The sequence below is a fragment of the Podarcis pityusensis genome (assembly GCF_964106645.2).
Source record: "Podarcis pityusensis genome assembly, chromosome: 3".
Lineage (NCBI taxonomy): Eukaryota > Metazoa > Chordata > Lepidosauria > Squamata > Lacertidae > Podarcis > Podarcis pityusensis.
Window position 1 is genome coordinate 120,572,096 of NC_138026.1, and position 230,688 is coordinate 120,802,783.

Here is a 230,688-nt window from a genome sequence, read left to right on the forward strand (position 1 = left end):
CCATGGGGTCACGAAGAGGCGGACACGACTAAACAACAACAACAACTAGCCCTATGACTATGCTCTGCCCCCCTGGTTGGAAGAAGAAGAGTTTGGATTTGATATCCCGCTTTATCACTCCCCTTCAGGAGTCTCAAAGTGGCTAACATTCTCCTTTCCCTTCCTCCCCCACAACACTCTGTGAGGTGAGTGGGGCTCAGAGATTTCAGAGAAGTGTGACTGGCCCAAGATCACCCAGCAGCTGCATGTGGAGGAGCGGAGACGCGAACCCAGTTCCCCAGATTACGAGTCCACCACTCTTAACCACTACACCACACTGGCTGGTGTAAATTAGGCAGTAAATTACTCTGAATACCACTTGCTGGAGACCAAAGGAGGGAAGGGTGCTGCCATCTCTCATGGGCTTTGATGTGAAAGACGGGGCAAGCTTGTTTTCTCATGCTCTGGAGGATAGAACTCGAACCAACATCTGAATAACTTTCTAGCAGTAAGAGTTGTTCAACATTGGAACAGGCTCCCTAAGGAAGTTGTGGACTCTCCTTCCTTGGAGGTTTTCAAGCAGAGGTTGGGTGGCCATCTGCCATGGATGCTTTAGTTGAGATTCCTGAATTGCAGGGGGTTGGACTGGATGACCCTTGGGGTCCCTTCTGTACATTTAAAGTTGTTAAATGTTCCAAAAATTATGCATAAATGTATCCTTTCGACTTGACAGCTCAGGGAAGTTACCTAGCTTTAAAAATCATATAAAATCAACTCCTTTGCCACTTTCCTTCATTCCACCGCCAATTTGCTTCATTGGCCAAGGACTTGGAAACCACTTGGTCCCCCCCATAATCCCTCAAGCGGGAGGTCATTGTACTCACAGGACACTCATAGGTGTCAATCGCTGGGCAGAGGCACTCCTCCGGACTTGCCCAGGTGGCAGACTATGCAAACCAACGTTCTACTGTCCCTTTGTAGTAGGTGCTTAGAATGTACTTCCCAATACATATCCTATATCCGCCTGTTGCCCCAACACATTCCTCCTATGTTAATCATGTCTAGGTAAAGGTAAAGGGACCCCTGACCGTTAGGTCCAGTTGTGGCCGACTCTGGGGCTGCGGCGCTCATCTCGCTTTATTGGCTGAAGGAGCCGGCGTACAGCTTCCGGGTCATGTGGCCAGCATGACTAAGCCGCTTCTGGCGAACCAGAGCAGCGCACGGAAACGCTGTTTCCCTTCCCGCTGGAGCGGTACCTATTTACCTACCATATTTTTCGCTGTATAAGACGCACCAGACCACAGGGCACACCTAGTTTTTGGAGGAGGAAAACAAGGAAAAAAAATTCTGAATCTCAGAAGCCAGAACAGCAAGAGTGATCGCTACGCAGTGAAAGCAGCAATCCCTCTTGCTGTTCTGGCTTCTGGGATAGCTGCGCAGCCTGCATTCGCTCCATAAGACGCACACACATTTCCCCTTACTTTTTAGGAGGGAAAAAGTGAGTCTTATAGAGCAAAAAATACGGTACTTGCACTTTGACGTGCTTTCGAAATGCTAGGTTGGCAGGAGCAGGGACCGAGCAACGGGAGCTCACCCCGTCACGGGGATTCGAACCGCCAACCACCCGCGTCCCTTATTTAATCATATATAACCCTCCCTTTTTCTAATGTAGCAATGATGTAGTGATGATGCTTAATGAACTGTAAGCTGAGATAAGAAAGAAACTTTTAAAAGTCCTTCTCACCCCATCCTCGGGGTTCAAAATTCCCCTTTGAACCTGTTGCGCAATAAACTTTGGTCTACAGCTATTTGCTCCGGTTGGTGGCTGGACTCCTTCCTTTATTTCGCAGGGACCCGCGGGCTCTGCCCCACCAGCTGGGTGGCTGAGCAGCCTCGCACCTAGATTTTTCCATAGCACTTCCATCTCTTTGATTCATACTAATCAAGTGCTCTTCCACTGAGCTGCAGCCCGTCCATGGCAATATCATGGCTTGCTGCCTCCTAAAGCCCAAATCCAGCCCTGTTGTTATTAATGGTGAGAACGGCATGTTCCTTCTTTGCTTCCTCAGCGTTGGGCCTCCTTTCTCCTCTTTTAAACCAGATCTCTAACTCTCTCTCTCTCTCTCTCTTGGTCAGTCATTAGCATTCCACAGAAGTTAAGTAAATTGAAAACACACACACTGCCACAGCACTGCGAAGGAAGGAAACTGCGCTCACAACAAATGCTTTCTGCTGACACAGTCCGTCTGTCTAGCCTCCCCATGCACAGAGCTGGTCCTCTTGACTGGTAGATTGACTTGGGTTGAATCCATAACTGACCCACAGGGAATTCCAGAGAGATCGCTGGAGGAGATCTTAGGGCAGACGACTCCCAGAGACGTTTTTAAATTGCCCATTGCATCGCTGACGTTGGAGGACAGCTGTCACTCTGATCCACTGCTGAAGTTCGCATTGAATTGCACCGGAGAGATCTCTGCCATGGTGAGTCGGAGACTTTTTGGTTCATATTATCATTGCCCAGCATATTAAAAATAGGTGTTTTGTGTGGAGGGAGAGGTTGGAGTTGATCTGCTTATCTATTCCTGTCTTGAAGCGGTTTTCAAATTAGGAGTTGTCCAATCTGCATTCTGAGAAACCTTTAGTACCTGAAACAGGGCAGGTGTGGAAAATGCTTTTCAGTCTAACCTCCCCACAAGCAAATCAGAACAAATGTGCAATAATGTTGCCTAACCTCTCAGCAAAGCGTGTGACAAGCAAACTGGGATGGAAGCTCAACGGGCTGGTTGTCTGAAAACAACCTCACAGCACTAATGCAGGTCGAATTTGCTACTCTGCATTTTCATTAAAAGCCAGGCTAGGGTCATCTAAAACAAAGCAAAACCCCTTACTTAATTGATCATCTGAGATTTAGTCAGTTAACTTATCTGTTAAAGGTGCATTCATTGCACATGAGAAAAAAAGAGCAGTGGTTCTAAAGAGGGGAAGCTAGATTCTTAAAAGACCGGCAGGGCAGGCACACAGGACCATAAGTCATAACACTGACTATTTCATCTGCATATGCAAATTAAGGAAATCTTTTAGGGAAAATGTAATGGGGGGGGGGGAAGGGTAAACAAAATCCAAAACATCTCCCAGTGTCATGGACCTCATCAGATTCAATCATCCTCCTTCTGCTATTTTTTTTCTTTCTAAAAAACACCCGGTAATTCGAAGGCTCACGGGTCTCCAAGGTTTTGCTGTGTGTGTGTGTAAACAACTACAGAAACCAAAAACACGGAACGCACTGCACAAAACCGAAAGAGAATCGTATAATTGTATAGTTGGAAGGGACTCCAAGAGCCAGTAACTTGTGTTTGAGCTCTCAGATGTGCCACAAACAATTTACTAAAAGCACCAAAGCGTTTTTTCCTGAAATTCCTTCATCCGGGGGCAACTTGAAAGAGATAGACATATCAAAAGAAGTGAGGACTTTATTTATGTATGCCACTACAGCAGCAAGAATATTGATTGCACAAAATTGGAAGACTGGAGAAATACCTACTAAAGTACAATGGCAAGAGAAATTGATGAACCATGCAGAACTGGCAAAAATGAAAGATAGATTGAGAGAAACAAACAACAGTGACTTTGAAAAAGAATGGGAACTATTTATATTATATTTGCAGAAACAAAGAAAGTCAATAGACTTGATGGCAGGATTTAAATAAACATTCACATTATCAGAAATTATTAGTATTATTATTATTAGTATTAGAAATTAGAAATTCTTAGAAGTATTAGAAATTATTAGAAAATGTTTAGAAAATAGTGAAATATTATAGTGTATTTACTTTTATTTTATGTTTTTAGGCTTGATGTTATGTTATTAACAACTTTTTCTGTTAGGAGATAGCAAAGTGGGTGAAAAGAGAAACAAACCAGAAGCGGAAGTTGGGGGAAGCCCTGAAGGGGAGGGAGGGAGGATGAATGAAAAAGAAAAATGAATAAAATTTAAAAAGAAAGAAAGAAAGAGATAGATATACAAATAAGAATCTTACAAGCAATTTAACAGTGACATAACACATACAAGGTGACGCTGACACAAAAAACCTGCACAAACTTACACAACAGAACAAAAATCATTACCCCCCCAAATATTTATCTCCCACACCCCTGGATGTCTCTATTTTCATCAGAGAAATGTCAGAGCATATGGAGTTATCTGAAACCCAAACCATCGAAAGGCAACCCCTATATAGGGAAGGTTTTTTAAAAAAAAGTTTTATTATGTTTTTATGTGGGACGTGGGTGGCGCTGTGGTCTAAACCCCAGAGCCTAGGACTTGCAGATCAGAAGGTCAGCGGTTCGAATCCCCGTGACGGGGTGAGCTTCCGTTGCTTGGTCCCTCTTCCTGCCAACCTAGCAGTTTGAAAGCACGTCAAAGTGCAAGGAGATAAAGAGGTACCGCTCTGGCAGGAAGGTAAACGGCGTTTCCGTGCACTGCTCTGGTTTGCCAGAAGCGGCTTAGTCATGCTGGCCACATGACCTGGAAGCTGTACTCTGGCTCCCTCGACCAATAAACCGAGATGAGCGCCGCAACCCCAGAGTCGGCCACAACTGGACCTAATGGTCAGGGGTCCCTTTACCTTTATATTTGTTGGAAGCCACCCAGAGTGCCTGGGGCAACCCAGTCAGATGGGCAGGGCATAAGTAGTAAAATGGTTGTTGTTAATGTTATTATGGAATAGGACACCCCTGTTTTCATCAGAGAATCGTTGGAGGGTATGTAACCATCTGCAGAAGATGAGAGAGAAAAGAGGCTTCGAACGGGAAAGGGAGAGTCCAGGGAAATACGACGCTGTGTGGTTAAGAACTTGGTTATGCGAAAATAAATCCTTTATGGGCCAGGCATTTGGTGGCCCTTTCAAAGCCAGGGCTGATCATATGTTTTTCCTCTTTCTTATGCTTGTCTGAGATCATGTTTTTTCAGGCGTTTCCAAACTCGCTCTGAAAGGGATTCATTGTCTGGTGAATACCAGACCCTTAATGCCCGAAAAAGAACACAGAATCTCTGGAAAAATAAAAATGACCAAACCATGTGATGTGGACAGTACAGCTCATGGCCACCAGATGTGGTTATGGCAGCAACTCGCTTAAATGGCATTGTTCTTATTCTTATTGAAATTTGTTACTCGCCCTTCACCCTAGGGCCTCAGGGCAGGTTGCAACTAACCTGCAACATTCATACTGAAATCTAGCATGGCACAATATGAATGTTGCATGTCATTATTAAATGACATGCAACATTATTAAAAACAGCCTAAAGCAGCTTAACATTGCGAGAATAAAGTTGGTCCAGGAAATTTGTCAAAAGCCAGGGTAAAGGTTGGATGATGTCAGCTCTTTACTGAACATCCATTCTGATTGGTGTTCAGGGAGGCTGCACAACATTGCGTCAAGCCATCATTTCCCCACATCTTCCATTGCCCCATAATTATCCTTCAGCATAATTAACCTTCCGCTTAGTTATGCACGGCATGGAGAAAGCGAGTAGAGAAATGTTTCTCTTCCTCTCTCATAACACTAGAACCATGAAGCTGAATATTGGAAGAATCAGGACAGATAAAAGACCCTCCAAGTGCCCCTATTTGGGGGTGACAGTCCTATATTTACAGAAGCACACCCTCCAACATTACTCTGGTGAAAATAGGGACGTTCTAAGGCAGCGATGGCCAAACTTGGCCCTCCAGCTGTTTTTGGACTACAACTCCCATCATCCCTAGCTAACAGGACCAGTGGTCAGGGATGATGGGAGCTGTAGTCCCAAAACAGCTGAAGGGCTAAGTTTGGCCATCCCTGTGCTGGTCCCGTGGGTTACCCGATAGGCGAGGTCCAAGTCCGGTCCATGGTCAAAGGTGCAACGTGGAGGCAGTCCATAGTAGCTGAAGCTGGGTGCAGGGCAGGGAGTCAGGTGAAGTCAGGAGCAGGCTTGCAAGCAGGGAGCCAGGGCGGGACAGGAGCTCACACAGGAAAGCAGGACAGAGTTCAGGCAGGAACTGGCAACCTACAAAGTTGCTCCCACAACTTGGGACTGGGGCTGGCTGGCTTTCATCTGCCTCATCTGCCCCGGTCCTCAGGTGACTCGCCTCTCCTGGCCTGGAGGCGAGCACTCCTCCTGCGGGAACTTAGTTCCCTCCGCCTCTCTGCCCTGAGCCTCTGCAGCTCAGGAGAGGCTGGAGGGTTACTGGACCCAGAGGCAACCTCCTCTTCCCCTGACGGGGCTGAGAGTGGAGCACCTGCAGGCTATGGGTCCTCCATCACCTCAGGAGTCAGAGCAGACTCAGCTGGTGCCTGCACCTGAGGATCCAGCACAGGTGAGGACCCTTCAGGCTCATGCCCCAGCCCCGGGTCAGCTGGTTCTGGAAGTGGGGAATCCTGTGCAGGCTGGGATCCCTCAGGTTCAGCATCCAAATCCCAGGCCATCACAATCACTGTTCTAAGGCAGGCTTCCTCAAACCCGGCCCTCCAGAAGTTTTGAGACTACAATTCCCATCATCCCTGACCATTGCTCCTGCTAGCTAGGGATCATGGGAATTGTAGTCCAAAAACAGCTGGAGGGCCAAGTCTGAGGAAGCCTGTTCTAGGGGAAAGCAGGACATTCCGGGTGTTACATATTCAGTGGTCTCCGTTTGCCTGAGCTTGAGTCTGGACTAAGGATTCTGAGCTCCTGTGTTCTGATTTAATGCATGATGTTCAGTCACAGAATATTTCAAGATTTGGGCCGCTGCCTTTGGCTCTTGAACTCTGAGTCGTGATTCGCAGTGGCGGATGGCCTGCCACAAAGCCACAACAAAGGCCACAATGGATTCACCTGAGGCCTGGTCTCATTCGTAGAAGGCATGCCAGCAGGCAATCTCTGATGGCTGAGGAGCGAAGTGTCAGGAGTTCAGCCTACACTCGAGTAGGACCCTGGCAGAGACACATGCCCGACTGGCATGTTCCCTCCCTCCTGGTCGATCATTCAGGAGCTTCATAAGTTTTCTTCAGCCCGAACATCACAGCAACCGATGCCAACAGACATCGACACACTTAGGGATCCGCAGAATTTGCGCAACTTGCGTGACAGAACTCAGCAACTCAGCATTTTGGCTAATCTACTTTATTTACATATAAACACACACGGAGCACTGCAACATGGCTCCCTCTCTCTCTGGCATCAGACAGCAAAGAGAAAAAGAACAAAGGACAATAGTCCCACTTCACGGAACACAGTAACACAAACATCCTGTCTCCGTCACTTCCCAAAACATATACCGTCATGTGAAAGACAACAATCCCATGACTGCAATCATGGAACAGGAATTCTAACAGGCAGTAGGTCTGCAGCTTTAGCATGATTGCATTCAACGTTGTATCGCTCAGCTTGGCTGGGGCCACCAGAGTCTGGGCCATCTTGAATATAGCAGGACCCCACACACTGACAGTGTAGCCCACTTCAGTTTGGGGTCAGTCACCCTATTGGCTGCGAGGAAGAACTCCAGCCGGCTGGCGTAGGAGTCCCATTTCCCTGGAACCGTGGTGTCAAATTCCTTGATGTGGCCCTGAGTGGCCATGATGGCCACTCTGTGTGATCTGCCTTGTGGCTTCAGCCAGTGATTTCTCTTCATGACTCCATGGACCAGAGCACGCCAGGCACTCCTGTCTTCCACTGCCTCCCGCAGTTTGGTCAAACTCATGCTGGTAGCTTCGAGAACACTATCCCACCATCTCGTCCTCCGTCGTTCCCTTCTCCTTGTGCCCTCCATCTTTCCCAACATCAGGGTCTTTTCCAGGGAGTCTTCTCTTCTCATGAGGTGGCCAAAGTCTTGGAGCCTCAGCTTCAGGATCTGTCCTTCCAGTGAGCACTCAGGGCTGATTTCCTTCAGAATGGAGAGGTTTGATCTTCTTGCAGTCCATGGGACTCTCAAGAGTCTCCTCCAGCACCAGAATTCAAAAGCATCAATTCTTTGGCGATCAGCCAGCTCTCACTTCCATACATCACTACTGGGAAAACCATAGCTTTAACTATACGGACCCTGGTTGGCAAGGTGATGTCTCTGCTTTTTAAGATGCATTTTAATAGTTCAATAATGTATTTAAAAAACTATTTTTAAGTAGACAAATTTGACTATTACAGTGGTACCTCGGGTTAAGTACTTAATTCGTTCCGGAGGTCCGTTCTTAACCTGAAACTGTTCTAAACCTGAAGCATCACTTTAACTAACGGGGCCTCCTCCTGCCGCCGCACCAACGGAGACCGATTTCTGTTCTTATCCTGAAGCAAAGTTCTTAACCTGAAGCACTATTTCTGGGTTAGCGGAGTGTGTAACTTGAAGCGTATGTAACCTGAAGCGTATGTAACCCGAGGTACCACTGTATTAATTATAATTAAATTATAATTATAATTAAAACTTCTCCTTATTTGTTTGTGAATATGCTGACCGAGGCCCCCTTTGGAATCGGAGGCCTGGGCCCCCCCTCTGACTGGGCCTGATCAACAGTGAATTGTAGGTTGGTACCCACAAGGCAAGACACAGCAATAACAGCAAGAACCTTTCTTGAACTACGTAACTGGGAAACAGGGGCAAAGCAACTGCTTATATACCGTATTTTTTGCTCCATAACACTCACTTTTTTCCTCCTAGAAAGTAAGGGGAAATGTCTGTGCGTGTTATGGAGCAAATGCCTACGGATGGCAGGGGGATCTGCTGCAGTCGTGAGCAGAGGATCCATGTTTCCCCTTCCTTCCCTCCTCCATGGCTCGCTTTGAAACAGCAAAGCGGGAGAAGAGCCGCTGAGTGAGGAGAAGAGAGGGACAGAGAGCCTGGTTACAAAGCACGGATCCACATGGATCCTCAGGATTTTTGCACTGGGTCACCCCAAATTCACCATCAGATCACATAGCATGTCCATGGCTACAGCTTGCACCAAAAAAATCACACACCCACTGTTGCTTGGGGCCGCAGTGGTGCAAAAACGTGGTTACAAAGCGTGGATCCACATGGATCCTCAGGATTTTTGCATTGGGCTACCCTAAACTCACCGTCAGATCACATGTCTGTGGCCACAGCATCAACCACAAAAATCATACATCCACTGTTTCGTTTAGAATATTTTTTTTTCTTGTTTTCCTTCTCTAAAAACTATGTGCGTGTTATGGTCGGGTGCGTGTTATAGAGCGAAAAATACGGTACATTTTTGGAAGCCTGGGCCACTCCCACTCCCAATGTGATTGGCTGTCTAAACTTCCAACCTGCGAATCGCAAGTTCAAGGGCCAATGGCAGCGGCCCGAATCCTGAAACGTTCTGTGATTGGACAACATGTGTTGAATCAGAACACAGGAGCTCAGAATCCTTAATCCAGACTCGAGCTCAGGCAAACAAAGACCACTGAATAAATAACACTGGGATCAAATCAGAAACCAGTACGGCTTCTGTAAATCCAGAACTGTCCCTGGAGAACAGGGGCAGTTGGAGGGTCTGTGAATCCACAACAACTGAAAGTCCACTGTTGTTCCCTACTCCTGTTCTTAAGTAGGGCTGGGTCATCCATGCCCCACAAGAAGAGGGGACAGAGCAGAGTGTGGTCTCATCCTGGGATGTGGGACGGCAATTCAGCACAGTTCCTGACTCCTTAATTCGCTCCCTGACTGCGATTCAAAGGAAGTATCTCGAATTAGAAGTCTGTTCGGATGCCATCTGGCAGCAACGCAGGTTCTCTGGAAAAGGCAAGGCTGTGACTTGCAGGGAAACAAAAAGGCCTGCCTTTGTAGTGCGCACTTAATAGGCAGCTGGTTTGGATCATGCAAGGGAAGGAATCAGAAATGAATCGGGCGAGAGCAGTCGGCGGGCTTCACACAGCTACGAAATCCAAAATGCTGAAAGCTTTGCTCAGGGAAACAGGCACCCTGGAATCTATCTGTGGGGTGAAGCATAAAGACCTCTGCCAGAGAGGGGTCAGCTGTAAAACTCCGTGTAGGAACAGATTCCACTCATCCCTTTTGCAAAGTACCAGGAAGAACATGTAGACAAAAGGCGAGTCTGCTGGATCAGGCCAATGGCCCATCTAGTTCAGGATCCTGTTCGCACAATGGGTGGCTCACCCAGGCACCTGAACAGCTTCCTCCACTGCTGGGCAGACCCTCCAAGTGTCCCTGTTTTCCAGGGACAGTCCCAGATCTATAGAAACCATCCCAGTTTCTGATTTGATCCCAGAATGTCCCACTTTTCCTTGGGACATCCCTATTTTCATTGGAGAAATGTTGGAGGGTATGGAGTTATGCAACGCCCAAGCCAAGGAGGTAAGGAACTATACAACCTTTAGAAGACATTTGAAGGCAGCCCTGTATGGGGAAGGTTTTTTTAAAAATGTTTAATGTTTTATTATGTTTTTATATATGTTGGAAGCCATCCAGAGTGGCTGGGGCAACCCCAGTCAGATCAGTAGGGGATGATGATGATGATGATGATGGAATAGGTAAAGGTAAAGGGACCCCTGACCATTAGGTCCAGTCGTGGCTGACTCTGGGGTTGCGGCACTCATCTCGCTTTATTGGCCGAGGGAGCCGGTGTACAGCTTCCGGGTCATGAGGCCAGCATGACTAAGCCACTTCTGGTGAACCAGAGCAGCGCACGGAAACGCCGTTTACCTTCCCGCCGGAGTGGTACCTATTTATCTACTTGCACTTGGACGTGCTTTCGAACTGCTAGGTTGGCAGGAGCAGGGACTGAGCAACGGGAGCTCACCCCGTCGTGGGGATTCGAACCGCCGACCTTCTGATCGGCAAGTCCTAGGCTCTGTGGTTTAACCCACAGCACCACCCGCGTCCCTCTCCTTTTCCTTGGGACATCCCTATTTTCATTGGAGAAATGTTGGAGGGTATGGAGTTATGCAACCCCAAGCCAAGGAGGTAAGGAACTATACAACCTTTAGAAGACATTGAAGGCAGCCCTGTATGGGGAAGGTTTTTTAAAAAATGTTTTATTATGTTTTATTATGTTTTTATATCTGTTGGAAGCCATCCAGAGTGGCTGCGGCAACTCCAGTCAGATCAGTAGGGGATGATGAGGAGGATGGAATAGGATGTCCCTATTTTCATCAGAGAAATGTTGGGGGGCATGTATGGGCAGGCAGTAGGCAACAGTCTTAGCCCAGGGTGGTCCAATTCACGGCCCGAGGACCGTATGTGGCCCCCAGTGCCTTTATAGGTGGCCCTCAGCAACCTTTGACGCCCCCTGCCCAGCCCTCATGCTGCCATCCCAATATTTTATTCAAGTTGGCAGCCCTGTCAGTCAAATTAGATGATACTCGGCTCGATGGACCAATGATGTCAGAGTTGCTTCCAGATCCTAGCTCACAGAGGATCACGCTAGCCAGCGATCATTAAATAAAAGTCTTTATTGAGTTACAGTTTCCATTCTCAAGCTGCTGCGTGCAACCCTACGTCTAATGGTTAGATCGGCGAAGTTCCATCTGAGTCTCCGCCCCTTGTACACCAACTTAATATCCTAGCCTTGCTCCACCTTTTCCGCCTGACTGTTCTTCTCTGGGTCCCTCTGCCCCCCGGGGTCTCTTCCTTCCGGGATTCCTCTGACGCTGACGCTGACCCCCCTGACTCTTCTCCCTCCTTTCGGCGGGCTTTAGGACCTGGCTCCCTTTCCGGGCTGCCTACTGCGCCACCTTCCTGTGCATTTGAACTTGGCACGCGCGCCCAACCTTCCACCTTCCGTCTGACCGTTTCTTCGCTCCCCGATGGAGGTGTGGCCACTCCTGACTCGTGCCCTCCCCCCTGTTGTGAGCTGCCAGCGCTTGATCCCTGGCGCCCTTCCTCTTCCCTGCTCTCTGGCGGTGACGCTGGTCCCGATTTCCAACTGCTCCCCTCTGAGTCCCCTCTGGCTCTATCTTCCTGGGGTGTCCCCCTAGGCTCCCCCCTTGCCCTGGCCACTGGTGCTCCTTTCTGTGAATCTTCTGATTCACTGGAAAGACTCGGAGATCTCGGGTCGTCGTCATCACTCATCTTTTCTTCTGCCTCCTCCCCCTCGCTCTCTGTTTCCTCCCTTGCCCTTGCCTCTGCTCCTGAACCCCTGACAAATGATCTTACTTGTTATAAGGCATTCAGGTAGTTGTAAGCCAGATTCCTATATTTTCTGTGATCCTACGAGTTTATAGTTTAACCTTTCTTCACATGAGCCACTTTGGAACGGTTTTTTTCTGCCATGAAGGATGGTGTAGAGATACTCCGGTGCAGAGGCAGAGTGGAGTAGTGGTTAGAGTCTTGGTGTCGCACCAGGGCTTCAAATGGCCAGTCACAGCCTCTCAACCTCAGCCTACCTCACAGGGTTATATTGCGAGGATCAAATGGTGGGGGAGAGGGAGAACTGTGTTGGCCAACTTGAGTATCTTGGAGGAGAGATGAGAGATCAATGAAACAAACAAACAAACAAACAAACAAACATTGCTTCCTTCCAACAGATTCTGTCTCCATCTCTATCTGGCTTCATGGATTAATTAGAGCAGAACTTAATTTGGCCACCAAAACCTGCCTTTGAGTATTTTGCTGGAGGAAGCTTCTGGCAGCCAGGAGGGGCTCAGCAAGTTCTGTGGGAAGCAGTGCCAAAGAAGACTCTACCCTAAAGGCCAGCCAGAGGGGGAGAGAGAGAGAACGAGAAACTCCTCCATTTCCCTTGCAGGATGTCGGATGCCTCTGGGGAAAATCCAGTGCGCTGGGTTCTGTCACTGAGCACCAAATGGAGTTGCTGGAAACCTTAAGAGCCTCAGAGGAGTCTGCCGGATCAGGCCAGGGGCCTATGGATGGCTGACCAGATCCTTGCAAACAGGATTTCAGTGCAAGAGCACACTCTGTGGTTTCCAACAGCTGGCATTCAGAAGCATGAATAAAACCATTTCCCCTATCCCTTATTCCCAAGCCTAACCCTAACGAAGAGTCGGACACGACTAAACAACAACAACCCTAACCATGCCAAGAAAAATATTCCTTCCAGTAGCACCTTAGAGACCAACTAAGTTTGTTCTTGGTATGAGCTTTTGTGTGCATGCACACTTCTTCAGATACACTGAAACAGAAGTCACCAGACCCTTATAGATAGTGAGAGGGTTGTTGTTTAGTCGTTTAGTCATGTCCGACTCTTCGTGACCCCCTGGACCAGAGCACGCCAGGCCCTCCTGTCTTCCACTGCCTCCCACAGTTTGGTCAAACTCATGTTAGTCGCTTCAGGAACACTGTCCCACCATCTCGTCCTCTGTCGTCCCCTTCTCCTTGCGCCCTCCATCTTTCCCAACATCAGGGTCTTTTCCAGGGAGTCTTCTCTTCTCATGAGGTGGCCAAAGTATTGGAGCCTCAGGTTCAGGATCTTTCCTTCCAGTGAGCACTCACGGCTGATTTCCTTCAGAATGGATCAGTTTGATCTTCTTGCAGTCCATGGGACTTCAAGAGTCTCCTCCAGCACCATAATTCAAAAGCATCAATTCTTCGGCGATCAGCCTTCTTGATGGTCCAGCTCTCACTTCCATACATCACTACAGTGGTACCTCGGGTTAAGAACTTAATTCGTTCCGGAGGTTCATTCTTAACCTGAAACTGTTCTTAACCTGAAGCACCACTTTAGCTAATGGGGCCTCCTGCTGCCTCTGTGCTGCTGCTGCCTGATTTCTGTTCTCATCCTGAAGCAAAGTTCTTAATCCGAGGTAATATTTCTGGGTTAGCGGAGTCTGTAACCTGAAGCGTATGTAACCTGAAGCGTATGTAAGCTGAGGTACCACTGTACTGGGAAAACCATAGCTTTAACTATACGGACCTTTGTCGGCAAGGTGATGTCTCTGCTTTTTGAGAGGGTGGGGAGGGGTATTACGCAGAAGGGTGGTGGGAATGGGTGATTGGCTGATAGGTGTGGTAAACCTGTTGACGCCTGTTAACGACTGCAATTGGTCTTACAGGAAGAAGCAAGGGGTGAGATGGCTAAAAAATAGCTTTATCGTGTATAATGAGATAAGAATCCAATGTCTCTATTCAGACCAGGTCTCTCCATGGTTTTAAGTTTGGTAATAAGTTGCAATTCAGCAACTTCTCTTTCCAGTCTATTTCTGAAATTCTTTTGTAATAAGACAGCTACTTTGAGATCTTGTATAGAATGTCCTGGGAGATTAAGGATTAAAGGCAGTAATTAAACACATGAGAAGAGTTTGTTGGATCAGGCCAATGACCCATCTAGACCATCATCCTGTTCTGTCATTCTTTGTGCTCAAAAGTCCTCTGTCTTCTTGCGGTTTCCAGCAAATGGTATTCAGAACCATAGAATGGTAGAGGTGGAAGGGACCCCAGGGGTCATCAAGTCCAACCCCCCTGGATTTCTGGAATCTCAGCTAAAGCATCCATGGCAGGTGGCCCTCCAGCCTCTGCTTACAAACCTTCAAGGAAGGAGAGTCTACAGAAGCATTGTTACCCCTGATTGGGGTAGCCTTCCCTGGGTTTGTCTAATCTTCTCAGAAAGCCGTCTCAGTTGGTATTCACCACTGCTTCCTGCAACAGGGAGTTCCATAGATTAACCGTGCGCTACATAAATAAGTGCCTCCTTTTGCAGGACTTTGGATGCCTCTGGGGAGAATACCGAGCGCTGGGTTTTTTGGGACTGAATGCCAGAAGGAAAGAGGGAGGGAAAAACCTTAGCAAGGCAGATCATTCTTGTGTGGCTGTTGGGTTGTGCAGGGCACAGGTGGGCAAGAGACAGCCGTGGCAGGTCGCCAGGTGGTTCTTGCCAGGGACGGTTGCTGGTTGCCAACAGCAAAGCTGTGATGATTGCTTTCCTGGCAGGAAGGGAATCTGGACACAAATTATTGCAAGGACAAGCTGAACGAAAAGGAGGTTGGTGATCCTAATTGCTAAAAACTGGAAAAAAGAAATTGTGCCAACAAAAAAGGAATGGCAAGACAAACTGTTAGAGTACATTGAACTGGCTAGATTGAGGCAATTAGAGATCACACCAGACAAGAGTTTCAAAAAGCATGGGGGAAATGCAGAGAATACTTCGCAAAACAGTGCCCTAAAATACATACCTGGACTTGTTTTGATTAACGTCTGCAGGAGACTTTGTGGATATTATAATTAGAAAAATCTTAATAATTATTCATAAAGGAAACAGTTTATAAGAAGTAAATAAGGAGGCCAGATACAGGATAAAGGAAGTCTTTTATTTGGTTGTTTGTATTGTTGTATGTTATGCTTATTGTATGTTACGTTCACGTTTAATGAGGGTGGATTTCTGTATTGGGGGGGTGGGGGTTTATGTTATGTTGCAAATAAAATTTCCAATAAAAATTAAAAATTAAAAAAGAAAAGGATCTTTGTGATGGAGGCGAGGGGCTTTATTTGTGCCAATCAGCCTACAAGGTATTAGCAGTTGTTGTTGTTAATTAAATTTATATACTACCCTATGCCCAGGGCAATTCACAACTACAATAGTTAGTTAGTTAGTTAGTTAGTTAGTTAGTTAGTTAGTTGGAGAACCTCTGTCCTGCCTTTTCATAGACTCATAGAATTGTTGAGCTGGAAGGAACCCCAGGGGTCATCTAGTCCAACCCCCTGCAATGCGGGAATCTCAGCTAAAGTATCCATGACCGATGGCCATCTAACCTCTGCTTAAAAACCTCCAAGGGAGGAGAGTCTACAGCCTCCCAAGGAAGCCCGTTCCACTATCGAACAGCTCTTACTGTCAGAAAGTTTTTCTGTATGTTTAGTCGGAATCTCCTTTCTCATAGCTTGAAGTCATTAGTTCGGGGTCCCAACCCCCTGGAACAGCAGAAAACAGACTTGCTCCACCTTCCATGTGAAAGCCTTTCAGATATTTGAATTGGACCATCCGATCACCTCTCAGTCTCCTCTCCCCCGGGCTAAACACCCCAAACTCCCTTGACTGAGTTCTTCTCTCTTTTCCCGCACTGGGAAAAGCACTGGGCTTGGAAAAACAGGTCTGAATATTAGGATATAGTTCCATTCCACCTTAAAAGGAGCAGGCATGACTGTTGTGTGTCACATGCCTGTTTACTTCCAGCACAGTCTGCTGGGAACTTCCATTTGTATATTGCTTTTGCTGTTGCTGTTTCGCTTGGAGACAAAGGGAAGCAGACATGTTTTTCCTTTGTTCCTGAACTATGCTGAATAAACGCTGTCAATAATGCTTACACATGTCTCTGTCCGCCACTTCAGTTGTGAGGATCTATTCACTCTACTGATAAGAGCGGGCACAGCTTCTGAACATATCGGAGGCTCATGCCGCTGATTGATGCTATTCCAAGGGAGACCGGTGTTCGCCCGGCTGCCGGCCGGTGGCTGGAGCCAGCTGGGGGCCAGCCCAATGCCCCCATCTCCCCGGCAGCATCCCAACACTGAATTCAGGTGTAACCACCCACACCCCATCTCTGAGAATAGTGACTCGCCTTTCCTTTTTTCCAGGTTGCAACAAGACCACTCACGGTTTGGAGTCTGCTGCTAGGGCTGAGTCTTCTTATACCCACTCAGAGCAAGGAAAAGGAATCACTGGGCAATGCCACGGTGAGACCAACCCCAGAACATCGTGGAGATCAGTCCCCAAACCCAGACTTTTGCGACTTCACATTTCATATCCCCTGGTCTGGGAGCTCTTGCACGCCGACGACCCAGGCAACCGCCACGCCAGCCTCTCAGGAAGAGCTGGACCATCTCAAGATCTTGTTGGAGGACCTTGGAGGCAACCTGAAGAGCCTTCAGGAGGCTGCAGCTCTGGAGGCCGGCCAGTCCAGGTACCAGGACATCGTTTCTCAAGCCCTTCCAGATGTGAGAGAGGCCAACGGGGCGTTCCATGAGATTCTTGGGAAGTTCCTGCAGGAGTTGGAGGAACACATCCATGCAGATGATCATCTGCATGCAGAGGACGAGAAAAAGAAGTAGGTGCTTCTTCACAACAGATGCTCTTTTTGCGGGGCTTAGCAATGGAGCACAGAGCTAGCTGCTTTGTACATCCTATATAATGCTCTGCAGGATTAGCGGGAGGGTGAGTGGAAAGGGTCAGCCAAGGAAGTAACTATTGGCAAAACCTATTGGTGTTTCACAACTTTACGACTAGTTGCAGGACCTTAGCCGACCTAGCAGAGTACACGCAGAATCCATGGAAGCAATTGGCGACTTGGCTGCAGACAGGATAGACGAAGCAGGAACCAGGAACTTGTAGTTAGGTGTTTATTATATACAGTTGACTATTTACAGGAACAGAACACTGATCTTTTGCTAGCTCTCTCTGACACGACTCACAACTCCTACACTGACACACAGAACTCCTGAACTCCCGAACTAACACATTCCAGTTAGAAGGCCATTAATTATCACTCCCTTGAGAGAGCTTGACTAATCAGGGAGCTGTCTCCATTCCTCTGTTATCACCAGGCAGACTTACTCCTTCAGATTGCCTTCTGGCTGTCGGCCAAACCTTAATTGACTCTGTGTGAGTAGCTGCATGTACACAGTTTCCCAACAGTAACCAGCAGGCAGAGGAAAGGAAATCCTTCCTTCTCGGGGCGGGGGACACATTGAATTCAGCTCCTACTTAAAGGCAAACTTACCTGGTTTGCGCTTTCTGAAATTATTATTATTTTATTTATTTATACCCTGCCCATCTGGGTGGCTCCCAACAGAAAATTAAAAACACGATAAAACATCAAACATTAAAAACTTCCCAACACAGGGCTGCCTTCAGATGTCTTCTAAAAGTCAGGTAGTTGTTTATTCTTTTGACATCTGATGGGAGGGCGTTCCACAGGGCAGGAGCCACTACCGAGAAGGCCTCTGTCTGGTTCCCTGTAACTTGGCTTCTTGCAGTGACGGAACCGCCAGAAGGCACTTGGCGCTGGACTGGGCAGAACGAAGGGGGTGGAGACGCTCCTTCAGGTATATTGGACTGAGGCTGTTTAGGGCTTTAAAGGTCAGCACCAACACTTTGAATTGTGCTCAGAAACGTACTGGGAGCCAATGCAGATCTTTCAAGACCGGTGTTAACTCTGTGCTGTGTGAAGAACAACTTTCTTTTGCCTGTCCTGAACCTTTCACCTTCTCTGGACGTCCATGAGTTCTAGTCTTATGAGAGAGGGAGAAAATCTTTCTCTCTTTCTGTTTTCTCCATGCCGTGCCTACTCTTATAAACTTCTCCTGCAGGCCTTGCATTACGTGTTGCAAGGAGAGACGCTTGTACATTCAGCCTGCAATGCTGAGAGACTGGGACCGGCTGAGCGAGAGCAATTTCTTTATATATTTTTTCTGCTGATTCTCAGGGGTTTCTCCTGGGGAATTTGCATTGCCCCGGCTCAATTTCACATCCGAGCTGGAATTTGGCTGGCGGTTTTGCGGCTGTGTAACTCACTCAGCCACCAGCTCCCTGTGCGATGGATGCCGTGTCCCAACAGGGGAGAGAGAGAGAGAGAAACTAAAATCTTGCTCCTTGGTCTCCATTGCCTCCTGTCCTCATATTCCTGGCCCCCCACTCTCCTGCACACCCACTGTGCCCTTGAAAACACCCAAGCCCCCCTCCCTGCTTAATAGCACCACGATAAAATGAATGGGAGGGACGCGGGTGGCGCTGTGGGTTAAACCACAGAGCCTAGGACTTGCTGATCAGAAGGTCGTTGGTTCGAATCCCCACGACGGGGTGAGCTCCCGTTGCTCGGTCCCTGCTCCTGCCAACCTAGCAGTTGAAAAGCACGTTAAAGTGCAAGTAGATAAATAGGTACCACTCCGGTGGGAAGGTAAACAGCGCTTCCATGCGCTGATCTGGTTCGCCAGAAGCGGCTTAGTCTTGCTGGCCACATGACCCGGAAGCTGTACGCCGGCTCCCTTGGCCGATAAAGCGAGATGAGCGCCGCAACCCGAGTCGGCCATGACTGGACTGAACAGTCAGGGGTCCCTTTACCTTTACTAAAATGAACGGGCATTAGACACAGGGGAGCCCAGAATTTAGTGATACACCATCTGCTTTGCTTGCTCAATGCCCCGGGTTCAATTCTCAATGGCGTCTCCAGAGAGAACCTCTACCCAGTGGCTTTAAAACTTCAGTGGCACCCTGTGCGATGCCAAAATTTGTCCCCTCCACTGCCTCTTGCCTTCCGCTGTTCGCCATTATTGCAGCGCCCCTGGCGGCACCCTCTCAGCTCGGCGCGAGCCAAGTGTGGGTAATTGGTCCGCACTCCCCGAAATCTGCTGCTGCCCTGCTTTAAATTCTGGAAAGCTGCTGCTGGTCCGTGTGGACTTCTGAATTGCAGGAATGTTCACGGTGGCAGGAGAGGATGTATTGTTTATTACTGTCCTCCCTAACTTGTGCTAGCAAGTTCTTTTACTTAGCAGAGTTACATTCCCGTGGCCAACTCTGGGGTTGCGGCGCTCATCTCGCTTTATTGGCTGAGGGAGCCGGCGTACATGTGGCCAGCATGACTAAGCCGCTTCTGGCGAACCAGAGCAGCGCACGGAAACACCGTTTACCTTCCCGCCGGAGTGGTACCTATTGATCTACTTGCACTTTGACGTGCTTTCAAACTGCTAGGTTGGCAGGAGCAGGGACCGAGCAACGGGAGCTCACCCCGTTGCAGGGATTTGAACCTCCAACCTTAGAATAGTGTAGAATAACATTAAATACCAGCATATAAAAATTAAACAGAAATCTACTCTTAACAATTGCAATAAATAAATAACAATTGCAGTAAAATAATCAATAAAAGAACAGCAAGCCACAGTGCATAAAATGTTGTTGTTTTTTAGTCGTTTAGTCGTGTCCGACTCTTCGTGACCCCTGGACCAGAGCATGCCAGGCACTTCTGTCTTCCACTGCCTCCCGCAGTTTGGTCAAACTCATGCTGTTAGCTTCGAGAACACTGTCCCACCATCTCGTCCTCTGTCGTCCCCTTCTCCTTGTGCCCTCCATCTTTCCCAACATCAGGGTCTTTTCCAGGGAGTCTTCTCTTCTCACGAGGTGGCCAAAGTATTGGAGCCTCAGCTTCAGGATCTGTCCTTCCAGTGAGCACTCAGGGCTGATTTCCTTCAGAATGGAGAGGTTTGATCTTCTTGCAGTCCATGGGACTCTCAAGAGTCTCCTCCAGCACCAGAATTCAAAAGCATCAATTCTTCGGTGATCAGCCTTCTCTATGGTCCAGCTCTCACTTCCATACATCACTACTGGGAAAACCAGAGCTTTTGCAAATTGAGAAGCAGAGAGTGAAGGGTGGAGCAAGGCAGGAGTGGAGGGTGGAGCAAGGCCTGATGAAGTCTCTCCCCTCTCCCCTCACCAGCTTCCTTCTCCTCCTCTAGCGCAGCCATTCCCCCATCAGACTGCTCCTCTTCACCCCTGGTGCTGCTGCTAGGAGTCTGTTCCTCTGAATCGTCTTCCTGTTCATCACTTGCAGAGGGGGCTATGACATTGGAAAGCAGATCTGGACAGTTATATCTGCTGGAAGAAGACAGGGTCTTGTGTTTCCTCTTCTGGTTGCTCATAAAAGCCCACAACACTTTCCTCTTGTTTTTATTCCGTTTGGTTAAAGAGGGTTTCCATATTTTCTCCCTCCTCTTCTGCGTAGGTTAAACGAACACTTGCGGGGGATGGACAGGATGCTGCGGGTGACCAGCCACCTGGCCGAGCAGCTGGACCAAGCATCCCAGGACCTCCTGGTCAAGATGACCAGCCTTTTGGAGAAACCAGCCACCCGGGTGGAAGGAAGCGCCCTGAAGACATCTTAACTGCGCATCCCGTTCTCTGTTCGCAAAAGCATTAAAAGAAAGGTCTCAGCATTCATTGTGGAATCGGTTCCAATAATTTTTTATTTTCCCCCGGTGTGCACGTACTTTCCTCATCTCGTGGGGACACTAGGTGGGTCACCTCTTGCTCAGAGAAGCCTCATCTTTTGCAGTTCTCACACACGCCTGCACAGTGCAGGAAAACCCCACACGACAAGCAGTAAAGGTAAAGGGACCCCTGACCATTAGGTCCAGTCGTGGCCGACTCTGGGGTTGCTGCGCTCATCTCGCTTTACTGGCCGAGGGAGCCGGCGTACAGCCTCCGGGTCATGTGGCCAGCATGACTAAGCCGCTTCTAGCGAACCACAGCAGCGCACAGAAATGCTGCTTACCTTCCCGCCAGAGTGGTACCTATTGATCTACTTGCACTTTGAGGTGCTTTCGAACTGCTAGGTTGGCAGGAGCAGGGACCGAGCAACGGGAGCTCACCCTGTCGTGGGGATTCGAACCGCCGACCTTCTGATCGGCAAGTCCTAGGCTCTGTGGTTTAACCCACAGCGCCACCCGTGTCCCTTACGACAAGCAGTACCAGGTGCTAATTCTGGGCCCTAGGGTAGGGGTGGAGGGTAAATATAAATATAATAATAAATTTTTATTTATACCTCACCCTTCCGGGTTCAGAAAACCGGGCTCAGGGTGGCTAACAACAAATTTAAAACACTTAATTGATGCAACAAAAACCAGCATAAAATACATTATAAAACGTGAATAACAATAATTCAGAATTCAAAAATCAATTTAGGGGGGAAATCCATCCAATAGGGATTTTAGGGATTTAAGAAGGCATCCGTTTCCAATCCAGCCCATAACTGTCTCACACAGCACTGTTTCCATTCTACTGCATTTCCTCTTCTCCCAAAAGTGATGCTATTCACCTCCCTGCCTCCTGTGGCAGAATTCTGTTACTTACATAAATCATACCTGTTATTCCTGCATCGCAGGGGGTTGGACTAGATGACGGCTGGAGTCCCTTCCAGCTCTATGATTCTAAGAATGTCAGCGTAACTTACATGCAACTTATATATAATACGCAGCATCTTCAGTAGGGCTCTTCCTTTCAGAAACCATGGACAGCATCTGCCAGCCAGTGGGGGTAAAACTGAGGCATGTGCACCAACGTGTTGTGCATGAATCATAAAACGGTACGGTTGGAAGGTACCCCACGGGTCATCTAGCCCAATCCTCTGGTTGCTATTGTTGCATTTATATTCATCCTCTCCTCCCAGACACTCCTGGCAGTGTACATAATTCTCTACCTCCCTGCTTTAGCCTCACAACAACTTTGCAAGGTAGGCTAGGCTGAGATGCAGTGACTGAAAGTGATCTTTGTGACTGAGCGAGGACCTGAACCCAAGTCTCCCAGGTCCCTGTTTGACACTCTAACCACTCCACGGCACTGCCCCGACTCGGGGTAAGTCAGAAGGGACTTGGGCAGCTGTGATTGCCTCGCCACCCCTGCCCACCCGCCGCCTAAGACGAGGCTCATGGCGCCCCATCCGACACACAGCTCCAGGCACAACCCCATGAAGGCTGCCGGGCTGTGTGGTACAGCAGTTAGAGCTGTGGGAATGTTCAGGGATGCAGGAGAGGATATATTGTTTGGTTATAGCCTTTCCAACTTGTGTAAACAAGTTCACAATTTAGCAGAGTAACATTCCTCTTTTTTAAACTCACAGCGGATGCGTTAGCTCAGGCTCGCTAAAGCCTCTATAATAACTGTTCTGGTATTTCCCCCTTATTCCCTCATAAAAGGTAAGACACGACACAGTCTTCTATAAAAGTATAAAAAGAGTTTACTCACTCACATTCTGTTCACAGTCGGATCCCAGAAGGCAGACTTAGCTTAGAAAAGTAACATACACCTGGAAACTATCTCATAAGGAGACAGTCCCTTTGTCCTCCCTTGGCTGGAAGCCAAGAGAGCATCTTTGGCTAAGCAGATGTTGCTTCTTCGATGCATGTAGTCAAAGAGAAAGAGATGGCTGCCCTGCCCTGTGCTTTTGTCGTTACCTGCACAGGTGAGGCCACGCCCGCCTCTACTCACATGCAGAGGAAGTCTGTTCCAGCTCAGAAGGAAACAGGAAGTTTACCTGCTGGCTGGACAAACATTCCTCCCCATGTGTAAACATGTTCACTCTAGGAATGTTGTACTTGACTGCTCTTGTGTTTCACATCCCACAAGAGCATCCGACTAGGAGCCGGGAGAGCAGGGTTTGAATCCCTACTTGGCCAGCGCGAAGGTCCCTGGGTGACCTCGGGGGCCGGCCACTGCCTTTGCAGGGTTGTTGTTCGGTGAGGGGGGGGGATGAGCCACATGCGCCACCTTAAGCACCTTGGGAGAGGAAAAGGTGGAACATAAATGCAGCAAATTAATAAATATCTGCACTGCTGCTCCTGTGGGGAAGCTGGTGTCAGCCAAAATACTGGCATCTTGTGTACAGGGGTATTTCAAAGCTCCTTTGTAATTCTCCGCTTATATCCTTTTCTCAAAGCTGCCTGGATCCCTCGCGCGAATTCCAAGCCCTCCTTTCACACTTCTGAAAATCAATTTAAGGGAGGCTGGGTGCTCTGAACCACCCCCCCCCTCCACCAATTAATTCCCCAGGGACTCAGCAGACCTTCCTTCCTTCCTACATCCTCTCTCTGTGCTTGAGCAGAATGATAAAGATGAATCAATACCTGGTATCAGGAGGTAGCGAATGGGTCTCTCCCCTCCTGAATGGGGAGGTGTTTGGTTGACTGCAGTGCCCCCTGGCGGCACGTTTTGTTCCTCCAAAAGGCTTTTGCTGAAAAATAACTCCAAAGCACTGCATCTAGCTGCGCTCCCGTGCCATACCTGTCTCACCTTGCCTGCCTGGTTAAATCTTTCAAATCAACTCAGCGCTATAATATTAATGAAAGCAAGCAAAGCAACCTGGCTATCTGGCCACGATCCATTAAGGGCTACCCCACAACAGTTGCATGGAAACTAAGAATTATATTTCGGTTGGAAACCCCAGAGAGATGGGACCCACTTTTACTTCTGCCACTTACAGTCCCAGGCAAGTCACTATCTGTCAACCTCCAGCTGAGAAAAAAAAAAAATACTAATTGGTCCACCTTGGAAGGGTGTTTTGAGGGTGAACACAACAACTTAATGGCCAAGGCATTGTGATTGTGCAGTGTTGTTAAGCCGTCCTGAGCTGGGCTCTAAATGGGGAGAAATGTCTCTCTAAATCTCTCTCCAAAAGCTCAAAAGCTCCTACCCTTTCCATGAAGCCTTTGGACACCCCACCCCCCAAACTTCAACCAAGTCCAAGGGTGCTTCTAAATGGGGCGCTGAATATTGCAAACGGGCCGTCAGATATTGCAAACCCATAACTGAGAACAGGTTGTTGCTGGGGTTTGTTATAAAAAAATATTGCTAGATCTACACTTGGAACATTTGAAGCGGAAGTCGACGGTACGAGGCTCTGACCAGCTGGCCCTTGTGACATCAGCAAGACACACACACACACACACACACACACACACACACACACACCCTAACCGGTTTTGCACTTTTTGGAAGTTTTCTTTTTAAAAAAAGGTGGCCAATAGATTACCGAATGCTGTAACCTTTACACAGACCAAACACATGGAGGAAATGCCAGAATGGTGGTTGAATTTGTGCTCAGCAGTTTGCTGATATGCTTGGCTGGAATGGGTCACCCCCTTGGTGCACTATGCAATTATTTGCAATTACAGTAGTACCTCTGGTTAAGTACTTAATTCGTTCCGGAAGTCTGTTCTTAACCTGAAACTGTTCTTAACCTGAAGCACCACTTTAGCTAATGCGGCCTCCCGCTGCCGTCGGAGCATGATTTCTGTTCTCATCCTGAAGCAAAGTTCTTAACTGTTAAGTTGTGGGTGAACATATCAGACGACACAGCGATTCTCCAAACAGCTCTTGTTTATTCACAGGTCAGAACTGAACTGAACTGAAGGGTTCAGCCAGCCTGCTTATATAGAGCTCCACTACAATGTAACTGTAACAACTTTCTGTAACTATCCAATCACTGAACGTCACTTTCAATCCCTTATTTGCATATGTGGACCTGAGTGAAAACTATCTACAGCATCCCCCTGCTGGCCCAGGGTGAGAACTTCAGTACATAACATTAACCTGAGGTAATATTTCTGGGTTAGCGGAGTCTGTAACCTCAAGCATCTGTAACCTGACGCGTATGTAACCCGAGGTACCACTGTATCCTCAAGACGAGCCTGTGAGGTAGGCCGCTCTCTAAGCCAGGCACACTTTGGACGAGAGGGCGATGCATCTCCAAGATCTATTTGTCAGCATTTCAGTGCCCATAAATTGCGTTTCTAGCCCACCTTTCTCTCCAAGCTCAAAGTGGCGTACGTGGGTTTTCTCCTCGCTGCTCGTATAATCCCCACCGCAACCTTGTTAGCATGAGAGAGGCAGTGATTGCCCCCAAGATGTCACCCGGCGAGAAATCGAGTGGGGTTTCGAACCCGGGTCTCTCCCTGGTCCTAGCCCGACGCTCTTAACCGCCGTGCAATGCTGGCTCAAAGCTACCCATCAAACCAAATTTCGACTCAAGCTACCCATCAAACCAGCCCAGTGCGAACAGTGATCCTTTCCAGCAATGCTAGACTCTGGGGGTGAACTCCACTGACTTCCAGATGGGGTAAGCGGGTCCCTCCTGGTTCGTGGAGCCTGTGCGTCCACCCCAAAGTGTGTCCTGCCTTCATGGGTGCTGCTGATTTCGGATTCCACGCCGGATCTCTCGCAGCCTCCCCTCCCTTCGCTCAACAAACCCCGTTCCGAACAGATGCATAAGCCCTTGCCTCCAGAAACGCTTGCAGCAAAAAAAGGCTTAGGGAGAAATCGAAGCTGTTGTGGGTCGGCAGGAGCCCCCGAGCAGTGTGCAACATCTCCCCTCTCTCTGGTTCCTGGCGCGGCTAAGACCCCAGACCCTCCTCCCTTCCTCCTTGTCCCCCAAAGGGGGAGGACACAGCCCAGAGCCTCCGCTCCGCTCCCTCTCCCGGCCTCTGTCGTCACACCCAGAGTGGGAACCTTTGCAACAGCTAGCTCTTTTCCACCTCGCTTGCAAGGAGGCAGTCTCTCAGCATCTGGATCACCGCGGGAGGAGCATCCCGGGGACCGCTTCGCTTTGCAGGGCAGAGAAACGAGGATGCTCTTCTTGGCAACTTAAGGGGAAACTGGCACCGAGGAGCAGCAGCAGCCGCCCAGCAGCAGCGCAAAGAGAGATGCGGGTGTCATTGTGAGAGCACGTTTTTCCCCTTCTTCCTAGCTCATGCCGGCCGCCTTGGCCGAAGTGTTTGGTTTGAGCTTAGAGGAGCAGCCCCTGGAAGAAGCCGGGAAGGTTGCGCTCCGAGCCTTAGAGGGTCCGGCTGGCCAGGAAGCGAGCAGGACCTCTCCTCCCGACAGGTGAGTGATGTTGTTTTCTTTGCAACGGAGCAGACGGTGGAAGGGAGCGCAGCGCTTGACCGTCAGATTCTTGGTCGGATCTGCCCTCTTCCCCCACCCCTTCTGTAACCGCTGCTCGTGTCCCTCTCGTCCTGTGACAAAGTTGGTCCGTGCAACAGCCGAAGGGAGAAGCAAAGTTTTGGCAACGTAGGGAGCAGTCTTAGACCACTTCTTGATCTAGCCTAGTGGTGTCTGCACTGGCCGGCAGCAGCGGCTCGCCAGGGTTTCATGCACGGGCGGTTCCCAGCCCCACTTGGAAGTTGAACCTGAGAGCTTCTGCATGCAAAGCTACGGTGCTCCTCTGGGCATGATCCACCGGGGAAATCTCCTTTGCAACGAATGGGAACTGTGCTAGAGTGGGGTTGCTTTTTGTGGGTTTCCCCCCTGCATTCTTAAAATAAATGCAGGATTTATTTCTTGGCTTAGATTTATTTACTTCGATTCCTATGCTCCAAGTACATGGAAGATTGGGAATATGGGGGGGGGGGGATCGTTGGCATGGCAACCCTGGATGACAATGTCCCTTTCCAGACCTCAGGATACAAGGCAAACTTAGAATGCTTTTAATTTTTGAGAGCCAGTCTATTGTAACAGCTGAAAGGATGAACTTAGCTTGAGCTGCAGACTCACTTAGGTAACTATCCTGCACCCATTTACCAGGGACTCACTGAACTGAGTGAGAGACTTACTTCTGAGTAGAACTATAAGGTGCTGTGCTGTAATAATAATAATAATAATAATAATAATAATAATAATAATAATATCTTTATTGTCATTGCCCCCTTCGGGGACAACGAAATTACTTGACTGCTCCATAAAAACACTAATTAAACAATACGGTATAATACAGCAAGGGAGATTAGATGACTTTCAAAGTCCGGGCTTCCCATTCAGGGCCGAGATCGCTCTGGAGAAGACGCTGTTCTTAAGACGGCTCGTTCTTGTCTTCATCGTGCTGTATCTCCGTCCCGACGGCAAGAGCTCGAAGAGACAGTGACCAGGATGCGATGGATCTTTTACTATGTCCAGTGCCTTCCTATGGCACCTTGTGGCATAAATCTGCTCTAAGGTGGAGAGTGGGCAGCCAACAATGCTCTCTGCTGCCTTAACAACCCTGCACAACCCCATCCTGTCCTGGGTAGTACAGCTTCCGTACCACACACATAAGCCATAAGTGAGCACGCTCTCAATGGCACAGTGATAGAAGGCAAGCAGCAGTTTCTGCGGAAGATGGTTTTTCCTTAGTATTCTCAAAAAGTACAGTCTCTGCTGCGCCTTCTTCACCAGCCCCCTTGTGTTGACACTCCAGGACAGATCCTCTTGTAATTCAATGCCCAAAAATCTGAACGTTGTTACCCTCTCCACACAGACCCCATCAATCAATAATAAATAATAAATAATAATAAATTTTATTTATATCCCGCCCTCCCCAGCCGAAGCCGGGCTCAGGGCGGCTAACAACAATCAAATAATCAAAAAATCAAATAATCACACAATCTAAAAATATTTCATTATAAAAATTAATTAAATCAAATTGATGGCAACCAATTAAGCAAAGTTCTGTGCAGGTTGCCAGAGGAGGGAGTCAGGCTGCGCCCTGATCAAAGGCCTGGCGGAACAACTCTGTCTTGCAGGCCCTGCGGAAAGATGTCAAGTCCCGCAGGGCCCTAGTCTCTTGTGACAGAGCATTCCACCAGATTGGAGCCGCAGCCGAGAAGGCCCTGGCTCTAGTTGAGGCCAGCCTAACCTCTCTGAGGCCTGGGACCTTGAGGATGTTATTATTTGCAGACCGTAGGTTTCTCTGTGGGGCATACCAGGAGAGGCGGTCCCGTAGGTACGAGGGTCCTAGGCCGTATAGGGCTTTAAAGGTTAAAACCAGCACCTTAAACCTGATCCTGTACTCCACCGGGAGCCAGTGCAGCTGGTATAGTACCGGATGAATGTGATCTCGCAGCGAAGACCCCATAAGGAGTCTCGCCGCGGCATTCTGCACCCGCTGGAGTTTCTGGGTCAGTCTCAAGGGCAGCCCCACGTAGAGCGAGTTACAATAATCCAGTCTGGAGGTGACCGTCGCATGGATCACGGTGGCTAGGTCAGGGCGAGAGAGATAAGGGGCCAACTGCTTAGCTTGGCGGAGATGAAAAAATGCCGCCTTTGTTATAGCTGTAATCTGCGCCTCCATAGAAAGGGAGGTATCGAAGATTACACCCAAACTCTTAACGGACGGTGCTGGCACTAATTGCACCCCCGCAAGAGATGGGAGTTGCCCCCTCAATCCCATATCGTCCCGCCCCAGCCAGAGGATCAAAAGTGGCTGGACGTTGCTCTTCTGTCTCCTGAAGTCCACCACAAGCTCCTTTGTCTTCCTTGTATTTATGAGCAAGTTGTTAGCTCTGCACCACTCTGTCAGCCGTAAGTGAGCCAAACTAAGCCAGTGTTCCTTCATTTGCACTGTGGGGAATAACCATCCCAGCCTACTCTATAGGGTCGTTGTACGGGGCTCGCGAAGGCACATGAGGCTCTGAAGGAGTGAGATGGAGACCAAGAATCATTATGATATGGAGCACCCAGACTGGGCTTCAGTTTGCATGCAAACAGCATTTCCCTGGCTTCAAAACTGCAATGTTTTTCTCCTGCACTGGAGAAAAAGCAGTTGTGTGTGTGTGTGTGTGTGTGTGTGTGTGTGTGTGCTTGCGTGTGCTTGCGCCTTTCACAGAGCTAGTTGAGAGTTAGCGGGTGGGAAGCTGTAGGCAATTCCTTAGGGGGGAAAACCCTCAGCGGTTCCCCAACATTAACTCCTACTAGCAGGACAATCAACGCTGGGAAAGATCAGTGGAGCCTACAGCCTGTGCAACCGTGTGGCTGATTTGCAAAACTTCCGAAAGGAGGGTGCAGTCCTGTGCATTGCTCACTGTTAAGACCTTGATTTATGAGGGGGATCTGCAGGAAATTAATCAGTTAAGTAAAGTGGGGGAGGGGCCAGCCTCCATCTGATGGGCTTGGGAAGACGTGTGTTTGTCAGTGGAAATATATAGGAAGGGGCCTATCCGTTTCTCCACCCAGACGGGTGCTGTTTACTCCGACTGATAGTGGCTCCCTGGACACAAGAACTTAAGAAGTGCTTGCTGGATCAGGCCGAAGGGGCCCCATCCAGCCCAGTGTTCAGCTGCCCCAAAGGGAGGTTCTGCAAGCAGGATCCTGCAGTTTCAAGCAACCGATATTCAGAAAGTTTACTGCCTCTGACTGTAGAGGCGTGGCATAGCAGTTGTGGCTAGTGGCTGCCATCCCTGGCTACCTTACTCTCCTGTAACTGGGAGTGCTGGGGATTGACCCTGCGCAACATGGGGTCTGCCCCTGAGCTCGGGGACTTCCCTGCGATTCATGCTCAGTGGTGGGTCTCTGGCTCAATCTCCACAGGAAAAGATTAGCCATCTTATTCACTTCAACATCCTCTTTCCAGAAAGTGGAATAAGATGGAGAGCTATGAAGTGACCTGGGACTTGGGAAACCAGGGTTAAAAATACGCACAGCCACAAAACTCCTTGGGCGTGACTACCTCTCAGCCTAACCTACCTCACAGGGTTGTTTTGGGGGAATTAAATAAGGGAGAAAACTAAGAATGCCACCTTGAACTCCTTGGAGGAAAATATGGGATGTATATGCACTAAAATGCTGGCAAATTTTCACAAGGACGTAACAAAAATAATATTTCCAGCTGATGTGAAGAGCTGAACTTGAGACTGGAAAAAGAAGAGACTGGAACGGACAGATTTGATCATCTCCACTTTGCCCTTTGACCTCGTGCCACATTCCCCACCCTTGGCACGAAATGTGGCACAAGCTGGCAGAGTTTGGTGGTTGCCCAGAGCTCTCCGTATGCCAAGATTACGCCAAGGTTTCCTTCCTGCAGCTGGGAGCCTTTCGGTGGTTTGCCAGGCACGGCCACAAATCTTGCCTCCGCCGTTCCTCCTGCTGTTGACTCTTTAAGCAGCTCAGTGGCAGCCAAGAACATTGGGGTTTATTTGCGCTTAGTAAATGCCCGTTTAAAATGAAAACCGAACAAGCATCTTTTTGAAGAGGGGGTGGCAGAGAGAGGAGGTATTCAGGCAGAGGCGGATGCATTTGTGAAGGAATCGTTTGCAAACATCTGCTTCTTGCTGAGGATCGCACAACCCATGCGAGACCCCCCAACCCCTTGGTATTGAGGGCCAGACCAGGCCACAGGATTCTGGTCTGCAAGAGCAGTTCTCCTCTAAGCGCTTGGGCTGTTGTTGATGTTGTTAAGTCATTTAGTAGTGTCCGACTCTTCGTGACCCCCTGGACCAGAGCACGCCAGGCCCTCCTGTCTTCCACTGCCTCCCGCAGTTTGGTAAACTCATGCTGGTAGCTTCGAGAGCACTGTCCCACCATCTCGTCCTCTGTTGTCCCCTTCTCCTTGTGCCCTCCATCTTTCCCAACATCAGGGTCTTTTCCAGGGAGTCTTCTCTTCTCATGAGGTGGCCAAAGTATTGGAGCCTCAGCTTCAGGATCTGTCCTTCCAGTGAGCACTCAGGGCTGATTTCCTTCAGAATGGAGAGGTTTGATCTTCTTGCAGTCCATGGGACTCTCAAGAGTCTCCTCCAGCACCATAATTCAAAAACATCCATTCTTCTGCGATCAGCCTTCTTTATGGTCCAGCTCTCACTTCCATACATCACATCTGGGAAAACCATAGCTTTAACTATACGGACCTCTAGCGCTTGGGCTAGAGAGGCCTTTGCTCATGTGCCAGCCGTGGCTGTGGCTGATGGGAGCTGCAGTCTGAAACATGGAAGATGGGCTAGACAGTCGGCCTGATCCACACCTGAGAGCATCATCTGTCCTGTGGAAGCCTCAACAAGGATATTGTAGAGTTGGAAACAGGCATCTCAAATTATCAAGGGGATGGGGTGATGAAGGAAGGCTGCAGTTTAGACAAAAGGCAAGGAAGAGGCAACATGATAGAAGTTTATAAAATTGGGCACAGCAAGGAGAAACTGGAGAAGTTTCTCTACCTCTCGTGGACATTCAATGAAGCTGAATGTTGAAAGGACAGAGAACAGAAAGCATTTCTTTACACAGCACACACTGTAGTTAAAAAACAGAGCTTTCTCCGGCAAGTTAGATGGCTTTATAGAATCATAGAATTGTAGAGTTGAAGGGACCCTGAGGGTCATCTAGTCCAACCCCCTGCAATGCAGGAATCCTGCCCACAACCTTCCCTGGCTGGGCTTGAACCACCAGCCTTCTGGTTAACAGCCAGGTGCACTGACCCACTGGGGGACCCAAAAGTGTGCACCTAACACAGGGCTCAAACCTACGACCCTGAGATTAAGAGTCATGGAGGAGAGTCTATGCCAGAGGTTCTCAACCTGTGGGTCCCTAGATGTTGTTGGACTACAACTCCCATCATCCCTGAGCTCTGGCCTTGCTAGCTAGGGGTGATGGGAGTTGTAGTCCCAAAACATCTGGGGACCCACAGGTTGAGAAAGGCTGGTCTATGCACTGCCTTAATAGTTTCTGAATACCAGTTTCTGGAAGGAGGACAGAGTGCTTGGGTCCTGCTTGTGGGTTCCCCATTGGAGCATCTGGTTTGAGAACAGGATCCTGAATCATATGGACCGTTTGCCTGATCTAGCAGGCTCACCTCAATTTTTTTTACATGCACGGTTCTGATCACCAGAAGGTGACTGAGACCTGTCTCGCCTGAAGATCTGTGGCAGTCAGCCTCAAAGTTTGCCTGCGTAATCTCTGCACAAGGTCTTGCGCAAACCAGCTGTGTGCTGGGATTGGGCCCTCTGCCTACAACGAGCAACCTGATATTTTAAATTGAGCAAAGCCAGCCAAGAGGGGCTGGGCATGCCAAGACGAAATATACAGCGTCTTCCCTGTCCGGGCGTCTGATGAGCAGCTAAGTTTCCAATAGCGAAGGATTTATAGACTTGAAAGTGCTCAGACCTGCATGCAAATCGTGTTCCTTCCTTTGGCCTCCTCTCCCAGACGTCCATCAAATCCTCCAGCTTCAAAGGGAGTGGAAAGCAAGATCTCCTGGCTGCGTCTCCTGGCCTGGGAGAGCTGGGGGTTTCACCCAGTGAGCCGAGCTCCTCGTTTCAAAACCAAGAAGCATTTTCTGGGGTTCGTATGTGTCCCAGAACCACACTCTCTTTCTTTCTTGATCTATTAATACGCCACCTTTTTCTTCCAAGGAGCTTGAAGTGATGAGCATGGTTTTCCTCCCCTCCCTGTTTAATCCTCACAACAACAACCCTGTGAGGTAGGTTCGGCTGAGAGATTGCAACTGGCCCAAGGTCACCGAGTGGGGAATTTGGACCTGGCTCTCCCAGGTCCTGGGACGCGGGTGGCGCTGTGGGTTAAACCACAGAGCCTAGGACTTGCCGATCAGAAGGTCGGCGGTTCGAATCCCCGCGACGGGGTGAGATCCTGTTGCTCGGTCCCTGCTCCTGCCAACCTAGCAGTTCGAAAGCACGTCAAAGTGCAAGTAGATAAATAGGCACCGCTCTGGCAGGAAGGTAAATGGCGTTTCCGTGCGCTGCTCTGGTTCGCCAGAAGCGGCTTAGTCGTGCTGGCCACATGACCCGGAAGCTGTACGCCGGCTCCCTTGGCCAATAAAATGAGATGAGTGCCGCAAGCCCAGAGTCAGCCACAACTGGACCTAATGGTCAGGGGTCCCTTTACCTTTACCTCCCAGGTCCTAGCTGGACTCTCTAAGCCAGTGGTTCCTAAAGTGGGTGGTATCACAGAAGTATCGGGACCTTAAGCAGACTCTGGAACTCAGGGCCACTTCCACTGCTTAAGTATCTCTTCCTCAGATTCCCAACATCTTCTGGCTTCAGATTCAGGTAGGGAGCCGTGTTGGTCTGACACAGTCGAAACAAAAATAAAAAATTTGTCCAGGTCATAAAGAGTCAGACACGACTAAACAACAAAGCACCTTATAGACCAACTAAGTTTGTTCTGGTAAAGTCATACCTCGGGTTAAATGTGCTTCAGGTTGAGCGTTTTCAGGTTATGCTCAGCAGTGACCCGGAAGTAACGGAGCGTGTTACTTCCAGGTTTCATAGCTCGTGCATGCGCAGATGCTCAAAATGATGTCACATGCATGCGCGGAAGTGGCGAATCACAACCCGCGCATGCGCAGATGCAGATTGCGTTTGCTTTAGGATGTGAACGGGGCTCCGGAACGGATCATTTTCACATTCAGAGGTACCACTGTATAAGCTTTCGTGTGCATGCACACTTCTTCGGATACACTGAGAGACCTGGTCTGAATAGAGATATTGGATTTTGTCTCATTAGACATGCTAAAGCTATTTTTGGTCATCTGCATACTATCCCTTGCTTTTTCCTGTAGGACTAATTGCAGTCGTTAACAGTCGTCAACAGGTTTACCATACCCATTGAGCCAACCACCCATCTCCTACTAAATCTTCTGGGAAAAACCCCACCCCTCAGCCAATAAAGCAAGATGAGCGCCGCAACCCCAGAGTCGGTCACGACTGGACCTAATGGTCAGGGGTCCCTTTACCTTTACCTTTATGTATATATACATGTATTTATGTGCATATTGCTTACAGAGGGCAGGTGCTAACATGCTTCTCTTCCCCTCTGCTAAGAACCACCTGATATTCCCTCCTGCAACCTCAGGTTCAGGCCATGTGACCCCCACTCTCCCTGGGATGCCATCTCACAATATTCTTCTTGCTTTCTCCTGTAGGGATCCATTCTTCCGTGCAAAATCCTTCCCTGTGGAGTAGCTCCTGGGACCTGCTTGGAGGCTTCAACCAACCATCTTCTTGGCTTCCCATCGCATGTGACCAAGAAGGAGGCTGTTTGGGACATCCCGGAAGGGGTCCCGTTAGTGCAGAAACTTCAGGACCAGGGACAACTCCTCCAGAGGAGAGGGCAGTCCATCGCTGGCCCAGGATGGTCTCTCAAGTGATGCTTCTTTAATGCTCAGCCGTGTGTTTTCTCTGATGAGGAAGATGGTTGCCCGCAGCGTAAAGGGTAAACTGGGGGTTGCTTGCCACCCCCAGGTTGCCAGACTCTGCCGATGAAAAGGGGCACCCCACACATTCTGTCTGTGGGCAAAGAATTTCAGCAGGGGATCAGCTTACGGGTGGATTCCCAGTCGCCAAGATGATACCCATCGCGTGCTGTTTCCTTGTATTCTTGGCAGGTAGGAGAGAAGCCTTTTCCCTGAGTCTCAACTTACTTACCTCTTTCTTCCCTTGAATCCAAGTACCTCATTAATGTAATTAGGGTGATTCTGCAAATGATGGAGGACAGGATGAAAAAGAAGCCTTAAGATCTCCTTTTATATATCAGTTAGAGGGGTGTGTGTGTTTTTCTTCTTCTAGGACAGCTGTTCCCAATTAACTAACTACTGCGGACCTCCTGTTTTTCAAAAGCCAAGCTATTGGCCCTTCCCATTTTGGAAAATTTGCAATACCTCTATGGTAGTTTTTGTTATGTGAATGGTGCCACGGACCCCCTGGGTGGGTTACGCAGACCCCATGGGGTCCACAGAACACCATTTGAGAACCACTGACCTGGGGAAAGCCATTCTGAAAACAGGATGTGCTCCAAAGGAAACAGGGTTGACGTGTGTCTGTGGCATCACTGTCTAAAACTTGTTCCTGTGGCTGGGTGGACAGGCCCATAGAAGTCCAAAGTGGTCACCTTTTGGGCTGTCTTTTGGAGTTCTTTGTGCAGTTGGGCGCATGAGCTGCAGATGCCTTTTGAACCTGCTGTCTTTAATAATAATAATAATAATAATAATAATAATAATAATAATATTTATGATTTGTACCCCGCCCATCTGGCTGGGTTTCCCCAGCCACTCTGGGCAGCTTCCAACAAGGATTAAAAATACATCAAAATATCACACATTAAAAACTTCCCTGAACAGGGCTGCCTTCAGATGTCTTCTAAATGTCAGGTAGTTGTTTATCTCTTTGACATCTCTTTGTTTATCTCTTCGACATCGGGCGCCACTACCGAGAAGGCCCTCTGCCTGTTTCCCTGTAGCTTTGCTTCTCGCAGTGAGGGAACCGCCAGAACGATGGGGGTGGAGACGCTCCTTCAGGTATACTCCCTGAGGCTGTTTTGGGCTTTCAAGGTCAACACCAACATTTTGAATTGTGCTCGGAAAGGTACTGGAAGCCAATGTAGGTATTTCAAGACCAGTGTTATATGGTCTCGGAGGCCGCCCCCAGACACCAGTCTAGCTGCTGCATTCTGGATTAGTTGTAGTTTCTGGATCACCTTCAAAGGTAGCCCCATGTAGAGCGCATGGCAGTAGTCCAAGCGGGAGATAACCAGAGCATGCACCACTCTAGCGAGACAGTCCACAGGCAGGGAGGGTCTCATCCTGTGTACCAGATGGAGCTGATAAACAGCTGCCCTGGATACAGAATTGACCTGCGCCTCCATGACTCCCAGGCTGCACACCTGGTCCTTCAGGGGCACAGTTGCCCCATTCAGGACCACGGAGTCCTCCACACCTGCCCGCCCCTTGTCCCCCAATAACACAGTATACACCTCTTTGCTTTTTCTTTATTAATATGGTGGAAAAGAAATGGTTTTTAAATAAATAAATAAATAAATAAAGGAAATTAAAAACTCTAAATATAGCTTAATCACGAAAAGCCTGGAAGAAGTCGTTTTCGCACTCCTTCTGGGAATTTTCTCACGTTGTGGCTTCACAGGTGCAAATTGTTTCGGATGCTTCTTTGCTGCCACTTGTGCTCTGTTATGCAACTGGTCAGGCAGATGTCCTAGATCTTGTCTCCAGATTTTCCGCGTGCCCATCAGCCTTGCAGACAGACATGACTCCTCGTCCTTGCACTGGGCTTGAGCCAGTTGCTCAGCTCTTGCAAAGCTTAATTCATTTGTGTGGTGATTCCCCCCCCCCCCCCCAGTGAAAATAAAGACACATGACACAATTATTAAGGTCAATGGGCTAAATAAGGCCACAACTTTATTGGTTACAGGTGATGAGTGGTATTGGCTTAGGCATTGGTCCTAGCCGACTATATCCGACTTCCACCCATCCGCTTGAAGTCCGGGAAGGGTTAATCACCAGTAGGGGGAGTCCTGCTGATGCACATCATCTAGGAACTCCCCCAGGGTCACCGATAGGGGGCATGCCTTAGGCCCTCACCTCCCTAGGCTTCGGACAGGGCCACGCCCCCCGGAATCCTTTATCGGACTACCCTTCAATATGTGGGGCAGGTGATGGCGCTACTTCCCCTCTTCCATCTACAGAGCAATACCAATGCCTAACCGCCAATACCCAGAAAGTGGTGATGATTTGCTATGAGGTAGGCAAAACCCAAGTGGCTGGTGCCAATTTGCCAAGTGGAAAAATTCCTACCAGTCCCCTCAATGGCGACCAACCAAGGTCCATAGCAAGGTCCAGGAACGAAAACCTTATAGGGTGGGAGGGTGGGAAACAGGAACAGCTGGTAGGCGGGGAAAGAGGCGTCCTGCCTTAAATAGGGCAGGCCACGCCCCCAGAGCCAGCTGATTGGCTGGCCAGGGGGTGACGCGCCTGGGGATTTCCCCAATCGCGTGGGGGCTGGGCTCTAGCCACCGCGCGCATGGTGGGGCTATGACGCCCGCAACCCTACCTCCTCTGCAGGCGGAAGTGGTTTTCTAAGAATGTCTAACATCGTGCACAAGCCTCTGGCTTTATGAAGGTGCTCAGCCATTGCATACCCACTTTTAAGGGCAATGAAATTGCACTAGAATGCTCAAGGAAGTTATCAATGTTTTTGTTATTTTTCGCTCCATCCCAGTCTCCAAGGGGCGAGAGACTCCAGGGTTCAGTTTCCTTGGAATAAAGGTCAGTGGAGACTGCGGTGCCTTTATGATGTGGTGTTTTTATTTACCCATATATACAGTATAGGATGCAGGGGCTCACAGCATCCCAACAGATATCGCTTCTCCATTAGTCTCAGCTTTGGGTTCATCACTGAGCAAGCAGGTCTCTGTGTCTCCAGCTCCCAGCTCATCTCACATCCCCAAACTCTGGCTCATGTTCTCCTACCTAGCAGCTAGGTGAGGGGGTGTTGCATGACACAGAGAAATGTCTTTGGTTATACTAATCATGATGCTTAGCTGGACACCCAAGGCAAACTAATAATAATAATAAATTATTTATGCCCGCCCATCTGGCTGGGCTTCCCCAGCCACTCTGGGCGGCTTCCAACACAATATTAAAATACAATAATCTATTAAACATTAAAAGCTTCCCTAAACAGGGCTGCCTTCAGATGTCTTCTAAAAGTCTGGTAGTTGTTATTCTCTTTGACATCTGGTGGGAGGGCATTCCACAGGGCAGGTGCCACCACCGAGAAGGCCCTCTGCCTGGTTCCCTGTAACTTGGCTTCTCGCAGGGAGGGAACCGCCAGAAGGCCCTCGGCGCTGGACCTCAGTGTCTGGGCAGAACGATGGGGGTGGAGACGCTCCTTCAGGTATACTGGACCAAGGCCATTTAGGGCTTTAAAGGTCAGCACCAACACTTTGAATTGTGCTTGGAAATGTACTGGGAACCAGTGTAGGTCTTTCAAGACTGGTGTTATGTGGTCTCGGCGGCCGCTCCCAGTCACCAGTCTAGCTGCCGCGTTCTGGATTAGTTGTAGTTTCCGGGTCACCTTCAAAGGTAGCCCCCCATAGAGCGCATTGCAGTAGTCCAAGCGGGAGATAACCAGAGCATGCACCACTTTGGTGACACAGTCTGCGGACAGATAGGGTCTCAGCCTGCGTACCAGATGGAGCTAGTAAACAGCTGCCTGGGACACAGATTTGACCTGTGCCTCCATGGACAGCTGTGCGTCCAAAATAACTCCCAGGCTGCACACCTGGTCCTTCAGGGGCACAGTTACCCCATTCAGGACCAGGGAGTCCCCACACCTGCCTGCCTTCTGTCCCCCCAGAACAGTACTTCTGTCTTGTCAGGATTCAGCCTCCATCTGTTAGCCGCCATCCATCCTCCAGCCGCCTCCAGGCACTCTAGACAAAGGGACTGGTTTGGCAAGCCTGATCTTGTACCTCCTCCCCACACAGATACAGGATCATTCAATCTGATACCCCAAATTCCTAATATCGTCACCATCCTTATACACTTTCTACAGCGTTCAATGCCAGAATAAGCTTCTAAGTGCTTCACAAGTTCTTCAGCTGAACCTGTGACACTTGCATGTAGAAGAGTGGTCTGTCTGTCTGTCTTTGTTTTATTGTGCCTCTTTTATAATAAATAATAATATTTTTTTATTTATATCCTGCCCTCCCCAGCCAAGACTGGGCTCAGGGCGGCTAACACCAGGTACAAAAACCATTGATTGAAATACAGCTTAAAAACAAGATTAAAATACAACATTAAAATGCAGCCTCATTTCAGCAGAAACTCAAAAACTTTTTGGGGATGAAAACGTCAAGTCTTCACCAAGGCTAACTATCCAGACTGGTCCTACGTGGGCCAGAAAAAAGCCAGGGAAGTCCCCAAGTAGGAGTTCCGTCACAGGAGGAAAAGGAAAAAAGAAGATGGGGAGGGGATCAAGTTGATTCCAAGCCAAAGGCCAGGTGGAACAACTCTGTCTTACGGGCCCTGCGGAAAGAATTCAGATCCTGCAGGGTCCTGGTCTCATGAGACAGAGCGTTCCACCAGGCCGGAGCCACCACTGAGAAGGCCCTGGCCCTGGTGGAGGCTAATCTGACTTCCTTAGGGCCCGGGAACTCTAGGGTGTTGCTATTTATGGACCTTAAGGTCCTCCGTGGGGCATACCGGGAGAGGCGGTCCTGTAGGTACGAGGGTCCTAGGCTGTGAAGGGCTTTAAAGAACTAGGAGCTGCATAGTTAACCTACGGAACTCCCTCCCACAGGAGGCAGTGACTGCCATCAGCTTGGATGGCTTTAAAAGAGGATGAGACAAATTCATGGAGGAGGAGAGGGCTATTGAGGGCTACTTAGCCAGGATGCTCTGTTTTCACAGATGGAAGCAGCAATGTGCCTGAATTCCAGTTGGTGGAAACCGCAGGAGGGAAGAGATGTTCTTGGGCATGCTGGTTCCCCCAGGCATCTGGTTGGCCACTGTGAGAACAGGATGCTGGGCAAGATAGGACTCTGGCCTGATTCAGCAGGGAATAATAATAATAATAATAATAATAATAATAATTTATTATTTATACCCCGCACATCTGGCTGGGTTTCCCCAGCCACTCTGGGCGGCTTCCAACAAAATATTAAAATACAGTAATGCATCAAACATTAAAAGCTTCCCAAAACAGGGCCGCCTTCAGTTGTCTTTTAAAAGTAAAATAGTTGTTTATTGCCTTGACATCTGCTGGGAGAGCATCCAAAGGGCAGGTGCCACCACCGAGAAGGCCCTCTGCCTGGTTCCCTGTAACTTGGTTTCTTGCAGCGAGGGAACCGCCAGAAGGCCCTCGGCACTGGACCTCAGTGTCCGGGCTGGACGATGGGGATGGAGACGCTCCTTCAGGTATACTGGACTGAGGCCGTTTAGGGCTTTAAAGGTCAGCACCAACACTTTGAATTGTGCTCGGAAACTTACTGGGAGCCAATGTACGTTATGTTAGAAGTGAGAGTTGAGTGTACTTAGCTGCAGTGGCACATCAGAGCACACACAACTAGCTTTTACCTTGATGATACTTCCTGCTGCAGATGACTCTTGACAAAGCCTAAGGAACATTGGAGGCCATCAATGCCAGGGATGGTTTTGGCTGTGACATGACGGGAGAATCACTCGCTCTGAGGAGATGCGCTTTCCTAGTCAACAGCCTTTGGTGTTTGGAAGCGCTCTGACAGGATCACCGCCTGATTTGGAAAGACACCGCGAGAGGAATCAACCTCCTTCGCCCTTCCTTTTCTCCGGATTCACGTCACGTTCTTGACGACTCCATAATTCTCGCCTCCGACGCTGGGAGCGGTTAATAAGAGAAACTTTGCAGAATCTTATGACTTCACGTCAATCTTGAAGGCTCCGTGCCAAATCTGGGCTTCCGAGTCGGCATGATGAAAGTCTGCCTGAGCTAACGTTACAAAAAGTCTGCAGCCTTAATTAAAGATTGCCACTTTCGAGTCCGGAGAAAGATTGGCAGTGCAATTTTGATACACTGCGGGGCAACAGAAACCGCAACGCAAATTAGAGGAGCACGTACATTATGAGTCAAATTAGGATATAAGAAAGAGAAGCAGGGAGGGGATAGAACTTGCAGCTTCACAGCACCAGAAGTTGCAGTTTGGGGTGTTTTTTTGGAAATGTCAAATTGGGCCACACTTGCATGTGCTCATCATGATTCCACAACTGGTGAACTGCAGCTAGATGTGTAACATAAAATGAAAAAAGCAGCTCCGTGGCAAAACACTGTTTGGGTGCAAGTAGACAGCATGGAAGTTCTTTCTGTGACAGTTTGTTGTTTTTGTTGTTTAGTTGTTTAGTCGTGTCCGCCTCTTCGTGACCCCCTGGACCAGAGCACGCCAGGCACTTCTGTCTTCCACTGACTCCCGCAGTTTAGTCAAACTCATGCTAGTGACTTCGAGAACACTGTCCAACCATCTCGTCCTCTGTCGTCCCCTTCTCCTTGTGCCCTCCATCTTTCCCAACATCAGGGTCTTTTCCAGGGAGTCTTCTCTTCTCATGTGGCCAAATTATTGGAGCCTCAGCTTCAGGATCTGTCCTTCCAGTGAGCACTCAGGGCTGATTTCCTTCAGAATGGATCGGTTTGATCTTCTTGCAGTCCATGGGACTCTCAAGAGTCTCCTCCAGCACCAGAATACAAAAGCAGCAATTCTTCGGCGATCAGCCTTCTTTATGGTCCAGCTCTCACTTCCATACATCATTACTGGGAAAACCATAGCTTTAACTATACGGAGGTGATGTCTCTGCTTTTTAGGATGCTGTCTAGGTTTGTCATTGCTTTTCTCCCAAGAAGCAGGTTTCTTTTAATTTCATGACTGCTGTCACCATCTGCAGTGATCATGGAGCCCAAGAAAGTAAAATCTCTCACTGCCTCCATTTCTTCATGTGTTAGCTAGCAGAAAACAACAATAGTTAATTATCAACCCACCAAGGAGTTCAGAGACCACTTAGGATACTCCAGTGGATTTTCCAGCAATACACAGGCATTCCCATTTCAGTGTGAATTAAACAATTATACAAAACAAGCCATATGTGTGATAGGCAGTGAGAGACACTCGAAAGCCCTTGCAGCCCCACTGGCATTCTACCTGCATCATTGTTTTTGTAGTTTATGTTGCTTTATTTAGAGTTTGAGTTTTCTTTAGGTCAAGGGAAGCATTCAGGGGCAAGCAATGCTTCTGAATACCAGTTGCTGGAAACAGCAGGAAGGGAGAGTGTTGCTCTTGGGCTCAGCTCCTGCTCTTGGGCTTCCCATTTGAACATCTGGTTGGGCACTGTGAGGACAGGAGGTTGGAGTTGCTGGGCCTTGCGTGTGTGTGTGTGTGTGTGTGTGTGTGTGTGTGTGTGATAAGAGGAAAAAAGATAAGAGCAATAATAAAACAAAACAAAACAAAACAAGAGTGAGCAGGCTCTTATGTTACTCTCATGAGATCTGAGCAGAGTCGGATTTAGGTTTGATGAGGTCCTAAGCTACTGAAGGTAATGGGGCCCTTTATATGTCCAGCTGTCCTTCGTCAGCAACAAATTGTTGCTGTTTTTTTGTGTTGAATATATGAATATATGCTATATGTGGGACGTGGGGGGTGCTGTGGCCTAACCACAGAGCCTAGGGCTTGACGATCAGAAGGTCAGCGGTTCGAATCCCCGCAATGGAGTGAGCTCCCGTTGTTCAGTCCCTGCTCCTGCCCACCTAGCAGTGCGAAAGCATGTCAAGTGCAAGTAGATAAATAGGTACCGCTCCGGCAGGAAGGTAAACGGCATTTCCGTGTGCTGCTCTGGTTCGCCAGAAGTGGCTTAGCCATGCTGGACACATGACCTGGAAGCTGTCTGTGGACAAACACCATCTCCCTCGGCCTATAGAGCGAGATGAAGACGCAACCCCAGAGTCATCCGTGTCTGGACCTAATGGTCAGGGGTACCTTTACCTTATATGCTATATGGTAATTTATGGACCTAATAGGTATTTAAAGCCATTTGCACATAACAGAATGTAGGCATCCTATATACAGAAATGAGCAAACCAGTGATATTTTAGGGAGCAGGCGGGGCCCATGACTTACATCATAGGAGCCTATACAACACAAAACACTGTTGCTGTATGTAGGTTTTATTTTATTTGTTTTTTTATCTTATATTTTGGAAATGTGCATCCAGTTTTTCCCCTTTAAATTTTTTTGGGGCCCCCAAGAGAGTGGGCCCCTAATATATAGCTTGTTTAGCTTATACGTAAATCTGGCACTGGATCTGAGAACTGTGGCTGGCAAGACCACCACTCTTGGGACATTTCTGGCAGCCAAGGTTGAACCATCTTTCTCTCCTGACACCCCACTCCCTGCTCCCGAAGACAGATCCGCTCACGGAGATGAAGTGCCACGTCTGTTTACATGCCAAATTTGCTCGTCAAGCGACGCTAATGAAAAGAAATGGAGATGGCCTCACCAATGGCTCATTTGAGTCCTTAAGGGCATCAATCCGTCAGTGTAGTCTAGCATGGCTGCGAGGGGCTGAATGGATGGGAGCTGCCTGTTTATTTTGCGAAATAGTCCACCCCTTGACCCCTTTTGTGTGTGGGATGAATTGTTTCTTCTGCAGTATTTTGCCCATTTTCTTAGTCAAAGCCAGTTTCTGCCCCATCTTGAAGAAGTGAGGGAGAGTTTGAATGGAAGGATTTCAGATTTGTAAAACAGTCCAAATCAACAGAGAGGAGGATGATTTATGCGTATCGCACCTGACAAGTGCACGGAGGGCGTCAGCCGCATGACAAGCAAGGGGCAGACAGGTCCCTGCCCCAAGGAGAATACAGTCCAAGCGAGGACAATGGGAGTGAGCAGGCAAGGAGGCAAAAAGGAGGAGGAGAGGGAGGGACAATCAAGGAAGGGGGTGAAAAATCACAGAGAGGCGTGAAGGTTAGGGGAGGGACAGGTAACAATGAGGTGGGAATCAGCAAATGAAATCACACAAATCTGAGCCATCACCTCTGTCATAAGAAGAGCCTGCTAAATTAGGTCAATGGCCCACCTAGACTAGCATCTTGTTCTCACAGTCAAGAAGGACTTGGACTGACCCAGACATGAGGATCTGGTCCAGTGCTGGGTGCGCCACCTAGTGTATAATAATAATAATAATAATAATAATAATAATAATAATAATAATTTCTTATTTATACCTCGCCCATCTGGCTGGGTTTCCCCAGCCACTCTGGGCAGCACCCAACCGAATAATTAAAACATAATACAGCATTAAACATTAAAAACTTCCCTAAACAGGGCTGCCTTCAGATGTCGTTTAAAAGTAAGATAGTTGCTTATTGCCGTGACATCTGATGGGAGGGCCTTCCACAGGGCGGGTGCCACCACCGAGAAGGCCCTCCGCCTGATTCTCTGTAACTTTGCTTCTCGCAGTGAGGGAACCGCCAGAAGGCCCTCAGCACTGGACCTCAGTGTCCGGGCTGAACGATGGGGGTGGAGACGCTCCTTCAGGTATACTAGGCCGAGGCCATTTAGGGCTTTAAAGGTCAGCACCAATACTTTGAACAGACTCCTAACTCCTTGGCTGAAAAGGGAGAGAGGGTCCCATTAATCTTATGAGGACCTTGGCTGTCACAGGGCAAGCCGGTGTCAGTAAGTCACACAGTTCAAAGCTATAGTTAACTATTAGGGAAACAAGACGGAGCTCCAGACCCAATGAGCTCAGCAGCTCAGGCCCTGTAGATCTTATTCCATGAAATCAGTTGCTGAGACTAAAAGTCCCAGCCTCCCCACCACTGTCAAAGTTGTCTCCTCTCCAGGGCTTCTTGCAAGAAATCGGAGACTGTGCCTGCGTGTAGGCTGCCTATGCTCTGGTCTTTTCATCCCTCTTCTGGTTCTGCGAGACACGAGGGAGGGGAGCTTGTCGTAGCAGAAAGAGGAGACCCCCATGCCTATTCACTAGCCTGATTCATCTCTGCCTTTTGGCTTCCCTCCTCCCACTGTCCTGCTTCAGCTTCTGGTTCTTGATTTCTCTCTGGCACAGACGCTCCCAGCTCACCAAGCCCTCTTATCCCTTCAGCTTCCGACATCTCTTCTCAGTCTTCTCCCTCTGACCGCTGATCGTTGCCCCAAGCTCTGAGCCTTTCCCCCTTTTGTTCCCCATCTGGTTCCTCCCACCGTTCCTCTGCCAGTCCATGACACTGGCATTCTGTGTCAGGAGCTCGGCCTACACTCGAGTAGGACCCTGGCAGAGACACATGCCCGACTGGCATGTTCCCTCCCTCCTGGTCTTTCATTCGGGAGCTTCAAAAGCTTTCTTCAGCCTGAACATCACAGCGACAGATGCCAACAGACACCGGCACACTTAGGGATCCGCACAGTCTTCGCAGGTTGCGTAATGGACCTCAGCAACTCAGCATTTTGGCTAATCTACTTTATTTACATAGAAACACGCACGGAGCACTGCAACATGGCTCCCTCTCTCTCTAGCATCAGACAGCAAAGAGGAAAAGAACAAAGGACAATAGTCCCACTTCACAGAACACAGTAACACAAACATCCTGTCTCCGTCACTTCCCACTCTGTGGAGTCAAAACATATACCGTCATGTGATAGACAGCAATCTCATGACTGCAATCACGGAGCAGGAATTCTAACATTCTGCAGCCCAGAAGAAGTTTCTCCTGCAGTGAAAAGCAGGAATAAGCAAAGGCCCATTAAGCTTATGGCCTTGAAGAGTGGGAAGCCGGTAAACCTCATTAGCTAAAGAGGCTAGTTGTACTTTGGCCGGGGACTTCTGTTCCCCAGGGGGTTTCTATTGTGGAGCTGGCCTCTGGCTGCCTCTGCTCTAGGCGCATTAATCTGATGCTCCCGCGAGCATGTCTTATTTCATCTCGCATTGCCAGGCAATTTGGCCATCTCTAGGCTTCATGCAGCAGGATTCTCCCAGTGCCTGCCAGTTGACTTCCCAGTTTCCTGCATCGCCATAAATTCTCACAACTTTCCCGTGCTTTGGCCATTCCCTGGATATCTGCCAGGTGTTCCGTACTGGAGAGCTGGTGGGATGTGCAGTAGTCAAGACTGCCCTGCAGGAGCCTGGAGAGACCCCAGTTTGACTCTTGCCACAGAAATAAGCTCACTAACTGAACTTAGGCAAGGCATGTTCCCTCTCCCTGACCCTTTCTCTTAGCCTCAGTCTTCACATCTGCAATATGGGGATAATAATGCCAGCTTACATTTACATGGTTTCTGTAAAGTGTAGGAGTGCAAATATCCAGAGTGTGGGGTCAGGTGGGATTACTATGAGGAATTATAAAATATGCATCAAGCCATCGTGTCCACGATGAATGCATTGTGTTGACTGGGTTTGATACATTGGCAATAATTTCTGATCAAATCCCACAACCCTCTGCATCTCTGGCCATTTCCTCTACTGCCCATTTCTCTTGCTTGACAAGTCATGTACACACTTAAGACAGGCAGACGTCCTGGGTCATCAAAGACAGTGGGCAGTTTCTTTGATGTAGCTTTTCTGATATGTTAATCTTAGGATGTTAATCTTAGGGCCAGGAAACAGGTCTCACATAACGGTGATAATGATCGCTGTCCTCTTGGCCATCCTTCTTATCATGTGTATTGATTGTTTATGACCTCCGGGGTTGCTGAATGCACTCCTTTGTAGTTTTCATTCATTTACCCCAAAATATGCATGCTTAACTAATGTTTGTAGTTTAACTTTGTCCCCACGTGGGGTTTGTTGAAATGCTCAGAAGAAATCTGATTGGTTCTTACGAACACTCTGTAAAAAGTTCTTTTGTGAATAAAACAACCTGGGCCGAGGGGTGGAGAGATCAGACATTATTATATGCACCCTTCCCAGAGTCTTGCTGGTTCAAGCCGCTGTCTGTATTCTTATTAATCAGAGTTCTTTAATCCTTCCTTTACTTTGGGAACGCCTCAGTAAAGGTTTTTGAGATGAAATGTGTGTGAAATGCTTTGAAAGGTAGGGCATTAATTCTGGGCATCAGGTTATAGTTGAGCTTTGATGTCTGTCCTTAACTGTTGACATGCAGTTAATATCTGGGGGCATTTGATAACTGACCTTCAGTGATTCTCAGCATTCAAGGCTGGTTCTTGCTAACTCATAACATTTGGTTTCCATTTCAGCCTCAGTCCAAGGCCGGACGCAAACCCAGGCCGAGGAGAGACTCTTCAAACACCTTTTCAATGCATACAACAAGTGGTCCCGGCCAGTCCCCAATACCTCTGATGTCGTTATTGTCAGGTTTGGGCTGTCCATTGCTCAGCTGATTGACGTGGTATGTGTCCTGTTCACTCACCTCACTGCTCTTTGCAAAAAAACAAAAGCAGCTGCACAGAAATGTTTCCCCTATATTGGAAAAGGCAATGTGAAAATGGAGTGTGGGCGGGAGAGAAATTTTAACAGGGAGAAGTGTAAAGTATTGCACTTGGGCAAAAAAAATGAGAGGCACAAATACAAGATGGGTGACACCTGGCTTGAGAGCAGTACATGTGAAAAGGATCTAGGAGTCTTGGTTGACCACAAACTTGACATGAGCCAACAGTGTGACGCGGCAGCTAAAAAAGCCAATGCAATTCTGGGCTGCATCAATAGGAGTATAGCATCTAGATCAAGGGAAGTAATAGTGCCACTGTATTCTGCTCTGGTCAGACCTCACCTGGAGTACTGTGTCCAGTTCTGGGCACCACAGTTCAAGAAGGACGCTGACAAACTGGAACGTGTCCAGAGGAGGGCAACCAAAATGGTCAAAGGCCTGGAAAGGATGCCTTATGAGGAACGGCTAAGGGAGCTGGGCATGTTTAGCCTGGAGAAGAGGAGGTTAAGGGGTGATATGATAGCCATGTTCAAATATATAAAAGGATGTCACATAGAGGAGGGAGAAAGGTTGTTTTCTGCTGCTCCAGAGAAGCGGACACGGAGCAATGGATCCAAACTACAAGAAAGAAGATTCCACCTAAACATTAGGAAGAACTTCCTGACAGTAAGAGCTGTTCGACAGTGGAATTTGCTGCCAAGGAGTGTGGTGGAGTCTCCTTCTTTGGAGGTCTTTAAGCAGAGGCTTGACAACCATATGTCAGGAGTTGTGCTGGTCCCGGGGGGGAAAGGTACTAATACCGTAGCCGAAGTTCAGTCCAGAGTCACTAGCAGGGTAGACAATCACTAGATGAGACGCGAGGTCCGAAACAGGGAGCCGGGCGGGGGAGCAGGAACGCTGGTAGGGCAGCAGCAGGAAGCCAGGCGGGTAACAGGAACACTGGTAGAGCAGAAGCAGGGAGCCAGGCGGGGAACAGGAACACTGGTGAGTCAGCAGCGGGCAGCTGGGCGAGGAACAGGGACACCGGAGAGTCAGGAGCAGGAAGCCGGGCGTGGAACAGGCACACTGGGAGTGCAGATCTAGGTCTGGGTAAAGCAGGTACTCCACAACGACGTTGCTCCCGCAACCTGGGACCGGGCTGCCTGACCTTTATCTTCTTCTAAGGCCGGGGGCGGTCCCGGCCCCCAGGAGCCCCGCCTCTCTTGGCCTTAAGGCGAGCACTCCTCCTGGGAGAGACCAGTTCCCTTCGCCTCTCTGCCCTAAGCCTCTGCAGTTCAGGAGAGGCCGAAGGGTTACTGGGCCCCGGGGGAGGCTCACCTGTAGCCACTGAGTCCTCCAGCACCTCTGGGGCCAGAATGGTCTCACCTGGTGCCTGCCCCTGAGGATCTGGCACAGGTGCAGGCTCCTCAGCATCTAGGCCTTGCCCCAGTTCAGCCGGCCCTGGAGGCGGGGACTCCTGTGCCGGCTGGGATTCCTCCGGTTCACTCTCAGACTCGGAATCCCAGGCCATCACAGGAGTGCTCTGATGGTGTTTCCTGCTTGGCAGGGGGTTGGACTCGATGGCCCTTGTGGTCTCTTCCAACTCTATGATTCTATGACTTACCCATTCAGAGTGAGGGTTTTCCCACCCTCACTCTGAACTGGCTTCGTGGTGGCATACAGCCCAATCTGATGTATGTGTTGTTATTTTTTTCTAGATGACTATGCGCTTTGCTGCATAAAAAGGTTATGTGTTGGGATAGATATGTATTGAAGAAACTGCATCTGGCTGCAATTGACAGGAAGTAGACAGAGAGAGATTGCCCTTCAGATGGAAAGCAAGGCCAGTTTGAAGAGATAACGTTGTTCTCAGATATCAAGTAGCAGGCCGTAGAGCTCCTCACTCTGGTTTAAGAGGAGCACATGTGTGAACACAAACATAGGGAGTTGCCGTCTACTAACTCAGACCCTTGGCCCCTCTATTCTAGTATCGACTACATATTCACTGGTCTTCAAGCTGGTCTTTGACCGTAATAAATTATCTATCTAATTATCTATCTATCACGGGTCTTCCACTTGTTCTGACTCATCTTTGCAAGTCTTCCTTGCAGATCCTGAGGGCAGAACCTGGTTCCTTCTGCATCCAAAGCAGCTGTTCTGCCACTGAGCTTTGGCTGAGCATAGGGTCCCCATACCATTCTAATATCAGATCTCCCTCTTTTCAGGCCTGGATGCAGTGAGAGCAGAGGACTTGGGTCCCAGATGACCTCTTTAATTAGCGTTCACCGGGATTTCTTTGTGGGGAGGTTACATAACGTGGCCCACATTCCCCCATAATTTCCCTTGCTGCAGAAAAGGCGTTTTTGCCTTTTGCCTTTTTGGGAACAGGCTTTGATGCACAGGCGCCAAATCTACTTCAACGGGGCAACCTGAATTGGCTGGTTTGTGGTTTAGAGTGGTGCCTTGGTTCTCAAACTTAATCCGTTCTGGAAGTCCGTTCCAAAACCAAAGCGTTCCAAAACCAAGGCGTGCTTTCCTTTAGAAAATAATGCAAAACGGATTAATCCGTTCCAGACTTTTAAAAACAACCCCTCAAACAGATGGATAAGATGACAGGGAAAATTAGATATTCAAAAGACCAGAGGTTCATTAAGGATTGGGAAAGTTTTACGAAATATCTGGAAAATTTAAGTGATGGACAGATAACACTAGTGGGCTTTAAAGGAGCTCTGTAAAAAGAAAAGAGTATTGTCTAAAGAGAAATGGAAGAACTAGAATGATTAATGGCATTACAAATTAAGAAATGCGAACTTTTATAAAAGATTATTACGGATGATTTGTGGAAAGGTTGAAGGAAGTCATACTTAAAAACCTGTGAAAATGAGAATCGAACTTTTATATTTTGTTTTTGTATTTTGTATTATGCAAATTAATAAAAATTATGCATGAAAAAAAACAACAACCCCTCAAACAGCAATTTAACATGAATTTTACTATCTAATGAGACCATTGATCCATAAAATGAAAGCAATAATCAATGTAGTGTACTATAAAATAAATAAGACAGGATTGTAGATGATAAAAATTATTCTTTTTCCTTACCTGCACTGATGACAGTCATTGTTTGGGTGAGGCGCTTTTATCCATTTTCACAGTCACACAATCAATCAATCAATCAATCAATCAGTAGCTGAACTGGATTCCGCACAGTCACAAAAACAAATGAACTGAAAAAGCCTCAAAAACAAAAACGCAAAATAAATAGCAAAAACAAAAGCACCAAACTTAATCCGTTCTGGAAGCCAAAATGTTCAAAAACCAAGGCGCAGTTTCTGATTGGGGCAGGTGCCTTGGAAACAATAACCGACAGCCGCTTCGGAGGTTCGGCTTCCGAAAAACATTTGAAAACCTGAACACTTACTGCCGGGTTTTCGGTGTTTGGGAACCAAGGCGTTTGAGAATCAAGGTGTTTGAGAACCAAGGTACCGCTGTAATCCCATCCACAAAATAGAGACAACAGCTTCTGTTTGCAGCTTTGCGTTTCTTTCAAACAAACTCTCTCTCTCTCTCTCTCTCTCTCTCTCTCTCTCTCTCTCTCATTGTCTGCAAATCTAGGATGAGAAGAATCAAATGATGACCACAAACGTTTGGCTCAAGCAGGTAAAGCGCGATGGGAGTTAAAGGCAGGGAGCGCAATGCAAACTCTAGCAAAGTTTTGGGGGTGTAGAGACGGAAGGGACCCAAGAGTCCTCTTCTCCAACCCTTTCCAATGCAGGAATAAAGATATACTGTATTTCTCTGTGTATAAGACGGCGTTTTTTGCTTTAAAAAATTAGGCAAAAATTGGGTCTCGTCTCATACATGGATAGTGAACGCAGAGGGGGGATGTGAGATTAATGGCAGCAGCAAGCAGGAGACTGGCAGTGGCGATAGGGCGAGTGATTGGTGGCTGCAGCAAGTGGGCGGGTGGGCTGCGAGCAGGCAGACAATTGGCGGCTGCGGCAAGGTGTGCGATCGGCAGTGACTTTGGCAAATGATCGGCAGTGGCTGGTAGGTGGGTGAGCGATTGGCGGAAGTGACCTCCCCCCCCCCCCAAAGCTAAACAACTTAATTTCTGAATTTTGGATTTTAAAAAATAGGAGTCGTCTTATACACTGAAAAATACAGTGCAGTCATAACTCTTGTTACGTTCGGTTCAGGTTACGTTCTTTCAGGATATGTCCCGCGGCAACCCGGAATTAACGGAACGGGTTACTTCCGGGTTTCACCGCTCGCGCATGTGCTCAAAATGATGTCACACGCATGAGCAGAAGTGGCAAATCGTGATCCGTGCACAAGCAGACGTGGGTTGCGTTCAGCTTATGTTGCGAATGGGGCTCCGGAACGGATCCCATTTGCAACCAGAGGTACCACTGTAATAGTAATAATAATAATAATAATAATAATAATAATAATAATTTATTATTTATACCCCGCCCATCTGGCTCGGTTTCCCCAGCCACTCTGGGCGGCTCCCAATCAAGTGTTGAAAACAATACAGCATTAAATATTAAAAATTTCCCTAAACAGGGCTGCTTTCAGATGTCTTTTAAAGATAGGATAGCTGCTTATTTCCTTAACATCTGGTGGGAGGGCATTCCACAGGGCAGGCGCCACCACCGAGAAGGCCCTCTGCCTGGTTCCCTGTAACCTCACTTCTCGCAATGAGGGAACCGCCAGAAGGCCCTCGGCGCTGGATCTTAGTGTCCGGGCTGAACGATGGGGGTGGAGACGCTCCTTTAGGTATACAGGACAGAGGCCGTTAGGGCTTTAAAGGTCAGCACCAACACTTTGAATTGTGCTCGGAGACGTACTGGGACACTGTACTCTAACACTAAGCCCAACACAGGGTTTACTTTTTGCCAGGTCTTATTCAAGGCTCTCACAATGCAAGTTGGTGTCAAAGAAGGAACTGGAAGCAAGCCCTGTAGGTAAAGCATGAGACCCTTAATCACAGGGTTGTGGGTTTGAGTTCCACGTTGAGCAAGAGATCCCTGCATTCTAGGAGACTGGACTAAATGTCCTTTTTTGTCCCTGCCAGCTCTACAGTTCAACAATTCTATTGCCATCTCTACAATTCAACTTCAGCCTTGTAGAGATGGTCCCCTAGACTCCCATGCCTTGAAGTTTCCAGCCATGGAAAACTATTGGCCTGGGGGGTCTTAAGCTGAGCAGCTGTTATCCCCCCCTCTCCTGTGCCCCTCTTATAAAGGTTGGCATTAAGGCTGCAAGACTGAATTCAACAGGACGTTCTTCTGAGTAGACATAGGCTTTGCAGCCTTCGTCCACTAAAACAGTGTTAACTTATTTTTTAATAACTAAGAATGTTAATAAACGGAAAGAAGATAAAGTCCCTAACATAGAAGAATGGCAGATTAAGGTGATGGATTTATGCCGAAATGGCTAAAATGACTGGAAGAATCAGAAATCAGGAAGACCAAAATTTTAATAAGGAATGGGGGAAATTTATAACCTATTATCCTAAAAGATGCAGGAGGAAATGATTAACAATAGGACCCACAAAGGGGAGGAGGGAAGTCCAAGAGATTCTTTGGAATCTTGTTTCTATGTTGTACGTTCGATATGTGACTGCAAAGTTTTAATCTGAAAAACAAAACAAAAAAAGTGAAGAAGTTGATCAATGTGTGCTTCAGTGTGAAGAATATGCACATCTCGGAAGTGAATAATGAGCCCAGGATTGATTCTTTGCCACCAGGAATGGAATGACTACAAGCTGCAGTGGAACCCGGTGGATTTTGACAACGTCACTTCCATCCGAGCGCCTTCTGAGATGATCTGGATCCCAGACATTGTGCTGTATAACAAGTAGGTGCTTGGGCCAACGGGGAAAGGGGGAGCAGCTCATTATTCAACAACTCCCCTTAAAAATATGCCGCGGGAAGTCCTTGTCCATTCAGCACATAGTTAAACTATGGAACTCACTGCCACAGGGAGTTAGTGATGGCCACAAACCCAGGTGGCTTTAAAAGAGGAAGAGCCAATTTCGTGGAGGAGGAGAGGGCTATGGATAGCTGTTGGAGACCAGTTTCTGGAAACCACAGGAGGGGAAAAGTGGTCCCGTGTTCGAATCCAGCTTGCGGGTTTCCCCATAATAGGCATCTGGTCTGTGAGAACAGGATTCTGGACTAGATGAGCCAATGTTCTTAAGCATTCGCGCACAGGGATTAATCTGAGACAGGCCTCAGCAGGAGTAGCTCAGCACCAGTCAAGCACATAAGAAAAGCCTTGCGAAGACTTCCGGGTTAGCGCGATCGGCTAATGGCGGATTCCCTCCGAGCTCCGGAGGGAATCGGCTTGACAGGGGCTGGGTCTTGCCGTGCCGGCGACACGGGGACCCTCAAAAACCACGGGCATAGGAGCCCGTGGACATGGTGACTCGGCGGGCATCGTTAAGCGCCCTCCCGACTCGCGAAGGAGCCTTTTTAAAGGCTACGGAACGGGTGCCGGGGAGCGGCGTGGTGCTGTGAGTCTTCTGCTTCCCCTGCCGAGCGAAGCCGCATGCCATTTGTCGGAGAGCGCTGACTTCTTCCTATTAAAATTTGGACTTAAAATCAAGAACAACAACCCGTGAGTAATTGGGAAATTGGATTACAAATAATTTGATTATGAATTTGGCACGAGCGGGGGAGGTGAAAAAAAGGGAAGTCCGCCCCCCCCTTATTGTAAACAGTTTGAAGCAAGGAGCTGTCAACTAAGGTTGCGTGAAGAATTGGGGTAATTCGATAAAAGATATAAATTCCACAGATTTAAAGGACTAAGCTAATGTGCCGGAGGACAAAAGTTTAATTATTTGGACTAAGTACCACCTTTCTCAAGCCCGGGAGTAACCCGTGAAAAGAGCCTGCAGAGGATTTATAGAAAACTTTTGACAGCTGTCAAATTAGCTGTCAAAGCCGGAAAAATCAAAGCTTAAATTCTAACCGGCTATACTGCTACAAAATATTGAAAGTAAAGAAAGACTGATACAAATAAACTTGATTTTTGGATCGGAAGGGAAAAGAAATACTAAGTAACTAGAATCCCTCTAGAGGGGATTCTTGGATATTACAAGAATGGAACTAGGTCGGGAAATACGAGCTGACTTGCAAGAGCTTATTTTTCTCATGGGAAAGCTGCAAGAGAGGATAGAGCAAGGCCATGTTTTGTCTACAAGTCCTACGAAACCGAAGTCAATAGAAAATATACCTACTGAGTTGGAAAGGGACTTGATGCTCAAAACACAGGCAGCTGGACAAGAAAAGAAACCAAAGACTAAGACATCAGCTGAACAGGAGGAGCAGAAAGAAGGGGTGGCTGAAAAGTTACAGAAGATAAAAGAGAGCCGGAGACCTGCCAAGAAGAATTCCAATTCGACTAAGATGAAAACTGGATTATTTGGGACATATAGACTTAAGAAACAGAGTTGGAGCTCCACCTCTAAACAAGTAGGCCTTGCTGGAAGAAATATGGTTAATATGGAGAAGGTACTTCCCCGACCTGGGGCGTTCAATATGAAAGATTTTCGAAGAAGCCGGCGGAAAGGGACTGAGAGAGATCCGAGAGCCTCGGACGTAAGGTCACCAGGCTAAAAAGATGGACTAATTGAACTTTGGTTTGGGATTGAAACCGGGAAGAGAAGGGTGGGGTTTAGAAGTCCAAAGGGGGCCTGATTTTTATTTTGCAGTGTAAAACTATATGCTCTTTATTATTATAAGAATGGGGAATCTGTGGATGGGAATTAGGGACAATCTTAGGGAAGGTATTTTATTATTTGTTTTTATATCTCTTTTTTTTATCTTTTTTTATGTATGATTAAGGTATATATTCTAAAAATTGCTAAATAATCTAAATTAATGGATAATAATGAATTAAGGTTTAAAATTATTATAAAGAATCACATTAATAATTTATGGTTAAGTAAATTAATAAATTATGATTAGGACATTAAGGATAAAAACTTGCTTGAATAAACAATTCGGAGTTGGAATACAATAAGGGGAGGCGTGGGGAAGTCATGAAAAGAAGTTATTGAAAATGAGACCTAAAAGGTGGAATTTTTTTTTTTTTTTTATGTCGTGTTTTGTGTTATTTTTGTGTGTGTTTTTGTTTTGTTTTTTTGTAACCTTTTGAAACTTTAATAAAGATTATTTAAAAAAAAAAAGAAAAGCCTTGCGAGATCTAGTCCAGAATCCTGTTCTTGCATTGGCCACACAAATGCCATAAAGGGAAGCCTGCAAGCTGGACCCAACACTGTGGGAATGTCCAGGGAGGCATATAGCCTTTCCAACTTGTATTAACAAGTTCTACAGTTTATCAGAGTAACATTCCCCCTTTAAAACTTGCGCAGCGGATAGTGTTTGCCAGGCTTGTATAAGCCTCTAAAGTAAGTTTCCTTGGTAATTCCCCTTTAAAGGTAAAGGGACCCCTGACCATTAGGTCCAATCGTGGCCGACTCTGGGGTTGCGGCGCTCATCTCGCTCTATTGGCCGAAGGAGCCGGCGTACAGCTTCCGGGTCATGTGGCCAGCATGACTAAGCCGCTTCTGGCGAACCAGAACAGTGCACGGAAACGCCGTTTACCTTCCCGCCAGAGCGGTACCTATTTATCTACTTGCACTTTGACGTGCTTTCGAACTGCTAGGTTGGCAGGAGCAGGGACCGAGCAACGGGAGCTCACCCCGTCACGGGGATTCGAACTGCTGACCTTCTGATCGGCAAGTCCTAGGCTCTGTGGTTTAACCCACAGCACCACCCGCGTCCCTAATTCACCTTCAGTCCCTCCTTAAAAGAAATAGACATGACACAGTCTTCTATAATAGAGTTTACTCACTCACTTCTATAAGTGCAGTAGAGGGTGTGTGTGTGTGTGTGTGTGTGTGGCAACTCCACTTTTTAAAAATGTGCGAGAAATGCAGTATGCTCTGTCGAAGGGCAGCCTTGTGGGGAGATGCTCAGTCTGTGCACATGGAAGAAGTACCTGCTATTATGACTTCTTGCGCAAGCAGTATCCCAATAATGGCTTCGTTCCATTGGCTGGTGTTCTGCTGCCATCCAGTGGTACTTACGAAAATATTTCAGGCGAAAGGGGACTTCTCAATCTGCCTTCCATCCACCGCAGCAGAAGACCCAAAGGAAAACCACATCAAAAGTCCCAGCAAAGGCCAGCTAAATAAACAGCATCCTCTGTATCTACTAGGCTAGTTATCACTTTAGCAAAGAAACAAGTGAGGTTAATCGCTGGGTGTTTGGTTGCTAATAATAACATAATAAGCCACATAATAATAACATAATAAGCTGTGTATCTGAAGAAGTGTGCTTGCACACGAAAGCTCATACCAAGAACTAACTTAGTTGGTCTTAAAGGTGCTACTGGAAGGATTTTTTTTATTTTGATTATGGCAGACCAACACGGCTACCTATCTGTAATAATAAGCCACCTTTGCTGTGGTGGCAACCTGCACTTCCATGGAAGGGGAGGCATAGAAGGTTACACCCAAGCTCTTGACAGAAGGCGCTGGCACTAATTGAGCCCCCGCAAGAGATGGGAGTTGGCCCCCCAACCCCATGTCGTCCTGACCCATCCAGAGGACCTCTGTCTTCGAAGGATTTAATTTCAACCGGCTCCCACGCAGCCATCCAGCCACAGCTTCCAAATATCTGGTCAGTGTGTCTGGGGCCGAGTCGGTGTGGCCGTCCATCAACAGATAGAGCTGAGTGTCATCAGCATATTGATGACAACCCAGCCCAAAGCTCCGGACAATCTGGGCAAGGGTGTGCATAAAGATATTGAAAAGCATCGGGGAAAGGATTGCGCCCTGCGGCACTCCACACACCAAGGAGTGCCACGGCAACAACTCCCTCCCTAGCGCCACCCTCTGTCCCCGACCTGAGATAAAGGAGCGCAGCCATTGTCGGACTGTGCCCTGAATCCTCATGTCGGCAAGGCAGTGGTCTAAAAGTTCGTGATTGACCGTATCGAAGGCTGCTGACAGATCTATGAGAATCAGCAGTCCAGACCTGTCTCGATCCAATTGTCTGCGGAGATCATCTGTTAGGGCGACCAAAGCCGTCTTGGTCCCATAACCAGGGCAAAAGGATCTGATTTCTTTCCGCAGGGCCTGTAAGACAGAGTTGTTCCGCCTGGCCTTTGGCTTGGAGCCAATTTGATTCCCTCCCTCTCTTTCTTTTTTCTTTTCCTTCTCCTCCTGCAAGGAGGCTACATTTTAATATTTTAATGTTTCAATATTTTAATGTTGTATTTTAATTTTGTTTTTAAGTTGTAATCATTCAACTTGTTTTTATTATTGCTAGTAAGCCGCTCTGAGCCCGGCCTTGGCTGGGGAGGGCGGGGTATAAATAAAAATTATTATTATTATTATTATTATTATTATTATTATTAAAAGCCAGATTGAAATGGCTCCAGAGCCGATGTTTCATCCAGAAACCTACCAAGCTGTTCGGCAACCGCTCTGAAGTATAAGCCAAGAAAAGATAGGAAGAATGAAATAAAGAAAGAAATGTAGAGCGGAATAAGTATTGTATATAAGGCAGCAGGGAATTGATTGTGGGGAGGGTCATGATTTTAAGGAGAAGTAGAATTGCTTAGAAAAGCTTATAAATTAGATTTTGTGTTAAGTTTATAAAACCAATCACAATCATACGTTAGAAATAATAGATTTCCCGCCCCCATAACCCCTCTCTCTGTGGGATGTAACATAAGCAGTCAAGTACAACATTTCCTGTTTCCTAGAGTGTACACGCAGGGGAATGTTGCTCCAGCCAGGAGGACTTCCTGTCACACCTGGTCTGGAGCATCACCCCCCTCTGTGTGACCAGGTAGATGGGTGTGACCCTGGGAGACCCTATAAAAGGGCTGGTCACGCAGCCATCTACTCCCTCCTTTGATTTATTCCATTTTGATGTATTTTGCTGTCTGCTGGTCCTCAGCCAGCAGCACATGGGCTCATTTCCCTACATGGGATAAACTCACACTCTCTTCTGTAACTACAAGCTAAAGTCTGCCTTCAGGGAACCTACTGTGAACTGAATGTGAGTCAACTTCTTATTACTTTAAAAAGAAGACTGTTGTGTCTTTATTCTTTTTAAGAGGGAGCAAAGGGGAATTTACCAGGATCAAACCCAATCTGGACAAGCCAGACTGGATTGCTTAAGTGAAGAGATTCAAACGAATCTACCAACTAGCTTCCTGCAATATACTGGAGAATGTACTGTGCTACTCACTAGTGTGAGTGAGGAAGGATAATATTTAATCAATATATTTCTCCTACTATTGAGCGGCAAGGATCCTAATTGCTAAAATCTGGAAAAAAGAAACTGTGCCAACAGAAAAGGAATGGCAAGACAAACTGTTAGAGGATATTGAATTGGCTAGATTAACAGATGCAATTAGAGATCACACTAGACAAGAGTTTAAAAAAGCACGGGGGAAATGCAGAGAATACTTCACAAAACAGTGCCCTAAAATACATACCTGGACTTGTTTCGATTAATGTCTGCAGGAGACTTTGTGGATATTTAAGTTATAATTAGAAAAATCTTAATAATTACTCATAAAGGAAACAGCTTATAAGAAGTAAATAAGGAGGCCAGATACAGAATAAAAGAAGTCTTTTATTTGGTTGTTTGTATTGTTGTATGTTATGCTTATCGTATGTTATGTTCATGTTTAATGAGGGTGGATTTCTGTATTGGGGGGTTATGTTATGTTGTAAATAAAATTTCCAATAAAAATTTATAAATACGTATTTCTCCTACTATCCACAACATTCCCACACTCTCCTCCCCGTTGCTCCTTCAGTGCCGACGGGGAGTTTGCCGTGACGCACATGACGAAGGCTCACCTCTTCTCCAACGGCAGCGTGAAGTGGACCCCTCCGGCCATCTACAAGAGCTCGTGCAGCATCGACGTCACCTTCTTCCCCTTTGACCAGCAGAACTGCAAGATGAAGTTCGGCTCGTGGACGTACGACAAAGCCAAGATTGACCTGGAGAGCATGGAGCGGCAGGTGGACCTCAAGGACTACTGGGAGAGCGGCGAGTGGGCCATCATCCACGCCGTGGGCACCTACAACACCAAGAAGTACGACTGCTGCACCGAGATCTACCCCGACATCACGTACAGCTTCGTCATCCGGCGCCTGCCCCTCTTCTACACCATCAACCTCATCATCCCCTGCCTCCTCATCTCTTGTTTGACCGTCCTGGTCTTCTACCTGCCCTCTGACTGCGGGGAGAAGATCACCCTCTGCATCTCCGTCCTCCTGTCCCTCACTGTCTTCCTCCTCCTGATCACCGAGATCATCCCGTCCACCTCCCTGGTCATCCCACTGATCGGAGAGTACCTCCTCTTCACCATGATCTTCGTGACGCTCTCCATCGTCATCACGGTCTTCGTCCTCAACGTCCACCACCGCTCGCCCAGCACCCACAAGATGCCCCAATGGGTCCGCGCCGTCTTCCTGGACTTCATCCCCAGGTGGCTCTTCATGAAGAGGCCCCCGGTGCTGACGGCGGGGCTCAGGGTGTCCAGCGAAGAGGTGATTGGGCAGTACGACGCGCCTCCGGCCAATCTGAGCACCTCCCGGTGCTGGCTGGAGACGGACGTGGACGAGAAGTGGAACGAAGACGACGACGGCGGTGGCGGCAGTGAGGAGAGGCGGAGGGCCGGTCGCCTGCCCCTCCAAGGCACCTGCCCCCACCACTGCCTCCAGTACCGTTACACCTGCGCCCGGCACCTGGGGAGGGGCTTCGTGGAACTGGTTCGGCGCCCGGCCACCAAAGCGGAGACCCCAACATCCTCCGAGCAGGGGCTGCAGCTGTCTCCAAGCATCTTGAAAGCCCTGGAAGGGGTGCACTACATTGCCAACCACCTGCGGGCCGAGGATGCTGATTTCTCGGTGAGTTGTTGACTCTGGGAACCGAAAAGCTACCTTGTGGGGTTAGTACCCAGCGTCCCCCACCCCAGGCCCACTGTTGGGTTCTTAACACAAGCAAACAGTTCCCTCTAGACATCAGGAACAGGGTTTCGCGGTAGTAGCGTCCACCCTGAGGCGTTCCCAAAGTAAAGGAAGGATTGAACTCTGATTAATAAGAATACACACAGAGGCTTGAACCAGCAAGACTCTGGGAAGGGTGCGTATAATAAGAATTCCTGTCCACCCTCCGGCCCAGGTCGTTTTATTGACAAAAGAACTTTTTTACCGTGTTCGTAAGAACCAATCAGATTTCCTCTGAGCATTTCAACAAACCCCACGTGGGGACAAAATTACACTACAAAAGCTAATTAAGCATGCATACTTCTGGGGTAAATAAAACAAAACTACAAAGGAGTGCATCCAGCAGCCCCGGAGGTCATAAACAAGCAATATATGGAAAGGAGGATAGGGATCTTTATCACCTTCAAGTGAAAGTCTGTTTCCTGGCCCTAAGATTAATATATCAGAAAGGCTACATCAAAGAAACTTGCCCACTATATTTTATGGCCTAGGATGCCTGGCCCAGGGAGGGTGCCACCACTGAAAAGGCCCTCTGGTTCCCTGTAACTTTGCTTCTCACAATGAGGGAACCGCCAGAAGGCCCTCGGCACTGGACCTCAGCGTCCGGGCAGAACGAAGGAGACGCTCCTTCAGGTATACAGGTAAAGAGACCCCTGTAGGAAAACTCTTGCACAATCTGCTAGATGTGCTGTTTCAGGACCCAAAGGGATGTCCAGGCATTGTAGAGACCTGCTGGTCAAGGAGGTGTGACTTCATGGTTTCTCCTATGCTTGCAGGTGAAGGAAGACTGGAAGTACGTTGCCATGGTGATTGACCGCATGTTCCTCTGGATGTTTGTCATTGTCTGCTTGCTGGGGACGATTGGCCTCTTCCTCCCACCTTTCCTGGCGGGGATGATCTAGTAGGGTTGGTGCGCCCAAAATCCCCCCACAAACTCTCCCCCGCCTGCCGTGCGGCTCCAGCAAAAGCGTCGCCATCCAGATTCAGGACAAATTCAACTCAGAAGCACCTGTCTATCTGGGAATCCTACTTAGCATTGCATTCTTTCTTAGCTGAACCAGTTTTTACAAATCAGTAGGGACTGGGGACTTGAACTTTCTTCCAGATTGACCTCGTCTGCCATTATAATTCAGCGAGGCCAGAGGTAACCCCGAAAAACTTCCTGTGGTGGGAACAATGTGCAGATTGTCTTTGGCTTTGCTGAGAGCATTCTTGGGGCTGACGGCTGCGTTTAGTTAGCCCAATTTAGCAAAATGCCTGTTGTTATGACAGGCTGCGTGTGAAACGAGGCTTTGCAAACAGCGAGAACCGCAGAGTTTTGCATGGGAAGATAGCAAAGGCGTGAAATCAGGGATGCTGTTAGGATAGTGGCGAAAACCCTCTCCCCACCACCTGGCGGCTGCAACCAATAGTAATCGACCTCGTTTCTATCAGCTTAGCCCCGCCCCCTTCATCTGCATAGACCTGCTCTCGGTTCTGTTCCTTGGTCACACTAGAGTGTGACGGAACATTCAGAAATGGCATTTATATAGAAATTAATGGCATCGGTCCATTGTAAATGTGGGTCGCTTCCAGATGACCTATTTATCAAGCATTCTGACTGATCTGTTTGCACAGAGTTTGCAGGAAGAGGATACAACTTTGCATCAAGCAATGGCCATCTTGCCCGTTCCGGTGAATTTCCACGCCACTTTCCTTACTGCAAAAAGTCTGTTCCTTTTTTGAAGCAGGTTTGCAGCACAGGAGTCCCAAATCCCCTTTAATTGTGCCCTCCCTGAATTTGCTGGTTCGCAATCGACTCCCACCTGCAAACTACTGGCAGCCTGAGAGCCCCCTTCGTATTGACTACTGGTGCTGTGAAAAGTCCCAGACAATTCGGTTATGCCTACCTTGGTGCCAGTTTTTGGACTGGAGCCACATTGGCCGACGTTCGATGTGCAGCTCACACGTCACAGTTTGCAACAAAGCACTCGGCCGATAGCTGAAGCTCAGAGGGGCAGGACAGGAAAAGTCCTAGCAGAAACTCCCTTGTCAGCTTTCAAGGAAGGATAAAGCTCAAACGCCCCTCTGGACTGAAGAGCTAAAAGCCTCCCCTTGCCTTTTGTGATTTAGCTATTTGCCGAATTGCTGCACTGAGGGGGTCAGACTAGATGACCCCCTGGAATCCCTTCAAACTCTACAATTCTATGGTTCTATCTCAGGGTGCAAAGGGGGAGGGAAACCACTCTTTCTGGGAAGTGACTATTCCTTTTTGACTTTGCTCCCTGCCCCATGCGTCCTTGCAGGCAGGCTCCGTTCTGCCCCAGGCCTTGACAGCTTGCCAGGACAGTCCCCTTGTCTAAGAAATGTGGACTTTGGGGTGACGTGTGGTGGGAAGAGTCCACAGCTGAGCTTGCTCCTGTCTGGGATGAGGGTGAGCCAGGTTGCTGACTGCAGAATCAACTTGCAAACCGTGGACCTGTTCACCGCAGCATGGTCTGGAGACAGAATAAATTTTTTAAAACGGACTTTTGGAGTTTTCTTGTGTGTGTGTGTGTGTGTGTGTGTGTGTAAAATCATAGGGGCTGGGTTTTCATTCTTTCTACATAACACATTACCTCCTATCTGTGGTCATTTCCAAAGGATGCTTCCCCATCCTGGTGCCCTCCAGACCCATTGGGTGACGACTCTTATCAGCCCCTCAACATAGATACTGTTAGGTGTGAGCTGGCAGTAAATCACACCATGCAAGTTAGAATTAACTTTTTACTTTTTACTTTTCACCACCGCACAGCCATCTAAGCCCCTGGGGTTTCCCCAAGCAATTGGAGACTATTCCTGTGCGTAGCCAACCTTTCCTCCACCCTCTTCATACCTCTTCTGGTTCTGGGAGACAAGCAGGAAGGGGAGCTTGTCGCAGCAGCAGGAGGGAGAACCCCGTGACTCTTCACCAGCCATAGTTGTCAACTTACACATTTGAAAATAAGCGACCAGCAGCCTCAAAAATAAGGGATCAGCAGCCAAAATAAGGGATTTTCAGAGCACAGATATGTTCAACTTCTGAGCCCCTCCGAGCCAATGGCAGAAAGCCCAGCCATCAGCCAAACAAAGCCTCAAGCGGTGGTTCCCACAGCGCAGCAACCCGGCAAAGGGGATGCAGCAAGGAAAACCACCGTCACCTCTCTGCTGGGAAGCGCTGAGCAAAGGCGAGTCCCCAGGCAACGCGGCTGATTTGATCGGCACAAGACATGCAAGCTCCGCCCCCCCAGTCGTTCTCAGACTCCTTATTGGGTGAGCAACGCAGCCCAGCAACACAGTTGGAGCCTCCCTCCTCCCTGGCCGGCAGGGAGGGAGGGAGAGGAGCTGCTTCCTTTGAAACCCGGGAAATTTAAGGGACATCATCAATAAGGGACAGCAGTGGGACACGGCGCTGGGATAAGGGAGTTTCCCGCCAAATAAGGGACAGTTGATGGCTATGTCACCAGCCTGACTCATCTCTGCTTCTCGGCCTCCCTCTTCTGCTTCTTCTGCTTCATCTTCTGCCTCCAATTCTGGACTTCTCTCCGCCACAGACTCTCCCAGCTCACTAAGCCCTGTTGCCTCTCCAGCTTCCGACACCTCCTCTTCCAGTCTTCTCCCTCTGGCCGCTCATTGTTGACCCACCACGAATCCCCAAGGCTCTAAGCCTCCTTCCCTGGTGGGCTTCACCAGCTGGCTCCTCCCACCATTCCTTTGTGTCCAACCAACCCATGGCACATGAAGTAGCAACCACCAGCTGCTCCAGACATCTTCTAAAGACTAAAGCACTTAGGGGTTGTTTAGGCCCCTGCAAAGGGCCCAGGCGTCTTTGAAAATCACGCCTCTTCAATCTTGGTGCAGAGTGGCTAGGAATCTACCTGCCCATCCATGAGCTCCCTGGGACACCCTCAGCGGTCAGGCGAGGAGCACAGGTTCGTCTGGGTGTCTCGGTGGATGCCAAGAACCTCAGGTGCTGGTTTTGACCTTCAAAGCCCTATGTGGCCTAGGACCCACGTACCTACGGGACCGCCTCTCCTGATATGCCCCATGGAGGACCTTAAGGTGGTACCTCGGGTTACATACGCTTCAGGTTACATACGCTTCAGGTTACAGACTCCACTAACCCAGAAATAGTACCTTGGGTTAAGAACTTTGCTTCAGGATGAGAACAGAAATCATGCTCCAGTGGCGCAGCGGCAGTGGGAAGCCCCATTCGCTAAAGTGGTGCTTCAGGTTAAGAACAATTTCAGGTTAAGGACGGACCCCTGGAACGAATTAAGTACGTAACCAGAGGTACCACTGTAACAACATTTTGGAGGTCCCAAGTCGCAAGGTGGTTAGATTGGTCTCAACTAGGGCCAGGGCCTTTTTAGTACTGGCCCCGACTTGGTGGAATGCTCTGTCACAAGAGACTAGGGCCTTGCGGGACTTGACATCTTTCCACAGGGCCTGCAAGATAGAGCTGTTCCGCCTGGCCTTTGGTTTGGACTCAGTCTGACCCTTCTGTTTCCCTTCCCTTATGGTTTTGGTCTATGGGCTAATATTAAAATGAGGCTGCATTTTAAATTGCATTTTAACCTGTATTTTAAACTGGTGGTCGTCCCCCCCCCCCCATTATGTTTTTAGTGTAATTTACTGGCGTTAGCCGCCCTCAGCCCGGCTCTGGCCAGGGAGGGCGGAGTATAAATAAAATTTATTATTATTATTAGATGCCCTGTGGGGTCCCCTCCTTGATCAGCGGGTGGTACTATTAAGCGTGTGAGTGGAGTGCCCTGCGAGGCTTGGAGGGAAAGAAGATGGAGGGAGTGGGCAAGAGCTACAGGAGGAGGAAAAAGGGAGGGAAGGAGGAGGCAAAGGGGAAAGCAGTGAGTGGAGGAAGGAAGGTAGGAAGCCAGGCAGACAGATCGATGGAGGAGCCCAGCCATGATATGGCCATGAAGATGCTGGCAGAGCAATGGAAAGCAAACTATATGAGTTTCTGGTCCATGGACTTTGGAGATGCACAAACCCCTCCTTGTCAAAGGCGCAACGGAGCCTAAATATGCCTCTGCTGAGATCCAGGGTGGTATAGTGGTTAGATCTGGTTTCTTTCCGCAGGCCTGTAAGACAGAGTTGTTCCGCCTGGCCTTTGGCTTGGAATCAACTTGATCCCCTCCCCCTCTTTTTCCTTCTGTGATGGAACTCCTATTTGGGGACTTCCCTGGCTTTTTTCTGGCCCACATAGGACCAGTCTGGATAGTTGGCCTTGGTGAAGACTTGACGTTTTCATCCCCCCAAAAGTTTTTGATTTGAGCTTCCACTGAAATGAGGCTGCATTTTAATGTTGTATTTTAATCTTGTTTTTAAGTTGTATTTTAATCAATTGTTTTTATACCTGGTGTTAGCTGTCCTGAGCCCGGTCTTGACTGGAGAGGGCGGGGTATAAATAAAATTATTATTATTATTATTATTATTATTATTATTATTATGCCAGGCGAGGACCTGTGAGACACGGGTTCAAATCCCCACTACCTGGAGTGACCTTGGGCCAGTCACTCGCTGTCAGCCTAACGTACCCCATAGGGCTCTTGTGAGGATAACATGGGGAGGAGGAGAGCTTTGAACTCCTTGGACGAAAAGTGGGATATTTGGTTGATTGGCATCTGTCTATCTTGGAAGACAATGGAAGAGTGTGCCTTCACGGGTAGGTAAAGGGACCCCTGACCACTAGGTCCAGTCGTGACCGACTCTGGGGTTGCGCGCTCACTTCGCTTTATTGGCCGAGGGAGCTGGCGTACAGCTTCTGGGTCATGTGGCCAGCATGACTAAGCCACTTCTGGCAAACCAGAGCAGCGCACGGAAATGCCGTTTACCTTCCCGCCAGAGTGGTACCTATTTATCTACTTGCACTTTGACGTGATTTCGAACTGCTAGGTTGGCAGGAGCTGGGACCGAGCAATGGGAGCTCACCCCGTTGCGGGGATTCGAAGCGCCGACCTTCTGATCGGCAAGTCCTAGGCTCTGTGGTTTAACCCACAGCACCACCTGTGTCCCTTACACCTTCACGGGTAAGAATGCAATAAAATAAATAAGTAAGCAAACAAGCAAACAAGCTGGGAACGTCAGGAATTGAATTTGGAGACTCCAGGACATAATAAACTCTCTTCTGCTTCTGAACTGTGGCCCCCAATCATCGGATCATTACCTTGCCAAGCCTCTCAAGGGTAGAAAGCTATGATGAAGAAACAGATCAACAAGAGTATGTTGTACCTCATTTATCTCAGGCAAAACAATGGCTTTGTTATGATGAATGACAAAAGCCATAAAACGGTACAATTTTCAGGTCAAAAAAAACCACATATCAAACAGAGAGATTCCTGCTGCTGTTGCCGTTTTAACACACAAATATAATATTACAAAGAAGCTGAGGCTGCCTGTGCTGGCCTGGCCTTTTTCTTAGGTACAAAAGTAAAACAAGAATCGAAATTCCAGGAAGGGATTCAATATTATGGGAGTTTCAAAAAATACGTTAATGGCTTTTCGTCCTCCCAGACCTGCGTGTTTCCAGCAAAACTTCCATCCAAGAAGCAAAACGTGAGCCCCAACATTGTCAGGGTGTGTTTAATTTCAAACCCTGCCACAGAAGGACCAAAACCTCCCATTTAAGCTCTGACTCAGTGGCAGAGATTCAGTCTTCACAGCATCAAATCCGTAATCTGTGTTTGTAGGTGGTGTTGAGTCTGCAACTGTCTCCCCTGTCAATAATCTGCATTGTTGCTTGGAATTGGAATTGGAGCTTTCAATATAAAACGCCCACAAGAGAGTTTTGCTGAACGTTTAAGACCAAGAGATTTATTATGGCATAGGCGACTTCCAGACATGAAAGCTGGTGTCCGTATCAGCCTGTTACAGTGCAATCTACTAAGAAGCCCCAGTGACTTCAATGGCACTTACTCCCAGGTAAGCGCAGAGAGGATTGGGGCCAGAATACTTGAGATCCCTCAAAGTTCCCTGTTTTGTTTTGTTTTACTGGAACAGGAAACTTTTAAAGTCTCCTCCATTTGGAGAGACATTGAAGCTCCATCCCAAATTCAACTCCGATCACTTATAAAAATCTAGCGCTTATGTTACGATCAGCAGCCAGATTTGTAATAGAAATCATTAAAAGTTCCTTATCAGGAGGCATGGTTGACTAATGCATGGAATATGGCTTTATCTGAACGTCTGGTCAAAACTAAATCAAATAGTTTTTATGAGGATTGCTCTTCATTTCTGGATTATATAAATAGGGAGAACAAGGCTGGGTTACACAGAACCATCTTTAAAACTTTACGAGATGGGACTGCTTTTCTGCAATTTGCTTTTCATAGCAACCACACCATGTGTGGTTCTGTTGTGGTTTACACTGTTATGTGTTGGTTGGTACATACCTTCGTGACAAATCAAATATTTTTAAAAAGAGCCCCTTTTGGATCTCCATCGTTCAGAGGGAGACGTGTTCAAACTCCACCCCAAATTCAAAGGAATTTGGCCCGTGAGAGAGAAGTGAGGGTATTTCCCCCCCTGGGGTGGGAGGTTGTGCATACAGTTCGTACATGGCCATTAAATAAATGTTTCTATACAATGTACAAAGACACAAGACAGCCTCCTCTTAGGGCCACCTTGGGAATGTCCCTCACCAAAGTGACCTAGCAAGCTTTTTCTCCCAGGACTGGGTCTTCAGGACCCTCGGGAGAAACCTGGAAGTGGCCTGGCTTGCCACCATTCCTCTGGCTTATCCGGAGAAGGGCGGCAGTGAGGTTCGTGGGTCGCCCCACTGCTCCCTGCCTTTAACCCACTTCACCAATGAGACACCTTGGCGCCAGAGATACGGGCAAAGAAATCAGACTGTACACAGCGATGCCTGCACACCTACAAGCATGGGACCTAACTGGTGCAGGCTCAGGACCCCTTGACAGGTCTGAACTGCCCCCCCTAGGACCGGGGTCCTGCGTCCCCCTTAGCAGCATGATCTATGGGGCAGAGGAAGGCAAGTCCCTCCCCTGCCTCACATGCAGACGGCTCTCCCCTAGAGTCTCTTCTCCTTCGTTCTCGGAAGACAGACGTGACGAAACCAAAGACACGAGCGTGTTGCGGCAGGGCAGAGGTGGAGACAGCGCAGGGAAGCTTGGAGGGGCTACGTATTCATTCATCTTTTAAAAAGGAAGCCAGCCCTCTGGGTCACTCAAAGGAGACCTTCACTAGGTTGGCTCGCATCCTGGCTTGGTCCACAGCGTCCAGGAGGTTCTTGGCGTCCACGGCCAGAGTGTGCGAGGCGGCCAGCATCTGGCGCTTGCACTCATCGCTCAGGGACGTCATGGCGTTCTGCTGAGCCAAGCGCATCTTGTTGATCAGTTCGGCAAGGTCCTTGTTGAGGAGCTTTTGGGTGCCTTCAATCTGGCGGGGAAGAGCACAAACAGACAGACAGAAGGACAAAGACACGGATAAGCAGCAGGTTAACTCCAACAACTTGTGAAAGCACTGTTCACACCACTTATAATCGCCATCTCCAACTCCTCGAAACATTCCATCAATGGTGTCTCCGAAAATTTGGACACATCACTTGGGAAGACAGGTGAACTAATGCCAGTGTACAGTGGTACCTCAGGTTACAGAGGCTTCAGGTTACAGTGGCTTCAGGTTACAGACGCTTCAGGTTAAAGAGGCTTCAGGTTACAGACTCCGCTAACCCAGAAATAGTACCTCAGGTTAAGAACTTTGCTTCAGGATGAGAACAGAAATCATGCTCCTCTGGCGCGGTGGCAGCGGGAGGCCCAATTAGCTAAAGTGGTGCTTCAGGTTAGGAACAGTTTCAGGTTAAGAACGGACCTCTGGAATGAATTACCATATTTTTCGCTCTATAAGATGCACCAGACCACAAGACGCACCTAGTTTTTGGAGGAGGAAAACAAGAAAAAAATATTCTGAATCCCAGAAGCCAGAACAGCAAGAGGGATCGCTGCGCAGCAAAAGCAGCAATCCTTCTTGCTGTTCTGGCTTCTGGGATAGCTGCACAGCCTGCATTCGCTCCATAAGACGCACACACATTTCCCCTTACTTTTTAGGAGGGGAAAAGTGAGTCTTATAGAGCAAAAAATACAGTAAGTTCTTAACCTGAGGTACCACTGTACTGGTAGAAGCAAAGATCACCAGTGTCAAAGCAATGATTCTTCAACTGGTCGTGTTGTGCAGATGCCTGATGATCGTCTTCCAAAGCAACTACTCTATTCCGAACTTAAGAATGGAAAGCATAATGCTGGTGGTCAACAAAAGAGGTTTAAAGACCCTCTCTCGAGGCAAATCTTTAAAAATGTAGTAAAAACACCGACAACTGGGAAACACCTGACACAGTGGAGCACAAGGCAATGGAAGAGAACAGAGAGCCACTCTCCTTCTGATACCTCCTTCGGTCGCCCGCTTGCCCGAAAGAAGACCCACCTCAGTGCGTGAAGAGGCAGGCAGAGCCGGGAGGACTTCATCCACACTCCCGATGAGCTTCCGAAGGGAGAGGCCCACATCCTGCAAAGAGGCAAAATCAAAGCATGATCAGAGACTCCCGTCGGCTCTTCTTTCACCCTCTCTCTGCCCAACCTGTTTGCATCAAGGCGGTGCAAAGGAATAAAAACAGAAATAAATACATGCCGGAGTTACCTTCACAACCAGGATGTACCGTTCTGGAGGGTGGTTGCTGACCTCGTTCTTCAGCTTCAGAACAGCCTTCACCAGGTCCATGACGTCACCGTACACAGCGTCATCCGTCCGGTCCAGGTTGGCCGTGGGGGTTGGCTGAAGCGAGAACTGGAAAGGCAGTGTGGCGCAGTGGTTAGTGTTGGACCTGGGAGACCAGGGTTCAAAGCCTTCCTCAGCCACAAAACTCACTGGCCTTGGGCTGGTCACAGTCTCTTGGCCTAACAGGGCTGTTGTGTGTATGTGTGTGTGGGGGGGGGGGGTTAAATGAAGTGGTGGTGGGGAGAACAGTGTATGACACCTTGAGCTGCTTTGGGAGGAAACTCCAGCGGGTGCAGAATGCCGCGGCGAGACTCCTTACGGGTCCTCGCTGCGAGATCACATTCACCCGGTGCTATACCAGCTGCACTGGCTCCCCGTGGAGTACAGGGTCAGGTTTAAGGTGGTGGTTTTAACCTTCAAAGCCCTATACAGCCTAGGAGACTGACCCAGAAACTCCAGGCTGGCCTTGAGACTGACCCAGAAACTCCAGCGGGTGCAGAATGCCGTGGCAAGACACCTTACGGGGTCCTTGCCACAGGATCACATTCACCCGTGCTGGAGCAGCTGCACTGGCTCCCGGTGGAGTAAAGGATCAGGTTTAAGGTGCTGGTTTTGACCTTTAAAGGCCTATGTGGCCTAGGACCCTCATACCTATGGGACTGCCTCTCCTGGTATGTCCCACGGAAGACCTTATGGTCTTCAAACAAAAACATCTTGAAGGTCCTGGGCCACAGGGAGGTTAGGCTGGCCTCAACTAGAGCCAGGGCTTTTTCGGCTGTGGCCCTGATCTGATGGAACGCTCTGCCACAAGAGACTAGGGCCCTGTGGGACTTGACATCTTTCCGCAGGGCCTGCAAGACAGAGCTGTTCCATCAGGCCTTTGGCTAGGGCATAGCCTGACTCCCTCCTTTGGCAATCCTCACAGAACTCCAGCCCAATGGTTGCCATTAATCTGATTTGAATTAATTTTATAATGAAATGATTTTAGAATGGTTTATCATTTTACTGTTGTTAGCCTCTCTGAGTCCGGCTTTGGCTGGGGAGGGCGGGATATAAATAAAATTTATTATTATTATTATTGGGATAGAAATGCAATAAACAAGCAAATAAATCGAAGTGGGGCAGGGGTTTGTTTGGGGAAGTGCCCCCCAAGTTTCTGGTAGCTGGAGCACACATTTTTCCTAAATGAAAATTTTATGCATTTATGTATTATGTATTATGTATAAGAGCAGACCCCACGCTGAAATCAGTGGATTTAAGTAACATTGCCTTTAATGGGTCAACTCTATGACTAACACTGGATATTTCTTCCCTTCCTTCCAGCTCAGATGAACCCTAAAATAATACAAGTAGGACCTCCAACAAAATGTTGCAGCATATTCTTCCTTCTGCAAGGAGTTCCACTGTTCAGGATAGCTCTACACCTCCCCAATCGGAGGCCTGTATTCCGCCCCCCATCCCACCCCAAATCAATGGAATGATACAGTTTTGGGGTGATCCCTGGCCCACGCATCACCTGAACCGGCACAGAGATTGGCTCAAAACAGAGAGAGGAACAGGATGGCAAAAGGCGAGGGCCAACTACACACCTGAGGTCCAAGTCTGGGCGGCTTCCTGGGTGGTCCTGTGAACTCAGCTAAGCCATCAATAAAAAGGGAACACAACAGTTTGTTATTATTGTTGTTGCTGATGATGACACAACATTGCTAGAAGAGCTGTCAACCAATGCAGGGATTGGACTGCAACTCAAACAATCTCTGTCCTTTAGCCTCCCCGGTTGGAACTGTTGGGATCTGGTGTTCAAAAACATCTGGGTGGGGCCACAGATGTTCCCCATTGTTATGTACTGAGTTGAATAGGATCCAAAATGCAGCAGTCTGATTGGTCCTAGAACAATAGGATTCAGAATGCAGCAGTCTGATTGGTCCTAGAACAATAGGATTCAGAATGCAGCAGTCTGATTGGTCCTAGAACAATAGGGTCCAGAATGCAGCAGTCTGATTGGTCCAAGAACAATAGGATTCAGAATGCAGCAGTCTGATTGGTCCTAGAACAATAGGACCCAGAATGCAGCACTCTGATTGGGCCACAGGAGCCATCCAATCCAGCTCCAGGTGGAAGAGAATCCGCAACCTGATTGGCCTACAGGAGAATCCCGGAATTAGCCAATCATGTGGGGCCCATTGTGTAAATAATGTATATAAAGCAGACATTTCAGGGAAACTTCCATTCCTCCTCACCACTATGAGCTGAATAAAGAGAATGAAATCCACACTCGACTCCGAGTATATTTCACCCATCCTCTGCGCACTTCATTCACCAACCCGGCTGACCCCTCCACCCTTTGCCACAGTCCTTCCTCCACCCCTGGCGAACCCCCTCCATTTACACTTGACCAACCCCCTCCCTTTGCACCCCACCCACTTCCTGCCTCTCCCTCCATAGCTCACCCCCAAATAGCACTCTGAAGTCCTCCAACCCACCTTTGAACAATGCCCCTTCTTAAGCCTGTGCTGTCTCCATGTTTAAGGCAGGGGTGCTTTCGAAAGCTGTGGGTCAAATGGCACTCTGAAATAACGCCCACTCCCCCTTTCAACGCCCTCCCCCTCTTCAGCAGCTTGCCTCGCTCAGGGGCCTGCTGTTCTGCTATCGCACTGCGGTTGGAAGGGGTGCCTGAGGGTGGTGGGAGCAGCGCGATGTGACGACAGCCTTGCAATTTTATTCTATAGTAAGACACGCTGCGCAAGGTGCAGGGAAGGTGGTTAAGCTTCCTCAACCGCACTGACGGGGAACTCAAGTTCTCTCGAACGTGAAATGCCTGGAATCGTGAGCAGAGAATGAAACCTTGTGCGGCTGCACTACGGAAGGGCAAATTGATGTAGATACTCACTGTATCCTGCCTCCTTCTCGGGGAGTTTCTGAAAAGAAAAGGGGCATTGAGTCACATGGTTTTGACACATGCAGCATAAATCCAATGCGCGTCATCTCAGAAGTAAAGCCTGCAGTGCTCAGTGGGGCTGACACTTTAGTAAGAATGAGATTAATCCAGAAAGGAGAGAAATTAGCTGGAATTGAGAAGCAGAAGCAGAGAGATCAGTGATCATGCTCCTAGACCATTGCTGAGAGTTGCCTCTTATACGGAAAGATGCAATTTTGGTGTCTCTCAGGGGTGGGGGCCAAATACTGTTTTAATGTATTTTTAATCTTTCTTCTTCTTCTTCTTCTTCTTCTTCTTCTTCTTCTTCTTCTTCTTCTTCTTCTTCTTCCCCCCAGCCCTCCCTGTCTGGCTCTTGCCCACCCTCCCAAGGCCACGCCCCTCACTGTCCCCACTTCACACCCTCCCTCAGTGATTTTGCCTGGCTGGACTTTGTCCTTGAACTCTACCCCTTGCTTGTAGGGGTGGGTGTGTAGAAACCAGCTCACTTTAGAAAAAATAATTGCATTTGTGGCTCTGCCCATTTTTGCCTCCGACCTGCGGCCCTCAGGAGGCAATGTGGCCCTGGGGAAAAGAGGCAAGGCGAGGGAAGCAGAAGGCCAAGGATTGTCCCAGAAGCTCAGAGAGGAAGGAAGGAAGTTCAGAAGAGCAACAGAGCTCTGTTGGAGCGCCGAGGCTTTGAGTCAGAGGCCCATGGGGAAGAGGGCAGCCCTGAAGCTGCTGCAGAGGGTGTCTGTTCAAGTGGTGTGGCCGTGATTATTTTCCCCTCGCTTTATCATTTTTTTGCCAGGAGAAGTTAGGAAAGTTAGGAGAGCGAGCAGAGGGCAGCCGGAGAGTTGTGGCCCATGGACTTACTGGGGGGTAGGTGTGGCTGTTCACAGACGCCATGGGGTCCTGTGGCGGAAGAAAGCAGCAAACATCAGCAGTCACAATGAATGATTTGGAGGGGGCATCCAGACAGGGACTTAATACAGTCATACCTCGGGTTACAGATGCTTCAGGTTGCGTTTTTTCGGGTTGCGGACTGCCGAAACCCAGAAGTACCAGAACGGGTTCTGAGCATGCGCAGAAGCGCCGAATCGCAACCCGCACGTGCACAGATGTGGGTTGAGAATGCTGTGGCTTGTGAACATACATCCCGCACGGATCATGTTCGCAACCCAAGAGTCCACTGTACTCTATTACTGCTACTCCCTTGTTTTCTAGGGCCACGGTTCTTCGGTTCTTCTTAACAACCCCCCTCGTCTGGCATCACAAACAGGAATGAATTGCCGCATTTTTCGCTCTATAAGACGCACCAGACCACAAAACGCACCTAGTTTTTGGAGGAGGAAAACGAGAAGAAAAATATTCTGAATCTCAGAAGCCAGAACAGCAAGAGGGATTGCTGCGCAGTGAAAGCAGCAATCCCTCTTGCTGTTCTGGCTTCTGGGATAGCTGCGCAGCCTGCATTCGCTCCATAAGACGCACACACATTTCCCCTTACTTTTTAGGAGGGAAAAAGTGAGTCTTATAGAGCAAAAAATACGGTAGTGTAGGGGTCAGATGGGATTGCCATGAGGAATTATAAAATATACATCAAGCCATCGTGTCCACGATGAAAGCATTGTGTTGACTGGGTTTGATATATAGACGATAATTTCTGATTAAATCCCATAAGATTCTACATTCATGCCCTTTTGATGCCCTTTTGCCTCTGCTGCCCATTCTCCTCTTCTTCACGAATCACGTACACACTTCGACAGGCAGGCGTCCTGTGTCCTCAAAGACAGTTTTGTCTTTGTAGTTTCTAATAGGTAATCTTAGGATGTTAATCTTAGGGCCAGGAAACAGATCTCACATGAAGGTGATAGTGATTGTTGTCCTCCTGGCCATCCTCCTTATCATATGTGTGTTGCTTGTTTATTACCTCCGGGGTTGCCAGATACTCTTCTTTGTAGTTCTCAACTTATTTACCCCAGAAATATTTGTGCTTAATTAGTTTTAGTGGTTTAACTTTCTCCCCACGTGGGTTTGTGGAAATGCTCAGAAGAAATCTGATTGGTTCTTTTGAACACTCTGTAAAAAGTTCTTTTGTGAATAAAAACGGCTTGGGCCCGGGGCTGTGGCATTCGGACAAGCACAGAGAGACACAATTATACGCACCCTTCCCAGAGTCTTGCTGGTTCAAGTCTCTGTGTGTATTCTTATTAATCAGAGTTCAATCCTTCCCTTACTTTGCTAACGCAACAGGTAGTTTCCCAGGCTTTTTTTATTTCTTTCAGCTTCTTGTTTTCCCCGCCTTAAGTTCAGTTTGCCTAATTTTTGGCAATCTCTCTCTCGCTCTCTTTCTCTCTTTTTAAAGGTCCCCATTAAACCTTGATAATTAGGGGTGTGTCATTGGTTTCTGGTTGTTTCTTCTTGTTCTTACTATGTATTTCATGTTTTTAATCTTGCATTTTTATGTTGCGAACCACCCTGAGCTCTGCGGAGGAAGGGCGGTATACAAATTCAATAAATAAACAAAACAATAATTTTTTCAGTGCATGTTTCTCTTCATCAATACATTTTGGCTAGTGGTTTTCCCTAACACACTGCACGTTTATTTTCATGAATGTGTGCATTTTAAAGGCACGTGTTGCCCTAACGTATGCATTTTTACACACCCTGCGGCTGGATAATTTCACTGCAAAATTCGGAGAAATGTAAATTCCAGAGGATGCTTGCATCCGAGCTCACGTACTGCTGTTTCGGGAAAGTGAAAACCGGGTGGATTTGTGTTAAAATGCGAACAGAACCAAATCTGTTCCCCGTCCCTGACGGGGTAACCTTCCTCTGGTAGGTTACCGTACTTTTTGCTCTATAAGACTCACTTTTTCCCTCCTAAAAAGTAAGGGGAAATGTGTGTGCGTCTTAATGAGCGAATGCAGGCTGCGCAGCTACCCCAGAAGCCAGAACAGCAAGAAGGATTGCTGCTTTCACTGCGCAGCGATCCCTTTTGCTGTTCTGGCTTTTGAGATTCAAAATATTTTTTTCTTGTTTTCCTCCTCCAAAAACTAGGTGCGTTTTGTGGTCTGGTGCATCTTATAGAGCGAAAAATACGGTAATGTTCCCCACTATATGGCAACTCCTGAATCCATGGGCTGGGTGCAATTTCAGGTCCCCCCAGTGTAAGTCCATGCAAGGAAGTCTGCAATAGCTCCCCCGTCCCCCACCCCACAATTGGTTTGGGGGCTGTCAGGAGAACCCCAGGGAGAGGAGAGGCAGATCATTCCATCAGGAGAACCATCTGCTTAGTACTACGTTGAGCTCCTCTCCATGTGTCTGAAATCAGTTCTTCTTGGTACTAACTATAGAAGAACCATTAAATGATGCCAAAGAAGTTATTAAAGAAATAGAACAATTTGGACAAGTAGCAGGTTTTAAATTAAACTAAAATATTAGTTAAAAATATGGAACAAGACTTGGTTGATATGTTGCAGCAGGAAATTGGTATAGAAGTAGTTAAAAAAGCTAAGGATTTAGGAATCTGGTTAACCACAATGAATATAGATTTAATTCAAAATATCTATACACCGGTGTGGAATGGAATTAAGAGAGACATGGAAATATGGGGAAGAATGAAATTATCATTTTGGGGAAGGATTTCAACTATAAAAATGAATGTGCTACCAAAGATGTTTCAATGATTTGTTTCAATCAATTCCTATAATCAAGGGGGCAGCAATTTTTAAAGAATGGCAAAAAGCAATTTCAAGATATGTCTGGCAGGGGAAGAAACTGAGAATACAATATAAATTGTTAACAGATGTTAAAGAAAGAGGGGGCTTCGCCTGCTTTGGGCAGGCTAGAAGGAAACGGACCTCAGGTTTGCCAGTGGCCATCCCTGTGGCCGCCCGTATCGCCGCTTAGGTGGACTCACCAGGGCCTTCTCCTCCTGCCGCAACCACTGGTAGTCCTCCGCCATCTGCTTGTGCTGCTTGTCCAGGATCTGCCTCATCTTGGCCCGTTCCATCTCCCAGAGCTTCTGGGCTTCTTCCCGGCTGCTGGGCCGGAGGAAGTCCTCCTCCTTTGCAGGCAAAAGCATGGGAAGAAGAACAGTGAGCGGCCAGAAGCCTCGCTCCTCTTGTGCCAGCAACTCCCAGAAGCCTCGCTTCTCTTGTGCCAGCAACTCCCAGAAGCCTCGCTTCTCTTGTGCCAGCAACTCCCAGAAGCCTCGCTTCTCTTGTGCCAGCAACTCCCAGAAGCCTCGCTTCTCTTGTGCCAGCAACTCCCAGAAGCCTCGCTTCTCTTGTGCTAGCAACTCCCAGAAGCCTCGCTTCTCTTGTGCCAGCAACTCCCAGAAGCCTCGCTTCTCTTGTGCTAGCAACTCCCAGAAGCCTCGCTTCTCTTGTGCTAGCAACTCCCAGAAGCCTCGCTTCTCTTGTGCTAGCAACTCCCAGAAGCCTCGCTTCTCTTGTGCTAGCAACTCCCAGAAGCCTCGCTTCTCTTGTGCTAACAACTCCCAGGTTCACCCCCAATTTCTCGCGAGGCCCAGGGATTAATCATAGAATTGTGGAGCTGGAAGGTACCCAAAGGGCCATCTGGTTCAACCCCATTTGAATGGAGCTGAGGGAGTTGAACGGCTGTACAGGATGGCAGCAAACCTCCAATCCACAGATTCTGAGGACCAACAAAAGGGGACAGGTGCCTCGGCTGTGCTCTCATTGGCTTCCCAGGCACATCTGGCTGACCACTGCTGGAGACAGGTTGCTAGACTAGGCAGATGGATAGCCTGGTCCTACAAGGCTGTGTCCTGTGTTCTTAAAGGTTGCTGAGGATCCCTTTTAAATTAGGGATGATTTTGTGTGTGTCTAAGAGGTCGTGTAAATGACAGGAAGAGTAACATCTCTGGGGGTGCAAATAGTCGAAGGCGATTGGTGTCTGCAACAGTAGTTTAAAAAAACAATTCCCACTGTGCTTCACATATTTTAATACTTTGTTGGAAGCTGCCCAGAGTGGCTGGAGAAACCCAGCCAGATGGGCTGGGTATAAATAAATAAATAAAGAAATAAAGAAATAAAGAAATAAAGAAATAATAATAATAATTATTATTTTGTCGGGGGGAAATGTTCAATGGTTTTTAATGTATGGAAAGCTGCATCTCCTTCTGACACTCACCCACACTTTTGCTTGACTCTAATTTTGGCCGAATCCTGTACCTATTAATTCCCCTGGGTTCGGGAACTTTTCTTGTTGTTCCGCAACTGTGCCTTGCGAAAACCTGACGTTCCCAGCTAAATTTGATCTTCTCAGATGCTTCTCAGAAGATCTGAGGAGGGATTTTGCCTAACTATGTTTCAATCCGGGGCTCAAGATTGGAATTTCACGAGGCACATCTGCGGAAAACAGCGAGTGGAAGCTCTCAAACCCCGAGGGAAATAATTGGTGCACGATACGATTGAAATATGGTTAGGGCAAAGTGTGGATGAGCCCCCCATTCGCAGAAGAACTGTGTTCATCTCTAAGGGCGCAGCTTCCCATCTCTTTTACTGCTGGAATCTCCTGCCCAGAGACAAAGAGATTTGAAATTGCACAGAGGAGCAAGTTCTCTCATTATTTCTGCTCCGAAGTGGATTTGTCCACAGGGAGTTTCCTGCTAACTATTGTGCCTGCGTTTTTTTAAAATGTATTTTTATTAAAGATTTTCTTAGTTTACAAAAGTCTCTCTCTCCCTTTTTTCCTCCAAATAACATTTTTTTACAGATCAGTTTCATTTGTTGAGACATTAGGAAGAAGAAGGGGAAAGGGGGGGATGGGTGGGTTCGGGTTGGGTGGGGGTGTTTCTATTATACTTAATATATGTGGGGTTTTGAGTCAGTGTCGCTCGTGAAGGTTCTGCGCTATTCACTTGGTGGTGAGAGAGGTTGGGGTTGGCCTAGGTGTGGTTGTTTGTGTGGTTGTGTGAGTGTGTGAGTGGGGTGGGTAGGTGTTTTGGATCAGGTTAGCCATATTGATTCATATGCTGTTGGTGGATTTTTGTCATTGTCTTGTTGGGTTGTGTATGTGATAAAGGGGAGCCATACTCAGTGGATTTGTAACTGGCTGACTGACCGAACCCAAAGGGTGCTCATCAATGGTTCCTCTTCATCCTGGAGAAGAGCGACTAGTGGGGTGCCACAGGGTTCTGTCTTGGGCCCGGTCTTATTCAACATCTTTATCAACGACTTGGATGATGGACTCAAGGGCATCCTGATCAAATTTGCAGATGACACCAAACTGAGAGGGGTGGCTAACACCCCAGAGGACAGGATCACACTTCAAAACGACCTTGACAGATTAGAGAACTGGGCCAAAACAAACAAGATGAACTTTAACAGGGAGAAATGTAAAGTATTTCACTTGGGCAAAAAAAATGAGAGGCACAAATACAAGATGGGGGACACCTGGCTTGAGAGCAGTACATGTGAAAAGGATCTAGGAGTCTTGGTTGACCACAAACTTGACATGAGCCAACAGTGTGAGGCGGCAGCTAAAAAAGCCAATGCAATTCTGGGCTGCATCAAGAGGAGTATAGCATCTAGATCAAGGGAAGTAATAGTGCCACTGTATTCTGCTCTGGTCAGACCTCACCTGGAGTACTGTGTCCAGTTCTGGGCACCACAGTTCAAGAAGGACACTGACAAACTGGAACGTGTCCAGAGGAGGGCAACCAAAATGGTCAAAGGTCTGGAAACGATGCCTTATGAGGAACGGCTAAGGGAGCTGGGCATGTTTAGCCTGGAGAAGAGGAGGTTAAGGGGTGATATGATAGCCATGTTCAAATATATAAAAGGATGTCACATAGAGGAGGGAGAAAGGTTGTTTTCTGCTGCTCCAGAGAAGCGGACACGGAGCAGTGGATGCAAACTACAAGAAAGAAGATTCCACCTAAACATTAGGAAGAACTTCCTGACAGTAAGAGCTGTTTGACAGTGGAATTTGCTGCCAAGGAGTGTGGTGGAGTCTCCTTCTTTGGAGGTCTTTAAGCAGAGGCTTGACGACCATATGTCAGGAGTGCTCTGATGGTGTTTCCTGCTTGGCAGGGGGTTGGACTCGATGGCCCTTGTGGTCTCTTCCAACTCTATGATTCTATGATTCTATGATTCTATACCGGGGTGAAGGCATCTTCTTCTATTTGTCCCCATGTCAGTTTCAGTTTATTGGTTAATTTTTCTAGTAAGGCTGTTTCCCATACTATTTGGTACCATTGGTCCATGCTTACTCCAGACAGGTCTCTCCAGTGTCTGCTTATGGTGTTTCTGGCTGCTGAAAGTAGGTGGGTTATGAGTTCTTTGTGGTGTAAATGGGCATTATTGTCTTGGAAAATGTTTAGTAGGGCCAATTCTGGGGTGATTTCTAATACTTGCTTACTTATTTTTCTTGTTTCGCTGTTGTCCAGAATAGTTGGATTTTGGGGCACTGCCACCACATGTGGAGGTATGTGCCTATGGAGGTGCACCCTCTCCTGTTGTACCCCTGTTCTTTCACCTCCACCAAAGGAAATGCACTGGGTTTCTGCACCTCCTCTAGAAAGTTCTCCAGAAATGTCCTTGCAGAGCTGCTGGAGAGTTTCAGCTAGAAAGTGGGTTCACAGAAGCACAGGACAGCGTTTGCTCCTCTTTTCTCCTCACCTCCCATGGAAGCAGTCCTGAGTTAATGGAGTCACTGAAGCTTCTGGAACTTTGCAGAACACATATGACGTCTGGACTGGGTGGAGGAGAGCTAGGAGCAATGGGGTGAGTGGCAGTCGGGGGGCGATATTAGCGAATCAGGGAAAAGCATTTGCGTAAGCGGCGAAGGCGGCAGGACAAACGACAAAGGCTATGCGACAAGGGTGTGCCCTTCCAACAGTTGCAGTGCCTCCTCTCACGCTGTACGCAGCAAGGAGTGCGGCTGCACCTGTTGAATGGCGGCCTGCTACAGAGCTCTCATTGGGGACACAGGCCCAGTTTGCTGTGCGATGTATTTCAGCCCCATTAAGGCTCAGTCCATCGTACCGCTAGAAGGGTGCCTCTGCCCGTGTGTTGCTTGTCACGAGACTGAGAGGGGGGCTCAGGACCCCAGCCCCTCAGAGCTACCAAGGGGACGTGTGGGGCGAACACGACACAGACATGGTGAGGCCTAGTCCGACGACCCACTGGACTGCGCGTCGCCTGGGAAATCCAAAGCCTTTTCATGAATGGTGCAAAATCATTGTTCAGTGCGGTACGCATTCAACCACCCCCAAAATCAAAAGCTGTGGAAACGCATGTCCTGTCCCCCCCCCCCCATATCTCTACTGTGAATTCAGAGAGAGAAATGTGGAACAGCTCATTTTGCAGGGTGGTGGTTAAAAGGATTAGTGGGACGAGGGAATGCTCTCCTTCTGACTGAGGTATAACGGCCTTGGTCCAGTATACCTGAAGGAGCGTCTCCACCCCCATCGTTCTGCCCGGACACTGAGGTCCAGCTCCGAGGGCCTTCTGGTGGTTCCCTTGCTGCGAGAAGCAAAGCTACAGGGAACCAGGCAGAGGGCTTTCTCGGTGGTGGCACCCGCCCTGTGGAACACCCTCCCATCAGATGTCAAGGAAATAAACAACTACCTGACATTTAGAAGACATCTGAAGGCAGCCCTGTTCGGGGAAGTTTTTAATGTGTGACATTTTAATATATTTTTAATCTTTGCTGGAAGCCGCCCAGAGTGGCTGGGGAAACCCAGCCAGATGGGCGGGTACAAATAATAAATTATTATTATTATTATCCTTCATAGCCCCTCTAAGGGGGTCTTGGGGGTGGTATACAACATAGGAATCTGCCTTAAACCAAGTGAGAACTTGGGCCCATATAACTCAGCACGGTCCACATTGATTGGCAGCAGCAGTCTCATCCCAGCCCTACCGGCAGCTGCCACTGGGAAGTGAACCACTGGGACGTTCTACATGCAAAGCAGGTGTCCTGTGGCTGAGCTGCTTCCCTTCCCCTCTGAACACCAGCTGCTAGGAATCACAAACAGGGAGATGGCTGCTGCCTTTGCGTCCTGCTTATGGGCTTCCCAGATGCTGAGATTCGTAGAATCGTGGAGTTGAAAGGGGATCCCAGGGGTCATCTAGTCCAGCCCCCTGCAATGCGGGGAATCTTTGCTAAAGCATCCATGACAGCTGGTTGTGTGGATGGCCACGCTGGGAAAAGAGGGGGCTGGACCAGAGGGGTCTTGGGGTCTCTTCTCTCTCTCTCTCTCTCTCTCTCTCTCTCTCTCTCTCCCTCCTATCCCCAACTTCTGCTTATCTTTGAGGTTTCATTTCTGAATTTATTTTATAAAATTTATACACCGCTTGATAGCTCAAAGAAACCTCAAAGCAAAAAAGACAAAACAACAAAATGTTCTCGATGCGAAAAATGATTCAGCAATCATTAGAAAAATTTCAAAAAGCTAAAATAACCAAAACCAGGGACTCAGCTACACAGCTGCAAATAAAATGTTTTAAACGAGTTGTAAAGTGCAATATGCAAATGCGGTGCTAGGTGGCGACAGTGAGCTATGCAAAATTCAATGTATTTTTCAAAACGTTTTAAAATAAAGCATTTTCACAGTGTGTGTTTTTTTTTAAAAAAAATATGCCTGCAGATTCCACCCAGGTTAAATCTCGCACCAGGTTTCTAAGCGTCTGGACAGGCTTGTCTGAACAAGAATGGTTCTAGCAGTCCCCGAAAAGAGGGCAGCTGAAGGCGCCTGCCCGAAATCAAGAGGCAGGGAGTTCCACAGTGCTTCCACACGAAATGGCTCGGTTCTTACAAGGGCAGAATGGGCGCCAGGCTTCCCTCCAGCCCCGTCTTACCCGCATGCTGTGGCGCTTGAAGACGTTGTGCCTGTTGAGCGGCGGGGTGTGCAAGGAGTTGACGGGAGACGGGTACTCGATGGGGCTGGTGAGCGTTGGCGAGCTGGCACACAGACCCTCGGGCACCTGGGGAGGCGTAAGCAGAAGGCAGCGGGCACAAAACTCTAGACACAGCATAGGCGGCAGGCACACAAACAAGGCTCAGGAGACTTTGGCACGGAGAGAAAAACAGCAGGCAGAGGAAGGAGAAAGAGGCCGTCTGTTTGCGACGGGGGCAGCCATGCCATCTTGTGGGAGTGATGCTCCACATGCGCTGAGGCGCACCTCGCCCCCGGCATGCCACAGCGTGCCAAGGAGCCTTGCGTCCACGCTCCATGAACTTGTGGCCTCTTGGCTAGCAAACAGGATTTCCCCCCTGACCGTTTGTCCTCTCACAGATTTGGTTACTAGCTTGGCTGGAGCGTGAGTGGGGACGCAGACGTAATCAAGTATCGGGGAAAACATTTTAGGGAAACACTTGCTGACACATGTATTTGACAACGCTGGAAATGTGCTTAGATGGAGATACGTCATGTTCAGAGTGGTTTCACTACTGTCTCCAATTGTTGACTTCTGCTAATAAAAGCAGCCTCTGCACAGCTAAGAGGGATGCGGGTGGCGCTGTGGGTTAAACCACAGAGCCTAGGGCTTGCCGATCAGAAGGTTGGCAGTTCGAATCCCCGCGACAGGGTGAGCTCCCGTTGCTCGGTCCCTGCTCCTGCCAACCTAGCAGTTTGAAAGCACGTCAAAGTGCAAGTAGATAAATAGGTACCGCTCCAGTGGGAAGGTAAACGGCGTTTCCGTGAGCTGCTCTGGTTCGCCAGAAGCGGCTTAGTCATGCTGGCCACATGACCTGGAAGCTGTATGCTGGCTCCCTCAGCCAGTAAAGCGAGATGAGCACCGCAACCCCAGAGTCGGCCACGACTGGACCTAATGGTCAGGGGTCCCTTTACCTTTCTGCACAGCTAGTTGGCTGCCTGCTTGGAGCGTGCTTGCCAGATTGCTCACGCACAGCTCACTGCATCCAACCTCCCGTCGTCCTCCATTATTCCTACACATCTTACATCCGGGTAAGGGGAAGTAGTGGGCATTCCCTTAAGATTTTCAGACCAGAAATTTGGGGAATCCCGTTCCACAAGGGGCACCAGAAACCAGCTTGATGTGAGCGGTGGCTGGCGACGCAAATGGTTGCTATTTCACTCCAAAAACGAGCAGCCAGTTCAGTTTGCCAATCTGCCCATTGGGCGTCCGAGGTTAGATGTGCCCCACAGACTTAGAGCAGTGGTTCCCAAAGCAGGTGGGGTTGCTTCCTGTGGGGCAGTGGGATTCCCTAGGGGGCTGTTAAGAGGCAAGGGGGAGGCAGGGGGTGTATATGGGTATTTGGTGTTGAAAAGTCCATCTGTTGGGGAGAGGAATGGAACAGAGTCTCTAGGACAGGCATAGGCAAACTCGGCCCTCCAGATGTTTTGAGACTACAATTCCCCTCATCCCTGTTAGCTAGGGATGATGGGAGTTGTAGTCCCAAGAATGGTTGCCATCAATTTGATTTGAACTGATTTTATAATGAATTGATTTTAGAATGCTGTATTATTTTACTGTTGTTAGCCGCTCTCGGCTGGGGAGGGCGGGATATAAATAAAATTTTATTATTTTATTATTATTATAAAACATCTGGAGGGCTGAGTTTGCCTATGCCTGCTCTAGGAAATGGGCATGGCTGGCTGGCTGGCTGGCTGGCACCGGCAACATTTTGTTGGGCTGCAAGCGCAAGGGTTTAAAACCAGATTCTGGGAAGGAATTAGAAGCAATAAACAGAAAGATCAGAAGTCTTGTTCCGGCAGCTGCAGGAATTCCTGACAAGCATCAAGCAGCTGCTACAAATTCAGCAGGAAAAGCACTCATTTTTGGCTCGGCAGGAACAAAAATGCAACAGTCAACATGAGTCTGGCGAGACAAACGAGAAGTTCCTGGTCTTACCTGGAATTGCAGTTTGGGGGCCAGCAGGTTGGTCTGGGGGGGCGGCTTGTACTTTGGTCTGCTTGGCTGCGGAGAAGAAGGGAGGCTTGGTGAGCGTCAAAGAAATATTGGGAAACCAAGCATGGACTTGGCTCTTCCACCCATTAAAAAACCAAACACCCAATATATAAATATATATTGAAATTGAATTGAAATACTTTATTGTCACTTGTACAACTTGTGTACAGTGAGATTACACCAGCACCCCCCACTCAGCTTAGTCTTAATTCCCCTCGTTTACTGACACCCCCCCCAAACCCGAAAGTCAGTTGCCCTGTTGTTATCTTTTCACTCAGCAGCCTAACAGCCCACAGATAGAAGCTGTTCTTTACCCTGTTGGTGCGACTAATCCTGCTTCTATATCTTCTGCCCGAGGGCAGGAGATCAAGAAAGTGCCGGCCAGGGTGTGAATCATCCCTGAGAATTTTCCTCACTCTTCTGAGGCAACATTCTTCCGCTATTTCATCCAGCGGATTCATGGGACAGCCGATAATATCTTGTGCTGTATTCACCACCCTCTGTAGGCACTTTCTATCAGATGATGTCAAACCAGCGTACCACACCGTGATGCAGTAGGAAAGGACACTTTCTATGATCCCTAGCTAGCAGGACCAGTGGTCAGGGATGATGGGAATTGTAGTCCAAAACTTCTGGAGGGCTGAAGGCTGGGGATGCCCAGTCTGCAGGATCATGCCAGTGGCCCACCAAATCCAGTGTCCTGTTCTCACAGTGGCCAACCAGTGCCTCCAAATTAAGGCCAAAATCAAGAGCCAAGAGCGACCATCTTCCTAGTGCCCTCCTGGTTTTATATTCTATTCTGGTCTTTATTATATTGCTTATTGTTGTTTTTTTAAAGTTGCACACCTCTTACAGATTTTGTTTAAAAACATGAAGTGGTTTATATGAGTTTCAGATAAATAAATATTTGCTTTTAGAAAAACCCTGCAGTGGTTCCTGCATTTCAAGGGGGTTGGGCTGGATGACCCTTTGGGTCCCTTCCAAATCTGCAACTGTATGAATCCTGAGGAACCCCACAACTGTCAGAAGTTCAATTAAGCAAACAAAGAAAAAAATAATGAGTAAATTAGATCCAGTGAAAACTCCAGCGAGGTGATCAAGGCCTATGGCTTTTTCTCTTGTTAACGGAGAAATCTGAGGGCTCCCTTGGACAAAAAACAAGGACACCAGCCAGGGATACCAGAGCAAAACAGCAGCCAGTAGGCTTGGTCTTTATTGAAGACTGTCGCGACAGGACTCCCACCTGCCACCAGGTGGAACAAGATGGAAGCCCCAAACAAAAGAGAACCCAAACTTTTATTAGCTGCTAATCCCCATGTTACACTCATACATCATGGTTACATCATGAAAGGGGAGGTCTGGTGGCAGGAATCTGAGCATCCTGGACCCTGCCCCACGGTTCCCCTTGCCCTCCACCAAACACCCATCAAGTGTAACAAAAGAGATATTTACATTTCCCTGTTTCCCAGCCAAGTTCATCACACCCTTTTGTCTTCATCTGGGTTTGGTATTTCTGGAATGGCTACCTGTCTGGCACTCAGGTATCAGGAGGCCAGGAGTTATCACTCAGGCAGAGGGGCTGCTGAGTAGCTGAGCTCACATGTCTATATGAATTTCTGAAGTTTTCCCAGTGAGCCAGTAGACAGATACATTTATCAGTGAATTCTTACATTTGGTATTGTGCAGCAGAGGCCCTTTGAATAGACAGGAAGAAACTGTGATGAAGTGTTTTGTGGGGATAAGTCACAAAAATGATTGTGCTGATTTTGGTAGTGGGCTGCATGTCCATGATATCTGCTGGAGGGGCAACCCTCCCCCCACCCCAACCTATACATAAATTCCTGCAACAGTCTTCCACTTGGAAGAACTTTTCCCATGGAAGAATCTGACGGAACCCAATAACAAGAGAGTGGCCTATGCTTGGAGCCTGTCTCTGTGCATACGAACTTTTCTCACCTTTGGAGGGGGCTCCTGCGAAGAGGGGGGCTCCATAATTTTGGGGGGCCGGTGGCGGTTGTTCCTCTCTTGCTCCCGTGCAATCTCTTTCTCCATCTGGTAAACGTCACTGCAATCAAAAGAGGGAAGAGAGCCATTCAGCTTGGCAGAACAACTGCCTGCAAAGTTTTCTCTGGGGGTTTCATTCATTTCGTTTAACAGGAATGGGGGAGGAATTGGGTTTCGTTTGCCTTTTACTCTTAACTTGCACTTCTCAAATCAACGTGCGAACCGAAACACTGCCATCGTTTGAGATTTGCACTTATCCAATCCGGTAAGGCAGTTCTCTAAGCAAACAATGGATGGTATTCAATTCATGTAGACTCAGAGTAGGCCCACTGAAATGAATGGACATAACCTAGTCATGTTCATTAATTACAGTGTGTCTTAAGCTTAGTTTACTCCAGTGTTTAGAAAACGAATTATGCTATGGGAAACCACGTGCATTGTGGAATGGAATCTGCGGAACCAAGGGAATTCTGCAACTTTGCTTATGTGATTTATTCAGCTCGCAGAATGTTGCTTTCCCTAGTGCAGATTTCAGATTTGTAATGGCTAACCTAGGGTTGGACGCGGGTGGCACAGTGGGTTAAACCACAGAGCCTAGGACTTGCCGATCAGAAGGTTGGCAGTTCGAACCCCCACGACGGGGTGAGCTCCCGTTGCTCGGTCCCAGCTCCTGCCAACCTAGCAGTTCGAAAGCACGTCAAAGTGCAAGTAGATAAATAGGTACCGCTCCGATGGGAAGGTAAATGGTGTTTCCGTGCGCCAGAAGCGGCTTAGTCATGCTGGCCACATGACCTGGAAGCTGTACGCCGGCTCCCTCGGCCAATAAAGCGAGATGAGCGCTGCAACCCCAGAGTCGGCCTAATGGTCAGGGGTCCCTTTACCTTTTTTAACCTAGGGTTACCAGACATCCCTGGTTCCTGGGGACAGTCTCCAGATTTCCAAATCTGTCCCTGGACAAATTCCGTGCCCAGAATGTCCCCAGATTTGCAAATCTGTCCCCGGGAAAAGTGGCAGCGGCAGCCTGGAGCCAGCCTGGTAGTGCAGTTGGCTCTGGCTGGCTTCAGGAGCTGCTTGCTGCTGGGGTGCCTGCCATTTTTCCTTGCCGGAAGGACTGCCAAAGGGGAACTGGGGGTGTCCAGCGCTACAGATCTCCTGCCCCCTTCCCCCTTTGTTTTGACTGATTGGAGGAGGCTCAGGAGTTGTGGGCGGCTGGCAGTTGTCCAGTTTTTTAAAAACTCTGCGCATTTATGTTTCACAAGGTGCGAAAGAAGGGCTTTGCACCTTTACACAACATGCATGTGTGCTTGGGCCCAGGGTCTTTTGCCTCACCATCCCCACTACTGACTCCCTGTTGCTACTCAGCTTCAAAAAATAAAATCAAAATGTCCCCGGATTCGTTGAAAAAAATCTGGTAACCACAGGCTACCCTCCTACTCACCTCAAGCTGCAGACCAGCTCTTTGAACTTGGGCCGGTCGCTGGGGTCATAATCCCAGCAGCGGGTCATCAGAGCATAGAGGATGGGGGGGCAGGCGTCGGGCTTGGGCAGGCGGTCTCCCTTCTCAAGCACCGCGATCACGTCCTTGTTCTCCAGCCAGAAGAAGGGCTGCTTCCCATAGCTGAGGATTTCCCACATGCAGACGGCTGAGGTGGCGAATCAGGAAGAGAAAAGAGCGTGGGAGAGAGATGCAGGGATTGGCGGGAGACACGAAACTGCACCAGCGAGAAACCAGACTGATTTACCTATTTAAATCTCTGCTCCTGGGGGGCAGAGGGGGTTGAACACTTAATTACCGTATTTTTCGCTCTATAAGACGCACCAGACCACAAGGCGCACCTAGTTTTTGGAGGAGGAAAACAAGAAAAAATATATTCTGAATCTCAGAAGCCAGAACAGCAAGAGGGATCGCTGCGCAGTGAAAGCAGCAATCCCTCTTGCTGTTCTGGCTTCTGTGATAGCTGCGCAGCCTGCATTCACTCCATAAGACGCACACACATTTCCCCTTACTTTTTAGGAGGGAAAAAGTGAGTCTTATAGAGCAAAAAATATGGTAGATTTCAATTGTTTTATTTAGGTTTTCCGACTGATTTATCTATTTAAATTTCTGCACCCTGGGGGGGCGTAGGGGGTTGAATACTTAATTAGATTTGAATTGTTTTATTTAAGTTTTCTGACTGATTTACCTATTTTAATCTCTGCACCTGGGGGGGAGGGGGTTGAATACTGAATTAGATTTCAATTGTTTTATTTACGTTTTCTGACAAGATGGCTACTGTTTGTATTCTCATTGCTAGATTTTAGATTTTGGATAAATTTCCTGAAAATTGATGTGATTCATTGCACCTGTGGGTAGCCTTCATAATGCTCCTGGGGTTTTGCCAACAGCTTGCTACACTTTTAAGTGATCGCTGATCCATGGCCATTTGATGTTCCTTTGGGGACAATTTATTTGGTATGTATTTGTTATTGGTTGTTTATTTCCAGGCCTGTCATTTCTGTGTTGAAACCCAGGAGATTTTCTTTGGAGGAACTGGGGGAGGGCAGTTAATCAAGTTATGGGGACACTGGGTGCTCTTGGTTCATGGAAGCACAGCAGCACCTCCACTGCAGTGGGAATGAAGGCTAACCTAAATGTGAAGAGATTTACAAAAAAAGAAAGAAAAAGAGTGTGAAGAGATACCCTCACTGCGAGAAGCCAAGTTACAGGGAACCAGGCAGAGGGCCTTCTTGGTAGTGGCGCCCTCCCTGTGGAACACCCTCCCACCAGATGTCAAAGAGAACAACAACTACCAGACTTTTAGAAGACATCTGAAGGCAGCCCTGTTTAGGGAAGCTTTTAATGTTTGATGTATCACAATATTTTAATATTTTTTTGGAAGCTGCCCAGAGTGGCTCGGGAAGCCCAGCCAGATGGGCGGGGTATAAATAATAAATTATTATTATTATTATTATTATTATTATTATTATTATTATTATCATTATTTACTGGTGGGAGAATCTGCATACTCAGACTGTATTAAGAATGTGTCGGGAATATTTCTGCAAAACGTGGCCTTGAGCTAGCCTGATAAGAGAGGAGGTGCCCTGTTTCTCTCACGGGATCTGGCATCCAGCTCCGATACCGGAGACGTGCTTGTCCTCTGAGAATGTGACATAATTTCTACGCACGTGTAAAGCTAAATTGGAGAAACGCCTCTGTATATGCCTGTGTAATATATAGTCCTGTGGATGCCACTTCTGGGGGGTTTTTTGGACAATGATTTTCATCAGTTTTCAATTACAATAATCCACTGGTAGCCTCACACTATAACAATGCCGAATTATAATACAATTACTAATCCCAATCATTCAAATGCCAAACTATATCATTTAGGTGGTCTCCCGCATGCTAGAATTGATGGTTTCATTATTTACTTGGTTTCTGCGTCCCAAAATCTCATTCGTCTGAATTACATTCCGTTCAAAATAACAACTGCAATATGAACAACATCTATTCGTCTTGACACAGCAAATGATTTATAAACCCATAGGTGAAGCATTCAAACTATATCCTTATTCCTCCTGCGTGTGACACATGTGGGTCATAGCTGTCAGCTTTTCCCTTTTCTTGCGAGGAATCCTATTTGGAATAAGGGAATTTCCCTTTAAAAAAGGGAAACGTTGACAGCTATGATGTGGGTGCCACTTTTTGTGGGCTTCCCATCAGCCACTGCGGTTCTAAATCTGTCTCAAACATCACAATGATGTGCAGAATTATTATGATTTATTTATTGAAGGAATCCACCACATCATCCACTTGCAAGCATAACGCACAGCAGGTTCATCCACCTTGGCTCCCTTTCAAACAAGGGCAGCCAATGGGATGGCCTCTAGGAGCTTTTGACTAGAGTTTTCACCAGCCTCACATGGCATGGCCAATGAGCAGGGAGAAGGGGAGTCACAGGCCCCGCCCCCACATCTGGAGGGCACCACGTTGGCAACCCCTGCCTTCAAACACCCCTTGCAATTCCTAAGTGTGTTGCACGTGGTTCCCTCCGTTTCCAGCCTCTGCTGGAGGCGGAGCACGCAGGCACGGATCCTGCTGCTGCCGCCCCCAAACATTAAATAAGTTGGAGTTCTTGTTATTAAATATATAAATACACCAAGAAAAAAGCACACCAAGAACTCAGGCCAATGTAAGTTTCAATAGTGGGAGTGGTCCCTACTCGCAAATCAATAGTCAATTGTAACAAAAACTAATCCATTCAAAAGTATGTGTCAGGGCTGTATTCTGACATACAAACTCAAACTCATGAGTAGAGATAAGTTCATGTTAGTCCATAGTCAGATTTGACGTGAAGGTCTTAATTTCAATCACTGAGCAGAAGTCAGAAGTCAATTATGGATCAGAAACCAGGACTGTTTCGATATATTCACCTTCATCAGCTGGAAGTATCAAACATTACATCAAAATACATTTAAATTCTAAATTATCATAAATTATAAAACGGTATTGTACAACATTTGGTTCCTTACCTAATTTTTAAGGGGTCGTGTAAGTTTGAAGAACTCGTATAAATATATCCTGTTATTTTCTACGTTTCTCTCTGACTATGGACTAACGTGAACTTATCTCTACTCACAAACTCTTATCTCTGATACTGTGATGAATTATTGTGTTACACAAATCCTTATGAGTTTGAGTTTGTAATCTCTATTTGAGTTTGTAATCCTTGTCAGATTACGTACTTTTGAATGGATTAGTTTTTTGTTACAATTGACTATTGATTTGCGAGTAGGGACCACTCCCACTTTTGAAACTTAGTTCAGAGTTCTTGCCAGAGTTCTTGTCGTCTCTCAGCAACCACTCACCGAACATCCACACGTCGCTGGCAGAGGTGAATCGGCGGAAGTTGATGGACTCTGGGGCCATCCACTTGATGGGCAGGCGAGTCACGGAGGCTGGGTTGAGAAAGGCGAGGTGGGGAGCAGGGAGAGATCAGAGCCAGTTATTCCCAAAGCACAGGCAAGCCAGCAAGGTTACAACTGAGCGGAGGCTTCTGCATTCGCTATATTTTTGATTGCTGCATTTTCAATCTTTTAAAAACACATTTTTATTGTTTGACACGACATTCCATCTCCATGTGGCCCCCAAATATAGCAGCATGGGCAGCCGCCTTATGCTGACTCCAGCATTGGTCCATGTAGCTTAGTACTGGCAACTCTGACCGGCAACAGCTCTAAAGCGTATCAGGCAGGGAACCTTCCACAGTCCTATCTGGAGATGTCAGGAATTGGACCTCAGACATTTTGCATGCCCTCCCCAAATCAAATGGCTTTGCAGTATGGAAGTCCTCCAGCCTGCTGTCATTCTGGGTCCTAGAGGTCTCGCTTCAGGCCAAGCGTATGCATAAAGGTAAAGGGACCCCTGACCGTTAGGTCCAGTCGTGGACGACTCTGGGGTTGCGGCGCTCATCTCGCTTTATTGGCCGAGGGAGCCGGCGTACAGCTTCCGGGTCATGTGGCCAGCAGGACTAAGCCTTTTCTGGCGAACCAGAGCAGCGCACGGAAACGCCGTTTACCTTCCCGCCGGAGCGGTACCTATTGATCTACTTGCACTTTGATGTGCTTTCGAACTGCTAGGTTGGCAGGAGCAGGGACCAAGCAACGGGAGCTCACCCCGTCACGGGGATTCAAACCGCGACCTTCTGATCAGCAAGTCCTAGGCTCTGTGGTTTAACCCACAGCGCCACCCGCGTCCCCGAATACCCATCACCGAATACCCGTGTATACGAGCAACGGTTGTTTGGGGACCCTTTCTGGTCCTGGGACTTCCAACCCATTTAACTAGAGATGCTGGAAACTAGTCCCCAAACCTTCACACGGGAAACAAGTGCTCTGCCAAACAAACAAACTGCACCCCACATTTCTGAACCCGGTTGCAGGCCACAGCTGAGCTGCCCTGCAGCCTTGACATGCCCAGAGGAGCTGGCCTCACAAAAAACTAACTCTTCCGGCTGGTAGGGACATCCCAAGGACTTGGGTGGAGGCCTTTTCCAGTCTTGTCACCCAATATTTTTGGTGGGAAGGCCAGTAGCTTAGTGGCAGAACATCAGCTTTGCCTTCAGATAGTCTCAGGGTCAATCCCAATGACATCTTCTGGTAGGGCTGTGATTGTCACCTGCCTGAATCCCTGGAGAGTCACTGCCAGGGAGTGTAGAAAATACTGCTCTAAGATGTACATACACAGCTTCCTGTGTTACTGCGCCAATCCTTTGCACAAGAGATGTTGGGCACTTGAATTGGGCATCTTCTTGATGCACCAGCGAGGGTCAAATTCAGCTTGCGCAGCAAACACAAAGCAGTGGCCATGCAGACTTTAATTACATGTATGCAACATACGAAATGAAACTATAATCTTTATTGTCATTGTCCCAAACAGAACAACGAAATTGAAAAAAATCTACATCAGACATTCAAAACCCAACAAGCCTGCCATCCCAACCTGGTTAGCCCCCTAAAAACTCTGACCCCCCATAATTAAATACAATATACTCCCACAGAGACTACCTTACACTGCGTTTAAAACCAAAATCACATTTGGATAGAAACTGTTTCTCAGGCAGCTAGTCCTGGTCTTTATAACCCTCTACCTTCTTCCAGAAGGCAGAAGCTGAAAGAGATCATTTCCGGGGTGCGCACTATCCTGCGCTATCTCTGCAGCTTTCTTAGGGCACCTGGAAGCATAGATTTGATCCAGGGTGGAAAGAGTGCACCCAATTATTCTCTCTGCAGTCTTTACAGCCCTGGACAGCATTGGTTTTTTCCCTGACCGTGCAGCTCCCAAACCACACACACAGACCACTCTCAACAGTACAATGGTAAAAATGCCATCAACAGGTCCTTTGAGAGATTATTTTTCAGGAGGATTTTCAGAAAATATAACTGTTCAGCCTGAAGCTCTGGGACACCCCCAGCCCCCCCTCCTTACCTTTGTAATACTCGTCATCCTCAATGTATCTGGAGAGCCCAAAATCTCCCAGTTTGACGCACTCGTGAGAAGCCACCAGTACATTCCGGACAGCGATGTCCCTGCAGGTGACAAGTTGAGATTGGCCACTCCTTTTCTGGGAGGTGGAGGGGGGGCAATAGGTATGATGGGAGGGGTAGGGTGGATCAGAAGTGCCTGAGCACACATGCCATGGTGGGACCCCCGGGTCATCTATCGCTCACCGATAAGACAGCCTGCATTGTGGTTAGAGCGCTGGACTAGGACTTGGGAGACCAGGGTTCGATTCCCTACTCAGCCATGAAGCTCATGAGATGACCTCATTCAGTCACTTGCTCTCAGCCTGACCTACCTCACAGGGTTGTGGTGAGGACAAAACAGGGAGAACTACGGAAGCCAACTTAAGGACCTTGGCAACAGGACTGCTCAAGGTGCCCCGCCTATAAAATTGGAGAAATCGAGAGATATATAGCTGCACTGGCAGCATATCTCTTCTTTCTTGTATCCAAAAATGCAAGAAGGGCTTTTACACTTGCCAGAAGCTCGGCTCTGCCCTCTCCGATCCTGGAAGGAGCCTTTTAAAAAGTCCCATACACTCAGAGACTTTGCGCCTGTTCATTGGGGGAGATAGGAAGCCCAGAGCACTTGTTCTTTAGATGTCCCTTTTATGAAGAGGCACGTAGTGAGACCTTTGATGACCTGCTGGTGAGGCTCGCTGACCTCCCGGAAAAGCAAAAATTCAACCTTCTGTTGGGCAAAGATCAGAAGACGACCCGGATGGTCGCCAGATTCTGTGTACAGATCTGTAGGCGCAGACCATCTCCTGACTCAAACTAGTTTGTTAAGAAAATCCCCAAACTCGGTTCCATGGGTAACTCTGGGTTAGCTCTCTGTGGTAGTTTATCTTAAAGTTTTAAGTGTCTATATGCTTATCGCATTTATAAATTTTGAATTTATTTAAAAAGGTCGGGGAGGAAAGGTGGGATACAAATGTTGTTGTTGTTGTTGGCATTCGTCTGTCTCAGGAGACGACAGAAGAGTGTGCCTTTGGGGGTGAAGTCAAGCCGTTGTCTCCAAAAAATCTTACACATTACTTGGGAAGGCAGGCAAACTAATGCTAGTGTACTGGAAGAAGCAAAGATCACCAGTGTCGAAGAAATGATTCTTTAACTTCGTTGGACTGGTCATGTTGTGCGGATGCCTGATGATCGTCTTCCAAAGCAGCTACTCTATTCCAAACTTAGAAATGGAAAGCGTAATGCTGGTGGTCAACAAAAGAGGTTTAAAGACTGTCTCAAGGCAAATCTTTAAAAATGTAGTATAAACACCGACAACTGGGAAACACTGGCCTGCGAGTGCTCCAGTTGGAGAACAGCCTTGACCAAAGGTGTCCTGGGCTTTGAAGACACTCAAACTCAGGACGCAAGGGAGTAATGTGCTAAGAGGAAGGCACGCGTGGCAAATCTTCACCATGATCAACTCCCGCCCAGAAACCAATGTCCCCACTGTGGAAGGATGTGTGGATCCAGAATTGGCCTCCACAGTCACTCACGGACTCACTGCTAAAACCCTGTTTTGGAAGACAATCTTACTCAGCTACGGGTGACGCAAGTGACCTCTCTGTGGTGCACGTCTGGAGGTCCTGGGAGAGAGACTTCCATCCTGAGCAGCGCACCTGTGCATGTGCATAGCTCCTTGCGCATGACCCCAATGCTCTCCCCACTGGAGTTTATGTCATCAAATCCACTCCAGACCCGCCCACCCTGAAAATCAGGCTCTGCTAGCAATTCCACTGGGGGTGGCCTCCAATTCATTTTCTTGATTTATCTCCTACATTCCTTCTCTAACCGTGGATCTATCCGAGATGCCTTTTCTGGTACCCAGGGCTGCTCTGCATCCTTGCCTCACAGAGGAACACAGGTAGGGTCCATCTGGAACCAATAAGATGTCTGGGCTTTCTCAATTTCTCAGAGCTGATCGGTGGCTGTCTGCAGAGAAGCCTAGGTGCGCAAGTTTGGCACTGCGAAAACATGTCTCCGATATGCGCTGCCCTCCCGCTGTCTTTGTGGGGCTGGCCCCGTGGGGTGGGGTGGGGGCAAAGTGCCCTTCTCGTACCTGTGCACACAGTTGATGGCTTCCAAGTAGGCCATGGCTTTGCCGAGCTGCAAGGTGTAGAGGATGAGGGTCTGCACCTTCAGCGACGCCTTGTTCTGCTCCAGGTAATGCCCCAGCTGAAGCGGGGAGAAGGAAGGGTGAGGGAGAGGAGAGTCACTTTCAAAATGCCCCTCCCTAGGAGAGACCCCTCCCCAATCCCCCTTCCCCCTCATTTCAGTAGGGCAGGGAGAAAATAAACTTTACTGAAGAATTGGAACAGAACGGCAGGTAACTTGAGGAGAAAGAAACAAAGGGGATTTTGCCTTTTTAGGGACAGGGCTTGTTGAGAACAGGCCTAGATTCAACTAAAGATAATAATGAAAATAAATAATGAAAATAAAATAGTGGTACCTCCGGTTGTGGGCGGGATCTGTTCCGGAGGCATAGCTGTCAACGTTTCCCCCCTTTTAAGGGAAATTCCCTTATCCCGAATAGGATTCCTCGCAAGAAAAGGGAAAAGTTGGCAGCTATGTCCGGAGGTCCGGCTGGATCCCGAGGTTTTTGCAACTGGAGGTCTACTTCTGCACATGCAGCAAAACCTGGAAAAATACTTCTGGGTTTGCCACTTTTGCATCCCGAAGTTTACGTAACCAGAGGGTTACGTAAACGGAGGTACTACTGTAATAATAATAATAATAATAATAATAATAATAATAATAATAATTAATAAATTTATACCCCACCCATCTGGATGGGTCTCCCCAGCCACTCTGAGTGGCTCCCAACAGAATATTAAAAACACGATAAAGCAAACATTAAAAACTTCCCTAAACAGAGGTGCCTTCAGGTGTCTCCTAAAAGTCAGATAGTTGTTTATTTCCTTGACATCTGCTGGGAGGGCGTTCCACAGGGCAGGTGCAACCACCGAGAAGGCCCTCTGCCTGGTTCCCTGTAACCTCACTTCTTCTCACTTCTTGCAGGGAGGGAACCCCCAGAAGGCCCTCGGCACTGGACCTCAGCGTCCGGGCTGAACAATGGGGGTGGAGACGCTCCTTTGGGTCTACTGGGCCAAGCCTGTTTAGGGCTTTCAAGCACCAACACTTTGAATTGTGCTCAGAAACGTACTGGGAGCCAATGTAGGTCTTTCAAGACCAGTGTTATATAGTCTTGGCGGCCGCTCCCAGTCACCAGTCTGGCTGCCGCATTCTGGATTAGTTGTAGTTTCTAGGTCACCTTCAAAGGTAGCCCCACGTAGATCCAGAGAGAAAGTTTTCTCGTAGCTAGACAGCCCATCAGAGCACGTTCTGCCCCACCAAACGTCATGCGACTTTCTCTGATGCTCAGCAACCCCCTCAGCCCTCTCAGCCAGCTGACTTACAAGTAACAGAGTTAACCCTTGAGTTACAAACTGAATGATCCCTGCTACTGCACTTTCAACAATGCCCTGCTTCCTGGGTTGGTCACACCTGCTTCCTCCTCGGCTCTCGGCTCTGTGCCTCTCACCTCTCCGTAAGGGTAGAGCTCCATCACAATCCAGGTGGGCTCCTCCTCGGTGATGCCAATGAGCTTCACAATGTGGGGGTGGTCCATTTTCTTCATCAGCACTGCGGATGCATTGAAGGCGCACTTAACGTCATGCTCACTCCTTCAAAAGGAAACCCTGACCGACTCAAGGCCAGGGTACCCAAAGGATCACTTCTCTCTATATGGGGGAGGGGGCTTTTCAGCCTGAGAGAGGCCCACATTCCCTTCTAGGCAATCTTTGGAGTGGGGGGCTAGTTACAGTGGGCTAGTTTCTGCACCCACCCACTCCTTTCTATCAACCTTCCTTGGAGGTTTTTAAGCAGAGGTTGGATGGCCACCTGCCAGGGATTCTTGAGCTGTGATTCCTACAACGCAGGGGGTTGGACTAGATGACCCTTGGAGCCCACCACTTTCCGTGGGAGCCCTTCCACTGTCAAACAGCTCTTAGCGTCAAAGTTCTTCCTGATATTTAGGAATCTCTTTTCTTGCCAGTTGAATTTGCTTGAGCTGCAGAGAACAAGCTTGCTCCATCTTATGTGATATTTGGAGCAGGCTCTTAATAATAATAATAATAATAATAATAATAATAATAATTTATTATTTATACCCCGCCCATCTGGCTGGGTTTCCCCAGCCACTCTGGGAAGCTTCAAAGAAAACACTAAAATACAATAACCTATTAAACATTAAAAGCTTCCCCAAACAGGGCTGCCTTCAGATGTCTTCTAAAAGTTTGGTAGTTATTTTTCTCTTTCACATCTGAGGGGAGGGCGTTCCACAGGGCGGGTGCCACCACTGAGAAGGCCCTCTGCCTGGTTCCCTGTAACTTGGCTTCTCATAGTGAGGGAACCGCCAGAAGGCCCTCGGCGCTGGACCTCAATAATAATAATAATAATAATAATAATAATAATAATAATTTTTATCTATACCCCGCCCTCCCCAGCCAAGGCCGGGCTCAGAGCGGCTTACAAGCAATAATAAAAACAAGTTGAATGATTACAACTTGAAAACAAAATTAAAATACAACATTAAAATATTGAAACATTAAAATATTAAAATATAGCCTCATCGCAGGAGAAGGAAAGGAAAAAAGAAAGAGAGGGAGGGAATCAAATTGGCTCCAAGCCAAAGGCCAGGCGGAACAACTCTGTCTTACAGGCCCTGCGGAAAGAAATCAGATCCCGCAGGGCCCTGGTCTCATGAGGCAGAGCGTTCCACCAGGCGGGGGCCAGTGTTGAAAAGGCCCTGGCTCTGGTTGAAGCCAATCTAACTTCCTTAGGGCCCAGGACCACTAGGGTGTTGCTATTTATGGACCTTGAGGCTCTCCGTGGGGCAGACCGGGAGAGGCGGTCCCGTAGGTACGAGGGTCCTAGGCCGTGAAGGGCTTTAAAGGTCAAAAGCAGCACCTTAAATCTGACCCTGTACTCCACCGGGAGCCAGTGCAGCTGGAAAAGCACTGGGTGAATATGCTCCCATGGCAGAGACCCCGTGAGGAGCCTCGCTGCTGCATTCTGCACCCGCTGGAGTTTCTGGGACAGCTTCAAGGGCAGCCCCGCCTAGAGCGAATTACAGTAGTCAAGCCTGGAGATGACCGTCGCATGGATCACTGTGGCCAGGTTGGGGCGGGACAGGTCTGAACGATGGGGGTGGAGACGCTCCTTCAGCTATACTGGACTCTTATTCAAGCTAAATTCCCCCAGATCCCTCAACCATCCCTCATACGGCTTGGCTCCCCAAACCCTTGATCTTGGTCGCCCTCCTTTGCACACCTTCCACCTGTCCCTAGTGCACCAGTGCCTGCCTGCCTGCCTTCGTACCTGCTTCGCTCATGAACTTCTCCTTGTTCTCAGCTGTACAGTCCTTCTTGCAGGTCTTGACGGCCACGCTGACCCGGTCTCCGCTCTGGAATGAGACACAGACTCAAAGCTCAGCTGAAGCTAAGCAGGGCAGACGGCAGGGTTTGCTGGCTGACTTAAATCCAGTCAAATGCATGGGAGCTGGAAACCATCCTTACAGAGGAGAGGGGGGGGGGGGCAAATCTCTGCACATATAAGTACCTTATTTTACGGCGTATAAGACGACTGGGAGTATAAGACGACCCCCCAACATTTCCAGTTAAAATATAGAGTTTGGGATTTACTTGTCGTATAAGACTACCCCTCTTCCAACGCACACCAAATAAAAATTTAAAAAACCAGGCTCGGAAATCCGCTCCACTTCCCAGTGGCCGGGGGCTTCTGGGGCCAATTTTCAAGCATATTTCTGATTCATCTAGAGAGCTTGGTGTCCTCTGATTTAATTTGCTGTCGTTTTATCCTTTGGTAGGGAGTTTCTGCAGGAGCTGCTGCTGTAGCCGGCGTTTAAGACGACCCCCGACTTTTGAGAAGATTTTCCTGGGTTATACGCCAGAAAATACAGCAGATCCCTCCTGGGTCAAAGCAAAGACCCATCTAACACAGCATTCTGGATTTCCACAGTGCCCAGCCAAATGCTTGTAGAAAGCCCACAAGCGGGAGAGGGAATAAACAGTGCCTCCTCGCAAAGCCACTTCTGCCTAAGGAGGAGGTGGGGTTAGGGTTAGGGTTAGGGTTAGAGTGGGATTGGAGGAATTCCCAGCCACGTCACCCAATCGGCTGGCTCAGGGGCGTGGCCTGCCCTATATAAGGCAGGACACGGCTGGGGATCTCCCTCTTTGCCACCCACCAGCTGTTCCTGTTTTCCCACCCTCCCGCCCTATAAGGTTTTTGTTCCTTGACCTTGCTATGGACCTCGGTTGGTTGCTGTTGAGGGGCCTGGTAGGAATTTTTCCACTTGGCAAATTGGCACCAGCCACTTGGTTTCCGCCTACCTTGTACCAAATCATCACAACTTTCTTGGTATTGGCGGTTAGGCATTGGTATATTTCTTTTGAATTATGGTGTTGGAGGAGACTCTTGAGAGTCCCATGGACTGCAAGAAGATCAAACCTCTCCATTCTTAAGGAAATCAGCCCTGAGTGCTCACTGGAAGGACAGATCCTGAAGCTGAGGCTCCAATACTTTGGCCACCTCATGAGAAGAGAAGACTCCCTGGAAAAGACCCTGATGTTGGGGAAGACGGAGGGCACAAGGAGAAGGGGACGACAGAGGATGAGATGGTGGGACAGTGTTCTCGAAGCTACCGGCATGAGTTTGACCAAACTGTGGGAGGCAGTGGAAGACAGGAGTGCCTGGCGTGCTCTGGTCCAGGGGGTCACGAAGAGTCGGACACAACTAAACGACTAAACAACAACAACATATTTCTGTAGATGGAAGAGGGGAGGTATCGCCATCACCTGCCCCACATATTGAAGGGTAGTCCGGTAAAGGCTTCCGGGGGGGCGTGGCCCTGTCCGAAGCCTAGGGAGGTGAGGGCCTAAGGCACGCCCCCTAGTGGTGACCCCGGGGGAGTTCCTAGTTGATGTGCATCAGCAGGACTCCCCCTACTGGTGGTTAACCCTTCCCGGACTTCAAGCAGACGGGCTGAAGCCGGATATAGTCGGTTAGGACCAATGCCTAAGCCAATACTGCTCATCACCTGTAACCAATAAAGTTGTGGCCTTTTTAAGCCCATTAACCTTAATAATTGTGTCATGTGTCATTATTTCCACCTGGGGGGGGGGGGTCGGGAACTAGCCACGCAACCCAATATTAAGAGATAGGCTCCCCCTGAACATGGAAGTTCCATTGAGCCTGCCATTGCCCATAGGCATAGGAGGGGAGCTTTTCTCACAATGTAAACATTTTGGGGGGAGGTGGGGTAAGGGAGTTCCAACAGGATGCTGAGGAGAAATGGTTAATCCCTATTTTTAAAGGTGGGCAGGAACATCCACCTTTCAATCACCTTTCTAATGACACCTGATGGTTTAAGGAGGCAGAGGCTTGCCTCCCGTCTTAGCGCTGATCAGAGATACGCCCCTATTTGCTCTTGGATAGTAAAAGGCACAAACACAGGGTGATCTCTGAAATCAGTGCTGCAGTTCCACAGCGCTAAGATCAGATTCATGGATAAAGGCTTCCTGCTCTTTCAGTTTATGGCTAGAGAGCAGGCAGAGTCTCACCTCTTGATCTTAGCTCTAAGCGTCACAGCGCCATCTCCAGTCTTAGCGCTGTGGCATTGGCTGCGAAGATTGAAGATTAAGGGATCTCTGCACCTGATTTCAGGTGATTTACAATTGGACACGGTTTGCCCAAAAAGGCCTGGCGAGCCAAATTCAGAGGCTTAGCAAGCCTAGGTAGACCTGTGGCCTGGAAGATCTCCAGTGATGGTATATTGTATAGCATAATAATAATAATAATAATAATAATAATAATAATAATAATAAATTTTTATTTATATCCTGCCCTCCCCAGCCGAAGCCGGGCTCAGAGCGGCTAACATCAAATGTATAACACATTAACATAAAATCAGACAATCAATTAAAATACATCCTCAAATCAGATCAGGATCAGAATAAAATCCAATCGGATGGCAACCCGCAGATTAGGGTTGGGACCTTAAATGCTCACCAGGCCCAACTGTTTGTGCTGAACTTATATGGACCTGTGAGAAAAATTGGGAGGCCACTTTCATGCAAGTTCTTATGAAAGGGGAGAGGGAGTCAGACTGAACCCCGACCAAAGGCCTGGCAGAACAGCTCCGTCTTCCAGGCCCTGTGGAAAGATGTCAAGTCCCGCAGGGCCCTAGTCTCTTGTGACAGAGCGTTCCACCAGATCGGGGCCACGGCCAAAAAGGCCCTGGCTCTGGTTGAGGCCAGCCTAACCTCCCTGTGGCCCAGGACCTCCAAGATGTTTTTGTTTGAAGACCATAAGGTCTTCCGTGGGACATACCAGGAGAGGCAGTCCCATAGGTATGAGGGTCCTAGGCCATATAGGGCTTTAAAGGTCAAAACCAGCACCTTAAACCTGATTCTGTACTCCACCGGGAGCCAGTGCAGCTGGTATAGCACCGGGTGAATGTGATCCTGTGGCAAGGACCCCGTAAGGTGTCTTGCCACGGCATTCTGCACCTGCTGGAGTTTCTGGGTCAGTCTCAAGGCCAGCCCCACGTAGAGCAAGTTACAATAATCCAGTCTGGAGGTGACCGTCGCATGGATCACAGCGGTTAGGTCAGGGCGAGAGAGGGAAGGAGCCAACTGCTTAACTTGGCGGAGATGAAAAAATGCCGCCTTTGTTATAGCTGCAATCTGTGCCTCCATGGAAAGGGAGGTGTCGAAGATTACACCCAAACTCTTAACGGACGGTGCTGGCACTAATTGCACCCCCGCAAGAGATGGGAGTTGCCCCCCCCCAATCCCATATCGCCTGCTGCTCTCAAAGTCCTGGGATAGTCCTGGGACTAGGTAGAGCATGAGACTCTTAACCTCAAGGTTGTGGGTTCGAATCCCACCTTGGGCAAAGGATCGTTACATTGCAGGGGGTTGGACTAGGCGAATCCTGTGGTCCCTTCCAACTGTATGATTCTATGATGGCTCACCTCGTTGGTGTAAATGCCCTCGTAGACCTCGCCGAAGAAACCCTCTCCAAGGATCCGGCCCAGGACGACATCTTCCCGGGAGATCACGAACTGTTGAGCTGTGCAAGAGAAAGTGTCAACAACACACTGGTTTTAAATGAAGGATAAAGCACAGCTTCCATCAGTACAGACCAGAAAGGGGGGGGGGGGGGAGAGACTGTTTTGTCTGCCAGCAACTGCCAGCTCAATAGGGGGTATAGGCAGTAGATTGGTGGCAGTGTGCAGTGGTTAAAGGGCCAAGCTGCTGCTGCTGCTGCTGGTGCTGCTGCTGCTGCTGGAGGAAAAAATGCTCTACTCAGATCTCAGCTCTGCAATGGCACAAACTCACTATGATGGGCTTATGCAAATCACTCTCTTTCAAAACCTTAACTGCCCACTTGCAATTTGGCAATAATCATACTGGCCAACCTCGCAGGTATGGGAATGTTCAGGGATGCAGGAGAGGATATATTGTTTGGTTATAGCCTTTCCAACTTGTGTTAACAAGTTCACAATTTAGCAGAGTAACATTCCCCTTTTTAAACTCGCAGCAGATGCGTTTGCTCAGGATCGCTAAAGCCTCTATAATAACTGCTCTGGTATTTTCCCCTTATTCCCTCATAAGAGATAAGACACGACACAGTCTTCTATAAAAGTATAAAAAGTTTACTCACTCACATTCTGTTCACAATTGGATCCCAGAAGGCAGACTTAGCTTAGAAAAGTAACATACACCTGGAAAATATCTCATAAGGAGACAGTCCCTTTGTCCTCTCTTGGTTGGAATCCAAGAGAGCATCTTTGGCTAAGCAGATGTTGCTTCTTGGATGCATGTAGTCACAGAGAGAGAGATGGCTGCCCTGCCCAGTGCTTTTGTTGTTACCTGCACAGGTGAGGCCACACCCACCTCTAGTCACATGGAGAGGAAGTCTGTCCCAGCCCAGAAGGAAACAGGAAGTTTACCTGCTGGCTGGACAAACATTCCTCCCCATGTGTAAACATGTTCACTCTAAGAATGTTGTACTTGACTGCTCTTGTGTGTCACATCCCACAGCAAGGTCGTTGTAAAGCACCATAACCAATACGTAGTGCAAACGGCCATTACTGCCATCTCCCCTGTGTGTCTGTGTGGCCTGGTGTGGTAATAGTAAAAGTGTCAAACGAGGACTTGGGAGACAAGGGTTCAAATCCACACTTAGCCATGAAGCTCACTGTGCGACCTTGGCGCAGTCACTGTGTCTCAGCCTAACTTACCTCACAGGGTTGTTGTGGGGGTTAAATGAGGAGAGGGCGAGCCAAATATGCCACAACTTAAATCTTGGGGGGGGGGGGGGGGAGGTGGAATGTAAATGTAATGAAGGAATACATAAAGACATGTTTAGCTCCAGTTGCCAGATGTGTGTTTCTGTGTAGCCATAGTGGACTCGGAACTCAGCAACCTGAAAATCCCGGCTTCTTTGAGCTCAGAAGTAGACTCTGCACTAAGTTTTTGCTTTAAAAAATATTGCACGGCTTTCTGCATTTAGCCTAAAGGTAAAGGGACCCCTCACCATTAGGTCCAGTCGTGGCCGCCTCTGGGGTTGCGGCGCTCATCTCGCTTTATTGGCCGAGGGAGCCGGCATACAGCTTCCGGGTCATGTGGCCAGCATGACTGAGCCACTTCTGGCGAACCAGAGCAGCGCATGGAAACGCTGTTTACCTTCCTGCCGGAGCAGTACCTATTTATCTACTTGCACTTTGACGTGCTTTTGAACTGCTAGGTTGGCAGGAGCTGAGACAGAGCTACGGGAGCTCACCCCGTCATGGGGATTCAAACCGCCGACCTTCTGATTGGCAAGTCCCATTATCGCCTGCTGCTCTCAAAGTCCTGGGATAGTCCTGGGACTAGGTAGAGCATGAGACTCTTAACCTCAAGGTTGTGGGTTCGAATCCCACCTTGGGCAAAGGATCGTTACATTGCAGGGGGTTGGACTAGGCGAATCCTGTGGTCCCTTCCAACTGTATGATTCTATGATGGCTCACCTCGTTGGTGTAAATGCCCTCGTAGACCTCGCCGAAGAAACCCTCTCCAAGGATCCGGCCCAGGCTCTGTGGTTTAATCCACATCGCCACCTGCATCCTAGCAGTGGAAATTCCCTACTGGGAATGCCCCTGCCCTTCCCAGTCCCCACGGTATAGAAATTGTTCCTGTGCGAAGCCACTAAAATTCATTGAAAGCTTTGCATCTTACATTGTGATATGGCCTCTTCTTGTGAACCACATAGGTAGAGATCAGGGGTAGCCAACATGCTACCCTCTCTATGCTGTCGAATGCCTTCTCCCATCAGTCAAAGCAGCTGGCCTGGCCAATGGCCAGGTGCAATAGGAGCTGCAGTCCTCAAACATCTGGAGGGCACCCCCTTAGCCACCCCTGGAATGGATGCCGGAGCCAATCAACCTCTCCTGTACATCAATTCATTCCTAAGAGGGCAAAATTAATTCGCAAGTGGTCCAGAAGTTGCACCTACCTCCAGATTTCGGCCGGGATGCTTCATCTGGAATTTCGGCATAAATATCAGAATCTGGAACAAAGCAGCCCATTTTAATTGTTATGCTGTTTTAATGGGGGCGGGTTTTAATCGTGGATGGTTTGAATATTATTCCACTATGTATTTTAATTACACATTGATATAAAACTGGAGGCAGGCCGGAAACCGAGGGCATCCCCAAAACCACCTGCCCCTCAAGAACACACCCAAAGAGTTGTGTTATTTTTATCTTTTGTTTGTAAGCCGCTTTGGGATTTATTTGAATAAAAAGCGGCATAGAAATAGGAAAACAAAACAAAAAAGTTGAAGGAGGCGAGAGAGAGGCATCATCTCCTCTGACGTGTACATGGGTTTTTCTGCCCTCGTTATTGCCTCTAGCCAAACAAGATCTGGCAAGAATTCATAATGCTTTGTAAACCTGTGCAACCTATTGGGTCAGAGGTGGAAGAAGGACAACAGGATTTGGGTGGGCACAAATTATGCTTCCGTATTTCCACCGACTCTCTGAAAAAGTGTTCCTCCAGTGGCTTCAGATGGATCGAAGCTGCTCTCTCTGGCTCGGCTTGCAATTCATTTTATTTTTTCCTGAAGCAGATAGTCCTCATGGATCGGATGGCAGGAAGACAGGATTCAACTCACCCCCACTGAAGCTCTCTCTCAGCGTGGACCTCCTCTCCTCTATGTGCCTGAGGGTAGAAAGAGTCTCCGGTGAATGATATATAATAATAATAATTTATTATTTATACCCCGCCCACCTGGAAAGGAGTGCATGGCGTGCTCTGGTCCATGGGGTCACAAAGAGTCAGACACGACCATAGCTGTCAACCTTCCCTTTTTTTGTGAGAAATTCCCTTATTCCAGCGCTGTTTCCCGCTGCTTCCAGCTACTATCCCGGATTGTTAGATATTCCGTAGACAGTCCCCGGGACAGGTGAGGCTGCTGATCCCTTACAGTGGTGCCTCGCAAGACGAAAAGAATCCATTCCGGGAGTCTCTTCGTCTTGCGGTTTTTTCGTCTTGCGAAGCAAGCCCATTAGCGGCTTAGCGGATTAGCGCTATTAGCGGCTTAGCGGGCTTAGCGGATCAGCTGATAAGCGGCTTAGCGGATCAGCTGATAAGTGGCTTAGCGGATCAGCTGTTAAGCGGCTTAGCGGATCAGCTGTTAAGCGGCTTGGCGAATCAGCTGATAAGCGGCTTAGTGGCTTGGGAAAAAGGGGGGGAAAAGAAAAAAACCCCCGCAGGAACTCGCAAGACATTTTCGTCTTGCGAAGCAAGCCCATAGGAAATTCGTTTTGCGAAGCACCTCCAAAACGGAAAACCCTTTCGTCTAGCGGGTTTTCCGTCTTGCGAGGCATTCGTCTTGCGGGGCACCACTGTATTTTCGAATCTGAAAGTTGACAGCTATGGACACGACTAAACGACTAAACAACAACAACAAACAGATGGGCTTCTCTGCCTGTCTGGTGTCTAGATGCACGCCCGACAACTTTGGGGTCCCCCCCCCAAAAAAGGGCAAGAACTCTGGGCAACCCTTTCCTAAAATAATAAAACATGAAATTAAACAAAAGTAAAAATAAAGAGAAAAAGGAAATGTCCCTGGATTCCTTGAAAAAAATCTGGTAACTATGGGTTAGAGGGATTCATACTTACTGTACTGGGACCTGGGGCAGGCTGATCCTCTTATCATTGTCTGTGGAGAAAGAAGAGGGAAAGGAACATCAAGAGAGCACATCATAGCTGTCAACTTTTCCCTTTTCTTGTGAGGAATCCTATTCGGAACAAGGGAATTTCCCTTAAAAAAAGGGAAACATTGACAGCTATGGAGCACATGCGAAACTCAAAGCTTGGGCTCAGCCTCCCCATCTCGCTACTGCTGACAGATGGGTTCGCTTGCTTCTTTTCTTGCCTCCAAATCACCAGGGACTAGTAGATTTCCCTTATTCCATCCCATTCTTCGCCCAGGTGTTTGTTTGCTCGGTCCCATTATCCTCCCCACCAAACAAACACGAGGCATCTCTAATCTGGATTCTGGAACAGTCAATTGCACAGCCTCCTAGGAGCATTCATGGCCTGACAACGCCAGCCCACCTTCTTACTGATATAGAATCGTAGCGTTGGAAGGGACCCCGAGGGTCATCTAGTCCAACCCCCTCTAAGGCAGAAATCACAGCTCAAGAATCCATGGCAGATGGCCACCCAACCTCTGCTTAAAAACCTTCTAGGAAGGAGAGTCCACCACTTCTGGTGGGAGACTGTTCCACTGCTGAACAGCTCTTATTGTCAGAAAGTCCTTCCTGATGTTTAGTGGGAACCTCCCTTCTTGTCACTGGAAGCCATGGGTTCGAGTCCTACCCTCCAGAGCAGCAAAAAACAAGCTTGCTCCCTCTTCCACATGACAAGCCTTAAGCTTTGTGAAGATGGTTCTCCTATCTCTTCTCAGTCTCCTCTTTTCCAGGCTAAAAATACCCAGCTCCTTCAACCGTTCCTCATATGGCTTGGTTTCCAGACCCTTGATCATCTCAGTCGCCTTCCTCTGCACATGTTCCATGAGGGACCATGAGCATTGATGAAACACAGTGTGCGCTTGCCCATTATCTGATAAAGCCACTTCCGCCCTTCGGAGGAGGTGGAGTTGCGGGTTTCACGACCCCACCATGCGAGCAGCGGCTGGAGCCCAGCCCCCATGCGATTGGGGGAATCCCCGGCCGCGTCACCTCCTGGCCAGCCAATCGGCTGGCTCTGGGGGTGTGGCCTCCTCTATTTAAGGCAGGACGCGGCCGGGGATCTCCCTCTTCGCTGCCTGCCAGCTGTTCCTGTTTTTCCCCCCTCCCCCCCCATAAGGTTTTCGTTCCTTGACCTTGCTATGGACCTTGGTTGGTCGCCATTGAGGGGCCTGGTAGGAATTTTTCCACTTGGCAAATTGGCACCAACCACTTGGGTTTTGCCTGCCTCATAGCAAATCGTCACAACTTTCTGGGTATTGGCGGTTAGGCATTGGTATTGTTCTGTAGATGGAAGAGGGGAGGAAGTGCCATCACCTGCCCCACATATTGAAGGGTAGTCCGGTAAAGGCTTCCGGGGGGGCGTGGCCCTGTCCAAAGCCTGGGGAGGTGAGGGCCTAAGGCACGCCCCCTAGCGGTCACCCCGGAGGAGTTCCTAGTTGATGTGCATCAGCAGGACTCCCCCTACTGGTGGTTAACCCTTACTGGACTTCAAGAGGACGGGCTGAAGTTGGATATAGTCGGTTAGGACCAATGTCTAAGCCAATACCGCTCATCACCTGTAACCAATAAAGTTGTGGCCTTATTTAGCCCATTAACCTTAATAATTGTGTCACGTGACATTATTTCCACGGGGGGGGGGGACTCGCCACGCAATTACAAACAAAGGCATCAAGGCCCCCTTTTTGATCTTTTCATATGAATTTAAGAAGAATGTGCCGGATCAGGCCATGGCCCATCTTGGATCAGCACCATGTTCTCACAGTGGCCAACCAGATGCCCGAACGGAAAAGCTGGATTTCAGCACAATAATTTTATCTCCTCCCTGTGGTTTCCAGCAACTGGTATTCAGTAGCCTCCAACTGTGGAGCCAAAGTAGAGCCATCCTGGTTAACAACATCCAGCCATAGTCCCCTCCTCCTCCATGAATTTATCTAAAGCGTGTTCTCCGTAACAGAGAACACGTGTTGCGGTGGGGGCCTAAAGACCACCCCACTGTTGTTTTGGCTAATATTTGGCCAGGAGCTGTGATTGGGCAAAAGTGTGTTTCTGGGGAGTTTGTTATGTTGCAAACTGGTGGGAGGGGTCAGAGGGCTTAAATACAGGGGCTTCCTCTTGGGCTGCGTGTACCGGATCACCCGCCCACCCTCCCTGAAAAGGGGGCGTTCATTGTCCTCTGTCCTTGCTATGCCTGCCATGGGGTCGTCTGCTTTGAGGCAGGGGCCTGGTAGGAATTTTGTCCATTTGGCTGATTGGCTGTTGCCATTTGGTTTCTGCCTACTGCGTAGCAAATCGTCACAACTTGTAAGGTTGGCGGTTAGGCATTGGTTCAAATTGGTTGGTGGAGGGGTAAGTGCCTACCCCTCCAATGGTGGTGCGGAAAGGGAATTCCATTAAATGAATCCAGGGGCTTGCCATCCTTTCGTCCTAGTCCCTGGCATCGGACTTGGGCCGTGCAAGCTCCCGGGGGCATGAGGGTGAGAAGTGAGGGACTGATGCCCAACTTCATTTTTCCCCAATATTGTTTTCCCTGACTGGCTTCCGCTGGAATCCGGAAGTCAGTTCTGTCCCTGGGGCAAGGACAGATAGTCGTAACCAATGCCTAAGCAACTACTCACGTGTGTGCATTTAAATAAAGTTGTGGCCAAATTCATGCCAAAAACCTTAAACAAAAATTGATGTGTGTGGTGTGAGTTATTGGGGTGGCTCGGGGACCTTGATGCGCAATCCTCTTTTAAAGCTATCTGTGTTGTTGGCCATCACTACCTCCGGTGGCAGGGAGTTCCATAGTCTAACACATGCTGCGTGAAGCAGGGCTTCCTTCGATCTGTCCTGAATCTTTGAACATTCAGCTTCACTGAATATTCATGAGTTTTAGTGTTATGAGGAAGGAAGAAATGATTGTCTGCTTTCTCCACGCCACACTCAATTTTATAAACTTCTACCGTGTCGCCTCTTTCTTGCCTTTCCTCTAAGTTAAAAAGTCCCAAATGTTGCAACTTTTCTTCATAGGGGAGTCACTGCCCGCTGTATGTTCACTGAAGGTTTATTTATTTAGGGGATTTATCGACCGCCCTCCAGCATTTCCTCCCAGTAGGGCAGGCAGGTATAAGAACAAAGCAATACAATAAAATTCAGCAGGGTCTCCGCTGAGTAAACCAGCTGGACCACAAGACGGGAATCAAAGCCGGCTGTGTGCGATGTTGGAATATCTGGGCAGATAAAAAGGGAGCTTTCAGATCGAGTAGGAATTGTTCATCCAACATTTTTGCAAAGACACTGCCATCTGGCGGTTGCTATCCTGCACTTTCCAGTGCAAATTTCTTTTGTCATAGGACATTTGGGTCACTAGATGGTGACGTTGTCTAACCTGTCAAGTGCAAATTTTGTGCAAACAAATCCGGATCAGGGCTGCACCTGGAGGCAAGCACAGGTCATCCGGAATTTGCTCCACTTACCTGTGGGGAGGAGTTGCGATGGACCGTGTGGCTACCACCTCTCCTCTGGAGGCGGGGAGGGGGCAAAGTCCCCCGTTGCCCAGGGGATCCTGGCCACGTCCGGCCAATCCAGTGGCTGGGGGGCGTGGCCAGGAACAATTTAAACACTGGCGTGAGCCGGAAAATTTCCTCTTGGCTTGCTGCTATAAACTAAGCCAATACTGCTCACAGTCTGTAATCAATAAAGTTGTGGCTAAAATTTGCCCAGTAACATTAACCTAATATCTGTGTCCTGGTGTCTTGTACTTTACGGGGGGGGGGGGGTTGCAGGGTCTCGACACGCAACTGGAAACATCTCAGAGCGGGCACTGGGCAAGCTTGGCTGGCAAGGGCGTTCCACCCACTAGGTGTCACAGCCAAGAAGACTCCCTACACACACTGCCCAACCTCAGATGGTAGTGGGACCTGGAGAAGGGCCTCGGGTGAAGATGGTAAGGCTTTGCCAGGCTCAAGGAGTTGCTTTCTCACCTCTGTTGGGACGGACGATGAGAGAGGTGTCCAAACCCCCCTGCAGCCTGCAGTAGCCATCGATCAAGTCCGCCATGTTCTCCGCCTCGGCAAGAGAGGCTGTTTTGATTGCCAAGGACTGCAAAGCAAAACATAATAATGAGAGGGTGTCTGTTTGTCAGCCTGGGGGAGAAGACCAAAGAGTCCATGGACTGTGGCTAGAGTTTTCCATATCAGTGCCAGCACCAGGCATGGTTTATAATCAGGAATTGTGGGAGTTTTACACCAGCAACTGCTAGAGGGTACCAGATTGCCCATCTCAATCTCTCTCCTTGAACAGAGAGAGGTAGATAAGGACACATCTGCCCATGTTGTCATCCTCACTTTCTTATCCTTCCATTTTTGTTGTCAACATCATCATCATCATCATCATCATCATCATCATCATCATAATTTATTATTTATACCCTGCCCATCTGGCTGGGTTTCCCCAGCCACTCTGGGCGGCTTCCAACAAAACACTAAAATACAATAACCTATTAAACATTAAAAGCTTCCCTAAACAGGGCTGCCTTCAGATGTCTTCTAAAAGTCTGGTAGTTGTTTTTCTCTTTGACATCTGCTGGGAGGGCGTTCCACAGGGTGGGTGCCACTACCGAGAAGGCCCTCTGCCTGGTTCCCTGTACAGTCATACCTCGGGTTGAATATGCTTCATGTTGAGCATGTTCAAGTTGCGCTCTGCGGCAACCCGGAAGTAAAGGAGTGCGTTACTTCCGGGTTTCACCACTCATGCATGCGCAGACGCTCAAAATGATGTCACGTGCATGCGCAGTAGCGGCGAAAAGCGACGTGCACGTGTGTGTGCGCAGACGTGCCATCACTAGTTACGTTTGCTTCTGGATGCGAACGGGGCTCCGGAACGGATCCTGTTCGTATCCAGAGGTACCACTGTAACTTGGCTTCTCAAAGCAAGGGAACTGCCAGAAGGCCCTTGGCGCTTGACCTCAGTGTCCGGGCCGAACACATTTGTCATGCCACATTTCCTCAACAGTTTTTAATGTCTGATGTTTTCTTGTGCTTTTAATTCTGTTGGGAGCCACGCAGAGTGGCTGGTGAATAAATGAATTACAGTGGTGCCTCGCAAGACGAAAAGAATCCGTTCCGCGAGTCTCTTCGTCTTGCGGTTTTTTCGTCTTGCGAAGCAAGCCCATTAGCGGTTTAGCGGATTAGCGCTATTAGCAGGCTTAGCGGATCAGCTGATAAGCGGCTTAGTGGCTTAGCGGATCAGCTGATAAGCGGCTTAGTGGCTTAACGGATCAGCTGATAAGCGGCTTAGTGGCTTAACGGATCAGCTGTTAAGCGGCTTAGTGGATCAGCTGATAAGCGGCTTAGCGATCAACTGTTAAGCGGCTTAGCGGCTTAGCGGATCAGCTGATAAGCGGCTTAGCGGCTTGGGAAAAAGGGGGGGGGAGGAAAAAACCCCCCGCAGGAACTCGCAAGACATTTTCGTCTTGCGAAGCAAGCCCATAGGAAATTCGTTTTGCGAAGCACCTCCAAAACGGAAAACCCTTTCGTCTAGCGGGTTTTCCGTCTTGCGAGGCATTCGTCTTGCGGGGCACCACTGTATTGTTGTTGTTGTTGTTGTTGTTGTTGTTGTTGTTGTTATAATTATTAATTATTAATTATTAATTATTAATTATTAATTATTAATTATTAATTATTAATTATTAATTATTAATTATTAATTATTAATTATTAATTATTAATTATTAATTATTAATTATTAATTATTAATTATTAATATTATTATTAAAATCCTACAAAATTCACCAGTAGTATTTCAGTGCCCATTTCTCCAGCACATTTGCCAAATACATTTCCCCCCACCCCCGCAAGCCATTTCCCCATATATAATGATTTTCCGCACTATTTCCCCCATGCCTTCTCCTTCCTTCTTACCTGGGGGTTCCCCGTCAGCCCCAGCTGCAAGAGAGCTTTTCCTTCCTCTGCGGCTGAACACTTTATGGATTTGATGTGCTTGAACTCAGCCAAGCAGGTGGGCTGCAGTGAGTCATAAACAAACAAAGGAGTTTTCATTTGCAACAGCGATCAGTGAAGTCTGGGTGGGTGGGCGCTGTGCAAAGGATGAACACGGCCGAACATCAGCACCCTGACTCACGCCCACCCATCCTCACTTCTAAATCCTGCAGATGAAAATTTACTGTGCGTCCTACATATGACTACAAAGTCCTGCTGCATTCGCAGGTGCTTACTCCCAGGTAAAAGTGGGCGCAGTGTGATAGCCTGAGGCTCTGCGGTGAAGCCCCCAAAATCAACCCACACAGTGTACTTGACAATGTGTTTTGTTCACTAGCGCTTTCCTCTGGCAGAAGCCAAACTGCTGGGTCAAATGCAGTGGGTTAGAACAGAATTTTATTATTACGGTCACAGACGAGTTCCAGCTCACTTACAATATCAGGAAAATCATACAACACAACAGGAATACATTGAATTGCAATTGGGTATAACAGAGACCATTCAGATATAGTGGCAGTTTAAAAATACATATTAAATCTTGATCACTAAAATATAACCTAAAATTAAAACCTTAATCGTTTTGGTAGTACAGCTTGTTCCCTAAGTTTTTCGCACAGAATTTGGCCACCCCGAGTGTGATCTCTAGATTCTTGTCTTCTACCAGGAGTTTTAGACATTGAAGTTCAGACCCATTTGGAGATTTTTGTATAACAGGAGTGATAAATACCGAACGTATATCCCAGTAGAAACGGCAGCGTAACAAGACACGAGAGACAGTTTCTACCTCCATCAAGCCTCAGGGGAATGAGGTGGGTTGTATCTGACTAAGGCACACTCAGAGAAGACTCATTCAAATCTGTTTTTAACATAAGGCAAGAGGTCAAGGACCCCTGGACAGTTACGTCCAGTCCAAGGCAACTATGGGGTTGTGGCGCTCATCTTGCTTTCAGGCCGAGGGAGCCAGCGTTTGACCACAGACAGCTTTCTGGGTCATGTGGCCAGCAGAACTAAACCGCTTCTGGCACAACAGAACACTGATGGAAACCAGAGCGCACAGAAACGCTGTTTACCTTCCCGCCGCAGTGGTACCTATTTATCTACTTGCACTGGTGTGCTTTCAAACTGCTAGGAGCTGGGAAACAGCAACGGGAGCTCACCCCATTGCGGGGATTTGAACCGCTGACCTTCTGATCGGCAAACGCAAAAGGCTCAGTGATTTAGACCACAGCATTGACTAAGGCATGCTCAGAGAAGACTCATTCAAATCAGTTAATAACTTAACATCTGTTGATTTCAACAGGGGTATGACTTAGGGGTGCCTTTGCAAGATCTGAGCTCCTGTCAGGTAAATAAGGCAGGTTTTCCACATCTGTGCTACTGGAGGCTAGTCACATATAGCATGCATTCTTTTACTTTTTCTTTTCTTTTCTTCTTTTCTTTCTTTCATTTAATTCCCATCATCCCTAGCTAACAGGACCAGTGGTCAGGGATGATGGGAATTGTAGTCCCAAAACATCTGGAGGGCCGAGTTCGCCTATGCCTGATGCATTCTGACTCTCACGGAGCCAGGCCACAAAGCAAAACCACAAAGAGGGATCACACAGGGATGCTGAAGAGTACGTGAAAACGCCTTTTCCTCGGTGCATTTATGGAAGAAGAAGAAGAAGAGTTTGGATTTGATATCCCGCTTTATCACTACCCGAAGGAGTCTCAAAGCAGCTAACATTCTCCTTTCCCTTCCTCCCCCACAACAAACACTCTGTGAGGTGAGTGGGGCTGAGAGACTTCAGATAAGTGTGACTGGCCCAAGGTCACCCAGCAGCTGCATGTGGAGGAGCGGGGAAGTGAACCCGGTTCACCAGATTACGAGACTACCGCTCTTAACCACTACACCACACTGGCTCTCAAATTCCTTACCTTTGCTTCTTTGCTGGTCATTTGCCGGATGCCCTTTGGCCCGATCACCAGGTCTACTGTGATGCTCCATCCTTGCTGGAAAAGGAAAAAGAGAGGAAAGTCATTTTGGGGTGCTCTCCTGATGCTCACGAACCCTGGTCAAGTGTCCCCCATTGATAACGAAGTGGAATTTGGGTTCAGACTCCCATAATTGCCTTCAACTGTTCTGTTAGGTTTAGGAGTTTCAGAAATCCGGGACATTAACGATCGGTTTTTGCACGTGAATTCTTCACATATTTTTTTTGTAAACACATTTATAACAACAGTAAAAAAGAAAGGAAAAAAAGCTGGTAACCACAGTACAAAAACAAGGTATGTTCACCATCATGAGACTAGTTCGAAAAACAATATTTTTTGTAATTCTAAGTTGTCATACCCTAGTTACAGGTAGGTAGCCATGTTGGTCTGCCGTAGTCAAAACAAAATAAAAAATTCCTTCCAGTAGCACCTTAGAGACCAACTAAGTTTAGCTGGTCTCTAAGGTGCTACTATGGGACGCTGGTGGCGCTGTGGGTTAAACCACAGAGCCTAGGACTTGCCGATCCAACTGCACTGATGCAATGAGCAAATGTGATTTGAGACATGTTATGTACCGAGTTGAATAGGATCCAAAATGCAGCAGTCTGATTGGTTCTAGAACAATAGGATTCAGAATGCAGCAGTCTGATTGGTCCACAGGAGCCACCCAATCTAGCTCCAGGTGGAAGTGAATCCGCAACCTGATTGGCCTACAGGAGAATTAGCCAATCACATGGGGCCCACTGTGTAAATAATGTATATAAAGCAGACATTCTGGGGGAACTTCCATTCCTCACCACTATGAGCTGAATAAAGAGCATGAAATCCACTCTCGACTCCGAGTATATTTCAAGACACATGGGGAGAAAACAGAGCCATAGCCCGGCTTGAAGGAAGGTGGGAAGAGGCAACTGGACACTCACAATCAGGTCGCAGCGGTAGCTCTCCTGGTCAATGTTGGCAATGGTGGACAGAGTGCTGAGGAACTTCAAGATGCACTCGTCCTCCCGCAGGAGGGCGTACTGCTGGAAAGTCTGTTGGATCATCTTGCGGAACTGCTTGGGCTGCGGGGAGCAAAGCAGAGGAGGAGAACGGTTTGTTGTTGTTTTTTGGTTAAATCGTTTTCATTAATTTTCCAACGAAAAACATCCAATATCAAATCATAATCCAATAAAAACAGAAAACTAAAATAAAAAAGATCCATTATATGATTTCTGACATGACTGAGAACTGCAGAGCCAGAGACAAAGAAGTTTAGAGTGTTAAAATTGAGATGTGGAAATATGGAAATAATTATGAGAGGCAGGATTGAGATTTGGAGATACGCTTCAAGGTCCAGACTATGGGAAGTCCCAAAAATTAATAATTACAATTTAGAACGGTTTGTTGTTTTGATAAATATTGTTCTTTTTCAGGATCTCTGCACCAGTTTGTTCCACGGTTTCTAAGCAGCCTACAGCCCGGTTGCAAAAGAGATACAGTAAAGGTGAAGCCTGTTAAAACTGACTGTGAAGACCTTCTAATTTTCCTAAGTCAAAGAAACGGCACTAACAGAGGACACGGGATTAATGTGGTGCTTCTTAGCCGCTGCCAGAGTTATTTGTCAAAACTGGGAGAAAAAAGAGGACATCATCCCTGAGAGAATGGATCACATAGCATGCACAGTGAAGCTTATGTATACGGTAAGAACCAGAGAGGGCAGACCACAAGATAGTGTCTTTATCGAGAAATTGAGGGTTGTTTTTATTATTATTATGTACTGGAGTAATAACGTACAGGATAATGCAAACCCGCTTGCATTACCCAGAACAATGTGATATTAATTTATTATTTTTGACACTGGTATGGAAATCTGTTCCTATACATTCAATTCTAGATTTTATTGTATTTGGCATCTGTTACTATCAGTGGCGTAGCGTGGGGGGTGCCAGGGGGGCCGGCCGCACCGGGCGCAACATCTGGGGGGGCGCGCTCGCTGCCTCCGGAGTCGCCGAAGAGCCTCGGGCGCAGGCTGTAGCAGAGCCCCATGTCTCGTGGAACCGACGAGCTGTGCGCGCGCCCGGGCTGAAGGCGTCCGGCAGGCAGCGGCTCTCAGCCCCGCGCGTCAGGGCCGCGGAGGACGTGCCAGGCAGCCCCTCCTCACAGCCCCGCCTCCGCTGCTGCTGCTGCAGCTGCTGGGCCATGTTGCATTTTCCTCGCCTCTCTGCCCCCCTCCTCCTCCGGGCAAGCGGCGTGGTTTGGGCGGCAGCGCCAGCAGCAACTCGACTCAGATCGGCAGGTTAGGGGTTGGGGGGGCGCAAATTACTTGCCTTGCCCCGGGTTAGGGGGCGCAAATTACTTGCCTTGCCCCGGGTGCTGACAACTCACGCTACGCCGCTGGTTACTATACTTTTGTTATGCTATAAATAAATACAGTCATACCTCTTGTTACGTTTGCTTCATGTTATGTTTTTTCAGGTTGCGTCCCGCAGCGACCCGGAAGTACCAGAAAGGGTTACTTCCGGGTTTCGCCACTTGCGCATGCGCACAAAATGGCATCATGCGCATCCACAGAAGCGGCAAATCGCGACCTGCACATGCACAGACGTGCAGACACAGGTTGCATTCCTTTCATGTTGCAAACGGGGCTCCGGAACAGATCCCATTCACAACCAGAGGTACCACTGTACATGTTTTTTAAAAATCTCAAAAAACCCAACCAACCGTAAATTCAGAAAATTGGAACAAGCCTGCCAAAATGAAAAGGGTACCAGATGTTCAACAGGGAGGGGGCCCGTCTGATCCCAAATGGGAGGGAGTTTCGCAGAATTGAGCCCACAAGACTGAACGCATGGCTTCTGCTGGACACATAGAGACCACTAGCAGAGACTCCCCCAAAGATCTCCATGATTAGGCTGGGATCTAAGGGGCCTAAGGTATCCTGCACTCAAGTAGTTACAGGCCTTGTAATTTTAGGCAAGAACTTGGCTCGGTAACCTATGGGCAGCACCACGGCTGTGTTGTCTGGGGCTGACGTAGTCCCAAACTTCTGGAAGACACCCATTTGGCAAAGGCTGGGTGAAATGTGAAGCTACCATGAAGCTTGGGGAGAGTAGGAGAACGCAACATCCCACAAGGGCTTTCCTCTCCACTAATTCCCCCAAAAGTTAATATGTATCCCAGACACTTGGGAGATTGAGGGCTCTCCTTGGAGGTTTTTAAGCAGAGGTTGGCTGGCCATCTGCCATGGGTGCTTTGGCTGAGGTGTCTTGGACTGGCTGAGCCTCAGGGCCCTTTCCAATGAGTCTGTGAACATTTTTCACATCCAAGGCATGTCTCACCTTCAGATTCTCCTGCATCTGCCTTGGGAAGAACAGATCGAGACCCACTTCCTTCCTGGGGAAGAGAAAGCAGAGAGGGCTTTACATACTCCCTTGAAAAGCATTTGAGGCAACAAATAGAAGAAGACGCCTTCACCCTGGTATGGCTCCCCTTTATCACATACACAGCCCATCAAGACTCCGCCGACAGCATACAAATCAATAAGGCTAACCTGACCCAAAAACATACACATACCCCACTCACACAAAAAACATATCTTACTACAGCCAACCAAAGACAACCGACCACACCCTAGGCCACCCTCAACATCTCTCGCCACCAAGGAAATACGTTATGTACTGAGTTGAATAGGATTCAGAATGCAGCAGTCTGATTGGTCCTAGAACAATAGGGTCCAGAATGCAGCAGTCTGATTGGTCCACAGGAGCCACCCAATCCAGCTCCAGGTGGAAGTGAATCCGCAACCTGATTGACCTACAGGAGAATCCTGGAATTAGCCAATCACGTGGGACCCATTGTGTAAATAATGTATATAAAGCAGACATTTCAGGGGAACTTCCATTCCTCCTCACCACTATGAGTTGAATAAAGAGTAGGAAATCCACTATCAACTCCTTTTGGTGCTACAGAGTATCAGAGCGACGGAGGAGGGGGCCAGGGATTTTGCTCCATTGCTTTTCACTGCTGCCAATCGATAGGGATGGGTATACAGTAGATATACATTTGGCGCCCCCCAGAATTTGGCACCTGGCTGCCCTGCACCCCTTGCACCCCCGGGTAAAGACGGCCCTGACAGCCACTGGCAGTCAGTGTGGGCAAGACAGAGTAGATGCCTAGCTGATCCTGTGCCTCTAAGAGAGGAAGGAATAACAAGTAGGGAGAGAACCCAATTAACTCTAATTGCAAGAACGGTTGAGCATATCTTCCAACAAATTAGAGATAAAAAGGTAAAGGGACCCCTGACCATTAGGTCCAGTCGTGCCCGACTCTGGGGTTGCGGCGCTCATCTCACTTTATTGGCCGAGGGAGCCGGCGTACAGCTTCCGGGTCATGTGGCCAGCATGACTAAGTTGCATCTGGCGAACCAGAGCAGCGCACGGAAATGCCGTTTACCTTCCTGTCGGAGCGGTACCTATTTATCTACTTGCACTTTGACGCGCTTTCGAACTGCTAGGTTGGCAGGAGCAGGGGCCGAGCAACGGGAGCTCACCCCGTCGTGGGGATTTGAACCACCGACCTTCTGATCGGCAAGTCCTAGGCTCTGTGGATTAACCCACAGCGCCACCCGCATCCCTAAATTAGAGGTATTGCCTCTCTAATAATAATAATAATAATAATAATAATAATAATAATAATTTATAATTTGTACCCCGCCCATCTGGCTGGGTTTCCCCAGCCACTCTGGGCGGCTTCCATAGAAACCAAAAATACAGTAAAATATCACAGATTAAAAACGTCCCTGAACAGGGCTGCCTTAAGATGTCTTCTAAATGTCAGGTAGTTATTTATCGCTTTGACGTCTGATGGGAGGGCGTTCCACAGGGCGGGCGCCACTACCGAGAAGGCCCTCTGCCTGGTTCCCTGTAGCTTTGCTTCTCGCAATGAGGGAACCGCCAGAAGGCCCTCGGCGCTGGACCTCAGCGTCCAGGCAGAACGATGGGGGTGGAGACGCTCCTTCAGGTATACTGGGCCGAGGCCGTTTAGGGCTTTATTTATTTATTTTATTTATTTTGTTTATTTAACCCAGTTATCCAAAGAGGTCCACAGTTTATCAGTTAATAACAAGCAGGCACTAACAGAACACCAAAAAATGAAATGGCGACAACAAGAGCAGACCCCTAAGCTTGACATAGAACGTTCAGAAGCTCTTAAACTCTTCTTATTTGATCTTCCAACCAAAAAAGATCTGCACTACAATTTGTGGTAGGCCAGATCAAACTCCTAACTGGCAAGGTGCCCAGCGTTCCAAACGACATTTATCAGACTTACTTGGCATTGGACAGAGTAGATGCACCAAGGGCTCGACTTGGTATCTAAAAAATCAAAGAGACCCAAGGAGAAAATGTACGCATGTAAGAATGTTGTCTACTTACTCTAGAAACTCGAAGTTGGATTTCTTGTCCAGAGCGTTGTGAGGCATGTCCTTGTAGAACCTCCTGGGGATGGAGAAAGAGATGGTCCAAATCAGACAGGAGGGGAGTGTGCAGGTGGCATCAGTCAGGTGGGTTCAGACTGCAAGGATAACTAACTGGGATCCCTCTGCTGATGCCCCTGAAGCCAAGCCTCCCCTTCCCTTGGTGTTTGTGATCCAGGAGAATTCCAAATCTAGTGCAAAAACCCATTGTGATCTTTTGGATGCAACGACAGCCGCCAGAATACTGGTGGGTCCAGAGATGGAAAGGTGGAAAGGTCGCTACCAGAGAGGATTGGCAAGTTAAACTGATGGGACTACATTGAGATGGCAAAAACGACTGGGAAAATCAGAAACCAGGAAGACCAAGATTTTAATAAAGACTGGAAGAAATTTATCTTGCATTTGGAAGACCACTGTAAACAGCTGAGCTCTTTAACAGGACTTAAAGAACACTCATGAGCTAACAGAGACCTAAGCTGTAAGAGTTAAATGGAAAATATGGAGGATATAAAATATGCGGCAAGAAATGTTAAATATGGAAACCATGGAAGGGTGGAGGGAGGTCTAAGGGTGCAAGGGAATCTTGTATCTGTCTTTTTCTTTTGTTAATTATACTTGATAAAGATAAAGGGACCCCTGACCATTAGGTCCTGTCATGGCCGACTCTGGGGTTGCAGCTCTCATCTCGCTTTATTGGCCAAGGGAACCGGCTTACAGCTTCCGGGTCATGTGGCCAGCAGGACTAAGCCACTTCTGGCAAACCAGAGCAGCGCACGGAAACGCCATTTACCTTCCCATCGGAGCGGTACCTATTTATCTACCTGCACTTCGATGTGCTTTCGAACTGCTAGGATGGCAGGAGCAGGGACCGAGCAACAGGAGCTCCTCCCTTCGCGGGGATTCGAACCGCAGACCTTCTGATCGTCAAGTCCTAGGCTCTGTGGTTTAACCCACAGAGCCACCTGCGTCCCACATTATACTTGATAGAGACTGTTAAAATATACCTGGAAAAATTATATGTATATATATATATATATAAACTCATTTCCCAAAACACCCCTTTTGTTTTTGATTGTTTTGTTTTTTGCTGTTTGCCACATGGGGCTTCCTGCAGGAAAGAAAATAAGTTAGATCTAAGCAAGAAGTGCCTGGCGTGCTCTGGTCCAGGGGGTCACAAAGAGTCGGACACGACTAAATGACTAAACAACAAAGCAAGAAATGAAACTTGCAAATGTGTCATCTGCATATTTAAATTTTAAAAATCACTATCAAAATCCTGGGCTGAGTCTTCAAGGGATGGGCTGCCCCAATGGGAGGGTTTGAGCACTGAGGTGGAAGGTGGCCAAAATCAAGCTAGATGCTGGGAAAGCTAACATTTTGGCACTGGAAAAAAAAGAGTTTTTGGTGAATATTGTGACATGTGAATTTTGAAAGTCACAAACTCTCCAGAGGGTGTTGCACTCTTGCAGATTCTCCCTGGTGAGCCACGTAGGTCTCCAATGCTTGGGGGAAGAAAAGGAGTGGCATGATCCCCACATTTCCAAATAATGTTATGGCTCCCCACAGGTGTACTGGAAGAAGCAAAGATCCCCAGTGTCGAAGCAATGATTCTTCAACATCAACTTTGTTGGACAGGTCATGTTGTGTGGATGCCTGATGATCGTCTTCCAAAGCAACTACTCTATTCCGAACTTAAACCCAGGACACAAGGGAGAAACGTCCTAAGAGGAAGGTGCGCTTGGCAAACCCTCACCAGGATCAACTCCCACCCGGAAACCAATGTCCCCACTGTGGAAGGATGTGTGGATCCAGAATTGGCCTCCACAGTCACTTATGGACCCACTGTTAAGACAGTGTTTATGGAAGACAATCTTACTTGGCTACGAGGGATCGCCAAAAAAGAAGCTTATGTGAGAACAGAGCACCGTGTAATCCATGTGCCAATGATAAGGACATAAGAAGAGCCTTTAGCTGGATCAGGCCAAAGGAGGCCCATCTAGTCCAACAAACTGTCCTCACAGGGGCCGACCGGATGCCCCACAACAACTGGGTTTTGCAAGCATTGCTTCTGAAATTGCTTTGGAGACGCACACAGGAATCACTCTCTGCACCACTGTGGTGACACTCAATCCTAAATAGGCCCAATTTCTTTCCACTGCATCCCTCCTGTACTTATTCGGCCTCTCTGACTTTCTTTTGGGTTCCCTCAAACTCCCACACATGATTTTGGGGGCTCCCTGCAGACACGAATCGCTCCTTTCCTCCAGCTCGCCCAGTTCCGTTGCAGAGTAGGGGACAGGTCAGTGCTTTTGCAGGAGCAACAAGTTTTCTGTGATTGTGTAACCCCAGAGGCAGGCAGGCAGATGGTGTAACCCAGAGGCTCATACGCTCGGTGTAACCTTCCCCCGCCCCCCCCCCCGCAAGCCCACCTACCTGAGCTCCAGGCAGCCCAGTTGAAGGGCCATCCCCTCACTCACTTTGCTGGCATACAGCTGCATGTACTCACTCCGGAGCTGGAAAAAGCAGAAGCAGAAATATGAAGAGGACCAGTTAAGGAGGTGGAGGTAAAGGTAAAGGGACCCCTGACCATTAGGTCCAGTCGTGGCCGACTCTGGGGTTGGGGCGCTCATCTCGCTTTACTGGCTGAGGGAGCCGGCGTACAGCTTCCGGGTCATGTGGCCAGCATGACTAAGCCGCTTCTGGTGAACCAGAGCAGCGCATGGAAACGCCGTTTACCTTCCCACTGCAGTGGTACCTATTTATCTACTTGCACTTAGACGTGCTTTTGAACTGCTAGGTTGGCAGGAGCAGGGACCGAGCAACGGGAGCTCACCCCGTCACGGGGATTTGAAACGCCAACCTTCTGATCGGCAAGCCCTAGGCTCTGTGGTTTAACCCACAGCACCACCCACGTCCCAGGTGTGCTTGAATTGATTTTAGATCTATTGCCTCCTCCTGGAATCCTAGAAATGCAGAGCTGGAAGGCACCCCGAGGTCCTCTAGTCCAACCCTCTGCCATGGCAGCAGAAGTGAATGAAAATAATAATAATAATAATAATTTATTATTTACACCCTGTCCATCTGGCTGGGTTTCCCCAGCCACTCTGGGCAGCTTCCAACAGAATATTAAAATACAATAGTTTATTAAACATTAAAAGCTTCCCTAAACAGGGCTATGAACCTAAAGGGAAGCCATCTCCCCCTGCTCTTTTGGACCGGCTTCCTGTTTCCCACAGTGCGGAAGGACACAAGAGAGACTTGAAGGCAATTTAAAGCCCTAAAAGGCCTCGGTCCTGTATACTTCCAGCAACGTACTTCCAGTCTTCCTTCACCTGCAAGCATAGGAGAAACCATGAAGTCACACCTCCTTGACCAGCAGGTCTCTACAATGCATGGACATCACTTTGGGTCCTGAAACAGCACATCTAGCAGATTGTGCAAGAGTTTTCCTACAGGGGTCTCTTTACCTGTATACCTGAAGGAGCGTCTCCACCCCCATCGTTCTGCCTGGACGCTGAGGTCCAGCACCGAGGGCCTTCTGGCAGTTCCCTCCCTGCGAGAAGCCAAGTTACAGGGAACCAGGCAGAGGGCCTTCTCGGTAGTGGCACCCGCCCTGTGGAACGCCCTCCCACCTGATGTCAAAGAGAACAACAACTATCTGACTTTTAGAAGACATCTGAAGGCAGCCCTCTTTAGGGAAGTTTTTAATGACTGATGGGCGGGGTATAAAATTATTATTATTATTATTATTATTATTATTATTATTATTGAGTTGTTCGCTGGTGCTTTTGAGACATGGGGATTGTCTTCTTCTTGTTGTTGTTGTTATTATTATTATTCCCTTCCGTCTAAACTGGCATCTAAAGAAAAGAGCGACCCGCACAGTTAATTCCACAAATTCATTGTCCAGCCTGAGTCTACATGGAGCCCAGAGATCATCCACCTAACCTCTTTAAAACAAGAAATAAACTTTGCCCCACTTCTGGCCATGTCAGCCCTGCCGCATACGAGGTGAGGGCAACAAATGCCCTTTCCCACAGTGCACCAGACACTGTCTGAAATACTGCAACACCGAACTTCCTTTGCGGGTGGGGAATATGGACAGCAAGACCTGGAACTTGTGGCTGCAGGGTGGAGTTCAGGGCCAGCTGGGAAGCTTTGCAATTTGCAAAACCCTCCGATGCAAAGGCAGCTTTCCTCACACCTTAGAGCCTAAATCGTGAAGAGGTTTGCACCCAGGACATCACTGAGAACATGGGTAGGAAAACTTAAGGCCTGGGGCCCGGATCCGGCCCAATCGCCTTCTAAATCCGGCCCTGGACGGTCCGGGAATTGGTGTGTTTTTACATGAGTAGAATGTGTGCTTTTATTTAAAATACATCTCTGGGTTATTTGTGGGGCATAGGAATTTGTTCATTTACCCTCCAAAAAATATAGTCCGGCCCCCCACAAGGTCTGAGGGACAGTGGACTGGCCCATAGCTGTCAACTTACAGAATTGAAAATAAGGGACCAGAAGCCTTGAAAATAAGGAATCAGCAGCCAAAATAAGGGATTTTCAGGGCACAGGTATGTTCAACTTCTGAGCCCCTCCAAGCTAAAGGCAGAAAGCCCAGCCAGCAGCCAAACGAAGCCTCAAGCGGTGGTTCCCACAGCGCAGCAACCCGGCAAAGGGGATGCAGCAAGGAAAACCACCGTCACCTCTCCGCTGGGAAGCGCTGAGCAAAGGCGAGTCCCCAGGCAACGCGGCCGATTTGATCGGCACAAGGCATGCAAGCTCCACCCCCCAGGCGTTCTTAGACTCCTTATTGGGTGAGCAATGCAGCCAAGCAACACAGTTGGAGCCTCCCTCCTCCCTGGCCGGCAAGGAGGGAGGGAGAGGAGCTGCTTCCTTTGAAACCCAGGAAATTTAAGGGGCATCATCAATAAGGGACAGCAGCGGGACACGGCACTGGGATAAGGGAGCTTCCCGCCAAATAAGGGACGGTTGACAGCTATGGACCGGCCCCCTGCTGAAAAAGTTTGCTGACCCCTGACTGAGACCGTTCAGCTTCAAACCAAGCTCTTACTACTCACTGAGCCACCATTGTTATGAAGAAGAAAATGTTTTCTGAACAGGCAGGGTGAGGCCGCTGCTTTGTGTAGTGCAGCCTCCCCAACCTGGTGCCCTTCAGATGTTTTTCACTACCCAGCTGGGGCTGATGGGAGTTGTCATCCAAAACATCTGGAGGGCACCAGGTTGGGGAACGCTGGCTGCTAACGGATTCTGAGTGATATGAAAAGTGACAGCCGTGGGCGAGATTTCAGCCGCAGGCATGACATACCAGACATTTCCACTGCGCAAGGTGTGCATGGACTGTGCAAAAGGGCTTTACTTTGCCGGGAGGGGGGAATCCCCTTTTGGGGTTCCCCTTCTCGGGTGCCAAAAAGTGCATGCCATGAAGCACCTGGTTTCACTTCCATCCTTGCACACCATCCACTCCCTGGTCCTGAATGGGGTAACTGTGCCCCTGAAGGGTCTCTTCTCAGGTGCGCAGCCTGGGAGTCATTTTGGACTCACAGCTGTCCATGGAAGCGCAGGTCAAATCTGTGTCCAGGGCGGCTGTCTACCAGCTCCACCTGGTACGCAGGCAGAGACCCATTCTGCCCGCAGACTATCTGGCCAGAGTGGTGCATGCTCTGGTTATCTCCCACTTGGACTACTGCAATGCGCTCTACGTGGGGCTACCTTTGAAGGTGACCCGGAAACCGCAATTAATCCAGAATGCGGCAGCTAGACTGGTGACTGGGAGCGGCCGCTGGCACCACATAACATCAGACCTGAGAGATCTGCATTGGCTCCCAGTACGTTTCCGAGCATAATTCAAAGTGTTGGTGCTGACCTTTAAAGCCCTAACGGCCTCAGTCCTGTATACCTGAAGGAGCGTCTCCACCCCCATCATTCAGCCCGGACACTGAGATCCAGTGCCGAGGGCCTTCTGGTGGTTCCCTCATTGAGAGAAGTGAGGATACAGGGAACCAGGCAGAGGGCTTTCTTGGTGGTGGCACCCGCCCTGTGGAACGCCCTCCCTTCAGATGTGAAGGAAATAAGCAGCTATCTTCTCTTTAAAAGACATCTGAAGGCAGCCCTGTTTAGGGAAGTTCTTAATATTTAATGCTGTATTGTTTTTAACACTTGATTGGGAGCCGCCCAGAGTGGCTGGGGAAACTCAGCCAGATGGGTGGGGTATAAATAACAAACAAACAAACAAACAAACAAACAAATAAATAAATGGTAATAATAATTGCAGCAGAAGACATGTTTCCCTAAAGATGCTGAGAAACACATCAAATTCGATGTACACAGGCGCATAGGAAGATGCTTCATGCAGGAAGATGCTCAGCAGAAGACACTTAACGTTAGGGTTGCGGGTTCGAATCCCACCTTGGCAACAGATTCCTGCATTGCAGGGGGTTGGACTAGATGTCCTTCAGGGGTCCCTACAGTTCTATCATTCTACCTCAGTACTGTTCTGCTGGCAGGTAGGTCTCCAGGGTTTCAGGCTTGAGTCTTTCCCAGCCATACCTGGAGACGCCGGGGATTGAACCAGCGGCCTTCTTCATGCCAAGCAGCTGATCTATGGCAGACCTACCACCCTTTTGCCTAGATGCAAAAGGAGAGCACAGCGCCACACGGCTTCAACACAGCTGCGCCCGGGATAAACGCAAGGCCTCCAACCTGCTGGTAGAAGTACAGGAGCGTCGTCCGGTCCTCTTGGAAGCGTTCTACGTAGTCCTCCGGGAGGTAGCGGATCTGGAGGTCGTACCTTAAAAGGAGAGGACAGTTTAATCTTACGATACCCATCGCTTCACCTGCTTGAAGATCACATCCAGCATCTCTACACCTCTCTCCGGTTTTGCTGGCAGGATCTTATCTTTGGAACTCACCGGTCCCCAGAGATTGCAGTACAGTGGTACCTTGGTTCTCAAACGCCTTGGTACTCAAACAACTTGGAACGCAAACACTGCAAACCTGGAAGTAAGTGTTCCAGTTTGTGAACGTTTTTTGGAAGCCGAACGTGCTCCGTTTTGAGGGTTACACTTCCGATTTGCATTTATTATTTTGCCCCAGAGCTCTCCCCATGAAAGACTGCTTTTTAAATCTGAAGCAACACAAACGCCAATTTGCCACGGACTGCCATGTGCTCTGATTAAACTGTAGAGAGAGGGTTATCACAGGGAAGTGGAGAACGCGCAACGTGAATTTGGGGGCAGGGAAGCAGGGTGAGTGTGTGTGGGAATCCTCCAAGAGGTTTGGAGATCGTGGCCAGGAGAGATCCACAGGGCCTGGAATTTGTTGAATTTCCCTGCTCTCCCGTAGAGTGTCACAGTGTGCTGACGGCATGCTTTAAAAGTCCTGATGGCATCACCATGTAGGATTATTCCAGGGGCTTTACTATTGGGAGGGGCACTAAAGCATGGCCATTTTAGACTACAACTCCCATCAGCCCGTCAGCAAAGCCTTTTTGGACTACAACTCCCATCTGCTCCGGCCAACGCAGCCCCTTTTGGACTACAACTCCCATCCGCTCCGGCCAACGCAGCCCCTTTTGGACTACAACTCCCTTCAGCTCCATTCAACACAGCCCCTTTTGGACTACAACTCCCATCTGCTCCGGCCAACGCAGCCCCTTTTGGACTACAACTCCCATCTGCTCCGGCCAACGCAGCCCCTTTTGGACTACAACTCCCTTCAGCTCCATTCAACACAGCCCCTTTCGGACTACAACTCCCATCTGCTCCGGCCAACGCAGCCCCTTTTGGACTACAACTCCCTTCAGCTCCATTCAACACAGCCCCTTTTGGACTACAACTCCCATCCGCTCCAGTCAACGCAGCCCCTTTTGGACTACAACTCCCATCAGCTCCAACAAACACAGCCCCTTTTGGACTACAACTCCCATCCGCTCCAGCCAACGCAGCACTTTTGGACTACAACTCCCATCAGCTCCCTCCAGCCACGGTCGTTGACTTCCTACCTCCACTCGGCTTCAATGTGCAGACACTCATACTTGTCCTGGACTTCCCCCACTGTCAGGTCCGGGTGGAGCCAGTGGATCTCGTCCGATTTCACGTGCTTCAGGCGTAATCCGTAGCACTCAGCGAGCTGGATGTCCGGACCAATCCTCCCGCTCTGTAGGATCGACTTGATCACTTCCTGCAGAACAGAGTTGCAGTGAGAAAGCAGGAAAGGCCAGGGTTGTGTGTGTGTGTGTGTGTGTGTGTTTGTGTGCAGGACAAAGGGGTGGGAGAAAAGAAAAAAGTTGTGACAATCCTGTGCAAATTGGAGAAATCAGATTCCAGAGGAGGGGGAAACCCAGTCGTTTTGACGAAATTGTGCTTTAAAGGCAATTCGCCCCACCCCAAAGATTAGATTGAGACTTAATCAAAATTTGAAATAGAGGTATTAAATAATAAGTATAAAATTTTGTCTAAAATGTATAAATTGCTGCTTGAATGGCACTTGAAAGGTGAAGAGGTAAAGTCGGTTCTGATACATTGGGCCAGAGATTTTGGGTATAATATACAGCTAAAAGATTGGGAAAAACTGTGGAAAGAAGGATTAAAATTTACTGCATGCAATGCTTTGAAAGAAAATGTGGTGAAAATGATGTATAGGTGGTATATTACCCCTGTGAAATTAGCTAAAATATATAAAACAAGTAATAAATGTTGGAAATGTAAAGAAAAGGAAGGAACTTTTTATCACATTTGGTGGGAATGTAAAAAAGTGAAAAACTTCTGGGAAATGATATATAATGAGATGAAAAAGATGTTAAAATATACATCTATTAAGAAACCGGAAGCATTTTTACTTGGCATTGTAGGAGATGATATTAATAGGCAAGATTGTAAGTTGTTTTTATATGCAATGACAGCAGCAAGAATATTCTGGCACAAAAATGGAAAAAAAAGAATTACCGCCAAAAGAAGAATGGCAGATGAAACTGATGGACTACGCAGAATTGGATAAATTAACAGGAAGGATTCAAAACCTTCGGGACCAGAGATTCTTAGAAGACTGGAGTAAATATAAGAACTATTTGAAAAGTAATTGTAATGAACAGATTACGCTAGTAGGATTGCAAGAAGTCTAGTGAGGATGATTATTTGAAATATTGCAAGAAAGATTGTGAGGAGAATTGTTAGTTAATGATAATTAAGAGTAATAGAGAAATTAAGAAATGCAGAATAAGTGATAAAGAACGGAAAAGCATCAGTGGTGTTGATGGAAGACTAAAATATTGTATAAGATAAGAAGTTATGTGATTGTTGGAAATGATATGTTAAAAAAATTAATAAAAGTGTGTGTGTGTGTGTGTGTGTGTGTGTGTGTGTGTATTAATTAGATTGAGACTTAAAGGGCACTGGATTGCTATAAAAAGGAGGAAACTGGTTTTTTTTTAAAAAAACCCTGCTGCTTGTTTTTACTGCAAGGGAAATGTGGCCTCGCTGGTCCATATGCTCTGGGAACGTTCTGTCATGTACTTCTTATGCACAAGATGTTTTCAGATGCTCTAACGCCCATCTGCGGGTTCCCACTTATGCAAGCCACCTTAGATGATCCTCCTGGGCCCATGGGGTTGACATTCAGGGACATGTAAGGAGCCCTTCTCTGCGTGTTGAGATTTTGGAGAACTAAGACTTTCCTCAAAGGTCCGTATAGTTCAAGCTATGGTTTCCCCAGTAGTGATGTATGGAAGTGAGAGCTGGACCATCAAGAAGGCTGATCGCCGAAGAATAGATGCTTTTGAATTCTGGTGCTGGAGGAGACTCTTGAGAGTCCCATGGACTGCAAGAAGATCAGACCTCTCCCTTCTGAAGGAAACCAGCCCTGAGTGCTCACTGGAAGGACAGATCCTGAAGCTGAGGCTCCAATACTTTGGCCACCTCGTGAGAAGAGAAGACTCCCTGGAAAAGACCCTGATGTTGGGAAAGATGGAGGGCACAAGGAGAAGGGGAAGACAGAGGACGAGATGGTGGGACAGTGTTCTCGAAGCTACCAGCACGAGTTTACCAAACTGCGGGAGGCAGTGGAAGACAGGAGTGTCTGGCATGCTCTGGTCCAGGGGGTCACGAAGAGTCGGACACGACTAAACAACAACAACAACAAGACTTTCCTCAGGGAACCCAAAAACAGATTACGGGTATTTGAGCATCTCCAGAAAGAATCCCACCCCTATTAAACAACAGAAATTGGATAGGTCAGGGTAGGGGCAATTAAAGGAAACCTTATTCTGGAGAATTTTGTTTTAACCTCTAAGGCCGGCATCCCCAACCTGCGGCCCTCCAGATGTTTTGGCCTACAACTTCCATGATCCCTAGCTAATGGGACCAGTGGTCAGGGATGATGGGAATTGTAGTCCAAAACATCTGGAGGGCTGAAGGTTGGGGATGCCTGCTCTAAGGTTTGGTGTAAATAAAGTGTAAATGAGTAGAGGTTATATACCAGTAATGGGTTGCTCTCATTTCATTTTATCTGTTTCTTTCTTTCATTATTGCTTTTCTATCCATTCTTAAGGGTGCTCAAAGTGGCAGGCCTTTATCTATTTACTAAATTTCTATAGCACCCTTCCTCCGGGGATCACAGGGTGCTTGACTATATAGTTCCCCCACCTCTCCTCCAGTGACCGCAGCAACATCACCCAGTGAGTTTCATGGCTGAGTAGGAAATTGAACCCAGGACTCTCCCACGTCCTCTCTAACCACTATGCAAATCCTGCGCCTGAGTTTTAAGTAGTCTTAAATGTTACGATGCACAGGAAAGAGACAATAAGAGGCCAGGGAGTGCAGGAGAAGGGCCCATATGGTATGCAGGATGAGACCCTATCTGCCCGCAGACTGTCTTGCCAGAGTGGCACTTGCTCTAGTTATCTTCCGCTTGGACTTCTGCCATGCGCTCTACTTGGGGCTACCTTTGAAGGTGACCCGGAAACTACAACTAATCCAGAATGCGGCAGCTAGACTGGTGACTCGGAGCGGCCACCAAGACCACATAACACCGGTTCTGAGAGATCTGCATTGGCTCCCAGTACGTTTCCGAGCACAATTCATAGTGTTGGTGCTGACCTTGAAAGCCCTATATAGCCTCGGTCCTGTATACCTGAAGGAGCGTCTCCACCCCCACCGTTCAGCCCGGACACTGAGATCCAACGCTGAGGGCCTTCTGGCGGTTCCCTCATTGTGAGAAGTGAGGTTACGGGGAACCAAGCAGAGGGCCTTCTCGGTAGTGGCACCCGCCCTGTGGAACGCCCTCCCTTCAGATGTGAAGGAAATAAGTAGCTATCTTATCTTTAAAAGACATCTGAAGGCAGCCGTGTTCAGGGAAGTTTTTAATATTTAATGCTGTATTGTTTTTAACACTCTATTGGAAGCTATCCAGAGTGGCTGGGGAAACTCAGCCAGATGGGTGGGGTATAAATAATAAATTGTTGTTGTTGTTGTTGTTGTTAATAAATCAATAAAAACAAACAAGTAAGTTGCCTCCCTCTTCCCCCCACCGCCACCGCCCTCCGATCTTAGGCTGAGCCCCAAAAAACCCTTTTCCCTGTGACAGTCTCACCCTGATCTCGGTCATGACGGTACACTTCACTAGCTTGAAGTTCTTCCCCATGTTGAAGCTGTTGCTGTGGAAGCAGACCTTGAGGATCCGGACCTCGTCCTTGTCGATGTCGATGGGCACGGCCACCATGGTGGACTCCGAGGGCCCCGCCAGGCTGAAGCAGCTGCGCAGAGAGTTCGCCCTCAGCCGGCTCAGCGCCTCCGGCAGTCCGGACATCATTTTGAGCAGCGGCGGCGGCAGTGGGGTAGCTAAAGCCGGAACATCACTCCCTGGAGAGGAGAGAGGAGAGGGGTCAGGCGGAAAGCAGCTCAGATCGTATAAAAACCCTAGGAATTGTAGGGCCAGATTTAGGTTTGACGAGGCCCTAAGCTCCTAAAGGTAATGGGGCCCTTTATATGTCCAGCTGACCCTAATTGACCGGCAGATGCTCTCCAGAATCTCAGGCCAAGAGAAATCCTTTGCACCAGATCCTTTCAAATCACAGATCCTGGGGTTTAGACTGGCACCACCTGCATGCAAAGGAAGTGTTCTGCCAGCCTGTCCAGATACCCAGAGGGGCCAGCTTTCATTCCTGTAATCTGTGGGTGCACCCCCTGTCCAGGGCCGGATTGAGGTTGGATGAGGCCCTAAGCTCCTGAAGGTAACGGGGCCCTTTATATGTCCAGCTGTCCTTTGTCAGCAACAAATTGTCCCTGTTTTTTGTGTTGAATATATGCTATATGGTAATTGATGGACCTCATAGGTATCTAAAGCAATTAATAATAATAATAATAATAATAATAATAATAATAATAATGATTTATTTATACCCCACCCATCTGGCTGGGTTTCCCCAGCCACTCTGGGCGGGTTCAAACAAAACACTAAAATACAATAACCTATTAAACATTAAAAGCTTCCCTAAACAGGGCTGCCTTCAGATGTCTTCTAAAAGTTTGGTAGTTATTTTTCTCTTTGACATCTGGTGGGAGGGCGTTCCACAGGGCGGGCGCCACTACCAAGAAGGCCCTCTGCCTGGTTCCCTGTAACTTGGCTTCTCGCAGTGAGGGAACTGCCAGAAGGCCCTTGGAGCTGGACCTCAGTGTCCGGGCAAAACGATGGGGGTGGAGACACTCCTTCAGGTATACTGGACCGAGGCCGTTTAGGGCTTTAAAGGTCAGCACCAACACTTTGAATTGTGCTCGGAAATGTACAGGGAGAGAACCATGACCTTGAGCTCCCTGGAGGACAAGTCAGCTGCGAACATAACAATAAACCCCAGAGGAGCCCCCTGTCTCCCCATGGAGGATGCTCATCTGAACAATCAGGTCCTATCCTATGCAGAAATGCCCTGAGGTTACGCATCTCCCATGGTAAAGGCTGCCTGGAAGGGAGCAAGCCCCAAAATTGTGGGATGTGAAACACAAGAGCAGTCAAGTACAACAATCCTAGAGTGATCATGTTTACACATGGGGAGGAATGTTTGTCCAGCCACCAGGTAAACTTCCTGTTTCCTTCTGGGCTGGGACAGATTTCCTCTGCATGTGACTGGAGGTGGACGTGGCCTCACCTGTGCAGGTAACAACAAAAGCACAGGGCAGGGCAGCCATCTTTCTCTCTTTGACTACATGCATCGAAGAAGCAACATCTGCTTAGCCAAAGATGCTGTCTTGGCTTCCAGCCAAGAGAGGAAAAAGGGACTGTCTGTTTATGGGATATTTTCCAGGTGTATGTTACTTTTCTAAGCTAAGTCTGCCTTCTGGGATCCGAATGTGAACAGAATGTGAGTGAGTAAACTCTTTTTATACTTTTATAGAAGACTGTGTCGTGTCTTATCTTTTATGAGGGAATAAGGGGAAAATACCAGAACAGTTATTATAGAAGCTTTAGCGAGCCTGAGCAAACGCATCTGCTGCGAGTTTAAAAAGGGGAATGTTACTCTGCTAAATTGTGAACTTGTTAACACAAGTTGGAAAGGCTATAACCAAACAATATATCCTCTCCTGCATCCCTGAACATTCCCACAAAAATAAGCGTCATGCTACGCAGAGTGGGGAGGGTTAGCTCAGTCAGTAGAGCATGAGACTCTTAATCTCCAGGCCATGGGTTCGAGTCTCATGCTAGCAAAAGGTTCCTGCACTGTAGGGAGTTAGTCTAGATGACCCTTGTGGCCCATTCCAAATCTACAATTCTATGATTCCAACAGAGGAAGAAGCACTGCATGTCCCAAAAAACCCAGGGTTTGTTCCATGCTATTGCCCTTAGGCTAGTCTCCCCCTCCATATGCATATGTGAATGTTGTACAAATTCAGTCCAACCAAGGTACATAGGAAACGTTCCCTGCCGGCGCGTTTTTCAGAGTTGGGGAAAGCTGCACCGGTTGAATTCCTGCCCTGTCAAAGGTGCAAGAGCTCTGCCTGGAGGAGGAAGCGTGCCTTGCTGGTGTCGCTCTTGCCCCAACCGGGCAGGAGGGGGCGACAGAGCCGCGCAAACGCAGCCTGAGCTTTCCACCCCGGGAGAGGAGAGACATTTGATCTGCAGAGAGTGTGATTCTCACAAGTACAGGCGCTTCCTGGGGGAGATGGAGCTGGCTGACTCCTCCAGCCTGCTGCCACCCGCAGCTCCCTGCCAATTCCAACTCTCCATCTGGTAGCCTAACTAAGTCATGCATGCTATTCCCTGCTGACTAGGAGGAATCTGAGCCAGGATAGGGACCTCTCCCCTCCTTTGATATTAACGTATGACACAGGGACCTCTGACTGTTAAGTCCAGTCGTGGCCGACTCTGGGGTGGGTGGCCGAGGGAGCCGGCGTACAGCTTCCGGGTCATGTGGCCAGAGCAGCGCACGGAAACGCCGTTTACCTTCCCACCGGAGCGGTACCTATTTATCTACTTGTACTTTGACGCGCTTTCAAACTGCTGGGTTGGCAGGAGTAGGGACTGAGCAACGGGAGCTCACCCCGTCACGGGGATTTGAACCGCTGACTTTATGATCAGCAAGCCCTAGGCTCTGTGGTTTAACCCACAGTGCCACCCACATCCATTTTAGATGCATTTTAGGTGCATTTTAAAGGTAAAGGTAAAGGGACCGCTGACCATTTGGTCCAGCCTCTGGGGTTGCGGCGCTCTTCTCACTTTACTGGCCAAGGAAGCCGGGGTATAGCTTCCGGGTCACATGGCCAGCATGACTAAGCCGCTTCTGGCAAACCAGAGCAGCGCACGGAAACGCCGTTTACCTTCCCGCTGGAGCGGTACCTATTTATCTACTTGCACTTTGACGTGCTTTCGAACTGCTAGGTTGGCAGGAGCAGATACCGAGCAATGGGAGCTCACCCCGTCACGGGGATTCGAACCGCCAACCTTCTGATCGGCAAGTCCTAAACTCTTTTGTTGTTGTTGTTGTTTCAGTGCTATCTGGACATACCCTTTATTTACGTATACATCTTTCAAATTCTGCTTGATGCACTATTTTAGAAATGTGAAGGGGGGGGGAATTAAGGCGAGGGAGGTGGTAGACGACTTTCATTTGAAATGAATTCTTTTCAACCCTACGTAGAACTCCTTAACAGGTCAGAGGCGGGATTTTGGAAAGCAAGGAAAGATGTGAGTGAGGAAAGTTTCTCCAACCTGAGTGGTTAGAGCACGATCCAGCAGAAAGAGTTCTGAAATGCATTTCCTAGTGCATTCTCTTCAAATTTAATTCATTTTGTATCTGCATAAGAATCACAGGATTGTGGAGGCAGGAGGGTAATCTAGTCCAATCGCCTTCGATGCAGGAATCACGACTGAAGCATCCATGACTGATGGCTGTCAAATTTTTGCCTAAAAATCTCCAGTGGAGGAGAGTCTGTTACCATAAAGCACCAATGCTGCAGCAAGCAAAGGCTCTAGCAGCTCAGCCAGCTGCTTGTGGCTGGAAAGCCAGACAGGATGTTTGTGACTGTTGCCATGGGAACAAAGGGGCAGTCCATTCTGTACTGAGCACCGGATGTTAGCTCAGTGTGTGTGTGTGTCATATGACCCGTACTGGATGTACTTGGGAGGAGTTTCTTCTTGCTGTTGTTGAGTGCAGACATGATTCTCTGTACTGATGTAAGAGGCAGAAATAAATGATGTAAATAGTTTTCTGTCTGCTTCTTTCCCCTCCCTGGGGACACCAAAGGGGAGAGAGGAAGAACGGTGTGTTCCTCTCATACATCTGAGAAGAATCGCCGGACCTCGCCTGCTTATCAGCAGAGTTGAGACGCGGGGAGGTCGACAGGAATATCTGCCGGTGCCTACGCTGTGGCACATTCCTCTGACCCAGGCAGAATTCCAACAGAGTCCACCGTCAAACAGCTCTTGCCCTCAGAAAGTTCTTATTTATTTATTAAATTTGTATACAACCAATCATCCGAAGATCTCAGAGTGGTTCACAAGATGACAAAGTTCTTCCTGATGTTGAGTCAGAATCTCCTTCCTTGTAACTTGAAGCCATGGGTTCGAGTCCTCCCCTCTGGAGCAGCAGAAAACAAGCTTGCTCCTTCTTCCATGTGACAGCCCTTGAGATGTTTGAAGATATCCATCACATCACCTCTCATCAGGAAATCAAAGAGTAGCTATAATTTGGATGTTGTTGTTACCTCCGGCAGGAAGGTAAACGGCGTTTCCATGCGCTGCTCTGGTTCGCCAGAGGCGGCTTAGTCATGCTGGCCACACGACCCGGAAGCTGTACACCGGCTCCCTCGGCCAGTAAAGCGAAATGAGCGCCGCAACCCCAGAGACGTCCTCGAATGGACCTAATGGTCAGGGGTCCCTTTACCTTTAAAAAGAATACAGGAAATTACGTTCCTTCCTTGATTTTTGAGTTGCAACCACAGGATGCCAACCGTGGCCTGATCCTGCATACCTCTTTTTAAATTCTTAGGCTCTTATTGAAAGTTTTGAAGTTACTCTGGTTCACTGTTATTATCTCTTACGTGTTGCAAAGAAAGAGAGAGGGAGGAGGGAGGAATAACATATCATTTGACAGCGGGCCAAATCCTGAGCGACTGAGAACAGACTCGCTGCGTTAATGGCCCCACTGAGGAGTTGGCTGACCTCATCCCTTCCGCTATCCTCCTATCAGGGACAGAGATTTACAAATGAGTGATGCATGAGAGTAATAGCCGTCGTCCCCAACCCTTTCCCATTGAGACAGAGCTGGCTGTCATCTTGCATGCTGCGACATATGAATAAACTGCAGCCTTCGCAGCTTTCGCTGGGGCAGCGTGATACTACGGTTGTCTCCAAGACGGGTGCAAATGGGTGATGCCTGACTTTTGCTGGGATGAAGGAATCCGAGAGCCAAGAAAAGGAATGATGCTAAGAAGGGAGGTGGGGATTGACCCACATTCGCCAAGCTCTGAGCTTGTGTATTTTGCAAAGTTGCAAGGGTCCTCTGCTCTCTGTTTATTTAAAATATTTCTGTAGCAGAGCAGCTCACAACACAGAAACACAAGACAGTAAGATCCACATTAATAAAATGTGGCTGGGGAAACCCAGCCAGATGGGCAGGGTAGAAATAATAAACTACGATTAAATTATTACTACTATTATTATAAAATATTAAAATGCAGTAACAGCCAACCACAGTTTAGCCAATACAACATTGCAAACCGTGGCTATAAGGTGTTCTGCCCCACCCTTCCCTTGCCCTCCATCTCCAAAGATCCTGGGGGTTGTTCTTTGGTGACAGCCTAAGCATTTTCTGCCATTTATTTCGTGCATTTTGAGGCAGCTCTTCAGTGATCATCTCACGTCGGCTAACAATAAAAATGTGTTATGAACATGCAAGTAGTACAGCATTGGAACAGCGAGTCTGCTGTGGGAATGCAATCATTGTGTTTTGATTAGATGTGCAATATTGTCTCCTGGACTGAGCTCAGTGGAAACGGATTCTGTGTGTTTATAGCGGCTTCCGGCTGTGCACGGTTCTGATTGGCTGGAAACTGGAGATGTCACTAAGTCAACTTCTGGCTGTGCACACAGCTGATTGGCTGGTAACGGAAGGCATCATTATATCATATGTGCTCAGCACAGTTCTGATTGGCTAGAAACTGGAGATGTCACCCAGTCACCCCCTTCCTCCAGTATTTCAACATTTACAAAATTCATTCCACCTTTAGAATAATTGTGTGTGTGTGTGTGTGTGTGTGTGTGTGTGTGTGTGTCTAGGGGCAAATTTACATTCAGCTGACTACATGCCTTGTTTTTACATTTTTAAAAAGGGAGCCAGCCCACCTGTAGCACAGAGGAAAGTGTGGTACAGAATTTTGGATCAGCACTTTGTTCGAGGACTAGGGCAAGAATCACAATCCTGATCTGCCTTATAGGGTTGTGACAAAAAGTATTTACTGACTTGATTTTTATAGCACATGACCTCCCAATTGCCTGAAAGAGGCCCCTGGTTCAGTTTCCGCTAGAAATCAAATCTCTGCAATGAAAGATTTGGGGGCAAAACTGGGCTGGATGGACCAAGAGTCTGACTGAGTCTTCTTCTTCTTCTTCTTCTTCTTCTTCTTCTTCTTCTTCTTCTTCTTCTTCTTCCTCTTCCTCTTCCTCTTCCTCTTCCTCTTCTTCTCTTCTTTGGCAATCTCTCATGGTCAAGTAAGATTGTCTTCCATAAACACGGTTTGAACAATGAGTCCGTAAGTGACTGCGGAGACCAATTATGGATCCACACGTCCTTCCACAGTGGGGACATTGGTTTCCAGGCGGGAGTTGATCACGGTGTGGATTTGCCAAGCGTGCCTTCCTCTTAGTACGTTTCTCCCTTGCGTCCTGAGTTCGAATGTCTTCAAAGCCCAGGACACCTTTGGTAAAGGCTGTTCTCCAACTGGAGCGCTTGCAGGCCAGGGTATCCCAGCTGTCCGTGTTTATACTACATTTTTAAAGATTTGCTTGAGAGAGTCTTTGAACCTCTTTTGTTGACCACCAGCATTACGCTTTCCATTTTTAAGTTCAGAATAGAGCAGTTGCTTTGAAAGACGATCATCAGGCATCCAGTCCAACGAGTACCAAGTCTGACCGAGTACCAAGGCAGCCTCACGTTATCCGTGCGAAAGAAGCACCTGAAGCAATTTCCCCCAAAGCCTGATGGATGTCATTAATCACGCTCCGTCACATTACCACCGGTCTGAAAGCCATGGAACAGAAAAATGTCACCACCTCCATCCCACACAGAGCCCATTGCAGCTAAGAAGCAGGGAGAGGAGCAATCGGTTTCCTGGGAGACTCACTGAAAAGGCACAGATCCGTGAATGAAAGCCTGGAGGGAGGAGCTGTGGGGTTGAGGCAGCAAAGGCAAGGAAGAAGCCTGGGTCTTTGTGGAGCTGCCACAAACTGATGTGGAACCACGGAGCGCAGAGCTGGAACCACAGAAACTGAGCAGAGCTGACGTTTTCAACCATTTTCACCCATCCCTCTCTGTGCCCAGTGTAGAGTTGGGAAAGGTTCAGGACAGGGTAACCGGAATGATCAAGAGGAAGGAACGACTCCCCAATGGAGAAAGGTGGCAGCATATGGGTCTCTTTAGTTTAAGAAGAGAAGAAGAAGAAGAGTTTGGATTTGATATCCCGCTTTATCACCACCTGAAGGAGTCTCAAAGTGGCTCACATTCTCCTTTCCCTTCCTCCCCCACAACAAACACTCTGTGAGGTGAGTGGGGCTGAGAGACTTCAGAGAAGTGTGACTGTCCCAAGATCACCCAGCAGCTGCGTGTGGAGGAGCGGGGAAGCGAACCCGGTTCACCAGATTACAAGACTACCACTCTTAACCACTACACCACACTGGCTCTTAAGAAAAGGGTTGCCAGTAGACTTCTTAAACTAGGGTGCCCAGAACTGGACACGACTCCAGGTGGGGTCTAATAATAATAATAATAATAATAATAATAATATGATGATGATGATGATGTTATTTATACCCCGCCCATCTGGCTGGGTTTCCCCAACCACTCTGGGCGGCTCCCAACAGAAAATTAAAAACACAATAAAACATCAAACATTAAAAACTTCACTAAACAGGGCTGCCTTCAGATGCCGTTTAAAATATAATAATAATAATAATAATAATAATAATAATAATAATTTATTATTTGTACCCTGCCCATCTGGCTGGGTTTCCCCAGCCACTCTGGGCGGCTTCCACAAGTAAAAGTAAGATACAGTGGTACCTCAGGTTACAGACACTTCAGGTTACATACGCTTCAGGTTACAGACTCCGCTAACCCAGAAATAATACCTCGGGTTAAGAACTTTGCTTCAGGATGAGAACAGAAATTTTGCTCCGGCGGCGTGGCAGCAGCAGGAGGCCCCATTAGCTAAAGTGGTACCTCAGGTTAAGAACACTTTCAGGTTAAGAACGGACCTCCGGAACAAATTAAGTTCTTAACCTGAGGTACCACTGTAGATGCTTATTGCCTTGACATCTGATGGGAGGGCGTTCCACAGGGCGGGTGCCACCACCGAGAAGGCCCTCTGCCTGGTTCCCTGTAACCTCCCTTCTCGCAGGGAGGGAACCGCCAGAAGGCCCTCGGAGCGGGACCTCAGTGTCCAGGCTGAACGATGGGGGTGGAGACGCTCCTTCAGGTATACCATGGCAGAATAAAGAGGCACGATCATATCACTTGATCTGGACTTTAAACTAAAGTCCACTGTTTTGTTCTCACGGCCGCCGGCCAGATACCCCCAAGGAAAGCCTGCAAGCAGGACATGAGCGCGCGAGAGAGCACTCTCGTCTTGCTTCAAAAATGTGTTCCCCAAGGGAAGACGTTCCTTTCCCTTGGTTTGCTGCATGGTTTGGGTGCCTTAGATGCAAAAGCTTGTCCCGGCTTTAATTACAGGCTGCCTCTGTCTGCTGCGAAGCACTGAGATATTCTAAATTGCTCAGCACGGTGTGTGTGTGTGTGTGTGTGTGTGTGTGTGTCTTAGGATTCTCTCGGCACCCCACCCCAGTTCCCCACAGCCTATGGGCTCAGGATGCCATAAGTCTCTTCCTTCTCAGAATGGAGCTGCTTAATTGCTGCCTGGAAGTATATATAATTATAGTTATACGGCCCTCCAAATTCTCTTCCGTTCTTGGATGGAAGATTGCACAGGGCTCTGGCTTAGCTGAAAGAATTTGCCTTGAAGGGTAGGGAAAGGAATCTTTAAAGGGCGGCGGCGGGGGGGGGGGGTTGGGGGGTTGGTCGCAGCTCCAGCCTTCACAGGAACGTAAGAACAGCCTGCAGGATCAGGCCAACGGCCCATCTAGTCCAGCATCCTGTTCTCACAGTGGACGACCAGATGCCTGTGCAAAACTGGCGAGCAGGATCCAACACAAGGACATTGTCTCCTCCTGCAGTTGCGTGGCGAGTCCCCCCCCCCCCGTGGAAATAATGACACATGACACAAATATTAAGGTTAATGGGCTAAATAAGGCCACAACTTTATTGGTTACAGGTGATGAGCGGTATTGGCTTAGGCATTGGTCCTAACTGACTATATCCGATTTCAGCCCATACGCTTGAAGTCCAGGAAGGGTTAACCACCAGTAGGGGGAGTCCTGCTGATGCACATCAACTAGAAACTCCCCCGGGGTCACCAATTGTGGGCGTGCCTTGGGCCCTCACCTCCCCAGGCTTTGGACAGGGCCACGGCCCCCAGAATCCTTTACCGGACTACCCTTCAATATGTGGGGCAGGTGATGGCGCTTCCTCCCCTCTTCCAACTACAGAACTATACCAATGCCTAACCACCAATACTCAGAAAGTTGTGGCGATTTGCTACGAGGTAGGCGGAAACCAAGTGGCTGGTGCCAATTTGCCAAGTGGAAAAATTCCTACCAGGCCCCTCAACAGTGACCAACCAAGGTCCATAGCAAGGTCAAGGAACAAAAACCTTATGGGGGGGAGGGGGGAAACAGGAACAGCTGGCAGGCAGCGAAGAGGGAGATCCCCGGCCGTGTCCTGTCTTAAATAGGGCAGGCCATGCCCCCAGAGCCAGCTGATTGGCTGGCCAGGGGGTGACGCAGCCGGGGATTCCCCCAATTGCGCGGGGTGGGGCTGTGAAGCCCACAACTCCACCTCTTCCGAAGGGCGGAAGTGGCTTTCCCATGAACTGGTATTCTGAAGCATTGCAGGCGCCAGTCGTGGAGGCAGTGCATAGCCATTGTGAGTAGCAGCCATCAATAGCCCTCTCCTCTTCCATGAATTATTCTAATCATCTATTAAAAGCCATCTGGGTTAAGGTTAGGGGACACGGGTGGTGCTGTGGGTTAAACCACAGAGCCTAGGACCTGCCGATCAGAAGGTTGGTGGTTCGAATCCCCACAACAGGGTGAGCTCCCATTGCTCGGTCCCTGTTCCTGCCAACCTAGCAGTTCGAAAGCACGTCAAAGTGCAAGTAGATCAATAGGTACCGGTCTGGCGGGAGGGTAACCGGCGTTTCCGTGCACTGCTCTGTTTCACCAGAAGCGGCTTAGTCCTGCTGGCCACATGACCCAGAAGCTGCACACCGGCTCCCTTGGGCAATAAAGCAAGATGAGCGCCACAACCCCGGAGTTGGCCACGACTGGACCTAATGGTCAGGGGTCCCTTTACCTTTACCTCCTTGAATTAGTCTAATCATCTATTAAAAGCCAGCTAGGTTAAGGTTAGGGGACACGGGTGGCGCTGTGGTCTAAACCACTGAGTCTCTTGGGCTTGCTGATCAGAAGGTCAGCAGTTCGAATCCCCGCAACGGGGTGAGCTCCTGTTGCTCGGTCCCAGCTCCTGCCAACCTAGCAGTTTGAAAGCACGCCAAAAAATACAAGCAGATAAATAGGTACCGCTACAGTGGGAAGGCAAATGACGTTTCTGTGCCCTGCTCTGGTTTCGGTGTTCCGTTGCACCAGAAGCGGCGTAGTCCTTCTGGCCACATGACACGGAAAAACTGTCTGCGGACAAACGCCGGCTCCCTCGGCCTGTAAAGCAAGATGAGCGCCGCAGAGTCACCTTTGACTGGACTTAACTGTTAGGGGTCCTTTACCTTTACCTGTAGGTTAAGGTTACCAGACGTCCCCGTTTCCTAGGGACAGTCCCCAGATTTACAAATCAGTCCCCTGACAAAATCCATCTATTTAGTAGGAAGTTGAAAAGTATCCCTGGATTCATTGAAAAAAATCTGGTAACCTTAATTTAGGTTCTCTGGCAGTGAGTTCTTCCTTAAGAGCTCAAGGCACAAACTGGAATTCTGCCGGAAAGATGCATGGGGATGTCAGCAATCGACTTGTCTGCTCCTGCACCCCCCATCTTGTTGCCCTCAGCCTTATGTGGGGTGCTGTCATATGCCGAGCCAATCAGCGAGTCGCCCCCCCCCACCCCAGAAGATGGACCTTGAGTTCGCAGAGGCAGAAGTGAGATCTCTTGCCAGAATTGATTAAGGACCCTTCCAGACGACCTATTTATTCAGCATTCATCTCGATTTGCTTGCATAAAACTCACACCGATTGGTTTGCAGGGCAGTTACATGACGATAAGCATTCAACCTGCATTTATCCAGATTTGCTTGTGGGCTGTTTAAAGATGTTAAAAGACTGTCAAATTTTTAAAAATGTAGTACAGTGGTACCTCGGGTTACAGACGCTTCAGGTTACAGATGCTTCAGGTTACAGACTCCACTAACCCACTAATTGTACCTCGGGTTAAGAACTTTGCTTCAGAATGAGAACAGAAATTGCGCGGCGGCAGCAGGAGGCCCCATTAGCTAAAGTGGTGCCTCAGGTTAAGAACAGTTTCAGGTTAAGAACGGACCTCCAGAATGATTTAAGCTCTTAACCCGAGGTACCACTGTATAACCACCGACAACTGGGAAACACTGGCCTGCGAGCGTTCCAGTTGGAGAACAGCCTTTACGAAAGGTGTCATGGGCTAACCCACTAATTGTACCTCAGGTTAAGAACTTTGCTTCAGGATGAGAACAGAAATTGCACGGTGGCAGCGCGGCGGCAGCAGGAGGCCCCATTAGCTAAAGTGGTGCCTCAGGTTAAGAACAGTTTCAGGTTAAGAACGGACCTCCAGAATGATTTAAGCTCTTAACCCAAGGTACCACTGTATAACCACCGACAACTGGGAAACACTGGCCTGTGAGCGTTCCAGTTGGAGAACAGCCTTTACCAAAGGTGTCATGGGCTTTGAAGACACTCGAACTCAGGACGCAAGGGAGAAACGTGCTAAGAGGAAGGCACGCTTGGCAAATCCACACTGTGATCAACTCCCACCTGGAAACCAATGTCCTCACTGTGGAAGGACGTGTGGGTTCAGAATTGGCCTCCACAGTCACTTACGGACTCAGTGTTAAGACCATGTTCATGGAAGACAATCTTACTCAGCTACGAGGGATCACCAAAGAAGAAGACAACACCTTCTCATTGAGCAGTTAGGCAACCCACACTTTAAAGTGAATTTCCCAATTTTCCAAGTGGAAAAAGCTAATTTTATGGGGGGGGGGGCGTGTTTCTGTTTGGTTTCCCAGAAAGGTGGGTTTGTTGTGCTAGAGCAACAAGGCTGCATTGTTCTACTTTAAATGCCTCAATTTCCAGCTCACATCCCTCCCACAAAATTGTGACAGTCTGGAGGCACCCAAAGGATCTGGTGAGAAGAGAAAGAGGGGGCGACATGTCAGAGCAAGGTGTGTTTGTTGTTGTTGTTTAGTCGTTTAGTCATGTCCGACTCTTCGTGGCCCCCTGGACCAGAGCACGCCAGGCACTCCTGTCTTCCACTGCCTCCCACAGTTTGGACAAACTCATGTTCGCAGCTTCGAGAACACTGTCCCACCATCTCGTCCTCTGTCGTCCCCTTCTCCTTGTGCCCTCCATCTTTCCCAACATCAGGGTCTTTTCCAGGGAGTCTTCTCTTCTCATGAGGTGGCCAAAGTCTTGGAGCCTCAGCTTCAGGATCTGTCCTTCCAGTGAGCACTCAGGGCTGATTTCCTTCAGAATGGAGAGGTTTGATCTTCTTGCAGTCCATGGGACTCTCAAGAGTCTCCTCCAGCACCAGAATTCAAAGGCATCAATTCTTCGGCGATCAGCCTTTTTTATGGTCCAGCTCTCACTTCCAGTGTTTTTAGGATCCACATTGATTTTTACTAAGAACATAAGAAGAGCGTTGCTGGATCAGGTCAAGGGCCCACCTCATCCTGTGGCCTGTTCTCACAGCAGCCAACCAGATGCCCCCAAGTGAATCTTGTGAGCAGGATCTGAGTACAAGAGCAACTCTGCCCTCCTGTGGTTTTCAGTGACCAGGATTCAGCCATATAGCTGCTTCCAACTGTGGAGGCAGAACATGACCATCCTGGCTAGTAGCCTCTCCTCCATGAATTTGCCTTAATCTCTTTCAAAGCCATCCAAGTTGTTGGCCATCACTGCCTGCTGTGGCAGGGAGTTCCACAGTTTAACTCTGCGCTGCATGAATAAGTTGTTCCTTTAACCAGTCCAACACTCAATTCTCACGGTGTCCAACCAAATGGAAAAGCCCATAAGCCGGCCTGAGTCCGCCAGCACTTTCTCGTCACTTGTGAATCCCAGAAACTGGTCCTGAGAGGCTAATAATAATAATAATAATAATTTCTTATTTATACCCCACCCATCTGACAGAGTTTCCCCAGCTACTCTGGGCGGCTTCCAATCGAGTGCTAAAAACAATACAGCATAAAATATTAAAAACTTCCCCAAACAGGGCTGCCTTCAGATGTCTTTTAAAGGTAAGATAGATGCTTATTTCCTTGAGTTCCACAGGGCGGGTGCCACCGAGGAGGCCCTCTGCCTGGTTCCCTGTAACCTCACTTCTCGCAAGGAGGGAACCGCCAGAAGGCCCTCGGCGCTGGACCTCAGTGTCTGGGCTGAACGATGGGGGTGGAAACGCTCCTTTAGTTCTACCGAGCCGAGGCCGTTTAGGGCTTTAAAGGTCAGCACCAACACTTTGGATTGTGCTCAGAAACGTACTGGGAGCCAGTGTAGGTCTTTCAAGTCCGGTGATATGTGGTCCCGGTGGCCGCTCCCAGTCACCAGTCTAGCTGCCGCATTCTGGATTAATTGCAGTTTCCGGGTCACCTTCAAAGGTAGCGCCACATAGAGCGCACTGCAGTAGTCCAAGCAGGAGATAACTAGAGCATGCACCACTCTGGCAAGACAGTCTGCAGGCAGGTAGGGTCTGCCTCCGACAGAGAAGGAAGAGCATAAATATTGTGGCTGGAAGCCACTGGTAACCTTATCAGCAGCATCCAGGAATTTCCACCCCCCGTGTCTTAGGAATTTTGACTGTGTGCCATTCTGAGTTTTTGTGTAACTCTGGAAGCACAGAGGAGATTGGGGGTTTGGTCCGCTTCAGATTGAGGGGGGGAAATTGCGTAAAAAGAGTCATTGTTGTTTCTGGCACACATTCCACTTCGCCTGCATGTTTTGCAGGTTTCTGTCTGTTTTTGAAAAGCTGCAGAACCTGTTTGTACAGATAACGGACGAAGGATGTCCATGTGCCATAGGGAACGTTGCCTTGACGTATCACCTTCATCTCCCCTAAAAGCTTTGATCCTTATCTGCAGCCTGGCTAAGTTTCATAGAACCTCAGAATTGTAGAGTTGAAGGGACCCTGACGGTCATCTAGTCCAACCCACTGCGATGCAGGAATCACAAAATCCCTGACAGAGGACCACCCAACCTCTGTTTAAATCCTACAATCAAGGAGAGTCCGCCACTTTCTAAGGGAGTTGGTTCTTCCAGATGTTTAGTCGGAATCACATTCCTCGAAGCCATGGGTTCGAGTCCTACCCTCCAGTGCAGCAGAAAACAAGCTTGCTTCATCCTCCATGTGACAGCCCTTCAGATAGTGGAAGATGACTTTCATATCTCCTCTCAGTCTCCTCTTTTCCAGGCTAAACATACCCAGCTCCTTCAACCATTCCTCATCAGGCTTAGTTTCCAGACCCTTGATCATCTTGGTCGCCCTCCTCTGCACACCTTCCAGCTTGCCAATATCTTTCTTTTTTAAAAAATACAATTTTTATTAGTTTTTTAACATACCATTTTCAACAGTAATTAGACCTACTCTTACATCTTATTCAATCTTTTTGACTTCCATCAATCCTGTCTGAAAAATTTCCAATCTAATCTCTTAGTATGCATTTCTTATCTTCCCTATTACATTTCAAACTCATAACCAATATCTCTATTTTTTCTACTTTGTAACACTTCACATAATTCTCCTTACAAAACGTTTTGTAGTCCTACTAGCGTAATTTGTTCTTTACAGTTGCTCTTCAAATAGTTCATATACTTCTTCCAATCTTCTGTAAATCTCTGGTCTCGCAGGTTTCGAATCCTTCCTGTCATTTTGTTTAATTCTGCATAGTCCATTAATTTCGTCTGCCATTCTTCTTTCGTCGGAATTTCTTCTTGCTTCCATTTCTGGGCCAACAATACTCTTACTGCTGTTGTTGCATATAAAAACAATTTAACATCTTGCCTATTAATGTCTTGGCCTATAATACCAAGTAAAAATGCTTCTGGTTTTTTTTTAAGAATGTATATTTCAACATCTTTTCCATTATCATTTCCCAGAAGTTCTTTACTTTCTTACATTCCCACCACATAAGATAAAATGTTCCTTCTTTTTCTTCACATTTCCAACATTTATTATTTGTCTTATACATTTTAGCTAATTTCACTGGTGTAATATAGCATCAATACCTCATTTTCATCATATTCTCTTTCAAAGCGTTACAGGCTGTAAATTTTACCCTTTCATTCCACAACCTTTCCCATTCTTTAATTATATATTATATTATAATTATATCCAAATATTATATCCAAATATTGGCATATAGTATATGCCAGTAAGGATGCGGGTGGCGCTGTGGGTTAAACCACAGAGCCTAGGACTTGCCAATCAGAAGGTCGGCGGTTCGAATCCCCGCGATGGGGTGAGCTCCCGTTGTTCGGTCCCTGCTCCTGCCAACCTAGCAGTTCGAAAGCATCTCAAAGTGCAAGTAAATAAATAGGTACCACTCCGGCGGGAAGGTAAACGGCGTTTCCATGCGCTGCTCTGGTTCGCCAGAAGCGGCTTAGTCCTGCTGGCCACATGACCCGGAAGCTGTATGTCGGCTCCCTCAGCCAATAAAGCGAGATGAGCGCTGCAACCCCAGAGTCGGCCACGACTGGACCTAATGGTCAGGGGTCCCTTTACCTTTATATGCCAGTATCTTTCTTACACAGTCGTGTCGAGAACTGGACACAGTACTCCAGGCGGCGTCTGACAATGGCGGAATAAAAGAGGTACTGTAACTTCCCCTGATCTGGGCACTAAACTCCTGTTCATGCAACACAGAATTCCATTAGCTTTTTTTGCTGCGGCATCGCAATGCTGACTCATATTCAGCTCAAGCACCGTTTAAACTTTCACTCTCCCCACCCCCGCTCTGCAGTTTTCTCAACTGTGAATTTAGAGGTTGTTGTTGCTCATGTTTGTCTTCACCCGCCCCCCCCCCCTTGGGATGCAGAAGATGTCAGCAACACTTTTGATGAGAAAAACAAACAGCGCAGTGGCTGAAATCTTTTGTTATATTGAGCTATTTGCAGACATTCATGAAACGTGAAATGTGAATTGCTGAAAGACCAGCTGCATCAGGTACCCCTTGATCTGCTTCTATTCTAGATTATTTCCTATCTAACTTTAAAAAGTGGCTCTCAAGTTTACTTTTGCTCCTCTTCCCTCCTCTTTCCTTTTTCCTTTTATGTCATGCCTTTTACGCTGTAAGCATGCAGGCAAGGGCTGCCTTGTTTTAACTGACTGTATGCAAGCTGCTCTAGGAGCCTTTTCGCCTGAAGAGTAGGGGCACAAATGCTCCAAAATCAATCATTTGGGTATGAATTTTCCAGAATATTCGGAACAGAATATTTCCAGGTCAAATCACTCTTGCATGTGCTCACTCATCGATCCATTCCTTTCCATTCAATGCTGCATTAAAATTTGCACTTGAATGTGTATTTAAAACAGGGCTTGTTTCTCAAAATATATCTTTCGAAACATATTCTGTCTCAAAACACACATTCTTGGTAGTTCCTTTTGAGCCAAGAACTATGTTGCAACATTTGGGAAGTGTGAAAGCTGGGAGGTAACCAAATTCCCCTGGCAGGTACAGATTAGATCAGATTGTATCGGAACTCACAAATATAAAATCCCCCACATATATTTCACGTATCTCAGAAAGGACCGTCCTCTTTTGCCATCGGCAAGCATGAGGTTTCTAATCTCCTATTTCCATATCTTGAGAATAAGAGCATGCAACCTTTTGCTACTTTTTCCACCACTCATCTCACACATGGCAGGGCTTGGTTGGGTTGCCTTGGACGTGATACAACAGTATAGAACAGCAAGGATAACTTGCGGAACTCTCTGCCACAAGATGTGGTGGTTGCTTGCTTGGAAAGCTTCAAAAGGCCACCAAGGAGGGGGAATTCAGAAAATATAAACGTCATAGTGGGGAGGGCTAAAGTCCCCTCCCCTGACACTGTAACCTTAGTCCAAATCAGCTCCTGCCCTCCCCACAAGTCTGCATAATTGTATATAGTGCCCTTCCCCCAAACCCCACAGGACTGTCTACAACACAGAATGGATGCTTTTGAATTCTGGTGCTGGAGGAGACTCTTGAGAGTCCCGTGGACTGCAAGAAGATCAAACCTCTCCATTCTGAAGGAAATCAGCCCTGAGTGCTCACTGGAAGGACAGATCCTGAAGCTGAGGCTCCAAGACTTTGGCCATCTCATGAGAAGAGAAGACTCCCTGGAAAAGACCCTGATGTTGGGAAAGATGGAGGGCACAAGGAGAAGGGGAAGACAGAGGACGAGATGGTGGGACCGTGTTCTCGAAGCTACAGACATGAGTTTGGCCAAACTGCAGGAGGCAGTGGAAGACAGGAGTGCTGGCGTGCTCTGGTCCAGGGGGTTACGAGGAGTCGGACACGACTAAACGACTAAACAACAACAACATGATAGTGAGGCTGATGGGGGTTGAAAGCCTCTCTAGCTAGGGCTGATGGGAGTTGTGGTCCCACGCAGCTGGAGGGCACCCAGGTTGGAGGAAGGCTGGTTAGAGGTACAGACATGAGCCAGGACAAATATTTCATTCTAGACTGTTACACGGTGTCTCCCAGTGAAGGATGGGTGTGTACAATCAACACAGGACAGCCGTTGTGCTGGGCAGCAAGATGAGGAGGCAGAAGAGAAAGAGAGAAAGAAAAAGAGAGAAATTCATCCCTTCTTACCCAGTTTTCACAGCTCTGTTTATTTTGGGCACCAACCAGCTGCCTCCTCCCAATTAAACCTCCATATCTGGAGCAGAGAGTTGCATAACTGAGATGCCCAGATCTGAATATTCCCAGCCGGGTAGGGAGAAAGGGGCGCATGCTGAATTTTCCCCCTCCCAATTTCCATCAATTTCACTCTCCTCCCAAGCCCTGCCCAGTTGGGTCTGAGTCCCAGCTTAGCCACCCCTCACAATAGCAAGCGTGCAGCAGGGCGAGAGATCCCCTAACCATAAGCAGAGTGCCTTTTCCTTCTCAGGGAGCACTGCAAGCGCCTCCATCCCCTTCAGCCGTTTGGGGAGAAGGGTCTTGTGTTCGAATCCTGCTGGCTGGTTTTCCACAGGCGTGCGGCTGGCTACTGTGAGAACGGGAGGCTGGACTAGGTGGGCCATTGGCCTCATCCAGCAACCTCTTCTTATTGCTCTTACAGGATTAGAGGCAGAACTGATAGGGATGGAACTGGATCAGAGGAGCACAGATTGATAATTGGGATCCTTCCACACACCCCTCCAAAAACACACATGAAACAACCTATAAATTCTGCTAGGCACGAAGCCCAAGGCAGTATGCGTCTGAATACGACTAGCTGGGAATTGCAAGAGGGGAGAGTGCTGCTGTTGTGCTCAGGTCTTCTTGTGGGCTTCTTCGAGCCCAAGCTAAGGATGGGGAAAGAATTTGGTTCGGTTCTCTTTTAAAGGCCAACTTTCCGAATTTGCACCTTCCAAAGCAACCAGCCCACCGAAACACAGACTGCTGTCTCAATCCACACCTCTGAATTTTGCAGAAAGTATATGCAGAAAAAAATGAACATACTAAAGTGTGCATATGTTAGTTAAACTAACATATAAACCTGGGAGAAACCAGAGAGAAACCCACGATTCTTTCAAACCTGACTGCCCTGTGCAGTTTCTGCCTTGATTTGTTGGTCTTCACCCCCCAACTGATCCAAACGCAAGTCTGGGCAAATGCACTTGGCCACATCTTCCCCTCATCGCTCTTGCCTCTCTTCTTCCCTCCATTGTCTTATTCACTGCCTCCTGTGGCAGAGAGTTCCATAGTTTAACACTGCGCTTCATGAAGAAGTCCTTTCTTAAATTTGTCCTGAACCTTTCAACGTTCAACTTCATTGGATAGCCATTGGTTCTGATGCTATGAGAGAGAGTGAAAAAAACTTTCCTCTATCTACTTTCTCCATGCCATGAATAATTTCATGCCATGAATAATTTTATGAACTCCTATCATGTTGCCTTTTCTCCAAACTAAAAAGTCCTAAACGCTGCAAACTTCGGAGTCACTGCAAACCCTTGATCATTCTGGCTGCCCTTTTCTGAAATTCTTCCAATTGACTCTACAATATCCTTTTGGAGGCGTGGTGATCAGAACTGTAAGGTAAAGGATCCCTGGATGGTTAAGTCCAGTCAAAGGCGACTATGGGGTTGCGACGCTCATCTCACTTTCAGGCCGAAGGAATCGGTGTTTGTCCGCAGACAGCTTTCTGGGTCATGTGGCCAGCAGGACTAAAGTGCTTCTGGAGCAATGGGACACTGTGACAGAAACCAGAGCACATGGGAATGCCGTTTACCTTTCCACCACCGTGGTACCTATTTATCTACTTGCACTGGTGTGCTTTCGAACTGCTAGGAGCTGGGACAGAGCAAAGGGAGCTCCTCCCTTCGCGGGGATTCGAACCGCCGACCTTCTGATCGGCAAGCCCAAGAGGCTCAGTGGTTTAGACCACAGTACCACCCGCTGTACACAGCACTAGGGACTGGGGAGAAGATTTTTGGTACAAGGGACCCCACAGAGAGCCACCTGACCGCTGCCAGGCCTGAGGTCCTTCAGCGCAACCGGGCTCCGCAGGTTCCTGCCTGCTCCGTGGTGCAATTTGCCTCTGGAATAATCCAGGCAGGATGTTCACGCTCTTCAGCTCCTTCCAGACTCCAGTCAGTGCCCCAGGCACATTCCCAAACCTCTCCAACAACCCGGACCTTTCTGGCTGACTTGAACTCCCTCCTTACACCCTCCCTGCCTGCCTCGTAGGCATAAAAAATACTAGCTTGTTTATTCCTAAAGTTTGAGGTAGGGAAGGAAATGCACGGGCAGAATAGAAGCAGACTCTGCCTGGAACACCATGACGTTCTTCACACCCACGTGCAATCTCAAAGCAGCGAGCGAGCGAGCTTCAGGGTTCCACAGAGGTCTTCTTCAGTCAGATGTTACACAAAACCGGGGACGGGTAAGGAAGAGGTGTTGATGGCAGGAGTGACACACAAACACACCAAAGCTATGTTTTTTTGGGTGGTAGAAGAGGAAGGGCGTTTGAGGTGCCGGTGGCAATAGAAGGACTAAGAAAAAACTGGGGTTTAGCAGAGAGACGTGAAGGTTTCAGAAGATTACATATTGCAGATGAGCAAAGTGACACATAAAGAAATGTGGGGGGGGGGTTGGGGGGCGTGTGCAAACAGAGTTTTGCATGTGGAAAAGCTCTGTCTGAATGCCTTATTGCCAATGGGATCCACACTTGTGTTCCGATCAACCCGTTTTTGAGGGTTTTGCAGTGATTGTGTGAACCTGCTCTTAGGGGTATTTTACTTCTTCGGCGGCAAGCGGCAAGCCCACCAGATGGAGACTCTTGACATACAAGAAGAAGGCCTTTGCACAAACATCACAGCAGGTGTTATGTACCGAGTTGAATAGGATCAGAATGCAGCAGTCTGATTGGTCCTAGAACAATAGGATTCAGAATGCAGCAGTATGATTGGTCCGCAGGAGCCACCCACTCCAGCTCCAGGTGGAAGTGAATCCGCAACCTGATTGGCCTATAGGAGAATCCCGGAATTAGCCAATCACGTGCAGCCCATTGTGTAAATAATGTATATAAAGCAGACATTCTGGGGGAACTTCCATTCCTCCTCACCACTATGAGCTGAATAAAGAGAATGAAATCCACTCTCGATTCCGAGTATATTTCAGCAGGCAACCTGGAGCAGCTACCAGGACTGCTTCCAGGCTGCAATTTTGCAGGACGGGTTCAACTTGCATTCCAGCACAGGGAGGTTGCACAGTTAAAGAAGGATGCAGAGCTCTGGGGAAAACAGCTGTCTTGCTCCAGTGGGTGCCAGGCCCCAATTTGTGAAAACAGATCAGGACAAATGCTCAAATAAGCAGGCCGTCCAGAAGAGCCCTAGTAGCACTATCAGCTAATCTTTGGATTTCAGGTGAGCATGCCTGTGTGATACACCTGTTGGTCGCATTCGCACGATACGTTTTAAAGCTTACAGGGAAATGCAAAGGATAACTCTGGTGCACGCCTCCAAAGGCAGGAACGAGGTTTCACTTTGGGTGCTATTTTGGGACTGATTGTCCCACGAGAACCCTACGAGTCTGCACACGGACATAGAGGTTGCAGCTTTGCGGGAAGATGTGCCGACTTAGACAGGCGAGTGAGTCACGTCGTGCTGCTCAACTTCCTCCCGGCACCCTCTGCCCCGCCCTGCTTCCGCTCAGGTTAGCTCCTTGCCGTTATTGGACTCAGTTGGTCTGATTCCCCACATCCTCTGAAGCCACAGCACATGGGTGTCCTCGCACATGCGCACCCCAAGGCCTTTCCTTACCCTTTCCCCCTTCTAAATGGAGCACTGACACATGCAACTTTAGCAAAAAAAATAAAAATGAAAAAATGAGAATGAGGGGGTGGATTCTGTGTTGCTTAGCGACACTTGTGCCTAGCGACCAAAGTGCTTAGCGACCGAGGAAGGACCTGTGATCCGTCCTTCCCTCTCCAAAGAGTTTTCTGCAGCGGAGAGACCTTCCCCTCTCTCCCAACGCTTCCTTCCCAGCTTGCTTGCATTCTTTTGGCTGATAAAGGTTACCAGGAAACAAGCCCACTCCTGGCTCATTGCAACACACACACACAAACACACAAACGCACAGACTCATGCATGAACACACAAACTCTCCACCTTGCGGGGGAGGTTTTCCAGCAGCCTGGCACTTGCCGCATTTTGCAGGGGGCTTGAAGCTTTAATGCTTCTCAAGAAAAAGAAAGGGAACTTTGGGGGGGCGTTTCCCCCCATGGCGAGGGAGACTATGGCCTGGGGAGCTGGAGATCGATCAGGCAGACACAGCATCGTCAAAAGGGGAGATAGGAAGCTGCCTTATATATTGGGTCAAACGCTTGTAATAATAATAATAATAATAATAATAATAATAATAATAATAATAACCTAGACAGCATCTTAAAAAGCAGAAACATCACCTTGCCAACAAAGGTCCGTATAGTTAAAGCTCTGGTTTTCCCAGTAGTGATGTATGGAAGTGAGAGCTGGACCATCAAGAAGGCTGATCGCCGAAGAATGGATGCTTTTGAATTGTGGTGCTGGAGGAGACTCTTGAGAGTCCCATGGACTGCAAGAAGATCAAACCTCTCCGTTCTGAAGGAAATCTGCCCTGAGTGCTCACTGGGAAGGACAGATCCTGAAGCTGAGGCTCCAAGACTTTGGCCATCTCATGAGAAGAGAAGACTCCCTGGAAAAGACCCTGATGTTGGAAAAGATGGAGGGCACAAGGAGAAGGGGACGACAGAGGATGAGATGGTGGGACAGTGTTCTCGAAGCTACCAGCATGAGTTTGACCAAACTGCGGGAGGCAGTGGAAGACAGGAGGGCCTGGCATGCTCTGGTCCATGGGGTCACGAAGAGTCAGACATAACTAAACGACTAAACATCAACAACAACCACCCCCATCAGCCCCAGATACCATGGCCAATGATCACAGAACCAGAGAATTGTAGCCATCCCCTGGGTGAGCTCAAACCACCAACCTTCTGGTTCACAGCCAGGCGCACTGACCAGTTGTGCCACAGGAGAGCTTGAAGAGCAGAATCATAGAATTGTAGAGCTGGAAGGGACCCCATGGGTCATCTAGTCCGACCCCCTGAAGCTCAATGTGGGGCTTGAACCCCTGACCCTGAAATAAAGATCTTCATGTTCTACCAGCTGACCAGTCCAGCAACATCTGAAGGGCCAAAGGTTTCTGAACACCTGGACTAAGAGCGTTAGTTTGCTAAAGTCGTGGGATGTTCAGATTTTTATCAGTGGTGCTGAGAACATAACGGTTCCTTCTTTCCAACTTTGGAGTGTCCTTGTCCATCTGCACCATATCCTCCATGAATCTGTCTAATCATCTTTCCAAGCCATCCAAACTGGTGGACGTCACTGCCTGCTAGGGGAGCGAGTTCCACAGTTTAACTCTGCGCTGCCCAAGAAGAGCTAGGGGTGAACCTATGGAGGAAAAAACTGAATAATATTATAATTTTAGAATACCTAAGTGTGAAGATACATAGAATGAAAGGGTTTAAGGTCAGTGAGAAAGAGGAGGATTGGTTTGAGAAGATATTGAATTATTTGAGTAGGTTTGAACAATTTGGAGCAATTAAAATGCTAAAAGTTAAATAAAACTTGTGGAAGGAAGAGTGTTAAGGTATAGAGAAGTGTACATATGTGCTATGTACTGAGTTGAATAGGATCCAAAAGGCAGCAGTCTGATTGGTCCTAGAACAATAGGACCCAGAACGCAGCAGTCTGATTGGTCCGCAGGAGCCACCCAATCCAGCTCCAGATGGAAGTGAATCCGCAACCTGATTGGCCTACAGGAGAATCCCGGAATTAGCCAATCACGTGGGGCCCATTGTGTACATAAGGTATATAAAGCAGACATTCTGGGGGAACTTCCATTCCTCCTCACCACTATGAGCTGAATAAAGAGCATGAAATCCACGCTCGACTCCAAGTATATTTCAATATGGTTGATTTGAACATGTTATTATTGAATATTGTTGAACATGTATATTATTGAATATTGTATACCCAATGTATCAGCCGCCGGGGGGGGGCGTTCACTGTGTTTTGGTGGTTGGTAAAAAATATAATATAATAATAATAATAATAATAATAATAATAATAATAAACTCTGCACTGCATGAATAAGTCCTTTCTCTCTGCTGAAGGTTTGCAAGCACACACAGTGATTTAAGTCGAATCGCTTATTTGAGCAACTGTTTTGCAAAATGAAGGAAAAAGGGGAGGCAGCCTTAAAATACATTTAGTTAGAATAACACGTGGGCTGGCAGTGTTTTAGGAGTGGGGGGGGGAGCAGAGGGGCTGGTTTTCTCGCTCCCCACCCTCCCTCTTTTGTAATCCTCAGCCTCCTTTCGTCAGTTTCTCTCCTTTTAACTGTCTGTTCTGAACATCCAGAACAACAACAGCCTTTGAAACTCCAGCTGGCTAAATTAATCTCAGCAGCATCTCCTCTCCTGCAACACACACACACACACACACACACACACACACAGACACGGCCCTTCCTCATCCCACTTCTTCCCCTCCCACACCTGGAACCATAACAGATTGCATAAGAAGCTGTCAAAGAAACACCCTGAGCCAGAGTTGGAAGCGCTTCCACTCCCCCAGCAGCACCACGTGCTCCATGTTCCTCCAGCACAAAACATCATCAGGGGTTTGAGCGGGAGGCGGCGATGACTCACCCCCAGCCATTAAGGAGCCTTTCTTTTAAAAGAAATTAATGGGTTTGCAAACGGCAGGCAACCTAGAAACAAGGGCGGAACAACCTGAAGCTTCCTTGAAAGGCCTTCAAAGATTGTGCTTCAACTGAAGCTCCCGTCTGCCACTGAAGTGTGTTCCTTTAAGGACCCAAGAAGATGCCTGCAGGATCAGGGCCAGTGGCCCGTCTAGTACAGCGTCCTGTTCTCAAAGTGGCCAACCAGATGCCCATTTTGGGAAACCTACAAACAGGATTTGAGCACAAGAACAACTCTCTGGTTTCCAGCAACTGGTTTTCGGGGCTACCTTTGAAGGTGACCCGGAAACTACAACTAATCCAGAATGCGGCAGCCGGACTGGGGACTGGGCGCGGCCGCCGAGACCACATAACACTGGTCTTGAAAGACCTACACTGGCTCCCAGTACGTTTCCGAGCACAATTCAAAGTGTTGGTGCTGACCTTTCAAGCCCTAAACAGCCTCGGTCCAGTATACCTGAAGGAGCGTCTCCACCCCCATCGTTCAGCCTGGACACTGAGGTCCAGCGCCGAGGGCCTTCTGGCGGTTCCCTCACTCCGAGAAGCCAAGTTACAGGGAACCAGGCAGAGGGCCTTCTTGGTGGTGGCACCCGCACTGTGGAACGTCCTCCCACCAGATGTCAAAGAGAAAAATAACTACCAAACTTTTAGAAGACATCTGAAGGCAGCCCTGTTTAGGGAAGCTTTTAATGTTTGATGCATTACGGTATTTTAATATTTTGTTGGAAGCCGCCCAGAGTGGCTGGGGAAGCCCGGCCAGATGGGCGGGGTATAAATAATAAATTATTATTATTATTATTATTATTATTATATTTTCAGAAGCATCGCTGCGTCTGACTGGGGAGGCAGACTTTAGCCAACAAGGCTAGCAGCCCAATTCCTCCAGGAATTTGTCTCATTCTTGTTTAAAGCCATCCAAAGTACAATAAAGGAGATTCCGTCTAAAGACCAGGAAGAACCTAATGACAGTAAGAGCTGTTCAACAGTTGAATGGTCTCCCATTGTGGACTCTCCTTCCTTGGAGGTTTTTAAGCAGAGGTTGAAAGACCATCTGTCATGGATGCGTTAGTTGAGATTCCTGCCTTGCAGAGGGTTGGACTAGATGACACTCGGTGTCATGGTCCGGTTCACGGGTGATTGAAGTCCTGGCACGGGATGTCAGGACCGGGGGCAAGATGGCGGGGTGGGAGCAGGAATGGGAGACCAGAAGCCAGGAGTTGGGAAGCCAAGAGTCCGAGGGTCAGGAAGCAAGGAGTCACAAAGGCAGGGGCCTGAGGATCAAGGAGCAAGGAGTCACAAAGGCAGGGGCCCGAGGATCAAGGAGCAAGGAGTCACAAAGGCAGGGGCCCGAGGAGCAAGGAGCAAGGAGTCATAAAGGCAGGGGCCCAAGGAGCAAGGAGTCACAAAGGCAGGGGCCCGAGGATCAAGAGTCAAGGAGCCAAATGCAGCAAGGCAGGAAACATGTTGCTGTAGCAAAGAGCCGAAGGGAAATGCTGACCTTATATCCCTTCCCGGCTCTTGCCACCAGGTGCAGTGAGTTACCAAGCGGCCTCACCTGTGCGGCCGCACCTTGCCTCTCCAGAACAAACTTAGGAAGGCCCCAGTCCTGCAAAGTCCTACTGGTCACAAGGTCCGGCTCCTGCATGGACACCTGACACTCAGGGTCCCTTCCAATTGTACAATTCTAAGTTTGCATCCATCACCTCCTCCTGTGGTTCAACTAAGCGCTGTGTTCTTTTATCTGCTTCGAATCTTCCGACATTCAACTGTATTGGAAGTCCGCAAATTCTAGTGGTAGGAGAGACGGAGAAAAGGTTTACCTCATCCACTTTCTGCAGCCCTTGAAAAATCCTATAAACTTCTACGGTGTCCCCTCTCACGCATCTTTTCTCCAACTAAAAAGTCCCAAACGCTGCAAACCTTTCCTCACAAGGGAGTCGCTCACTGATCATTTGGGCTGCCCTTTTCCGAACCTTTTTCAATATCCTTTTTGAGGGGAGGCAACCAAAACATCACAAGGTCCTGCCCCGCCCCCTGAATTCCTCCAATCAGGCTCTTCTTCTGGACCTGCCTTGTGCTTCTGGCCTCCTGCCATTTACTGCCTCAGCCTCGCTGTCATGATCAGTTGCTGCCGCAGATGGTCCCCGATTTCTCATTTCACAGCCTCCAAATAAAAAAGTATTTTGCTGCATCCGGTACAAGAAGTTCTGCATCTCTTATTCCTGTTTTCTTTTTCTTTCCTTCGCTTTCTATTTTTAGCGGACTCCATTCTTGATGTCAAACTGCAACCGTGAGGCTGGCTTGGGGGAGAGGTGGGCGGGCGGGAGGAAGGAAGGGGGTAGGCGGATCTGTCAGATTTCTCTCTTTTTTTATTTTCTCAGTCTTGTATTCAGTTCTCCACATTTCTACATCAGTTTGTGGAGTTTTTTTTCAAAGCCTCTGTGAAAATTCAGCAGCATTTTGGTGCAAATTTCTCTCTCTCTGTGTGTGTCTCCCCTAATACACACATTTTTTGCAAAGCACTATTTCCTAATACAAAGCTATTGTGGTTAATGTTCATAAGTATTTGCATTTCAGTTTTACTCTTTCCCTCAGCACATGCATTTCTGTTGTTAACAGAAAAATCCAAGGGCTCCCTTGGACAAAAACAAAGACACCAACCAGGATAACATGGAGCAAAACAGCAGCCTGTAGGCTTGGCCGTTATTGATCTGTTGCAACAGGGTGCTCCCCTCACCTGCAGGAGAGAGGAGGGACCCAGAAAAATGGTGTGCAAGGCCTTATAAAGACTTTTGAAATTGCCACCCTGTAGATCAAGCCCACCCCCAGAAACATCATACAGACATCACAGAAGGGGTGTAACCTAAGACCACCCCTCAGATACATCACACCTACGTCACAGAAGGGGTGTAACCTAAGACCACCCTTCAGATACATCACACCTACATCACAGAAAAGGCGGTCTAAAACAGAAATTTGAATATTGTTTTTCTCCTGTTGTTGTTTTTCTCTTGTCTGGCAGGTTACTTGACTGGATTTCCTGGGGAGCCTGGCCATTCTTTTGTAGTGATAAATGCTTAGTTCCTGGGCCAGGTCACAGGCTCACCCTATTCATACACAGGCATACCCTTAAGACAGGATTTGTGAAGGAAAAGACAATGGGGAGGCTTTTCCCCTTTGACCTTGCAGAGAAAACATTTGCTCAGTTTAGGAATCAAAATGGTTCCAGGTTGGCCTTCCTGTGCTGATCTATGTATGTGCTTGGTTGGTACCATATTGTTTAGGCAAGTTCACCTTTAAATGCAAGCTGCATCAGAATTCTCTCAGTTTTTTAACAGAAGTATCACCTGGTAGATTTCTGGGATATTTGAAGTAGATTTGCCAAGGGTCTGTGGTTCTCAATTGTTTAACACAGGCAAACAACAAAATGGCTCCCCACCCCCTTCTCCCTCAGAATTAAATCCCTGCACCCTGTTATTATTCCGCAGGAGGTGCATAAGGGAACATTATGTCTATTAAAGTGGATTAATGCACACTGTTGCCCCAGCATGACAAACCCACTGAAGAAGAGAGAAAAAACAAGATTTTTAATTTATTTATTTTTTTTGCATTGGTGGAAATGCAAGGAGAAGCCTGGGATGAACGAATGACTAACAGGAAGACGTGCAGACACTTGACAAGCAAATTGGGAGAAGAACATAAGGAGAGACTGCTGGATCAGGCCAGTAGGGGCCCCTCCAGTCCAGCTTCCTGTTCTCACAATGGGCAACCATATGCCCCCATGTGAAAACCCCAAGCATGATTCGAGCACAAGAGCAAATCTCCCCTCCTGTGGTTTCCAGCAGCTGGTATTCAGAAACAGTATAGTACAGTACGCTTGTGAAACATGGACCACTTATAAACGCCATCTCCAACTCCTCGAAATATTCCATCAACAGTGTCTCCGAAAAATTTTACACATCACTTGGGAAGACAGGCAAACGAATACCAGTGTACTGGGAGAAGCAAAGAGCCAGTGTGGTGTAGTGGTTAAGAGCGGTAGTCACATAATCTGGGGAACCGGGTTCGATTCCCCGCTCCTCCACATGCAGCTGCTGGGTGACCTTGGGCCAGTCACACTTCTTTGAGGTCTCTCAGCCCCACTCACCTTACAGAGTGTTTGTTGTGGGGGAGGAAGGGAAAGGAGATTGTTAGCCGCTTTGAGACTCCTGAAGGGGAGTGAAAGGCGGGATATCAAATCCAAACTCTTCTTCTTCTTCTCTACCAGTGTCAAAGCAATGATTCTTTAACATCAACTTCATTGGACTGGTTGTGTTATAGGATGCCTGATTATCGTCTTCTAAGAACTTAATTTGCTCTGGAGGTCCGTTCTTAACCTGAAACTGTTCTTAACCTGAAGCACCACTTTAACTAATGGGGCCTCCCTTTGCGCCACTGGAGCATGATTTCTGTTCTCATCCTGAAGCAAAGTTCTTAACCTGAGGTACTATTTCTGGGTTAGCGGAGTCTGTAACCTGAAGCGTCTGTAACCCGAGGTACCACTGTACTCTAATCTGAACTTAAAAATGGAAAGCGTAATGTTGGAGGGTCAACAAAAGAGGTTTAAACACTGTCTCCAGGCAAATTTTAAAAATGTTGTATAAACACCAAAATTGGAAAACACTTGCCTGCGAACACTCCAGTTGGAGAACAGCCTTGAACAAAGGTGTCATGGGTTTTGAAGACACTCGAACCCAGGACAAAAGGGAGAAACGTGCTAAGAGGAAGGCATGCTTGGCAAATCCACACTGTGATCAATTCCTGCCTAGAAACCAATGTCCCCACTGTGGAAGGACGTGTGGATACAAAATTGGCCTCCACAGTCACCTACGGACTCATTGTTAAAACTGTGTTTATGGAAGACAATCTTACTGGGCTATGAGTGATCGCTAAGGAAGAAGGAAGAAGATTCAGAAACATGAATGCCTCCAGTCATGGAAAGCAGAGCACAGCCATCATGTCTAGCAGCCTTCTCCTCCATGAAACGAATGCTCATTGTCAGATACCCACCCCAGAAACAGATAAGAGTGAATGCTTAGAAAAACCAAACCTTTACATATGTTTTGTGCGAGGAAATCAGGATGAATGCTCAATAAACATCATTCATCTGGAGGAGCCCGCGGCATAAGTCTCTTGCACTTTGCTCTGGCTGGTGGATTTCAGGCTTCCGGTAAAAACAACCACAGCAACATGAAGTAGATTCCACAAGCCCAAAATCTGCCCATCCCTGGTTTAAAGGTAAAGTAAAGGGACCCCTGACCATTAGGTCCAGTCGTGGCCGACTCTGGGGTTGCGGCGCTCATCTCGCTTTATTGGCCGAGGGAGCCGGCGTCCAGCTTCTGGGTCATGTGGCCAGCATGACTAAGCCGCTTCTGGCGAACCAGAGCAGTGCACGGAAACGGCGTTTACCTTCCCGCCAGAGTGGTACCTATTTATCTACTTGCACTTTGACGTGCTTTCGAACTGCTAGGTGGGCAAGAGCAGGGACCGAGCAATGGGAGCTCACCCCGTCGCGGGGATTCGAACCGCCGACCTTCTGATCGGCAAGTCCTAGGCTCTTTGGTTTAACCAACAGCGCCACCTGCGCCCCAATAATCCTTTCTTCTGAACCCCTCAGCAAGCTAAGAATGAATGACTTCTGCCCAGAGCTTGCATTTCCTGGCAGCTTGCAGGCAAGTTCTCCAGAAGTAAACAGGAGATGCTTGCAGGCGATTGGCGCTCTGCCACAAGGCCTGCAAAGCCCTGTCACTTTCGGTTTCTCTTAGCTTCTCATTTTTCTAGCCTCAGGTTCATTTTTTAAAAATGTCCTCTTAAACATTTGTTATATGCAAATTTGTCTGACACACACATTTTGCAAGCTATTTCCCTTAATATTATGTATTTTTATGTATTATTTTAATGGATCTATGCATTTTTGTGCATGCTCCTGCCTAACATACATACTTGTGAATGCATACTTTGTTTGAAGAACTGCATAACAAAATTCGGGACAGTGGGAATTCCTTTTGGCTCGCATATTATCTCAGAAAGTGTGAATTAGGTAGCTGCGTATTGGAATCTGAACCAGGCCGAATTCCTCCTCCTGCTCTACGCCAGGCTAATGACCAGAAGCTGTGACCCAAAACTTGGGATCACCACCAGACCGCAGGCGAAAGTCTCTGTGCTTCTGCTTTCATTTTCTGAAAAGTGGAACCCGGATTTAGAAATCTCTGCTGACATCATCCGGCATTTTACAGCAGGGAGGAGAACCTGCAGGTTACTTTAAACCAGTCTGATGAATTGATTTTTAAAACATTTTATCAGCCACAAAGGTGCGCTGCATAGATAGACAGATGAGAAATGAATGTAGCAACAGCATCCTTTTGCACTAAAATCTCCAAAGATGGATAATCAAAAAACAAAGAAGGTTTGGAACCACTGGAGCCGTTTGGAACCATTCATAAGCAAACTTGATGCATTCATTTATTTGCAAAGTAGAACGACCACAGTTAATCAAGAAGACTAATCTGGAGGCAGCCCTCCGAGTATGAACTGTTTGCACGCTTGGAACAAGAACAGTTGTGATGGAGAGGAGAGGCCAGAAAGCAAAGCATGGAAACATGTTGGTTACCCCCCAAAAAAAGCCCCCGGGAGGCAGAATGCCTACGAGAAACCCAAGACACAAAAACCGGAGTGCATAGACACTCACACGACAATCATGTGCACAGAAAGATTCTGAACACAAGAAGCTGCCTTCTCCTGAGTCAGCATTGTTGGCACAGACTGGTAGGGGAGCTACAGGATTTCAGGTAGAAGATGTTGGGATACTGCCGGGGAGACAGGGGCATCAGGCAGGCCCCCAGCTGGCTCCAGCCACCGGCCGGCAGCCGGACAATCACCGGTCTCCCTTGGAACAGCACCAATCAGCGACACGAGCCTCAGATACGTTTAGAGACCCGTGCACGCTCCGTCAGCAGAGTGCGTAAATCTTCTCACAGCAGAAGAGGCGGACAGAGAAATGTGCAAGCAGTATATTACAGCATTTTATTCAGCATAGTTCAGGAACAAAGGAGAACATGTCTGCCTCCCTTCGTCTCCAGCAAAACAGCAGTAACACAACAGCTATATACAAACGGAAGTTCCCAGCAAGTGCTGGAAGTAATCAGGCATGTGACACACAATAGTCATGCCTGTTCCCTTTAAGGTGGAATGGAACAGGAGATATTCCCAAATCTGGCTGGAGATCCAGTTGGAGATTGAACCGGCACGACCGTTTTGTGACATGAATGCCCTGTCTAGAAATATGTGCTGACTGTGTTCAGACATGAGAGGGAAGAACCAGAGGGTGACTGGAAGAAGAAGAAGAAGAAGAAGAAGAAGAAGAAGAAGAAGAAGAAGAAGAAGAAGAAGAACAACAACAACAACAACAACAACAACAACTGGGACTCAAGGCATCTTACCAAGTTAAAACAACACAGATAAAAGCATGCATAAGCAGCCTTTTCTAGGCTGCATGAACATAAGTCTAGTGTCCAGATCAAGGGAAGTCATAAAGGTAAAGAGTAAAGGGACCCCTGACCATTAGGTCCAGTTGTGGCCGACTCTGGGGTTGCGGTGCTCATCTCGCTTTACTGGCCGAGGGAGCTGGCGTACAGCTTCCGGGTCATGTGGCCAGCATGACTAAGCCGCTTCTGGTGAACCAGAGCAGCACACGGAAACGCCGTTTACCTTCCCGCCAGAGCGGTACCTATTCATCTACTTGCACTTTGATGTGCTTTCGAACTGCTAGGTTGGCAGGAGCAGGGACCAAGCAACGGGAGCTCACCCTGTCACACGGATTCGAACCGCCGACCTTCTGATCGGCAAGTCCTAGGCTCTGTGGTTTAACCCACAGTGCCACCCGTGTCCCACAAGGCATAGTCCCACTCTATTCTGCCTCGCTTAGGCCCCACCCAGAATCCTGCGTCCAATTCTGGGCACCAAAATTTAAGAAGGATGTTGACAAGCTGGACCATGTGCAGAGGAGGGCAGCCAAGATGATCAGGCGTCTGGAAAGTAAGCCTTATGAGGAATGGTTGAAGGAGCTGGGTGTGTTTAGCCTGGAAAAGAGATATGAAAACCATCTTCAAATATCTGAGGTCCAGCTCCGAGGGCCTTCTGGCGGTTCCCTCACTGCGAGGTTACAGGGAACCAGACAGAGGGCCTTCTCAGTGGTGGCGCCCGCCCTGTGGAACACCCTCCCTTCAGATGTGAAGGAAATAAGCAGCTATCTTATCTTTAAAAGACATCTGAAGTCAGCCCTATTTAGGGAAGTTTTTAATATTTAATGCTGTATTGTTTTTAACACTCAACTGGGAGCCGCCCAGAGTGGCTGGGGAAACTCAGCCAGATGGGAGGGGTATAAATAATAAATCATTATTATTATTATACTCCCAGAATGCAGAGCACACAAAGGTGGCTCTGACCTAGAGGACACCGAGGGAAACCTTCCAGCTGAGGATTTTAGCTCCCAGCTGGAACACTGATAGTTTAATCACACCGGAACTACTTTTGGGTGAGTTCTCATGGATGCCTCTTTCGTTTGCCTCTCCCTGCCCTCCTGCCATCATCATGACTCAGCCCCAACGCTCTGCCAGATGTGGTTTTTGCATCCTGGGCAATCGTTTCATTCTCTGTTTGAACATGTGCAGAGAGTATCACAAAGACCTGCTCCATGTTCTTGCTTCACACATGACAACAGCGCCGGGCAGAGAATGCAGAGGGAACAGAGAGTCTCCGCCAATCCTGGCTTCCTGAGGAGCTGGAGAGACGCAAGCGGTTTTTGTGTGAACACATTGCGCTTTGCTGCATGCACACATTGTGTATGTATGTTGTGGTCCTGAGAAGGTGATGTTCTAGTCGTGTTTTCAAGAGGCACATAGCCGTGCTTGGTGCTGAGCAAGGAAGGGATGCAGCTCAGCTGTAAAGCACATGCATTGTATGTCAAAGGTCTCAGGTCCAACCCTGGTGTCACCACGTAGCGCTATTAAAATCTCCTGCCTGCAGCCTGAGAGAAAGGTTCTGCTGGATCAGTGTGGACAGTGCACTGTGGGAGAAACCAATGGTCTCACTCCAAATAAGAAACCTTCCTCAGTTCCGTCCTCTGATGTGGTTGTGAGGGCTTGCAAGGGCGTCTTCGGTTATGGCTGGGAGACTTGTGGGTTGTGTTGCAACATGGACATGTGGAGAAGCAACCGCATGGTGGTCTTGCCACACGCTGGACACTGCCTGGAGCTCTCAAGTCCATGTTCTCAGGTGGGGGATTTGGTTAACACAATGAAGAAACAGCAAGGCACTGGGCTGCCATGAAGTCTCTCCATACAGCGTCTGATGCAAGCTGGTGCCCTCTGTGGTGGCCTGGGGCTCGGGCTCGGACTCGGAACCAGAGGAGTCTCAGTCCGCACCGGATCCTTTGCCTCAGGCATCATCTGAACCAAGTCTGGGACCTGATCCTGAAGAGCCCCAGTCTGCACAGGTTCCCCTGCAACAAACACCAGCTGGGCTGAGTCCGGGGCCTGAGCCTGCCCTGGCTCCGGATGCAGGGATGACCTCGTTGCCTCCAGCTGGGCCATCACCTACAGCTACTCCACTACTGGTTGGGTCAGGGGAGAGGCTGAGGTGGCCTCTGGGTCTAGTCACCCACCGCCGTCTCCCGAGCTGCAGAGACTGAGGTCTGAGAGAAGGAGAGACCTGAGTACTCGCAGGAGGAGTGCTCACCTTCGGGCGAAACAGAGAGGTGAGTTGCTGGGGGATCAGGACCGGCCGTTACCCCGACAGAGATAAAAGGCTGTCGGACCCTGCCCCAGGTTGTGGGAGCAACATTGCTGTATGTCAGATCCTGCCTGAGATCCTGCACCTGTCCTTGCCTGGTTTCCTGCCTCGTGTGCTGCTTTGGCCCTGTCGGACTGACACCTTCGGATTCTGGACCGGACCTGGACCGCGTTTCACAGGTTACCCCCAGGCCCAGTACACCCTCCAGGTATTATGGACTGCAATTCCTATCAGCCCCCCATAGGTGTGGCCATTATAGTTCCAAACACCTGAAGGTTTGGTAAGGATGGTCTGGCATGTACAGTGGTACCTCGGGTTACAGGTTACAGACTCCGCTAACCCAGAAATAGTACCTCAGGTTAAGAAATAGGGTCTGGGGAGAAATCAAATTCGGTTCACGTTTAAAGCTGTGTCTATCAACTCCGCACTTTTCAAAACATTATGGGAACTGAAATACAGCCATCCATCGTTGTTAAAAAATGCATGTATTAGAGGAAAGTACAGTAAAAGTGAGAGACAAGCGCATATTAGGACAAATTGCTTGCAAAACTTAGTCAAAACTGCCAAGGAAAAAGCATTGATCCAGAGAAATTTGCACGGAAACGTTGAGAAATTTTCATGAGGATTGAAGAAAGAAAACCTGCAAATTGCTGCAGAAATATTGCGAACCGGATTTAAGATAGGAAAAATGAGAAATGGATAGAACCAATGTTGACAGATCCTTCCATCCCTTGTGCTAAGGCCATTGCCCACCCACCCCCACCCCCCGCTGTGGTTCATTACAGAAGTACCCCCTTGTTCCTTGCAACTGGAGGCCCATTTTTGGACTTCAGGGAAGCCCAAGGCTTTCACTAAATAATAAATTAATAAAAAAAATTATTTATACCCCGCCCTTCCCGGTTCAGAAAACCAGGCTCAGGGCAGCTAACAACAAATTTAAAACACTTAATTGATGCAACAAAAAACCAGCATAAAATACAGTATAAAACATGAATAACAATAAATTCAGAATTCAAAAATCAATTTAGGGGGAAAATCCATCCAATAAACATTAGATGATCACCAGGGCTAGCTGACTAAATTTGTCCTATTTGGGCCAGCGAGGAGACCAGGGGAGAATTAGCTGTGGGGTCCCAGGGCAGGTAATCTTCATAAAAAGGGGAGGGGAATAAAAGATCAGACTAAGTTCAAATTGAAAGCCAGGCGGAATAGCTCTGTCTTCCAAGCCCGATGGAAGGAGGTTAAATCCTGCAGGGCCCTGGTCTCATGGGACAGAGCAATCCACCAGGTTGGAGCCATCACTGAGAAGGCCCTGGCCCTGGTGGAGGATAATCTGACTTCCTTAGGGCCCGGGACCTCTAAACTATGGTTATTCATGGACCTTAAGGTCCTCTGCGGGGCAGACCAGGAGAGGCAGTCCTGTAAAGGAGTCTATAGTCACCATCCACATCAAATATTTAAAGCACATTTAAGTAATGTGGTTTTTCCCAAAGCCCTGGGAACTGTGCTTTGTTAATGGTTCTGGGAAGTGCAGTTCTGTGAGAGATAACCTACTTCTCCAGGATTTTTTGTGTGGGGATGGGGGTGGGAAACCTAAGCTAGATAAATCTGAACTGGACCTTTCAGAAGCCTTCATACAGATTGTTGACACGCCCCTGCCATGCACATTGAGAAAAACCTGAAATGGACAGATTTGCCCTACTCCCAAACATAACCTCCATTCAGAACGAGAAGGGGTTGGGGAGGAAGGTGCCTTCCACACCCCACACCCCATTCACTCGCTCCCCGTGGTGACGCTCACAAGCTGAAATACTCAGTGCAGAAAGGAAGAGGTAGGAGTTTCTTCGGAAGAAAGAGAAAAGAGGGAACGCGATGTTCTCTAGCAGCAGCTGCTCTGCTAGAACACTGAGGAGAACGGGAGCCAGCCCAAGATGCAAGGACAAAAAAAAACCCCGGTACTCTCGTGCGCATGATGCTGCCAAAGAAGGCATGGAAAGGAAGCTGCCTTAGAGATGGCCAGGTCAGGCTTTGTGTCCCCCTGGCTCAGGAGTGCATCTTGACTAGCAGATGGTCTCCAGAATCTCAGGCCAAGAGAGATCCTTTGCACCAGGTCCTTTCAAATCACAGGTGTTGGGGGTTTAGACTGGCACCACCTGCATGCAAAGGAAGCGTTCTGCCAGCCTGTCCACATACCCAGGGGGGGCAGCTTTCATTCCTGTATTCTGTGGGTGCACCCCCGGTCCAGGGCCGGATTTAGGCTGGATGAGGCCCTAAGCTCCTGAAGGTAATGGGGCCCTTTATATGTCCAGCTGTCCTTTGCCAACAACAAATTGTGTTGTTTTTTGTGTTGAATATATGCTATATGGAGCATCTTAAAAAGCAGAGACTAGACCACAGAGTCTAGGGCTTGCCAATCAGAAGGCGTTTCCGTGCGCTGCTCTGGTTCGCCAGAAGCGGCTTAGTCATGCTGGCCACATGACCCGGAAGCTGGACGCCGGCTCCCTCGGCCAGTAAAGCGAGATGAGCGCCGCAACCCCAGAGTCGGCCACGACTGGACTTAACAGTCAGGGATCCCTTTACTCTTTGGCTTTTATTTCTGGGTTAGCGGAGTCTGTAACCTGAAGCGTCTGTAACCTGAGGTACCACTGTATTATTTTTTCTCAAAAACAGGAGATTTCTCATGTCACACCCAGCTGCATCCTTATAAGACAGCTTGTCTGTTCCTGTCTTCCCATCTACACCAAAGATGCCCAAACTTTTCCGGAGGCCTTCCCCCTTGGTTCCATGAATTCATCCTCTGCGCTCCCTACCCTACCTTATAAAAAGCATTATACAGTGGTATGTCGGGTAACATACGTTTCAGGTTACATACGCTTCAGGTTACAGACTCTGCTAACCCAGAAATAGTGCTTCAGGTTAAGAACTTTGCTTCAGGATGAGAACAGAAATCGTGCTCCGGAGGTGAGGCAGCAGCAGGAGGCCCCATTAGTTAAAGTGGTGCTTCAGGTTAAGAACAGTTTCAGGTTAAGAACGGACCTCCGGAACGAATTAAGTACTTAACCCAAGGTACCACTGTATAGGACAGCAGTTTGCATGACTCAATAAGGAAGACAGGAACACAATAAAATTCAAAGCAGCAAAAATGAATTGCGCATTTATTCAAAATCCTCTTAAAGCTCTTTGGTTAACTTCATTCAACGAAATGCATCGATTGGACGAGCGACGCCAGCTTTTCAGTCTGATACAGGCAGCGACCAGTTGATGCGCATTCAATTGACATCCGGCCACAACCGCGCGCATCACCACACCCCAGAAGCGGCTACAAAAGGGGGCAGGGCAGGGGCAGGGTGAGGGCAGTGCATAATAGGGAGGAGCAGGCTTGTGCACACTCCACCGATGCACTTGGGGGTCAGGAAGGCAACCCCTAAGCAAACAGTCGTTGCCTGCAGTCACTCACACCCCCAGCAGCCCCATTGCCTCTTAGTGACCCCCTAGGTAACTGCTGCAAGGCGAAGTACCGCCCACTTTGGGACCCACTGATCTACACAGCCCTTGAATTAAGCTGATATTGGGGGCTGAAATCCCCCAAAAGGATGTTACCCTTTTTCTGTATGCCAGCTGCGAGAATATTGCTAGCGAAGAATTGGAAGAAACAAGATCGACCAACTATCGAAGAATGGCAGATAAAAATGATGGACTATATGAAACTTGCCGAACTGACCGGGAAACTCCGAGACCAGAGAGAAGAGACGGTGGAAGAAGTTTAAGGAATATTTGAAAAAAATATGTTAATATTTAAACCTTAAAATAGCTTTGGAAGTGGATATAGGCTGTAGGTTAGAAGACAGGGTATTTTAAAATAGGATTATTTGTAAGTGATAAAATGTGAAGTTATTTTAAGTGTGATTAAAATAAAAACAAAGATGTTTAGAAATTATAATATATGTAACCTGCTAAAGATGAAGTAAAATGAAAATCAGATAGGGGGGACTTGGGGAAGCCCACTTAACAATGTTTAGAAAAATAAGGATAAGACAAGTATTTGTTCGTATTGTTTGTCTTTTCTGTTTGTGTTTTTTATTTGTGTCATAAATGAATAATTTTTTTTGGAAAAAAATGAATTAAACTGACATTTATACGTCTCTGCTATGTACATCCCTGGCTCTGATGTCTACCTTTGGTACCGAACAGGACATATATTAATATCAGTTCAAGATATACATTGTGCCTCACTTCCCTCACCACAGGCACATGCTATAAATATATATATCACATGCAAACCACACAGAGACTCACTTTGTCTTCCTCTGTCTTGCAAAGGAATCAACGCTCAGCCACAGAACACAACGTGCTTCTGTCTCACTGCGACCAAAGACACCTGCGGACAGTGAAATTTCACAGGGTCTTGGGCCCAAAAACAGGCTAGGCTGGGTTGTATGTAAATTTTATTTTATTTTTTTATCTTATATTTTGGCCGATCTGAAGCACGGTCACACAGACGAATGTCCCAGCCCTTTCAGAGGCACATGTGGAAAGGATTAGGGGATAGGATTTCGACAGAGGGTTCAGTCTGAGCCAATGATAATCCCCAGGACTCTTTGGAGAAGCCAGCAGACATCTGAGATGTGGTGGGTTTTCGTCTTGTAGCGTAGGAATATATCAGATGCTGACAGACTACAAGCCCCATCAGGCTGGTGCTGATGGGAGTTGCAGTCCGTCGTGCACACCCCATGCGGCGCAGCAATAAAACTGCCAGCACTTGTGCAAAGCTAAAAAGCAGAGACATCACCTTGCCAAGAAAGGCCTGTATTGTTAAAGCTATAGTTTCCCCAGTAGTGATGTATGGAAGTGAGAGCTGGACCATAAAGAAGGCTGATCGCCGAAGAATTGATGCTTTTGAATTATGGTGCTGGAGGAGACTCTTGAGAGTCCCATGGACTGCAAGAAGATCAAACCTCTCCATTCTGAAGGAAATCAGCCCTGAGGGCTCACTGGAAGGACAGATCCTGAAGCTGAGGCTCTAAGACTTTGGCCACTTCATGAGAAGAGAAGACTCCCTGGAAAAGACCCTGATGTTGGGAAAGATGGAGGGCACAAGGAGAAGGGGACGACAGAGGACGAGATGGTGGGACAGTGTTCTGGAAGCTACCAGCATGAGTTTGACCCAACTGCGGGAGGCAGTGGAAGACAGGAGTGCCTGGCGTGCTCTGGTCCAGGGGGTCACGAAGAGTCGGACACGACTAAATGACTAGACAACAACAAGCATGGTTTCAGATTGGATTGGGGGCCTTGCGTTGAGATTCCTGCATTGCCGGGGGTTGGACCAAATGACCCCCTTTTATCATCACCTGAAGGGCCACAGGTCCCCGGCCCTTTGAATCCACAGCCAGGCTACCAGCCCACATGAGAGGCAAGTTTCTACAAATGGCAAAGTTCTTTTCCCTTGTATATAACCCATTCCTGCCTGGGGCAGGCTCATCGGTTGATTTCAGTCTCTTTCTGTTACTTGATTGATTGATTGATTGATTGATTGATTGCATTAATGCCCCACCTTTTTCCTCTAAGGCAGGCTTCTTCAACCTAGGCCCTCCAGATGTTTTGAGACTACATCCCTGACCTGCTAGCTAGGAGTCATGGGAATAACATCCTCAAGGTCCCAGGCCTCAGAGAGGTTAGGCTGGCCTCAACTAGAGCCAGGGCCTTCTCGGCTGCGGCTCCAATCTGGTGGAATGCTCTGTCACAAGAGACTAGGGCCCTGCGGGACTTGACATCTTTCCGCAGGGCCTGCAAGACAGAGTTGTTCCGCCAGGCCTTTGATCAGGGCGCAGCCTGACTCCCTCCTCTGGCAACCTGCATAGAACTTTGCTTAATTGGTTGCCATCAATTTGATTTAATTAATTTTTATAATGAAATATTTTTAGATTGTGTGATTATTTGATTTTTTGATTATTTGATTGTTGTTAGCCGCCCTGAGCCCGGCTTCGGTTGGGGAGGGCGGGATATAAATAAAATTTATTATTATTATTATTATTAATTGTAGGCCGAAAAGATCTGGAGGGCTGAGGTTGAGGAAGCCTGCTCTAGGGAGCTCAAGGCGGCAAACATGGTAATAATAATAATAATAATAATAATAATAATAATAATAATATAAATAAATAATAATTGAAATATACTTTGAGTCGAGAGTGGATTTCATGCTCTTTATTCAGGTCAGAGTAGTGAGGAGGAATGGAAGTTCCCCCAGAATGTCTGCTTTATATACATTATTTACACAGTGGGCCCCACGTGATTGGCTAATTTCGGGATTCTCCTGTAGGCCAATCAGGTTGCGGATTCACTTCCACCTGGAGCTTGATTGGGTGGCTCCTGTGGACCAATCAGACTGCTGATAGGTTCTGGGTCCTATTGTTCTAGGACCAATCAGACTGCTGCATTCTGAATCCTACTGTTCTAGGACCAATCAGACTGCTGCATTTTGGATCCTGTTAAACTCAGTACATCATCATCATCATCATCATCACCATCATTTATTTATACCCCACCCATCAGGCTGGGTTTCCCCAGCCAGTCTGGGCGGCTTCCAACGCAATATTAAAATACAATATCCTATTAAACATTAAAAGCGTCCCTAAACAGAGCTGCCTTCAGATGTCTTCTAAAAGTCTGGTAGTTGTTTTTCTCTTTGACATCTGGTGGGAGGGCGTTCCACAGGGCAGGCGCCACCACCAAGAAGGCCCTCTGCCTGGTTCCCTGTAGCTTTGCTTCTCGCAGTGAGGGAACCGCCAGAAGGCCCTCAGAGCTGGACCTCAGCATCCGGGCAGAAGGATGGGGGTGGAGACGCTCCTTCAGATATACTGGACCGAGGCCATTCTCCCTCTCCTCATTTAATCCTCACAACAACCTTGTGAGGTAACTTAGGCTGAGAGTGGCAGTGAGCGGCTCCCGAGGTCACACAGTTGAGCTTCATGGCCAAGTGAAGATTTGAACCCTGGTTGCCCAGGTCCTGGTCTAACACTCTAACCACTAGACAACACTGACCCCTTGTGCCTCCTGCACAAGATCTGAGATAAGGGGTGCTTCCAAACAAGTGAGTATTCTGGGATGGGTGCTCCTTATCCATCGGGGTTTTTTTGGGGGGGCAACATCCACAAGACATTAAAATGCTAACCTGCAGAGGTCAAGACTAGCTGTGATGAGCATGTTCTATCTGCACTGTTCCTGAACACCAGCTCACCGGAAGCCACAGGAGGGGAGAGTTGCTCTTAGTGCTCGAAACCGGCTTGCAGGTTTACCACAGACATCTGGCCGGCTGCTGTGAGCACAGGCGGCTGGACTAGATGGGCCAGTGGTTTGATCCAGCAGCAAAAGGTTCTATTTAAGTTCTTGCATTCTTATGCAAAGCAGACAGCCGCCCTGGACACAGAATTAACCTGCACCTCCATGGACAGCTGTGAGTCCAAAATGACTCCCAGGCTGCGCACCTGGTCCTTCAGGGCACAGTTACCCCATTCAGGACCAGGGAGTCCCCCACACCTGCCCGCCTCCTGTCCCCCCAAGAACAGTACTTCCAGCAGAGACAGCAAGTCAACACACCAAGGGAGGCTGTTTTCCCAAACGCTCCCTGTGCCTTGGGTGGTGGTGGTTGTTGTTTAGTCGTTGAGTCGTGTCCGCCTCTTCGTGACCCCCTGGACCAGAGCAGGCACTCCTGTCTTCCACTGCCTCCCGCTGTTGGGTCAAACTCATGCTGGTAGCTTTGAGAACATGGTCCAACCATCTCGTCCTCTGTTGTCCCCGGGAGGGAAAGTATTATTTTCAAAGCCAGGACTCAGCTCTAAAACCATGGGCACTTGCTGTGTAAAGTGCCTTTCGCATAACTAGCCCATCCCCTGAGTTTGGAACAGAGGGAAAGGGTTCCTGGACAAAGGACCATGCTGTGTAGCTATGGCAAGCCTGGCCAATGAGCAGGGATGATGGCAGTTATGGTCCAGCAATGTCTGAGGGGCACTCTGTTGGCTATCCCTGAAGTGCTCTGCTCGCTGCCAGTGTGGTGTAGTGGTTAAGAGTGGTGGAGTTGTAATCTGATGAACCGGGTTTGCTTCCCTGCTCCTCCACATGCAGCTGCTGGGTGACCTTGGGCGAGTCACACTTCTCTGAAGTCTCTCAGCCCCACTCACCTCACAGAGTGTTTGTTGTGGGGGAGGAAGGGAAAGGAGAATGTTAGCCGCTTTGAGACTCCTTAGGGTAGTGATAAAGCGGGATATCAAATCCAAACTACTCTTCTTCTTCTCCTTCTCCTTCTCCTTCTCCTTCTCCTTCTCCTTCTCCTTCTCCTTCTTCTCCTTCTCCTTTGGAATCAAGCATTGTCCCAATGCCTGCTTTCCGCTCTCCATATAACTGTACACACGCCGCCCGATAATAACGGTTTTGTTCCCCACCCCCCAGGATGTGGAAAAGTACAGTGGTATCTCGGGTTACTGATGCTTCAGGTTACGCATTTTCGGCTGCGCACCGCACCGAACCCGGAAGTACCGGAATGGGTTACTTCCAGGTTTCAGCGCTCACGCATGCGCAGAAGTGCTAAATTGCTCTTTGCGCATGCGCAGAAGTGGCGAATCGCGACCCACGCATGCGCAGACACGGCGCTGCGGGTTGTGAACGTGCCTCCCGCACGGATCACGTTCGCAACCCGAGGTTCCACTGTAAAAGGAATCAGGTTTCTAGATGCTGCAGGTTTAAAAGCAAAACAAGGGCCATTCCAGAAGACACAAAGCATGCACCTCAAGCGGCTGTCACCCTCTGTACCAGCACCACCCACTGCAAAATCTGATATTTCACTGCCAGGGGTGTGGCTGTGTGAGGATGCAGTTCCAGCACTCCTTGCCCAGAAGCCACCTCTGTTTTCCCCAGCCCTGTTACTATCCCACCTCTCAAACCTCAACAAATAAATTCCCAAATCTGCAAACAAAAAACCAACCCACTGTTCTGCACGCATGGCTGTGCAACCAAGTAGAAGGCAGGCCATTAAGGATAAATTAACGTCAGTGAGAAATGTGCTGCTTAAGGATTAGATTGCTGCAATGCACTCTGTGTGGGGCTTCCCTTGCGCTCCATCCAGAAGTTGCAGTGCTGTCTCCGAACAGGAGGAAAACCCTGTCGGAATACAACACCTGCGCCCGGAGACCTGCACCGGTTGCCCAGTTGCTGCCGGGCAAAGTTCAAGGTGCTACTATTAGTATACAAAGCCCTTAACTGCTTGGAGCCAGTTTCGTTGCAGGATTGCATAACCCATATAGGCCCACTCAACACTTGCGACCTGCAGAACTGGCACCATTCCAGGTGCCATGCAATATTCGATCCATGTTGGTAAGAAATTCATCTTTTAGTGAGTGTGGCATTACCGAAACTCTGGAACTCACCATCTACAAATGCCTTCACTGTATTTTTTCCAGGGCCTGCTTAAAATATTTCTAGTTATAGGTAGGTAGCCGTGTTGGTCTGCCGTAGTTGAAACAAAATAAAAAAAATTCCTTCCAGTAGCACCTTAGAGACCGACTAAGTTTGTTATTGGCATGAGCTTTCGTGTGCATGCCCACTTCTTCAGATACATGCATGCACACGAAAGCTCATACCAATAACAAACTTAGTCAGTCTCTAAGGTGCTACTGGAAGGAATTTTATTATTATTATTATTATTATTATTATTATTATTATTTTAAAGATATTTATTAAAGTTTCAACATATTACAAAAATAAGCGAAAAAAGAAAGAGAAAAAAAGAAAACAAATAGAAAATGAAAATACAAAATAAAAACAGTTTAAAAACAGATTAGTCTTTCCATATCTTATCTTTCATTTGCTTGTTTCCCCGACCTCCTCACACCTCCCTTTTTTGTATTCCAGTTCAATTATTTTGTTCAGCAAATCCCTCCCCTCTTTTAGTATCCTAATCATTAATCATAAAAATGTTGTAATTTTAAATTTTTACATATTACATAATAAACCCTTTTTTCATCTTCCCTTGTAACCTTTCAGCTAAAGACCACTTGGTTTCTATCCAACATCATTCTAACATTCATTAATTTTGCAGTATTTCTGTAAATAATCTTTAAACTTTTCCAATCTTCCTCCATCGACTCTTCTCCCTGGTCTCTGATTCTGCCAGTCATTTCCGCCAGTTCCATATAGTCCATCACCTTCATCTGCCATTCTTCCAAGGTGGGTAGATCTTGTGTCTTCCAATACTTTGCAATAAGAATTCTTGCTGCTGTTGTAGCATACATAAAAAAGGTTCTATCCTTCTTTGGCACCAATTGGCCGACTATGCCCAGGAGAAAGGCCTCTGGTTTCTTCAAGAAGGTATATTTAAATACCTTTTTCAATTCATTATATATCATTTCCCAGAAAGCCTTAATCTTTGGGCACGTCCACCAAAGGTGAAAAAAAGTACCTTCATTTTCCTTACATTTCCAACATTTATTATCGGGCACATGATAGATTTTTGCAAGCTTGACTGGTGTCATGTACCACCTGTATATCATTTTCATAATATTCTCTCTTAGGGCATTACATGCCGTAAATTTCATACCTGTGGTCCACAACTGTTCCCAGTCAGCAAACATGATATGGAATTTTATTATTTTGTTAAAATGTTTCTGTTTAGGAAAGCCTATCCAAAGAAGTAGAAGCTGCACATGTGCTATCTCTTCCCAGCTACTGTTGATTTTAATCATCTTTTGAATGTTTTTACATACTTGGCTTTAACTGTATTTTAACAAAAATATTAATGTTTTATTCTATATTTCCGTACACTGCTTAGCCCCGCCCCCTACAAATAAGATACAAGTCTTCTCAAATAAATGATTTTTAAAAATCTGCCTGTCACAGCATAAACAATCAAGAGTCTCGTGGCACCACCTTAAAAGCTAATAATTTCATGGTTAGGAAAGAGCCTACTTCACTAGGCTGGCCTGTGAAAGCTGCTGCCACGGGAAAATTTCATTTAGTCTCTAAAATGTGTCACAACATATTGAAATTAAGATTTGTTTTTCAATGTATTTGATAGCTTTATTTTTTCCTGGAATCAAGAGAGTTATAATTACATCGGGGGGAGTCTGGGTACTTCTGTTAAATGATGGATCACTTGCGTATGTTTATCTACGCAGCTGTAATTTTCATTATATTTAAGTGCCACAAGACTCTTATCTTCTCCTAAAAGTTTCATACCGATATGAGAAAGCAGGGCCTGATCCAGGGAGGTCCTGTGCAGTTTGGGGCCTGATCCAGCGAGGCCCAGCACACTCCCCCCCCCCCCCTTTCTACTTAGGGTAGTGCAATCGGCCAAGCCTTGGAAAACCCCATGCCACCCTGGGGAAACAAAGATATCAGCCACAAATCTGTCACCAGTGCCTCTCTGTTTCTGGCTAGGAGATTCTGCAATTGCTCTGTTTAAAGAAATTAAATCAAGACTAAATTTCTACCAGCTCAAAAAACAACAACAACCAGCTTTAAAGAAACACAGATACTGCTGAAAACAACCAGATCCGTCGCAAGAGCCATCCTCCTTAGTGAGCCTGTGGTTTAACTAAGGAGCTGGTTTTTTGCATTCTTCATTCTAGTGATACAATTTAAGATCCTTTCCACATGAGAGAATTGTAACCCAACACCACACACACACACACACACACACGTACATTGTCTGTGCTTTCCCAGAAGCGCACCTGGGCTGAAGCCATGTGATGAAAACCAAGGCGCCAAGACATCGCAACTTTCGCGCAAAAACCCGCACGGCTCTTGAGAGCGCTCGCTCGAATGCGCAGCCTGCGACATCTCCCAACATCGTTCCTAAAAGCCGGCAGCGCTTGGGTTTCGGGTTGAAGCCTGACTGGCAAGCCAGAACATGCATTGGCCCACGAGGCAGGAGACTTTGGAGGGAGGAAGCCTTGAAATATGTGCCCCACGGCAGCAACCACTGTTCCTCGCCCAGCCGGCCACCTCGCCCTTCGGATCCCCACGCTGCCTATTTCTCTCAGCAGCCAGGCTGGGCCTGAAGAGGGGGAGCCTGGCACATCTGGGCACTAGCACATCTGGGGCTGGGTAAGCCCAGACAGCTGGAAGCAACCCTTGCCACCGCCCCTGGCCGTTTTGCCTCCTACCTTTCTGCCCACCTTTGAAGCCAGGGCTGTCTGGAGGGTCCCAAAGCACCGCTGCCTCTCACGCAAGGGTCCCGCTTCTCCTGGGCACCGGAGGGCAAGAGGTCAGGGCCGCAGCAGCTGCTTGGTTGTCCCTGTAGGCCCCATCCACTAAGCGCACCCTCCTTCCCCTCTCCTACTTCCTGGTTGCGCCTGCCCTGAAGCTATGTGCGAGTGTGTCAGACCTTCCCCAGCCGACTGCCAAAGCTGTAATATTCCTCCAAGCATGCAGGGAACCTGCCTTGGCAAGCAAGGCAATGAGTTCTCCCCCCACCCTTTCTTTTCGCAACAGCTCTCTTGTTCGAAAAAGGTCGGGGAGACTCACCTGAGGTAGATCCGGGCTGATCTTTTTGCAGTTGGCTCTCTCTCTCTCTGCCTTCCAGGGAGATTTTCCTCCTACAAACCAGAGCAGGTGAACAGAACTTTTGAGCTGGCTGCCTAGGCAAATTGCTTGAGCTGAGTGGGAGGGATGATTCGGTCTGGCGGTGTGTTTTTCCTTCTCTCCCCCTCACTTTTTTCTTTCTTTCTTTTTCTGGTTTCTTTTTCTTTTTCGTACATCTAACCACTCCCCTATTTCTGTCTGCCCACTTCCTTAAAGAGCTCAGAGGAGGAGGAGTGTGTGTGTGTGTGAAACCAGGGCATGAATATTCTACAAGTGGGGACTACTTCCGTCATAACGGCAAGCAGACAAAACAAAAATCTTGGGTCTGCCTGTCCCAGAAAAGAAGGGAGATGTGGCCTGCGATGGGTTCTCTTTCGTGGAAGCAGCTTTTGTGGATGCAGCAGCGTGCAAGCTTTTGAGTCACACAAGAGTCTGCCAGCTACCAGATAAAGAATTCTGCGTAATACTGATGTTTGCACATTCTAATGGCAATAGGATAGTGCATTTGAACAGATCTCCTAGCAGTGACCCAAATTTAAAGCTTAAGCATGGCAAAACCAAAACCAAACCCTAGCAGTTTTTTTTTTAAAAAAGGAATGGAGTTTCATTCTGAGCTAACATCTTCCAACCCTGACAATGGGTGGAGCAGGTATTCTTATCAAGCACTTGCAAAATAAGTGTACCCCGTTCTCAGGATTGAGTAGCAGATCTGGAACAGAAGGAAAGCCTGGCTGCTGGACCAGACCAGTGGCCCATTATTTATTTTATTTATATTGTATTTATTAAATTTCTATACTGCTCCTCATCTGAGGATCACAGGGAGCTTTGCAATACAAAAACACTTACACCATCTAGCTTGCCACTCTCTTTTCACAGCGGCCAACCAGACACTACTGCATGGAGCTTAGTTGCAGAGAGAAAAAGAATGCTTTAACGGTTTTCAAAATGAATCAGATGCCGATGGAAACCTGCTCTTCTTTTTTTTGAAAAACATGAAGGTTTAGAATGTTGACTCGGGGGAGAAGAGCGAGGTGCCTGGGCCAGTTTGTTTGGGTTTTCTTCTTTGCAGAAAAGTAGGCCCAAGGCCATCAGACTCCTTGTGGTTTTAGCTGCACGACTTTTGAGAAAAGGCAATAGTTCAATGGTGGAGGATCTTTTTTGCATGCAAAAGGTCCCGGGTTCAAACCTCTGCCTGAAACCCCTATAAGTCACTGAGCTAGATGGATCAGGGGGTCTCACTTCCTATATTCCTACGTGTTGGGTTCCAGCCTTCAAACAACAAGAAACTGGTGGGTTCTGTGTCTTGAAAGTGCTAGAAATGAACAGTCTTTATCTCCCTGCTACCACTACCCCTCAGTTGCCAGCTTCACACCTAGACCAGCTCTGGGCGCCATGCTCAAATCCAGAGGACGCCACCTTGACAGCAGGAATTTTTTTTTTGCAAGCCTAGAGTGGGAGATGAGGCTTTCTGCCTTGCAAGTTAAATGCTCCCAGCTGGCCAGAAGGGGTTGAGGTGCTGCGTTTTCTCCAAAGAGCTTTGGAGGAATAACAGAGCCTGTTCCCTGTAGGTTTTGCCATGTTATGCTGGATCCGTATCCCACTCTAAAAGGAAGCATTGGCATTGCAAAAATCTCCCCTGCAGCTTGGTTTTTAGAGAACTCGTGTAAGCGAACCAAGCCACATGGAGCAAGGGGAGTTCTGCTGAATCCAGCCTCTTCTTCAGAGCAGGTAACAGGCAAAGCCGGGAAAGGCAGAGACTGCAAATAGCAGCTTCTCTTTCCCCACATCACAGCCCTCTGGTGACAACCAGCCTCTGGGACCCAATGGAACAAAAAAGTCAGTTCGCAGCATTTTTCCTTTTCCCCCTCCAAGACCTCGAGAAACCTCTGAGCAAAGCTCCGCACATCACCACTTCCTCCTCTAAAAAGGCAAAACTAGGAAATATTGAAGAATGCTACCCAGCAACCCTAGAGCCCTGGGGTAGGGAAGCGTTTATTCTCATTTCCCGTCACTTAAAAGCATGAACTTACTTTTAACAGGGTTCCGGTCCGTCTTTCAAACAAGCCACTGTTCCAAGTGATGCCTGTGGAAGGAGGCAGGTGAATTCTGAGGGACGCGATGGGGGACTTGGAAAGAATTCAGAGATAAAAATAACAGCACAGAGAACACCCACACACACCCATGCGTTCTTGTGCATGTGCTGCCACCACGTGGCCCTGAAGGGTAGATGCTGCGAATGAGAGAATGTGCGTACTTACATGAGAAGGCACCTTCCTGAATCCAAAAACCAAAGCCTCATTCTCAATGCATCAGGCTGCAAGTGGGACAAGGAGGTTCGGGGGACTGAATGCAACTCCTTTCAAAATGATTACGGTGATACCGACACATCCCTGCAGTTAGAAAGCTAGCTTCTCAGGGACAATGGTACTAGCCTCATCGTCTCCCTGATAGGCTAGTTTTCAGAGGGTAAGGATTTGCTGAACCAACAAACTGAACTGGAATACAAAAAAGGGAGGTATGAGGAGGTCCGGGAAACAAGCTAAGGAAAAATAAGCAATGGAAAAATTGAGTGGTTTTTAATCATTTTTATTTTGTATTTTTTTTTCTTTTTCATTTGTTATTGTAATATTTTTTTAAAAAATCTTAATAAATATCTTATATATAAAAAAAAGATAGGCTAGTTTTCTGTGTGTGAGGAACTGTTTCATATGGAAGGATGCCCCATCGTGCGAGCCTCTGCTAGCTGGCTGAAGTGGCACAGTCCATGTGCCCCATAAATCTTGATACGGAAGGGGGGGGCATGTCTTCTTCACCTTCTTCTTCGCTACAATATATCCATTTATTTCCAATTGTCAATGTCAAAAGGGACTAAAATCTATAAAATTCATAGAAAATCAACATGCCAATTTGCTCAATTTCTCTAGGACTCCATGACACCTCCCCTGTCCTCCATAATCCCTCAAGCAAGGTGTCAAGACCCTAATCCTGTCAAATCACTCTGCCAAGCCAATGCCAGGTGGCAGACTATGCATACATGGACCATTGTCTTCTCAGGATGTGCTTATCTGCGCATATCTCCAGCTCTGCATATTCCCCCCTCCCTCCTCCATATGTTAATCCGGTGTAACCCAACCTCTTCCTAATGTATTCGTGATGTAATCTGTGTAACCCAACCTCTTCTTAATGTATTCATGATGTAACTGGGATGTATTTTGCACTGTATTCTGGGACATGGAGGGAAATTTCAAAAGTTCATGTCACCCCTTTCTCGCAGTTCAATCTCGCCTTGAACCTGTTGCGCAATAAACTCGGATCTTCTGCAGCTTGCTCCTGTCTCCGGCTGAGCTCATTTTCTTCCGCAGGGACCCACGGACTTAGTCCGACGAGCTGGGTGGCAGAGTAGCCTCGCACTCAGATTTTACCGTAACAATCTGAACAGAAGAGCGGTGATTCTTGAATGATTCGCACCCACCAGGATGTTTCTCTGGAAGGTGGTCCATTTGTGCAGTTGGATGCCAGCAGATATCTTGCATGGTTCAGTTTGTCAAAGGCAAAAGCACCCTGGGATCGCCAAAATAACGTGGGATGTGAAACACAAGAGCAGTCAAGTACAACATTCCTAGAGTGAACATGTTTACACATGGGGAGGAATGTTTGTCCAGCCAGCAGGTAAACTTCCTGTTTCCTTCCGGGGTGGGACAGACGTCCTCTGCATGTGACTAGAGGTGGGCGTGGCCTCACCTGTGCAGGTAATGACAAAAGCACAGGGCAGGACAGCCATCATCTCTCTCTCTTTGACTACATGCATCAAAGAAGCAACATCTGCTTAGCCAAAGATGCTTCAAGTTATAAGAAAGGAGATTCCAACTAAACATCAGTGGCGTATTATTATTATTATTATTAGTAGTATCTTTATAATAATAATAATAATAATAATAATAATAATAATTTATTATTTGTACCCCGCCCATCTGGCTGGGTTTCCCCAGCCACTCTGGGCGGCTTCCATAGAAACAAAAAATACAGTAAAATATCACAGATTAAAAGCTTCCCTGAACAGGGCTGCCTTAAGATGCCCTCTAAATGTCAGGTAGTTATTTATTGCTTTGACATCTGATGGGAGGGCGTTCCACAGGGCGGGCGCCACTACCGAGAAGGCCCTCTGCCTGGTTCCCTGTAGCTTTGCTTCTCGCAATGAGGGAACCGCCAGAAGGCCCTCGGCGCTGGACCTCAGCGTCCGGGCAGAACGATGGGGGTGGAGACGCTCCTTCAGGTATACTGGGCCGAGGCCGTTTAGGGCTTTAAAGGTCAACACCAACACTTTGAATTGTGCTCGGAAACGTACTGGGAGCCAATGTAGGTCTTTCAAGACCGGTGTTATGTGGTCTCGGCGGCCACCCCCAGTCACCAGTCTAGCTGCCGCATTCTGTATTAATTGCAGTTTCCGGGTCACCTTCAAAGGTAGCCCCACGTAGAGCGCATTGCAGTAGTCCAAGCGGGAGATAACCAGAGCATGCACCACTCTGGCAAGACAGTCCGCGGGCAGGGAGGGTCTCAGCCTGCGTACCAGGTGGAGTTGGTAGACAGCTGCCCTGGATACAGAATTGACCTGTGCCTCCATGGACAGCTGTGAGTCCAAAATGACTCCCAGGCTGCGCACCTGGTCCTTCAGGGGCACAGTTACCCTATTCAGGACCAGGGAGTCCTCCACACCAGCCCGCCCCCTGTCTCCCAAAAACAATACTTCTGTCTTGTCAGGATTCAACTTCAATCCATTAGCCGCCATCCATCCTCCAACCGCCTCCAGGCACTCACACAGGACCTTCACCGCCTTCACTGGTTCTGATTTGAAAGAGAGGTAGAGCTGGGTATCATCTGCATATTGATGGACACCCAGTCCAAATCGCCTGATGATCTCTCCCAGCGGCTTCATATAGATGTTAAAAAGCATGGGGGAGAGGACGGAACCCTGAGGCACCCCACAAGTGAGGGCCCAGGGGTCTGAACACTCATCCCCCACCACCACTTACTGAACACGGCCCAGGAGGAAGGAGCGAAACCACTGTATAACAGTGCCCCCAGCTCCCAGCCCCTCTAGACGGTCCAGAAGGATGTTATGGTCGATTGTATCAAAGGCCGCTGAGAGATCCAGCAGAACCAGGAAACAACTCTCACCTTTGTCCCTAGCTCGCCGGAGATCATCAACCAGTGCGACCAAGGCAGTTTCAGTCCCATGGTGAGGCCTGAATCCCGATTGGAAGGGATCCAAATGGTCCGCATCCTCCAGGCTTATTAATTTAAAATAAATACATTTATGAGAAAACAGACGTACATACAAGTAAACAAACATACAAACAAACCAACAAATAACAGGAAAATCAAACAAACCACCACACTATAAGATACAAGAAGATTAATATAATTATCATCATATATACTCCTGATACTGAACACAATTATAAAACTTATAGAGAAGAAATTTAAAATTGACTTCCAATTAATCTCACTGTACTCTATCTATCCGTCCATTATTTTATGCCGCACAGTTACATATATATATATATATATATATATATATATATATACTATATATATATATATATATATATATATATATATATATATAATTATCAGCAAAGCATGAAACTCTTAATCTCAGGATCGTTGGTTCGAGCCCCACATTGGACTAGATGACTCTTGGGTCCTTTCCAACTCTACAATTCTATGATTTTATGAAAACCAATATTCATTTCATTGTCCTGCAAAAGAAATCTGCAGAACTCAAGCAACCTCCAGCAAGATCAGGGGCAAAACATAAATGGTTATCCACATTTATTTCCTTGGTTTCTGTCCTTGCTCCTACGTTTGTCCTTGCATACTTCTATGTGGCCTCCTCTTATTATCAAGATCGCTTTGTATTTTGTCTATCTTTGCTAACCAACCGTTATTTGGCTTTGATGCCGCTCTTGAGTACAACTTATTCACTCAGTCTCTTATCACACCGCTCTCTAAATGTGCCATGGGTCAATTTCTGTTTTGCCATCTGCCTTTGCACACAAGGTAGGCTCGCTTGCCTATATTATTTGGAACGATCTGCTTTTGGGATGACAGTTAAATGATGCCCAGGGAAGTGAATTGCTGTATTTTTTGCTCTATAAGACTCACTTTTTGCTAGGGGGAATGTGTGTGCATCTTATGGAGCGAATGCAGGCTGTGCAGCTATCCCAGAAGCCAGAACAGCAAGAGGGATCGCTGCTTTCACTGCGCAGCGATCCCTCTTGCTGTTCTGGCTTCTAAGATTCAGAATATTTATTTTCTTGTTTTCCTCCTCCAAAAACCGGGTGCGTCTTGTGGTCTGGTGTGTCTTATAGAGCGAAAAATACGGTGTGTGGGATAAGCCATGGGGGTGTGGTTAATGCAAGTCTGGCTACCTTCTGCAACTGCAGAGGGCACTCTTATTTTCCTTTTTAAAAAATATATAAATTTTTATTCGTTTTAACATTTAACAGTAATTAAACATAATTTTACATCTTATACAGGTTTTTTTTTACTTCCGTCAATCACATCTGAAAATTTTCCAATCTAATCACTTAGTATACATTTCTTACTTTCACTATTGCATTTAAATCTCATAACTAATATCTCTCTTCTTTTCCTATTTTACAATGTTTCATATATTTCTCCTTACAAAACTTCCTGTAGTCCTACTAACATACCGTAGTTTGTTGATTACAGTTGCTCTTCAAACAGTTTGTATATTTCTTCCAATCTTCTGTGAATCTCTGGTCCTGCAGGTTTCGAATCCTTCCTGTCATTTTATCCAATTCTGCGTAGTCCATTAATTTCATCTGCCATTCTTCTTTCGTCGGAATTTCTTCTTGCTTCCATTTTTGGGCTAACAATACTCTTGCCACTGTTGTTGCATATAAAAACAATTTAACATCTTGTCTATTGATATCCTCACCTATAATACCTGGCACTCTTATTTTCCAACCCAGGTAAGGAACTTTTTTCAGTCCAAGGGCCACATACTGTTGTAGAGAAGCTTCCAGGGGCCACATTGCAGTGGCCCGCAACCTCAGAGGCTAAAGTAAAAACCAGGAGAGATCATTAAAAAAAATGCATGTTTTACCAAGGATGTTATTTTTATTTTATTTTATAAAGTTTTTATTAAAAATTTCAACATAACATTTTATCAAACGACAAATCATCCTTAGTCCCCCCCCCCATTTTCCCCTCCCCCCTCCCAAGAAAGAACCCACCCTGATTTTCCTCAGCTCCTCTCTCTGGTTTTTCAATACATATGATTCTCTGCATGTTATAAAATTGTAAAGAACCTTAATTTATCTATCTAGATGTTGTTAATAATAAATTTGTGTATGTGTAATGGTTCTAGGGGTTGCTCGTGCGTAAGCCGGTGCTTATCTCCCCGGCTGGGTGCAAACACCTGGCTGGGTTGCCTAAGTGAACCTTTTCTGTCCGGACAGGCACTCACCCGTGGCTGACTCAATCGCTGGCAGAATCCATCAGTGGGCGTTTCTTAAACTTCTTCCAGCAAAGAAGCTCTTTGACGCCTAGTCTCCTCCTACTCTCTCTGCGCGAAAGCCTTCTGCGCAAGGAGGGCGTGGGCAACGGAGGACCCCTACTCTCCCCGCTGGTCCCAGGCAAGGAGTCATGGGACCGCCTCGCCGCTTCCCCCATCTGCCCCCCTTCTCCTCTGGTGCTACGCTGATTCTCTTCCCCAGAAGATGGGCTGCTTCTCCCAATCCCTGGGATTGGAATCCCTCTGGCTTTTGCTCTCTCCCTCCGGCACTGATGGCAGTTCCCTGACAGTATGTTTATTCCAAACCTGCCAAGGAGTCCAGTTCATTTTGTTGTTTCTTTAAGTACTTTGTAAAAGGCTCCCATTCTTCTTTAAAGTCAGTTGTCCTTATCACGTAGTTTATGTGTCAATTTCGCCAATTCCGCGTAATCCATCAGTTTCTCTTGCCATAGTTCTTTGGTCGGGATTTCCTCATTCTTCCATCCTTGTGCTATTAAGACTCTTGCCACCGTTGTCACATACATGAAAATGTTCTTAAATTTCCTTGGCAGGTCTTTTCCTACATCCCTAATAAAAATGCTTCAGGTTTTTTAACAAATGTTAGTTGGAACATTTTCTTCAACTCATTATATATCATTTCCCAGAATTTCTTAATTTTGCTACAGTCCCACCACATATGATAAAAAGTCCCTTCTTTTTCCTTACATTTCCAACACATGTTTGAACTGGTTTTATACATTCTTCCTACTGATGTTATTTTTATTTCAGTCAGCTCTGGTGATTGGCAAGGTGGGATATATTTCTAGATATATCTGGCAAGGAGGGGAAAAACGAGAATAAAATAGAATATATTGATAGATGCTAAACCAAGAGAGGAAAGACTTCATTTGAAAGCAGACGTTCTCTACCAGTAGGAAGGGCTTCTCAGTTAGGAACTCTGTGTGCTTAGCGTAGCCTCCCCAAGCCTGGCGCCTGTCAGTATATGGAAACATCGCAGCTGCAAACAACCAGATTGTTGACATCACATGATGCGCCTATCTGTGGGAAAGAAGAATTTCCCCGGAAGTTCACAGGCTTCTCAGAGCTCTGTGAAGAGTGTAATTTGAAACCTTCCGTTTGCGTTTGTACAGGAAGTTTGTCAGACTTGCTAGAAGAACTGAACTGAAAGGACGTGTTTTTCTCTAGTGCTGTAGTCAGAAATAAAAGAATGTAAAAAGACGTTTCTGACTTGTCTCCTTTTCCCTGCTAGGGAAGAAGCAGGAAGAGGGGGTGTGCATTTTGCCCACGCTTGGGAAAATGTCGCCTATTAAAATCTCCCTGGTCTGTCTGGATATCAGCCAGAGGAGGTTACCGGTATGCAAGCTCCGAGGACAGTGAGAGGGGCCAGCCTCTATGGAGGGGGCTTGCAAACCGACAGCGCCCTCCTGGTGTCTTTAGACTACAGTTCCCACCAGCTCCTGTATCATATGGCTGTGCTGGCTAGAATTGCAGTCCAAAACACCTGGAGGAAGATTGGGGAAGGCTGGGTTAGAATCAGGCTACAGTGGTGCCTTGCAAGACGAAATTAATTCGTTCTGCGAGTTTTTTCGTCTTGCGAGTTTTTTTCGTCTTGCGAAGCACGGTTTCCATTTTTTCAAAAAAATCTTCAAAAACCTCAGAAAAGGCTACCACACCGCGTGCTATGAGTTGCTCCTCAAAGTCAAATCGCAACTGCACCTCTTCAAGCAATGCACCCTGTATTACTGTAACGGTTTTAAGAAAAAGGACACAAACTTGCAAGACGTTTCCGTCTTGCGAAGCAAGCCCATAGGGAAATTCATCTCGCGAAGCAACTCAAAAAACCAAAAACTCTTTCGTCTTGCGAGTTTTTCGTCTTGCGAGGCATTCGTCTTGTAAGGTACCACTGTACTTCATAAAGGGAAGGAGGGTACTCTTTACCATATGTGGTGGACATGTGCAGTGGTAAAAGCTTTCTGGGAGATGATATATAATGAATTAAAGAAAATGTTTAAGAATCCATTTGTCAAAAAACCAGAAGCTTTTTGTTAGGTATACAGTCACACCTTGGGTTAAAGTAGCTTCAGGTTGAGCGTTTTCAGGTTGTGTTCTGTGGCGACTCGGAAGTAACGGAATGGGTTACTTCTGGGTTCCGCCGCTTGCACATGCGCAGGCGCTCAAAATGTTGTCACGCGCATGCGCAGAGAATCATGACCCTGCTCTTGTGTTTCACACCCCACATTCCCTACATAAGGGTCTTTTCCAGGGAGTCTTCTCTTCTCATGAGGTGGCCAAAGTCTTGGAGCCTCAGCTTCACGATCTGTCCTTCCAGTGAGCACTCAGGGCTGATTTCCTTCAGAATGGAGAGGTATGATCTTCTTGCAGTCCATGGGACTCTCCAGAGTCTCCTCCAGCACCATAACTGCCAGCCAATTTCAAGCTGATTATCCCGAGCTGGAATTCTACGAAGGGAGTGTGGAGGAGCACAGGAAGGATAATAAGAACCAAGTAAACTCTCTATGAAAATGATGTATAGCTGGTATATACCACCGGTTAAATTGGCAAAAATGTATAAAAATGAAAAGAAAGAGTGTTGGAGGTGTGAAGTGGAAGGTACGTTTTACCATATGTGGTGGGAATGCAAAAAGGTAAAAGTCTACTGGGAAATGATATATAATGAGTTGAAGAAAATGTTGAAAACAACTTTTGCAAAAAACCCAGAAGCCTTTCTACTAGGCATTTTAGGTCAAGATATACCAAAAGAAAAGAGGACTCTATGTATGCCACATAATGCTGACTGCACAAAATTGGAAGATGGGAGAAATACCAGCTAAAGAACAATGGCAAGAGAAGTTGATGAACTATGCAGAGCTGGCAAAAATGACAGACAGACTACGAGAAAAAGACAACAGTGACTTTGAAAACGAATGGGAACCATTTATATTATATCTGCAGAAACAAAGAAAGTCTATAGACTTGATGGCAGGATTTAAATAAACATTCACATCATTAGGATTAGAAAATGTGTAGAAGATAGGAAAAGAATATGGTGGACTTCTTTTTATTTTTATGTTTTTAGGTTAGATGTTATTGTATAGGTATACTATTGGTATTTTTTTCTTTTAGGAGGTAGCAAGGTGGGTGAAAAGAGAAACAAACCAAAAGTGGAAGTTGGGGGAAGCCTAGGAGTGGAAGGAGGGAGGAATGTATAGTAAATGTTATGGATATGCTGCATGCAATGCCCTAAAAGAAAATGTGCTGAATAAGTTTGAATAAGTGTTAAACTGTGTGGTACATTTTATAATTTGTATGTTAAAGCTAATAAAAATTATTTATAAAAGAAAGAAAATGTTATGGATATGAGATGTATGCAATGAATGAAAAAGAAAACTGAATAAAAATTAAATTAAAAAAGAAGAAGAACCGAGTAAACTCTGACCCATCCCCCTTGCCTTTCATGGCAAGCTTCCCAGAGCCCACAGGGAGATTCAGGCGGTGAGTCTGTGACAGCCTCCTAACTCATCTCCCCATCCTGGTGAGGTATGTAGGTCAGTAGTATGAAGCTCTGTATATGTATGGAAAATTGGAGTGACAGGGACATCTTTGGGCGTTTACTGTTCACGCACGATGTTTACCCTGCCCTGGAGCTTCTTTCTCTGCCTGTCTCTCGCTGTTTATTTGTGCAGGCGTGTGATCGCTCTCAGTGCAGAACAGAAAGCTGAGGAGAGGCAACTGTTGATGTGAATGGCAATCCTGTCTTGCCTAGTTAGAGGAACGCGGGGACCTTAAAGTCTTGTTTGGATCAGATCACAGAATTGTAAAATTTGAAGGGACACCTGAGGGCCATCTAGTCCAACCCCTTGCAACATAGGAATTGAGGCTGTTGCTCAGCAGCAGAAGACACGGCTTGTGTGCAGCAGGACTCAGATTTAGTCCCTACCTAAAAGGACTCCCCGGGATCACAGCTAGGAAACACCCCTTCCGTTCCTGGCACCTCAGAGGGCCCCAACAGTAGAAAACCCTTGGCCAATGGTTTGACTCATCCTAATGCAATTTCATGGGACGCGGGTTAAACCACAGAGCCTAGGACTTGCCGATCAGAAGGTCGGCGGTTCGAATCCCCGCAACGGGGTGAGCTCCCGTTGCTCGGTCCCTGCTCCTGCCAACCTAGCCGCTCGAAAGCACGTCAAAGTGCAAGTAGATAAATAGGTACTGCTCTGGCGGGAAGGTAAACAGCGTTTCCGTGCGCTGCTACTCTGGTTCGCCAGAAGCGGTTTAGTCCTGCTGGCCACATGACCTGGAAGCTGTACGCTGGCTCCCTTGGCCAATAAAGCAAGATGAGCGCCGCAACCCCAGAGTCAGTCACAACTGGACCTAATGGTCAGTGGTCCCTTTACCTTTATCTTTAATGCCCAACCTGTCAGGGGACATACCCTAAAAGCCAGTACAGTGGTACCTTGGTCCTCAAACACCTTGGTACTCAAACAACTTTGAACCCAAACACTGCAAACCTGCAAATAAGTGTTCCGGTTTGCGATTTCCCCCCCGGAAGCTGAACATGCTCCATTTTGAGTGTTACACTTTCAATTTGAGTGCCACACTTCTGATTTGAGTGCCACACTTCCATTTTGAGTGTTACACTGAGGTCTGTCTGTTTTTGCTATTTATTTTGCATTTTTGTTTTGGCGGCTCATTTTTGTTTTGTGGCTGTGACTGTGTGGAACCCAGTTCAGCTACTGATTGATTGATTGTGTGACTGCAGTACAGTGGATGCTCGGGTTGCGAATGTGATCTGTGTGGGAAGCACGTTCGCAACCCGCAGCGCCACGTCTGCGCACGCGCAGGTCGCGATTTGGCGCTCCTGCACATGCGCAAAGCATGATTTAGCGCTTCTGTGCAAGCGCCGAAACCGGAAGTACCGGTAACCCGTTCTGATAACCTTCTCGTAACCTTCTAATCAGAAAGCCCTAGGTTCTGTGGTTTAACCTACAGCTCCACCTGCATCCTAACAGGTTGGGCATTAAGTAACATTAAATAACAGTAGTGACACGTGCAAGTCTAGGCAGTGTGCATGGAGGTTCATGGGCTGCCCAGATGACAAGACCCACCCACTTCACCAGCGTCATGGATGCGGTTCAAAGGAAACCAGAGCAACATGTTTGGCACCAGCTTGGCAGCAAAAGTTGCAGAAAGGAGGTGTACAAGGCTCCATCCAGCCCCGAGGGCCTTCTGGTGGTTCCCTCACTGCGAGAAGTGAGGTTACAGGGAACCAGGCTGAAGACCTCCGTAGTGGCAACCACCCTGAGGAATGCCCTCCCATCAAATGTCAAGGAGATAAGTTAACAATACAACCTTTAGATGACATCTGAAGGCAGCCGTGTAAAGGGAAGTTTTAATGTTTTAGCATGTTTTTATATATATGCTGGAAGCTGCCTAGAGTGGTGGGCCAAGTCAGATGGGCGGGATACAAATAATAAAATAATAATAATTAAAAGCCTCCCTAGAATCAAGGCCCGTATAGCTAAAGATGTGGTTTTCCCAGTAGTGATGTAGGGAAGTGAGAGCTGGACCATAAAGAAGGCTGATCGCCAAAGAATGGATGCTTTTGAATTCTGGTGCTGGAGGAGACTCTTGAGAGTCCCATGGACTGCAAGAAGATCAAACCGATCCATTTTGAAGGAAATCAGCCCTGAGTGCTCACTGGAAGGACAGATCCTGAAGCCGAGGCTCCAAGACTTTGGCCACCTCATGAGAAGAGAAGACTCCCTGGAAAAGACCCTGATGTTGGGAAAGATAGAGGGCACAAGGAGAAGGGGACGACAGAGGACGAGATGGTGGGACAGTGTTCTCGAAGCTACCTGCATGAGTTTGCGGGAGGCAGTGGAAGACAGGAGTGCCTGGCGTGCTCTGGTCCAGGGGGTCATGAAGAGTCGGACACGACTAAACGACTAAACAACAACAATAGAATCAAGTTCTCAGGGCCACTAACAGCAAAAACAAAGGCCAAATTTTAATGCATACAATAAAACTCTCAATGTCAAAGCAACATCAAAGCAGTTTGCAGTTCTGAAGCCTGACGAGGCAGGACCCGCCTTTGGCCAAGCCAGACAGAGTGTCTTCCCCTAATACTAGATTTTCTCGTTCAAGAGGCATCAAAGACAGTTTTGCATCCTGCTCCCTGGAGAGTTTGCAGTTCTTCCTCCTTTTGCACCCTCTGCCTGCCAACCACGCTTCCTTGCTCGCGGTCGGGGTGGGGAGACGTTTCGCGCGCCTCCCTGGTGTCTGGCTCCTTGCCCCACACACCTTGACCTAATTTCCCTGCCAACTTGGAAGCCTCTTTGGCACAGGTATGAGATCTGGCTCGCTCAACCGGCTCGGAACAGCTGCCTTTCCCCAGCTTGAGCTGGGCGGAGCCTGCAGCCCCGTCCGACTCGCCTCCGGGACATAAAAGGAAAGACGGAGGCTCGCGACCTCTTTTGCTCTGCAACGGGGGGTTGCCAGCTACTTTTGCAAAAAAAAAGAGGGAGTCATCTGCAAACGGTGGCCATGGATTCCTTGTTCGCGGGCGAGCTGGCCCGCAGCCCCCGCCGCCGAAGAAGCACCAGGACTTGCTGCCAGAGGTGCCTGCCTGCTTTGCCCAGCAACGAGCCAAGGTAAGGGACGGGAGGAGATTCGGGGTGGGAGAGGTATCCCCTGCCCCGAGGATGCTGCAAAGATGCACGCGCGCCCCCTGGACCAGCAGCCCACGTGGCCCGACCTGGTAAGCCGCCGAGGCCGGAGCGGTGGCTTCACCATTCGGTCCTCTGCGCCTGGCAAACTTGGCTCCGGAGTCGTTCCTGATCGCCTGCCAATAACGGCCGGTTTACACGAGTAGCGCGCGCGCGCCTTTTCCTTCGTCCCTTCCCAGCGCCTCTCGGATTGGAAAGCAAAGCCGCGGGTGGTTGCGTCCCCCGCTCTTTTATTCCCATTTTAAGTAAAGAGGTCGCTTCAGCTCTCTAGTTAGGAAGCATTCCCCCCCCCTTGTTTTTTTATTCTCCGTTTTTAAAAAGGACAGCTCACTTCTGCTTTCTAGTTGGGAAACATCTGGTTTCCCCCTCCCCTTTTATTCTCGGGTTGTTGTGTTTTTTAAATTAGAATAAAAGCTCGCTTCTGCTTTCTGTCGCGCGTAGAACATGCAGCCCCAGCCCAAGTTAGCGTTTACTCCGAAGCAAATCGCGCGCAGCCCAACAATATTGGTTCCAAATTTATTTGTTGCGTTATACTCCACCTCCCTTCCCTGGAGCTCAAAGTGGTCCATGTACATAGTACATTTTATCCTCGCATCCCTGTCTACAGGGTGACTGGCCAAAGGTCACCCAGTAAGCTCCATGGCCGGGTGTAAGGTGGAATTTGAACCCCGGTCTCTCCCAGTTCCTAGTCCCCAACAGATTCCATGTTTGCAAAACTGTAGCTCCAGTTAAGTTTCTCAAATCGAAACGCCCTTGAATCGAATTTTGACCATCCGGAACGTTCGAAGAGATTTGCTCCGGAGCGAGTGTGTGTAGACACGCGGGCGCAAGCCCCTCCTCCCGCGGAAGCGTGTTTGGGATGGGGTTCGCCGTAAACCCAAAGCCGCTCCCTACGAAGTCCAGTTTTGCCAGAGCGCTCAGCATTCAGGGGTGGCGGGCTTTGAAGAGACCCTAGGAAACAGGGGGAGGTTACTCCCGAGTAAACGCTCTCCTGGGGTTGCTGCTCAGCCGCTTGCAACAGCAAGGCCTGCTCCTGAGTCAAGGCGACGCAGAAGGGAGCGCGCAAAATCCACTTCTCCGCCTCCGGGGCTTTCCTATTCGCTGCGTCAATTCCTGCTCAAGAGGAAACCCATTTCCAGCTCGAATGGCTTTGAAAGATGCCCTGGATGGGCGGCAACCCGCTCCTTTCCCCACTGGCCCCGTGCGCTGTCAGTCAGAATCAGTTTCCGTATTCAAATGACAAAATAAACTAGGGTGGGGCTTGGAAAGTTTATTAGCAGCCTGCAGCTGTGAGTCATAAGCTGGGGGAGCAGCAACAGCTGGTTGTCTCTTGGATCTTTGCAACCGAGTTGTTCCTTTTGTCTCTTGCAGCAAACCCATGGCCAAGCAAGCCTCTTTTGCCCGGTCCTTGCCCCCTGCAACTACTATCAAGGAGGAGCTTCTGTGCCCCATCTGCTACGAGCCCTTCAAAGACGCCGTCACCCTCCGCTGCGGGCACAACTTTTGCAAAGGCTGCGTCAGCCGGTCCTGGGAGGACCAGGCCCACCATGTCTGCCCGGTGTGCAAGGCAGCCTGCTCCCCAGAGGAGCTGCGCACCAACCACACCCTGGCCAACATTGTGGAGATGTTCCTCTTGCAGGAGAAGAAACAGCAGCAGCAGCAGCAGGGTGAGGCTGGAGAGTCCTCTGCCCGCTGTCCTGTGCACGGAGAGGAAGCCAAGCTCTTCTGCCTGGAGGACAAGGAGCTGGTCTGCTTTGTGTGCCAAAGCTCCAAGCAGCATGCGGACCACAGGATGAAGCCCGTGGCAGAGATGGCCAAGAACTACAGGGTAAGCTCCCCTGGGGGTCTGGATGGTGCGAGAAGGTCCTCTAAGAGTTGGCGGGCTCTCCTTCATTGGAGGTTTCTAAGCAGACCTTAAAGGGACGTGGGTGGCGCTGTGGGTTAAACCCCAGAGCCTAGGGCTTGCCGATCAGAAGGTTGGCAGTTCGAATCCCCGCGACGGGGTGAGCTCCCGTTGCTCAGTCCCTGCTCCTGCCAACTTAGCAGCTCAAAAGCATGTCAAAGTGCAAGTAGATAAATAGGTACCACTCTGGCGGGAAGGTAAACGGCATTTCCGTGCGCTGCTCTGGTTTGCTAGAAGCGGCTTAGTCATGCTGGCCACATGACCCTGAAGCTGTACGCCGGCTCCCTCGGCCAGTAAAGCGAGATGAGCACCACAACTCCAGAGTCGTCTGCGACTGGACCTAATGGTCAGGGGTCCCTTTACCTTTACCTTTAAAATGCACTTAAAATGCACCTTAAAGGGACGTGGGTGGCACTGTGGTCTAAACCGCAGAGCCTAGGGCCTGCGACAGGGTGAGCTCCCGTTGTTCGGTCCCTACTCCTGCCAACCTAGCAGCTTGAAAGCACGTCAAAGTGCAAGTAGATCAATAGGTACCACTTCGGCGGGAAGGTAAACGGTGTTTCCATGCGCTGCTCTGGTTTGCCAGAAGCGGCTCAGCCATGCTGGCCACATGACCCAGAAGCTGTACGCCGGCTCCCTTGGCCGGCAAAGCGAGATGAGCGCCGCAACCCCAGAGTTGTCTGCGACTGGACCTAACGGCCAGGGGTCCCTTTACCTTTACCTTTAAGCAGACCTTTGAATGGCCACCTATCAGGGTTTTTTAGTTGTGATTGCAGGGGGCTGGACTAGATAATGCTTGGGATCCCTTCCAATTCTACAATTCCTGGACGCTGTAATAGGGAGGAACTGTGTGTAATTTGAGATCAGCTCAGACTGGATGTGGGGAACCTTTGGCTTGCTAGAATTCCAATTATCACTGGCTGTGCTTGCTGAAGTTGGTGGGAGCTGTAGTTCAGTAACGCTTGGAGGCCCAAAGATAGATGGACCAGGAGCATATCATGTTCTACCTTGGCTGCACACAAAGGCTGCTTTAAATCTCTGGAACCTCCTTCTGATGGATGTTTAGTAATGCCAGCCTCTGTACCCCCACTTGCCCATCTTTTAGGCCAGACAGCATGTTGCGTCTGAAGGCAGCCCTGTTTAGGGAAGCTTTTAATGTTTAACAGGTTATTGTATTTTTTTAATCTGTTGGAAGCTGCCCAGAGTGGCTGGAGAAACCAAGCCTGATGGGCGGGGTATAAATAATAAAGTATTATTATTATTATTGCGTTTGCCATAGTGGTGATGGGCACCCACTGGCAAGTTCCTCTCCCAGCCACCATAATATTCTCAAACACCACTAGCTGCATAAATTGGGGCTGCCCCACATCAAAGCCGTCTCCTTGCCAATGATTGGGGGTGTAGGAATTTGTTGCACGAGGACCCTGCTTCGTGTGACATGAGTGATGTTTGTTCCTCCCCCCGGGAGGTTGTGGACTGTCCTTCCTTGGAGGTTTTTAAGCAGAGGCTGGATGGCCACCTGCCATGTATTATCTAGTTGCGATTCCTGCATTGCAGGGGGTTGGACTAGATGACCCTTGGGGTCCCAACTCTGATACCCCCATAGCAAATGGGATGGGGAGGGCTGTAGCTCAGTGACAGAGCAACCGCTTTTCATGCAGAAAGTCACAGGTTCGGTGATTTGATACCAGTCAATAATAATAATAATAATAATAATAATAATAATAATAAATTTATTATTTATACCCCACCCATCTGGCTGGGTTTCCCCAGCCACTCTGGGCGGCTTCCAACAGAACACTAAAATACAATAACCTATTAAACATTAAAAGCTTCCCTAAACAGGGCTGCCTTCAGATGTCTTCTAAAAGTCTGCTAGTTGTTCTTTTCTTTGACATCTGGTGGGAGGGCATTCCACAGGGCGGGTGCCACCACCAAGAAGGCCCTCTGCCTGGTTCCCTGTAACTTGGCTTCCCGCAGCAAGGGAACCGCCAGAAGGCCCTCGGAGCTGGACCTCAGTGTCCGGGCAGAACGATGGGGGTGGAGACTCTCCTTCAGGTATACTGGACAAAGGCTGTTTAGGGCTTTAAAGGTCAGCACCAACACTTTGAATTGTGTTCGGAAATGTACTGGGAGCCAATGTAGGTCTTTCAAGACCAGTGTTATGTGGTCTCGGCAGCCGCTCCCAGTCACCAGTCTGGCTGCCGCATTGTGGATTAGTTATATTTCCGGGTCACCTTCAAAGGTAGCTCCATGTAGAGCGCATTGCAGTAGTCCAAGCGAGAGATAACTAGAGCATGCACCACTCTGGCAAGACAGTCTGCAGGCAGGTAGGGTCTCAGCCTGCATACCAGATGGTGCTGATAAACAGCTAAGGTCCCAGGCATCTCCATTTAAGGCTAGGGAAGGGAGACTTTTGTCGGAGAGCCTTTGCTAGTCAGTGCAGACAAGGCCGGGCTAGATTAAGAGTCCTGCCTGGAAATGAGAGATGCTGGGGACCTTCTAAATGTAGAGCAGTTGTTCTGCAGCTGAAGTACAGTTCTTCTCTGGACCAGTGGATTGGACTGATGGAGTTTAAGGATTTAGGGGCTGCTGAGGTGCCAGAAAACATTTCCTAATCCTTTTCCCTCTTTTCCCTGCTGTTGAAATAAAATACAACTCATCTTGACTATTGCAACATAGGCATATATTCATGCATTAAAAACCCAAACAAACTCACAAATGCTCCCTTACGAAAGCCGAGGACCACAATCACTAAAATGACATGCGCTTAAAAAAAAAAAACTTGTAGAAGTGTTTTTATTTTAATGTTATAACCCATTTTCCACCACAACATTCCCCAGGGTGGTTGCAGAAACACAGAGCTTTGGTTAGATGGAAAACAGCAGCGACTTGGATCCTGCAACTGTTTCCAGCTGAATGTATCTCGCCATCTGTAATACTTCCTCCAATTCAAAAGTTGGGGAAATGTTCCCAAAATAAAAATGCCCACTTGATGATGGAATGAGATAATGAAGTGGCCAGGCAGTTTCCGAGGGAGAGGGTTTCTAACTACAGAATCGGAGCCCTCCTGAATCATCAGGAGATCCACTGAAGTCCCCATTTAGGGTGCTGACTCTTCAGCAAATGACGACCGCATATTTTAAAGCTTTTCCCCTAGAGAACCTATGGCTCTCCAAGCCCCAGTTGTGGGGAGATGTACTCCAGCCCGAGAGCAACTGTGTGGACCCACAGAACTTATCTCTGAAAAACTCCATGTGGATGTTGTAGGGCTTGCAAGCTGACTTGCAAAATAAAAATTCGAAGTCTCTACAAACCAGATGGAAATCCAGTGTAACATGCCAAAATTGCTAAACCTCCATGGGTGGGGCGAACCAGATTTTGTGCCAAGTTTCCTGTTGCTGTGTGAAATGCCAACAATATTGCTTGTTTCAGTTTGGCAAATTTTGTTGGTTCCTGGCTATTTCCCATGTGGGTATTCAAAACGTTTTGCAGTATACTGAAAACGAGCCTTGGAACCACCAGTGGTGGGTTGCCCTGATTTTGTGGTGTATCTCAAGATAGTGATGCAGTCAAGCTTTGCTTTGAAACTGAGGCTCCGAATTGATTTTGAGTTCCATGGGGAGAGGCTCTTTGAGATGGTTGTATCGGCTTGCTGTATTGAAAGATGGCTGTTGTGGCTTGGAAGAAAGGATAGTGAGCTTGAGATGGGTTTTGAAGTGGTGGGAAGGGATGCTGGAGGCTAAAGGAAGCGGTGTACAGTTTGAGTCACACTTTCCCGGCAAAGTTTCCATCTGTCTCTGACACAGTATGAGTTTGCTGTGAGTCACCCAGCCTCATGTCTAATTCCAGTCTCCATGGGTTAGGAGGGAGAACTGCATGGTATATAATTCAGTGTGTAAGAATGACAAATTGGCCTTGTGTTTTGGGGAGCACCCCCCCCCCCAGGTTCTGAAGATAATAGTGTAAACCAGAAATCACCAGGGCCATGTGATGTGTTTTGCCCCCAAAGCACTTCTGTCTGTCCCCTGACAGCCCTCTAAGGCACAATGAAAGGTTCACCCACGGTTTCACAAATGTAGAATATAAGTGTTGTTCTTGAGCTATTAATAATTTGATTCCACGTGTCCTAGAAATGTTGCATGTATCTTGAGATTTTGCATATAGTGGAAAGCTTGGTGTGCATGCTTCATCTGACCCCTTGTACTCAAAACAGCAACACCTTTCCTGTAAGGGATGCGGGTGGCACTGTGGGTTAAACCACAGAGCCTAGGACTTGCCGATCAGAAGGTCGGTGGTTCGAATCCCTGTGACAGGATGAGCTCCCATTGCTCGGTCCCTGCTCCTGCCAACCTAGCAGTTCAAAAGCACGTCAAAGTGCAAGTAGATAAATAGGTACCGCTCCGGCGGGAAGGTAAACGGCATTTCCGTGCGCTGCTCTGGTTCGCCAGATGCAACTTAGTCATGCTGGCCACATGACCCGGAAGCTGTACGCCAGCTCCCTCGGCCAGTAAAGCGAGATGAGTGCCACAACCCCAGAGTTGGCCATGACTGGACCTAATGGTCAGGGGTCCCTTTACCTTTACCTTTACCTTTACCTTTAAGGCCAATGTGATGATGATGCCTGACCACTCATAGTGGTGGGAGTTTGTATTGCTAGCCACACTTGTGGGTCCCATTCTGTCCCTATCCATTCATGTCATCTAGTAGTCCAACCCACTGCGATGCAGGAATCTCAGCTAAAGCATCCATGACAGATGGCCATCTGACTTCTGCTTAAAAACCTCCAAGAGAGATGAGTCTACCACTTCTGAGGGAGCCTGAAGATGAGCTGTTTTAGTTGTTCTATGTTTTTTGAAGATTCGTGAGTGTTCTGTGACAGAAGTGAAGCCAACTACTGCTAGGGACTGCTGCTCGGCATTTCAGGAGAGTTAATTCTTGATTGTAATAGATGAAGTTTCCCTTTTCCTAGAAATAGGAAACATGCAGTATAAGATGCTAAGCTCTTTCTTCTCTGCCTTAATTCCAGGCTAAGTGCAAAGACATGGAAAGCTCCCTGCAGGACAAGGTGCAAGAATTTGGAAGAATAAAGTCTGATTACAGGCTCATTGCAAACCACAACAAGGTGAGCATCTGACTCTGAGCTCCCAATTGTGCAGCGCACTGTTCTAGGGCACACCTCCAGGAGACCTTCCCTTCCACCATACTTGTGTGTGGCTATGGATTGGGAGAGACGAGTGTCCTGTTCTGTGTTCAAGCCTTCCCTGCTCTGTACTGTGAATATATTTTATATTTTTATGTTCTGAACCACCCTGTGATCGATGACTGGCAGTGGTGTGGGATGTGAAACACAAGAGCAGTCAAGTACAACATTCCTAGAGTGAACATGTTTACACATGGGGAGGAATGTTTGTCCAGCCAGCAGGTAAACTTCCTGTTTCCTTCTGGGCTGGGACAGACTTCCTCTGCATGTGACTAGAGGTGGGCGTGGCCTCACCTGTGCAGGTAACGACAAAAGCACAGGGCAGGACAGCCTTCTGTTTTAGACTACATGCGTTGAAGAAGCAACATCTGCTTAGCCAAAGGTGCCCTCTTGCCTTCCAGCCAAGAGAGGACAAAGGGACTGTCCCCTTATGAGATAGTTTCCAGGTGTATGTTACTTTTCTAAGCCAAGTCTGCCTTCTGGGATCCGATTGTGAACAGAATGTGAGTGAGTAAACTCTTTTTATACTTTTATAGAAGACTGTGTCGTGTCTTATCTTTTATGAGGGAATAAGGGGAAATGACCAGAACAGTTATTAAAGAGGCTTTAGCGAGCCTGAGCAAACGCATCCGCTGTGAGTTTAAAAAGGGGAATGTCGCTTTGCCAAATTGCGAACTTGTTTATACAAGTTGGAAAGGCTATAATCAAACAATATATCCTCTCCTGCATCCCTGAACATTCCCACAAGTGGCTCCCCAGGGTTTCAGGCAGCGGGCATTCCCAATTTTGCCTGGAAATGCTGGGAATATAACATGGGACTTTTTGCATACCAAGCCTGTGCTCTACCACTGAGCTATGGCCTTCCCCAACTCTGGCTGAAGCTATTTCTGCCATTGCCGCAGTAGCTCAGGAGAAGCTCTGATGTGTAAGGTCTCTTTTGCACATTGTGTTGTGTTGTGCTGCAGTGGTATATATTTGTTTGCAAACTCTTAGAACTATTGAATAATGATAATAATAATGAAACTTTATTTATATCCCACCCTCCCCAGCTGAAGCCGGGCTCAGAGCGGCTAACAACAATAAAAATAACACAATTTACATAAAATCACAATCAATTAATTGAAATGCATTCTAAAATCAATTCATTCTAAAATCAATTCAGAGTCCAATTATTGGCAACCATTGGGCTAGAGTTCTATGAGGGTTACAGAAGGAGGTGGTCAGACTGTGCCTTGGCCAAAGGCCTGGCGGGACAGCTCCATCTTGCAGGCCCTGCAGAAAGATATCAAGACCCGCAGGGCCCTAGTCTCTTGTGACAAGAGCGTTCCACCAGATCGGGGCCACAGCTGAGAAAGCCCTGGCCTAACCTCCCTGTGGCCTGGGATCGGAAAGATGTTTTTATTTGAAGACCGTAAGGTCCTCCGTGGGACATACCAGGAGAGGCGGTCCTGTAGGTACGAGGGTCCTAGGCTGTATAGGGCTTTAAAGGTTAAAACCAGCACCTTAAACCTGATCCTGTACTGCACCAGGAGCCAGTGCAGCTGGTATAACAAGATCTCTGTTATGGCTTGAGTCTCTTATTCTGCAGAACTGTCCTGCATTTAAAGCTACATCCTTGCTTTATTTTGTCTTTCTTACTCTCCCTTGCTACCTGTCCTCAGGAAGAAACTGCTAGATTGGAGAATGAGATTAAAAAGCAGTTTGAACAACTGCACAAGTTCCTGCAGAATGAGGAGAAGACTATGCTGGAAGAGTTGCGGGAGGAGGCCCAGAAGAAGCAGGACCTGATTGAAGACAAAATCAGGAAGCTATCGGAAGAAAGCAATGTCTTGGTACAGGAAGTTGGTCAGCTACATGCTGACCTGAAGGAGGATGACGTTTCCTTCCTCAAGGTAAGGCTGGTGGGCATCTGGCTCCATATCCCAAATGAAATGGGAAGATTTCTTCCTTCTGTACCCCTCCCAACCCCCCCCCCCACTCCTCTGAACGATGCCTCTGATTCTGAAGACTTGTCTTCTTGGTAGGATGGTGTACAGCCCTTCCCCAAACCCCCTTGAAACTTTTAATAGAGTTTCTCAGTAATGGTTTCTTCTCTGATTCTACCTTCTTCTTTTTCTTACAGAAACACAAAAACCGGAAACGCAGGTTTGTTGTCATTTATTAGATTTCTTACCTACTGTGAAGGAAATAAAAAGGTAAAGGGACCCCTGACCATTAGGTCCAGTCGTGACCGACTCTGGGGTTGCGGCGCTCATCTCGCTTTACTGGCCGAGGGAGCCGGCGTACCGCTTCCGGGTCATGTGGCCAGCATGACTAAGCCGCTTCTGGCGAACCAGAGCAGCACATGGAAACGCTGTTTACCTTCCTGCCGGAGCGGTACCTATTTATCTACTTGCACTTTGATGTGCTTTCGAACTGCTAGGTTGGCAGGAGCAGGGACCGAGCAACGGGAGCTCACCCCGTTGCGGGGATTCGAACCGCCAACCTTCTGATAGGCAAGTCCTGGGCTCTGTGGTTTAACCTACAGTGCCACCTGAAGGAAATTGCCTGTTTTTAAAACTAAAAATCCTGTATGTGGTTGACTTGGGGATTATGGCATTAATACGTTCCCTCATAGTTTTGCCTGTCAGGAGAAACAAGTTGAAAGGTGTCACAAATTAATTAACGGAGGTTTGGATGTTTGTGGATTAAAATGCAGAACAGGAAGTAACTTCAAGGCTTTAATTAGCCCACAGCTTGCATTGACATTCAGATCAAGGTGGGTCTCAGAATACAAGGAACACACACAGCTGGCACTTTTTATGCCTTCCAGCCAATCTAACATATGTAGATAGAAGGGACAGCTCAGTGTGAGGGAAGGCAGGATGCAATTAGCCTGTTTTATTCTACTGTACATAGTTGCTCAGTTTGGGTAATTGCTCTGTATGCATGTAATCAGTCATATGTTTAACTCCCCCCCCCCATAACAACAACAATAACTCCATTGTTTTAAAACAACCCATTTGTGTGCATGAATGGGTTCCATCTTCCTTTTGTACTGAATGCAGAAGTTATTCTCAGAACACCACACACAATGGAAGTGTGTGTGTGTGTGTTTATTTGGACTATTTTATAATCTGCACCGTCAGCACAATCATGGTGGGTCCCCGGATGTTGTTGAACTACAACTCCCATCACCCCTAGCTAGCAAGGCCGGAGCTCAGGGATGATGGGAGTTGTAGTCCAACAACATCTGGGGACCCACAGGTTGAGAACCGCTGAAGGGCAGCTAACAGAAATGTAATAAAAACAATACACAAATTAAAATAGCAAAAACTTAGGAACATCCCCTCCCTCCAAGAATGGTTAAAAGTTTTTTAAAACCCAAAGATTGTAGATTCTGGGATCTTTAAAACCTGGGGAAAGAAATGCATAAATGATAGTAATGAGGGTGCCAGTGAAACCACCTTGGGAAGGACGTTCCCATAGGTAAGGAGTCAGCACGGAAAACGCTTTTTCTGCAGTCACCACCTGCTGCTTCTCAAGATAGCAGAGGCCCCCAGAGAAATCTCAGATTTCTGAGCATTGAAGCACCCCTGGAGAAGTGATAAGCGTATGTTTTTAAACATGCAACAAAGAAGGCTCAAATCTTTTTTTATAAAATTGATTTGAGATTCCCACAAATCCTGACCGGGGGAGAGTGTAAGTATGAGATAAGAAGATGGGTGATTTGCAGTCTTTTGAACATTTGCGTGATCCTAGACACTTGCATTCAGAAGGCTTGGGATTGGTCCGTCTGTAAGATGCTTGGTTTTTCTAAAACTGGGTCCCCCTTGCTCACCTCTTTGTTTGTCTGAATTGTGTTTCCTAGAATTGCCTGGACAGTAGAACACCCAGAAGCAATTCCACCAGGGACTCTGATAGAAGTCACCAAGTATTTGGATTCTTTGCAGTATAATGTATGGAAGAAGATGCTGAATATCATCAAAGTTGGTAGGTTTCTTAGATGCCAGGAGAAAAGGAATCTGTGACACTTCAGCTAATGTTTTTCGACTTCAGCTAATGTTTTTCGACTACAGCTGATGGAAGCTGTAGGTCAGCAATACCTGGATGAATAAATGTCACTTCATCCTTTCCGTAGAACACATTGAGGTGGCTTATTGCAAGTAGCGGTGATAATTCCATAATGCCCTTTCCCATAAAAAATAAGTTCCTCTCGTAATGAAAGGATGCATAGAATAAAACCCCTGACTGCCCTGAAATATAAACTCCAAATGGAGGAGAATCATCCTTATTTGGGTACAGTGGTACCTCGGGTTACAGACGCTTCATGTTACATCCGCTTCAGGTTACACACTCCGCTAACCCAGAAATAGTGCTTCAGGTTAAGAACTTTGCTTCAGGATAAGAACAGAAATTGGGCTCCGGCAGCGCGGCGGCAGCAGGAGGCCCCATTAGCTAAAGTGGTGCTTCAGGTTAAGAACAGTTTCAGGTTAAGAACAGACCTCTGGAACGAATTAAGTACTTAACCCGAGGTACCACTGTACAATGAAAACTGGTTGGGCGTGTATTAATAGGTGCTCAGTTTGCATGCTTTATTCTAAGCAAATCCTCAACTTCTGGCACAGAATGTTGTGACAGGATGTGGGTATGTTACTTTTTAGAGGTGCTCTGTAATATATATTTTACCCTTGAATTGGTTCCTAGGATAACAAGTGACAGAAGTACTCCTGAATTGTACCTGTTTTGTGGGTGAAGGTTTTTCACACCTGAATGAATTTTTATGTCACACTTAATAATAAATATTTTTTTTATTTGTACCCCGCCCTCCCTGGCCGGAGCTGGGCTCAGAGCAGCTAACATCATATAAATAATACAGTATGCGTAAAAACAAGCAATCAATCGATTAAAATGCATCCCAAAATTAATTCAAATAAATTAAAATTAAAACTGAACAAATGACAGTCCTCAGATTAAAGTTGAAAGCGGTTAAATTCCAGCCAGCATATTGTGGCAAAAGTCACCGTTCCTTCAGTGCATAGTTATGGGTGAAATCTCTGATAACAGCGATTAATAGAGCTAGAGAATAGTCTCATTCTTGCTCTTTTATCCAGGAGAAGACAGTGGGCAACACTGAGGAGCGATTAATGACAGGTTGGGCACAAATTAAGCAATGTTTGAGTTTTGACTTTTTTTAAAAGCAGCTTTGTGGGGTGTGGAGCCAAGAAACAGTGAGGTGCCAAGGAATGTGGGCACATGCATATATTAAGAGCCACAGAGGAGTGATCTGCAGTGGGAAGTTGCATTTCCACTCCGAAATCTCCTCTACGGTGCTGAGTATTGTTTGGTAAGCAACAGCTTATTGTAGCCATCAGAGGGCAGCAGTGCATGGGTAATCTACATCAGCCTGCACCAGCCTGGTGTCCTCCAGATGTTTTGTATAACCCCCATCAGTTCCAGCCAGCACAGCCATGCTAATGGAATTTCGAGCTCAAAACATCCAGTATTCGTCTTTTTCTTTAATTTTGAAGAAGGGTGCTGACATTTCACAACACTATTCATAGTACAGTGGTACCTCGGGTTAAGTACTTAATTCGTTCCGGAGGTCCGTTCTTAACCTGCAACTGTTCTTAACCTGAAGCACCACTTTAGCTAATGGGGTCTCCTGCTGCCACCGCACGATTTCTGTTCTCATCCTGAAGCAAAGTTCTTAACCCGCGGTACTATTTCTGGGTTAGCGGAGTCTGTAACCTGAAGCGTATGTAACCTGAAGCGTATGTAACCCGAGGTACCACTGTATGTGGGCAGAGGCTTGTAAGTGAATTGAAAACAATACATGTCCCAGGCCTCCATTCTATGTAGTAGGTTGACATGGCTTCTCAAGAGCAGGTTTTCTCATGAGGAAATATCCATTCTTGTGTCCTCACTATGCCTGCTGCCTTGTTTTGTTCTCTCCTGGCTTTTGTGTGCCAGGAGGTGTATAGGAGGGGACAAATTGGAATACAGTCATACCTCGGGTTGAAGTAGCTTCAAGTTAAGTATTTTTGGGTTGCGCCACTCGCGCATGCGCAGACGCTCAAAATGACGTCACGCGCATGCGCGGAAGCGGCGAAATGCGACCTGCAGACGCGCAGTCATGTCTTATGTTTACTTCACGATGCAAACGGGGCTCCGGAACGGATCCCGTTTGTATTCAGAGGTAGCACTGTAGTACAGTTGTGAGGTAGATGCTGACTTAATGGGATTTTTACCCACCCTTCATCCTAAGATTCCTGGGTGAGTTACAACAATATAATTATTCCTGCATTGCAGGAGGTTGGGCTAGATGACCCTTGGAGTCCCTTCAAACTCTACAAATATTTTATTCTATTAATTATTAACCTGTTATCAACCTAAAAACTTGCAGTTGCTGGCAGGCAGTTATAAATATGAATAAATATGTAACCTAGTAAATTGGAAATAAGGCATACAAATTACCGTATTTTTCCATGTATAAGACGCCCCCTATTTTGGGGGACTCCAAATTAAGAAAACACACCTCAGCACTACCCATGTATAAGACAAGCCCCAATTTTAAACCTAATTTTTTGGTAAAAAACAACAACCTAGTCTTATACACGGAAAAAACCGGTACCTTACAGAGAGTGAATGTGTATTTATTAATTCACTATAATTCATTATGAGCATAGAGACTGAACATCTTTCCCTAAGAGAGCCAGAACACACATTGAGAATCAATAAACCAGAGGATACTCCTGCTGGAGGCAGTGTCCAATGAACACATCCCATTGGCACAAAAATTTCAATTTGTTTAACAGGACTTCCCCAATTTCCTTCCATTGTAATGTGCTCCATGCCCACCCGAAATCTGCTCTGGAGGATTGGGGGAGCTGTAGAACACATTGGGAAGGGGACAGAGGAGAAGGGGGAAAGTCCCATTGCACAAGCAGAAATCCTTGCACTGATGGGACAGATTACTTAGCACTACTTTGGGTACAACCCATAGCTTTGCTAGATTAAAAAGTTCTCCAGTGAGAATGCCTAGCTGAAATTTGCAGGGGGAGAGACAGAGCAATACAGGGGTCAGCATTTTATTTTTGCTGCAACCCTTTTTGGGGTAGCAATCCTCTTCCCGCCTGTATTAAGTTTTGTCCCTATACCTCCAAGGCAATAAATGCCAATATGTCCCTCCCCATTTCAACTGGTCATGTCTTATGAGACAGTGAAAATGAAGGGAGGGGATTCAGTTCAGTCCTAATCAGTACCGGGCTCAACCTGTCTAGAATTTGGTTTCTAACAAGTTGCCAGCCCACTGCCTATAGCCACGTTCAAGTACATTTGTTTCCAGCACCTGACGTTATGCCTTTGTAAACGGAAGTTCCAATTTGGCTTCCGTCCTTGCTATTTTGCAGCAGGCAAGTCTGTTTCTGACTTGATTTGGTTTGTCTTTTAAATTCCCTCTTGTCATACTCCTCATACTTAACGATTGTCTCCTTTTGCAGTCCCGTTCAGCTTTGATCCCAATACAGCGGAGAGTTGGCTGGAAGTTTCGGATGATCTCACCAGCATTAACACCTGCAACTACAAGCTGGTGGTGGAAGTCCCTGAACGCTTCTCCATGGGCATGCCCTGTGTCCTGGGCTCCAAGAGCTACTCCAAAGGGTCTCACATTTGGGAAGTCGATATTGGCAGCATTGAGTACTGGTACATCGGGGTGGCCAGTAAGTCCTGTGGCCACTACTGGAGCTTTGGCTGCGATTCCCGATTGGGGCTTGGCTACATGTACCGCATGCAGGGTACCAAGAGCAAGAAAAGCCAGTCCTTCCAGGCCGTCCTGTCAGAGACTGGGCGCAGGAAGAACCTCAAGAGAGTGCGAGTGGAGCTGGACTGTGACGAAGGGGAGCTCTCGTTCTACGACACTGAGCAGAAGAGCCACATCTACACGTTCCATGACAAGTTTGGAGAAGTCTTTCCGTACTTCTGCATCTGCAGCGTGCACGCCGGGTCGCCACCTGAGCCGTTCAAGATCTGCCCGCTTCAGATTCATATCAAGAAAGACTATCCAAACTGAGCTTGTGTTTGGTTTATCCCTCCCTGCGCACCCACACATCCTTGCAAAAGCTTGCCTATCCTACCTAACCAACACTGAGGCAGTAAAAAGAACTTAAGACTATTCTTCAATGTTTATGATATGGAGACATTCCCAGCAAGGCCAGGAGAAGGGGTTGCCATTCAGATTTAATCCACTCCGGAAGTTCTACACAATCCTTCTTGTGAACAGAAAAGGGCACAAGAGCAGCTTGCTAAGGAGAAACCTCTTTATGTGCAGATAAATAGAGGAGGGGTACTTGAGCTGCCCAGTTAAAACGTGTGTTTGTGTAAAGGGCTGTGTTTTATTCACAGTGCAATCCACGCCCCAACAAATTGGCATAAGCATGACAGCATATGTATGAGATGAATCTAGCATGCTGCTGCCTACGCTTTGAGGTAGTAGCTATGAGAAGGGAGGCGGCAGGCAGGCTGGCTGTCATTTTAATGGGGTGGATGGAGGAATACTGCAAAATGGCTTTCTTGCTGCCTAACCATCTGGCAGAAGCCTATCCCTGTTCCTCCTCTCTAGAGCAGCAGAGGCGGCTGTAATTAAGCCCTCATCATCAAACCATCTCCTACTCTGCACCAGGCACAGCGAAAGATTTATAGGGGCTTGGGAAAGGGCTTGAAATAGACAAGGCGGGCCCTGATTGGCTCTGATCTGTCAGCATGATGTCACCATCACCCAATCCAAAGATACCACCTCCCCACTGAGCATGTGTTGGAAGTCTAGCCGGGGAATTAACCCTTTTATGGCTCTCAGCTTTGGAGATTTCTGGTTACTTCATATTTCCTGGCATAGTTTAGAGGGTAAATCTGTAACTGTCCCTTATCTCCTGACTCCCAAAGCATTGCTGTATCTTTTTTTAAAAAGCTGCATGGCAGGCAGGTATTTCGTCATATGAAGTTTCCTACCCAACCCAATATGAGTGATGGCTCGTTTGGAGTAGAAAAAGCAGCCCCTCCCAAAAGCAAAACAAATTGTGACACTTTGTTTGCAGCACCAGAGCTTGAGGAAGATGATGTATAACTGATGGGGAACCTTTTTGACCCACCCACGCACCCCTGCCCTGCAGGTGGGTGGTGCTACTCATCTGTCAAAGTTGGCCTGCAGGGAAATAGTGACCAAGCGGGACTGAGCTCCTAGCCTGTCAGCTGGTGGACCAGGGAGTTCAATCCAGCTCTCCACATCTGATGCTGGATGTTGAGAACGTGGATGTGGTTTGGGGAAAACTGTGTTTCATTTGGGGAAGAATATCTGGCCAAATTTGACCCATGGGCCAGAGGTTCCCTGGTGTATACAATAGAGATGGTTTAAACAAATTCTGTACGCTTTGTAGTCTCCATGGAAATAGGTAGGCAGCTTTTTAATCAACATATTTTTTGCTGGGCTGCATGCTGTGGAAAGTGACAGGTTTTTGTCAAGCTGCTCTTAAAAGCCCAAGAACAGGGAAAATCGGTTTCTTTCTGATCTGCTGGCAGCTCCATTTGGAATTGTCCTGGTGGAAGTGTTTTACTCGTTTGCTGGGTCTGCTCACCATATCTGGAGCTGTAAAAGGAATGCCATTTCAGGATAGATGGGCTATGGCTGTGCCTCTCCCAGCTTTGTTTATATGGAGCTTTGCTCACTCATGTGAGCCAGCTTAAGTTCTAAAAGCATTTCGTCTGCTCTCTTGTGGCATGAATTGTTTAACGGGGAATTGATACTCCTGCCTCTCAGCATATTATCCAGAGCCTTGTACAAAAAAATGTTTATATTCAAAACAGCATGTTTTCCTAAACAATGGATTGACATTGTAATTAAAATAAACACTTGTGTAACCTGGTAAATTGTTCAAAAGAAAACATTGAAATTGATCAGTTCACATTGCAAATGCGTTCAGAACTTTTAACTGACAACCACTCAAGTCTCTTAAAACATACTGTAGAATGATACAGTGGTACCTCGGGTTACATACGCTTCAGGTTACATACCCTTCAGGTTACAGACTCCGCTAACCCAGAAATAGTACCTCGGGTTAAGAACTTTGCTTTAGGATGAGATCAGAAATCGTGCTCCTGCGGCGCGGCAGCAGCGGGAGGCTCCATCAGCTAAAATGGTGCTTCACGTTAAGAACAGTTTCAGGTTAAGAACGGACCTCCAGAACGAATTAAGTACTTAACCCGAGGTACCACTGTACTTGAATGGCAGGTTCGACTTACCGTGAAATGTCCTTAATATAATTAAAATAAACACTTGTGTAACCTGGTAAGTTGTTCAAAAGGAAACATTGAAATCAATCAGTTCACGTTGCAAATGCATTCAGAACTTTTAACTGACAACCACTCAAGTGTCTTAAAACATTCTGTAGAATGATACTTGAATGGCAGGTTGGACTTACCATGAAATGTCCTTCTGGTCAGCAGAGAGTGGAGCACACAGTAAAGAGTTAACTTCTGGAGATAGTCAACACTAGGTGGTGCTGGGCGGCCAGTAGGGGAAGTGGAACCTTACTGCAACTGCCAGTCCTTGAAAAGCGTTGAGGGTGAGGCTGGTCCAACACCTAGTAATAACATTGTGAACATAAGACTAACAGTGGGAGATAGTTGGAGCCTCTGAGAGTTCCTGTTCTAGACTGATCAGAGGAACTAGCCCCATGAAGCCTAAGGTCCCATCTGGGTGGGGCTGATGCACTCTCCACTGACCAAAAGGACACTATAGGGACGCGGGTGGCGCTGTGGGTTAAACCACAGAGCCTAGGGCTTGCCGATCAGAAGGTCGGCGGTTCGAATCCCCGCGACGGGCTGAGCTCCCGTTGCTCGGTCCCAACTCCTGCCCACCTAGCAGTTTGAAAGCACGTCAAAGTGCAAGTAGATAAATAGGTATCGCTCCAGCGGGAAGGTAAACGGCGGTCTGTGCACTGCTCTGGTTCGCCAGAAGCGGCTTAGTCATGCTGGCCACATGACCGGAAGCTGTACGCCGGCTCCCTCGGCCAATAAAGCGAGATGAGCCCTGCAACGCCGTGATATTTTAGTGTATTTTTGGTTTCTATGGAAGCCGCCCAGAGTGGCTGGGGAAACCCAGTCAGATGGGCGGGGTACAAATAATTTTTTTTTATAAAAAAAAACCCCAGTCGGTCACGACTGGACCTAATGGTCAGGGGTCCCTTTACCTTTACCTTCTATGATTCTATTTTGCTGCCAAGGAGTGTGGTGGAGTCTCCTTCTTTGGAGGTCTTTAAGCAGAGGCTTGACAACCATATGTCAGGAGTGCTCTGATGGTGTTTCCTGCTTGGCAGGGGGTTGGACTCGATGGCCCTTGTGGTCTCTTCCAACTCTATGATTCTATGATTCTTTTATTATATTACATTTTCCAATGTCAGCAGATAAAACTCTGAAATGCCATCTGTAATTTCATTGGTAGTAACAACAAAGGACTTGAACCAATGGCTTCAAGTTACAAGAAAGGAGATTCCAACTAAATGTCAAGAAGAACTTTCTGCCAGTAAGTGCTGTTTTGACAGAGGACTCCCTTGGGAGGTTGTGGACTCTCTTCTTCCTTGGTTTTTAAGCAGAAGTTGGATGGCCAATAACCAGAGCGTAGCTGTTGGTTTTTGTTCTTGTAACCTTATGGAACAACTACCCTCTCTTCCAGTTTTGTATTCCTATGATATGATAATCTTTATTGTCATTGTCCCATACAGAACAACAAAATTGAAAAATCTACATAAGACATTCAAAAACCAACAAGCCTGCTATCCCAGCTATCCCAATCCTTCCTGTCGTTCCAGAATATTTTCTGTTTTATGGTTCTGCAGTCAATGTCACCCAAATCCTTGCTTTCAGTGTTTGGGAAATGCAGCAAAACAAAAATTCTAACGACAATTCTGTAACTTATAGTTTGTAGTGTGTGTTTCCTTTTCTGAATCAGAGAATCCATTTCCTTTTCTGAAAAAGCGCCTTGCCATATCGTTTACTGCAGTGCCGCTCCCTGTGTCCCTTAGTGACACAATAACCCTGTCACATAAAATTCCAACAAAGGAAACTGAACCACGTGCCGTTGGCTAGCAGCTAGCCATAACTAAGACCGCAAAGGGGCAGTGGCCAGTCACTGCTGTACTGACAGAAGTATTAGCGCTCAAGCATGCACACACATCCTCCCACCTGAAGAGGATGACCAGTTGCAAAAGGGAGGCAGCAGGACTTGGCAACCGCAGTTTGTACTTTGAGGATGGAAAAAAGCTACACCTGCTGGAATTTCTTCTGCTACACATCCGTGAAGGAAATAGGACCTGAATTTTTTTGTACTTTGTCCAAAGCATGGATATTTCAGATGGATACTGATTGCCATCTCACTGATGAGGAAAAGGCACTTCACCTGTTTAGAAACACAATTAATTAAAAAAAAATAAAAGCTTCAGCTGCCTTGATTCTAAAATTCAAGTCCCTCCTCCAAAACCCATCCCTGTGAAGCCTTTATTTTTTTTTCTTTATCCTCAGCTGAACAGTTCTGTATAGTATTTAAAACTGAGTGTATTCATACATCTTTTACATGTCTCACACAAATTTCAGATTGTCAGCTCCTTGGGGCAGGGGTCCTTGTTAGATCACTCCATAAAGTAGATCTATAATAACGATACTCTAAAGAAATCATGAATTTTTTAAGAACAAATCTAGTCCCTGACCTAGTTCTTGAGAATTACACCTAGTATTTATTTATGCCCTTTCCTTAGCTGGTTCCCTGAATGCTATTCCAACACTTACGATTACAATTACGATTTCTTTATTGTCACTGTCCCTTGCAGAACAATGAAATTGAAAAACTACATAAAATTACATAAACTACATAAAACATTAAAAAACCCCTAAAAACTCTAAAACCCCATTTTAAAATACACTATACTACAGAGATCCCTTATGCTGCGTTTAGAACCAGAATTGAATTTGCGTAGAAACTGTTTCTCAGGTGGCTAGTCCTAGTCTTTATAACCCTGTACCTTCTTCCAGAAGGCAGAAGCTGAAAGAGATCATTTCCGGGGTGCGTACTATCCTGCGCTATCTCTGCCGCTTTCTTATGGCACCTGGAAGCGTAGATTTGATGCAAGGTGGGAAGAGTGCACCCAATTATTCTCTCCGCAGTCTTTACAACCCTGGACAGCATTGTTTTTCCCCTGGCCGTGCAACTCCCAAACCACACACACAGACCATAAGTTAATACACTCTCCACAGTGCAATGGTAAAATTCTCAGAACGGAGGATTCTCAGAAAATATAACCTCTGCTGTGCTCTCTTCACCAGGTCTTTGCTGTCCTGTCCCCAGGTTAGGTCGTCTCTCAACTCCATTCCCAGAAATCGAAACACCGAGACCTGTTCCACTTGCCCATACTCGCCCTCTGTACTACCAAGGAATAGAGGCTGATCATTTGTTAGTGGTTCCAAGTCCCTAGGAGCACAACCAATGCTAATGTTGCAATCATCAACGCCAACATTTATTTATTTGCCTGGGCATTTTAAAGTTTTAAGTTGATCTGGTTGGACACTAGGGAAAAAACCATAGAATCATAGAGTTGGAAGAGACCACAAGGGCCATCGAGTCCAACCCCCTGCCAAGCAGGAAACACCATCAGAGCACTCCTGACATATGGTTGTCAAGCCTCTGCTTAAAGACCTCCAAAGAAGGAGACTCCACCATACTCCTTGGCAGCAAATTCCACTGTCGAACAGCTCTTACTGTCAGGAAGTTCTTCCTAATGTTTAGGTGGAATCTTCTTTCTTGTAGTTTGGATCCATTGCTCCGCGTCCGCTTCTCTGGAGCAGCAGAAAACAACCTTTCTCCCTCCTCTATGTGACATCCTTTTATATATTTGAACATGGCTATCATATCACCAACCATTAAGATTTCAGGGCCCAAACCTGAGACTTGGAGGTGGCCTCCAGTGATGTCACTGGGGATGAGTGGGATCTGATGATGTCATTAAGCATGACACATTAAGCATTGGCCACAACTGATTAAAGCCAGGATGAGGGCCTTTTCGGTAGTGGCACCCACCCTGTGGAACGCCATCCCAGAAGATGTCAAAGAGACAAACAACTATGTGACTTTTAAAAACACATTTAAAGGCAGCCCTGCTTGGGGAAATTTTCAGTATGTGATGCTGGTGTTGTGTTTTAACTATTTTTTGTTGGGAGCCACCCAGAGTGGCCAGGGCAAGCCAGTCAGATGGGTAGCATATACATATTTTTGTATTATTATTAAAATAATAAACACAAAGTCTAACAAGCAAGTATGTAACTGGCTGGAAATTAAGACAGAAAGTTTATCTGAAAGGAGTGTTCCTATGCTTGTTGTGAACAGCTGGTATTAATGATGCAATTACCTGTCAATACTGTATGTATTTAATTTCCTCCTGACCTTGCTACCTACACCCTTCAGTGCTTATGCCATTATACAGTTTGTTGCTCTTTAAGGTTCTTCAAGACATTTCTTGCTTGTTACGTTCCTATTTCTTGTATATGTTCATAGAATCATAGAGTTGGAAGAGACCACAAGGGCCATCGAGTCCAACCCCCTGCCAAGCAGGAAACACCATCAGAGCACTCCTGACATATGAAGAAGAAGAAGAAGAAGAGTTTGGATTTGATATCCCGCCTTTCACTCCCCTTCAGGAGTCTCAAAGCGGCTAACATTCTCCTTTCCCTTCCTCCCCCACAACAAACACTCTGTGAGGTGAGTGGGGCTGAGAGACTTCAAAGAAGTGTGACTGGCCCAAGGTCACCCAGCAGCTGCATGTGGAGGAGCGGAGACACGAACCCGGTTCCCCAGATTATATGGTTGTCAAGCCTCTGCTTAAAGACCTCCAAAGAAGGAGACTCCACCACACTCCTTGGCAGAAAATTCCACTGTCGAACAGCTCTTACTGTCAGGAAGTTCTTCCTAATGTTTAGGTGGAATCTTCTTTCTTGTAGTTTGGATCCATTGCTCCGTGTCCGCTTCTCTGGAGCAGCAGAAAACAACCTTTCTCCCTCCTCCATGTGACATCCTTTTATATATTTGAACATGGCTATCATATCACCCCTTAACCTCCTCTTCTCCAGGCTAAACATGCCCAGCTCCCTTAGCCGTTCCTCATAAGGCATCGTTTCCAGGCCTTTGACCATTTTGGTTGCCCTCCTCTGGACACGTTCCAGTTTGTCAGTGTCCTTCTTGAACTGTGGTGCCCAGAACTGGACACAGTACTCCAGGTGAGGTCTGACCAGAGCAGAATACAGTGGCACTATTACTTCCCTTGATCTAGATGCTATACTCCTATTGATGCAGCCCAGAATTGCATTGGCTTTTTTAGCTGCCGCGTCACACTGTTGGCTCATGTCAAGTTTGTGGTCAACCAAGACTCCTAGATCCTTTTCACATGTACTGCTCTCAAGCCAGGTGTCCCCCATCTTGTATTTGTGCCTCTCATTTTTTTTGCCCAAGTGCAATACTTTACATTTCTCCCTGTTAAAATTCATCTTGTTTGTTTTGGCCCAGTTCTCTAATCTGTCAAGGTCGTTTTGAAGTGTGATCCTGTCCTCTGTTCCTATTTCTTCCCCCCCCCCCTTGAACTATCTTGCTTCCCCTCAGCAGCCATTCCTTTAGCCCCCTTGCCCCAATTTGAATGGGGGGGGGGGAGGCAGTTAGCGCCATGCTGTTTTCCTTGTGATTGTGTGTCCGCATGTTTTTAATAGATTATATGCACATATTTTCATAGAATTAAAACTTTCTCTCTCTCTAGCTGAAATCCCAATAAAGTTTCAGTTCTATTCATGTTTACTTGTTTCTTAAAGGTCCCTTCCCTCCCCCTTACGTTCTTTTAAATTTTACAATTTAATATTCAACACATTTATCATATGAAAGAAAATACAATAAAACAAACCCCCACCCCCACCCTGGTGACTTCCCTCCACTTCCCCTTCTGGTTCTTTAACTTATTTGCTACTTCTGCTTAATTTTGTCTTATTTTTCATCTTTCAGCTGAATGCTCTTATCATTTTTATACCAACAACAACAACAACAAATTTATTAAATTTGTGAGGTCCATGCCTTTACACAAAATACCATAAAACATTATTAAAAGATAAACAAAAAGATTATAAAAGTAAGCTAAAATTCATGCCATGCTGTCCCAGCAAGGAAACTACCCAATAAACCCCACCATTCAGGGAAGAAGATACAACAACAGGTTAGGAGAGCAATGGGAGGGACCTCACCGTTTCATCCAGGAACCATACCCTAGTTTTCATAGCCTTCACCACAAAGACCGCTACCACGTGAGAAATCCGTGGATCAGCGTCCACCAGTAAAAACTTTACTTGGTCCTCAGAGTTGACTATTGATTTGGGAATAGTTTGTAACATCGCATCCCTGAAGGCCGAATAGATGGGGCAATACAACATGTAATGTATGAGATCCTCTTTGGTTCTCATATAACAAGGACATATCCGCTGCTCTACTGGGATTTTTGCATATCTGCCTGACAGATAGGCCGTAGGAATGGTTTGAAAACGGGCCATAGTAAAGGCTCTCCGAAGAGTGGGATTGGTGATATTCGCCAAGTAATTGGCGCAGATTTTGACTGCTTTCAGTCGGGGAAACCAGTGGGAGGACCCTGGGATCTGTATTTTTGTGGTATCTAACAGAGCGTCTCTCTCCAGGATCCATTTCCGGAGTTTGTCCGGGCTCCACCGTTTGAGGATATTAAACTCCGGTAGGGTGTATCTAACCAGGATCTCAGATAAGTTTTGGCGCCAAGTGGTGTTCTTTTGAAAAGATACAAAGGCTTGTTTGGCCAATAAGGTGTTTGAAGTGTTTGCAAGGTTGATGTAAAATCGTAGGAATCTTAAGTGGGCCCTGGCAGACACAGAGGGTAAACCAACCTCCACCCTCAAGAAGGCTGCTGGGGTTCCTTGAGGAACATTTTTATACCAATGTAAGTTACATCTTACATTTCATTTATTTCCATATTGTTCTTTCTTAACCTTTCCTTTTTTTCTTAATTTGGAAGTGCTTACTGTTTATGTTCTGATCTCATTTGATATGTAAGCCGCCTTGAGCCTTTGTCAGGGAAAAAGGTGGGGCATATATATATATATATATATATATATATATAAAATCATTTTTATACCAAATTTTCTTCAAGTTACATCTTACATTTCATTTATTTCCATATTGTTCTTTCTTAACCTTTACTTTTTTTTCTTAATTTGGAAGTGTATACTGTTTATGTTCTGATCTCATTTGATATGTAAGCTGCCTTGAGCCTATATATATATATATATCTCATATATATATATATATATATATATATATATATATTACATATTACATATTACATATCTCATATGTATATATGTTCTGATCTCATTTGATATGTAAGCCGCCTTGAGCTTTTGTCAGGGGAAAAAGGCGGGGTATTTAAATGCCCCGCCTTTTTCCCTGACAAAGGCTCTAGGCGGCTTACATATCTTATATATATATATATATATATATATATATATATATATATATCTCAGAATCAGAATATATACAGAATATATATATATATTTCCTCCTCCTCCTCCTCCCCAGCGCGGGCTCTTTTTCCCCTCAGCGAAAGCCGCCCAGAGGAAAAGGGCGGGAAAAGGAGAGGCTGTTAGGCCGCGCTTGTTGTGAGGGGAAAAGAAAGGAAGGCGGCAGGGCGCTTCAAGGGGGAGAAGCCAGCCCGCCACAAGAGAAAGGGATAAATTGTAAATGCTGGATGGGTAGCAGCCACGTTGCCCGGCATAACAGGCTGTAATCGGCTGAGGGGGACGGCGATGGCAGCCGCTCCTCCTGAGGGAGAAGGAGGCCATTGAGGAAAGGCGCCTGTCAAGGGCGCCTCCAGTTTCGAGAACATTCGCCTCGAAAAGGCACATTTCCCTGTCACTTTGGCGTTGATCTTGGTTGTTTTTTTATTTTTTTTAATGATATTTATTAAAATTTCAAAGAATACAAGAATTACACAAAAACAAAAAGTAAAAATACAAGAAAATATAACAAAGAAATGAAAAATAAAAAGAAACATACAAAATAAGAACAGTTAAAAACACATTAAAAAAAAAGATCTTGGTTGTTTTCTTTAGGTACCAGGAGAAGGGAAATCTCTCCCTCTCTCCTCAAAGAAAAAACCAAACACGGGTACCTCACAGGGGGAAAGGGAAGGCTCTTTTTAAAGTTTTCCCCCAAACTGAAGTAAAATAAAGAGAACACCAGAACCCAAGCATCCAAAATCTGCTTTCACACCCTGTCATTCTTACATTACTTTTTCTAAAGACTTAAGAAACGTTGCCATTTTTAGAAAAGCCTTAGTTTTCCTTAACTGTGTGGAAAATGGTTTGTGATATATTTTCATACCAAAAAGTGGAGGGGGGGTGGGGATTACTGAAACCCACTGGTGTTCACAAAAAAGTGCCGGCTTTATAGTCACCCAGTGCCATTAGGGTGTTAAATGTTCGAAATATGTATAAAAATAAAAATAAGTGTCCAGTAGCACCTTAGATACCAACTCAGTTTGTTCTGGGTATAAGCTTTCGTGTGCATGCACACTTCTTCAAATACCTTCAGGTGTTAAATGTTAGGCTGCAATCCTATACACACAGACCTGGGAGTCTGCGCCATTTAATTCAATGGGTTTTTCTTCTGAACAGATAGGCACAGGATTGTTTGCTAAAGATGGGGTGAAGGTGTTTAGAAAGCCTGATGTTAAGCCCAGTCTGCAGTGGGGTTTTTTTGTGTTTTTTTGTCTTTCAGTCTTAAAACAGTAATAGAAGAAATAAAGGGGAAATAAAGATTAATAGAAGAAAAAATCTCAGCGGAGGAACTCTGCCTCAGCTCTCCCATTTTGCAGTATGGATTGGTTTCATTGCAACCAGTGTTTCAGCCAGGAAGGGTCTGATTTTTCTGTCACCAGCTGTGGACACATATTTTGCAAAAAATGTGCTGGCTCAGGTAAGAGCACCAGCATGTCATGTCTACCTTGTCTGGGACGCATTCAGACATGCCATCATATCCTTTAAGTTTAAGCCGGTGTCACAGGACCCTTTGTTTGACATTCAAACAATCACTGATTTCTGACCTTCTACAGATGTGCAATAAACCTTCATTTCAGTTTCCTGTGTATATAACTTTGTTGCTTATGTTCCTGTTTATGTACAGTATATAATTTCCCTGCTACATTCTACAGTCCTACGATAACATTAAGAAATGCCAGGAATCTTAACTCCATGGTGGATCAAAAGTAATTGAATGTTTAAATTTTCAATAAATTTGAGTTAATCTTAATGCTGCAATTTTTATATTAATCATTTCTGACCTGTTTTAATGAGTAGAACAATTTTAAGACAATCAAATGACTTTGAATCTAAGGACTTGTGATTTTAGAGGACTGATCTGTTTTGTTCTTTTGGAACACTTCTTATCTACAGTAATTTTTAGTATGTGCACTAACTTTTTGCATTTGAATCCTGACAGATAAATGCCCATCTTGTGGAACAAGCACAAAATATTTGCTTCTTAATGATAATGTAAGTTGTGGCTTCTACTTACCTTGAATCAGAAGATGGTGAGATGACCTCCCTTAGATCCCAAAATCTTTAATAATGTCAATGGTGAATGTCCCCTTCTGTGTTTTTCCTTCTGACCCACAGATGCAGCCAGAAGCAAAAAAGTTTTTCAAAAGTCCCATTGAACTTGTACTCGGCCATATTGCCCATATTTCTCAGGTAAGAGTAAAGGCTTGTCCATACTTGTGCTTGTCCTGCCACTTTCCCCTGGGAAAACCCATTATTTACTGCTGAAGCAAAGCAAACATCATTTGGGTTTTCTGCAGATTAACATTTGCTCTGATTCAGCAGTAAAGAGCGGGGTTTTCCCAGGGAAAGTGGCAGGAAAAACAGAATACCTCTTGACTTGTGCTTTCTAGGAACAGGACAGGTGAATTTTGGATGAGCCCTAACAAACCAGACACTGGTCCTGAAATTCATTCTTGATCCTGGATTCTAAAATGTGTGGCACTGACTGTCAAAACTAAAGACAATGCAAGGAAGGAAAGCTCAACAGCCTGGAGTCTGAAGTTAGCAATTAGTTCCTAATTCCTTATTCAAAAGTTCAAAATAGAGCTGCATGAGAAATCTGAATAACAAACTGAAATTTATATGCATCTGTAGCCCAAAATAAGCTTTGGACTATCCCACATCGTATGTCTCCATGACTGGGAAACTGTTTCCTTTGGCCTCCAATATAATTCTCTCCAATCAAAGGATTTTTGCACAATATGCTTTTTAACACATGGGGATCCCAGGTGACTTGAACTGGAGACATGCACACGAAGTAAACTTTGGGTCACCACAAATCATGCAGCCACATTTACAGGAGAGTCCTCTGTGAGATACTCTAGCACCATGTCTGGCCCAACACTACATGTTGGCTTAAGATACTGTCAAGTGTTCTGCTCCAATATGTATATATCTGTAAACAAATAAGGAGGTGAGGGCAGTTTGTACCTCAATCTAAGCTTGAGGCCACCAGGAAAGTCCTCCGTGAGACATAGCCCACAATACATTTAGGGCTATCACAAATTATAAATTGACACAATGGGGAAACTGCCTTTGAGATGCCCTAGAGTCCTGAACAGAACTTTCATTTGGCACACTGTCAGCTGGCCTTCAAACATGCCAATACTACTCAAGGAGTAATTCAAAGCAAGGAGTTGGATCAGCAAAGCCAGGAGGTTCAAGGGATTGGCACTGGGCCTCCTGCTTAATGGGTAGGTCTTGACAGGTGTTTGACATTTCTGGCACCTTATGCCAACTCTGGGAACAGCTGCTGCATGCACAGAGTCAAAGTCACTTGCTGAATGTAATGTGTATCTCAAATAATGGAATTTGGTGATTACTTTTCAGCTATGGCTGGTGTTCTAGTTGCCTGCAAAGAAAGCATTATGTGAATAGTGGAGCTGCTTGAAGTGCTTTCATCACCGTCTGTGCAAATGAATGGTTTTCTTTCCAGCTACAGTTTCTGAAAATTAATTTGGCAAGTTTGCATCAGGAGCTAGTTTTGGACAGCACTGATTGCCTATCATTTGATGAACTTCCCCCACTACCCTGGAGCAGTTCACAACTTAAAATAAAAGATTGTACTCCTTTTGAAAATGCAAGAAATGGAAGTTTAATTGAAAAGGCAGAGTTACTTTTAACCATAATGCATCGGTGGGGAAAAGCCAAGCTTCCTCCCATCCCTGAGAAAAAAATCTACTGCAACTCCTGTTTTAATGTTTCGTTTCTTTGAATGAAATGAGTGGCCATACCCTCTAGAATGGCAAGGGCCTGAATGACATTCTTAATTTCCCTAAAGGAGCTATAATTCCCCAATCTGCTGAGAATCAATAGTTGTGAGTTCCCATAATTCATCCCTCCCATGGTTCTCTTCTTAGGTGTGGACTTTCCAGAAAAGCCAGATGGAGCTGCTTGCCTCTTTTTATAAATACCGTGCTTCAAAGGCTGAAGGAGCTCTGCAGCAAGTTTACCAGGAACTAACTACACAGGAAAAGTGAGACAAGCAGGTTGCAAAAAGAAAAGAAAAAAGGGGTCTGGGCGAACAGCAGGGATTATTCAAGATGGCATGGCCTGCATCCGCACATTTTACATACAATAATCTTTCCCCTTTCCTTCCTTTCTGAAAGAGGAGTCATGTCCGTAAATCCATAGAAAATATCCAATTTTTTATTTATTTTTTACTATTTTGTGAAAGAAAGCAGTTCGTTTCTGTTTTGGTGGACAAGGGCACTTGGTCAGAAGTGCAGCAAGCCCTCATGATAATGTGAACATTTAACATGAGTCAATAGACTGAGAATAGGAGTGTTTACTTCTGCTCCCTCCTAATTTAAAATTTATCAGTCTTTTTTTAAACAAAAGTTAGGGCAGAAATTATGTGATCCTAGAGCCATCCCACCAACCCCTCTCTGTTAGTAAACCACTTTGAGGGTTTTAGTTTTTGCAATTATGCAGTGTACAATTTTTATGAAATAAAATAACAATAAATCAGTACAAAAGTATTCTGCAATAATGATTAAAGGGCCATGTTTGGGAATGAGAGGAAGGGAGGTGTGGAATATTGCTAGGTGCTTTGCCAAGACATCTATCTTGTGCATCAAATGCTTAGGGAGCTGGAGGCATTACAGAAGGAGAACAGGGAACTGATGAAGAATCTCTGCTCATTGGAGGTAGGAGCTGTTTGTCTGGAACAAACCCAACTCTGTGTTTTGCTTCCTGACCCCCTCTGCTGGGACAGAGGGAAACATTTTCACCATGGGCAAATTCTCCACTCTTTTCCTACAGGATTCCCCACATCAACTCCAGGATAGCAGGTGAGTGTTTCTGTTCTGATCTGCTTGGACAATTGCCAAGAATTGCAGTGCATGGAATGGAGCAGGAATGGAGAATCCCAGGTCTAGCAGCTGAATGCAGCCATTCGGGCTTCTCTTTCTGGCACTTGGGGACTTTTCCAAGGCCAAAAACCTCATCCCCACTCTTCTTCTTCTTCTTTGGTGATCACTCGTGCTGAGTAAGATTGTCTTCCATAAACACGGTTTTAACAATGAGTCCATAAGTGACTGTGGAGGCAAATTCTGGATCCACACGTCCTTCCACAGTGGGGACATTGGTTTCTGGGCAGGAGTTGATCACAGTGAGGGTTTGCCAAGCGTGCCTTCCTCTTAGCATGTTTCCTCCTTGCGTCCTGAGTTCGAGTGTCTTCAAAGCCCATGACAACTTCGATAAAGGCTGTTCTCCAATTGGAGCACTCACAGGCAAGTGTTTCCCAATTGCTGCTGTTTATACTACATTTTTTAAAGATTTGCCTCTTTTGTTGACCCACCAGCATTACGCTTTCCATTTTTAAGTTCGGAATAGAGTTGTTGCTTTGGAAGACAATCATCAGGCATCCGCACAACATGACCAGTCCAACAAAGTTGATGTTGAAGAATCATTGCTTCAATATACCCCTCAATGTGTCACCAAACTGTAATAATGCCTCTAGCTTGCCTGGCTGGGGGGTAGAAATGTGGGTGAGATTTGGGTGTAGGTAGAGATCCCTGACTTTTACTCTGCATCCGTTGCCCCAGCCACTTCTGCGCATGGCCCTGCCTGTTTCTCAGGCTGAAAAGGGCTTCTCACCCTTGCCTTAGAGGCTCTTCATATCAGAGGTGTGCTTGGGTTTGAGGCCCACGCTGAACATCCTGTTGGAAGCTGCCCAGAGTGGCTGGGAAAGCCCAGCCAGATGGGCAGGGTACAAATAATAAATTATTATTATTATTATAATTATTATTAGCAAAACAGGCAAGGTAATATGGTTTCCACCTTGACTGAACAAAATTCCTTTTAAATTGTTATAGAAACAGCACACCGAGGCCAGTTGCCATCAAACCCCCCTTACAGCCAGGTAGGGCATTTTCATTTGAGGCTTTGGGACAAATGTGCATTTGGTAGCATAAATTATTGTGGATGAGCATGTGAGTGTATAACCTTTGCCTATGTGGGCCTATGAGGAGGCAGAATAGAACTTGCAAATAGTAAAGGTGAACAAGTAATTAGACAAAACAATACAACTGCTAAGTTTTATATCAAGCAGGCACCTTCACTGTATTCTTTTTAGAGCCTGCCCAAAATGTTCTTGTTTAGGCAAGCCTACCCAGACGCGGGGGCGCTAGGACTTGTCGATCAGAAGGTTGGCGGTTCGAATCCCCGCGACGGGGTGAGCTCCCGTTGCTTGGTCCCTGCTCTTGCCAACCTAGCAGTTTGAAAGCACATCAAAGTGCAAGTAGATAAATAGGTACTGCTCTGGCAGGAAGGTAAACGTCGTTTCCGTGCGCTAATCTGGTCTTGCTGGCCAAATGACCCGGAAGCTGTACGCCGGCTCCCTCAGCCAATAAAGCGAGATGAGAGCCATAACCCCAGAGTCGGCTGCAACTGGACCTAATGGTCAGGGGTCCCTTTACCTTTACCTTTTACCCAGATGCTTAGAAATGCTGATGTGAATTTTAATCTGCTTTAGTATTTAAACTTCTAGCATGTTTCAATGTATTGTAATTTTTTCCTGATTTTATTATTTTATCTTTTTGTAAACCACTTTGAGGTCAATAAATTTTATGAAATAAATGGAAAAACAAATAAAAACATGAATTATGCAATGGTCCAAAGAGTCCAAATAGAAAATTAAGACAATTATTGCCGGCAAACTTTGAAGTCAGCCAATCTGCATATTCCTCTACTCCACAAAGATGCTGGACAATTCAGAGTTGATTCTTCAAACAGCTTTAGTCCCCAAGTAGACTTGAAATTTTTTAGCTTGAAGGAGGTAGATACAAGGTAATAAGAGCTTAGAATTGTTATTCAGCTCCCCAACAGACCAAGTTTTCCCTCCTATTTCTTTGCTGAGTGACTCTGCCTCCAGGGCTAAATCAAGCCCATCATGGGGGTTACAAGAGCATATGTTACAGCTTTGCACATGTATGAATGAAAGTAGCCTTGACTGAGGAAGAGAAAGCAAATGTGCTTCCATGATACCGCATACTGTGCTAACATATATGGAGGTATGAAAATCAGATTAAGAGCATGCGTGCCTTTTTTTGTTCTTCAGCATTTAATACCTTTTAGTGAAGTCACTTTCCTTCAGAGACTGCTGTTCCTCCTGCCCTGGGATTCTTATCTAGGATTCTTTAAACAGAGTTGTCAGGAACTGAACTGGGATCTTCTATATGCAAAGCGGTCATTGATACCACTAGGTTCAGCTTCATGCTTCCTCTTCACAGTAATCCACTATCTCATACTTTGCAGTTACCCTACCGTTTAATTTCCAGAAGTCCAGTGAAGTGATCAGGTAGGCACATAATAAATTTAATATTCTTTGGGTGGGATAAGTAGCAGGGAATATGTAAGCTTGCTCAAAATTCCAGAAAAACGTAAGGGGGAAAACAAAGTTCTCTAATCTTCATGGCTGTAGAAAAAGAACAAAATAGAAATATGTATTCAAGAAGTGAATTGTTTCAGTCAATGCAAGGAGGATTTGCTTTACATAGGTTCTTTTTGCTGCTTGCATCATGCCTCAGGACACTTGCTGCTGTGACCTCTACTGTTTCTTTTTTCAAGTTCCAAAACTGTGAAGTTTGATCCAGATTCAGAGTTTTTCAACTGTTCCCTTGCCTTGTTTTCCCCAAACTGGACTTGGCAACTATAGAAATCAAGTTTCTGTAGCGTATGATTTTTCCTTAATACGCATACATTGGTTTAGTACAGTCACAAAATCTGGATGTCTATCCAGCCTTCTATTCCCACTAAGGACCGCTTAACTTTTTGTACCTCTGTGCCTTATAGCCGCTCCTCTTCCACGGATTCCATCTCCTCAAGAGCCAGCCACCCACCAAACTGGCAAGTGAGTCTCCACACTGCTATCTTCCTGTTCCCAGGTATGGAAAAGAGAGGATGGGTATCTTATTTTTGCCTTCCAGACTCACGATGGGGATGTCTCATTTTTTCCCCCTCAGCTTGCTACAGGAACCACCTGGATGACTTACGGCACGATGACCCCAGATAACCCTAATAATGGTAAGAAATATGGGAGGGAAAAGGTAGAATGGTTTTAATACTGCAATGGGTATGGAAGACAAGATGATAACAGAGGGTTAGGATGAACAGAATGGAGCTCTCTTCTTCTCCAAGGATTTCAAGTATAGCTATAGCCTCTCCTGCGGCGAGACACTACTTTTGCAGCCAAGCTGAAAAATGTGGTGGTGGGGATTTATTACACCAATCTGATTACATCTCTCTACCCCACATTAGTCACTTTAAATTAGTCACCCAAGATGAGCCCTCACACTCTAAAGTTAAACCTTGTTCTTCTCATATCACTTTTTCATAGATTCTCTGTCGTTTCATACTATGTATAATACCTTAAATTCTATTTTCCAGCTACTCCTTCTCCAGCATCCACTAGAGGCTTATTCCACAGGTGAGTCTGAGAGTAGGGTGTGCGCTTGTCCCCTCCAAGATGCTACTACTGCATCATCATATAGCAGCTGTTTAGGTGTCTTATTACTGTAATTTTCACTTCTCACTGTCATATAAACAAAATAAGGCACGATCAGAGGCAGCAGTGCTACTGAATACCACTTGCTGCAAAGCACAGGAAGGGAAGAGTTGCTCTTGTGCTCATGCCCTATCTCCCGCAGGCATCTAGTTGACCACCATGAAGACAAGATGCTGGACTATATGGGCCTTTGTCCTGATCTAGCAGGCTGTTCTTATGCTCTTAGGACAGGCCTAGCTCCTCAGGATGCAGTCCAAGAGGCTGAGGTCAAACAGTTCATCCTGTCCCAGGTTACAACTATATCAGTGTTCAAGTCGTTATTGCTTTTGACTCTCAGATCAGGTGGAGGAGGACCATATGCCAGAACATCACAGCATTGAGAAGCTGCACCACGTACAGGTGAGAGGAATGCACCTCCAGGTTGTCGTTATTTTGCAGGAAAGTTTCACATGCATGCCAGAACTTTAGGTTTGTGCAGTTAAAGTGAACTAAACTGCTTTGTTGCCCTAGCACAATAATGTTGCTTTGTCAGTCACTTTGAGTCACTTTTGTGATAAGAGAGACAAAATCATCACCCTCTATTTTTAATCTTCAGTCTTGTAAAAAGTCTTCGGCCTGCAAGACAATAATTTTTCAAGTTGAGATTAATTTTGGGCACAATTTGCCCCCCCCCCCAGCTTGAATAAAGCAACCAGCAATCAATCTCACATCTCAAACCTCCACACAGAGCCATCCGGGTTTATTCATTGTACAGAGATAGTTTTCACCCTAAATCAAGATTGCCAAGAGCACATATGATGCTAATGTTCATTATTTGTCACTAAAAGTTTTCTTGTCAATAACTGTTTAGTAAGTAGGGTTAGTAATTGAAGTGTGCATCCTTGCAACTAGCTTACTGTATTTTTCCCTCCAGGACCACATGTGCCAGCAGAGCTCACCAACAATAATGGGGAGGACTGAAGTAACTGCTTTTAATAGCAGCGCCATGGAAAATGTGTCACCACCATCACCTCATAGCTCACTCAGGAACAACCTGTTAAGAAGGACATGAGATGCTTAATCTGCACAGTAATAAATATCACGCAAACTCAATTGTTACATCATCAGCATCTTTTTATATGTATACCACTTTTCCACAAAATTGTGCCCAAAGTGGCTCACAACATATAAAGTGAACAGTTAAGAATAACTGAAGCAGAGCCAAAGAGGAGTTTGAAATTGACAAAATATATTGATCTGACTAGACAGAATTTGCTCTGCTATCCATGGATGGTTTGCAGCATTGATCTAATTTATGCCCAGTTCTTATGGCAAGCTACAGTCAAAGTCAGACGGTACAATGTGAACTCGTGCTGTTTATCCCAGAAATGGCTATTCAGGGGTATGCTGCTGCTGTATATGGAAGTTCCTGTGGGAATGTTCAGGGAGGCAGGAGAGGATATATTGTTTAATAATATCCTTCCTAACTTGTGCTAGCAAGTTCTATAACTTAGCAGAGTTTTAAACATTCCCCTTTTAAATTGCAGAGCGGTTAGCTTGCTGCAGGCTAGTTTTAGCCTCTTAAATATAAGATTCCTGGTAATCCCTTATATCCCTCTTTAAAAGAATAGACACAACACAGTCTTGATTAAAAAGTATAAAAGTAGTTTACTCACAATCATTCAGTTCACAGCTGGATCCCTGAAGGCAGACTTAGGTTACAAAAAATATATACACTGCGGGTTAGTCCCAGTGACTGCAGACTGTCAGTCACTGCTACTCACACGTTGAAAGCAAGATGGAGAAGAGGAAGTGTGCTGCTTGCCTTTTGTTACCTGGGCAGGTAAGATCATGCTCACCTCTAGTTACATGCAGAGGAAGTTTGTCCCAGCTCAGGAGGAAACAGGAAGTTTTCTACCGGCTGGACAAATATCCCTCTTCATGTCCGCTCTAGGAATGTTGTACTTGACAGCTATGTGTTTCACATCCCACAGTTCCATCTGCTGTGTGCTGCTCAGTTGAAAGGCTATGGAGGCTGACCCATTTCAACATATGATAACATTTTCATGTGGCACTTCAGTCATGACTCAAGCATGCAAACAAAGGAATGCAGGGGCATGTTTAGGAGTGTGCATAAACATGCCTGCTTCTCATATACAGTGGTACCTTGGTTTGCAACCGCTTTGGATTACAACCGTTGTGGATTACAACCACGTCAAACCCGGAAGTGCGTGTCCCTTTTTTTGGATTGCAACCCATTTTTTTGGATTACAACCAATTTTTGTGGGGAGGCCCCATTGGCGAAAGCGCCCCTTGGGTTACAACCTGTTTTGGTTGACAACTGGACCTCTGGAACCGATTATGGTTGTAAACCAAGGTACCACTGTATAAGAAATATTGTACATGCATCTGGAAATTGGTGTGCTAGGTGACAGAAACAGTTGGTTATTCAAAGAACATAAGACAACCCTTGTTGGATCAGGCCAAAGGCTAGCTACTCCAGCACTCTGTTCTTACAGGGAAGCTCACAAGCAGGACCTGAGCACAATGCAATTCTCAGAAACTGGTGTTCAGAAAAATTACGAGCTCTGACTGGAGATAAAACCTAGCCATCCTGCCTAGTAACCCTTGGTAACTGTTATCTTCCCTGTATTTGTCTAATCCTTTTTAAAAGCCACCCAAGCTGGTGGCCATCGTCACTATTTCAGCTGCCTTGTCAAAGGCACAATTGTGCAAACCTCTCTGGAGAAAACCAGTAGCTGGGTCAGCCAGATCACACCACCAGCCTGAGCGGAGCTGTCGAGTTTAACAAATCCATTGTCTTCCTGTGTTGCCCCTTTGTTCTTTTTCCTGCTTGACTTCTTTGTTAGTTCAGGTATGGTGATGGTCAGGATGCATTTAACAACAAAAATAAAAAACCTCACTCCTTTGCCACCTCCTCCTCAAGTCACTTGTTTTTTTTGTTTTCTGTTTTGTTTCATTTCTCTTTCAGTTAGGGTTGCCAATTTTTTTAAAAAAATCTTCTTGTACCCTTAAACAACAAGGAAGTGATAGTGCCATCTCTGTGCCAGGAGAATCTCTCCCTACTGATTTCAGCTGCTGTTAAATGCACAGTCACAACCCAGACCCCCATCACTTGGCAACTCTACTTCCAATCAAATTGCCTATGAGGTGGAGCTGATTTCCTCTCCTGGAAAGCCTTCACTTTGAAATGCCACAGGTAGGGTGCTTACTCACAAGTAGATATGCTTGTATGTCGCATAGGAGGAAGGGCTATAGCTCAGTCCTAGAGCTTTAAATGCAAAAGTTCCCAATTTCAGTCTCCAGCATCTACAGGTAGGGGTGGTAATGTCATCTGCCTGAAGCTCTGGAGCATGGCTACCAGTCGGTGTTTACAATACTGAGCTAGATCGGCCAATGATCTGACTCAGAAGGCAGCTTCCTATCTACAGCAGCAGTATTAATATGCTTGCTTTCATTCTTTACATTCTGTTTGTTACCCACCTTCAATCCCAGCGAGGATTGCATCTAAAAAAGATAATTCAACCCAATACGATCAATAAAGCAACCTCATTCCAAAATACCGCACCATGCAATGCACACCTACCTACATGTGAAAGTGTGACTTGACATGTTTAAAGGCTGAGATTGGGGCCCCCTCTGACCTGAGGACTTCCAGTACAATCTCTTGGCTTCTACAGCCATAGGAAAGCTCCTAGGAATACATTATTATATACAAAAAGTGCACTAAGGACAGTTCTTCCCCTGCTCATCAACTTAGCAGCTTCACTCTGATTGAAGAAATAAAATCTAGCCAAAGCAATTTTTTTTAAACCCCTAACACCACTTCCAAAAGATGCTCAGTCTTAGCTTGTTCCTGGGCAAAGATGTGGCAACAATCATTTACTGCTTCTCTGTACTGAGTTGGATAACAATTGCTGGTTTGCTATAGAAGGGTTTATCGTGTCTTCGCAGCATCCATGGAGATGACCTATATTGTCCCTGGAGCACCTTTTCCTTCCTAAGCAAGCACGCTGCCTGTCTTGTCCCTTC

General features: G+C 47.4%; 5 protein-coding genes and 1 long non-coding RNA gene across 15 annotated transcripts; 4 read left to right on the plus strand and 2 right to left on the minus strand.

Moving 5' to 3' along the window:
- Nucleotides 1-2,064: 2,064 nt before the first annotated feature.
- On the plus strand, nt 2,065-20,814 carry LOC308474641 (uncharacterized protein). The gene is made up of 3 exons (XM_081001199.1): nt 2,065-2,460; nt 16,464-16,933; nt 20,600-20,814. Exons 1-3 carry the CDS (start codon nt 2,458-2,460, stop codon nt 20,757-20,759), a joined length of 633 nt encoding a protein of 210 aa, XP_080857325.1. The 5' UTR covers nt 2,065-2,457; the 3' UTR covers nt 20,760-20,814.
- Nucleotides 20,815-25,643: 4,829 nt separating this feature from the next.
- On the plus strand, nt 25,644-62,345 carry CHRNA2 (cholinergic receptor nicotinic alpha 2 subunit). Its single transcript, XM_081001048.1, has 7 exons — nt 25,644-26,250; nt 34,043-34,504; nt 46,624-46,775; nt 50,409-50,453; nt 52,549-52,658; nt 58,650-59,748; nt 60,624-62,345. Exons 2-7 carry the CDS (start codon nt 34,465-34,467, stop codon nt 60,747-60,749), a joined length of 1,572 nt encoding a protein of 523 aa, XP_080857174.1. The 5' UTR covers nt 25,644-26,250; nt 34,043-34,464; the 3' UTR covers nt 60,750-62,345.
- Nucleotides 62,346-66,083: 3,738 nt separating this feature from the next.
- PTK2B (protein tyrosine kinase 2 beta) lies at nt 66,084-181,276 on the minus strand. Of its 7 annotated transcripts, XM_081000888.1 has the most exons (32): nt 181,131-181,276; nt 179,044-179,114; nt 131,795-132,063; nt 128,211-128,389; nt 126,911-126,998; nt 122,627-122,706; nt 120,153-120,215; nt 118,059-118,113; nt 115,662-115,802; nt 114,682-114,756; nt 112,687-112,788; nt 110,749-110,866; nt 106,713-106,752; nt 105,703-105,749; nt 105,043-105,096; nt 102,518-102,615; nt 98,842-98,926; nt 97,004-97,104; nt 95,522-95,637; nt 93,389-93,489; nt 91,270-91,359; nt 87,857-88,061; nt 86,371-86,479; nt 84,358-84,423; nt 82,342-82,467; nt 76,428-76,574; nt 73,382-73,420; nt 72,482-72,509; nt 71,181-71,236; nt 69,514-69,660; nt 69,301-69,381; nt 66,084-68,259 (listed from the first exon to the last, which is right to left on the minus strand). In XM_081000888.1, the coding sequence occupies exons 3-32, from the start codon at nt 132,011-132,013 to the stop codon at nt 68,044-68,046; spliced, it is 3,072 nt and encodes a 1,023-aa protein (XP_080857014.1). In that variant the 5' UTR covers nt 132,014-132,063; nt 179,044-179,114; nt 181,131-181,276; the 3' UTR covers nt 66,084-68,043. The 7 variants fall into 7 exon arrangements, with proteins under 7 accessions (XP_080857014.1, XP_080857015.1, XP_080857017.1 ...); XM_081000889.1 differs by lacking the exon at nt 179,044-179,114 and having other exon boundaries at nt 181,131-181,227; XM_081000891.1 differs by lacking the exon at nt 181,131-181,276 and having other exon boundaries at nt 71,181-71,227; nt 179,044-179,290.
- An 11,719-nt stretch (nt 181,277-192,995) lies between these two features.
- Nucleotides 192,996-210,374, plus strand: TRIM35 (tripartite motif containing 35). The gene is made up of 7 exons (XM_081001043.1): nt 192,996-193,293; nt 194,740-195,196; nt 200,301-200,396; nt 202,136-202,366; nt 202,597-202,619; nt 204,325-204,446; nt 207,956-210,374. The coding sequence occupies exons 1-7, from the start codon at nt 193,187-193,189 to the stop codon at nt 208,522-208,524; spliced, it is 1,605 nt and encodes a 534-aa protein (XP_080857169.1). The 5' UTR covers nt 192,996-193,186; the 3' UTR covers nt 208,525-210,374.
- On the minus strand, nt 210,236-217,776 carry LOC308474718. The gene is made up of 5 exons (XR_013984888.1): nt 217,750-217,776; nt 217,506-217,543; nt 212,688-212,901; nt 210,790-211,087; nt 210,236-210,366 (listed from the first exon to the last, which is right to left on the minus strand). It is a non-coding gene; the product is annotated as an uncharacterized lncRNA (long non-coding RNA).
- Nucleotides 214,405-227,748, plus strand: LOC308474631 (E3 ubiquitin-protein ligase RNF212B-like). Of its 4 annotated transcripts, none has more exons than XM_081001180.1 (14): nt 214,405-214,668; nt 219,328-219,525; nt 220,048-220,100; nt 220,224-220,298; nt 222,008-222,123; nt 222,736-222,796; nt 222,912-222,940; nt 223,967-224,013; nt 225,408-225,450; nt 225,945-226,002; nt 226,115-226,175; nt 226,539-226,578; nt 226,994-227,055; nt 227,570-227,748. In XM_081001180.1, the coding sequence occupies exons 2-13, from the start codon at nt 219,426-219,428 to the stop codon at nt 227,034-227,036; spliced, it is 726 nt and encodes a 241-aa protein (XP_080857306.1). In that variant the 5' UTR covers nt 214,405-214,668; nt 219,328-219,425; the 3' UTR covers nt 227,037-227,055; nt 227,570-227,748. The 4 variants fall into 4 exon arrangements, 2 of the variants coding, with proteins under 2 accessions (XP_080857306.1, XP_080857307.1); XM_081001181.1 differs by lacking the exon at nt 214,405-214,668 and adding an exon at nt 218,055-218,285; XR_013984783.1 differs by lacking the exon at nt 214,405-214,668 and having other exon boundaries at nt 218,559-219,525; nt 225,945-226,036; nt 226,079-226,175.
- The last annotated feature ends 2,940 nt before the right edge of the window (nt 227,749-230,688 follow it).

Excerpts from the sequence above, each read along its gene's own strand:
- LOC308474641 (XM_081001199.1), top strand. Across the intron at positions 16,934-20,599 it reads GCAGAGGACGAGAAAAAGAA|GTTAAACGAACACTTGCGGG; the intron begins GTAGGTGCTTCT and ends TCTTCTGCGTAG.
- CHRNA2 (XM_081001048.1), top strand. The coding sequence starts at position 34,465 with ATGATACCCATCGCGTGCTGTTTCCTTGTATTCTTGGCAG. Across the intron at positions 52,659-58,649 it reads GACATTGTGCTGTATAACAA|TGCCGACGGGGAGTTTGCCG; the intron begins GTAGGTGCTTGG and ends TTGCTCCTTCAG. Across the intron at positions 59,749-60,623 it reads CCGAGGATGCTGATTTCTCG|GTGAAGGAAGACTGGAAGTA; the intron begins GTGAGTTGTTGA and ends CTATGCTTGCAG.
- TRIM35 (XM_081001043.1), top strand. The coding sequence starts at position 193,187 with ATGGATTCCTTGTTCGCGGGCGAGCTGGCCCGCAGCCCCCGCCGCCGA. Across the intron at positions 193,294-194,739 it reads TTGCCCAGCAACGAGCCAAG|CAAACCCATGGCCAAGCAAG; the intron begins GTAAGGGACGGG and ends TGTCTCTTGCAG. Across the intron at positions 202,620-204,324 it reads CACAAAAACCGGAAACGCAG|AATTGCCTGGACAGTAGAAC; the intron begins GTTTGTTGTCAT and ends TGTGTTTCCTAG.
- LOC308474631 (XM_081001180.1), top strand. The coding sequence starts at position 219,426 with ATGGATTGGTTTCATTGCAACCAGTGTTTCAGCCAGGAAGGGTCTGAT. Across the intron at positions 222,941-223,966 it reads CATCAACTCCAGGATAGCAG|AAACAGCACACCGAGGCCAG; the intron begins GTGAGTGTTTCT and ends AAATTGTTATAG. Across the intron at positions 226,003-226,114 it reads GCCACCCACCAAACTGGCAA|CTTGCTACAGGAACCACCTG; the intron begins GTGAGTCTCCAC and ends TTTCCCCCTCAG.
- PTK2B (XM_081000888.1), bottom strand. The coding sequence starts at position 132,013 with ATGATGTCCGGACTGCCGGAGGCGCTGAGCCGGCTGAGGGCGAACTCT. Across the intron at positions 106,753-110,748 it reads CATCGTCCGTCCCAACAGAG|ACAATGATAAGAGGATCAGC; the intron begins GTGAGAAAGCAA and ends CTTTCTCCACAG. Across the intron at positions 105,750-106,712 it reads CTGCCCCAGGTCCCAGTACA|GCACATAGAGGAGAGGAGGT; the intron begins GTAAGTATGAAT and ends TTCTACCCTCAG.